Source organism: Pongo abelii, chromosome 4 (assembly GCF_028885655.2).
Source record: "Pongo abelii isolate AG06213 chromosome 4, NHGRI_mPonAbe1-v2.0_pri, whole genome shotgun sequence".
NCBI classification, from domain to species: Eukaryota; Metazoa; Chordata; class Mammalia; order Primates; family Hominidae; genus Pongo; species Pongo abelii.
The window spans coordinates 181,173,852-181,462,209 of record NC_071989.2 but is presented as its reverse complement, the minus strand read 5'-3'; the positions used below and the strand labels follow the sequence as shown (position 1 = coordinate 181,462,209).

The 288,358-nt window shown below is 47.6% G+C and overlaps 1 protein-coding gene and 1 long non-coding RNA gene across 4 annotated transcripts; both read left to right on the top strand.

Annotated features, from left to right (window-relative positions):
- The first annotated feature begins 33,403 nt into the window (after nt 1–33,403).
- LOC112133371 (uncharacterized) lies at nt 33,404–35,684 on the top strand. Its single transcript, XR_002915015.3, has 3 exons — nt 33,404–33,478; nt 34,310–34,538; nt 34,903–35,684. It is a non-coding gene; the product is annotated as an uncharacterized LOC112133371 (long non-coding RNA).
- Nucleotides 35,685–141,296: 105,612 nt separating this feature from the next.
- Nucleotides 141,297–270,835, top strand: SH3PXD2B (SH3 and PX domains 2B). 3 transcript variants are annotated; one of them, XM_063724397.1, is made up of 14 exons: nt 141,297–141,564; nt 173,467–173,547; nt 189,614–189,689; nt 201,308–201,384; nt 214,138–214,229; nt 222,699–222,724; nt 233,375–233,509; nt 237,368–237,472; nt 239,447–239,530; nt 242,214–242,331; nt 245,610–245,836; nt 248,824–248,873; nt 249,895–250,020; nt 256,499–262,934. In XM_063724397.1, the coding sequence occupies exons 1-14, from the start codon at nt 141,490–141,492 to the stop codon at nt 258,044–258,046; spliced, it is 2,820 nt and encodes a 939-aa protein (XP_063580467.1). In that variant the 5' UTR covers nt 141,297–141,489; the 3' UTR covers nt 258,047–262,934. The 3 variants fall into 3 exon arrangements, with proteins under 3 accessions (XP_063580467.1, XP_054412212.1, XP_002816245.4); XM_054556237.2 differs by lacking the exons at nt 239,447–239,530; nt 256,499–262,934 and adding an exon at nt 270,716–270,835; XM_002816199.6 differs by lacking the exon at nt 239,447–239,530.
- Nucleotides 270,836–288,358: the final 17,523 nt, after the last annotated feature.

Below are 288,358 nucleotides of genomic sequence, written 5' to 3'. Positions count from 1 at the left end.
TGCTCTTTGCCTACAGAACGTTCCATGGGATGTAAAGTTGTGTGCATATCAAGGGATAGGCTGACCTAAAATAGTATTATTTCAAGATCCTGCTTTCAGTCTGTATGTCCTTTCTAGCCCAAGCTGCATCCAGGTATGGTTAAGAGAGTGCCAGGCTGCCCACCTGTCATCTCCTAACCCTCCAACCTGGACTCAGGCAACTTCAGAAGTCTTCTAGGTGTGCATGAGACGGCCTATATCTTGTCTGCTGCCCAAGCCAGGCTAATTTAAAGTAGAGATGCTTTTTTATTTCTTCTTTTAACTTTAAAAGGATAAAGAGCTCTTACAGACAACCCAATAGAAAATTAGAGCAAAGACCGTGAACAGGCAAGTCACAAAACAAGACACATCAATGGCTAATAAAAGCCAGAAGACATTCCTCAGCTGCACAGGCTCAATTGCACCGATAATTTAGTAAATAAAAATTACAACTTCAATCAGATGTCATTTTAAACCCATCAAATCGACAAATGCCAGGGTTTGCATACTCAGAATCTATAAAAGCCAGGCAGGTATTGCAAATGGGAGAAAGAGCCAAGTGAGACTCCCAAGAGACCAGCTTCTAGAGGGAGCAGACCCTGCGTCCAGGTCATTATCTCGCAGGGATGGTCTTGGGCTGCCAGATTGCTCCACCTGTTAGCCATAGTCAGAAATCAGATTTCCGTGAGAATATGACTTTTAATTGTTGGCAACTGCTTCAAAATTAGACCCAGTCAGTTCTACTTTTGGAAATAATTGGATGAATACACAGAGATTCATGCATAAGAATATTCATGGCAGCACTAACTATAATAGTGAAAGACTAGATGCTACTAGATGTCAAGCAATGCAGCACTGACTAAATAAAATATGATGCGTCTCCACAGCAGAGCACTAAGAAGATCCTAAAAAGGCTGGCGTGTCCCATTGGGTTATTGTCAATACTGGAGGTCTTCATGGTAGATAAGAAAGATCTGTTATAATTAGAGTAGCCAAAAGCTTTAGATTTGTCCAAATTGGGGCAAACCCCGTTCACAAAAAAGCGTTACAAAATAAAACCACTCAGGTTATATAATATCACAAAGAAAGAACCTTCAGGAGAAACCTTCATGAAATGGTGTCACGAGCAGATATCCTCTGCAGATGAAGCATTCGGAGCAAAGGATCGCAAAGAATGCTCATGTCAAGTCATTCAGTAGCAGTAAGGGATGTGAATGAACAAGTGTCCTTTTGAGGAAAAGATCAAGGCTGTGAACAAATCTAAATGAATCCGTTTGGTTGGGGGCAATAACAGGGGCCTTATTTTTATTTATTTATTTATTTATTTATTTATTTATTTATTTATTGAGAGAAGGTCTTGCTCTGTCACCCAGGCTGGCAGGTAGTGGCACAATCATGGCTCACTGTAGCTTCAACCTCCTGGGCTCAAACGATCCTCTCACCTCAGCCTCCCAAGCAGCTGGGACCACAGGTACGCGCATCACAACCAGCTAATTATTTTTTATTTTTTGTAGAGATGAGGTCTCGCCATGTTTCTCAAGCTGGCCTTGAACTCCTGGTCTCAAGTGCTCCTCCCACCTTAGCCTCCCAAAGCATTTGGATTACAGGCGTGAGCCACTGCACTGGGCCTAATGCAACAGACAGAACGCATAGAAGTCCTAAAAAGGGGTGTGCCCAGCAACATAATGGGTGAAAGATGCACCCAAGTCTCACAAACCAGGCTCCTGAGTCATCTACCATTGGCTGGTATCTGCAGGCTCAGGCAGCCTGGGAAGTAAACTTCAATTCTTCGGTTGGGTAAATAAAATCGTAGCCCCAGGAAGAAACCAGAAATAGCAAGAGATAGTAAATGAAAATAAGAATAGAAGTAATAAAAAGACAAATTGAAATCCATGGTGTTGGTCCTGCTATCACCAGTTACGGTGAAAGTGTTCTTGTCAGCTTTATCGTTATATAATTGTCCACTTTTCAAGATATTTAAATCACTTATGAGAATTTGAAATAATAGATGTGTGAAGAGTTTATTTGGTTAAGTTTGTAATCAAAGCTTAAATGCTTGGGAACATCTAATTTATTAAATTCATAAGTTTTAAGAACTCAGCAGCTTAATTATTAGAATGTTAAATTTTTTGAGGAGTATTAATTATGGGAAATGAAAAATTAGATGTTGGGCAATGTACAAAATTGTAAGACTATTTCTTTCCATGCACATTCCCTTGGAGTTCAAGAAATTGTCAATAGTTGGAAAAAACGAAAAAATTTTAATAGCTGAAAAAGATGCAAAACATTAACCATACTTCATGCTGGGAAGAGTGCGGGGAACTGACACTCTCATATCCCATTGGTAAGAGTGTAATTGACAGCATTGTTGCTGCATGTTAGTTTGATCCTAAGTATCAAAACTCAAAAGGACCTCACCCTGTGAGGCAGCCACCACACTTCCAGGGTATATAACATGTAAAACAAGCATGGTGTACCATCAGTTCTCATTATTTGTGACAGTCATGTTCTTCAAAGTTGCTGGGAACACTGAATTAGCAAACATCAAGGCATTGCTCCCAGGGGAAATACAGGGTTAGGGTCCTTTCAGCCTCTGGTCAAAACACATTTGTCAAGTGATCAATACAACACCTCGTTGTATGTGTGTTTCTGTTTAAAGACACCTTATTTAGTGTATATTGCTGATTCATTCACGTTGAACTCATGGCCATCACTCAAACCTGAATGAAGCTTCTCTAACATGTCTTTCCTCCATAAGACTCATCGCAGCCTTCTTGTGCCTAGGGTCACTAGACAGCACGTCAGCACTATGCTTGGGGCCATTTTAACAGTGATGTCACCAACAAAAAGCACAAAAATGGTGGCACTAAATACACCACAAAAGGATGCTAATTTCCAGTGCGAGAGCTGACATGGGAAGGCAGAGCCTGGCCTTGCTCCACCTCGTCTGGGAAGCACCCATTGGGCGAGGCAAGCTTTTGACTGCTCTGTGCGTATCTGAGAACGACTGTCAAAGTGCAGCAAATATTGCTTTTGGGGTTACAAATAAATTTTAGCAAGTAGGCATATTTGCCAAAAGGAATCTACGAAAAATGAGGATGGACTGTGTGTCAAAAAGATGTTAATGGTGACATTGTAATAATCAAACAATTTGGCCACTGGATAAGGTCTAAATGCTAATTAGTGGGACATTGGTTAGATCAGGGTTTCTCAATCTCAGCACCATTAACATTTGGGACCAGGTAATTCTTCATTAGAGGGAGCTGTCCTGTCAATTGTAGGATGTTTAGCAACATCTCTGACCTCTACCCACTAGATGCCAGTAGCACCCCGCCCCTTGAGTTGTGACAATCAAAAATGTCTCCAAATGCTGCCAAGTAAGAACCTTGGGTCAGATAAACTAGGAGGCAGCCGTGCGATGGACTGCTGCGTCGCCTTTAAACCGCATGATGTCTAAATAGCTTGGGAAGATTCCCGTGACATTTTTGAGTAGAAAAAAAAAGACAGGTGGCAAAACTGGATGTATAATAAGATTCCATTTTTATATCTGAGTGTATTTGCATGCACACACGTAGAAGAAAGAGAAGAGAAAAGGTGAAAGCTTTTCTGACTTCCTGCTGCACGGGCTTATCTGAGGCCTTCACACCAACGAAATCTTGAGTTTTTCGGAGTCCACGGGAGACACAGATTTGAGGGCCACGAGCACTTCCTGCTTGGACTCAGACCCCTGCTGGGAAGGGTTTGGGATCTGGAGTCGGGCCCCACCTCCAGCTGGTGCTCCTGGCAGCCCCTTGCCTGTCATGGAGGACCTCTCTGATGCTGGCTGTCCACTGCACGGCTGGGATCAGTGCTCTTCCCTAGGGATAGGACCCTGGTCCCTACTGCCAGCCTCTAACTGGGGTTGCCCTCAATAGGTCACAAGCCCTGGCACTGTGCCCCACTCCCTTGCTCCCCCAGCTAAGCCCCATCTCCAGCCTGAGTCCCTGGTTCATCTAGACAGTTCCTCTGCATAGCAGAGCACCTTGCTAGGTCCTCTACCATCTTCTGGGGTGTGGGTAAAGATCAGCCCAGCTGTACCCCAGTGGAGAGCAGCAGCACCTGGGTGGGTTTTACCCCAGTCTCAGCATCCTCCAACTGCCCCCATCAGACATAATGGGCTCTGGAGTTGGACAAACCTGGACACAAATCCTGTCTTGGGCATGTACCACCTGTATGGCTTTGAGCAACTTACTGTTCTTTCCTGAGATTCATTCTCTTCATCTGCGAAACAGACTCCTCTCAAAGCTATGAGGAGGGTTAGCTGAGCTAATGGGAGTGAAGAACGCAGCACAGTGCATAGTTTCTCCCAAATCAATGGTAGCTTATGGGGTTTCCACTTGGGGTGATGAAAAGTTCTGGAACTGGATAGTGGGCATTGTATGACATTGTGCATGTCTTTAATGCCACTGAACTGTACACTTTAACATGGTTGAGAGGGCAATTTTTATGTTATATGCATTTTACTACAATCAATCAATCAATCAATCAGTCAATCAGTCAGTCAGTCCATCAATGGCAGCTTCCTTCCTATGTATTCCAGAGCTCTTTATGCTCTGGCCTATCCAGGTTTAATATTTTCATGTCTTTGCCTACTCTTCCACCTCCAGATACTCCTGAGAAAAGTGCTATGACCTTAGAGTTGAGACATCTTGTCTTTTCCTCTTCTTGGAAGGCTCAGAACCCCAGAGACCTTCCATAGAGCAGGCCAGGGAGGCGAGGGACCAGAGGAGACAGGGCTGACCATCCCCCATGATTCGAGCTCTGTAACTATAGTTGGCACCTGGGAGGGAGGAACAACCAGCCCAGAAGTTTGGAAGGAATCCTTCATCTCTCTGGGGTGCTGGGGGTCAGCAGCTGGGGCCCTCCTGGGTCTGTAGCTAAGCCTGGACTGGTGAGCTCCCCCACTCAGCCTCCTCTGACCACAAGCCCCTCGGGGCAACCTGCTCGCTCTAAATTCATCATCACTCCCATCCCAGCTGCCTCTTCCCTTTTCTGGGATTCCAAAACCCGGGAGCAGCACCTATGTCTATGCAGCTGCCCAAGCCAGAGACCCAGAGCCCAGAACCCTCCTTCTCCCCACTTCTGACTTTCCTCCAGACACTCAGGAGCCCAGAATTCTCTGCCCAAACTTCCAGGGCCTGCACAGAGGACCCGAGTGCTGCCTCCTGAGAGTGGACTGCACCACTGATATGTGCATCAAGCTCCCTACAGAGGGTGGGAGATGGGGTCCAGGCCCCGCCTCCTGCTCAGGAAGGCTGGGTGGTGGGGGCTGGAGGAAACAAGCACATCTTTTTGCCTGAGGGACGGATGATGGAAGTGTGGGCTAGGTCCACTGTGTGTGTGTTGCCGGCGGGGCAGAGAGGGGTGAGCCTGCTTCCACTCCCCAGAAAGACAGGGGTGAGCCTGCTTCCACTCCCCAGAAAGAGAGGTGTGAGCCTGCTTCCACTCCCCGGAAACAGAGGGGTGAGCCTGCTTCCACTTCCCAGAGGGGACTTGTTTCCTCCAGCCCCCACCACCCAGCCTTCCTGCGCAGGAGGCAGGGCCTGGGCCCCATCCCTCACCCTCCAGAGGGCAGCTTTCTGTCAGTCCCTAAGTGTTTAATCCCGTGTTTCCAGTACATCTGCCACACCACTTATCTCTGTGCCTTCTGTGGTGTGGAGCCAGGGCTTCCAACCAGTGAGGCCTGAGGCTTAGCTTGATGCCAACTATGAGGTCTCCTGCTAAGAAAGAGAACAAGGGCCGTCGATCTGGCCAGCAGGGCTGAAGTGGAGCCACCCAGGGCAAGGCCCACACCTCAGCTTCCTCTAGAGACCAGAGAGCAGCTGCTGGACCTCAGGTCTTACTCCGCCTTCCCCAGCCTCGCTTTTCCTCATACAACTGTCAAGCCGCACCCCACCCCATCCCCAGCCCCAACCCTTACTCGCCCCCTGGCTCCCCAATCTCTCTGCCCCGGTCAACCTCTCCCAGCCATCCTCCACCCTGCAGCCGGAATGAACTCTCCAAAACGCAAGCTCTCTCCCTGCTGACAGTGCCAGGGGCTCCAATCGCTCTCTGGATAACACCCAGATTCCTTGCAGGACCCAGCTGAACCCTCCCGCCTCACCCTGCCTCACTATTTGCTATAGCAAACAGCTCATGTTTTCCTTCTCAGGGAGAGCTGGTTCCTACTTTTGTGCCCTTGCATGACACCTCCTCCACCTGCCTTTTCACCTGCAAATTCTCCTTCATTCACATCCATCAAGACCTGCAAGGTGAATCTTAGTAGCACCCCTGATACAATAATAGCCAAGAAGCAGCTCCATCGAAGGAGGTAGTTTCAAGTAATAAAACAAAGAAGCAACTCTACCCTTTGGCGGCCCTGGGTGCAGATCTCCAGTGTGATGTTTATTGGCTTCGTGACCTGGGACAAGGTACTTAACCCCTCTGAATCTATATCTTCATCTGTAAAGCAGGGCCAATAATATTGACCTATAGGGAAGTGATGAGACTGACATTAACAAGAAAGGAAGTGAGCAAGGCTAAGACGATATCAGTCATATTTTCCGCACCAAGAAGGGCACATAGGTAATGCATCTCAATTTTAATAGGGAAGATCTAATCCAGGCTTGAAAAACAATGAGAACATACACTGTATTTCATCGGGTGAAATAAGCAGTTCCCAACGGTGTGCACAGGATAACTGAATTTTTGCATAAATAATGACATATTTTTGTAGAGAGTGAAGAACATTTAGGAGACATCCCAAAAGGTTAGAGTTGTTATCTCTGGGTAATGCGACTTTTTAACAATTTTATTTTTATCTCTTTTTTCTTTTGTTTATCTCTGTTTTTTCCTACAAGTTCCCTACGATTTCCTACCCAACTTGTTGTCAGTAGAATTGTGTGCTCAAAAGCCAGGTGGAAGTCCTAACCTCTGATACCCGTGAGTGTGATCCCACTTGGAAATTGTCATCTTTTCCGATGTAATCACGTTAAGATGGAAATCATACTTGATTAGGGTGGGCCATAATCCAATATGACTGGTGTCCTTGTAAGAAGAGGAGAGACACAGGGACACACAGGGAGAACGCCATGTGACCATGGAGGCAGAGATTGGATCAATGTGTCACCAAGCCAAGGATGCCAAGGTTTGTCAGCAACACTAACAGCTAAGACGGCGGGGAGGAAGGATTCTCTCCTGGGGCTTTCAGAAGGAGCACAGCCCTGCCGACTCCTTGATTTCACACTTTCAGGTTCTCTAGAATGGCGAGAGAATTAATTCGTGCTCTAGGTCACCCAGCTTTTATAATTTGTTATGGCAGCCATAGGAAATTAATATAAAGAGCAAGTCTTACTTATGTACTAGAAAGGGCCAAGGGTTTAAAAAAGAAAAAGAGGAGGAGGAAGAGGAGAGTGCCCCGATCAAGAGTGCTCCCTGGAGGGCTGGAAGTGTCTGCTCAGGACTCGGCGCAGATGTGTAGTGAGTGTTTGTGAGTGAATAAATATGCCTGCAGCATGTGACATTGTCTTGTCTCTGTCCTGTCTCCCCACGGATCCCTCACTCTAGCCCAAAGCTGCCTGTCATGAAGGAGCTCCCTAGCGAGGCTGGAAGCACAGCTGGGCTTCACGCGCAGGCCCAGCCCTCAGCTCTGTGGCTGGCATGGGGGAAGCAGGCAAGGACCTGAAGGACTCTAGGTCAACAGCTCTATCCCCATCAACTTTGTCAGGGTCCCTGTGTGATGATGCCATGCCCTCGGCCGCATACCCAGCTTCTTATTCTTTGTGACCAAGCCACACCTTGTCATTGATCAGATCTTTGTGCTGCTTCCAAAGCAATCTACCTAAAACTCAGGTTAGACCCTGCCATGCCCTCCTAAAGACCTTTGGCGGCTCCCCTATTCCTCCACACAGCATTCAAGGCCACTATCTATTCCAAGCCATTTTGGGGCTTGCCTGTCAACTCCCCACATCCAGCCCCTCTTGCTGCCTTCTCCCCCAGCAATCCCACATGCTCAACCTCTGCCCCGGGGGCCTGTGTGCCCTCCCACCTTCTCTAATCTCAGCACTGCCCAGGCCTCCCAGCATAGTGGAAATGTCATTCAGGGGGGCTGTGGAGAGCGCAGTGTCCCTGGCTCTCCTTCCAGGAAGAGGGAACAGAGGGAAGGCTTTTCTGGAATGTTTCCAGGCCTATCCTTCTTAGCTGGATAGGGACTCTATCTGCAGCAGAGGAAGAAACAGCAGATGTCTTCTGCTCCTCTGAGTGACCCAGTCAGCCTTGAAGAATCACAGGAAATGGCTCTTGGGACTTGCTAATGAGCTTTGGACGTCTTCCTTCTGGCCTGGCAGTGTTGGGTGGGGAGAGCTTCTGGGTCCCACTTGTTGGCCTTTCTCCTACTTTCCAAATGCCTCCTTCCTTTTCCTCCTCCAGGAGCTGGGAGGTGCGATGCCGAGCCCCACGTAGTGAGGGGAAGCCCAGGCAGAGGAAGCCTGTTTGTTCTCCAGCTTGGGCTCGCTGTAAACAACTTTTCTTTTTCCTGATTAGGTCACACTCTTGAGCAGGGTTTTCGGGACACCTTGACTTGGTCAGGGGCTACTTGCCTCTAAGGAACAGAAAACCCAGTCAAAATAACTGAAATTAGTGGGAGACTGGGAAAGGTCATGGAACCCAAGGGGAACCACCAAGCCTCAAGAGGAAGAACCATCAGACACAAAGTAAGAAGCAAACTGTCAGACGCAAAGGGTAGGCTCACTCTGTCCCTCCTTGGCCCACCTCTCTCCCATCATCACCATTTTTTCTGATTTGCTTTGGAGATCACCTCCCTCTGTTTGCTCATGAGGGTCCCCAAATGGCTGTCCTCAAATGGCAGTCTTCCTTCCCAAACCTTACAGGTCCCCCAGGCCCAGCCAACTAATCTAGTCTGTTCCTCTGTGGGAGCAAGAATGGCCATCACGACCCGACAGCAAACTTGTGGAGCCCCAGTGATGTGCCAGCCACTGGTCCAAGGTCTTTATGTGAGTTTTCTCACGTAATTCTCAAAATAACCTCACAAGGCAAGTTGTATTGTCATCCTTACTTATGAAGATAATAAACAAGGACACAGAAGCTAGGAGGGGTTAACTTGCCCAGGATCACCTAGTTAATGGGTAAGGAAGTTGGGGTTTGGACCCAGGTTGCTGGGCTCCAAGGTCTGAGCTCTGAAATTAATTGGCCTGGCCCAGTGTCTGGATTGGGTCTCCCTGGATCAGGTGTCCCTCCCCGGCCCAATCAGCAATGGCAGCAGGATGGGTTTAGGGGTGTCATAGAACACTCCAGGGCTGTGGGAGAAGGAGGGGACATGGCACTCTCCTGGAATGTAATCTTCTCCGTGGCTGGGATTTTGTTTGTCTTGTGCCTTGATGCACTCAGTGCCTAGAACAGTTCCTGGCACACAGTAGGTGCTCAGCAAATGTCTGCTAAATGAATGAATGAACTTCAGGTATCTTGGACTTGTCCCTAGCAGATGAAGAGGGAGAGTTGGATGTAGCCTTATTTGGGCCATCTCACCCTTCCGAGAAAAAAAAAAGATACATTTTATTGGTGTTTGGTCATGGGGAAAAAACCCCAGCCCTGGTTCTCTCTCCTCCTCACTGGTTTAATCCAAGAGCACCACCCAGAAGTTCTGCTCAGAGTGATGCCACTGGATGTTAGTAGCCAGCCATGCCACAGGCCCTGGCTCTATATGTGGACACTGTGGTGTCTGGTTCAATGTATTTTCACTCAGTACCTTCAATGGCTTAATGAGCTTTGTGACTTACGTGTGGTTCTTCCCCAATATATTTGACCACGAAACCCTCTTTTCCAAAGGCATCTCATGGGACTAGTAGTTTGAACAATACATTTTGAGAAATAAAAATTTGATCAGTTTTGTTGCCTAATTTCATTTGCTCATTGGAACTGGGTTTAAGTTCCCATTGTATGCTGGGTAAGAAAGTCTCTGTTTCTCCCCAGTCCCTCCAGTTCCTTTGGAAGGGCTTACAAGGGCTTCTGGGGTGAGACCCTTCCCCAGGCTCCCTCTCCCACCTACCCTCATTAACCTCACTTGTTGAAAATCTCTCCCGAAGCCCTTGCACCCTCAGGTCTCCTTCTTGGCCTCTAGTTGGTCTCCGGGATGGAGCTTCTCCTCCCACACTCGGGCTGTCTGGCCCCAGCCCTTCTTTCACTTCGTGGTTTAAAATGCAATTATAGTACATTTCTCTGAACGGGTTCTAGGCAGAATATTAAGCTTGAAAACAATTACAGTAGATTGCATTAATCATTTTCATTTTGTTTTGCAAATCTGGAGGTTGGGACCTTAGCTTGGGATATGTCGGTGAAAGAAAATTAGGCAGCATCTCATCAGTTAATGGGTTTCTTTGGTGCTAGGTAGGTGGCTTGTGCTTGCTCCAAAAACCCCCCTTTGGGTTCCTATCAGCTGCCTGACACATGGTATAATCTTCCAGAACTTTCCGAGGCATGTCCTTGGACTTGGCTACTCTTCCTTTTTAAAGAAGGGAATACATTCTTATAAAAAAAATTATTATTATCAAAAACTGTTTTGTTGTGTTTGTTTGTCCTTCATCACTTGTGCCAAGCAAAAATGACAGTCTGAGTGTCCCAGCCTTTCCCTTCCCCAGCCACTAAAGACCGTCTGGCTTGGCTGTCTTGTCTTTGTCTCTCCAGACCCCTTGTCCCTCCCCACCCTGCTCAATGCCACACTGTTCTCCCTTTTAGCTTCCAGTTGGGTTGCCCAGTGGGCAGTGCTGGAGGCTGGAAGGAAGGAGGGAGGAGAGAGAGACATCAATCTTTTATGTCCTTGGTTTCCAGCAACCTCTAGGTTGGGGTCATTTGCTTCCTCCTCTCTTTCCTTTCAGGCCTAGGGTGGTCTCTGTGGTTTTTGGCACCTTTCCAAATAGTCGCCGCGTTAACCCCTCCTTGGGAGACTGGAGTTCCTTGTCCCATCTGTTGTCTGGGCTCTGCACTGAAACGGGCAGTCAGGTTCTTCCCCTTCCCTCCTAGGAAGGATCTACTATCCTCAGTTCTTTGGGGGTGTTGATGATGCAGATTTGGAAGAACAGGGGAGGGGATGGACCTGGAGGCTCTGCAGGTATGGAGGCAACAGATGGAAGAGGAAAGAGGGACTTTAAGAGAAGTTGTTAGGAAGCAGGAATTCCCATCATGGTGTTTGTGAAATACAAATTGGGGCCAGGCAAGGTGGCTCACGCCTGTAATCCCAGCACTTTGGAAGGCCAAGATGGGCAGATTGCTTGAACTCAGGAATTTGAGACCAGCCTGGGCAACATGGTCAAACCCTATCTCTACAAAAAAATACAAAAGTTAGCTGGGCATGGTGGCGTGCATCTATAATCCCAGCTACGAGGGAGGCTGAGGTGGAAGGATTGCTTGAGCCTGGGAGGCAGAGGTTGCAGTGAGCCGAGATCGCACCACTGCACTCCAGCCTGGGCAACAGAGCCAGACCCTGCCTCAAACAACAACAACAACAAACAAACAGAAAAACCCCAAGAAATATAAGTCGAGACGAGAGGTTCAGCTACTCTGAGCACCCTTTCTGAGGCTGCACTGGGTTTCCCTGACTTCATCAGCAAGCCTGGACCTTATGGGCATGGCCTCAGCATGCAGATTTCCAGGTTTAGCTATATCTTGTGGCCTCTTCAGAATGGCTGCATCTCTAAACCTTGAATCTATTTATCCTATCAGTACCAAAATAGAAACCCCCCAAAACTACACAGACCTTCCAAGAGGACCTGAGACAAACTCCCAGGCTTCAAGGCAACCCAGTGAGAGCTTGGCAAAGGAAGTGTCTCACCACTTCCGTGCCTAAAAGAAAATCCCTCCAAACCCCGCATCCAGGCAGAGGATGTGTTTGCTGTCCCCTTGCAGAAGATTAGGGTTCAAATACCTTAGGATCCAACTGCGCTCTGCACCCTGCCCTGGGCACCAGGGAATCAGATGATGCAGACAGAGCCCCTGCTCTCCAGGAGCAGCTGGGGAGATGGGCGTGCCTAGAAGACAGTGATGCAGCAGACAGCACAGTGGGGGGTGATAGGGAAGCACCATGAAAGGCCTTGGAGGCTTCCTGGAGGATGACAGGACCCTCCTTCCATAGGGGGTACCAATGCCAAGTCTTACAGAGAAGCAAGGGTTGGTGGAAGCAGGGACAGGGAAGTGGAAAGGCCATCTAGGTGTCTGAGGAGTAGGCAGAAGGCACAACAAAAATAAAGGCTTGAGGCTAGAACGGCATGGGTGTACGAGAAGCTAAGCAGGTCAGTGTTGCTGGCATGTCATATGGGAGGCAGGGCATGTACAGGTAGGAAGCCGGAGAGCCAGGCGGGCCAGGTCCCAGGGGGCTTTGGCTGTCATGCCCCTATGACATGGCTGTAAGTCTGTGGGCTCCCAGGCAGTTACCAGAAGGGTCAGGCGGGAGAATGACAAGGTGTGGATTGGGAGGATAACTGGGGCTCTAGGGATGGGGCATCTGAAAGGAAGCCCTGAAAGCAGGGGTCCAGCTAGTAGGCTGCTGCCCACACCAGGGGAGAGGAGGGCTGGCCACCTATTCTCCAGGCAGGCATCTGGATGCCAGCCAAGCTATGCCAAGAGCACTCGTAACACTGCGCTTCTCCGAGTCAGGCACTGTACCCCAGCCTCACCTGGCAGCAGGTGAGGATGGAGGTGAGTGGGGGCAGTGTGGCACAGGGCAGCCAGACAGAGCTCCCCCTTGGTGACCTGCTTGTGGGTGGCCACTTCCCATGGTATCTGATATCCTCTGGGTTGGGTGGCCCTTGGCTGGGAGGACAGCAGGGTTGCGAAGGTCTCTGTCTGCCTTCACATGTTTTGTCTGCCAGAAGTTTCTGACAACTCCCAGATAGGGTTTTTGGCCCATGGAGGCAGGACAGAGTTCTGGCTGTAGCCACAGGCCCCAGTGTTGTTTCCTTTGGGAAGCTGTACTGGGGATGTCAGACACAGAAGCTGTGTGCTGGCATAACTTCCTCTCCATCCCTTCCATGCAGGTCACGATGGGGACTGACTCCAGCAAGAAAGGGCTGACTGATGCAGAATTAGAGGTGTGGAGGCCTCGAGCTGGAGGAATTGGAGGTGCGGAGGCCTCGAACTGGAAGCAGCAGGAGCAAAGGCATGAAGTTCCAGAGTAGAGAGAGGTGGGGACCATGACGAGCCACGAGTGGGCCACAAAGAGGCAGGAGTCACGAGAAAAAAGGGCAGAGAGTAGGGAGGGGAGGAATAAAAAGAGGGGGAGCCGGAGTCCAGTAGGGAGAGCTCAGCATGCCCGAGTGGGGTAGAAGAAGGGACATTGACCACCCCCAGAGGTCCCTCAAAGCTAACCCCATCCCCACAGGCAGGACTCCGCCATATGTGGGCGTCCCCATTATCCTCTGTGTATTTCTCAACAAATCCCCATCACCCTGGGACCAACAGAGCCAAAGCAGGTGTGTTGGGGGTAGCTTTCTGCCTTCAGATCCCAGGCCCCGCCTGTGTCTGCACAGGTTGGGACACCCCACCCTCCAGCTCCATTTATGCCTCAGTCCCAGACTTCAGGGATTGAAGGACACTTGGTGGCCTCTAGGACAGCACTTCCCACGTGTGGGCCATGAGGGGATTTTAGGGTGCAAGGAGAAGTCTTTTCTTTAAACATTTAAAATGTGTGCATCGGCTGGATGCAGTGTCTCACGCCTGTAATCCCAGCACTTTGGGAGGCGGAGGTGGGCGGATCACAAGGTCAAGAGATCAAGACCATCCTAACCAACATAGTGAAACCCCGTCTCTACTAAAAACACAAAAATTAGCTGGGCGTGGTGGTGGGTGCCTGTAGTCCCAGTTACTTGGGAGGCTGAGGCAGGAGAATCACTTGAACCTGGGAGACGGAGGTTGCAGTGAGCCGAGATCGCGCCACTGCACTCCAGACTGGCGACAGAGCGAGACTCCATCTCAAAAAAAAACAAAAAGTATGCATTAATTTTAAGATGCATTAGAAAAATCACATAACTAGCCTGTCGTATACATGCTTTCAAGATAGAGTTTAGAATGAGGATGGATTTACTTAAGTTTTTTTAAAAAGGAGATAATAAAAAGGTAAGTGTTCAGTGTCAATGCAAGTGGAGGGCTGATTAGTGATGGTTGAACTTGAAAACTGACATTTATGGAAAACTGCTCCTGGATGGTCCTTTTCTCTCTACCATACTTCATGCAGGAGCCTTGAATTCTTCTCAAAATGAGCATCTCACTACAGATAAGGCAGCTGTGGCCCTCTGTAGATCCAAGAATCTGACTTACCCTGGCCCCCAAGTTTGGCTCCACAAACATACACTATCCCGTCTTGCGCACCTGGTGCTGGAGTTTGTGCTGGGGATGTGCAGTTGAAAAGGTCACAGCTCTGCCTCTTTGTCCCATGCCTTTGTCTCTTCGAGGCTTCCGTTTCCCATCTGTAAAGTGAGGATACGCCCCTTAAATCAGGAAAGCTCCTGGCTTTCCTGGTAGGTGATCAGTAAATGCTCCTTCCCTTTTCCTTGACCCCCTTGCCAAGTTCTTTCTTGTGCAACACAAAGAATGGATGTCATAAAAAGAGTACAGTGTTAGAGACTTCTTGGATAGCTGCGTGACCTTAGGCCTGTCACTCAACCTCTCTGAGCCTCAGATTCCCCATCTATAAAGTGGGGATAACAATATCACAATGCACATTTATGTGGATAAAATGAGATATTATTTGCAAAGCACCAAACACAATATTTGTTCAAACCTCCCCCTTAAAAACTCTTCTTGTCTGAACAGAGCCTGCCTTTCTGTAGCTCTCTCTCAGGGCCAAGCTGTGGATAAGGGCAGGGTAGCCCAGCAACGAGGAAGGCTGACCCTTCTGGGAACTCTGCTCATCCTTTGTGTTCTTTTTTTTTCTTTCTTTTTTTTTTTTGAGACAGAGTTTCACTCTTGTTGCCCAGGCTGGAGTGCCATGTCGTGATCTTGGCTCTCTGCAACCTCCGCCTCCCAGGTTCAAGTGATTCTCCTGCCTCAGCTTCCCAAGTAGCTGGGACTACAGGGATGCATCACCAGGTCTGGCTAATTTTGTATTTTTAGTAGAGATGGGGTTTCACCATGTTGGTCAGGCTGGTCTCGAAGTCCTGATCTCAAGTGATCCACCTGCCTCGGCCTCCCAAAGTGCTGGGATTACAGGCGTGAGCCACCGTGCCTGGCCCCTTCGTGTTCTTTTTCTCTTGTAGTTCAAAGTCCTCTCCCACTCCTCTTGGGCTCCGTAAGTCCCACTCAGTCTCTGACCCTCACCCCATTCTTTCATCAGCAGCTGGATCATGGGGTAGGCTGACTCTGCATGGCCAAGCCAAAAGCTGCCACCTCCACCCAAGCCCACCTTGGCTCCCTCGCTATTGTGCCTCCCTCTCCCTCCTCTTTTAGGCCTTCCTGCTTTCAGAAGCCACCTCCAGACAACGGTCTTTTTTTTTTTTTTGAGACGGAGTCTCACTCTGTCACCCAGGCTGGAGTGCAGTGGTGCGATCTCGGCTCACTGCAAGCTCCGCCTCCCGGGTTCACGCCATTCTCCTGCCTCAGCCTCCCGAGTAGCTGGGACTACAGGTGCCTGCCACCACGCCTGGCTAATTTTTTGTATTTTTAGTAGAGACGGAGTTTCACCATGTGAGCCAGGATGGTCTCAATCACAACAGTCATTTTTTAATACGCCCCACCCTGCTGGTAGGAGATCCTACTGCATCCTGATGACAGAACCATTGAGGTCCTATAAAGTCAGTGGGACTGTGAACCCATGAGCTCCAGCTTATGACAGACAAAATACAAGGCCTGCCCCCACAACTGAGAGCCCTGCTTCCCTCTGCCCTTTGGGTGTCATTGGAGATGAGTGCTCTGAGCTTGCGGGCGTCTGGAATCCCCTTCTAATGGTGTCTTTGTTCTGTTTATTCCACATGTCATGGACAACTAAGCAGAGTGGTCCTCTCACTTTCTGGAGCCCTGGCACTGTGTCCAGCACTGAGGATCCAATCAGGAAATGTCTGTGGAAAGGAAGGAGGGAAGTCTGGTAACAATGGCATCTGCTTGATGGCCAGCCTTCTTTCATCCCTGGTTGCCATTTACTTTCTTTGCAAGGGGCTCCCTTGGGCAGCACTCTGGCCAGTTCTAGAAATGCACGTGGGGGCCACGGCCTGGGGCCTGCGCCTGAGTCCCCCACCTCTTCAGCATTGCTTGCACGACGCTCAAGTGTCCTAATGCGTTCCTGGGTCACATGGCTGGGGGACATACCCCCTGTGGGGCTAGTGCCATATGCTGTGGCTGCAAACACAGGGCATCTTTGCGAGATCATCCAGATAACAGCGGCAGCCAGCTCTTCAAATGTGCCAGGCCCAGGGCCCACAGGCATCTTCTCACACATTCTCACAGCAGCCCCTCGAGGGAGGAATCCATGCTGTTGAGGAAACTGAAGTTCAGAGAGGCAGGGAGACTGCTCAAAGTCACACAGCAGCAAGCACTGAGGATGGATTTGAACTCCTGTCTGCCTGATTCTCAAGTCAGCCCTCTTGATCCCACGCTGTGCTGCAAATGGGGCTGACTGAGAAGGGACATAGGCACTTCCCACTGCGCATGGGCGACAGCTAGGGTCTGGCATACAGTGTCCTCAGTGCGCCCCTATTAGGGGACAGAGGTGGAGAAGTCCACTCGCGGGGCAGGGATGGACAGAGCCCGAGTGGCCCAAGGCCCACTGGATAAGCAGAGGTCCAGCTGCAGAGAGGGCTTAGGGGGAAAGGGTGGACAGAAAATGCCCTGTGGCCCAGGTTGGGTCAGAAAGCCTGTGATCTGCGGCCCAGTTGTGCCTCTTTCCAGCTGTGTGCCACTGGGCACGTTACCTCCCATCTCGCTGCCTCTGCTTCAACATCTGCACAGCAGGAAGGTTGTGGAGGACCAGCACCTCTGTCCAAAAGTACCTGGAGGGGGTCTGGCTGGAGGACAGGCCCGGCCAAGCCTGTACCCTCTCCCTTCCTTCCCTCTCTATATCCATCCTCCCTCCCTCCCTTTCTTCTCTCCCTTTACCTCCCTTCCTTTATTTTCTCCCTCTCCAACCCCCTTCTTGGAAATTCCTTTTCAGAGGCTTTGCAGAGACCCAGTCCTCCTTCCAGGGTGATCTCAGTGCTCCCAGTGGAGCACTGGCTCTGAGGCCACCTTTCAAGGGGTTTGGGGGGTGGGGTGGTGCCCTGGGGGCCCCTCCCAGGTGCTCTGGCAGCCACAGAGGCCGCCTTCCAGCAGGGCCAGAAAAAGCAGGGCTCCCAATCCCCCACAGACTAAACCTAGCAACAGCCAGGGTTCCTATGGCAACCCACAATTTATTTTTAGTCGTACTTTAACATTAACATGATGTGAGGGGATCTGAGACTTATATTACTCGCTGTTAAACAGTGCCCAAAAAAAGGAAAGAAAAAGGAAAGAGAAAAAGAAAAGAAAGAACGTCTCTTTGGAAGGAGGCATCAGCCACTGGGGGAGGGGAGAGGGGACAACAAATCCCCAGTGGTATCCGCAGGGAACTGATCTTGGAGAAAAGCGGCAGCTCTTTTTCTCTGATGTAGCCAACTGGGTTTCAGGATACTCAGGCCGCAAGGTGGAAGAGGGGCTGTGAGTGGGGTCAGCGTAACCCACACAGAAACAGCAGCAGCCCTCCCTTCCTCAGCTTCATGGCCAGAGTTGGAGATGAACATAAAATAGCCCACTCATTTTGTGAAGGACCACTGAGCTTCCAAGTGAACAAGCAAGGGAAAGGGAGAGAGGGAGAAGAAAAGAAAGGAAGGAAGGAAAGGAGGGAGGGAGGGAGGGGAAGGACAGGAAGGATAGAAGGAAGGAAAGAAGGAAGGGAGGGAGGGAAGGATAGATGGAAAGAAGGAAGGAAGGAAGGGAAGGAAAGACGGAAAGAAGAAGGGAAGGGAGGAAAGGAAAGATGGAAGGAAGGAAGGAAAGGAAACATGGAAGGAAGGGAGGGAGGGAAGGATAGATGGAAAGAAGGAAGGAAGGAAGGGAAGGAAAGACGGAAAGAAGAAGGGAAGGGAGGAAAGGAAAGATGGAAGGAAGGAAGGAAAGGAAACATGGAAGGAAGGAAGGAAGGGAAGGAAAGATGGAAGAAAGGAAGGAAGGATCAACAATGAAGTCAAGTAACCATGTGACCTGGGATGTCAGCCTCTGGGATTCCAGCCCGACCTCGGGGACTCAGAAGGAAGGAAGGGCTGGCGTCTGCCTACCAGCCAGAGGACACAGCAGTCCTGGGAGCAGTGCCTAGAAGAAGGCAGGGCACAAGCAGGCAGAGAGCAGAGGGTGGGTTCAGATGGAGGCCGTGGAGAGGACACACTGGACGCTGGCTGTAAAGACGTGTCAGCCCATGCTCTGTGCCCAGCCCCATAGCAGGCATCCGGGCCGTGGAGATGTGGGGTCTAGTCCTATCTGGAGAAACTCGCATTTGGGGGAAGAGGATGTGGAGACAAATAATCCAGAGGCAGCTTGGAACATGCACAGGCCTGTGCAAGGTAGGTTACGCACAGAAACGAAGAAGCATCTGAGCTGGTTCTGGGTTTTCAGTTGTTTCACTTGGGCTTTTTTCTGGCCAGGGAGGGCTGCTTATTCCCCCGGTCCTACATGGCACTCCTCTGGCCAGAGGCCTCGCCACTTAAAATACTGCATCCCCGGCCAGTGTGATTGGCCCAAGGAATGGGCACATGACCCAAGCACAACCAATCAGAGCCTTCCCTGGGACTAAGCTACAGGTATCAGGAGACAGAGGCTCTCCCTCCTCTGGGTTGCTGAGCCGGGGCTTCTGAGAGCCTCAGTCTTGGCCTCCTGGAGGCAGCACAGCAACAGGAGGAGAAAGAAGGCCGACGGCAAAGAGAAGCAGAGACAGACAGAATGTTAACTGACTGGCACCCACATGCTTCCTTTGCTGCTGGGCCCTTTGACGGGAGCCTCTTCACTTTTCTTTTAAGCCAATTTGAGCTGGCTTCCGTCCCTGACAGTAGAACCAACCTGACTAATTCAGATGGTCACTGTGATTTTGCTCACATGAGGGGACAGTAGCGCCTTCTGAAGGAGAAAGAAAGGAAGGCTGCTTCCTGCACCTGCTATGAATTAGCACCCTGCCAGTGACTTGCAGATCTTTTTCAGAACTAATCTTCACGGCCTTCTTGGAAATTCAATATTAGTGTAATATTACGTGCAAGAAGCCTAGGGCACAGAGAGCAAATGACTCGCCAAAGGGCACACAGCCAGCAATGCCAGAGCAGGGCTGGCTCCCAGGCCTTCCTGACTCCTGGCTGAGCTACACCATCTTTCCTTCCCAACCCTGGAGTAGCGGCCCCAGGACAGGTTGTCTGGGTGTAGCCTGTGATTCCCAAAGCGTAAACCTGGGACAACGCCCATGGGAAGCACCTGGTGCTGATTAAAAACAGATTCCTGGGCTCAAGATCTCTCTCCAGCCTCCATTCTGACCCCCTATCACCACCACCCCTACCCCAGCAGCCTGTGTCCCCAGCAAGCTGTTCCCTAAACACTCCATGAGCTCTCTGGTTACTGTGCCTTTGCTGGTGACCACCCTCTTTGTCCACCAACTGGGCTGACCTGTTACCTTCCTCACCTTAGTTTCCTGTAACTCTCAACATCCCCCTCCCCAACAAAAGCATGCACATGGCTGGCCCCGCACCCTGGCAGAATCCATGCCTCCCTGCCCTGGCCTCATACAACACCCCTCCCTAGCCCGCTGTCCTGGCCCCATTCTTGTGCCTCTGGGTCTCGGCATGTTGTCTGTCCTCAGCCCCGCTCCCTCCCACCCAGCTGGAAATTCCAAGACAGCAGGTCCTAGCAGGGAGCCTGGCAGACAACATGCATCTCTGCATGGCCGGGCTGCTTCAGACTGTTTCTCGGAAAGGGCTGAAATCCTCTACTTTTAATGCTGCATCTTTTAAAGGGTTAACTTCATTCCATTTTATTTATTTATTTTTTTAATGTAGGAAGACAGCTTCGCATGGGGCTAAGCACACAGAACACCCAGGCCTCTGGCTGGTGTGGCTTCCATGACCCCTTGGCAAATGACCCTCCCTCTGTGTGCCTCAGTTCTCTCATCTGGAGATGGGGAGAATAACAGCACCTTACGGGGTTGTGGTGAGGATAAAGTGAAGTGGTGCCTGTCAAATGTCAGCTTTCATCACTATCGCTTCATGGGAGCCGAGACATGGCTGGTAACCCCCAGAATTCCCACAGGGACACAACTTTAGACATTATCTCATTTAATCCTCTAAGCATAAACATCAGAAACATTACTATCATTATTTAACAGTTGGCAAATCTAAGGAACAGAGAGGTCAAGTGACTTGTCCAAGGCCACACAGCCTACAAGAGGAAAAGCTGAGATTTGAACACATGTTTGTGGTTGAGCACAAACTTTGACGTTACACAGATGTGACTTCAGATTCGGGCTCTGTTCCTCGCTAGCTTTATAATTAAGACAACGCGTTTCACTTAATTGAGATGAACTGAGATCCGCCACAGGGGGACTGTTAGCTCCAACTTAAGTGTAAATCCTGGCTCAACAATAGTTGCTTTCCACCACAATGAGCTACGTCTCAGCTGCGAGGCACGCAGGAACTCAAGATGGCTCCCTTCTCATGGAAACCGTTGAGTCCTAGGGTTTTCCAAGCTTCCTTCCCAGGACCCTGGCCCCCTGGGCAAGAAGAAGTTAGGCTAGGAAGAACTGACTTCCCCTTTCTGAGTCCCGGCATCCTCATCTGTAGGATGCAGATAGCAGCGGCGCCCTCCTGGCAGGGATGTGGTGCGGCTCATGAGGTGACCTCACAGTGCACTGAGACTCTGAAGGTGCAGGTGCAGAGGCAGCCACCAGACAGAAACATGCACTGTGCCTGGAGACACAGCCCAGAGGTGCTGAGCTCTGCAAGGGGAGAAGGAAAGAGATGGGCAGGGAACAGAGAGAAAGAAATGCAGGGAGAAAGCCAGAGAGTACAAGGGCCAGGGCGAAAGGGCTGCAGTGCTGGCTGAAAGTCCCTTTCAGGAGGGGACTCCAACACTGTACCGCGTCTGTATTTCTGTGAGTAAACCCCTCCTGATCTCTCACCTCAAATGTTTAGGAAATGTCCCTCACTCGCAAATGTTCAACCAGCTTGGAATGGCGGGGGCTTCTCCCTCTGCTTCCTGTTAAATTGGGTCATTCTCGTAAATCCTCCTTCCTCCCTAGGAGCCAGGGACAAACTCCATGTTTGGGGATCTTTTTCTTCCCCCCTTCTCTTCCCTTTCCCTGCCTCCCTCCTTCCTTCCCTCCTTCCCTCCTTCCCTCCTTCCTTCCCTCTTTCCTTCCTTCTTTCTCTCCCTCCTTCCTGGATCTTTTCTTCCTTCTCTCTCTTCCTTCCACCCTCCCTCCTTCCTTTTTTCCATCCCTCCCTTCTTCCTTTCATCCTTCCCTCCTTCCCTCCCTTCCTCCTTCCTTTTCCTCTCCTTTCCCTCCTTCCTTCCGTCCTTCCCTTCTTCCTTCCATTCTTCCTTCCCTCCCTTCGTCCTTCCTTCCCTCCTTTCCCTCCTTCCTTCCATCCCTCCCTTCTTCCTTCCATCTTTCCCTCCTTCCTTCCTCCCTTTAACAGGGAAGAGAGAAGAAAATGTATTGGCTTAATATTTTCAAAATATTCCTAGAAAATTTTCATCTCCATCTGACAGATGGGAGGGGCTCAGAGCTCCTCCCAGTGAGGACTGTGACCAGGTCGGCCTGTATTCTTAACTACAAAGCTCTCCTGCCTCCCTGGACATGACAGGTCAAAGTTGTTGACTCTAAAAGGCCATATAGGGCTAAAGCGGTGATGACATCCCCTCCCCCTCTCCAGACTCCCAGCCAGAACCTCAGAGTCCCCATGCCGCCCAGGCGCATGGCCACAGGGAAAGATGATCTTGACAGGGTCATTCACTTCTTTGCCTTTAAAGGAAATGCCCAGTAAACAACCTTTCTGCTTTGAATCGAGCCCAGATGGTGGGATTTTAGGCACTCAAGAGGGGGATGTCTTCAGGCCAGGGTGCCGCTGAGAAGCCTCCCCAGTCACTGCCCAGGATGACAGCCTGCCCTTAAATGAACACAGTTAACCCACCACCTTCCCTCAGAGGAACAGGACTGACGGGGCTTGGCCTATTGGCCGGCTCCTGTTGTTCTGACAGAGACAGGTGGGACAGGGCGGGGCAGTGGGGGGCAGGAGACAAAGCAGATCTCCGACCCGGGTGAGTGTTTCCAGCAGGGTTTAGGCTGTAGTACACCTGCCTCGAATAGTTCCCTCAGCAAGGAGCTTTTCAGCCAAAATCAGGGGGACTTTTCCATCTGGACAACATCAGATTCTTGTCTAACTCAGACTCAATGTAAACGAGGTGGTGGGGAGTGGAAGGGAGCACTGGGTGATGGGTAATCTCCATCCCACCCCACCCCCAGCACCATGAGAGCACGTCCCCACATGGAGCCTCGGAGTCCCAGCTGTGTGGTGAACCAGGTAGACCAGATGATCCAGAAGGGCTCTTCCCAGCTCTCCCCATCAGGATGCCTGTGGCGTGAGGGGGGCAACCCCCTGTGTGCATGTGTGGGTGGCGAGGAAGGGATGTCTACTGCCTCCTGATCACTGCAGTCAGAAAATCTGAGGCCTCAAAGAAGACTGGAACATGTAGGTTTGATAGGCCATCTGAAGAAAAACAACCATCAAAGATTTTAGGAGCCAGGTTGCCCTGGGTTCAAATCCAACACTAAGACACTGTGTGACCTTGGGCCATCCAGGTCTGAGCCTCAGTTTCCATGTCTCCCATGGTTCGCCCACACCTTCCAGTGGGCAGGGCTCCGTTATGACATGTGTGGGCCCTAGGCCATTTGTCTCCATGGCCCCTTATTCCAGAAAAAAATACTGATAATTATGAATGCATTGGTATAGAGATGAATATATCCAGAGTACATTATATTCATTTTTTCCTGTGATTTTACAGTAAATCAGAACATTTTTGTGGCACCTGCAATTCTGGTGGGTTCTAAGTGCTGTACAGTGCCCGGGAGAACCTCTTTCCTGCTAAGTATTTATGGCAAAGCCTTGTCGAGATCAGCACTTCCCACAAAAGTATGGGGCTTGGAGGCTGGGAATTTCTGGGAGTGTGGATGGGGGCTGCTTGAGGGCAGGAGGATCAGGAGCCTGCTGGTTTTGAGCTCAGTCAGATCCAGGAAGCCTGGCAGTCCGAGTTCCCGAGAAGCAAGAGTCTGACTCGGGCACATGTAGTGCCCCAGGACCTGGGGTCCTGCACTTGCTGGGGTGACACCAGCTCACCCCATGTTATTTGCTGATAACCTCTCATGGGCCAGGCCTATAACACACCAAGTGCCTCGTGTGTACAATCTCTTATAATGCAGGCAAGATTATTATCCCAATTTCCAAATGGGGAAACTGAGGCTTAGAAGGGGCTTACCTTCTCCTTCTAACTTATCCCCCAAGCTTCTCCTGGGGTCTGATAGAGCCATTGACTGGCCCCTGATCCATCTTCTGGGCCTTTGCACATGCCACCCCTGCTGCTGGAAACTCCCTCACTGCTGGAAGCTCCCTGCTGGGAATATCCCCCCTGCTGGGAACTCCCTCACTGGTCCCTTCCATACCCTCCTTTGAGGCCCAGGTCCAGCCCTACCTTCTCCAGGAAGGCTTCCCTGACTGCTTCTGCTCCTTGTGACCATCTTGTCCTTTGAACTCCCTGGACTTTTTCCATCAGTACATTTATTTAACCCAATAAATGTTTACTGTGCATCCACCCTGGGCCAGGCCCAGGGCATCTTGTTGGACTCAAGACACAAAGGCAACTCGGTCTACGCTGTACCGGAAGGAGCTCCCAACTTTCCTGTTGTGGGAGATGGGCATCCATGGCTTGTGATGTGACAGTGCAGACAGTACAGTCCAGGACTTAGTGGCAGAGGACCCTGAGGCTGTTGACAAGAGGAGAGAGAGCCCCCCGACTTCTGAAGGGGTGGACGTTGGAGCTGGGGATGGAGGATTAGTCAGCATTTACCTGGCCTGGAGGAAGGGAAACCCAGGGAATGGTTCAGGCAAAGACCCAGCAGAGGAAGGGGCGTGGCTCTTTGTGAAGACCACACTGGCCTTTATTCTGTTCTCAGATTCACTGAGCTCAAGCCTGCCTCAGCCCCTTTGCACTTGCTGTTCCTCCGCCTAAAAGGCCCTCCCTCCAGAGCCTCCCGTGGCTAGAGCCTACCCCTGGTCCAGCTTGCATCTCCTCAGAGAGGCCTTCCCCGGCCACCCGCTCCAGCACCTCTCCCGCCCTGCATCCCTCTCTGGCCACCCCTCTGCTTGATTTCTTCTTAGCACACTATGAAATTGTTTTAGCACATATGAAATCACTCTATGAAATTGTTTCTTTATTTGCTGGTTTCACCTGTCTCCCCACTAAAATGTCAACTCCATGGGGGCAACAGGGACCTTGCCCGTTCACTGTTGTGCCACCTGGAACAGATAATGGCACAAGGTAGATGCTCCATCAATATTTATGGCAGAAGGAAAGAGGAAAGGAGGGGGAAGGGAGGGGAGGTGGCGGGGAAGGAGGGGAGGTGGCGGGGAAGGAGGGGAGGAGAGGAAGGGAGGAAGGAAGCGGTGAATGAACGTAATGCATCAGATAGGACTTGGAAGATAACCTAAGTTACTCAGTTTGGTAATCTGAAGAGTTATTTTCAAAGGGGTGGCCAGAGTGTAGGGAAATCAGCATGGCATAGTACAAGCCCAGAGCTGGAAAATGGGGAAGCTGGTCATGCCCCGGGCTGCAGGCAGTGTTGCCTGGGCGGAAGCCAGCCTGCAGAGGCCCTATAGGGACGCAGCTGCAGCAACAGTGCCCTGGCCCCTGCCACACTCTTGTCATCTGGACCCAGCTAGAAGTCACCATGCAATGGAGCTACTATAGAGGCCATGGAGGTCGGCTTCCAGGGACTCAGGTCAGGGAGCTGAGTGGAAAGTGAGTCCAGAGACACACAGGGAGAGAAGAGGTCAAGGAGGTCATCTGCAGAGACCACAGTGCCCGAACTCTGCTGTTCTGCTAGAACCCAGCTCAGGACTGCACCAGGACCGGGGACACCTCCCTCCCTCCCTGTTCATCAAGGCTCTGACGTTGGTGGGAAACGGTTGTTTTGGCGGGTCCTATCTAGCTCCAGCATTGTTAAGGTGTCACTGAGTGTCATCTGAAAATAGAACGTGCCTGGGCCTGCCATGGAAACACTATTCCAGGAGAAGGCGTGGCCTTCTGCGCCCGCCTGTGGATGAAGGCGGCTTTCTTCTGAAAGCCTGTTCGGCCACCAAGATAGAGTGAGGGTTTTCCAAGAGCACCCACGTGCCAGGCACTGGGTTAAGCTCATTCCAGACATCATCGCGTTATTTTATTCTCACATCAACTCTCTGTGGGTGGCCTCTTCTTCTCCCTGTTTTATAGATGGGCAGCTGAGGCTCAGGTGGTAGTAACTGCTCAAGACCACATCTAATAGGTAATGGGGCTGGTATTTGGATCTGATGCCAGAAGCAGGTTTCATGAGTTCTCAACGGAGAGAATGTCCAGGAAACCAATCAACTTAAGAACCATTCCGTCCATCCATTCATCCATCCATTCATCCATCCAGTGTAATAATCAGTTATAAGAAGAGCCAATGTTTTTCAAGTGGTTACTGTGTGCCCAGCCCTGCGCTGAGGCTTTCTCACACACTCTCTCAGCTAATCTTTATAATAACATTGGAGAGTAGGTACAGTTCCTACCTCCATTTTATTAGTTGTGAAACTGAAGCTCAGAGAGCCCAAGCAGTTTGCCCAAGGCCACACAGCAAGGAAGAGGTAAGACAGGCACTTGAAGCCAGAGCTCCTAACACTCACCAGCCAGGCCCTGTGCCAGTCGGTGTCGATTCACATGTAAATGAGGTCTAGGCCTTTCCCTAGAGGTGTTCCAGGTGGAGGGAGGTGACCTTGAGGAGAATTTGGTGGCCTTTTTCTTGGAAAGGTGTTTCAGAAAACCCAGGCCTGCCTACCCCTTTCGACAAACTTCCAAAGATGCTAAGCCAAGTGGCGATGTCTACAGAGAGGTGGAGTGTCCCAGCCCAGTTCTGTTGGCCCCAGCTCCCTGCACTGGTGCCGTGGGGCAGCTCCTCCTACCTCTCCGAGTGCCTCACCTTCCCCTTAATGGGGAGAGGGTGCCTCTGGGGGATGGTGCTCAGACGGGAGCCCCGCCTTGCTGCAGCTTTCCAAGGACAGCAGATGGAAGAGGCCATTTCCTTCCCTCCCCAGCTGTCAGGAGCTGAAGTGTGTCATCCCCAAATTTACACGTTGGGGTCCTAACCCCCAGTATCCCCAGATGGGACCTTATTTGGAGACAGGTTCTTCACAGAGGCCATCGAGTTAAAATGAGGTCTTTAGGGTGGGCTATACTCCAATATGACTGGAGTAAACACAAAATGTGGACACAGAGAGACAAACACAGGGAGATGTGAAGATAAAGGCCAAGATCGGGTGACATGCCCACAAGCCAAGGAACGCCAAGTGCCAGCAAACTGCCAGAAGCTCGGGGAGAGGCAGGGAACAGGTCCTGCCTCACAGCCTTAGAAGGAACCAATCCTGGCAGCACCCCGATCCCGGGCTTCTGGCCTCCAGAGCAGTGAGACAATGCACTTGTGCAGTTTAGGGCCCCCAGCGTGTCACACGTTGCTACAGCAGCCCTCATAAACTTGTGCTTCTCTGCAAGCACTCAGCAGGAGTGAGCTGCCTTCTCTGCGAGGGGCAGGCCTTCTTTACCAGCAATCTGGGTTTTCCCACCCCATTTCTGAATGTTCCCTGGCAGACCACAGGAGACAAGGAGGTCCCAGAGAGAGCAAGTCTTCCGGGCCAGACAGAGGCTGTGGCAGTCCCCAGCATCCTCATTCAGTCCTCATTCAGTCTTCCTGCCAACCTTAGAGGGGTTCCCATCTTACAGATGGGAAAGCAGGAAGAGAGGTCTTTGTCTAGGGTGTGGTAGAGCTGGGATTCAGATCCAATTCCCTCTTCTTCCGGGCCAAAGATAGAACCACCATGCTCTCCTGTTTTCCAGGGGGCATGACAGTGGCAATCCAGGCAGAGCTGTCCTTGTTCCCTGGGAAGTTGCCCACAGCTGGTGCACTGAGTCCTCCTAAGGCCCTCCCAGAGCCAGGTACTGCCTGGGAAAAGCCACCAGCTGCCATTAGTGTAGCAGAACCCACTAGGCTGAGACTGGCTTGCCTGCCTCATCCCTGGATTTCACTTCCTGCAAAGCCCCTGGGCCACAAGCAACATGCCCCTATTCCTCTGCAGAGAGAGAGGTCTTAAGAGAAATGCTGTGTCTTCAGTGGGCTCTGCACCCTTTATTTCTCCCAATCTGCCCTTGCCAGCTCCTTCCCCAAACACAGCCCCAGTTGGGTAGTCAGCCACCAAGTCTGATGTCCATAGAGCTGGGTTCAAATCCTGTTTTTGCTTCTGCTAGCTGGGTGGCCCTGGCTAAGTCATTGTGACTCTGAGTCCTCATTACCTTATTGGTATGACAGGGGTAATTAGAGTACCCACTTTACAGGGCCATTGAGGGGAGCAAATGAAAGGATGCACGTATTGCGCTTAGCACCGCACATCATGTCCTCATCTGTACAGTGGGGATGGAAATCCTCACCTCCAAGAGCTGTTGGAAGACTTGAATGAGGAAACGCATATGTTGCTGCCTGGTCACTGGTTGGAATCTACAAACAAACCAGGAATATCTCCTGCTGCCAAGCTGCTCCCCAGCTTTCACAGAGCGGATCAAATGAAACAATGCAGGTGAAAGCCCCCGGCGCATGGCGCATGGCGGGTGCTCAGCCAGCGTCTGAGCCTGAACAAACAAGCGAGTGTTTGCCTAAGACCATGTGTATCTATGTGAGCGCTGCTCAGGTTGGTTCACCCACCCATGCTGCTTAGCATGCATTTACTCAGGCAATCGATTAGGAAAGGGATCTTATCTCTCAGGAATGGTGAGGGGCCTCCCAGGCCGTGTCTTGCAGGGGCAAGACCTACCTGGCAGCAGCAGTCCCAGTACAAATCTCAAAGGAGCCCTTTGGCATGGTTCTGGGCTGGATATACAAAGCTTGTGGTGTTTTCTTTGCTTCCTTATTTGGCTTGTAACCTTCTGGGATGTTCATCTGCTGGCTCTGTTCCCCCCACTCCACCCTGTGCATGATGGGAGGGGACAGGGGAGGAGGTTGTCATCAGCTCATCTCTGTCCCCACTTCTCCAGAATCTCCTTGGGAGGGTAGCTGGTCTCCTGTCTGATGGGATCTGGGAGTCGGAAGTTACCTTGATAGATGGGGATACTGAGGTCCATGAAAGGCAGTCACAGCTAATGAGAAACCAAGGCAGCATGCAAACCCAGGGCTTCTGATCCCGCAAGAGAGAACATGGCTTCACAGAAAGAAGGGCTTACTGACTGACCCGAGGCAAAATTTGAAGAGAGACCTCTAGGAGAGTTGCAGTAGGATACCTTTGTGGTTGGAGACAGTTTTCTCACTGAGGCTTAGAATACTAAGAAAACCAAAGCTGGGAGGTGAGGCAACTTGCGCAGGGTCCCAGAGCCACTGGGCTATGGTAGCAGAGTCTTGGAAGGCAGGTCCCTCCTGGACAGCAGCTGGGGGTGTGGGCTTGCCTGGGATGTGCTGCTGCTGGGGGTGGCCTATGCTGGCCGGGGGCTCTCCTTTCTGTTCCCCAAATGGTCAAGTGTGGGCATGTGTGCTTGGCTGGTGGAGTCCGGGTGGCTTGGCCTCACTCCCAGGTTCACCTGGCATTGGGTCCCCACAGCCAGCCCCTTCCCAGTGGCCTTTGATGCTGTTCCTGGAGCCCCCTTGCTTGCTTTTGAACCCATCCCTTTTCTTTCCAGTTCCATGGACCAAACCATGACCTGAAGTCCACCCTCTCCCCTGTCAATGCTGGCAGGAGATCACCACCATCTTGTCAGTGTGAGCACTGCCAACCCTCCCCTGGTTCTTGCTGCTTGTGATGTAAATCCATTTTAACCAGCTCATAGCAGACCTGCAGAGGGTGCACTGACTTCTCTACCCCAAGGGCAGAAGACGGTGAAGGTAGCTAACACAGTGCTTGGCACAAGTGAGTGCTCAATAGCCATCTGGCCTGTGCCACCCTTTATGTCTTCCTCTCCTGCCTTTCTCTTCTGGGCTCCCTGGGCTTCCGCCTCACTGGCCTCCCCACTTTTGCTAGGCAACACCGAGCTTGTTCCTACCCCAGGGCCTTTGCATTGTGTTTCCTCAGGCTGGTACACACTTCCAAGCTCAGCTCTTCAGTTTGCTGTCTCCTTCTTGTCACTTAGGGCTCAACTCAAATGTCACCTACTCAAATCACCTTCCCTGACCTCCCAGACTAAGGTCACAGCCGCCAGCCCTGGTGGCTCTCTATCATATCATCCTGTTTTGTTTTCTTCATGGCATTTATTGCTTTCGGAAATTATTAATGTTGAGAATCTCTTTCCTCCCCCTATATGTTTAGCTCCAATATGACGGAGGCCTTGACTCTCACATCTACTGCTATGACCCCATACGAAGAACCATGCATGGTATGCCGGAGGCAATCTCTAAGTATTCACTGGGCACACAAATGAGCAAATGCAGAAGTTCTGAGTGTACAGTGTCAAGTCTGAAGTAGCTGGCCTTGCTAGCAAGACGTTTCTTTGAAATCTTATGGTTTATTTTTAAACGTCACATGAATTTTGCACGGTCATGCATTATCTCCATGTTTGTTTTAATTTTTAGAAATGGGTTTTTGCCTCCATAAAGATGAGTAAAATGAAGGCTCTTGGAGGGTGCATTTCACTTCTCCTGTAGCCCTGTAAGCTCTTGCACTATGTTGGAGAATCACAGATCTGGCCCACATGCTGGCAAAGTGCACAGACTCTATGCATGACACGTTATAGGGAAACAGTCCTTCCTGCCCAGTGCCCATGGGGTGTAGACCGAACCAACCATTTAGGAGAGCAATTTGGCAGGATCCAATAAAATGGAAAATGTACATATTCAAAACTGTGGTAGATTGCAAAAAATGGCCCCAATTCGTCCCCTCCCTGTGTTCATACCCTTCGCAATGTGACTTGCCAATTCCTCCCCTCCCTGTGTTCATACCCTTCGCAATGTGACTTGCCACTCTTCCTATCAAGAAGTGAGTTTTCTGGCCTGAGCAATATAGTGAGACCTCCACTCTACAAAAAATTTAAAAATTAGCCAAGCGTGGTGGTGAGCACCTGTAGTGCCACCTACTCGGGAGGTTGGGGTGGGAGGATCACTTCAGCCAGGGAGGCAAACTGTAGTGGATTTTATTTTCCTATCTGTTGAATCTGTGGGGTCTCCTGACCTGCTTTGGCTGATTGAATGGAGCATGAGTGATGGTGAGCCAGTTCTAAGCCCAGACTTCAAGAAGCCCTGAGTAATTCCACTCTCTCTCAGCCCCTGTCCCCAGCACGAGAATGAACCCAAGCCAGTCTGATTGAGGAAGAAAGGCCACATAAAGCAGAGATGAGTTTCCCAGCTAAGGCCATCCAAGACCAGCCAGCCCTGAACACATAAGTAACACTCAGCTATGATTGGTTAAGCTGAGGTCAGATCAGCAGAACTACCCAACCAACCAGTTGACTGATGAGAATAAACGATTATTGTTTTAAGCCATTAAATCTTGAGTTGTTTGTTACACAGTATTGTTGTGGCAATAGATAACTGATACAAAACCTTGATGGTTCCACTCCTTGGAATCTACCTTGAGAAACACACACATATCAGCAAAGAAAGCAAGGACAAGGATGTTTGCTGCACCATTGCAACAACAAAACACCACAAGCAAACCTAAGTATCCAGCAGTAGGAAAATTGATCCATAAACTATGATTCATCCTTACAGTGGAATTCTAACCAACAAAAAGAACAAGGCAGATCAACATGTACTGACATGGAAAGACCTCTAAGAGAGTTTGATGATTGGGAAAAGCAAGCTGAAGAATGATTTGTACAGCATTTTATCATGCATGTAAGAACACACCCATAAAAACACATACTGGATATTTGTGATGGGGGGGACATGTCTGCAAATATAAAGAAGGGGCTGGGCGTGGTAGCTCACGCCTGTAATCCCAGCACTTTGGGAGGCCGAGGCAGACAGATCGCTTGAGCTCAGGAGTTCAAGACTAGCCTGGGCAACATGGCAAAACCCTGTCTCCACACACACACAAAAAAAATAATTAAATTAGTTGGAGGTGGGGGCATGCATTTGTGGTCCCAACTACTTGGGAGGCTGAGGTGGGAGGATCGCTTGAGCCTGGGAGCTGGAAGTCACAGTGAGCTGTGATCATACCACTGCACTCCAGCTTAGGCCATAGAGCAAGACCCTGTCTCAAAAAAATAAAAATAAAGAAGGATCTCTGAGAAAAAACAAGGGGTTATAAAGGGATCCCTCAGTGCAGTCATGGGACTCTCAAGTCTTACATAAGACATTTTTCCTATTCTTGCTAGATGAATACATTTATGTATATTACTCATGTAATAAATCATTCCAGTTTTAAAAGTTAGGTTAGGAGAGGTAGGGACAATGGCACATGATCCTCTAACCCCCTCCCAAATTTCCAAGGTCTTCTCATGGGAGTGTCAAGGCCTTGGTTCAAGACTCCTCACATTTAATTTTCAAAATCCCATATGAGATGCAAGCCTGTGAAAAGATACTTAACATTATTAATCACCGGAGAAATGCAAATTGAAACCACAGTAAGACACCTACCAACCCCTGCTAACCACATGGCTAAAATTTAAAAGATTTCCAATATCAAGTGATGGCAAGGATATGGAGTAACTAGAAATCTTAGACATTGCTGATGGGAGTGTAAAACGGTACAACCTCTTTGGGAAAAGTTCTGGAAGTTCCTTATAAAACTAAACATACATTTATAATATGCACCAATAACTCCACTGATGTTTACTCTCCTGGTATTTACTCAAGAGAAATGAGAGCATTTGTTCACCCAAAGACTGGAAACAACCTAAAATGGTTATAAGTAAATGAATGGATAAATTAATTGCGTCGTGTCCACATACAATACAATACAACTTGGCACTAAAAAGGAATGGACCCGGCTGGGTGTGATGGCTCACGCCTGTTATCTCAGCACTTTGGGAGGCCCAGAAGGTGGATCACTTGAGGTTGGGAGTTCGAGACCAGCCTGGCCAGTATGGTGAAACCCTATCTCTACTAAGAATACAAAAATTAACCGCGTGTAGGGGTGCACGCCTGTCATCCCAGCTACTAAAAATACAAAAATTAGCCAGGCGTGGTGGTGGGTCCCTATAATCCCAGCTACTCGGGAGGCTGAGGCAGGAGAATTGCTTGAACCTGGGAGGCGGAGGTTGCAGTGAGGCGAGATCGTGCCACTGCACTCCAGACTGGGCGACAAAGCAAGACTCCATCTCGAAAGAAAAAAAAAAAAGGAATGGACCTGTGATTCACTCAGCAACGTAGGTGAATCTCAGAAACATTTTGTGGCATGAAAGTAGCCTGATGCCACAGAGTCCATCCTAGGTGATTTCATTTACATAAAATTTTAGAAAAGGTGAAACCAACACACAGTGACAGAAGGCAGATTAGTGATTAGTTAGGGCAGAGTGGGTATTGACAGATGGGGCAAGAGGAAATGTTATTGGAGAGATTCTAAATCTTGATGGGGGTGGTGATTTTTTGGTTTTATGGGTTTTGTAGGTTTTTAGTAGGTTTATCCAAACTGTGAATTTTATTGTACGTAGATTATATCTCAATAAAGCTGAGAGCATGCAAAAGACTATTCCTTCCAGCCAGGTCCATGGGTCCCAGCACTGCTGCCTCCTTAACTGGTTGCAAAACAGAAACCGGCACTCTCTCTCCTCTCTCCTTTCTCAGGCTCCTGGGCCAGTCTCCCAAGACAGTGAGTAATTAGCCGCGAAAGAGTCTTGGATGTGAAGCCAAAAACAACAGCAGTGTCACATCAGATGCTGAGCCATCTCCAGCTAAGAGCTGAGCTCAGCCCCCACCCGCCCCCTCCACCCCCAGCCGCAGCCACCAGCAGAAGGAAAACAGCCCCGCGCGGCTGAGTACAAGCAGGGCTGCCTTTCTCCACCGTGTCCGCCATTCTGGTCTCGTGCCGCAGAAGGCATTGCTAGATGATTGCTGTCATGGCTCATACTAACAATAAATAGGTCCTCCCGGGGACCCACCACCCAAACCCCTTGTGCCGGGAAGAGCGGCAGGCCCTTTCCGTATTCCGCTTCATTCTCCCCTCCTGGCGTGCCTCAAGGAACGACCACTGTCCCCAAGTTACAGGTGAGGAAGCCGAGGCTCTGAAACATGACTGCGCCAAGTGGCCAGAATCTCGAGCAGCCTCACTGCCTCCTGCCCCAGCCCCTGGAGGCCTCGGGTCCTCCTTTACAGGAATGCCCCCCACCCCCAGCCCAGTTCATTCTAACAGCCTCCGAGCTCCCCCTTCTCCATCCCTCCCGGCGGTCTGAGCCCTGCTTTCCCAGTGTGGAAGGGGAACTGGGTGGGGTAAGGCAGCTCTGTTTTCTCACGAAAAAGTCCCTCTCGAGGGCAGAGGCCCTTGAGGAAGAAGGAAAGGCTGTGGGGATTGACGGGCCCCTGGAGGACTGTCTTGGGGTGTGGGTGTCTGCAAGTCCAGAGGCACATCCTGCCCCCTCTCAGGGTCCCCTGGTGTGGGGTCTGGAAGTGAGTGGCTGGTGCAGGCTGTGGTCTTCCTGCTAAGCCACTGGGGCTACTGGGGCCATAGCCTCCAGAGCCTGCTTACAACTGGTCTACTCAGCCTCCAGTCCAAGCCGCTGAGCACAGATCTCAGGGCCCTGCACGTTCTGGGCCGTGCCTCCTGACATCTGAGATGAGAACGAGCCCTCCGGGAGGCCCCATATGATGTGCCCCTGTAACCTGCATTGTCTGGAGGCAGTAGAGCCAGCGGTTGGTGACCAGGAGTGGAAATCTGAACAGTGTCTCCTGTGTGTCCCTGGGCAACTTGCTCAACCTCACTGATCTCTGAAAATGGGCACGATAATAGGAGCTGGGTGGTTGAGAGTACACCAAAGGACCACACTTGCCTTTCGTGGCCCACGCTGGTCCTTCTGCCTGGAATTATTTTCCACTTGTCAGGTGCTTCTTCACCCCAAGAAGGCTCAATCAAGTGTGTTCTTCTCTGGGAAGCTGCAGACATCTGACCCCAGGCCACAGGGCCATACCCAGTCTGGCTCCCACAGCCCTCCCAGGCTGTCTGGTGTCAGTGCAGTGTTGTGGATGGGAACACACTTCTACCATGTTGAGCTGCTCTGAGGTTTAAATACGTTACTGCTAATTGGGATCTTGGAACAACTCCTGGTGCATAGTGAGTCCTCAGGAAAACGTGATGTCTCTTTACTCTCTGAGCAACTTTTGTCCTGGGTGAAAGTTGTCTGCCCTCCTCACCGACCTGCAGGCTCTTCTAGGGCAGGATGGGGCTTGGTTCCTGTCTGCATCTGGTGAATCCCCTGACACACATTAGGTATCCTTACTCAAGGGAAGAGGGGCTTGCCTTTGGGACGGGGATGATGAAACTCAGCAGCCTTTGCAGGGTTTGTGATTTAGCCTGTGTCATTTTTGTGTGTCGGCGTAACTCTGGCTTGGCTTAGCTCTGTCAAACTCTAGGGGATAAGAAGAGCAGAGCATGAACCTCAAAACACACCCCAACCCCAAATTATTTCTGTTTCCAGGACACACACAGGACAGACTGGAATAAATTCTGGTGGTTTATCACAGGAAGGCTGGCTTCAGCTCAGGAGAGTGAGCGTGCACGCATACACAGCCAGCTGATTTATTGTGACCCGAGCCAAGCACGGAACAGAGCGAGGCCGTTTATCTACTTGGTTAGAGGAGACGTCGAGAGAGAAGTCAGAGGTTAAGCTAAATAGTTCAGCGCCTTTGGTAACTCCTGGGGCGTCTCCTCTCCGTGGCTTGTGTTCCCAGGGAATACTGTCATGAGCTCCACAGGGAAGACTGGACTCCTTCTTGGGGAGACAGCCCTGGCCCCAGGGAGCAGCGTGGCCAAGGATATTCTCAGCCTCTTGGGGTTGCCAAAAGGGAGCAGAAGCAGGAGGAGGGAGGCGGGGAGCTGGGAGGAACACCCCATCGTGGAAGACCTGCTGCCAATGCGGGGCTGCAGTCCCAGTCTCTCCCGCCACCAGACCCTGATCAGGAGACATCACAGAGAGGCTCCCTTCTCCTGCCTTCATTCAGGGCTCTGCTCAAACAGCCCATTTGCAATAGGACTTCCTGCAGCGTCCTAGTTAAATACCCCCCCACCCATGCCCCCGTCGCACTCTATCCCTTCCCCTGCTTTATTTTTCTTCATGGTGCTCAGCACCCTGACATATCTATGTCTGTATTTGTTTACTTATTGTTGGGTCTGTTTTTGAATGAACTGCTATGTCTCTGGTGTAAAGTCCAACGTGTGGCAGATAGATTGTAGGTGCTCAATAAATATCTATTCAGTGAATGACAAATTGTTGCTAATAGTTTATGACTGCTGAATGTGTGCCTAGATAAGCTTTGTAGATCTCCCTGTACATAACACCTCAACAGTACTATGCTGTACATACTGTCCTTAGGCTCAGAGAGGTGAAGTGGCTTGCCCATGGCCACACAGCTGGAACCAGATTCAAACCCACCTGGCATCAGGGCCTGAGCTCTCAGCCACTCTCCCAAGAGAGGACATGGCCACGGACTTGTTTAGAGAAGGATTAGTCACGCCCCAGCCCAAGGCATCCTAGGAAAAGGCACCCTTGATCTGAAAAGAAATACTTTTTGCCTTCTCCCTGCCTTCATTCAGGGCTCTGATTCACTGCAATAAGGCAAAAAAGAAAATTTTTTTCTAACGGTGAGATGACTTGGATGATTAAAGAGGAAGCTAAATATCCTAAATATCGAAAGCAAATTCCAGCCAGGCGCAGTAGCTCACACCTGTAATCCAGCACTTTGGGAGGCTGAGCAGGTGGATCACAAAGTCAGGAGATCGAGACCAGCCTGAAACCCCGTCTCTACTAAAAATACAAAAATTAGCTGGGCGTGGTGGCACATGCCTGTAGTCCCAGCTACTCGGGAGGCTGAGGCAGGAAAATCCGGGAGGCAGAGGTTGCAGTGAGCCGAGATCGCGCCACTGCACTCCAGCCTGGCGATAGAGCGTGACCATCTCAAAAAAAAAAAAAAAAAAAAAAAAAGAAAGAAAGCAAATTCCACCTAGAATGGAATTACCACTGTTTATTGAAAACCGCCGTGTGCCAGGCATCGGCCAAGAGCTTCCCGTCCATGGCCCTGTTTAATCTTCCTGATAACCCCCAGCAGCACATTCTGTTATTATTACCATTGTAATAATAGCATGGCAGAGGAAGGCTTAGCTGTTTTCCTAGGGTCGCTGTATTAGTCAGGGTTCTCTAGAGGGACAGAACTAGTGGAATAGATATACATATAAAGGGGAGTTTATTAGGTATTAACTCACATGATCACAAGGTCCCACAATAGGCCATCTGCAGGCTAAGAGCCAGTCCGAGTTCCAAAACTGAAGAACTTGGAGTCCGGTGTTCGAGGGCAGGAAGCATCCAGCATGGGGGAAAGATGTAGGCTGGGAGGCTAGGCCAGTCTCTCTTTTCACATTTTTTTGCCTGCTTATATTCTAGCCACACCGGCAGCTGATTAGATGGTGCCCACCCAGATTAAGGGTGGGTCTGCTTTTCCCAGCCCACTGACTCCAATGTTAGTCTCCTTTGGCAACACCCTCACAGACACACCGAGGATCAATACTTCGTATTCTTCAATCCAGTCAAGTTGACACTCAGTATTAATCATCACAGCCAGTAAGTTAGTGAGCAGCCCGTCTCATTCCAGAGCCTGGGTCATCTCCTCTTTAACCTGCTGCTTCAATGCCTCATTCTATTAGACATAAAGTTGTAAGCTCCCAAATTGTACCATGCATTTGGCAAGGGGAGAGTCGGGGTCTGGCTTATCTTTTTATTCTCAGTGCAACGCTGGCTATAGGTGGGTGCTCAGTGAGGGTTTGCCCACTGGCTGGATGAATGAATGGAGGAGGGATGTGAGTGAAAATGGGAGTGGTTTTCAACTTCATCTAAAGACATTGTCTCTAGAACACTGAGTCCTAGACCCCTAGAACACTCTCAAGAACACTGCCTCAGAAGCCCACATGCGGCTCGTTAAGCGTTCAGATTCCTGGACTCCATGGTCAGAAGACCTGAAGCCTAGAAAACTGCATTGCCAGAAGATTCTGATGTTCACCGAAGTTCGAGACCTGCAGCCCAAAGCTCGGCTCAAATATCCCCACTGAACTGGGGCCCCTTTCACACGGAGCCCCTGGATGCTGCCGACTGGCATCTGCCGGCTGCGTAAACGAAGGCCGGCTGGAGGCGGTCCAGGGAAAAGTGAGAGAGATTACCAAGGGTGAGGAAGATGACTTATTAGGAAAGATGGAAGGAACCGACGGGCAGCGTTTGCATGAGGAAAAACAGGAGCCACGCATAAATCTTGAGGGCCAGCTGGCAGCCGATGAGGGAGAGGCGTTATACATCTTTGTGCACAGGCATTACAGGGCCTAATGGGGGCAGGGATTATACGTGAGAAACTCGAACTCTGTGCCAGGGCGACATTTATAACGGGCGACTTAAGCCGCTAGCCCATTATGATTTTGCAACAAGATTCATCAACTCTGGGCCTGGAAGACCATTACAGAACATCTCATCCATTTGTATTCAAGCTTTTAAAAGGTTGTTAGAAGCAACAGATTTCTTTGTTCAAATGAAATTTTTTACGTGATCCAAACATATAAGACAAATGAAAATGAAAATGCTCAGTCCACCACTCTCCCGGGGCATCTCCACAGAATTCCAGGGCCCCAAGGGACCCAGTGTGAGAGCCACTGATCCTCACTGGTGGATCCTCATTTTGGTCCTCATTTTGCATAAGGAGAAACTGAGTCTCCAAATAGAGATAGGACTTGCCCCAAGGCACACAGTGAGTTGGTAGCATTACCAGGAGCAGCCTGGGCTGCTGAGGGCTCAGGGTGGACAGATAAGTCTCCTGTCTTGGATGAGGGGCCCAGGCAAATTGCGGAAACAACAGCAGTAAAAACAGCGAACACACACAGAGCGCTTTCTCTGTGTTGGGCTCTGTTTTCAGTCCTTGATTTGCATGATGTGGCTTCGTCCTCACTACAGCCCTGTGGTGATTCCTGTTTTTAGGGTGAGGAAACAAAGCACAGAGAGGTTGGACACTGTAAATGAGGTCACACAACTAAAAGAAGTAGAGAGGGAACTGGAAACAAGACCGAGGGGCTCCAGAACACATCCTGTCCCTACCCCGCCAGACTGCTACCTCCAAGAGCACAGAGGTTCTAAGCTGCAGTTGCTCCTGCCTGCATCACATCATCCTCCCCAGAGAAGCCAGACTGTTGCTTTTAAAACACAAATCTGGCTGGGCGCGGTGGCTCACGCCTGTAATCCCAGCATTTTGGGAGGCCGAGGCCGGTGGATCACCTGAGTGAGTTCAGGAGTTCGAGACCAGCCTGGCCAACATGGTGAAACCCTGTCTCTACTAAAAATACAGAAAATTAGCCAGGTGTGGTGGTGTGCACCTGTAATCCCAACTATTCAGGAGGCTGAGGCAGGAGAATCACTTGAACCCAGAAGGTGGAGGTTGTAGTCAGCCAAGATCATGCCCTTGTACTCCAGCCTGGGCAACAAGAGCAAAACTCCATCTCAAAAATAAAAAAATAAAAATAAAACCACAAATCTGATATGGAGCCCCTCTTCTGCTCAAGCACCTTCAGTGGCTCCCCATTGCCCCTTAAGATACCCCTCCAGCCTCATGTCAAGGTACTGCCCCAGTCCTTTCTGGATTCCAGCCACACCAGCCTTCCTGGTTGTTTCCAGCCTCCCCGCCTTTGTATATATACAGCAGTGGTCTCCACATTTTGTTGACAAGCACCACATTCATAGAATTATTTTCAGCACACCCCCAATACTGGTACACTTTTTATCTTCAAAAGTATCTACCTGTACTTCTGTGCTAACATATTGCATACATTTAAAGTATACTTCAATAGTTGAAATGAATGAAAGGCAAGATACAAAATAGACATATAAAGCAAATGAAAATGAAAATGCTCAGTCCACCACTCCCCCTGGGGCATCTCCACAGAATTCCAGGGTCCCAAGGAACCCAGTGTGAGAACCACTGATCCTCATTGGTGGATCCTCATTTTGATCCTTTTATTGAATGTTTATCAAGATTTTTAAAAATTTAGTGATTTCTTCCTGTACCCCAGGGAATTACCTTGCACATTCCCTGGGGTGCCCATGGTCACATTTGAGGCTCCTGGTCTATGCTGTCTCTAGGCTGGGGCACCTGTCTGAAGCCACTGCTTCCAACCTTGGTAACCATCATTCTTCCTTCAGATCCGGGCAGTCACCTCGCTTCTTCCAAGAAGCTTCCTCTGCTGCAGGGCACCCTGAGTATCTTCCAGCCCTGGTCTCTCTCGTAATCATTTAATGGAGTCTTTTAAATCAATTGTTGCATCTGTCCCCCTGTCCAGACTGTGTGTGCCCTCCAGAAGGACGAGGCTGGGGGCGGTTTTATGTGTGACCCAGCACCCATCAATCAGGAGCTAACACCATTTGTTGACTGATTAGGCGACTAGCATAGGGCTTGGTACCTCATGGGTGATCTAAACTCTAGTCCAGTGGTTTTCACACTTCAACAGGCAGCAGAATCACCAGGGGTTCCTTACAACACAGACTGCCAAGTCCCACCCCAGGGTTTCTGATTCAGTAGGTGTTATGTGCTGAATTGCATCCCCCCCAGAAAAATTTGCATGTTGAAGCCCTAACCTCCAGTACCTCAGAATGTGATTGTATTTGGACGTGGGGCCTTTAAAGAAGTAAATGAGGTAAAATGAAGACTGGGGTGGGCCCTAATCCAATATGACTGGTGTTCTTATAAGAAGAGGAGGTCAGGACACAGTGAGCCACAAGACACAGAAGGATGACCACCTGAGACACAGCAGGAAGGTGGCCATCTGCAGGCCAAGCAGAGAGGCCTCAGAAGAAACCAACCCGGGCTGGGTGCGGTGGCTCACGTCTGTAATCCCAGCACTCTGGAAGGCCAAGATGGGTGGATCATGAGGTCAGGATATTGAGACCATCCTGACCAATATGGTGAAACCTCGTCTCCACTAAAATACAAACAAAAATTAGCCGGGCATGGTGGCACACGCCTGTAGTCCCAGCTACTCAGGAGGCTGAGGCAGGGGAATCACTTGAACCCGGAAGGTGGAGGTTGTAGTGAGCCAAGATCATGCCACTACACTCCAGCCTAGTGACGGAGCAAGATTCTGTCTCAAAAAAAAGAAAAGAAAGAAAGAAAGAAACCAACCTGGGCAGCACCTTGGTCTCATACTTTTAACCTCCAGAACAAAGAGAAAAGAAGTCTCTGTTGTTTAAGCCACCCAAACTACAGGATTTTGTTATGGCAGCCCTAGCAAATTATTACAGTGGGTCTGGCATGGGGGCTGGAGTTGTGCATTTCTGACAAGCATGTGGATGACACTGATGCCGCTGGTGCAGGGACCACGCTCTGAGAACCACTGCTGTGGCCCCTGAGTGATGGGGAAGAAGGGGCTGAAGAATGAGGGAAGCCTGGAGGGGTAGAGGGGAAGGTTGCTGGCCAAGAATGCTGCCCTGGCATTTTCTGGGCTCCAGGGAGCAAGCTCTCCCCAGCAGGAGTGAACCCTGGTATCGGCCGAGGTGTTCCGAGCTGTTACTCACTCTCCCTGCTCTTGGCTGGGGACCCTGGGAAGGAAGGGCTGGGAGTGGGGGGTCTCCCCAGATATCACATCTCCCCGCTGGGGACTCTGGGGCCCAGTCACAGGGAAGTCAGCTTGCCCAGTCTCTTCTCAAAGAGCAAGGCAGTGCCGGGCAGGCAGAGGCGGGAGGAAGCCGGCAGGTTGATGGAATCCTCAGCTCATGCCGAGAAGATGTAATTTTTTCTCCCAAAGCCCTGAGTGAGTCTACTCATAGGGTCTACTCATAGGGTCTACTCATGGGGTGTTATCTTGGTAGGCTTAACAGTCAGTCAAGGAAAAGACTCTCACCCAACTGTCCATGACAATCAGATTCTGCCCCAATGGGAGGGGGAGAACCAAAGCCAGCACCACTTGTGTTGGTTGGATTCCCCTAGATCTTGGATGCACGGTTGAAATCCTTTCCCACCGAGGAAGCCCCTCTCCAGTCCAGCGCATGAGGCCATGCCCTCCATGTTTTTCAGTTCACAGAGCTTATCCGGTCTCCCACCCCAGAAGACACAAGCCAGGACTGTTTTGGTTGCAAGTGGCAGAAGCCCAACTCCAGCTAGCGTTAGCCCACATGGGCCTTTATTTGCTCCCAGGACTGAAAAGGCCAAGGGCAGAGCTGGCCTCAGGGGCTCTACCGTGTTGTCGGGAAGGGCCTCTCTGCATGTGGCTCTGCTGTCTGTGGGGCTCTAGTCTCAGGAGGCCCTCCGCACAGGGGCAAGATGGCTGGCAGCAGCACCCGAGACCCCACTGTGCCAGCTCAGCCACCCCAGCAGATAGAGCCCTCTGCCCCAGCCTCCAGAGGGGCTCCGAGTGGCCAAGCCTGGGTCGTGGAGCAGAGGAAGGTGCTTCCCCAAAGGGAGGAGAGGCCAATGGGCAGAAACATAAAGACACACTCTCCAGGGACTTAATCGGGCTTCCTGGCCCGCTCCTCTTTGCCATGTGACCTTGGACCAGTCACTTCCCGTACTGAACCTCAATTTCTTAGTTAGCAAAATGGGGTGACCTCCCGCCTGTGAGGAATGCTTGAGAGCATTCAATGAGTTAAGGTGCATGAATTGCCTCGCACGGCACCCGGCATGCAGGGGGCACCAGGCCTCTGCCCCGCTCCCCGCCGTGTGCACCCATACCCAGGCAGGGATGCTCCCAGCATGCGGACGAGCTTCTCCTTAAACAGCGATTTAATTACACCCTTTCCTCCTCACAGGCATCTCTGCCTGTGAACTGTTCCAGCTGCCGTCTCTCCTAGCACTCTCCTGAGACCATGAAGCTCTAAGTGGAAGCCCCTAGAGACAGGTGATAGCAATAACTATTCATTCAACACACGTTCCCCAGCCCCATTAGGAGCTCAGAAGTGTCCTGGGCACTGTCGACACAGCTGAGAACAAGGCTGATCCGGGCCCTGCCCTCATGGGGTTTGCGCTCACCCACAGATGTGCCCCTCGCTGTGTCGGCCTGTGTGCAGGCCATCTCCGTCCTCCTAGCAAACATGAAGTTAACGTTATCTCATTGGCTCCTTTGAGTTTCCTTGTGCTCATTTCACAGAGGAGGAAACTGACGCTCAGGGGGGCAAAATCCCCTCATGTAAGTTGATCATTCAGCAAGTGAGAGGCAGAAATAAGACACTTCACTACTTCACCCTTCCTTCCTAGACAAAGCCTGAGTCAGCCTCCACGCAGAACTCAGTGAAGGTTAATTACAGTGACAGCTCCTGTAAAAATCAAACAGGCCATCTCCCAGGAAGCTACAAGAGAGGAAAAAAAAAATCCTTGTGCAAAGTCAATGCAGGGTCTGGGAAGAGCTGTGTTGAGTCCATACATGGAAATCCACATCCACCAGGATGGGCCGCCCCAGAAGCAGGCGAGAAGCCCCCAGCAGGCGCCTAGTATCGGCAGGAACCAAGCAATTCAAACTGCGACCAAGAAGCTGAGAGCAGACAGGCCGTGTTGAAACAACTGGCCGAGCTGCCATCAGGCCCAAAGCTGCCCTTTGGGAAAGTCCTGGGGTCCAGGGGAAGGCCACACAGTCCCTAACCCAGCCCACCAGCAGCCACCAGCCTGGTCCATAAGGAGGCCTGGACAAGATCATCCCACAGCTCCAATCCCTGCGTAGTTTTACAAGAACTAAAGAGCTAACTGGCTAGTCCAAGGCAGAGACTAGCAGTCAGCAGTGACTTTGTAACCCAACAGAGCATTCCTGGCTGTAGGACTTGGGGCAATTGATTTCCTCTCTGAGACTCAGTGTTCTCGTCTGTAAAGTGGGGATGCCTAATACCTGCCTTAGAGAGTAAGGAATAAATGAGGCAACGGTGCAATCACTCTACACATGTTATACCACACAATCCATGCAATTAGGGGTTGAAATTCTCAGCTGCACACAAAGAAACTGAGGCTCAGGCAGGTGAGTCCCTTGCATAGTCACAGAGCTGGTCAATGGCAGATACAGGTTTGGAACCCCGATCTGTCTGAGTCCACAGCCCAGCTCTGCCCACCTCACCCAACACACAGCAGGTCCTCACTATGTGCCAGGTGCTTTCTCTGCATACTTCCATTCTGGCGGTTTCCAGTTTAATCCTGCACATGTCCCGCTGGGGTATTAGTTCTGAAAGTGTTGGCTGTGTTTTCTTCCTGGTATGCCGTGGAAGACTTGGGAATTCAAATATACTTGTGAAATCCAAACAGATGCATTTATTAATGGCCCACAATCAGGCAGAGCCTATTCGCTGAACAAACAGACAATACAAGGCCTTCCTCCAGGCACAGAAGAAACAAAAGGTTCTTTCTAGCTGTCAGAGGCTGGGTGGCAGCTCAGCTCTTGGAGGAGATGACAGGCATCCTCGGTGGATAGCCGTGGCTCATGCATCTGTACAAGACACAGGATCTGGATAGCGAAGTTTTCATCGTCCTTCCCACTCACCACACTCTCTCTGAAGCTACTCACGCATGCTGTTGGCTTACCCTGCTCAGGTGTGAGGGCATCAGAGGGCCGGTGTGTGCAGCAGCCTGACAGCTGGCAAGGCCCAGAGAGTGAGGGTACCAGGGGACAAAGAAGAGAAGGGCTGGAGGACCAACTCCCCTTCCCAAATATAGTACAAGCGGCTCCATAGAACCAAGCCCTTCACCTCTTGCAGGTAAGGGACTGCATGTTAAGTACCAGGAGGAAGGCAGAGATGGAGCTGACCTGGGCCCAGCTTTCAAGGAGCACAAGGCTGATGTGCTGCCTCAGTTTCCCCTGAGTGATCAATTTTTGGGATGCCTAAGGCAAAAGTTACAGAAATATCAGGCCTTCAGCAAGTTCAAGGTTTTTTGGCCACGCAACTTCTCTTTTCCTCCTGGTGGTTCCTGACAAACACTCCAAGCCTGGCTCCCTTTGCAGGGGGTATCACACTGCCGACACAGTTTGGAAATAATGGCATTCACCTTCCCAGGCTGCAGGGGGAGGAATTTAAGTGGCCAGTCTCCAGCTTAACCCTTGAAGGTTCCCTGGTGTCCCTGCAGACCTGGATTCAAATCCCAGCTCTGCCCCTTCCTCCCTGATGACTGTGGGCAGTTCACGTAGTTCACGTCGCATTGCTGAGCCTCCATGTCTGCACCTGTAGCATGGGGATTGTGATAACAGTGCCTCGAAGGCTTGGTGGGTACAGACGACATAATGTGCAAAGGACCTGGAGCAGGGCAGTCATCAGATGAACACAGCTCTTTAGGACCACTGCCCAAAGCCCATCCTCAGTGAAAAGCGCACCTTTGTCTCAGGCAGACAGCGAGAACTTGGATTGAAGACCCCCACATTTATGTCGCTATCCTGGACCTCGCCCCAGAAATGGACTCATGTATTTGATGATCTCCTGGACTCACACTTGATACGCACAAGGTTGATTTCTTGATTTTGTGCCCACCCCCCTCCAAACTTGCCCCTCTTTTACCCCTCCCCACCTCAGGAAATGGTGCCTGCTCTGCCAGTTACTCTGGCCAAAAATCTTGAGACCATCTTTGATTTTCCTTGGCCACCCTGTGTCTAATTCTCCTCGGCTCTACCTTCAACATGGAGCCAGAATCCAGCTACTTGCCACCACCTTTTCACACCTGCCGTGCTGCCCAAGCCCCCTTGCCTTTCTGCGGGATGGTTGAAAAGCCTCCCGACTGGTATTTCTGCTTCTTCCCAAGACTACTTTTAGTTCTCTGCAGAGGAGCTGCAGGGATCTGTATTAGTTTCTTGTGGCTGCTATAACAAATTAACACAAACTTGATGGTCTAAAACAACACACATTTATTCTCTTACAGCTCTGGAGGCTCAAAGTCCAAAAGCAGATTCACTGAATAAGGTCAAGACATCAGCAGTGTTGGTTTCTTCCAGTGGCTCTAGAGAGAATCTGGTCCTTGCTCTGTCTAGCTTCTGGAGACCACCTGCCTCAGCTCGCATCTCTCTACGTCTTGCTTCTGCCATCACCTCCCCTCCTCCTCTGGACCAGCATCTCCTTTGCTTCCCTCTAATAAGGACACCTGTGGTTACGTCAGTGGGTAATCTCCCCATCACAGGGACTTTGACCTTTATCACGTCTGCAAAGTTCTTTTAGCCATATTCACGGTCTGGAGATTGGCTGTAGACGTCTTAGGGGTGCATTCTTCAGCATACTTAAAATGTACGTTGGGTCCTGTCTCTCCTCTGCTCATCCCCCACCCCAGAAGCCCTCCATCTCAGAGTAAAAGCTAGAACCTTACAACAGCCCTCAAAGCCCTCTGCAATCTGAACCCCACGCCTCTCTGACTTCAAATCCTGCCCCCCTGCCCTTGCTCACTCTGCTCGGGTCATGCCAGCCTCTTTGCTGTGCCTCATCTGTGCCAGATACACTCCTGCCACAGGAGCGGCAGTCCTCTCTGCCCAGAATGCACTTCCCCCCAGTGCCCTCGTGGCTCAGTGCCTCTATCACTCCAGCCTCTACTCAAGTGACATCATCGCAGTGAGGACTTCCTAGGCCTCTCTGTAAAAAATAAAGCCTCCTGTAGCCCCTATCCCTCTCTGTCCCCCCATTCTGCTTTACTTTTATTTTTAATCGTCGTCACCCTCTGAGATAGGTTTATTGGCTATTTGCCTCCCTACTAGGTTGTAAGTTTTTCAGGAGCAGTAATTTTTTTCATTGCTGTATTCCCAGTGCTGAAATCAGTGCCTGACATGTAGTAGGTATGCCAATAAATACTTGTAGATGGATGCATCTGTGTAACCCAGACTCTCAAGGTCTGAAAGGATTGAACTCTAGCCATTGTATACTGTGTTGATCCCAAAACTCCCCCAGCACGTTGGCTGGAAGATCTCAATCCGAAGGTGAAAATGCAGTCGGCAATAGGATTTGGAATGTTACCACCCCCATCTTGCTCCACCGCTGGTTCCTGGATGGGCTCAATCCCAGACCAGGCGTAGAGCTAACAACTGTGTTAGCTCTACGTCCTGGCCCCACGTGCCAGGACTAGTCTATGCCCTGCATGTGAATTAACTCATTTAATCCTCAGCACAGCTCTGGAAGGCAGGCGCTATTGTGGTCATCCTCATGTTACAGATGATGAAAATTGAAGCGGGGACAGTTCCGCTGTGGGCTAAGGGCACATGATGCTGTGTTTTTCCCAGGGGCAGGCTCAAGCCTGGTCCCTCCCTGAATTCCCACCAAGAAGCCCAGGCAAGGGCAGAGGGTGGGTGTTTAGAACCTCAGAACAGCCGAGAGGAAAGAAACTTGCAGGTCCATCGAGCCCAACCACCCCTCCCAGGCACCAGGCTGCCCTGTAAATGCTCAGGAGCCCCAGGTCAGGTAGGAAAGGTTGAGAGGCTGGGCCCTGAGGCACTGGTCTCCAAGGGGTGTTCGGGCAGCCCTGGGGATGTGATGAGATGGGGACAGGGGAGCACAGACCTCCTCTCAGGCAGGGACTGGAAGGGTTGGGAAGAATCCTTGTACAAACTCCTCTGGTTGGAGGTTAGACCCCATCTAGCCTAGGTCCTCAAGATGAGAGCCTCTGTAACCACAGAGAGGCTTTCTGAAGGGACCAGGGACAGCAGGTGAACAATGGGGCTTTGTTTTGTGGCTGGGTGTCCAAGTGGGAGCTGGAGCCCAAATGCCAACCGCAGAACAGGAGAGGCTATGGCAGCCACCAGAAGGGCCCTGCCTTCCACGACACAGGGAACACAGTCTGCTCAATATGTTGAATGGATATTTAAAGAGTTTGGGTTGGAAGGCATGACAATTCTTCTCCTGCCCAGACATCTGCGTGCTAACCCTGAATTCACAGTGGGCTCAGTCGCCCCATCAGGCAGTTGGCATCCTCTTCAGAGCCTCCTGGCGTTGCCAAGGACAATGCTATGGGTGTCAAGTAGGTTCCATCTGTCTGCATCTGGTGGGCAGCCAGCTGCACTAATAAAACTTCTCAGCCCCTGCCTGACCTGTAAGAATCTGAGCCAGATCAGTGTGACAAGGTCTCAGCTGATTTTGGTGGCTTTGGGAGGGTAATGGGTAAATGGCTTTGTGGGGATAGTGAGTAAATTTGATGAAAATATGATGAATGACTGAATGAATGAATGATATGTACCCAAGAAGAGCATCACATACCAGACCCAAATAGTACCTATTCTCCCTGATATACTCCACTCTGTAGCTAAGACCTTCTGACATATGACTTCAAAGGTTAGTTTGCCTCTAGCTCAAAGCCTCCACCTCAATTAGAGGTAATCTCCTTGTTCATGTTGATAATAACATCTATTATTCATAACCCACCTTCCAAACCCTGTACCAAGCATTTACTAGCCAGTATTCTAAGTCATGTCAACAGCCTTCTGTTGTGGGTATTGCTAATCTTACTTCACAGATAAGGAAGCCGACATAAAGAGAGGGAAAGCTCAAGGACACGCAGCTTTGAAGTGACAGACCCAGGAGATGAGTGAACCTGGTCCTTCTAGCTCAAGACGTTGCACTGTTCACCACTCTGCTCAGGCACTGCAAACCAGAGGCCTGGCCACAGCTTGCCCATGAACTCATGTGCTTATTTATCTGGCTGGTAATTGTTCACACATGCATGCTGTGTGCACGTGTGCAGACACCTACACACACACACCCCTCAGGAGCATAAGCTCCATGCTAATGAGAACTTCGCATGTCTTGTTGCTGGCACATGACTCAAATACGTGCTTGTTACTGACTGAATGCCTATGCCCCTCCCCCAAACTCATGCTGAAGCCTTAACACCCATGGTGAGTGTATTTGGAGACAGGGCCTTTAGTAAGTAGGTAAGGTTGAATGAGGTCACGAGGGTGGGGTCCTGATCCAATAGGATTAGTGTCTTCAACAGCAGAGACACCAGAGAGCTCACTGCCCTCCCTCCATGCAGGCACAGAGAAAAGTCCAAGTGAGGACATAGCCAGACAGTGGCCGTCTGCAAGCCGGGAAGGGAGCCCTCACCAGAACCCAGCCCAGACCTTGACCTGAGACTTCCAGCCTTCAGAACTGTGAAAAAATACATTTCTGTTGTTTGAGCCACCCAGTCTGTGGTAATTGGTGGTGACAGCCGGAGCTGACTAATACAGTGCTCAATACATTTTTGTTGTGCTGCACAGATCTAGTTTGGTGCACACTATTTTTAAAAAGAGAATTTTTGTAGCTAGAAAAGAAGAGTTATAATGTTCCAACCCAAAGAAAAGATCAATGTCGGAGATGATGGCTATCCTTAATACCCTGATGTGATCATTACATATGGTATGAGTGTATCAAAATATTACATGAACCCCCAAAATATGCACAACTATTATACACCAATAAAGAAATTTTTAAGAGGATTTTGAAGGTTCCAACAGCCCTTCCTCCTCAGCATCCCTTATTCTTCTGCCCTGAGTTTGCAGGGGCTCTGGGTTTGTGGGGACCCTGGGTTTGCAGGGGCCCTGGGTTTGTAGCTGTGCTCTGAGCTGGACTCAAGCTTCAGTATCAGGCCAGGTCCGAGTCAGGGTTCAATCCATGTGCATTTTTGGGTAGGTTGAGAGAAACAGGTGGTCCCTGTCACTCCCCCCAAGTCTCCTCCCAAGGTGGGAGCACCCAGGCGTGTATGTTGGGGACAGCTCTCTGCTGGGCCTGGGAGGCTTTCCCTACCTTGCAGCTGCTGGCAGCTCCCGGCCTTCAGCTCACTCCGCAGGGACAGGGTCTCGCAACCCCCACATGGCCTGTGGGGAGAGGTTCTCTGAGGACCTGCTCGCTGCATGGTGGCCCTGGTAAAGGGCCCAGCTCCGGCAGCACCCCTGGTCCTCAGAAACAGCAAGGTACGGGGAAGACGCTGAACACTTCACCAGCCCCTAAAGGCCCACCCAGCGTGCAGCCTGGAGAGTGAGGAAATCCAAGAGGGTAACTAGAGTGGCTGCAATGCCCAGGGGAGAGACCCGTCCCTCCGCCACCTGGCCCTTGGAGTCCAGCTGCCACTCACCATCCCACTGCAAAGCACAGGTGGGCAGCAGCGGGCCGGCTGGGGCGCCAGCAGGATGGTGGCCTCTCCAGCTGGGGTGGGGGATGTGGGGGTGCAGAGAATGGAGTTCTGCCTCAGCATGGTCACCAGCACGCCTGAGTCAGGAAGCTGTTGATTTGCCTGGGTGAGCTTTGTTTTTCCCTTGGAGAGATGGTCCGAGATGAGGGATGGTTGAGGGACAAATATTGACCAGGCACCTACTAGGTGCTGGGTGTTCATTCCTGTGTTAATCATCACAGCTGGTACCGATTGCGCTCTTGCAGGGCCAGGCACTGCATACATTACCAGTGCCATACATTATTTCACTTAACCCTCACAAAATGGCTACGAGTAGGTATTACTAACCCTTGTTCCATGAATGAGGAAAGTGAGACTCAGAGAAGTAATATGGCGGCCCCAAGATCACACAGCTGATGAAACACAGGTTTGGGATCCAGCCAGGGCTGGATCCAGCCAGGGCTCCCAAACACTGTTCCATATTGTCCAATGGACAACAATAAATAAGCTCTCAAATTTCTGGAGTGCTTCCATGTGTCAGGAAATCTTTTGAGCATTTTGCATTCGTTAACCGATTTAATTCTCCCCATAGCCCTTTAGAGTAGGTACTTCTATTATCACCATTTTATAGATGAGGCAACTGGGCTACAAAGAGATTAAGTGACTTGTCCAAGGTCATACAGCAGCTAATGAATTGTCACAGCAGGATTTTAAGCTGGCGGTCTGGCCCCAGGGCACTAAAACTACAAGGCAACACTGGCTCTCAGCTCAGCTCCTGTGATCCCCCCACTGAGCCCCAAATTGTATAGAGTTAAGTTCTCCGTCCAAGGTCACCCAGAGGGCTAAGAGCAAAGCTGGGATTTGAATCCAACCATTTCTTGCTATATTCTTACCACAGTAATAATTATCGTTCCCATTCAATGGGCGCTTACTACCTGTCAGGCTTTTAACCAAGAGTGTTACATGTATCCTCACAATGAAGTTTCACAGCCACCTCGGGAAGGAGAGATTGTCTCAGCCAGGATAGGCACAGCTATGCTGTCATAACCAATAATTTTAATTTTAATAGCTTCAAATTTTAAAGCTTGCATTTATTTGCTTATTTACTTTTTTGCTGACGATACATATTTTACCTAAGGGGCTTCACTCAGAGGCCCAGATTGAGGCCCCATTTATGTGCAGATTTACCAGAACACACAAAGGGAAGCTTCAATTCAAGCTATTAAATGTTCCCCCTGGAAGTGACACATGTCACTTTTGCTCACAGCTAGTCATGTGGCCCCACTTAATCACAGGGAGGCCAGCACGTGTAATCCTATCATGTATACAGGAGGCAGAGAGCCCCATGAGCAGACTACCCCAATATTATCCCCGCTCTATGGAAGGGGAAAGCCAGGCTCCCAGCTGATAAGTAACAGAGCCCAGAGCCAAACCAGACGAGAGCCCGTTGTCTTCCGACCACACATAGCCTCTGAGACACAAAGCAGACCCATGATAAAAACACATTTAGCCTGTAGTTTACAATGAGTGTTCCCACTCATTATCTCATTTAACTCACTCGGCCCTGGTGCGGGGGACGGAAGAATCTTCCTCAGTTTGCGGCCGAGGAAACGGAAGTTCAGAGAAAGGCAGTCACTGGATTAAAGCCAGGCAGATTTTGAAGGGTGGGGCAAGGATGAGAACCTGGTTCTCCTGACTACAGCCTCTTGGTTGAGGTAGCCCTCCTGCCCTCCCAGTTCAGGACAAAGAAGAGAAACTTAGACTACTTCTTTTCTCCCCTCCCAAGGTGAGAATTGAAAAGAACAGAGCTGGCATTTTTATACTAAGAAAAAGTGGAGAGACAAGCCAGGCACAGACCAAGGTCAAGGAGCCTGATCATGTCTCAAAGGTCCCCACTCATGGCCAGGAACTTCCGAGAATCCAACCTTCATAAGCTCATCAACAAACCTTTGCGGCCCCAGCATCTTATCCCGTCTTCACAACAGGCAGGTGCCACAGACATAACCATTTGGCCCATTTTATAGATGAGGAAACTGAGGCTTAGAACTTAACAGAGAGCCTGACACAGAAGACTCATCATAATTTTGTGAGCAGAGGGCCAGCTGGGCCAGAGGGGCTGAGAGCTTAGCTCATGGGCACCCAGTTCATGAGGACAGGAATTGGTCTCAGCTCTGGCCAGTTTGCTCAGACTCTAGGTTTACTGAATGAGGTGAGGGGCGGGAGGGGGCAAAAATCCCAACTCTGCTACCCTCTAGCTGTGTCCTTGAGCAAGTGACTTCTCACCTCAAGTTTCTCACCTGCAAAATAGAGGTAAAAAGAGATTCCACAGGGTTGTCATGGGGATTAGTTAATATCTGAGAAGCGCAGCCTGGCGCGGAGGAAGTGCTCCCTGAAGGTAAATTCTTTTTGCTCTTGTGGTTATCAAGTTTCCAGTTTGAAAAGGAAAACACTTCAAACATCAAAGAATAACGTGTATAAACCAATAGTGATGACAATCTATGGGCCAGAAACAACAGACAGGAAATATAAGAAGATCAATTGGCTGACAATTATGAGCAAACAGGGTAAGAATGTCTCTCCGAGTCTCGCTGTCTTTTTAAAATTAATTGGTTAATTAATTTTTAAGTTGACAGATAAAAAATGTATATACTTATAGTGTACAACATGATGTCTTGATATATGTATACATTATTCTCCAAATCTTTTAAAGCACACACAATTATAAATGTATGTCTTAGTCCCTTTGGGCTGCTGTAACAAAATATCGTAGACTGGGTGGTTTATAAACAACAGCAATTTATTTCTCTCAGTTGTGGAGGCTAGGAAATCCAAAATTAAGGTGAATTGGATTCTGGTCCTTCCATTTCCCCGCTGTGTGACTGGGGCCTAGTTATTCAGCCTCTCTGAGCCTCCATCCCGTCACTTGTAAAATGGGAAAAAAATCACCCCCTCTAAGATTATCATTAGAGAATCGTTAGTTTTCAGAAGTGGGATTGCAGGTTAGCAGGCAGTCACAATTTAAGGCTCTTGGTATCTATTGCCAAAATGTTTGAATTGGAGTGCAGCTCTTCACCAACCCCAGCAACACTGCCACTGCTAGAGTCTGAAGGTTTCTGTTTTATGAGATTCAGTGTTTTATGAGGGTTCGTATTTCATAGATGGCTGTCTCTTCCCTGTGTCATCACATGGCAGAAGGGGCAAGGGAGCTCTCTAGGGCTTCTTTTACAGGGACACTAATCCTATTCATGAGGGCTCCACCCTCATCATCTAATCACCTCCCAAAGGCCCCACCTCCAAATACCATCATCTTAGGGGGTTACGAGTTCAACGTATGAGTTTTGGGGGACACGAACCTTCAGACTATAGCAGTGGCAATGTTACTGGGGTTGGTGAAGAGTTGCACTCCAATTCAAACATTTTGGCAATAGATACCAAGAACCTTAAATTGTGACTGCCTGCTAACCTGCAATTCCACTTCTGAAAACTAACGATTCTCTAATGTAATCTTAGAGGGGGTGATTTTTTTCCCATTTTACAAGTGATGGGATGGAGGCTCAGAGATGCCAAATAACTAGCCCATAGTCACACAGCTGGGAAATGGAAGGACCAAAATCCAACCCATGTCTGACTGCAAAGCCGTGCTCTCCACAGCTACACTTTTTGATAACAGTCCTGCAAATATAAGGATATAGAGAAATATAAGGGTTCAACATCCTGATTTGCAGTGCCACAGTTGCTCTGTGGAAAATTCCGAAGTATCCATGAAAAAGCAACTTGAACTAACAGGTGAATTTAGCAAAGTCACAGCATACAAAGTCAATACATAAAAATCAATTTAACTTCTATACTCCAAAATTGAATGATTGGAATTTGAAAAATGTTTTAAAGTTCAATTTGCAAAGTATCAAAAACACATGAAATACTTAGAGATAAATCTAATAAAATATGTGCAAGATCTACATACTGAAAACTATCTAACTATAAATCACTGAGAGGTATCAAAGAAGACCTAAACAGAGAAATATACTGTGTTCATGGATTGGAAGACTCAATATACTTGAGATGTCAGTTCTCCTTGAATTGATCCAAAAATTCAATACAATAGCATTTAAAATCCAAATTGGCCTTTTTTGATAGAAATTGATAAATTAAGATTCATATAAAAAGGCCAAGGAACTAGAACAGCCAAAACAATTTTGAAAAAGAAGAACAAAATTGGAGGACTGTGTTACTTGATTTTAGGACTTCTTATAAAGCTGCAGTAATCAAGATAACGTGGGACTAGCAAAAGGATGAACCCATAGATCAATGGAACAGATTAGAATCCAGAAGCAGATCCACAGATATATGGCCAATTGTTTTTTCTGTTGTTTTGTTTTGTTTTTCGAGATGGAGTCTGCTCTGTCACCCAGGCTGGAGTGCAGTGGCATGATCTCGGCTCACTGCAACCTCTGCCTCCCAGGTTCAAGCAATTCTCCTGCCTCAGCCTCCTGAGTATCTGGGACTACAGGCACATGCCATCACGCCTGGCTAATTTTTGTATTTTTAGTAGAGACAGAGTTTCACCATGTTGGCCAGGCATGTCTCATACTCCTGACCTCAGATGATCCACCTGCCTCAGCCTCCCAAAGTGCTGAGATTATAGATGTAAGCCACCATGCTCGGCTAGCCAATTGATTTTTGACAAAGGTCCAAAGGCAATTCAATGGAGAAAGAATAGTCTTTTCAGCAAATGATGTTGAAACAGCTACACATACAAATGCAAAAAAAAAAAGTACCTTATCCCCTATCTCATACTATATATTAAAAAACACTTGAAATTAATCATAGACCTAAATATATAAAACCTAAAACTCTAAAACTTCTTGAAGAAAACACAGGACAACAATCTTTGTGACTTTGGGTTAAGCAAAGATTTCTTAGGGCACAAAAAGCATAAACTAGAAAAGAAAAAAATTGATAAATAGGACTTTATCAAATTTTTAAATTTTGCTCTTCAAAAGATGTTATTAAGGTGCCTGTAATCCCAGCACTCTGGGAGGCCAAGGCTGATGGACCACTTGAGCCCAGGAGTTCTAGACCCGCCTGAGCAACCTGGTGAAACCCCGTTTCTACAAAAAAATTAGCCGGGTGTAGTGGTGAGTGCCTTGGTTCCAACTACTCAGGAGGCTGAGGTGGGAGAATTGCGGGACCCCAGGAAATCAAGGCTGCAGTGAGCCTGGGTGACGGAGTGAGACCTGGTCTCAAAAAAAAGAAGAAAAAAAAAACCTGAAAACCCCCAAAAAACCAAAAACACATTATTAAGGGAACAAAAAGACAAGTCACAGGCTGGAGAAAATATTTGCAAAATACAGATTTGATAAAAGACTTGTATCCCAAATATATAAAGTGCTCTCACAGTTCAGTAATAAGAAAATAAACAATCCAATTTTTAAAATTGGCAAAGGAGTTGAACACATAACTTCATCAAAAAAGAGATGTAGATAAGAACATGAAAAATGCTTGACATCATTAATCATTAGGTAAATGCACATTAAAACCACAATGAGATTACACTACATACTATTAGAATGGCTAAAAAATTCTTTAAATGCTGACAATGCTAAGTGTTGGTGAGGATGTGGAGCAACTGGAACTCTCATTACGTGGCTGGTACAGCCATTTTGAAAGCAGTTTGGTAGTGTCTTTCCAAGTTTAGTATCCACTTACCCATATGACCCAGCTATGCCACTCCTAGAAAAGAAAATCTGTTCACACAAAGACCCACATGCAAATATAGTAGCTTAATCCATCACTGCTAAAACTAGAAACAACCCAAAAATCCACAATTTGACTTATATCCACACAATGGAATACTGCTCAGCCATAATGGGAATAATTTAATACACAGAAACAACATGGATGGATCTCAAAGGTATTATGCAAGTGAAAGAAAGAAGCCAGGCACAGGCCAGGCACAGTGGCTCATGCCTGAAATCCCAGCACTTTAGGAGGCCAAGGCAGGTGGATCACTTGAGGCCAGGAGTTTGAGACCAGCCTGGGCAACATGGAGAAAACCCATCTCTACTAAAAATACAAAGATTAGCCAGGTGTGGTGGCACACGTCTGTAATTCCAACTACTGAGGTGGTTGAGGCACGAGAATTGTTTGAACTCATGAGGCAGAGGTTGCAGTGAGCCGAGATCACACCACTGCACTCCAGCCTGGGTGACACGGCGAGACTGTGTCTCAAAAAATAATAATTTTTAAAAAAGAAAAGAAAGAAGCAAGACACAAAAGGCTACATTTAATGTGATTCCATTTATTCAACTTTCTGGAAAAGGCAAAGCTATAGAAATCAGGTCAGCGATTGCCAGGTGCCGGGACTGGGGAAGGGATAAACTGCAAAGGGGCATAAAGGAACTTTCTATGGCGATGGAAATACTCTATATCTTGATCATAGTGGCAGATACACAACTGTATACGTTTGTGAAACTCATAAAATGGTACAATTAAAAAGTGTGAATTTTATTTTACATAAATCATCCTTCAGTAAAACTGAAAAAACAATAAATGAGGTTGGCCAAACAAAACATTGATTTGACAACAAAAATTTATTGAATATCTCCTATGTGCCATCAACAAAATGGATAAGGGCCCTCCTCTCATAGAGCTTCTGTCCCTCTGTAATGTGTGTATGCATGAGTCTCAGTCAGTACATTTATTGATTTCACGGGTTGAAGTCCCTCTAACTTGTCTGCTTTTGTTTGCTCTCTGGCATTTTTAAATAGTTGTTTTAAAATTTCATCCACAGTTGATCATTGTCTGTCAGAGGATTAGTCTGATACAATCTATTCCACTAAGACTAGAACTACGACTGGGGTAAGATGAGGACATTGATGCTGAGAAAACTGTGATGACTTCGGAGATGTCACAAATAACCCCAACAATAAGCATATATGATTCCAGAATAATTTTAATATTCAGCTATTCTAGTATTTCATAACATGCCTGCAATCCTGATTACATATAGTGTTGTTAGGAAATGGAAGATGATCAGTGTGTTCCACGTGTTAATAAATACGTATGTATGCATTTATTTATTTATTCTTTCACTCAACAAACATGAGCTGGGACACAGCCAGTGCAAAATGACAATTTAGAGCTCCTTGTTCAAAGATCATGAAAAAAGCGCTGTTAAAATTTCTTCTTTCTTCCATGGTCTTTCTCTTGACTTCCAATGAAGCTATTCATTTGCTATTTGATGTTCTAAGTAAAGACAAAATAAAATTTTTTATTACTGGCATGAATTTACTGTTCAGCTTTATATTTAAAAGAGCGAGCATTTAATGCATTATCAAAATCACTGAAATTACAGTTTGTATTATGTGGCTCAACCCTATGGGAGTGCCTGAAGTGGCCACAAGAGACAAACAAGCCAGACACAAGAAGGCTGAAAAGAGGAGAAGAGGAACACACACACACACACACACACCCATACATATGTACATACACACACACACACACACCTGACTCAGAGCCAGCTGCTGGAGCATTCCTGGGTACAGGGATACTCTCTCTGGTATGGGGGATACTAGCAGGGAGAGGACAGAAGTTCGCGAGTGCCTGGGGCCTTACCCTGCAACATGGGACACGCATGCTTGTTTGAGTCTGAGGGCAGCTGGGTTCACCCTCAGCCAGTGACTGGACTGACAAGACCTGCCCTGGCTAGGGCGGGGTCTGGGGAAGCTGAGCCAAGCCTGCCTCTTCCCGCAACCTGTTCTCCAACCCACCGCAGACAGGGATCCTTGGGAATCTTTAACTCTCTGGGCCAACATGCCCTGAGGGCCTGGATCAGGGGTGGGCGAAAGGCTGGACCTTGTTGAGACACAGCCTCCAGCTGGCCACCCACCAGATGCACTGTGGTGCTTAACCCCGGGCCATGCCCCACCGAAAGATGCCACCAAGTGTGCATGCCTACCCCTAATCCTCTGCATGCCTGCTGGGTGGAGGATAGCAGCAGTCACAGGGCAGGGGCAGGGGCAGGGGGTGGAGGTGGAGGTGGAGGGATGGGTATCTGACCCACCCTGGGGAGGTGATGGAAGGCAGGACTGTGTGAGAGCTGAGGCTCCAAGTCCCTAAAGCATGCTCACGGGTCCCATCAGACTTCACTCACAAAACACAAATTCAAAAAAAAATTATTAAAAATTTCAAGACAATGATGGTGCCATCACACGTGGTGACCACGCCCCATCTTTCTAGGGCTTTATGTGATGGCACTGGTCGCAAGCCCATGAAGCCAGCCCTGGGTGATGCCCACCCAGAGATGAATCAGACACAATCCCTGCCCTCTGTTTATGTCATCAGGCAACAAACGTGTCAGGCACTTAGGCTAGGCACCGAAGACAAAGGAGAGAACACTAGGAAAGGTGTCCCTACTTTTAAAAAGCTCACAGCCTGGCTACAAGGCAGGCTGACCTCTGCTTGGTAGCCAGGAACAACGGGAGCCCAGGGGCAGGGGCTGCCAGCCAAGCCTCAGAGGTCCAGGGAGGCTCCAGGGAAAAGCAGAATTCATGCAGGATCTGGATAATGGGATCTGGGTGAAGACATGGTGCAAGAACAAAGAGTCCAGGCAAAAACTGGGTGTGCCAAAGCCCCAGGCTGGAGGGAACTTGGCATTTTGAGATACTGAAAGGAATGCCTCATTATTCAGAGTGATAAGCACTGTGCCATCCCACAGAAACGTCCACACTGAATTTTTTCCTGTAATCTCAGCCTCCTATTTATTACTGTGACATGAAGTGCAGTTGCCTGATGACCCACCTGGGACACACTGTGTCTGTGAGTCTGGTGGGCGGTTATTAGAGAAAGTACAAGCAGTCCCTGACTCTCTCTAGTTTCATTTATAGCATGGTCTGTCGGCTTAACGAGAACACGTGGTCTCCCCACAGTGGCTCTGCCTGCCGGGTTCAGTCAGGGGCCCTGCTGCCCACCAGATGCCCACGTTAGGGCCCAGGATTCTGCCGCCACTCCTGGGCTCCCCCTCCCCGACTCTTCACACCAGTTGGGCTGTAGCCTAGTCCTCCTCCCACCCCTACCTCTGTGTAGTTGCTGCAAAGACCAGAGATTCTCCTGTGGCGATATTTACAGCTTTAAATACTTCACGTGACAGTGAGGCTTGTGGCTTGTACGGGACACCTGAGCTTTTTTTGTATCTGTCTGTGCTGTCTTCCTTTTTTGCAACTTGGCTCTGACCCAGCATGTAAACATGGATTAGTCTTTTGTACTTTTTGCAGGTTGTATAATGCCAGTACGGTGTGAATAGAATAAAATAAATGCTTGCAAACTAAAAAGAAGAAGAAACAACCTCATGCCCAGCCCTCCCAGTTCAGGGCAAGCAGGAAGAAAGCCTCCGCCCAGAAGCACCTTTTCAAGCCCCCGAGCTCCCTGTGATTGGACCAGCTAGGATCACGTGCCCATCTCTGAACCGATAGATCCTGTGGCCAGGGTAGTCAGTATATTGACCGGCAGGGAGTAGGGTGGGTCCCACTCAAAGCAAGAAGATGGACGACTGGGGAGCTATGGTTTCCTAAAAAAGAAATTACGGGGCCAGTTCCAAAAAAGGGGTTGGATGGGGCAGCCAGAACACCCCTCAAAAGTCGACTATCCCTGTCCTTTCCTATTGATGCTAATTTCCAGCCACATGGCTGGTGTAGTGGAGAGAACACGGCTAGTCTGAAACAGACCTGAGTGCTAGTTCTGGTTTCTCTCCTCTACTGTCTGTGGGTCTCTGGGCTACAACTCCCCGAGCCTAAGATCCCTCCTTTATAAAAAATGCGGGTGAGAATACACAGCAAGCTGTGAGTATTAAATACAAGGAAAGTGCCCGAAATGCAGTAAGTGCTCAATCAATGCTAATTAGCAGCTACACAAACAGTGTCTTGCACCCACACAAATACACAGCGTTTGAAAATGCTGATTCACTTTTCTGGAATGCACTTCTCTCTCTTATCAGCACATCCTCCCAAACCCCATTCTTCCACACCCCACCTACCCTGGGTGCCTCCTCTGTGCACTGTTACAGCAGAGTGTTAAAAACATGCCATTTGGACCCGGTGCAGTGGCTCACGCCTGTAATCCCAGCGCTTTGGGAGGCCAAGGTGGGTGGATCACCTGAGGTCAGGAGTTCAAGACCAGCCTGGCCAACATGGCAAAACCCTGTCTCTACTAAAAATACAAAAAATTAGCTAGGCGTGGTGGCGGGCACCTGTAATCGTAGCTACTTGGGAGGCTAAGGAAGGAGAATTGCTTGAACCCAGGGAGGCGGAAGTTGCAGTGAGCTGAGATCGCACCGCTGTACTCCAGCCTGGGTGAAGAGCGAGACTCTGCCTCAAAAAAACAAAACAAAACAAAACAAAACAAAACAAAACAAAACCACACATTTGGAGTCAGATAGCACTGAGTTCAAATCCACATAACCCCTTTGAGCTCCAAGTTTTTCATTTGTAAAATGGGCACAACAGTACTCATCTCGAGGTTGTTAGGAGGATTGAGTGAGCATTCAGGCAAAGTGTCCAGCACATAACAATGAAGATGAGCCTTTGTTATTACACATCCCACCATTCTGTAATTTTCTATGCCAGCCTCTTAGGCTAGAATGGGAGCTTCTAGATGGCAGGGGCTCCGCTGGAGTCACAGCTTCGCTTCACTTTCACCCATGACCCTACTGCCTTCACGCCCAAGCAGGGCCTGGTGTCAAGCAGGTGCCCTGGAAATGCTTAGAGGATGCTTGGATGAAAGCCACCTCTTGCTGCAGGAAGACTGCCTGCCTTCTGTGAAGAAGGTAAGGTAGGCCAGTTTCTTCCTTCCCACTCACCCCCTTTCTCACTTGCCAGCTGCTGTGACTGTTCTGCACTTGGATGGCGATAGCAGGGAGAATGGAGGGGAGGTAAAAGGGGGCAGTAGAGGTTCCACTTGATGGGGACTGCCTCATACTGTCCTCTGCTCGCAAGCATAAATCTGACTTTTGTGGGGGCTTTTGTGAGTTCTTCAGAGATCCCCCCAGTGCTAGGCCCTCAGTGTGGGTGATGTCATCTCTTGAGTCTCATTGCTTCTTCTATTGGTAGCCTTTCGGAATCAGCTGCCCCCTCCAGCTTCCAGCTGCTAAGAGCTCACCTTCTCCTGGGAAAGGGGCCTTTTGGACAGACCTCAGATGGTCTCATTCCAGCCCTTTTGCCCCGTGGCCCTCATCTAATCCATGGGAAATGTCCATGTATGCCTTCCCCAAGAAACTTGAGAAGGTGGCCAATCCCAACGCGGCCCCAACCTCTCTTTCACGTCTGCTGTTGGGGCAGTCAGTGAAATCACTAAGATGGTCTTATCTTGTAGATTTTCCAAGCGAGAGCCAGACACTGCCCACTACTGTATCCCGTGACTGCAAGGGACAGGGATGAAGCCCTCCAAGTGATCTATTGAAATTCCTCTCTCTTGACCTGAAGTAAAAGAAAAAGCACTCTTGGGATAGGGTGGGGCTCCTGGCCCCAGCTCCTCTTCCAAGCTTCATTCCCTCCCTTTTTATAGCCTCCACATGAGTGAGGGGATGAAGAGTCAGGTCACCAGAGGCTGGATAAATCATTTCACAAGTGCCCAGGGGAACTCATCTGAACATGTAATTTAGTTTCTGATATTTATTGTGTCATGGAGCTTCCTCTGAAATTTTCAGTTTCACTTCTTACTACTTGAATGAATAAAGGACTCGAACACATTTTGGGGATCTGTAGGCTGAATTTCCCACCCCCACCAAGATGTCCACGTTTCTCCACCTATAGGTTAGAAAATCCTAAAGGAGTTACTTCTCAGCCCTTAAAATCAGTAAACAGGCTCTGGAATCAAACAGATTCCAGATTCTATAGGTGTCTTCTGGCTTCTCCTCTTAACGGTTGTGTGATTGTAGATATCTTACGGCTCTGTGCCTCAGTTTCCACTCCCGTAAAATGAGATGCTAATAGTGTGTGCTTGATGTGTTCTACGAGGATTACCTTAGGAGTACGTGGCAAGCATTGGCCTGGTGCCCACCGAGGGCTTGCTGTTGGCTCCTGCTGTGATGCTGATGGGCCTGCCCTGAGCTTGCCTCTGGAGTGGGCATCAGCAGACCCAGCTCCTCTGGCCCCTCCTTCAGCACTCTGCACATACAGTGAAGCCAGATGCAGGTTTGAAGGACTTGTGTACTGTCAGTTCTAATCCTCGCCACTTTCCTAGGGGGTCACTAGCCATCTCCTGCCTCTTGACATTCACCCAATGTCTTGTCACTACCTTGTCCTTCTAGTAAAAATGGCAGCACCATCCCTAGTGTTTTCATTAAGTCTCTGTTGATTGTGAGGTACTTCATCAAGTTGAATATTTGTCCTTTTGGAGGCTTCTCAGCACCTTCCCCACCACCTCAGTTTGTGAACCCCCTGGCACTGTGTATGCTCCTGGAAGATTCAGGGCCCCCAGGCCTCCCTCAAATCGAAACGGGGATCTACTCTCCCTCTCACCACTCCCTGTTGACCAGGGTGTGTGAAGTGCTCCTACGTAGAGCTTGGCATTCAAAGTGCCAAGTGCCAGAGGGACACCCATGGTCAGGACGAAAGTGCCTAGGCCACCCTATTCCTGATAAGGACAAAAACTAAGTGGTGTCCATGCCTCTCACCTCCTCACTCCCCCATGCTACCTCCTCTGTACCATCAGGGTTGGGAGTCTGCAAACTTTCTCTCCCAGTTTCCCTTGCAATGACCTTTTATTAGGGTCTGCCAATGGGACACATTCACAGGAAGTTAGAAGGTAGAAGGGAGAAGCCGTTTCTTTCAGGTTTCTGGCAATGGCTTTCAGCAGCAGCAGCAAACAACTGAGCATAACTGCAGGGGACTTCCAGTAGCATCGACGTAGCTGCATCTGCAGGAGTATCGCCCTGGGATTCCTACCCAGCTACAGTAAGGAGATTTTAACAGCAGGAGCAGTGGTACCTCCAGCAGCTCAGTGGGGCATGTGGGCTCTCAGGCTCCAGCCCAGGGAGTGGTGGCAGCTTCCTGTCCTGTAGAAAACAGCCTTATTCTTCCTTGTGAGTCTTCTCTCTTTTGCTTGTCAGCCCTTCCAACATCTTTGTAATGAATTCCCTGAATTAAATACCTACTGTTTGAAATATCTAGAGTGGTTTCTGATTCTGACTGTTATTGTGTTTCCTGATTCTTGATCCCCCCAGACCTATTTTGTTCTGCTCATTTATCAAGCCTGAGTCTACAGCCTCCCATCAATTCTATGAGCCCTGATATGCCTTCTAAAAGTTCCCTTTCTCTTTAAAAGTCAATTTCTGCGGCTTCCAATCAAGAACCCTTACTCTAAACCATTAATTTGATTTTAGCTTATAGGTTTACAATTTTAGCTTGCAGGTTTACAAATATTAGATAAATAAAATAATAGCTAATATTTGCTGAGGCTTTTCTGTGTCTCTGGCACTATGCTCAATCATATCTATTTTTTAATTTATTCCTCACAATAACTAGGTGAGGTAGATATTATTACCAGCACCATTTTGCATACACAAAATGGAGGTTGCTGCAAAGTTAAGTCATTTGATTTAACTTTTCTACAGCTTGGAACTGGTAGAACCAAGATTTGAACTAAATTCATCCAGTGAAAGATCTCTCATTTTTAACTAAATTTTAACTAATACAGTCTATTGCCTGGTAACACATTAAATATGCACTTCAATTATAAGATGCATTCTAATTTCAGAAACATAAACTCCCACACCATTCTAAAATACAGTATATACATACTAGTTTTCACTCTGGGAATTTGCTGGTGGAGCACTGCTGGCAAAAAAAAAAAAAAAAAGATGGAGTCATTTTCAAGCTTAGAAGCCAAGTTTCTCCTAAGCCAAAAATATTTCCATTAAATTCCTGTCATAGTGCCTGAAATTCCCACCATTCCATCTCCTTGCATTAGGGCATTCTATCCTCAGAAGTCCCTTGTGAAAGTGTGAATACGTTACTTGATAAGACAGTCAAAAGCATATTGTCTTCAATTGTCCAAAATATTCCCCCAGGAACAACTTCTCCAGGTAACAAATCTTAGCCCTGTTTCCCATAAAGGCAGCACGTGATTCAGTCTGGACCAATCATAGCATTCCATTCCCCCAGCCACGGACTGGTCCAGAGAAGGACATGTGACCCAAAGTGGGCCAATCAGAGATCTTCTCTGGGATTTTTTTCCGACAAGATTTGCAGGAGAAACTCTTCTTGCCCCTTGGGCTATGGACCTGGAAGGATGTGAAGCCACAGAGCCCAGAGCTAGAGCCAGAGCCAGGGAGAAGGGCAAAGTTGGGAGTAGTGAGTGGCACGAGGCCCTAAGGCCAGCTCCATTCCCGACCTTTCCTCAGATTGGCTATGAGGAGCCAATAATACTGTCTTTTTGGCGTAATCCCATTTGAGTTTCGTTTCTGTTCCTTGCAAACAACCTCACATCAGTTGGCTCCTACTGACACAAGCTCCTGAAATGGCAGAACATTAGACAGATAAGTTTAGGAGAAAGGGAAGATATCAGGCATGGGCTTGAGGGGGGACAGGGCTGGAGGAATGGACAAGACCAGGGACAAACCAAGCAGCCTCTCTACAGGCTTTTGTGAGAACCTCAAAGCCAATCAGCAAGAGGGTCCATCAGCTAAAACCAGCTCCTCTACCAGCAGGTGTGATAAATGTGCAGGGTAACTTTCTTAAATACCTTCCCCTCTTTCCTATTCCATAGGAAACAAGCATTCGTTGCAAGCTCCTTCCTTTGAGCAGAAGCCCTGGAGTGAGGACACCTAGTCCAGCTCAGTTGCGTGCCCTGGATCCAACCACTTCCCCTCTTCAGAACTCACCGGAAAAACAGGAATAATGACTGCTTCCTTCCAGAGTCATTACCAGGATGAAGCAAAATAGCACACTGATGCGTTACACCCCAGGAGACTCTCAATATGTGGAGGTCATTTGGAGAGAAGGTTTCTCTCTAGGAAAGCTATCCCAGACACATGGAATGGGTGTGGGGAGCGGAAAAGTGCACAGGCTGAGCTGAGATAGGTTCAGCCCAGCACCACAGAGTTGAGAGGTGTGTATTTTCTTATTTTCTGTATGCTTGATGCTCTGGCATCTGTGGCCCCACTGAGTGGGGAGAGACTGCCCTTCCCAGGGCTAGCCAGTTTTTAGAAATAGCAAACAAGTGTGCCTTCCTTACAAGTGTCCCTTCCATATGCATATCAATCAATTTAGCCCAACTGGGCTTTATTTTTTTTATCAACTACCCATCAAACTCTTCCCATATCAAGCCCCTTCTTCTCATATCCTCCTGCCCTAATCAATCCAGGCCCAAGTATCAGACTACGAGGGACAGTCCCTACACCTGGGAGCCCACTGAAATTATTCAAACTGGCCAGTCCTAAACCTGCTTAACCTGTCTCACCCATTTTTTCCCATGGAAACCACAATCAAGACTTTTGAACAACCCCTTCCCTCACTCCTTCTACCTCCTGCTGAACCTTGGCGCTTCTCCATGTGGCCTTGCATGGCGTGCAATGCCTCCTGTTTCTAGGGACCTAGAATGCTTTAAACTATTGTTTAAACTGAATGCTTTAAACAATTGCTTTTGCAGATTAAGACAATTTATAATATCCAGTGTGGAGGAAGGGGCGGAGAGATAGGTACTCCGGTGCCCTGCTGGAAGTTGTGTAAGTATAAACACTTCGTCCTTCGTGACAGTCTTGGGTCTTACCATACCTAATTTAAACAAATCCTGGGTACGTTTTAAAACAGAAGGTGTAAGTTCAAATCCCATCTGCCCTACTGCTCACCTGCGGTGGGACTAGGCCAAGCATTTCCTCTCTCTGAGCCTCAGTTACTGTATTGAGAAAAATAAGGGCAAGAATCATAACCACTTCTTGTGGCTCTTGGGAGGAATCATGGAAACCAGGAACAAAAGAAACCCCACACACTGTAAGCTTGAAACCACTGTGTCCATATGAGCTAGTATTATGTAAGACTTCACCAGGAATAGGGAGCAGCCCCGCTGAGCACAAGGAACAGGGGGGGCTTCAGGATAAGGCCGTAGATCTAGATGGCCCCATAGATAGAGATGGTTAAGGCCATAGATAAAGATGGCCCCATAGAGATGGTTAAGGCCATAGATAGAGATGGCCCCGCAGATAGAGATGGTTAAGGCCATAAATTGAGATGGCCCCATAGATAGAGATGGTTAAGGCCATAGATAGAGATGGCCCCATAGATAGAGATGGTTAAGGCCATAGATAGAGATGGCCCCACAGATAGAGATGGTTAAGGCCATCGATAGAAATGGCCCCATAGATAGAGATGGTTATGGTTAAGGCCATACATAGATTGAGATGGCCCCATAGATAGAGATGGTTAAAGCCATAGACAGAGGTGGCCCCAGTGGGAACACACCCCTGATTCCTTCACTACCAGGGAGCAGAGCAGCCACCGAGGAAGAGAGGAGAGTTCTCAGCCACGCAGAGAGGACCACAGGACCGGGAAGCAGCAGCCCCAAAGTGGGGCCCCCAGTCTGTTCACCAAATTCCTCTTATCTGCCCTGGCCTGGCTGAGGAGTCCACAAAGGGAGCGGGGCTCAGGGAGAGAAAATAAAATCAGGCTCCAGAAGGGATACCTCAAATCCCAGGATTTCAACAGCCAAAGAGAAACACAGACACTTAGCTTTGAGCATTCCTGGCTCTTCCCCGCTAATGCTTTAAACAATTGCTTTTGCAGATTAAGACTATTTATAATATCCAGTGTGGAAGAAGGAGCAGAGAGATAGGTACTCCAGTGCCCTGCTGGAGTTGTGTAAGTTAATATGCCTTAAAGTGGCAGTTCTGCATTGAGTATCAAAAGTCCAAAAAGGGCACGTTATTCTTTGGCCAGCAATTCCACTCTTAGAATTTATCTTGAGGATTTACTCAGACACGTGCAGTAAGATGTATATACAAGGATATTCTTCACAGTGTTGTTTATAACAGCAAAATACTTGAAATGATCTAAATATCCATCAATAAGGGATTGTCTAAATGAAGTGTTACATCCCTACTGTGGAATGCCATGCGGCCTTCTAAAAAAGATGTTGCAAATTTACTTTTGTTGACAGTGGGAAGATACCCATCATATGTCGTTGAGTGAAAAAAAAAATGGGTTGCAAAACAGCACATATAGCATGAGCATGTTTCTGTCAAATTATGCACATCTATAAATCTACATGTAAATATGCAGATTGGAGGGATGATACCAAAATGAAGACAAGTTGTCTCTGGATAGTAAGATTCGGGGGCATTTTTGCTTTCCTCTTTATACTTTTATACTGTAACAAGATATAGACCATTTCATTCAGCACAGTTCCTAGAAAGGGGCTTCTTAGCCTTGGGATTGGAAAATTCTTCCTCGTAGGAGACTGCCCTGTGCATATTATAGGATGTTTAGCAGCATCCCCAATTTCTACCTGCAAATACCAGTGGCACTTCCCTAACTTCAGCCCCCATTGTGACAATAAAAAACGTTTCTGGACACTGCCAAATGTCCCTGGAATACAAGATCATCCCTGACTGAGAACCACTGTCCTAGAGTAAGGGGAAGGCAGACTAGATGACAAGGCTGCTCCCAAGAAAAGACTTGGAAAGAAAGATTAGACCACATTGCCCTGCAACTAACAAGGAAAGAGCCCGGGGCAGTCTGGGGAACAGGAGTGAGCAAGATGGCAGAAGTCCAGATGGCACTTGAATCTATTACCCCTCAAGTCTTTGGTGGAGTTCAAAATCCTGAGCAAGACACGTGTGCTGTGAAAATTGTGATAAGACCAAACCAAGATAGCAGGCTTGGGTGTGGAACAGGCTCATAGGGATCAGTAGGCGCTTGGTGGGAGGTGGCAGCATCTGGGAGGCTGCAGACACACATGGGCTGTGCCCCAGAGGCTTGAAGCTGCTGATGCAGAGTCGGAACAGCACTCTCAGCCTTCACTAGCTCCATGCCTTACTCCTCTTTAGTTGTCATGTGCGATTGTTGTCTCCATCCAAAACAGGGCTGTCTGGAGTTTGTCAGGGCTTTGTGCCCACAATAGGTCTCTGAAAAATAAAAATTACTAGCATTTGTTTAAGATTGTAACCACATGCCAGACACTATTCAGAGACTTTATTTATTTTTTTTTTTTGGAAAGGAGTCTCGTTCTGTTGCCCAGGCTGGAGTGCAGCGGCACGATCTCGGCTTACTGCAACCTCCACTTCCCAGGTTCAAGCGATTCTCCTGCCTCAGCCTTCCAAGTAGCTGGGACTACAGGCGTGCAGCGCCACACCTGGCTAATTTTTGTATTTTTAGTAGAGATGGGGTTTCACCATATTGGTCAGGCTGGTCTTGAACTCCTGACCTCGTGATCCACCCGCCTCTGCCTCCCAAAGTGCTGGGATTACAGGCATGAGCCACCGCGCCCGGACTCAGAGACCTTTTAAAGCTGTTACTTGTGTAATCCTCACAGCAGCTGTGTGAGATATCATGACCACTCCCAGGTTACAGATAGGGAAACTGAGGTGTGGCCACTTAAAGTAAGTCAGCCAAAGCCCCCTAACTAGTATGAGTGAGAACTGGGTTTCAATCTAGCTCTAGAGCCTATGGTCTTTACCACTCCACTATTCTGTATCTGAAGAAGGGCCATGGGGCCCCAAAGCGAGAATGACAACATTCTCGACCACTGTGCTGAACTGCTTCTTTAATGCCAACACCTGCCATTAGTCCAGGGCCCCACACATGCCCATGCAATAGAAGGTGCTTTACATACACTATTTTTATTCCTCTCAGCAGCCATATGAGACAAGCACTATGACTACTACTCTCATTTTACAGATGGGGAAACTGAGGCTGGATTCCCTGTCCTTTGTGCTAACCTGGTGGCCCTTTGATCCCCATGTTGCAATTTATCATGCATCTGTATCCCATCTGGTGGCAGGGGCTGTGCCTGACTCTCCTCTCACCCTCGGTGCCCAGCACTGGAAGTACCACACTGCAGTCTGTGCTCATCACTTTTTTGTGTGCCCAACATCAGAGCCCCTTCCTGGGTTTGAAGAAACAGCCACCGTGTAAGTCCTATTGAGCCCCACCTCTCTCTATGGAAGCCGAACAGGCCAGATATATGTTTTCCTGGCCCCTGAAATTCAGCCAGCCTGTCCAGTGACTCCATATGGGACACAAACATGTATGCGGGACAGAGAGAAGCAGAAATCCTTCCTATTTCATCACAAAGTTGGTGGCATCTGGGACCTTGAGTACTGGGCTGCAGCAGAATGGAGTTGCAAGTCCAGTGGACCAGTGGCCAGTGGCAGCCAGGACAGCAGTAGCAGTGTTCTAATCAGATCTGAGGATGACGTCTCTGTGTGTCCTTGGCCCACCAGCCTCTCCCTCAGTCCTTCTACAAGCTGCCAAGCCAGGATCCTTGCAATAAACCCTTTTTTTGCACAAGTAAGTCCAGATTGATTTCTGTAATAACAGTTGCAAATATGCAACTAAGATCCTAATGCTAATCAAGAGTAAAAAAAGAAGAGAGGGCAGGAAGAAAGGAGGTAATGCAGGAGAGCAGGAGGGAGGGAAGGCATGCATCACTTTCACCCTGTAAGAATCACTAGGTCAGCCAGGCGCGGTGGCTCACGCTTGTAATCCCAGCACTTTGGGAGGCCGAGGCGGGCGGATCACGAGGTCAGGAGATTGAGACCACGGTGAAACCCCGTCTCTACTAAAGACACAAAACATTAGCCGGGCATGGTGGCAGGTGCCTGTAGTCCCAGCCTCTCGGAGACAGGAGAATGGCGTGAACCCGGGAGGCGGAGCTTGCAGTGAGCCGAGATGGCGCCACTGCACTACAGCCTGGGCGACAGAGTGAGACTCTGTCTCAAAAAAAAAAAAAAAAAAAAAAGAATCACTAAGTCAAGTAAAATGTCACCAACAGTTTCAACTTTCGCCACTTGAAGCATCAGATGGTCTGAGTGGAAGCACTCACTTATGCAGACTCCTCAACCAGCTGTAGATGTGGCCAAATCAGACACAGGAGACAAGGGAACAGATCAGCTTTGGGGGACTGAGCTGAAGCCACTGTTGGAAAACCCTATTCCTACTGGAACCCCACTCTGAGCCAACCTAACTATAGAAATAGCCTGAGATTACATTATCCTAATTGCTCCTGCAGTTCAGGTATTGAGACCTCCCTTGTTCAATGCACTAGAGGGGAAATTGGCCTAAGCACCTTTAATTCTACATGCTGTGGAGTCCAGGATCCCAAGCTTGCAGTGGATGAGTCAGCTGGGAATAAGAGTCATGTGATACTAAATATGGCCACACCAGCCCAAAAGGTGGCCCAAGAAGGCAGCCAGTACTGGCACCTTGGGGCCAGACAGTACGGACAGGAAGATAAGAAGGGCTCTGTTCTCTCCTCTGTGGCTCCACCCTTATCATCCCTTCCCTTGGAACCTTCTCTGCCCTTAGCAAGAAGTGGTCAAAGAAGCCTCAATTTTTATGTGGTTGTTAGGCTCATCCTGGCCTCTAAATTTCCCCTCCTTGCCCTGGCCCTTCATTACCATGGGCAGAGCCCATCCAGATATAGAGCCTGCCGAAAATCTCCTTGTATTTCTGCAGGAAGAACCCTTAATGTGGACAGGCTGAATGGGGCCTTCATAGACACCTAGTCATTCCTTCCTAAATAAAATTGTTAGTTTTGCCTGTTTTTTTAATGCTTTTAAAATTTGATTCATACTGTATGTATTCTTTTGTGCCTTACTCTATTTTGCTCAACATTATATTTTTAAGAACCAAGGTTGTGAGTAGTTGTAGTTCATTCATTTGCATTGTGTGAATATACTACAATTTATCCATTCTACTCTCAATGAATATTTGGATGGTTTCATATTTGGGTGTTACAAATTATGCCTATTTTATAGGAAAATATAGGAATTTTCTTAAAGCCTATTTTATAGGAATTTAACACAGCTACATCAGTTTTCCCTTGCTCAGCACTTCTATAGTATTTCATTTTCTGTCTTTTTATTTTTAACCATTCTGTATTCTTATGTTTTAGATGTGACCCTTATAAATAGTTTATAGTTAGGTTTTGTATTTTCCGCCCGAGTCTGACAGTGTTAATCTTTTAAGAGAATAATTTAGTCCATTTACATTTAATATAATTGCTAATAGTTCTTTTTTCTGCCTATAACTATTTCATTTTCTCTTATGTATTGATTTCTTTGGGATTTTTTTTCTCTTCTAATTTGGAAATCATTTACTTTTTAGTGCTTACCCATGCATCCTTGACTCATCAGTGTCTAATTGATTTGTATATTTATCTTCCTCACAAATAGAAAGACTTTAGAACATGTTAACACCATTTGTCCCCCTCCTAACTTTTGTATTATAGTTGCTGTGTATTTTAATTCTACATATATTTTTAAGGCTCCATTGGTGTTCATTTAAATTTACCACTTTCTTTGCTGTTCATTCCTTCTTTCATTTCCTTTTTGTTTTGCTAGTGTTAAGGTTATGTTTACCTTTTTAAAACAACTTATTGAGTTGTCATTTACATACCATAAAATTCACCCACTTAAAGTGTACAGTTCAGTAGATTTTAGTGTGCAACCATCACTACAGCCAATTTTAGTACATTTAATCACCTCAAAAAAAAAAAAACCTTTGTACCCATTAGCTCTTACCCCCTATTCTCCACCACTCTCTTCTGTTTCCGTAGATTTCCCTACTTTGGACTATCATATGAATGGAATCATATAATACGTGAACTCTGATGATGGACTTCTTTCACTTAGCAAAACCATTTCAAGGTACATTCATGTTGTAGCAACTATCAATTACTTCATTTCTTTTTAAAAAAATAATAAACTTTATTTTTAGAGCAGTTTTGAGTTCACAGAAAAGTGGAGCAGAAAGTATAGAAATTCTTCCCAGATTTCTGTACACTGCCTGTTCTCAGTCATGGAAAATTTCCCCTCCTAGCAACATCCCACACCACCATGGTGTAGTTGTTACAATTTATGAACCTACATTAGCACATAATTATCACCCAAAGTTCATAGTTTATATTAGGATTCACTCTTGAAGTTGTACATTCTATAGGTTTTGACAAATGTAAAATGACATATATCCACCATTGTAGTATACATAGTAGTTTCAACTGCCCTAAAAAAGTCCTTTGTGCTCTGCTATTCATCCATCCCTCCACACAGGCCCTTGGCAGTCACTAGTCTTTTTATGGACTCCATAACCTTGTCTTTTCCAGAATGTCGTGTAGTTGGAGCCATACAATATATGGCCTTTTCATATTGGTTTATTTTACTTGGTAATATACATTTAAGTTTCTTTCATGTCTTTTAATGACTTGATAGCTCAATTCTTTTTAGTGTTTAATAAGTATCCCACTGTCTAGATATATAGCAGTTTATATATCCATTCACCTCCCAAAGGACGTCTTGGTTGCTTCCTAGTTTAAGCAATTATGAATAAAACTACCATACATTTCCATGTATAGGAGCTACCATAAACTTCTATGTGCAGGTTTTGGGTGGATATAACTTTTCAATTCATTTGAGGATGTACCAAGAAGTGTGATTTCTGAATTGTATGGTAAAAGTGTATTTAGTTCTGCGAGAAACTGCCACATTGTCTTATAAAAATGGCCGTACCATTTCATTTTCCCACCAGTAATGAATGAGAGTTCCTGTTGTTCTACATCCTCATCAGCATTTGGTATTGTCAGTGTTTTGCATTTTGGCCATGCTATTAGGTATGTAGTGGTAATATTGTTGTCTTAATTTGCATTTTTGTAATGACATGATGTGGAACACCTTTTCATATGCTTACTTGCTATCTATATGTCTTCTTTGTTGAGATGTCTGTTCAGGTCTTTTGCCCATTTTTAAATTGGGTTGTTTATTTTTTATTGATGAGTTTCAAGAGTTCTTTGTATATTTTGAATAAGTCATTTATCAGATGTGTTTTGCAAATATTTTCTTCTAGTCTGTGGCTTGTCTTCTCATTCTCTTGGCATTATCTTTTGGAGAGTAGAAGTTTTTAATTTTAATACAGTTCAACTTATTATTTCTCTCATGAATTATGTTTTTGGTGTTGTACCTAAAAGTCATTGCCATACCCAAAGTCACCTAGATTTTTCTCCTATATTATCCTCTAGGAGTTTTGTAGTTTTGTGTTTTGTATTTACATCTATGATCCTTTTGAATTAATTTTTGTGGAAGATGTAAGACTTATGTCTAAATTCATTTTGTAGCATGTGGATGTTCCGTTGTTCCAGCACAATTTATGGAAAAGACTATCTTTGCTCCAGTGTATTGCCTTTGCTCCTTTGTCAAATATCAGTTGACACTTTTTATGTGGGTCTATTTCTGGGCTCTCTAACCTGTTTCATTGACCTATTTGCCTAATCTTTCACCAATATCACACTGTATTGATTGCTGTAGCTTTATCACAAGTCTTAAAGTCAAATAGTTTCAGTTCTCTGATGGGGTTCTTCTCTTTCAATATAAAGTTGGCTATTCTGGGTCTTTTGCCTATCCATATAAACTTGAGAATCAATTCGTCAATATCCACAAAATAATTTGCTGGGATTTTGGCTGGGATTGTATTGAATCTATAGATCAAACTGGGGAGAACTGACATCTTGACAATATTATGTCTTTTTATCCATGAACATAGAATATCTTTACCTTTATTTACTTCTTTGATATCTTTCATCAGAGTTTTCTAATTTTTCTCATATAGATCTTGTACATATTTTGTTAGATTTATATCTAAGCATTTCATTTTTCTTGGTGCTAATGCATATAGTAATTTTTAAAATTTCAAATTCCACTTCTTTTTTGCTCAATATAAAAAAGCAATGGACTTTTGTATATTAACTTTGTATCTTGCAACCTCGGTATAATTGCTTATTAGTTTCAGGAGTTTTGTTGCCAATTTTGGGAGGGAGGATTTTCTATATAAATGATCACATCATCTATGAACTAAGATAATTTTATTTCTTCCTTCCCAGTGCATATACCTTTTATTTCCTTTTTTATCTTATTGAATTAGATAGGACTTCCAGTATGATATCGAAAAGGAGAGGGGATACTCTTGCCTTGTTCCTCATCTTAGAAGAAAACTGTCTAGTTTCTCACCATTACATATGATATTAGCTGTAGGTTTTTTTTGTAAATGTTCAGTAAATTTCTCTTTATTCCTAGTTTTTTGAGAGTTTTATCATGAATGGGTGTTGAATTTTGTCAAATGCTTTTTCTGCACCTATTGATATGATCATGTGATATTCCTCTTTAGCCTGTTGATTGGTGGATTACATTAATTGTTTTTTTTTTTTGAATGTTGAACCAGCCTTGAATACCTAGAGTAAATTCCACTGGTGGTGGGCTATAAATTTAATTTTTATACACTTTTTATTCAATTTGCTAATATTTTGTTGAGGATTTTTGCATTTACGTTCATGAGATATACTAGTCTGTAGTTTTCTTGTAATGTCTTTGTCTGGTTTTGGTATTAAGGTCATGCTGACCACATAGAGTGAGTGAGAGAGTTAGGAAGTATTCTGTCTAGTTTCATCTTCTGAAAAAGATGGTAGATAATTTGTATAATTTATTCCTTAAATGTTTGGTAGAATTCACCACTGAACCCATCTGGACTTGGTGCTTTCTGTTTTGCAAGGTTATTAATAATTGATTGAATTTCATTAACAGGTATAGTCCTATTCAGATTGTCCTTTTTTGCTCATGTAATTTGTGGTAGATTGTATCCTTCAAAGAATTGGTCATTTCATCTAGGTTATCAAATTTGTTGGCATAGTTTTTCATATCTTTTATTATCTTTTAAATGTCCATGATATCTGGAGTAATGTCCCCTCCTATATTTCTGATATTAACAAGTATCTTCTGTCTTTTTTTCTTAGTTAGCCTGGCCAGAGGTCTATAAACCTGATTGATGTTTTCAAAGAACTAGCTTTTGATTTTGATTTTCTCTATTGATTTTGTTTTTAATTTCATTGATTTCTACTATAGTTTTTATTATTTCTTCTGCTTACTTTGGATTTAATATGCTCTTTTTCAAATTTTTTAAGGTAGAAGCTTCCATCATTGATTTTAGGTCTTCTTTTCTAGTGTATGTATTCAATGTGATAAATTTTCTTCTAAGCGTTGCTTTTACTGTATTCCACAAGGTTTGATAAGTTGTATTTTCATTTTCATTTCATCCAAAATATTTTTAAAATTTCTCATGAAAGCCAGGCATGGTGGCTCATGCCTATAATCCCAGCATTTTGGGAGGCCACAGTGGGCATATCACTTGAGCCCAGGAGCTTGAGACCAGCCTGGGCAACATGAGAAGACCCCACCTCTACAAAAAATACAAAAATTAGCCAGGTGTTGTGGTGTGCCCCTGTAGTCCCAGCTATTCAGGAGGCCAAGGCAGAAGGATCAATGGAGCCCAGGAAGCCGAGGCTGTAGTGAACCATGATGGTGCCACTGCACTCCAACCTGATAGAGTAAGACCTTATCAATCAGTCAATCAATCAAATAATCAATTTCTCATGAAGTTTTCTTTGACCCATATGTTATTTAGAAGTTTGTTGTTTAATCTCCAAGTTTTGGTGGAAATTTTCTAGTTATCTTTTTGTTATTCATTTCTAGTTTAATTCCACTGTGGTTTGGGAGAAGATATTGTATGATTTCCATTCTTCCAAATTTGTTCAAGTGTGTTTTGTAGCTCAGAATCTATCTTGGTGAATGTTTCATGTGATCTTGAGGAGAAGGTTTAATCTGCAGTTGTTGGATGAAGTAGTCTGTAGATGTCTGTTATATCCAGTTGATTGACAGTGCTATTGAATTCAAGTATGTCCTTACTGGTTTTCTACCTGATGGATCTATCCATTTCTGGTGTTTAAATCTCCAACTGTAATAATGTTTCATCTATTTCTCTTTGCAGCTCTATCAGTTTTTGTCTCATGTATTTTAACACTTTGTTGTTAGTTGCATACACATTAAAGATTCCTGTCTTCTTGGATTATTGGCCTTCTTATCATTATGTAATAGCCTTCTTTATCCTTAATAATTTTCCTTGCTCTGAAATCTGCTCTGTCTGAAATTAAAATACCTACTCCCACTTTATTTTGATGAGTGTGAGCATGATATATATTTCGCCATCCCTTTACTTTTAACCTGTGTGTGTTTATATTTAAAGTGGTTTTCTTATAGACAATATATATTTAGGTCTTGTTTTTGGTCCACTCTGACAATCTGTCTTTTAATTGGTGTACTTAGACCAATTTTTATGTTTAAAGTGATTATTGATCTAGTTGAATTATATCTACCATGTTTGTTACTGTTTTCTATTTGTTGCCCTTATTCTTTGTTCCTACTTTAGTCTTCCACCTTTTTCATGCCTTTTGTGATTTTAATTGAGCATATTATATAATTTCATTTTCTCTCCTTTCTTAGCATATCAATTATACTTTTTTGTTTACCTCTTTTAGTGGTTGCCCTAGAGTTTGCAATATACATTTACAGCTAATCCATGTCCACTTTCAAATAAAAATATAGTGCATCATGGATAGTGTAAGTACTATATAGTAATAAAATTACTGTTCTGTCTTCCTGTCACAGATACCATTGCTGTCATTCATGTCATTTATATATAATCATATATAAGCATATATATATATGTATATCTAAGTACATTGTTGCTATTATTATTTTGGCCAAACTTATCCCTTAGATCAGTTATGACTAAGAAAAACCAAAGTTTTTTTCATTTTACCTTCACTTATTTATTCTCTGATGCTCTTCCTTTCTTTATGTAGATCCAGTTTCCAACCTACATGTTTTCTTTCTCTCTGGAGAACTTCTTTTAACATTTCCTGCAAGGCAGGTCTACTGGCAACAAATTCCCTCAATTTTTATTTGAGAAAGTTTTTATTTTTTTCACTTTTGAAGAATAATTTCATAGGGTAAAAAGTTCTAGGTTGGTGGGGTTTTTTCTCTTAACACTTTAAATATTTCATTCCACTCTCTTCTTGCTTGCATGGTTTCTGAGGAGAAGTCAGATATAATTCTTATCTTTGCTTCTCTATAGGTAAGGCGTTTTCCCCCTCTGTTTTTTTTTTTTAAGATTTTTTTTCTCTATTTTTGGTTTTCTGAAGATTGAATATTATATCCTAGGTGCCGTTTTTCTGACATTTATCTTGCTTGGTGTTCTGTGAGCTTTATGTATCTGTTGTTTAGTGTCTGGCATTAATTTGAGGGAAATTCTTAGTCATTGTTGCTTCAAATATTGCTTCTGCTCCTGACTCTTTCTTCTCCTGATATTCCTATTACATGTATGTTACACCCTTTTGTAAGTTCTTCATAGGCTGTTCTTGGTTAGTGTGTTCTGTGTGGGTGGGGGGTGGGGATCAGTCTTTTTTTTCTCTTTGCTTTTCAGTTTTGGAAGTCTCTACTGTCATACCTTCAGTTCAGAGATTCTTTCCTCAGCCATATCCAGTCTACTAATAAGCCGATCAAAACCATTCTTCATTTCTGTTACACTGTTTTCGACGCCTAGAATTTCTTTTTTATTCTTTCTTAGAATTTCCACCCTTCTGCTTACATTATCCATTTGTTATTAGATGCCTTCTACCTTTTTCATTAGAGCCCTTAGCATAATAGTCATATTTTTTAAAAAATTCTTTGTCTTATAATTCTAACATTCCAGCCTTATCTGACTCCTGTCCTGATGTTTGTCCAGTCTCTTCAAAATGTGTTTTTGCTTTTTAGTATGTCTTATAATTTCCTGTTGAAAGGTGGATGTGATGTACTGGGTAAAATAACTGCAGTAAATCGGCCTTTAATAATGTAGTGGTAAGGTGTGGGGGAGGGGAACCATTCTATAGTTCCATAGTTAAGTCTCAATCTTTTTGTTTTGTTTTGTTTTGTTTTGTTTTGTTTTGTTTTGTTTTGTTTTCACTCTTGTTACCCAGGCTGGAGTACAGTGGCGCGATCTCAGCTTACTGCAACTTCCACCTCCCAGGTTCAAGCAATTCTCCTGCCTCAGCCTCCCAAGTAGCTGGGATTACAGGCATGGGCCACCACGCCCAGCTAATTTTGTATTTTTAGTACAGACAGGGTTTCACCATGTTGGCCAGGCTGGTTTCGAACTCCTGACCTCAGGTGATCCACCCACCTTGGCCTCCCAAAGTGCTGTGATTACAGGCATGAGCCATGGCGCCTGGGCTAGGTCTCAGTCTTTTAATGAACCTGTACCTCTGGACTGTGAACTTCATCAGTGCCTCTCAGTTTTGTTTTTTCCCCCTATGTGTGACAGGATGACAGGCTGGCTGGAACTGGGTATTTCTCTTTCTCCAGGTCAATTAGGCTCTGATACATCCCAGCAGATTAGAGTCTGGTAAAATAGTTTCTTCTGCAGGCAACCCTTGTGAAGAAGAACATAATGCTCTGGGGCAGTGGTCCCCAACCTTTTTGGCACCTGGGACAGACTTCGTGGAAGACAATTTTTCCACAGACAGAGTTGGGTGGGGGATAGTTTGGGGATGAAACTGTTCCACCTCAGATCATCAGGCCTTCATTCTCATAAGGAGCACGCAACCTAGATCCCTTGCATGAGCAGTTCACCATAGAGTTCACACTCTTATGAGAATCTAATGCCACCACCCATCTGACAGGTGACAGAGCTCAGGCCATAATGCTTGGTCACCTGCCACTCACCTCCTGCTGTATGGCCCAGTTCCTAACAGTCCCTGGACCAGTACTGGTCCACAGCCCAGGGGTGGGGGACCCCTGCTCTGGGGTATTTCAAAATGATTCATTTTCCCCTCTCCTGCTGGAAGCATGAGGGGATTTTCTCTCTGATTTTTCACTGTGAGGACCTAGTAGAGCTTCTGGAGATAAAACTCACAAAAGTGTGGTGGTCCCTCTATGACTGGGTCCCCCTGGAATTTTAACTGTCAAACTAAGCCTCCACACTAAGCCTCCAGCAATTCACAGTTACAGTTCAGGTTTTCCTGTCCTGGCACTGACTCTCACGGAGGTTTCTACTCATGGTTTCTGCTCTGGTAAGTTGTGATTCTCTATATTCACCTATCTGTCTCTCCAGTTTAGGGGCAGCAGTTCGCCCAGTGACCTCACTTGTCTTACAGATACAAGAAAAGTTATTTTTCAGTTTGTTCAGCTTTTTACTTGTTAAGACAGAGTAGCAACTTCTAAGCTCCTTATATGATGGGCTGGAAACTAGAAGTCCCCTTCCTTCTTTTTATGGCCAAACAATATTCCATTGTATGGATATACCACATTTTTAACCATTGATCTATTGCTGGACATATGGGTTGTTTCTACCTTTTGACTATTACAAATAATGCTGCTATAAATATGTGTACACATTTTTGGGAGAACATATATTTTGATTTCTTGGGCATATACCTAGGAGTGGAATTGCTGAGTCATATGGTAATTCTATGTTTAATTATTGAAGAATTGCCAAACTTTTTCCGAAGTAGCTGTGCCATTTTACTTTCCTACTAGCAGTGTATGAAAATTCCAGTTTCTCTACATCTTCACCAACATGTTATTCTTTTACTTTATTTTAGCCATTCTAGTGGGTATGGAGAGATATCTGTATGGTTTTGATTTGTATTTCCCTGATGACTGATAAAATTGTATGTATTTTCATGTGCTTATTGGCCACTTATGTATCTTTCTTGGAGAAATGTCTATTCAGATCCTTTGTTCATTTTTTAATTGGGTTATTTTTTATTATTATTGAGTTGTAAGAGTTTTTAATATATTCTAGATATACATTTTTGTAAGATATATGATTTGCAAATATTTTCTCCTATCCTGTGGATTGTCTTTTTTTTATAGTGTTCTTGGAAGCACAAAATATTTTCATTTTTATGAAATCCAATTTACCTATTTTTTCTTTTATTGCTTATCTTTCATTTCTGATCTTCTGTCTGGAATTATTTCCTTCTGAAGAATACCTTTAGTGAGTGTCTACTGGTGACCAATTATCTGGGGAGTGTTTGGTCAAAAATTGCATTTATTTTACTTCCATTTCTACAGGATATTTCCCTGTATACTAAGCTAGGGGTTTGGGGTACTTTTCCCCAGTACGTCAATGATGTTATTTTGCTGCTTTTTGACTTCCATTATTGCTATTGAGAAGTCAGCTGTTCTATCACTCCTTTGAAAATACTATCCCTTTTCTCCAGCTTCTTTTAAGATTGTTTTCTTTGTGGTTTTCTTCAGATTCACTATGATATACCTAGATATAGATTTCTTTTTTGTATCCTACTTGGGCTTCTTGAATTCATGAATATTGAAATTGGTATTTTTCAACAGACCTGAAAATTCTCAGCCATCATCTCTTTATATTTCTCTTTCCTTCTAGAACTCCACTCCAATTACAATAGTTAGATGTTCTCACTGTGTTTTATCATTCTTTCTTAAATATATTTAGTCTTTTTGTCTCTCAGGATACATTCTGTATACTTTCTTCTGATCTGCCTTCCAGTTAATTAATTTTCTCTTCAGCTGTATCTAATGTACCATTAAACAGACTGTGAGTCCTTAATTTTTTATTTTTTAGTTTTCAAAGTTTATTTTGTTTCTTCAATTTACAATATGGTTTCCCATAGTTTTTTGTCCCCCAGTATTTCTTTAAGCATAGTACACATTTTCCTTATATTCTGTGTCTAACAATTCTAATAACTAAAGTTTTTGTGTGTGTGCTTCTGTTGTTCTCACTCAGATTTCTTATTTCCTTAAGTATCTGACTATTTTTCACTGTGTGCCAGACATTTGATTTGAAAAAGTATTTGTAAGAATGATTTGTTACCTAAAATGGTGCTATTTTTCTGCAGAAAGGAATTTTGCTTGCTTTGACCAAGAGTCTGGAAACTCTACCAGCATGGAACCACCTTAATTCAAGTTCAAGGTTTGTTGTTTTCTGGATGACCTAGATGACTAGAACTTATAAGTCTGTGGGAGTTCATTTACTTATGCTTCATCATAACTTTCAGAGGTAGCCATTTGGGATCCCAGCTGAAAGGGAGGAAAGAGAACAGTTATCACAGGCCCCACTTTTGTTAGACTTTGGGCCTTATATTTTTTCCTGAGGCCACCAAGACCATAGCTGTTTCTTCTGGATTAGTAAATGTCCTTAGGGAAAATACAGCTTTGCATACTAGGTTTACTTCTCTGGGTTCTCATCTTTTACTAGATTTTAGTCAGCTAATTCTTTATTCTCTTATTAGCTCTTTGATATATTTAAGATGTTATTTTCCATATAGCTTTTCCCATTGTCCTCTTTGGATGGTTTGGTCCTAATTAACGGCCCCCCATACAGTGTCTCATGCAAGCTTCACAGCAGTTCTATTGGATGAGAAAGCAAAGAAACTTTTTTATATGTGGAATGTGAGCCCCCTTTAAATTATCAGGCCCATGGAGGCATTGGAATGAGACAGCAGTCACATCCCACCCCACTCCCTTGAGCTAAGTAATCATCTCCTGAAGCCACTTGTTATTTGGACTCTAGACTCACTAACGCCCCAAGAAACTATAAATTAAACTAACAATGTTGCACATGGACATAATAACTCATAGCCTATACTAATATATAGCCAATTACTAATCAATGTTATTTCTGCTAACCTACGAGAATTCCCGAGAAGCATCTTTTGTAATCACCCCCTCTCCTGATTCACCCTGTCTTCTTTCAAAGCTGGGGCCTCTCCTTTATTCTCTGGAGCACTTCCCAAGGTAACTTGGAAGTGTTTTCTGGGTTGCAGTCCTCAAATTTAACCCAAATAAACTCTCTACTTATATTAATTTTGCCTAAATTTCTTCCTTTAGGTCGACATGGGTACATGGGATTACTTACATTTTGTTGATGTAGAAACTAAGGCTCAGAATGGAGAAATGACTTGCTCCAGATTGCACAGAGGATGTGGTAGAGCATGAATTGGACATCAATTAGCAAAAGTTCCATTAACTACCTCTTTCATAAAACAGGTGACAACTATATCTGCAAAACAGGCACAATGCCCTTCTCTACCACGTATCTGGGTGGATCAACTGACATTACAGTTTTGAAAGAATTTTCCAATTTGAAAAATTCTCTGCACACTGCAGAGATGATTACAATGAAATTTTACTTAGCAATGACAATGACCTTTTATAGAAGTGGCTTTGATACTCACTGGGAACTACATTTTTAGCTTAGGAGTTGAAATTGGGTTTAAAGTCACCTCCTCATTCATTGTATTCATGCCTTTAGCATGTAATTAGCATCTACTCTGGGCAGATCTGTGCACAGAGATCTCCTGTCTCAGGGAGAATTGGACAAGACTGTATGATGTGGTATGATCAGTGCCTGGGGAGGTGCTGGGAGCAGTAGTAGGACAGCAGCGGTAATAAACAAAACAACTACCATTTATTGGGCAGTTACCATGTACCAAGCACTGACTACTCTGAATTAGATACACACACAAACATACACACACACACACACACACACACACGTTTGGTCCTCAAGGTATGAGGAGGTATACTGATCACTTACCAGCTGTGAGACCTTGGATAAGTTATTTTGCATTTTTGCACAATGCGACTAACCATAGCCCCTACCTCCTAAATGCATCAATATAAAGGGTTTGATAAAGGTAGCTATTATATGCTAGTCCTGTGGTCAGATGAAAACACCAAGGCTCAGACAGTTTAATCCACCTACCCACCTTCCACAGCTAATAAGCAAACATTACTGAGTACCTGCTGTGTGCGGGCCACAGTGCTAGGGGCTGGGCCATATTCAGAGCAAACATGGCCCCTTTCTCAGATGGCCGAAACAGCCCAGTATCCAACTCTAAAGGCTGTGACTTTGCCCCCAGCATGGGCAGCAGAGCATGGACAGGTCATGGCAGGCTTCCCTAGGGAAATTCCTCCATCTGGCTTACAAAACACAAAGAGGGGTTTTGCAGATGGAAAAGCTGAGCAGGAGTGTTTCAGGCAGGGAGAACAATGCATGCCGAAAACGAGGGCACGGACCTTTTTCTTTCTTGTTCTGTCTGGGGAGGAGCACATCCTTCACCTGCGTTTTCCATCCAAGTGCTGACGCAGCATCCTTGTTACAAGGAAGTAGGTCACATTTCCAGTCCCTCAAAAGGAAACTGCTACCTCCATTGTGACAGAGTGTGAAACAGCCACCTCCGCTGCCTCCCCCACTGCCTGTGATCCTGGCTCCCTGGAGTTTGCTATTCCCAGAGCAGCTTTCCTCTCCCTGACCGCTGAGTGAGCCTTGCAGGGGAATTCATCAGCAGCCCCTGAGCTGGCCCTGATAGAGGTGGGGGTGCGGTGGGGAGATTCTGAGGCTGGCGTGGGTGCCATAGCCCGCTTTCTGACGCAGCTGACTTGTACCAAGAGGGGAGTGGCTTTTCCAAGGGGGAAAAAAGCTCAGGTAGTGAACATTGCAAAGGAAGTGGGGTCTCAAGCCCTACCTCGCCTATGATCTACTCACACAGAGCTTTGGAGCCTTTCTTTAGAGGACTGCAGAGACTCTGGGGTCATCTCAGTATGACAGTAAACCTAAGCCTGGGCAACAGATTACACAAAGGACCTGTGGCCATGGGCTCCATGCTGCTGCACCTGCTTCTTGGAGCTGCCAAGGAAATTATTGATGCCAGGCCCAAGCCATGCAGCTAAGTGTTAGATTCGAGCTAATGATGCTGAGTTCTCTGGGAAAGAGTTCCCTGGGAGAGTGTGTAATGTGGTGGAAACGGTGACGATTTGGAGACAGATGGGTATCATGAGCAGAACTGTCTCAAAAGGACCCCAGAATCTCATCCCACGTTGTCTAAGCAATGAGCTACAGGAGGACCACCCTTTTTCCACAGATTAATGGCCCCCTCTTCCCATCACCATGGCAGGGGAACTATAACATCCCACTGGCCCCCAAGATCCCCAAGGCCCCTGGGTGCTGGCAGTCAGCATCCCCAAACAACCTCTGCAAACAGCCATCTCCCCAACTCCACTCCGCCTGGATCCAAGCAGCCTGTGATGCTCCAGGGACTGAGCCACTCTCTCGTGTTTGCCCTTTCAAAGGGAGACTCCAGGGAAAGAAGGAAGGGGCATTGGGAGACCTCTGGCTCAGAAGACTTCAGACTGGGCCACTTCCCACTCTCAGTCCTCAGGGCCCCCTCCACTCCTGCCTCTTTGGAGAAGGAATGAAGTCCTGGGTGTGGACAGTGCCATCCAGGAAGGGCTCCACTGGGCAAGGACCTTCCCGCTGTTGTTTTCCCCAAGTTCATTCCCGTATTAGTTTCCTAGGTCTGCCATTAACAGTTACCATAAACTCGGTAGCTTGAAACAACAGAAATTTATTTTCTCATAGTTCTGGAGGTCAGAACTCCAAAACTGAGCTGTCGGCAGAACCAGGCTCCCTCTGGAGGCTCTGAGGCTGTCTCAGCCCAGGCCTCTCTCCCAGCCTCTGGTGGCTGCCAGCAATCCTTGGTTTTCTTGGCTCGTAGCTGTGTCCCTCCAATCTCTGCCCCATCTTCACATCACCTTCTCTCTTTGCGTCTGTCTTCTCCTCTGTGTGTCTCTTTTAAAGACACTTGTCACTGCTGGATTCAGGGTTCACTGGACAACCCAGGATAATCTGATTTCAAGATCCTTAACTTAAATACATCGACAAAGATGGCTTTCTCTCTCTTTTTTTTTTTTTTTTTTTTTTTTTGAGACAGAGTCTTACTCTATCACCCAGGCTGGAGTGCAGTGGAGCAATCTCGGCTCCCTGCAACCTCCACCTCCCAGGTTCAAGTTATTCTCCTGCTTCAGCCTCCCGAGTAGTTGGGATTACAGGCACCCATCACCACGCCCAGATACTTTTTGTATTTTTAGTAGAGATGGGATTTCGCCATGTTGGCCAGGCTGGTCTTGAACTCCTGACTTCAGGTGATCCTCTGGCTTTGGCCTCGCAAAGTGGCTTACAGGTGTGAGCCACTGTGCCCGGCCCAAAGATGCCTTTTTCAAGTAAGATTTCATTAGCAGGTTCCAAGGACATATCTTCTGGGGCGGCCACCATTCAACCTACTACAAGCCCCTTCCAGTTTCTCCAGATGTAATGGGTCTAATTTCACCATCCAGAGAGAAGACAAACCTGTTATGTGTCAGGTACTTTTGCGTTCACTATCTCAATTCTTCTTCTTCTTCCCTGTCTCCAGATGAGGAAATAGAGGATCAGAGATGTTAAGTAACTTGTCTAAGGCCACACAGCTAAAAAGTAACACCAGGGCATGACACACCAGGTCTACCTGTGTCATACAAAGGAGTCCCTTCTGGATCTTCCTTGTCACACACCAGGGCTCAAGGCAAATTCTACAATATCACATGGGATGGGTTAAGATACTTTCTTGGAGAGAGGGGGCACTCATATGAGCCAATGGTCAGTGAAAAGTGAGAAGACAGGGAGCCCCTCAAACTTCCCATCAGTCCCCAGAGAGGAGTGACAGGGCCAGGGCACTGAGGACAGAGGCCAGATTGTTGGTGTCGAGAGAGCAGAGGGAGAGAGTTGGGCAAAGCCCTCCTGGTGAAGGGCCTGGTGGGGAGTTGGCATTTTCTCAGGATTTGGTAGCCTGCCATTGCAGGGTTGAGATCCGACAAGTGAAGAGATCTCCTATACCTTATTTATTTATTTATTTATTTTACTTTTTTTTTTTTTTAGATGAAGTCTCGGTCTGTCGCCCAGGCTAGAGGGCAGTGGCACAATCTCGATTCACTGCAACCTCCACCTCCTGAGCTCAAGCTATTCTCCTGCCTCAGCCTCCTGAGTAGCTGGGATTACAGACACGTGCCACCATGCCTGGTAATTTTTTGTATTTTTAGTAGAGATGGGGTTTCACCATGTTAGCCAAGCTGGTGTCGAACTGCTGACCTCAAGTGATCCACCTGCCTCGGCTTCCCAAAGTCCTGGGATTACAGGCGTGAGTTGCCATGCCTGACCCCCCACCCCCCATACCTTTTAAAAGCTCACTGTGTGAGGAAATATTAGACAAGCCCAAATTGAGGGATGTGCTGTAAAATAATTGGACTGTACTCAAAATGCCAAGGTCGTGACAGGTGAAGACAGATGAAGGTACTGCTCCCAGGTAAAGGAGACTGAAGAGGCAGGAGGACAGAAGGTGATGTGTGAGCCAGACGCTCCTTCTGGGAGACAGGCAGCAGTGAACAGGGCTGCAGATCTGCTGCCAGGACCGCGTCACAAGCGCTGCTTTTGATCACCGTGCTGCAGTCATGTGAGTGTCTTTGTGTGTCGAAATGTCCCACTAGAGTATTTAGGGGCAAAGGGGCATCATGTTTGCAACTGACTCTAATGTTCTAGAAAAAATACATCTGTAGATAGAAAGAGACAAGCCAATGCAGGGAGTAGAGGGAAGGCTGTGTGGGAAGGCTTTGTACTATTGCCATTTTTCTGTAAGTCTAGGATTTCTGTTAAAAGTTAAAAGAAAAAGGTGAGGCTGCTGTGTGGAAAGCTGACTGTAGAAGGGGCGAGAGTGAGAGCAGGGAGCGTGGGGAGGGGTCTGAGCAGCAGAGAGCCAGGAGCATGGGGGGTGGACCGTCGCCGTGGCAGTGGAGGTGGGGATGAGTGAGATGGGAGATACATGCTGATGATGCAGCCTTCAGGACCTCCTGGTGGGTTGGACTTGGGGGCTTGGGGAAAAGACAATAATCAAGATCTTTTAACTGGGTACAACAGAAATAGAAAGGATGAATAAGACCTACTATTTGATAGCACAATAGAGTGACTATAGCCATAGTAACTTAATTGTACCTTTTAGAATAAGTTAGAGTGTAATTGAATTGTAACTCAAAGGATAAACACTTGAGGGGATGGATACTCCATTCCCCATGATGTGGTTATTTCACATCGCATGCCTGTATCAAAACATCTCCTGTACCCCATGAACATATATATATCTACTATGTACTCACACACACAAAAAAAGATCTTACAGCTGAATGGAGGTCCTTTCCCAAAATGGGAAGGGCTGGGGGTGGGGGTGCCGTTTAGGGTAATATCAAGAATCCGTGACCAGCAATGGCAAGGGTGTCTGGTTTCAAATGCCATCTCCAGAGCCGATGTCATGGAACAGTGTTTAATGCTGTGGAAGAGGACAAGCCCATCCAGGGAGTCAATGCAGGGAAAACAAGAGACGATGGAGTCTCCATATTTAGAAGTCTCTTAAGAGAAGAAACAGAGGTTCATTTTAAGCCCTAGGGGGCGAGTGATTTACAATGATGATTTATTAATTGCTTCCAGGGTACCAGGCACTGAGCAAGGCATTTTCGATTTAATATCTTTTCCTCTTCTCCCAATAGCCTTGTGAGATGAGCATCATTATCCCATTTAAAACATGATGTTACTAAGGCTCAGAGAGGTGAAGTGACTTGCCCAAGGTCACACAGCCAGCAAGCAGCAGAGCTGGGCTTTGAACCACGTCCATCCCCTGCTAGAGAACCGGCCTGGGAGTTCCTGTTTTCCATCATGTCTTGCTCTGCTTCCCCATAGGACTGAGGTCTCACCTCTTTGAAAGGAAGCCACACAGCTGTTTTTTCCTGACAGCTGTGAGGCTACTTTCCAAGGGAGGGAGTCTTTTGTTGCCAATCCAGCCCCTTCCAGGAAAGAGTCCCTGAACTGCAGGATTCCACCCACCCTTGACATACAAAACTAGACCTGGCCGCTCCCAGGGCAAGCCCTTTGGCTCCCTGCATTTTCTGTTTCTCCTCTTCTGAAAACAGCTCCCAAGAGGGTGAGGCGCAGCATCCTGGGGCCCTGGTCCATTCTGTGGATGGATGCAAACTTGCACTCCTATACTTCTGTCATGTTGTTAACAGAGATCAATAGCAATGGCTGTGAGTCATTGAGAACCTACTGCGTGTCAGGCTTTCTCTGTACATCAAGTCTAATTTCCCCAGGACCAGGTAAAATTGATATTCTCATCCTCACTTTCAATACAGAGAGCCTGTGGCTCAGAGGGTTGAAGGGGCCTATCTGAGGTCACAAGGCTGGGAAGAGTAGCTAAGCCAGGATTCAGCCCACAGCACAGAGCTTCCCTACTGGTGCTCAGTAATGACTTCTTCAATGGACTCAAGTTTTCTGGAGGTTCTGACCACAAAGCTCCATCCAGCTTCTGAGCTTCAGTGTCATGAACACAAGCCAAGCCAAAAGGCAAAAAAAGGTTTTGCTCCCCTGGCTCCAGCCCCTGCTATAGGCCCTGACTTTCCAATATCCATGCCTTCTGCCTGCTCTCTGTGTTCTAGCACAGACTCACCCTGCCACACCCAGCCCAGCCCAGCCCAAGCCAGAGTCGGTCTGCAAAACACTCTGTTTCTCATCCCACCTTGCGTCTGCTTCTCCTCTGGGCAGCCCCAGCCTGGAAGGAGGAAGAAGTGGGTGGTAGGGGCTGGGTGCAGCTGGGCCAGAAGAACAAAGAGAACTCCTTCTCAGAGGGCTGGAAGGCTTGGCGGCCTTGCTGCTTTGGGCCCAGACGCATTCCTCTGCACACTGCACAGCCCAGGAGAACAGGCACGTTATGTCCAATTCCACAGCTGGGTACAGACAGTCCACCACATCAGTCAGGGCTGTCTAACTGCTGTGGTGGACGGCCCTCGTCTCAGTGGCTTAGCATGATAAAGGGTGTTTACCTTTTGATTTTGTTTGCCCTTGTGCATGATGTCTGGTAATTACTTTAAAATACTCCAGCAAACAATTTAAAATGGGGTCAGAGGCCAGGCGCGGTGGCTCACGCCTATAATCCCAGCACTTTGGGAGGCCAAGGTGGGAGCATCATAAGGTCAAGAGATCGAGACCATCCTGGCCAACATGGTGAAACCCTGTCTCTACTAAAACTACAAAAATTAGCTGGGCGTGGTGGTGCGTGCCTGTAATCCCAGCTACTCAGGAGGCTGAGGCAGGAGAATGGCTTGAACCCGGGAGGCGGAGGTTGCAGTGAGCCGAGATGGCACCACTGTCCTCCAGCCTGGCGACAGAGAGTGCGGGGGCGGGTAGTCGAGTGGTATATTAAAGAAGACTTGGAAAAATGTTGATAATTTCTGGAAACGGAATGATAGATGGCTAGGATGAGTTATTCTAGTGTGCTCTCTGCTTCTTTTGTATATTTGAAGCCTTTACATATGTTTGTTTCTCCCTCATACAAAGTCTAATGCCGTGTCCCTGGCTCATGGCTCTCATGGGTGGTTTTCCTCCAGTCGTTGCCCTGAGACACAGGCCGCTTCTATCTTGAGGCTCCTCTACCATCTTGTGGTCCCAAGGTTGTCCTGGTGTCATCCAAACAGCCGACTGGGAGAAGAAAGAGAAGATGGCATAGCCACTACTTAACCCCTCATCCTGACAGCACCTGGATCCCTCTGCTCACACTGCATTGCTGAAAACTAGTCATGTGGGAAGCAAGGAGTACTGGGAAATGTAGTTCCTGGCTGAGCAGGCACCTACCAGCCAGCTCCACAACCAGAGAGATGGTGTAAGGAGAACTTGACCCTCTGTTGGTCAGTTGATCTTCTCAGCTACATCCACTGTGTGTTGGATGGGGCCATGTCAAGGGTGGTGCCCTAGGGAAGTGGCCTGGGCTCCTGTGAGAAGATGGCAAAGGAATTGGTAAGGGGTTGATAGGATGAACTTGTGAGTTGCTTATACCAGGCTTCCCAAACTTGTTCCGTGATACACCTATGAAACAATCTTGGCTCACAGAGAGAGGGAGGGTGATGGGGAAGGAGGCAACTCTCACAAGAGCTCTCTGGGCATTTCTCCTTCAACATACTGGTACCCATCCCCCACCCCCCACGACCACCTCCTCCTCAAAAGCAGCAAAGGAATCGTTTTACAAAATGTGACCATTGGGGCAAAATAGGCACAAAGCACAAGCAGTCTCTCTGAGTCATTTCTTATGACTGTGAATCTGCAATTATCTCAAAATTTTTCAATACAAAAGTAGGGGAGTGGCCGGGCACGATGGCTCATGCCTGTAATCCCAGCACTTTAGGAGGTCGAGGCGGGCGAATCATGAGGTCAGGAGTTCAAGACCATTCTGGCCAACATGGTGAAACCCCGTCTCTACTAAAAATACAAAAAATTACAGGTGGTGGGCACTTGTAATTCCAGCTATTCAAGAGGCTGAGGCAGGAGAATCGCTTGAACCCAGGAAGCAGAGGTTGCAGTGAGCCGAGATCGCACCACTGCACTCCAGCCCGGCCGACAGTGCAAGACTCTGTCTCACACACACACAAAAAAATAAGTTGGGAGGAGTAGCACAAACAAGACCCTGGAGGACCCCAAGGCACTGGAGAGTGCCCTAGGATGAACGAAGGGCCTCTTTCTCCAGTCCCCGCCCTTCCTCCCAGGTTCCCCAGCGTGGTTGCTTCAAAGTCCAGATCAGCCTGACTACTCCGCTGCCCTGCTTAACTCTGGCTTACAAGATGGTGTCCAGTCTCTGTCACAATGCCTCATGGTCTGACTCTTCCCAAACCATCTCTCCATCCATAACCTCTTCCCTCCGCACCTGCACCCCATCGATCACTCCAAGCCCTAGCTGTTATCTAAACCTACTGTGCTTTCTTCCCCTTGGTCTTACCACGTGCTGTCCCTTTGAGCCCCACTCCACACACGGAAAATGCCCATACATGTTCCGAGACACCCCTGCCCTGCAATGTCACCTCCTCTGGGCTCTAAGCTCTATGTTCATCTTCAATCCCAGCATTCAGTTGTCTACCTCAGTTTGTGGGTCTTTCTCTCTTGCTAGACGGTATGTAAGCTCCTTGGGTGCAGACACTGTGACCCACTCATTTTGATGTCCATAGGTCTCAGCATAAGGCCTGGGAAGGACTAGTTCTCACTAAAATGTTAATGATTGGCTAAATGGAGAAATGAATGAACGAATGAATGAATCCATGAGGGAATGAGGAAGATAGCACTATGTCTTCTACTTGTCTAGTAGGGTTGTTGGCAAGTTTAAATGGTCCTCAGAGGGGATCCTGGGATCACTCTCAGCTGCTGCACCACACTCTTATCCCACCACCTACCCATGCTTCACTTAACCCCCCGGATCCTTCTAGACCCTGGCCAGGCATTGTGGTGTAGTGGGAAGACAAGGAGACCTGCAACTGGAGAGCCATGGCCTCAGAGCCTGACTCTGCCAATTCCTAGCTGTGTGTTCTTGCACACACTAGCTTAAGTTTCTGGGCCTCAGTTTCCTTCTCTGTGAAACAATCACTGCTCCTCCCAGAGTTGATATGAGGATTACAGGAGGAGTGTATGTAGGAACACCGAGTACAGCTCAAAGAATGTTTGTTCCCATCCGACAAAGCCCCTCCCCTTGCCCATTAGCGACCCTTCTTTCCCTTCAAATCTTTGGTGAATGAATGGTGAGCACTGCACAGCCCATGACTGTTAGTCCGGGATCCCCAGATGGATTATTAAAGCCTTGAAAGCAAGGGCCTATGGGGACTATTTCCTCTGTCACCCAGAGGACCCAGCTCAGCAGAAAGCATGTATTGGGTTCAAGCGGGAAATGAAAGCATCATTATGATCATCTTGCCCTTTCCTGGAGAAACATCCCAGAGGGTCACCATGGCAAGATGACCAGCTCCCATTTTTAAGCACCTACTATGTGCTTTGCATTTTACATTTATTTTTACATTTAAGCTTAACTATACAACAATTTGAAGGAGATACTCTCATTATCCTCATTTTTAAAGCTATTAATATTTATTTTCTACTACATAATTTAATCACATTTCAAAAATTAAAGGAACACAGTGAGAAGTCTCAGCCTGCTCCTATTCTCCTCGTTTAAAGAATCATTTTTATTAGTTTCTAGTGTATTCCCCGAGAGTCTGCTTATGTAAATTCCAGAATATATTCTTAAATCCCCCTTTTCTGGCTGGGCGTGTTTACTGACATCTCTAATCCCAGCACTTTGGGAGGCAGAGGCAGGAAGATCGCTTGAGCCCAGGAGTTTGAGGCCAGCCTGGGTGACACAGTGAGACCTTGTCACTACAGAAAACTTAAAAATCAGCCACGCATGGTGGCGCACACCTGTAATCCCAACTATTTAGGGGTCTGAGGTGAGAGGATTGCTTGAGCCCAAGAGGTCGAGGCTACAGTGACCTATGATCATGCCACTGCACTCCAGCCTGAGCAACAGAGCAAGACCCACCTCAAAAAAAAAAAGTCCCCCCTTTACTTATACAAAAGGGAAACACTGTCCTACACTTTGCACTTTGCCCTCTACATTTTATCTTAAAGGTCTTTCTATATCAATACACAGAGAATCTCTTGATTTTGCCCCACTGTCTGGAGGTAATTTTAGGCTGTAGGAACCAAAGCTCAGAGAGGCAAAGGTACTTGCTCAAGTTCACACAGACAGGAAGTGAAAAGAAGGACTTACTCCCAGGTCCCCAGGTCCTGCCCTTCTCTCTCTCTCTCTCTCTCTCTCTCTCTCTGTCTCTGTAGAAACAGGGTCTCATTCTGTCACCCAGGCTGGAGTGCAGTGGCATGATCATAGCTCACTATAACCTCGAACTCCTGGCTTCAAGTGATCCTCCCACCTCAGTTTCCCCAGTAGCCAGGACTATAATAGGCATATGCCACCACACCCAGCTAATTTTTTAAAATCTTTTTTTGTGGAGACAAGGTTTTGCTGTCTCCCAGGCTGGTCTTGAACTTCTGGGCTCAAGGGATCCTCCTGCATTGGCCTCCTGAAGTGCTGGAATTACAGGTGTGAGCCACGGTGCCCAGCCCTCCCCTTCTCTTTTCTTTTCACACCTAGAGAAGCTTTCCCAGGTCTCTCTGGAAAACACAGTGCACAGAAGAGTACACTTTGAAAAGGGGCTGCTTCACTCATCAGCTTCCCTGGCTAAAGAAGCTGGCTCTGGGCACCTGGAAATACCTAAAGAAGGTGAAAAGACCTGGATCCCAGCATCAGCTAGGTGATCTGTAATGCTGGTCCTAGAGAGGCTGCCTGGGTTCCAGTCCTGGCCCTGCCACTGAGTGGCATATGACACTGGCCATGAGACCAAATTTCTCTGAGCCTCAGCTTCCCCATCTGTAAAATGGGAATGACTGTTGTATTAGTCAGGGTTTTCCAGAGAAACAGAACTGATAGGAGGTAATGGATACAAATGTAGACTTATTTTAAGGAATTGGCTCATGTGGTTGTGGGGGCTGGTAAGTCCAAAATCCGTAGGGTGGCCCAGCAGGCTGGAAACTCAGGGAGGATTTCCTTACTACAGTTGAGGGAAAATTGTTCCTTCTTCGGGAAACCTTGGTGTTTGCTCTTAAGGCCTTCAACTGACTAGGTGAGGCCTCCTCACATTATCAAGGGTAATATTTTTTACTTAAAGTCGACTGATTATAGATGTTAATCAGGTCTCACTCTGTCACCCAGGCTGGAGTCCAGTGGCACGATCATAGCTCACTATAGTCTCAAACTCCTGGCTTCACAGCAATATCTAGACTAGCAGTGGACCAAACCACTGGGAGCAGTAGACTAACCAAGGTGACAAAACCATCACAGTAGTCATACCCCACAGGAAAGCGGTGAGAAGAGGGTTGGGTACAGCATGGAAACGGATGCAATCAATACAATTGAGTGGTAGCGGCCATATTGTTCACTGCGCTACTGTGGGGTGTCTCTGTGTTTGAGGAGGCATGAGAGCAGTTACACAGGGTGCCCTGAGCCAGGCCCTGGAGGGACAGAGATGATGAGGTCAGGGTATGAGCCCTTGAAGAGCTCAGAGGAGGGGCTGAGAGGGACAGAAACGCAGAAACTCAGACCACAGACCGTGGCAACACTGAGAGAATGCCTCTGACTGGACAGTGCACAGAAGCCTGTGGAACCCCAGCTGGTAAGAGGTGAGCGAGGGACGGCTTCTCAAAGAAGGGGACAAAAATGACTTGTTTTAAATTATTTTAAAAATAAATAAAGCAGGCCGGGCACAGTGACTCATGCCTGTAATCCCAGCACTTTGGGAAGCCAAGGCGGGCGGATCACGAGATCAGGAGATCAAGACCATCCTGGCTAATACAGTGAAACCCATCTCTACTAAAAAAAATTAGCCAGGCATGGTGGCGCGTGCCTGTAATCCCAGCTACTCGGGAGGCTGAGGCAGGAGAATCGCTTGAACCTGGGAGGCAGAGGTTGCAGTGAGCCGAGATTGCACCACCGCACTCCAGCCTGGGTGACGGAGCGAGCCTCTGTCTCAATAAATAAATAAATAAAGCAGAATTAGCCAAGTGAAGAAAGAAGAAAGGGCAAAAGAATAGAGGAACATTCCAGGCAGACCAGCAAGCACTAAGCCTTGGAGGTGTGAGAGAGGCAGGGAACTGGTGTGATGGGGGTCCAAGTGCTGCGGCTGGAGAGGGCTGAGGGACCCGGTCTCTCCTGCATAGTGGGCCAGGCCAAGAAGTCGGCCTTCCTCTCCACAGTAACATAGCTTGCACAAGCACTCACTATGTGCTAGGCACGGCACTGAATAGACCTCACAGGAATTGCTGATTTTCACCCTTGCTCTCATAGGAGGTAGGTGCTGTTAGCATCCCTGTCAGGTCATTGCAAAGCCACTCAAAGCCAGAAGTGGTGGGCTGAGATTCAAGTCCACACCACTGGCTGCAGAGATGAGGGGGGTGACACGGGGCTGGGGGTGAGCATGGGGGTGCTGGGATGGCTGGGCAGGGTTTAGATTGCTTTGTTGAATTTCAGGCAATGGGAACAACCGAGGTAGAGGGTTCAGGAGCACTTGGAGATGTGAATGTTGGAAACAGAAATTCAGACCCACCATCAGCAGCAGAAGTTGGCCATGCTCTCAGCAATGCTCACCCAGCACGTACCAGCCTAAATCCTCTCCGAATCCCTGCAGAAGGGGTATAATCATTTTCATTCTGAGATGAAGAGACTGAGGCTCTCAGCCAAGCCACCCCTGGCTATAAAGGAAGCTGGGAATACAGAGGGCCCCAGGCTGTCTGCATCACCACCCTGAGTAGAATCAGGGTTCTGTAGGCAAGGATGACTTGGGAAATGGGTATCGGGTTGGAAATTGACAACATCTGCTCCATGGAGGCTCAGAGAGGTCAGATATTAGCCCAAGTGACACAGCTGATACATTTCTACCGAGATTTAAACTCCGTGCAATGTTGTCTGCGCACCCCTTCCCCGGACTCAGCTGCCTTCCAGGAACTGATCTCCACTCCTCGGCATTGCACTAAAGCCAACCATTCACTCACGCATCCCGGCTCTTTCATTCCTTCACCCCCAGCACTGCCTGCCAGCACTGGGCTCCGGCCATCTGCCCTTGATTCTATGAGCACTTCCTGCCGTGGGCTGTCCTGCTACAACGGCTCTAAAGCTCCCTTGGCCACAGTCCATGCATGTCCAAAACTCTGATTCCTGTTTTTATCTGTCATTCTTTCCAGGTTCTCTGTTCTCCAGCCCTTCCTCCCCGACCCACTCTTTCCCTAGAGGCTTCCTCAGCCCCAAAGACCACAGAGAATGAATGACATCATCTGAGCTCAGACCTCGCCGGGCCCAATTATCAGGCTATAAGTGGAAGCGCCCTACATTTTCCCACAGGAAAGTGCCCTCCCGCACTCCTGACTCGCTGCTTCTGGGGACCTTGGCAGAGTCCACAGGCTCTGGCCTGAAGAAAACCGAGCCCCTTCCCCATGGGCACGCTGTTCAGGTCTCTTTTCTATCCACTGGGCTTTGGAGACATTCTCAAGCTCCCAACCTGGGCACGAGGCAGCTTTCTGTAGGAGGGAGGCAGTGCCATGGGGTCATTAAAAACAGCAGTGTGGAAGCCTTTTGGACCTACCTACACGGGCGTCCAGCTCCTCCTTTTTCCACCTCTGTGCCCTTGGCCAAGTGGCTTCCGGGTTCTGGGATTCTATTGTCTCATTTTAAATTGGGGAAAATAACAGATATCATATCATTAAATCCTTTTAAAATGGGAATAATATGTGTATCCTCTGAGATACACATATTATTCCCATTTTAAAATCAGTAACTGTATTAGTCTGTTCTCACGCTGCTAATAAACACATACCCGAGACTGGGTAATTTATAAAGAAAAAAGGTTTAATTGACTCATGTTCCACATGGCTGGGGAGGCCTCACAATCATGGTGGAGGGCGAATGAGGAGCAGTCACGTCTTACATGGTGGCATGTGCAGGGCAACTCCCCTTTATAAAACCATCTGATCGTGTGAGACTTATTCAGTATCACTAGAACAACACAGGAAAGACCCACCCCCGTTATTCAATTACCCCTCACCAGGTCCCTCCCATGACACATAGGAATGATGGGATTTACAGTTCAAAATGAGATTTGGATGGAGACACAGCCAAACCATATCAGTCACCAAGGACAAAGAGTTAGACAACTGTACAAAGCCACAGTTTGTCAATGGTGGCACCAGGGCCTGGATTAGAACCCCTGGCATCAGGAGATTTCTGAACTGCCAAGGAGTGTCTGGAAGCTCATTCACTGGTGAAGGTGGGAGGCTGAGGGGGGAAGGTACTTAGCTTCCAGACTTGGCTTGGGGCAGAGAGCAAGTTACTTTCTTGGGGACTCAGCTTTTCCAGCTGTAAAATGGGGATGACAGTCCTTGCTTCAGAGCTGCCGTGAAAACCACAGGAGGTAAGGCTTCCTGGATCTCCACCATCCCTGCATTGCAGGCCACAGTTTTCAGCTCCCCTGTGTTATTCACTAATGACTTTTTCTTCTTTAAATTGACTAAGATTTATTATTCAAATGTATGTATTGAAAATGTATTGAAATGAAACTTCCTATCACTGCCATAAAAAGACCAGGCATATTCACCATAAATAACAGGTAACCATGAAAATAAATACAGTGAAGCCAAAAGTCAGGCTTTGCAGCTGCAAAAGAGTGTTAAACAGGTGTTTAAAGACCTGATTTCACCGACCTGCTGACCTGACCTGCCCTGGGTGCACTTCCCACCCCTTCCTGACTCCTGGTTGGTGCTCAGAAATGGAAATGTTAGCTCCCCTCTCCCACCCCAGTCCCTCCCAGAACAGGCTACTCACGGGAAGAAGCTGGCCTTCCTCCTCCAAAGGGCAGAGCAACCACAGCAACAACCTCCAATTACACTCAGCTGCCATCCCTACCATCACTTACCGCCTTGAAACAGGGCTGAGGTTTACTGCTGACCATAACTAAACGTGGCATGTGGCGTGGCAGACCATGGCACGTTGTCCCCAGCAACTGTCCTGAGCCTTCTGACACTGGAGCTAAATGGCTCTCATGGGTGCTGGGAACCTTCTATGCTCTAAAATATCTTTGGCTCCCCATTGCTTGGAGGAACAAATCCACCTCAGCCCTCCAACTGTATCCTCATTGTCCTCGGGGTGTATTTTCAAGACTCCTTCCCCTAAATCTGAACCTTCCCTTGACTATCTTGTAGGCTGAATGCCCTTAGGCGAAGCACTCAAACTCTCTGAGTCCCAGAGCTCCAGGAGGGCAAGATCCCCTATTTCACTGGCTCCTCCAGAGGCCCTAAGAAGAGAACATCCGTAGGCAGCAGTGCCTTGCTTTCCAGGGGGCTGCGATCCCTCTGGCAATGTTAGCACGTGGTTTTCCAGCCTGCACTGGCTTCCCCAGCTGGGCCCTCTCTGCTCAGAGTGCTTGTCCTCTACTGCCTGTGACCTCCTTCATGCTTGGTGCTCAGCTTAGGGTCACCTCCTCCAGGAAGTCCTTCCTGACTTCAGACTGGCTCAGGTCCCTGTTACTGCTCTGAAAACAAGTGTCCCCTTCAGAACACCACTTTGATTATTTAAACTGCAGTCCCTGCTCCTAAGCTCCATGTAGCCCAGAGCTATGTCACTTCTGTTGCTCCTGTGGCCCCAGCACCTCCTCCAGAGCCTGGCACAGGATCAGAGCCCAAAAATGGATCCTGTCATTAGAATGTTGGTACTCATCAGCCTGGGGGGAATAGGTGGTGTGTCCACCTCTCTATCTTACTCCTGTTGTCCGGATGGTGCATGTCCTTCTCCTTCTTTTTTTTTTTTTTTCTTTGTTTTTTGTTTTTTTGAGACACAGTCTCACTCATGTTGCTCAGAATGGAGTGCAGTGGTGCGATCTCGGCTCACTGCAACCTCCGCCTCCCGGGTTCAACCAATTCTCCTGCCTTAGCCTCCCAAGTAGCTGGGATTACAGGCACCCGCCGCCAGGCCCGGATAACTTTTGTATTTTTAGTAGAGACCATTTTTAGTTTTGCCATGTTGGCCAGGCTGGTGTCAAACTGCTGATCTCAGGTGATCCATCCTCCTTGGCCTCCCAAAGTGCTGGGATTACAGGCGTGAGCCACTGTACCCAGCCCTTCTCCTTTTTCTCTGCCAGTACACACCCCTATCCCATCTTGTCCCATTTATAAACCTTTTTTCTTTGGATCCTCGCAGCCTCCCTGTGAGGCAGCAAAGCAGATTTCCATTGGATTTTAGACACAGAAACTGAGGTCCAAGGAGCAAACATGACTTGCCTGAGCTCCCAAAGCTAAGAAGTGGCCAGACCTTGAAGCAAACTCGAACCCCTATTTTGAAACTCAGCCCTGGTTTAGGTGTCCGGCAGTGGCACAATCATGGCTCACTTCAGCTTCCACCTCCTGGGCTCAAGCCATCCTCCCACCTCAGCCTCCTGAATAGCTGGGATTACAGGCATAGGCCACTGCACCGGGCTAGTTTTTTTATTGTTTGTAGAGACAAGATCTCCCTGTGTTGCCCAGGCTGGTCTTGAACTCCTGGACTCAAATGATCCTCCCACCTCGGCCTCCCAAAGTGCTAGGATTACAGGTGTGAGCCACTGCACCTGGTTCGTATCCCCTTCTTTTAATTGTATATTTGTAGCATCTGCATGGTTAAACAAAGATTTCAATGCAAACTGAAACAACAAGCGCTCCCTATGTTGCCCAGGCTGGTCTTGAACTCCTGGACTCAAGTGATCCTCCCACCTCGGCCTCCCAAAGTGCTGGGATTACAGGTGTGAGCCACTGTACCTGGCCTGTATTACCTTCTTTTAATTGTATATTTGTAGCACCTGCATGGTTAAACAAAGATTTTAATGTGAACTGAAACAAACATGACTTAGAGTCATAGTAGAAATTTTGAACAATACAGAAAAACATTCAAATCACTGGTTTTCTCATCACCAAAAGATAAGGTTAGAATTAGAATGTATTTCCTTCCAGTCTTTTTTCTATGCAAGTAGCTGTGTTTTTCAAGTGCCTTGTTTTTTCTTTCATGGTTGCTCTGTATTTTTAAAGTAACCATCTTAAATTATATTAAAAGCATGTATGTTTGAGCCTCTGATTGCACTATTATCTCATGGTATTGAGATACACATCCTTTCATTTGTTCTATTTTCTGACTGTCCCTTATGGTGATCATTTTCCTCGTGTAGTTTATTATTTTTTATTGTAACCTCATCTTTTCCCCAGGCTGTGACTTCTATGAGACTTCCATGCACACTAGGTTAGGAAATGTTTTTGAAAATCGTCTTTCCATTTGCTCCTGCTGGTGTCCTGAGATTTCACTAGTTAAGACCAATTTTTACAGTATTTTTTTGGTTCAGGCTTCCTGTAATAGTTGGGTAGTGAGTATTCAAACTCCATTCACTCACATGGTGCAGGTCTGTGATTTCAAATTCTCAAAGTATATTTTTTAATTCCCATTCAGAGCCCAAAGTTAAGATAACATTTTGGATGGGGTTTCTCTAGCCCCTTCTTGCATAGAGGGCTGTGGCAGTCAGGATAGGAGATATGGTCTGGCTGTGTCCCCACCCAAATCTCCTCTTGAATTGTAGCTCCCATAATCCCCACATGTCGTGGGAGGGACTCAGTGGGAGGTAATTGAATCATGGGGATGGGTTTTTCCCATGCTGTTCTCATGATAGTGAATAAGTCTCACAAGATCTGGTGGTTTTATAAAGGGCAGTTCCCCTGCACATGCTCTCTTGCCTGCCACCCCATGTAAGACGTGACTTTGCTCCTCCTTCACCTTTCACCACGATTGTGAGACCTCCGCAGCCATGTGGAGCTGTGAATCCATTACACCTCTTTTTCTTTATAAATTTCCCAGTCTCAGGTATTTCTTCATAGCAGTATGAAAATAGGCTAATACAATAGGTGAGGTTCTGCTGTGGTAATAAACAAGCCCAAGCTCTCAGTGGCTTGACACAGCAACCAAGATTTATTTCTTATTTATACTCCATGTCCACCACGGATCAGTTGAGAACTCTGTACCCTGTGTCCTCCTTCAGGGACCAAAGCTGAGGAAGCAGCCAATCTCTTGAACATTCCCAGTCTGGACAACCTGCACAGGCATTGACATGCTCTGAAATGTTTGGTCAGGAAATGCGCCTTTCTGAGTTCTTTGCTTACTTCAGGCATCTCACTTCTACCTGGCTACCACAGCACGTCAGAGCCACATCTCTGACTGTCCCAACGGGGGCTTCCCTTTACTTACTTTCAGTTCAGCTACATGTTTTTAATACTTTTGTTTTATCCAGCACTTCTAGATGTTTCCATCAGTTATGGCAAGGAAGGAGAAGTGTCAGCTCAGTTTGTCATATTGCCAGGATCAGAAAACTACATTGTTTCTTCAGATTGGGAACATGCTGTTTTGTAACCCTTTTTCATTCACCAATATGTATATTCCTCAGAAGCATCATTTGTTTTGTTTTGTTTTGGTCTGGTCTTGGTTTTTGAGATGGGGTCGCCCTTCATCACTCAGGCTGGAGCGCAGTGGCACTATCTCGGCTCACTGCAACCTCTGCCTCCCAGGCTCAAGTGACCCTCCCACCTCCGCCTCCCAAGTAGCTGGGACTATAGGCACGTGCCACCAAGCCTGGCTAATTTTTAAATTTTTCTGTAGAGAGGGGGTTTAACCATGTTGCCCAGGCTGGTCTCAAACTCCTGAGCTCAAGCAATCTGCCTGCCTCAGCAACTGCTACTCAGTAATCTATCAATGGATGCACCATAATTTATTTATCCAATCTCCTTATTGTGCATTTAGGTTGTTTCCAGTTCCCCTCTATTGATGTTATGGATACAATGAATATCCTTATATGCAGGGATGACTTTCAAAATATGTAGCAACTGGTATGCTCTGGGCTCAGTTGGAATGGACAGGGGTCACAAATGACTGGTTTGGCTACACTGTGTTCCCACTGCATGGACATTTATCTTTGCACACATCTTGTGGTTTCTCTGGATGGATTTTAAGAGGTAGAATTGCTGAGTGGCCCAAGGGATAAGGGAACATTGTAAGACTTTTGATATCTACTTTTTTTTCTTCTTTTGTCTTAGAGAGAGAGTGTCACTCTATTGCCCAGGGTGGAGTGCAATGGCACAATCATAATGCACTGCAGCTTTGAGCTCCTGGGCTCAAGTGATCCTCCCACCTCAGCCTCCGAGTAGCTGGGATTACAGACTTCAGCCACAGTAGCTGGCTGACATCTAGTTCTAAATGGCTCCAACTTCATTCTCACTTTAAAGAATCCCCTTTTCCATTCTCACGGGTGCTCATCTAGTAAGGAGTCAAGAAGGTGCTAGAATGCAATTTCTCACCAGAGACTCCCTGGTCAGCAGGGCTTGTAGTTCCCTATTAGAGGCTGATAGTGCTAATGGCTTCACGGGTTGTCCAAGGTTCCTGGAAGACCCGGAAGCCAGAAGAAGGGAAGGCGCGGGGGTATAGCTCAGGGGTAGAGCATCGGACTGCAGAAGAAGGGAAGCTGGAGATGCAAGCATCCATGGATAAAGCTGGAGACACAAGCATCCATGGATAAAGCTGGAGACGCAAGCATCCATGGATAAAACTGGAGACGCAAGCATCCATGGATAAAGCTGGAGACGCAAGCATCCATGGATAAAGCTGGAGATGCAAGCATCCATGGATAAAGCTGAAGACACAAGCATCCATGGATAAAGCACACCACTGCCTCTTCAGGGAAGGGTTGAAAGGCTCATGGTCTGGAGGGGGTCCCAGCTGCAGACATGTGAGAGTCCTCAAAGACCTGCCCTGGGCTGAGAGCATTGTCTCAACATCTGGGCACTGGTCTGCTCCACTTCCAGCTGTGTGGCCTGGAGTAAGCCTGTCCTGGCTGAGCCTCAGTTTTCTCATCTGTCATGTAGGATGACACTATGTGTGCCTCCTCCCAGGGTTGTGGAGGGGCATACAGTAAACAAGATCATGTGCATATGTCTCAGGCCAAGCACAGGGCATTGCACTGAAGGAGTGACAGGAGGCCAGGAGCGATGGCTCATGCCTGTAATCCCAGCACTTTGGGAGGCCAAGGCAGGTGGATCACCTGAGGTCGGGACTTTGAGACCATCCTGGCCGACAGGGTGAACCCCAATCTCTACTAAAAATACAAAAATTAGCTGGGCGTGGTGGCATGCACCTGTAATCCCTGCCACTTGGGAGGCTGAGGCAGGAGAATCGCTTGAACCCAGAAGGCAGAGGTTGCAGTGAGCTGAGATTGCACCACTGCACTCCAGTCTGGGCGACAGAGCAAAACTCAGTCTCAAAAAAATAAAAGAGAAAGAAATGACAGGGATGAGGCAGAGAGCGGTGGCAGCAGCTCTTCAGGTGTGTGAAGACAGACTTGTGGGCCCCTCACCCTTTCCTTCCACAGGCTGGGAGTCCTGTTTCCTCCAGTGGTTCTTCAGGAGGGAAGGAGACCAGGAAATCTGGAATGATCTGACCTGGAACGGAAGGAGGCCATCTCGGGCACTCTGCGGCCTCAGCATCTCATATTCCTCCCAAAATCTCTTTCCTTACTGTGGCCTCCAAGGGCCCCCACCTCTGGTCCCAAGCCCCAATCTAACCCCATCTCCTACTACTCTGCGTGCCCTACACCAGACCAGCCTCCTTGCTGCAGTTTGAACACACCAAGCAGCCTCCAGCCTCCGGGCCTTTGCACTTGCTGTGATCCTGCCTAGAGTGTTCTTCCTGGACCTTTGAAGTTCAGTCCCTCGCTTCATTCAGGCCTCAGCTCAAATGTCACCTCTTCAGAGAGGCCCTTCTTGACCACCCCATCTAAACTAGCAGCCCGTCCCTGCTACAGGGGTTTTTCTGCCCACTGTCCCCAACCCTAGGCTGCACAGCAGTCAGGTAAGTTGACAGATCCCACTCCGGGGATGACCTGTGACGGGCCAGCCACTTACAGTGCTCATGACCCTGCATACCATCTCGTCTCTCATCCTCTTTTCCCTCAGCCCATCCGTTAGCACTTATCCTTCCCTAAAGTTATTCCATGCAGCTATTTACGTGCTTGTTAATTGTCTGTTACCTCAGAAATAAAATATAAGCCCCACAAGGGCAAAAGCTGTGCTTTGTTCACTGTGGTACCCACAGCACACAGAGCAGCAGTGGATGCCCAACAAATACTGACTCCCCTTCAGATGAGCACATGCCTTTCATTCATCCCTAGTTTGGCCATTTCATAGCAGTGAGATCTTGGAAAAGTCACTTCTCCCTGCCTCTCAGTGTTCTCATTCATACAGTGTGGCTAACCACCCCCTTATACGCAAGAGTGTCACCACTACAGGACACAGCTGTGGGAAGAAAGGCCCCGTGCTGTGTACAGCAGGTCCTGCTTGCCCTGCCTTCAGTGCAGATCCTCTAGGAACGGGTGACATGTGTCACCTCAACACTTTTGCTTAGCTTGGGGAGGGAACCTGTCCAGAAGGGCTTCTCACCATCACCTCACCCTGCTCCCCAGCTGGGCTTTTTGCACAGGTTCCTGCAGACCTCATGAATAACTGATGATGCGTGGGTCCCTTTCCGATCTTCTCATGGTCCCTAGGGAAGAAAAGAAGCCTCTGTCTTGTTTTGATCCCTTGACTTGGCCTCCCTGTCTGCAGGTGAGTCACCCTGTCTTCATCCTGCAGCTGCTCCCAGCAGATGACCCGAGGCCTCCCCTTGGAACCCTAGAAGCAGGGCCAGGAAAAGAGCCTCCCCAGAGTGTGGGTGGCCAGTGGGCAGCCAGGCCTCAGGAGCAGCATGCCCAAGCTGGCCTAGCATTCTAGAAGCAATTCCTGCTCACCTGCAGATGCCAGGCAGAACGCCCATTCCTTCCCAGGCACCCTCAGGCCCAGTCCTGAGACTAAGCCAGGAGCTACCCGAGGAAACACATGTGCCCAAGGATGGACCGTCTGTGCCCCTGTGGGGAGCCACGCACAGTTCCTGGGTACTGACCATGGACAGCCACCGTGTTGGACGCTTCACATGTCTTGTCTCATTCCTTCTCCCCAGCCCCCTAGAGAAGCAGGGTGGTTGGTCTCATTACACACCTGAGGAAGCAACAGAGAGGTGAAGTAACTTGCCTAAAGTCACACAGCTAGCAAGTGGCAGATCTCTCTGGCTCCACATCAGCAGGGAGACATGCCATACATTTCGGGAGAACCTCTGGGATTGCCCACTCTATCAGGCCAGGGCCTAGAGTCACGCTTGACTAGCGAGGGCCCAGCTAGTTCCTTGGCAGCCCCCACCACCCACCCCAGGACACAGAAGAGACATTGCAGGAGCGACCCCCGCCATGGCCCACACTTCACCCACCTCCACTTAAGAGCATTTATTTACCCCTGCCTCTTGCAATGAATCACACGCCCGGCTGATCACTCCCGTAAGCTGAGCACTCCCCTGAGAGTCAAAACCCCTGAATTCTGCCATCAGCTCTGGCCCCGAGCTGCTGTGTGACCTGGGCAAGTCATAACTTTCCTGTTTCCTCGCTCATAAAATGATAGATTTTGATATTCTCTCTTGGGAAATCTAGGTTCTAAAAGCAACGATCCCCGTGGGGTGATTTTTATTTTTATCTTTTTTGTTGTTGTTTGTTGTTGCTGTTGTTTGTTGTTGAGATGGAGTGTTGCTCTCTTTTCCCAGGCTGGAGTGCAGTGGCACAATCTCGGCTCACTGCAACCCCCGCCTCCTGGGTTCAAGTGATTCTCCTGCCTCAGCCTCCCAAGTAGCTGGGATTACAGGCGCCCGCCCCCATGCCCCACTAATTTTTTTATTTTTAGTAGAGACAGGGTTTCACCACGTTGGCCAGGCTGGTCTCGAACTCCCGACCTCAGGTGGTCCACCCGCCTTGGCCTCCCAAAGGGCTTGGAATGCAGCTGTGAGCCACCATGCCTGGCCACCACAGGGTGATATTTAAAGCACTGGGGTAGTTGCACCTCTCCTCCCAGGTCAGGTAGCCCGACTCTGGGGTGCGTGTGGACGCAGGAGCCTCCATCCTCACCTATGATCTGACACCCGCTTCATCTTCCAACCTCGCGGGCACAGGGAGAAGGCTCCATGTTCCTGTTGCCTCAGGGGCGCAGGGCTTTTGCTGCCCACTGTCCTTGAGGCAGTCAGGGAAATTCACTGACCCCACTCCACGGTGGACCTGTGACTGGCCTGGCCACTCAAGTGCCTATGCCCCAGCTGAGCTGACCCGCTCCAGAGAGGGCCTGTGACCCTAGATGACCCAACAGAAGGAAACTCAAGGCTTTGCTGGGAATGCTGCAGAGAGGTGCCTGTTCTTCCCACTCGATGTGAATGAAGGAAGATGTAGCTCTGGGTGCTGCTGGCAGCTGTCTTGGGACCAGAGGGAAGGTCAGCCCAACAACAGGGGCCTCGCTGAAGAAGCCAACCCCTGAAATGGAGAGAAACCGAGAAGTCCTGGAGGATGCTGCCTTGGACAGCAGAGCACGTGAGCTTTTACTCTGTCACTTGCAACCAAAGAACCCTGATACTGACTGATATGGTTGGGATTTGTGTCCCCGCCCAAATCTCATGTTAAACTGTAATCCCCAATGTTGGAGGAGGGGCCTGGTATGAGGTGATTGGATCATGCGGGTGGATTCCCCCTTGCTGTTCTCATGATAGTGAGTGAGTTCTCATGAGCTCTGGTTGTTTACAAGTGTATGGCACCTCCCCTTCCCTCTCTTCCTCCTGCTCCAGCCCTAGGATGATGCACCTCCTTCCTCTGCACCTTCTGCCATGATTCTAAGTTTCCTGAGGCCTCCCCCCAGCCATGCTTTCTGTACAGCCTGCAGAACCGTGAGTCAATTAAACCTCTTTTCTTTATAAATTACCCAGTTTCATGTATTTCTTTATAGCAGTGCGAAAACGGACTAAGACACACACAGATGATCAACACATATGAATCAATGAAGTTTATTCCAGAACTCAATACCACCATCTTACATGTGGTAGGGCCCTTGAAGAGCAGGTGAGCTGAGGCTGGCTAAGATCCTGCAGTGTGCTCAGGACACAGCCTGCTACTGCCAGGTAGGAAACATGAAGTGCTCAGAGTCAGGAAGTGTTGAGCCCAGACTGGGGCCCACGCTGATCTGAGCATAATTCCACAGAAGCACGGGAAGTGGGTTTTCCTATCTCGTTTGGTCAAGAGGCCTATTCATATCCAAAGATGGTGTCTTTTTCCCTTCCAGACTGGTCACCAGGTCTACTTTCTCCACATGGTTGGGATGTCTGATAGACTTCTGTTGGGGAGGGCATCAGCAGCCTCCCAGTGGCTGTGACCCAAGCCCCCAACGTGGGCCTCCCCACTGAGGACCCTCGAGGACCCACTCCCACATCACAGCTCACCATTTCTTCCCAAGGGAAGTTCTAAGGAGTCCCAGCCCTGCCCTCTCCCCTCTGAATTTCCACAAAACCTTCTCCTCCCGCTTCTCTGCTCTCTGGGGCCACATGGCCACCCAACAAGGCTCCGATCTCCAGGGCTGTCCCTCCCAGGAGTGCCTCTGATTGGCCACTCCCCTCTCGGTCATACCCCTAAGCCTCCCGTCTGAGGCACTGTTAGGAACAGAGTCTCGTTCAGGCGTCCGACACCGCAACAGAGTGCCAGTCACGAGGCCATGCCTGGAGATGGAAGCCAGGCAGAATGGGGACCTCGCAGACACCTGCCATGCACCAGGCAGGGGGAAACCATGAGGAACAGGACAAAGATGGAATCACCACGCGGAGTTTACAGCCCAGCAACCACAAACTGTCATCACCCCATGCATACAACTGGCTGCTGTCATGTTTAACCATCCTCCAAACACACCAACGTCACAGAGTTCTATGAGTCCAAGTAACTCCATATAAACACCTAGGAAAAGGTTTGGAAGGATCTGCACCAAACTGTTAACAATGGTTACCCCTGGAGAGGGGGGCTGTTCAAAGTGACGTTAGCCTCATCTACGGTGCTTGCTTTTCTTCCTGAACTCCCTTTCCCATCATGGAGAATGTATTCTTATTTTATTCAAGCTCCTAAAAATTAATTTTGAAAAAATAGCAAATATGCAAACATTGTTAAACAATGAAAACTGTGCCTTTTTCTGGGAAGAGCGTGTCCAGGGTGCTGACTGCTTATCTCAAGACAAAGAGTGGGAAGTGACGAAGGGGAAGCACCCCACGCTCTGAAGAGGGATGCAGGGGCTCCATCCCTACCTCTGATCGCCTCTCTGGGAGGTGGTGCACCCCCACAGGCCTTGCCCCCAGGGCTCGGGAATTTCCTGGAAGCCTGAGGCATCATGAGAAAAAGCATCTTCTCACAGCCTTCCTTCGGGCAGAAGGAGTTCAGTGAATGTTTTTTAATTAGCATTTTTATCATTTTTCTGTATTTTATAAAATCCAGTGTGTGGTGGGGGAGCGGGAGCAGGGTGAGGCTTCAGAGAGGAGAGGCCAGGGTTTCACAGGGTTTGATACCCAGGAGAGAAATGCTTTCTGGACAAATCCAGCCTCAAGGCCAAACAAGCCTTTGGAAAACAATTTTAAAAAAATATTATGTATCCTGTGTTTTAATGACAAAAGTAACACATGAAAAGGTTCTCTTAACAATTGGAACAATCCTGATGAAGTGAAGGCCCCCTGCCCCACACTCCCCATCCAGTCCCCTCCGAAGGTTGACCATCCTACTCCATTTGGCTAACATCCTTCCAGAACTTTCTCAAAGCCTTGATAGCCATATTTGGACCTACTGAAATAGGAAATCTTGCTTTGCCTCTGTTTTTTAATAAGTACATGCTGTACACGTTCTTTTACAACTTCTTGTTCTCTTAACAAGTCTTAGAAATCTAAGTTGGTTTACACAGATCTTTTTTGTTTTTTTAAATATGACAAAGGACTATAGTATTAATGTGCCATACCTTATTTAACTATTTAATGCGGTGATTATTTAAAACAAAATGCTTCACCGATTTACAAAGAAAAGAAGCCTCTGCCCCTCCACCACACTTGCGTCTCTCACCTCAGTTTTCTCACCCGTAAAATGGGGGCATTTGCCTAAATGATCTCTATGGCCATGTGCACAGCCTGTGATTATAAACCTTTTCTCTGCCCCATACAGATGCCCCCGTTGAAGTTCCCCCTGCTGCGTCTGGTTTCCTCTGGGACCCTGGCTTTCCCAGGTCTGTCGGTGAGTCAGCCGAGGGCCCCTCCTCTCCTTGTCCTGCCCCCTCTGCCCTGACTTCCAGGCTCACTCCAGCAACTCTGACAAGCCTGTGACAGGAGAACACAGGCGCACCCTCCGAGCTCCTGCAGCTGCCTCAAAATAGCAGCTTTGTCTCACTCCATGCTTTTCTGACGCAGCCACACTTGGTCCTGTCTGGAAACAGAGACAATGGAACCATCACCGTCACCAACTCTCAGAACACGGAGGCCTCATACAGAGGACAAATCTTCTGCCCCAATGTCCTTTCTGATCAATGCCAAGGGGTGGGGGACTCGGGCAGAAGAGAGAAGCTGGAACAGGCCTGACTGCACGCTCCCACCTCCAGCAGGGGATAGCCAATGCTCTTCTTGTCCTTCTGCCCCCCAAGAGGGTTGTCTAACCAAGGCACTGAGTTTGGGTTTGACTCAGCACAGCTGTGCTTCCCATGAGATAATAATATATTCTATGAGCCCATTTAGTGACGCAAAAACCACATGAGGTAGGTTCTGCTGTTGCCTCTACTTGGCAGATAAAAACACTGAAACAAGTACCCCAGGTAAACACAGCTATTTAGGGGCAGAGCCAGGCCCAGGCCCAGGCAGCCTGTACTCCAATTCACTATTCTATATGTTCTCCATAACCCTTTGGAGGGGATGGGAAGGACTTTTCAAATTGAGAGTGGTGGTAATAAAAGGACTTACCTCAGACGACCATGGGGTATGATGAAAGAGCCATTTATGGAGCCTGGGTTCCAATTGCAAGCTTCTTCTCACCACAGGGCCTTTGCATATGCGGCTTCCTGTGCCTGGAACATTCTTCCCATCCTACTCACCCTTATGCCTATCCTCCCTTTGCCTAACTTTTCCAAGGCTAACCTCCTTTTATCTTTTATGTGAGGCAGCAGCCAGAGTCAGTCGCTCACTCATTTCATTCATTCATTCGTTCATTCATTCACTCACTCACAAAGTATGTATTATGCACCTTCTATGTGCCTGGCATTGTGTTACTGACAAGACCGACACAGCTCCGGCCCTTGAGAGGCTTATGGACCACAGCTGATTGGAAAGTGCTCAGCCAAGAGACCGGCACATAGTAGGTCTTCAGTAAACAAATGCAGACTTGGAGTAGTTATGGCAATGCACAGTTGAGGACATGGAAGTGGCAGGACTCTGTTCCTGGGAGAGCACTCTCATCACCTCCTCACACCCTGCTCCACGCTTCTGGGCACCGCCTTTCCAAGGTGGTGAGAATGGAAACTGCCTTCCACTCCCCAAGCCATTTCACAGAAAAATTACTGCAAAACCTCCCAGCTCATCAACAGGACCCAGCCTGCTCTGAGTCCTCCATGCTGCAGTTGTCATAGCAGCCAAGCGGGTTCTCACCCACCCCAGGATCCTATTCATTTTCTTGATTCCATCCAAATTCCCTGAGGCCACTCTGTGACAAGCCCCATGCCAGGTCTCGGAGATACAGAGGAAATTAGACACCGTCTTGAATCCAGGGAGAGCCCAGTAGGAAGGAGTCTCAAAGAAGATTGGTGGACTGGATCCCCCACACACATGCACACACACACAAGCATGCACACAGCACACACATGCACACACACACACAAGCATGCACACAGCACACACATGCACATACAAGCATGCACTCACACACATAAGCATGCACACACACACAAGCAGTCACTCACACACACAAGCATGCACACATGCACACTCCAGACCCCCGTGCACAAGGAAGTGGAAAATCAAGCCACTCACAAGCTTATAGAGGGAACAGACGAACACAGATTATGAAACAATACTCTGATGGCAATTTCAGGGGGCAGTGGAATGCACCTCAGCAGCCACTGTTGTTTGCCAGCTGTATTAGTTATCCACTGCCACAAAACAAGTTACCCCCAAACTTAGCAGTCCAAAACAATAGACGTCTGACATTTCATGTGGTTTTAAGGGTCAGGAATCCAAAAGCACTCAGCTGCGTGGCTCTGGCTCATGGTCTCTCGGAGGGGGTGGCAGTCAAGCAGTCAAGCTCTCAGCCAGAGCTGCAGCCTCTGAAGGGGCTGAGGATCTGCTCCCAGGCATGTTAGTGTGGCTGTGGGCTTCAGCTCCTGGCCATATGGGCCTCTTTGCTCAAGACACGGCCTCCCCCAGAATAAGCAACCCAAGGGGAAGAGAGAGCACACGAGTTAGCAAGAGAGAAGCCAAGATGGAAACCACAGTGCTTACAACCTCATCTCAAAAGCAAAATACCATCACCTCTGCCCCATGCTATTGGTCACACAAACCAACCCAGTGCAAGGCGAGAGGTGGCAATACAAGGCTGGGCATCGCAGCAGGTAGGATCATTGGGGGCCATCCTGGAGGCCAACGACCACACTAACTAATAACCTTTCCCCCTTCTCTCTTGCTAATGAAACCCCAATTTCAATCAGATGATTCCTCTTTAGCTCCAAAGAGAGAATCTGATTGGTTTGAGTGAATCATGTGATCCCATATTCCTTATCTGGAATTAGTTTAGAATGTGCTGATGACCCAATCCTGGCCTTGGGAACCTGAGGGAAAGTCTGCAGAGGGGCTCCTGAGAAAGCTTTTCCTCCCCGCTACAAAAAACAAAGTACCACCCCTCTCTGGATGTCATATGCAGATTTGTCTGGAGCTGTGGCAGCCATTTTGTCATCATGAGGGGAGTCATCACCAACAACCTAAAAGGCAAAGAAGAAAGACCTGGTTGTGGCCAGGTGTGGTGGCTCACGCCTGTAATCCCAGCACTTTGGGAGGCTGAGGTGGGCTGATCACCTGAGGTCAGGAGTTCAAGACCAGCCTGGCCAACATGGTGAAACCCCATCTCCACAAAAATACAAAAAGTAGCCAGGCATGATGGCGGGTGCCTGTAATCCCAGCTATTCAGGAGGCTGAGGCAGGAAAATCACTTGATCCCGGGAGGCGGAGGTTGCAGTGAGCTGAGATCACGCCATTGCACTCCAACCTGGGGGACTGAGCAAGACTCCATCTCAAAAAAAAAAAAAGAAAGACCTGGTTGTCTCTGAATCAAACAATCTTGGAACTGTCCTACCTCCAGGTTGCTTGTTAAATGAAATGATCAGTTTCTCATTGCTTAAGCTTCTTTTAGTTGAGGGGTCTGTTACATACTGCCAGAAGCACACCAATAGAAACAGGCACCTCCCCAAGCATCGGGAAGTCAGGGGAGGCTTTGAGAAGAGTCATCTTTAGGTTGGGCCTTGATGAATAATTAAGAGTTCACCAGGTCACCCAGGGTGGAAAGCACTGCAGACAGTGGGAAGAGCATGACAAAGGCCCAGAGGTCTGGAAGAACAGGGGCCGCCAGTTCCGAAGCATAAGACATATGAGCTTGAGCAGCAGCAGGAAGAGGCGATGTGGGAGGGTGAGTAGGATCCGGGTCATGAGGGACCCATCAGGCAAGCAGGCAGGCTACAGTGGCCTGACTTTACCTAGAAGGTGATGGAAGCCCCAATGAGGAATGTGGTCAAGCCCTCTGGAAGGACCTCTCTGGAGGCAGCATGGAGATGCCGGGGAAGCTGGAGGCAGAAGGAAAGCAGGGCCTGGGTCTGCCGCATGCGTGGATCTGTCCCAGGCCAGCAGCGTGGCTGGCTGCCAAGGGGTGAACGCCAGGCAGCACCCAGGACCTGGCTGGACGCACCTGCCCCACCACCCAAGAGGCTGAAAGGAGGGATTTCACTTGCTAGAGGGTGGCAAGGTGGGATCGCATCACACTTTAAAACCATCCACTGGTTTCCCATCACATGGAGAGTAAAATCCAAATTCCTTCCCTGGCCTCAAAGGCTCCATATCGTGTTTCCTCCACTATCCCCAGATTCCAGTACTACTCATGGCACAACAGTGGACACAGAGGAATGTCTGTTCAGCTCATGCCCACATCTTCATCTTCATGTGGAATCTGAGGCCACTCAGACAGAGAAGAAACCAGCCTCATCAGCAGGAAGATACCCATCAGTTTTCCCATCTTGCTGTTATGTCTGAACTGATCTCTGGCGATTATATAAGAAACTTCGAGGGCAGAGACTGTGACTTTTGCATGCACAGGGTCTGAGTGCAGTCCTACAGATAGGTATTTAACAAGCACTTGCTGGTCATGCAAACCAGTGATGAAGTGATGATGATGATGATGATGATGATGATGATGATGATGATGATCAGTCTGACAATCATCAAACAGCTGGAGACTGTGGAAATACAGAAAGCTAAGGTGGGGCCCTAACCTTGAACAGTTTATAATCGAAATAGACAAGCCACACAGAACGCTGATAATAACAGCACAAGACAGAGGAAAGGGCACAGGCTCCAGAGTCAGACAGGCTTTCATTTCAAACTCCAGCTCCACTGCTTGCTGCTGTGTGACCTGGAAAAATCCTCAACCTCTCTGTGCCTGTTTGTTCTCACCTACAGATGAAGATGGTCACTGTTACCTCAAAGGGCTGTAAAAGCATGGCTCAGCACACAGTAAGTCCTCCACAAATGATCATCAGGATTACAATTATAATCCTGATTACAACAGTTATGTTGTAAAAGAAAAACCTTATCATTTGGAGCGGCTGTCCCCAACCTTTTTGGCACGAGGGAGTGGTTTTGTGGAAGACAAAATACATGGTCCTAAACCGTGGACAGGGCGGACAGGGCAGGGGATAGTTTTGGGATGATTCAAGCGCATTACATGTATTGTGCACTTTATTTCTATTATTATTACATTGTAATGTATAATGAAATAATTACACAACTCACCATCGCGTAGAATAGTGGGAGCCCTGAGCTTGTTTTCCTGCAACTAGACAGTCCCATCCGGGGGTGATGGGAGACAGTGACAGATCATCAGGCAGTAGATTCTCACAAGGAGCTGCAACCCAGATCCCTCACATGCACAGCTCACAATAGGGTTTGTGCTCCTATTCAAATCTAATGTTGCCACTGATCTGACAGGAGGCAGAGTTCAAGGGTAATGTGAGCGACGGGGAGCAACTGTAAATACAGATGAAGTTTCCCCCACTCACTTACCCACTGCTCACCTCCTGCTATGCGGCCCGGTTTCTAACAGGCCACAGACCCACACCAGTCCATGGCCCCAGGGTTGGGGCCCCCTGTTTTAGAGATACATATTATAATAGTTACAAGTAAAACTGATGAAACAAGAGTGGCCAGAAGTTGAAGACACAGCTGCAAGATCAGTACATTGGACTTCAAATTATATTATTCTCTATGTTTTTATTTGTTTTTGAAATTTTTCATCATAAAAAGCATATTAGGCCAGGTGTGGAGGCTTATGCCTGTAATCTCAGCACTTTGGGAAGCTGAGGTGGGAGGACTGCTTGAGTTCAGGAGTTTGAGACGAGCCTAAGCAATATAGCAAGACCTCGTCTCTACTAAAAAAAAAAAAAAAAAAAAAAAAAAATTAGCCAGGCATGGTGGTGCGCATCTACAGTCCCAGCTACTTGGGAGGCTGAGACCGGAGGATTGCTTGAGCCTGGGAGGCAGAGACTGCAGTGAGTTTGATCACACCACAGCCCTCCAGCCTAAGTGACAGAGTGAGACTCTGTCTCACCAAAAACATAAAGAGTATATTAGCCAGGTGCAGAGGTACACACCTGTAGTCCCAGCTACTGCCCAGGCTGAGGCAGGAGAATCACTTGAAGCCAGGAGTACAAGGCTACAGTGTGTGAGGATCATGCCTGTGATTAGCCACTGTACTCCAGCCTGGGCAACATAGCCAGATCTCATCTTTGAAAAAAAAAAAGCATATTTAAAAAGTTCTTCAAAGAACATGTAAGAAAGATACTCTAATTTCCCTGTTTTTCAGATGAAGAATATGAGTCTCAGAGAGGTTAAGTTATTTGTCCAAAGTCACACAGCTCATGTGGCAACAGAGTCCGAATTCATACCCAGGTCAACAGGACTCTAGAACCCAGACTCTAACCACAACACCGGTCATCAGGAAAAAAAATTACAAGACAACCAAAAATCGGTGCAAATATTCACTGAGAGATATATTTAGTCAAACAACTAAAAAAGAACTGTTTTTAAAGGCCCAAATTGAAATGTAAATTGAAGGGAAACTTACTTCTTTCAATCATTCACTTGGGAGGAAAAAAGAAACCCTGCTCCTCTTTACTCATTTTCTTCAGTGCCTCTTTTCCTCTAAGGATCAGAGTTTGAGAGGGTGGTAATAAACAATAATAGCAATACATGTGTCCTATCTTGCCACAAGGCCGGCCACTCTCCCTGCATCTTCCAGAGGCTTCCCACACAGGCCTGACAGGCACAGCATGGACACTCCACAAAAGGCTGCCAATCTAAGACTGGTGGCGGTGGGAGGGGTGCACCCCACCATGGTTCCCTGGAGCCCCGCAGCCTGGGTGCAAATCCAGTTTGCCCCTTCCAGCTGTGTGACCTTGAGCAAGTCACTCTCCCGCTGGGACCCTTGCAGGGCCCTGAGCACTGTGCTGGACAAGTAGGCCTCACTGAGGAAGGGATCCCCCCCCCACCACCACTCTTTGCTCCTCCCTCTCGCAGAAGCAAGCCTTGCTGAGTAACACGAAGCATCAATCCAGCACCCTGTGTGAAACCATCGTAAGTTGTGAATGAGTGGAAATTGACTTACTAAGCCTGGGGCTGAATCATTCCCTGCATCTTCAGCATCTGCGGGGGCTCCCGGCGCAGAAGGCAGATGAATGGGCAGGGCGTGCGTCCCTGACAGCAGCAGCTCCAGCATCTTCAGGTGCACACCGCCTCCAGACGGCTTCCCTTTCACGGGGAGTGCATGACGGGAACTCACCTGTGTGCCTGGGGCATGTTCTTTGGAAGGCGGGGTCCCCAGCAGGATGTTGGGAATGGAGGCAGTGGTCCCAGCCATGGGCAGCTCAGAAAGATCAGCTGTCTGTCCCCTCATTTCACACGAGGAAGCAACTGATTGAGAAACAAATTAGAATCTGAAGGGTTTGCCATTCATCCAGGACTCCCTCTGTCTGTCTGTCTGTCTGTCTGCCTGAGGATGGTTTGAAGGGCAGTGACAAAGCCCTCTGGTGGCGAGTCAGCCTGCTTCTCAGGGATGTCCACTGAGCACACGAGGAATAAGAAGGCAGTGAGTGCCCCCATCTGGCAGGAGTCAAGAATGTAGGACTCCTGATAAAAGATCCTAGAGGAGTGACAACAGCCCTAAGGTGACATCATAGCAGCTTTAATGAGCACCTACTGTGTGCCAGGCTCTTTTCATATGCTGTCTCATTTAATCCTCACAATCACCTCCACGAAGCCCTATTTTACAGAAAAGAAAACTGAGGCTCCAAGGGGTTTACTGCTCCGGCCAAGGTCACTCAGTTATTCCATAGCACAACCACAATCAAACTCAGGGTCCAGGCTTTATTTGCCAGATGGAGAAGGAGACGAAAAGAATGAAAATAACATTTACTGAGCATCATCTGTGTCCCACTTCTATGGAGTGAATGGTGACACCCCAAAATTCATGTTGAATCCCTAACACCCAATGTGGCGGTACTTGGAGATGGGCCTTTGGAAGGTAATGAAGGTTAGATGACATCATGAGGGCAAGGAATTAACACCCTTGTGATGGAATTAACATCCTTATAAGAAAAGATACCAGAGAGCTCCCTCTCGTTCTCCACCTTGTGAGGACACAGCAAGAAGGTGGCTGTCTGCAAGTCAGGAAGAGAGTCCTCACCAGGATCTGAATTGGCCAGCACCTCCAACTTGAACTTCTAGCCTCCAGAACTTTGAGAAATAAATGCCTGTTGTTCCAGTCATGCAGTCTATGGTATTTTGTTATGGCAGCCTGAGCTGATAAGACAGCAGATAGCATGGCCCTCATGATAAGAGCAGCCCACACTTACCAAGTGCTTACTGTGTGCCACGCATGCAGTGTCTAAGGGCATTACCCAAACCACTGGTTTTCATTAATCCTCACAATAACCCTGCAAAGTAAGTACAATACATATCCTGATTTAGAAATGAGACACAGGGAAGATAAGTAACCCACCCAGAAGCCAGAGCCTGTGTAGGTAAGGGGCAGATCCGGCAGACAGAAATTACTGGCAATGCTAAGTGTGATCATGTGGTGTGCCAGTTCAGGTCCTCCAGGAAGCGGACGCCAAGATAGGATTCAATGTGCAAGAGAAAGAGATGTATTGGTGGAAACACCTGTGTAGAACAGAGAGGGAGCAGGAGGCAGCAGGGAGAGTTTGGGTGCTGTGTACATCTAACACCTAGGAAAGGAGAGCAAGAGGGAAGGATGAGGAGGAAGAGTACCAGACAGCAGCAGAATTCCGAGAATGTCTTGGCCAGGCTGACAGGGAGTTCCCAAGTCAAGGCACCGATAGAGGAATCCCACATAGGGCAGGAATGGCCTGGTTCTAGTATTCCCACTGTGTTCAGTTGTGACTGTGTTAAGTGGGACAGCAGAGTAGACCACTCGTGGGTTAAAAGGTATGGCCATTGAACTGTCCATCAAATGTGCTTCCCACAGTGGGTCCTCTTGAAGGGAGAGCTGAACAGAGCGCCTTGGTGGCTGTCATGCTTGGTGTAGGTGGCATCCACCAGGCCACCCGGCCACTCCATTGTACCCTATACCTATTGTGATTGATGTCATGCATGGGACAATTCTTTGAGACCACGTGAATATTCTATACTCCAACAACCTATTTGTCTATTGGTTTTAGCATTTACCGATATGATCTTTGAGCCAATTATGGGTTGCAAAGTGATGATTTTCTGATTCTTTCATAGCTTTTGAATGCATTAGTTCTGTTGTTCTGTAAGACAGAACTCCCTTCTGCCTTTTTTAGTGTCACCGTAAACTCATGGAGTTTTTCATTTAATATGTGATAAGCCATTCCCATCACTCTTCTTTCAATATTTCAGTTGTTCCCGAGTAGACCATCGGAGCCCCTTCCAACAGATCCTGTGTCCTGTTTGTCCTTTTATTAATAGTTTGTCCACATCAGTCTTCGAGCCCTTCCTTTTGCTCCAGACTCACCTTGTATGTTCCCTGTCCATTTCTTTGAGGAGTTGGTGAGGAATGGTCTTTAGAAACCAAGATCTAGGGAAAGGTGCCCTCACTGCTATTTTAGTTAAATTTTAATTATTAGCTTACAATGATTGTTCCAAATCAAATTCAACACCCCAGGTTTCTCCCACACTTTCCTTATGCCATACATTTTTTTTTTTTTTTTTTTTTTGGAAACAGAGTCTTGCTCAGTCGCCCACACTGGAGTGCAGTGGTGCGATCTCGGTTCACTGCAAGCTCTGCCTCCTGGGTTCACACCATTCTCCTGCCTCAGCCTCCCAAGTAGCTGGGATTACAGGTGCCCGCCACTATGTCCGGCTAATTTTTTTGTATTTTTAGTAGAGACGGGGTTTCACTGTGTTAGCCAGGATGGCCTCGATCTCCTAACCTCGTGATCCTCCCGTCTCGGCCTCCCAAAGTGCTGGGATTACAGGCGTGAGCCACCACGCCCGGCCCCCTATGCCATACTTCAACCTCTCTTCTTCCACAGTGAGAACTCTGGCTGACAGTAACATCCATATATTAACTCCACTTCACAGTGCAAACGAATAACTACACCAATGCCACTATCGACAACTGCTCTACCAAGTTCATGGTTGAGTGGCGGTTATTTCATCCTTAAAATATAGCCCACTAAGAGTGTGCACGCACAGTCCTGGAGTTACTTCCACTGTCTGTGTGGTAGCTATCAACTTGACAGGAAGGTTCGTTTGTTTCTATTGCTTTTCCCATCATTTTGTTTTTCTCTTTTTTGAGACAGAGTCTTGCTCTGTCACCCAGGCTGGAGTGCAGTGGTGCAATCTTGGCTCACTGCAACCTCCCGGGTTCAAGTGATTCTCCTGTCTCAGCCTCCTGAGTAGCTGGGATTATAGGCGCGTGCCACCACGCCTGGATAATTTTTTGTATTTTTAGTAGAGACGGGGTTTCACCATGTTGGCCAGGCTGGTCATGAACTCCTGACCTCGTGATCCGCCCACCTCGGCCTCTCAAAGTGCTGAGATTACAGGCGTGAGCCACCACCTGTGGCCTCCCATCATTTTTATTTAATTTTTTATTCAGTAAATCATTTATATGGCTCAAAACTCAAAAATTGTAAAAAGATAGTGACTCTTTCATCTCTACCCTTTTCTCCCCATTTATTACTTTCATAGGTAATCATTTTCATTATTTCTGGACTTACTCTTCCCACATTCCATTTTTATAAATTGTAATGGTTTTACCAAAAAAATGGAACTTTTTGCACTTAAAAATATATTTTGGAAACAACTCCATTCGGCTCATAGAAATCCTCTCAAATTTATTTTTTCATTAAATTTGAATTACCCAAGTAAACACAACTCTCATCTTTGTTTTTTAAAAGTTGAACATTGCATGTAAGGCTGAAGGCCTCTCCCACTGCCCTCCAACCTCCTAACTCTCCTGGAGCCCTCCTAGAGCTTGGTCTTCCTCCTCCAGACCTTTCCCCATGCAGGTATAAACTTCTATTTATTCTTGGAGGTTTCTTTGCATAGATGGTATCACATTATAAAATTATTCTGCGCCAGGCACGGTAGCTCATACCCGTAATCCCAGCACTTTGAGAGGCCAAGGCAGGTGGATCACCTGAGATCAGGAGTTCCAGACCAGCCTGGCCAACATGACGAAACCCCATCTTTACTAAAAATACAAAAATTAGCCAGGCATGGTAGCAGACGCCTGTAATCCCAGCTACTCTGGAGGCTGAGGCAGGAGACTCTCTTGAACCCGGGAGGCAGGGGTTGCAATGAGCTCTCACTGCACTCCAGCCTGGGTGACAGAGCAAGACTCCATCTCAAAAAAAAAAAAAAAATATATATATATATATATATATAGCCTTACTGTATTATTTATCTTGATTAGAGTCTTAGGGGGCACCCCCTTTAAATTTTGCATCTGAGACAAATACCTTACTCAGCTCACCTTAATCCTGGCCCTGTCTTGTGCAATTATTTAACTCTTTCATGCCTCAGTTTCCCCATCTGTGAAATGGGAGGAATAATAGCACCTACCTGACAATGTAAATAAGCTAAGATATGTATAGCGCTTCAATCAGAGCTCAATAGGTGCTAGTTAAGTATTATCTATCATTATGATGGCCATCATGCCAGGCACATAGCACACAGTTAATGTTGGACAACAAATGAAAGCTACAATAGCTACTGCATGCCTAAGAGTTGGTTCAGATCTCTTATAATCATCACATCAAACAAGATTTTGCCATAATTCTCTAGGAAATACCACGTACTTGATGGGTTTTTTTTGCCCCACAATGATTTGTTTCCAGTGTAATCTCACAGTTGTTTTACGAAGGATAAAAAGTTCCTCACTCCAATCATTCAGCATTCTTGCGAAACCCCATTATTGCTGGCCACGATTACATCTCGCCTCTTCCCGCAAGCTCTCCGCTGCTCCGGGATCCTTGTCTGGACTTCAGTTACAAATGCATCTCAATTGCCTGTCAACACGGCCTTCACTGCCTGCTTTCCTCTACATTCAGTCTAACTCACAAAAGACATTTACACAAATGTTCTTTCCACTACTTACATTTCCTGCCAGTGCGAAAACCTAAGCAGTGCGGGGGCAGTCCTGCCTCCCTCGTTACTTACCACCTTTTAACTCAGTCATCCATCTTTCAACTCTTCATTCAATTTGTTACATCGTCTGCCTGTGCTAGCTTGCTTTAAAATACAGCTTAATCACTTTGGGAGGCCGAGGAGGGTGGATCACCCGAGATCAGGAGTTCAAGACCAGCCTGGTCAACATGGTGAAACCCCATCTCTGCTAAAAATACAAAAATCAGCTGGGCATGGTCGCGGGTGCCTGTAATCCCAGCTACTCCAGAGGCTGGGGCAGAAGAATCGCTTGAACACAGGAAGCAGAGGTTGCAGTGAGCCGAGATCGCACCATTGCACTCCAGCCTGGGCAACAGTAAGACTCTGTCTCAAAAAAATAAATAAAAATAAAAATTAATTAATTAATTAATTAAATTAAAAACAGCTTAACGATTAATCTTTCTCTTATTAAATTGTTCCTTTTCCCTTTTACTCTAACATATTAATTCTTTTTCTTCCATTTTCCGTGCCTTTTCTACTTGCTTTCCATTCTGTATCTTGATGTTCTATGCCTGATTCTATCCTCTGGTCTCCTGGCCCATTCAAATCAGAGCAACACACATTGATCTCCATTTTCGTTTAGGACTTCCCAATTATCCCCAGTTCCATTTCATGTATCCATTTGTAAAGCCTATATCTTCCTGGATCCACTTTCCTTTTGATTAACTTCACAATGAGTGCCACTGCCACAGCCACAGTCACTGTCACTCCTGGCCCCATGCCCAGGCAGCCCCTCTGCTTTGGACCTCATCCCCAGATCCTCCTGCACATCTCAGCACCTGCAGGAACCTTCACATCTGTCCTTAACTCTGCTAAGAAAAGAAGACGGCCCTAGGGCGGCCAGACACCAGTGAACAGAGGGACCTCTAGGCCCTGGGATCCAAAGCAGAAATGCCAACAGCTTCTTAATTACAGTAAGAGTACATTTACTGATTTCCTCTTGGGTCCAAGATCCATTTAGAAGAATGCTTTTGATGTTGCTGTTGTTTTCCGTTTCTAAGTAGTTGGGTTTTTTGCTTTTAACTTAAACCGTGGTAGTCATATCTTGATTTCATGCTTTGTGGTCAATGGACATGGACAATACACTTTCTGCCTTTTGTATTTAATTTGACTTTTCTTAGTGGCTTCAGATAGAGTCCATCTTTGCACCTGGTCCGCGGGCATAAAGATTTATTCTTGCCGGGCGCGGTGGCTCACGCCTGTAATCCCAGCACTTTGGGAGGCCGAGGTGGGCAGATCATGAGGTCAGGAGATCGAGACCATCCTGGCTAACATGGTGAAACCCAGTCTCTACTAAAAATACAAAAAAAATTAGCCAGGCGTGGTGGCAGGTGCCTGTAGTCCCAGCTACTTGGGAGGCTGAGGCAGGAGAATGGCATGAACCCGGGAGGTGGAGCTTGCAGTGAGCCGAGATCGCGCCACTGCACTCCAGCCTGGGCAACAGAGCGAGACTCTGTCTCAAAAAAAAAAAAAGATTTATTCTTTATTTGCAAAGTACAAAATTGAATGTGTGTCCCTTAACTCCATCTTATAGTTCCAATGGTAACAGCCACCATCCACTGAGGGCTTGCTGTGTACACAGATCTATGCTGAGCCCTTTCCATGAATTCTCTCATTCAGTCCCCGGGACCCTGCAAGATATGTCTTTTGTGATCCTCTATTTACTGATAAGGAAACTAAGGCTCAGAGATGTTCAAAAACTTGCCTACAGTCACACAACCAGAGGCATGGGGCTGGGATTTCAATTTAACTCTGATTCCTAAGCTTGGGTTAGTTTATAATTAAAGTCCTCCGTTTCAGGGGCTCTTCCCTTGAGATTCATGGAGCTCATGGCTGTGTAATGAACATCCCAGTTGTGTGCAAAAGACTGACAGAGCTGCAGATGTACGTTGGGCAGAGGAGGGCCCATTGAGCTCATTCACTGCTATAAAATGGCCAAGAACATTGCTCCATGCTTGGATTTAGTTCTTGTCTATTTAGCAAAGAATGGGATGGAGGTTTAGCAAGCCGCCCCCCTCTTAGGTTTATTTCCATGTCTTTCTTCTGCTTTGCCTATTTTGTTGCACTGTTTTTCAGCACAGAAAGGCCTGTGACTGACTCACAGCATCAGTATAAATGATACTATCCTCCTTCTCAGCATAAAATGACTCTCCTAAACTAAATAGCTATGTTTTTGGAATCCAGGTTTAGCCCTTGCTGGCTGTGTTACCTTGGACCACACATTTCCCTTCTCCGAACCTTGGTTCTCTAGGAAGGTCTCCCCTTCCTGACCCTGGTTAGGCTTAGCAGAAACCATCTAAGCCCATGAGGCCAGAAACACAAGTCTACACCTGAGTTCCTGTTTCCTCCTAGCAGAAATACTTTTCTCCCCACATTCAACCAGGGAGCTGACTCTGGGCTTCCCTGCACCCGGGAGATTTGAAGCAAGACTTTTCCTTCTTAAACCTAAGCCCCCTGAGGAGAGAAGGATTTAAAGAAGAAAGTAAAAGAAAAAAGCAGTCCTGGCCAGGTGCGGTGGCTCACGCCTGTAATCTCAGCACTTTTGGGAGGCCAAGGCGGGCAGATCACCTGAGGTCAGGAGTTCATGACCAGCCTGGCCAACACGGTGAAGCCCTGTCTCTACTAAAAATACAAAAATTAGCCAGGCGTGGTGGCAGGAGCCTGTAATCCCAGCTACTTGGGAGGCTGAGGCAGGAGAATTGCTTGAACCCGGGAGGGAGAGGTTGTAGCGAGCTGAGATGGCACCACTTCACTCCAGCAAAAAAAAAAAAAAAAAAAAAAAAAGAGAGAGAGAAAGAGAAAGAAGCAGTCCTAACACCAAAAGCTGGTAGCTGGCCTCCTGCTTCCAGCCAGACTGTGCCACTCCATCCTGAACACACACAGTTTCACAGACTAGCAATGTCAGATGAGGATACCGTGAAAGTGAGGAAACAGAACAAAAAAAGACCACTCCTTAATTGTGCCCTGCAGAGACAAAAACCAAGACCCTGGGCAATGCCCTAAACAGCACGTATTCCCCTCCCGCCCAAGCTGAGCAACTGGGCTCTTTTCTCCCTGCCTCCTAGATAAAAAGTATTACTAGACCTTGAATTACCCCTGCTTCCTGACAGCAGCCCATCCAGAGCAAAACCCCACCTCTTTGACTCCTCTCCCAAATCCCCCAACACAGCCCAAGATCTAACAAGCCCCTCCTAACGGTTCAGGGTTTCTGTGTGTATGAGAGATGGAATCAAGGCTGGAGTACACATTTGGCACACAGAAGGTGCTCAATCAAAATGGTTGTCATTTACATGAGGGGGCGGGACAGGAAGAGAAATCAGACAGAAAGCTCAAACAAGTTTATGTCAGGGAAGATAAAATAGTACTTATCAATAATTCAAAACCTCAGACCTACTGTTATCTAGCAGTAGCTTAAATGAACAGGGAATTAACTATTAGTGCTTCCAAAATAACAAAACAGTAAGAATAAGAATTGCTGGGCCGAGCGTGGTGGCTCACCGCTGTAATTCCAGCTTTTTGGGAGGTCGAGGTGGGAGAATCACTTGAGGCCAGGAGTTCGAGACCAGCCTGGCCAACAAGGTGAAACGTTGTCTCTACTAAAAATTAAAAAAAAAAAAAAATAGCCAGGCATGGTGGCACATGCCGGTGGTCCCAGGTACTCAGAAGGCTGAGGCAGGAGAATCACTTGAACCCAGGAGGTGGAGGTTGCAGTGAGCCGAGATTGCACCATTGCACCATTGCCTAAGCAACAGAGCAAGACTCTGGCAAAAAAAAAAAAAAAGAATTGCAACATCTCTTTCTCCTCTTGACTCTTATTTGAGCACTTACTGTCTGCTCTACACTTTCTGTGCCTCATCTCAAATCCTCCCAAGAACCCAGAAGGTGAAGTAATCATTTGAGGGTTTCAAGAGGTACAAAATGAAAAGAACCTTGTTCTAGAATTTCCAGAAAAATGGAATAAATATGTTTTTCCCTCTTCTTCCCACTAAATACAAAAAAAAAAAAAAATCCTAGACATTTGATATAAAACAAACGTAAGAAGACTCTGAAAGGTGGAGAGAAGAAGGCAGACCAGCTGGAATGTTAGGACCCAACTAACAGCAGGGTGGTGGGCTCTCTGGGTTGTTCCCAGACTGAATACTAGACAAGCCAGAAACCCAGAAACGTCAACGGGTCGACTGAAGAAGCTCCAAGAAGAGCCTGCACTCTCTAACTAGAAGACCAGACAAGGGGCAGCTTGGCAAGACAGGAAACGTTTAGATAATAACCACTCTGCTCTAGCCCAGCTCCACAGAAAACACTGCCCACGCCCGCGAAGGTCAAGGGGAGGGCCTGGCCCTCCACCCTGGCCAAGCTGTGGCAAGCCTCCCCTACTGCACCACCAGGGCAGTGTTGGAGAGACCCAGAAGGAAGCTGGTGGTCCTGAGGCCTCCTCCATTGTGTCAGTGGAGACTATGGGGGGAGCCTGGACTCCATCCAGCCCACCCGGGGTAACAAGGTGCCCCTCGACCTCCCTACTGGGGTGGTGTCAGAGGAGACCTGAGGAGAGTCAGGACTTTAACCACCACTCAGCAATGACGAGACCACCCCATATACACAGTGGCAGTGGAAGCCACATGGGAAACTGGAATTCCCACCCTGCCCAGCAGTAACAAGAAGCCCCCTGCTTCAGGCATAAACATAAGCCAAGTGGAAAACCTGGACTTCCACCCTCACTTGGCAGTAACGAGGAAGAGGCCCCTACATCCTCTACAACAACATCAGAAAATGCCTGCTAAAACCTACGATTTAAATAAGATCCAGAGTCTTATGATACCCAAAATGTCCAAGTTTCAATCAAAAATCACTTATCAGGCCGGGCACAATGGCTCACACCTGTAATACCCAGCACTTTAGGAAGTCAAGGCAGGTGAATCATTTGAGGTCAGGAGTTCGAGACCAGCCTGGCCAACATAGTGAAACCCCATCTGTACTAAAAAAAAAAAAAAAAAAAAAAAAAAAAAAAAAATTAGTTAGGCATGGTGGCGCATGACTGTAGTCCCTCCCAGCTACTTGGAAGGCTGAGGCAGGGGAATCTCTTGAACCCGGGAGGTGGAGGTTGCAACAAGCCAAGGTTGCGTCACTGCACTCCAGCCTGGGAGACAAAGTGAGACTCTCTAAAAAAAAAAAAAAAAAAAAAAAAAATCAAAATCACTTATCATACCAAGAACCAGGAAGATCTTAAATAAAATGAGAAAAGACAATCAACAGATACCAACATCAAGATGACACAGATGTTCGAATCATCTGACATGGATTTTAAAGCAGAAATCCTAAAAATGCTTCAACAAACAATAAAGACACATTTAAAATCAAGGATAAAAATATAAAGTCTCAGCAAAAAAGTTGAAGATATAAAAAACCAAGTAGAAATTTGGGAACTAAAACAAATACAATAACCAAAATTAAGAACTCAATGGATATCTCAACACCAGAATGGATATGACAAAGGATTAGTAAACTTGATGATGGAACAAAAGAAATGACCCAACCTGAAGAACAGAGAAGAAATAAATTGGGAAAAAAAATGAACAGAGCCTCAGGTACATGTACAACTGTAACAGAAGATCTAACACTCATGCCATTGAAGTTCTGGAGGGAAAAGAGAAAGAAATGGAAAGGAAAGGATAAAGAAGGTTGTGCTGAAAAAGGATTTGAAAATGTTTCAACTTTGGGAAAAAAAAAAAAAAAAGTCTACAGATTTAAGAAGTTGAGAAAACCCCAAATAGGATCAATCCAAAGAAATCCCCGAGAAGACACACATGGTCAACCTTCTGAAAGCTAAAGACAGTCTTGAAAGCAGCCAAAGAGAAGCAACACATTGCCAATGGGGGGCGGAAGGGAATTCAAATGACAACTTATTTATCATCAGATACCATGGAGACCAGAAAGAAGTGGCAAAACATTTTTCAGATGTGAAAACTGCCAACCTAGAATTGTAGGTCCAGCAAAAAAAAAATCCTTCAGGAATAAATGAGAAATCAAGACATTCTCAGATGAAGGAATACCAGGAGAATTTGTCACCAGCAGACCTACCCTAAAAGAATGGCTAAAAGAAGTTTTCTATACATAGAAAGTGACAAAAGATAGAATCTTGGAACATCAGGAATTAAAAAAAAAAGTAGCATGGAAACAGCAAATATATAGGTAAATAAGATAGACTTTCCTTCTTCTTTTGAGTTTTCTGAGTTCTGTTTGACTGTGAAACAAACATTATAACACTGTCTAATATGATTCTCAATGTATGAAGAGGAAGTATTTAAGGCTATTATAAGTAGAGGAGGAGACGGGACATAAAGGGAGATAATGTTTCTATACTTCATTTGAACTTATAAAATGTTAACACCAGTAGACTTTGGTAAGCTTTGAATATATAATGCCTAGAACAACCACTAAAATAAGCTATATGAAGTTATACACTCAAAAACATTATAGATATTCTTTTCAACACATGGGGCTGAGACAACTGGATAACCACATGTAAAAGAATGAAACTGGACTCTTACCTCATACCGCATACAAAAAATTAATTCAAGATGAATCAAATGCCTAAATATAAGGAGTAAAACTATAAAACTCTTAGAAAAAAACACAGAAATAAGTTTTTATGACCTTGAGTTTGGCAGTGGATTCTTAAATAAAACACCAAAAGCAGCAACAAAAGAAAAAGTAGATAAATTGGGCTTCATCAAAATTGAAGACTTTTATGCTTCATAGGACACTATCAAGAAAGTGAAAAAACCAACCTACAGAATGTGAGAAAATATTTGCAAATCATAATCTGCTAACAGACTTGTAACTAGAATAAAAAAGAACTCTTACACTCCATACCAAGAAGACAAACAACCCAATTCAAAAACGGGCAAAGGACCCGAATAAACCCTTCTCCAAAGAAAATATATAAATGGTCAGCAAGCACATGAAAAGATGCTCAATATAATTACTCATTAGAGAAATGCAAATTAAAACCACACTGCGATATCACTTCATACCCATTAGGATGGCCATATCAAAACAAAACAAAACAAAACAGTAAGTGTTTGCAAGGAAATGGGGAAACTGGAACCCTCATACATTGCTGGTGGACCTGTTACACGATACATCCACTGTGGAAAACTATTTGACAGTTCCTCAATACGTTAATTAATGAATGACCACGTGACTCAACAATTCCACTCGTAAAGAAATGAAAATAGGTATTCAAACTAAGACTTAGACACAAATATTCATAGTGGCACTATTCACAATCGCCAAAAGATGAAAACAACCCAAATGGCCATCAACTTCTGAGTGACTAAACATTCACTGTGTTATAGCCACACAGTGGAATATCACCACACACCTATGAGAACAGCTAAATTAAAAATAGTGGCAATATCAAACACTGGTGAGGATGGAGAGAAATTTGATTTCTCATACATTGCTAGTGGGAATGGAAAATGGTGTAGACATTCTGGAAAACAGTTGGCAGTTTCTTAAATAGGTACAAAACTTACCAGACTCTAAAGATATTTCAGTATTCTTGAACTGAAAGATTCTAATGGAAAATGAGACTGAAGAAGTAGTTAGAAATCTGGGGATACTGAGCAGAAATTTCACAATAGACCTTCCCTCTTGCAGGGAAGTGAGCAGAAGTAGAAGATAGCAAGCTATGGAAATTTACTCCAAGGAAAAAGAGAGTGACATCTGGCTGCACCCACCTCACTTTTTGCTCTGACCTGAGCTGGCTGCCTGTACCTGAATATTGAAGGAGCAGAGACTCATCAGGGGACAAGCAGGATTTGACTCCACCACTGTCTTCAAAGCCACTGTCAGGTCTCTGGAAGATCTGTAGCTCTTTCTCCCTGAAGCTTTGAAAGGCCTTCCAGACTCCGTCCCCTACTAAGGCCCTTTCCTACCCACTCCCCGGCATCTGTCTCTATGCTTCCCCTCATACCCTGCTCTGAAGGTCCACTTCTTGGCCTCTTTCCAACAGGCATGGACAGGCACAGAGCCCTTGGAGGGCACTTGTCTTTCGGCCATGTGCTTCCAGGTGGCTCCAGCCCAGCCACGTTCCCAGCCCGCACTTGACCCAAAGGAACTGCTGGCACCTTTGCCTGGCCAGATTCTGGAAGTGAGGCCACTGTCTTCTGAGTCCTCTCACTTGGCTGTGCCCTCATGGGTGGCTCCAGCCCACCATGGCCCTCCGTGTTTTCCAGAGCACAGACAGATTCCAGTGGCTTTGGCTCCACCCCCGCCCCCAATTCCCCCCTCCCCCACAATGAGCATCCATGCTACTGGAGCCCTCCAGGGTCTGTAACTCAACGAATGTCGGGTGGATGGGAGGGCAATGAAGAAAGTGTCAGTTTCCCTACTGGCTGACCCCCTACTTTCTACGAGCAGTTGTCTTGAAGGCCACCCCTTTTTTGATCTGCAAGAGGGAGGGAGAGAACCAAGAGAAGAGAAAAAGGAATGTATCACCCCAAAAACTCTCTTCAAAGAAATCCTCACCTCACTGATCTTAAGCTTTCTCTGGCGTGACCTGGGGTGACGGTGAACTAAGAGTCACAAACCTCTTTTACCCCAGGGATTTAATTCTGCTTTAAGGCCTAGGCATACGCAGTGTGGGCCTATTTATCTGACCATCACTCCTCTCTTAAAAATCCTCTAAAGTCGGCCAGGCGCGGTGCCTCACACCTATAATCCTAGCACTTTGGGAGGCTGAGGCAGGTGGATTGCCTGAGCTCAGGAGTTTGAGACCAGCCTGGGCAACATGGCGAAACTCCGTCTCTACTGAAAATAAAAAAGTTAACCAGGCGTGGTGGTGCATGCCTGTAATCCCAGATACTCGAGAGGCTGAGATAGGAGAATTGCTTGAACCTGGGAGGTAGAGATTGCAGTGAGCCAAGATCATGCCACTGCACTCCAGCCTGGGTGACAAAGCAAGACTCTGTCTCAAAAAAAAAAAAAAAAAAAGAAAAAGAAAAATCCTTTAAAGGCTTCTCAGGGACCTTAGGATAAAATCCAAAACACTGAATAAAGCCCACCTCCACTACATCCCTGCCTTATCTTATACCACACTCCTCCTCTGAGGCCTTCTCACCATTCCTTGACTGGCCACCTCAGGACCTTTGCACATGCTGTTCCCTTGATCTGCCACCCAATCCCATGATTAAGTCAGTCACACTTACCCATCAGTTCTCCACTTAAATATGACCTTTTCAGGGCAGCCAACAGGCGGGACTGGCCTCCTACACCTTCATAGCACCCATCACAGTTTGTGAACATAAATTTATAAACAGCCAGGGACACAAGTGCGTGAACTCTGCAGACTGCTTTGGTTCAAATCCTGGTTCTGCCACTAACCAGGTTTCGTGAGTATTGAATCTCTCTGTACTTCATTTCCTTGTCTGCAAAATTGGGGAAAAAAATAGTACCTCCCTGATAGCCCTGTTGTGAGGATTGAGTGGTTATATGTAGAGTGCTTGGTAAATGCAACATAGTATCTGTTTAAATAAGCAAATAAGGCTGGGTGCAGTGGTTCATGTCTGTAATCCCAACACTTTGGGATGACAAAGCAGGAGGATCACTTGAGGCCAAGAGTTTGAGACCAGCCTGGACGACAGAGTGAGAACCTGTTTCTAAAAACTAAAATAAATAAGCAAATAAATAAAAATGCATATATGACACTAATGGTAGGTTATATAGTAAAATAAGTAAAAAGGCTGGAAGATATTTTTTAATGTCCCCAAATCATCAAAAAAACTCACATTTGTGTCCCCAGGCAAGGAACCCTAATTGGTGACCAAAGAACTAAGGACCGGTTTTCACTGGTGGCATTTGTCAATCTGATCACTTGAGAGGCTGAATTGCCCTCTTGTCAGCCTCAAAGTGCTAGGCGGGCACAATTTAGAACTAGGGACTGTCAAGGGCTGAGATCTTAGTAAACCACCTCCACCTTTTGGGCTGGGACTCTGGCAGGCTGCCTTCTAGAAATAAGGGTAAATCAGAAAGAAGCCAGCCATGGAATAGACTGTGGTTTGGTTTTATAGCATCAAGCCTGGAACTTAGGCCATAGGGTCCCAAAACCCTTTCTGAGGGAAGATAATGTCATTAGGCCTCAAACTATTTCAATAAATGCTTTTTCAATAAAGTATCCGGGAAAAAAAAAAAGATAGAAGAAGATAAGACAAAATGAATTAGAAACAGCAGAAACAATAGACACTAGAAACAGACCTATAGAATTCCAGAAGTTGGAATTCTCAGAAAAAATATGAAATGGTGTATTTTATCAACTTCAGTGTATTTTATCAACTTCAGCATGCCAGGGAAAGAACCACCTTTAAAGATTACAGCCAAATCCTCAAAAAGCTCACACTTGGCCGGGAATAGTGGTTCTCTCCTATGGCAAGAATGGGAAGGTCATAACTCATAACTCACAGGGCATCAGTCAGATTTCTCAGAAGGATCTTGCCTCAGTAGTGGGGAAAAGTTGACCCTAGATTAAATGCAGCTCTCATCTTGCCTAACAAAATATAAAGAGAAGATCCGAAAGAATCAAGCCATTTCCAGATAGCTTTACTGCATTCCAGAACAAAGCTCGAGAATATTTATATAACTATAAAAATATCCAGCACTCAACAAGGTAAAAGTCGCCATATCTAGAATCCAGCCCCATCTCAGCATCTCCACTGCTAATGCCTGGTCTGGGCCACCATCATCTCTCATCTGGACCATTGCAGTAACCTCCTAGCAGGCTGCCCCGTTCTACGCTTGCCTCTATTAATCAGGATAGGATAGGCTAGGCTGCAGTAAAAAATAATATCAAAAGCCCAGTCACTGAGCCAACAAAGGTTTTGCTCACACATTCGGCACATGTCTGCAGGGGACTTCTGTTCCTCATTGTCCCTCCAAGACCCAGACTGATGCCATCTGGAGCACTGCCAGGCACAGAATAGAGACAAAGTTGCCCATTGGGTCCTCCTGCCTGGAGGGGAAGCATTTTGTTTCTCTTCACATTTCAATGGCCAAGCAAGTCACAGGACCCGCTCAGAGTGGTAGGGGGTGGAAGACTGCGATCCAGGCCCATGCCCAGGAGAGCTGGCATCTATCCTTCTAGACGGAGCGAGCTCTCCAAAACAGAAGTTAGGTCGTCCTGCTCCTCGTGCTCCAATTCCCTCAGAGTCAAAGCCAGCGTTCCCACGATCCCTGCAAAGTTCCACGTGCCCTGGTGCCTCTCTGTCCCCGTATGTCCTGCTTCTCTTTCCTCTTGTCACTCCACTCCAGCCACATTGACTTCCTTTTTCTTCCTCAGACCTGCCAGCCACATTCCCACCTTTGGGCCTCTGCACTGACTGTTCCTGCCTTCTGGAAGGCTCTTCCCCCAGACGCCTGCTCGGCTCACTCCCTCACCTCCTTCTAGTCTTTACTCAAATGTCACCTTCCCTGAAGACCTTCTACCCTATTTTAAGCTGCCTCCTATTCTCCCCACCCCAGCCTCCCCGTCCCCCTTATCCCTGCATCGTGTTTGTTGCGTTCACAGCGGTATCGTGTTCATCACCTTCTAACAGGCTGTTCAATTTCCTTATGGATTTGATTATATTTATCGCTTATTGCCTGACTTCCCTGTTAGAATGTGAGTGCCACAAGAAAATGAATCTTCACCTGTTTAGTTCACTGATGTATCCCAAGCACCTCACACAGCACAGTGCCTGGCACGTGTCAGGCACTCTGTTAAAAGACTTGCTGACCTGGCGAACATATTAACTGCACTTTTGGATCATGTTCCGAAGCACTTTCTCTGAGTAGGAAAGGCTGAACCATAACCTTTATAGTCAACGGAACAAATCATGGGGTAACAAAGCAGTTAGATTCCCCAGGGAATGCGGGGCATGGGAAGCACTGGGGAGCAATTATTAAACATTGATTGTTGCTCCTTGCGGGAGGCGGTGCCATGACGGCCGTGGCAGGCTGCCACCTTGTGGCTGAATAAGGAAATGCACCCAAGCCGCTCAAATGTTGGTAACCTCCACTTTTTTGTTTTTTTGTTTTGTTTTGTTTTGTTTTGTTTTGCTTTGCTTTGTTTTGTTTTTTTGAGACAGAGTCTCGCTCTGTCGCCCAGGCTGGAGTGCAGTGGCGCGATCTCGGCTCACTGCGAGCTCCACCTTCTGGGTTCACGCCATTCTCCTGCCTCAGCCTCCTGAATAGCTGGGACTACAGGCGCCCGCCACCACGCCCGGCTAACTTTTTGCATTGGTAACCTCCATCTTTCAAGCACCCTTAGTCTTTCTGCAGGTATCTCCAGGCTTCCGTGAACAAGATGAGAGTCACCAGGCTTGGACGCCGCAGAGACTACTGGAGTATGTGCCCATTGACATGAGACATAAGCCAAAACTCTTTTGTGATCAACACGATCTTTCATATGTGCACACGTCCATTCATGATTTTCTCATTCTTTCTTTCACCCATCCATCCATTCAACAAAGATTTGCTGAGCACACCAGGAACCAGATACTGTGGGATAGAAGGGTCCCTGCCCTTCTTGTGGAAAAGACACGCATCCACGTATTCAACAACTATTTACTAAGAGCCTGCTGGCACTGTGCTGGCATTGGGTGATAAAAACTAATGAGACAGACTGGACTGCCCTCAAGGGGAGTTCTAGTTGGGAGAGAAACAAGAAAAGGATGACAACAGCAATAAGTGCTGTGAAGGAAATACACAGGGAGGTGGGGGAGCTACTTTAGGGAAGGCCTCAGAAGAGCTGACATCTAAAGGAAAGCTTGAAAGATAGAGAGTTGGTGGGAACGCATTCCAGGAGGAGAGAACAGCATGTGCAAAGAGATGTATGTTTTAAGAATAGAGAGAACGGCTGGGTGTGGTGGCTCATGCCTGTAATCCCAGCACTTTGGGAGACCAAGGCAGATGGATCACCTGAGGTCAGGAGCTCGAGGCCAGCCTGGCCAACATGGCGAAACCCCGTCTCTACTAAAAATACAAAAATTAGCCAGGCATGGTGGCGGGTGCCTGTAGTCCCAGCTCAGGAGGCTGAGGCAGGAGAATTGCTTGAGCCTGGAAGGCAGAGGTTGCAGTGAGCCGAGATTGTGCCACTGCACTCCAGCCTGGGCAACAGACCGAGACTCCATCTCAAAGAAAAAAAAAAAAAGAATGGAAAGAAGGTCAGAGTGGCTACAGGGGAGTGTGCCAGGGAGCAGGATGTTATGAGGTCGACAGGTCATGAGAGGCTAGTTCCTGCTGGGCCTTGGAAGCTGTGGTGAGGACTTTGTCTTTATTCTAAGTGCAACGGGAAGTCACTGGAGCATTTTAAGCAAAGGTGGGGTGGGGGTGGGGAATATGATCTGACTTGCCTTTTCGAAAGACCCATCTGGCTAGTAATAGAGAACAGCTTAGAGGACAGGGGCTAGTGTCTTCCTAGTTTTGTATCCATTCCCACCTACATCATGCAGGAGAGTGGACACTAGTCCCTGTCCTCAAGGGAAATCTTGCCTCCATGGAAAGAATATAAGTCAAGCAGCCAGACAGATCTGCGTTCAAATCCCAGCTCCACAATTTTCCTGTGTTACAACCTTGGACAACTTCTCTAAGCTTCGATTTTCTCACTGGAATGGGAAAAATACTATGCACACTGCAGACTTCTTGGGCATGTTAGATACAGAAACTGATATAAACTATGTGGTGCTACAGACAGCAATTGGTTCGTGCTCAAGAAAAGCTATATTACAACACGCACATCCCTTTGCAAAGTGGGGAAAAGAGAGAGAGATGCACAATTTTTTTTTCTTTTTTTGAGACAGAGTCTCATTCTGTCGCCCAGGCTGGAGTGCAGTGGCACAATCTCAGCTCACTGCAACCTCTGCCTCCTGGGTTCAAGCGATTCTCCTGCCTCAGCCTCCCGAGTAGCTGGGACTACAGGTGTGTGCCACCACGCCCAGCTAATTTTTTGTATTTTTAGTAGAGACAGGGTTTCACTGTGTTAGCCAGGATGGTCTCGATCTTCTGAACTTGTGATCCACCCGCCTCCCAAAGTGCTGAGATTACAGGCGTGAGCCACCGCGCCCGGCCAAGATGCACAATTTATAAACACAAAGTAGGTACACGTGACAGGAGTACTGAAGGAACAAGGTCATGGAAACCTTGAATGCCAACCTGAAGCTCATGAACACGTGTGAGTGGCAGGAGCAAAGTGAGAGTTTCTGTGCAGGGGAGGATCCACAGAGCTTCCCTTTAGGAAGATACAATTGGCAGCCAGGAAAGAGGGAAAAGATGGAATGAAGGCAGGTGGTGTCTCTTTCTCCCTGTCCCTGAGCTATCACATCACTCAACCTCCTCCCCACCCCCAAGGCTCTGCCCTGCAACCTGGGCACCTGGAATTTTGCCCTAAGGCCTGCTTTCTTATAGCCCGTGGTCTATTTCACAGGACCACGTGTGCCGGGCCACTGAGCATTAGAAAGCATGGCCACATTAGTTATGACCACCCTTCAATGCCAGCCAGTCAGACAGCAGTCATGGAGGGAATCTCTTTCCAAGCCTAGCTTCTTCCCAGAGACTGTGGATGGAGAAAGGAAAAGAAAGAGCAGACCTCAGCTCCCTGGGTCTGGCTATCTGTCCTGGGGACTTGGGATTTGGGAGAAGTGCAGCCTGCCAGCCAGGCAGATGCCGAAATCACGAAAAGAGCAGAAGCTGATTCAGGTCGATGGACTCAGCAATATTTCTCCCATTTGCTTTTGAAAGAAGAGAAATATGGCTCTGTTCTGCCCAGCTCACCGGCGGTCAGAGTTTAAGGTTATCTCTCTTATTCCCTGAACAATCGCTGTTATCCTGTTCTTTTTTCAGGGTGCCCACATTTCATATTGCTCAAACACACATGCTGTACAATTTGTGTAGTTAACGCAATTATTACAGGGTCCTGAGACGATATACATCCTTCTCGGCTGACAGGATTAAGAGATTAAAGTAAAGACAGGCACAGGAAATCACAAGGGAATTGATTGGGGAAGTGATAAGTGTCCATGAAATCTTTACAATTTATGTTTAGAGATCGCAGTAAAGACAGGCATAAGAAATTACAAAAGTACTAATTTGGGGAACTCATAAATGTCCATAAAATCTTCATAATCCACGTTCTTCTGTCATGGCTTCAGCTGGTTCCTCCGTTTGGGGTCCCTGACTTCGCGCAACAAACATGTGGCCCTGATCACAAATAAACCTGCCATGTGGAATTCTGCAGTCCGTTGGCTCCAGCATTGATTTTCTATGGTCTACAGCTCTCGAGCCTGCAAAATGCACTTCTAGAACAGAAATTTAGAGGAAAGAAGTCAGCTAAAGTGGAAGATTTACCTCCTTTTCCACCTTCTACACTCCACACCTCAATCAGAGGAAGTGTCAGTGCTCCCGGAACAGTTTGAAACAGGGAAATGGCATGAAGAGGTCTGGGGAATGGGCAAGGGCAACAGCAAGCCTAGCCCTGGAGGTTCAATTAATGTCCCTGAGGACTTAGGTTAGAGTTCATGAGATAGAGATGAGTTCATTCAGCCCACAGCATCTCTTTGGGGCCTCTCTTTGCTAATTCTGGGCCAAAGGTGGGAAATTTGAGACAAATAAGGCCATTCCGGCTCCTTGGGAGCTTGGAGTCTGGCAAAGGAGTGGATATTAAGAAAACAATCACAGCCCAGAATGACAGCTGGGACAAGGCACAGTGGCAGCTGAAGGGGAGACAATTACCCATCTGGGAGTCAGGGCTTCCTAGAGGAAGTGATATCGGTGACATTCAGTATGGACTTTGAAGGCTGGATGAGAGTTCACCAGCAGACAAGGTGGGGAAATGAGCAGCTTATGCCAAGGCATGTCAGTGATGTTACCGGAAAGGGTCTCGATTAAAACCTCAAGGGAGGGTTCTTGGACCTCATGCAAGAAATAATTTGGGGCAAGTCCATAGATTAAAGTGAAAGCAAGTTGATTAAGATAGTAAAGGAATAAAGAATGGCTACTCCATAGGCAGAGCCCCGGCATGGGATGCTCAAGTCTAAGTATACTTACAGTTATTTCTTGATCGTGTGCTAAACAAGGGGTGGATTATTCACAAGTTTTCCAAGAAAGGGGCAGGGATTTCTGGAACTAAGGGTCCCTCCCCTTTTTAGACTATACGGAGTAACTTCCGGACATTGTTATGGCATCTGTAAACTGTCATGGTGCTGGTGGGAATGTCTCTTAGCACGCTAATGGATTATAACTAATATAATGAGCAGTGAGGACAACCAGAGATCTCTGTCATTGCCATCCTCGTTTTGGCGGGTTTTGGCTGGCTTCTTTACAGCAGCCTGTTTTATCAGCAAGGTCTTTGTGACCTGTGTCTTGTGCGGACCTCCTATCTCATCCTGTGACTAAGAATGCCTTAACCTCCTGGGAATGCAGCCCAGTAGATCTCCGCCTTATTTTACCCAGTCCCTATTCAAGATGGAGTTGCTCTGGTTCACACGCCTCTGATAGTGGGAAAAAACCGAATCTGTTTTCTTCTAGAGATGACAAGTTATGTCTACTTTTGGGACATGGAGAAAGGGAGGTGACTGGTGGTAGGTGAACCTGGACACACAGCCAGGGACTATAAAGAGGGTCCAGATGAGAAAAGAATGAATGTGGTTCAGGGCGGCCCTAGGATTAAAATCAGCTTTGGGATTTGAATGGGTATCCATCCAAATGGATAAAGATGCAGGTTAAAGGGAGATGATTTGGCCAGTAGCAAAATAATAAAAAAAAACATGGGGCTTTCAACATATGATCTAATTTAGATGCCCAAACAAGCCTACAGGCCTAATCCCCGTCTTACAGATAAAGAGACTGGGGCACAGAGAGGTCAAGTGGCTTCCCAAGATCACACACCTGGCAAGTGGCCGAGCAAGTGCTAGACACAGATTCCCAAATGAACACAAAGCCTGGAGTCAGGCTGGCTCCAGATGCCTGCTCCGGACTAGCTTTGGGGCCTTAGACTCTTTCACTTCACTCAGATTCCATTTCCCACCAGCAACTGAAAAGGATGGCATCCAACCTGCAGAGCTGTTATAATCATTCAGATCATGTATATAAAGCACCATAACCCAGGACCAGGCCCATCAGCAAACCTCAAGAAATATCACTGGGGTGCCTTTCTATATCACCCATTTACTTCCTAGACAACTTGGCTTTCTATATCTTCTTGCCTTTCTATATCTTCCTGCCTTTCTATATCATCCATTTAGGCTCTGCTTGGGAGAACTGAAGATTATCTGCTGATAAAAATCTCAACCCAGATGGTCACTACAATTCACTGGAACTGGACTAGTTACTTGTCCAAACCTAAGGGAGAAGTCGAATGGAAGAGAAATCCCACTTGGAATCTTGATTCCAAGTGGGATTTCTCTTCCATTCGACTTCTCCCTTAGGTTTGGGCTCCCTGATGAACTCGAATTTGCAGAAGCGTTTTGTGTTTGTGACAAGGAACTAGTCCAGTTCCAGTGAATTGTAGTGACCATCTGGGTTGAGATTTTTATCAGCAGATAATCTTCAGTTCTCCCAAGCAGAGCCTAAATGGATCTTTCCAGTCTGAACAGCCAGCCTAAACTGCATCAGCAGCCCACAATTCAGTTCTCCAAAAACTATGGTGGACACTCAGAAAAGCCCAAGTTGTCTAGGAGGTAAATGGGTGATATAGAAAGGTAAGAAGAAAAAAACCAATAACGCAATTTTAAAATGCACAAAGGACTTGAATAGACACTTCTCCAAAGAAGATAAACAAATGGTCAACAAGCACATGAAAAGATGCTGAACATCACTCATCATTAGAGAAATGCAAATCGAAACCACAATGAGAGTCCATTTCACATCCATTAGAATGGTTATTATCAAAAACAAATGAACGAATAAAGAAAGAAAAACAGGCCAGACACAGTGGCTCATGTCTGTAATCCCAGCACTTTGGGAGGCCAATGCAGGAAGATCACTTGAGGCCAGGAGTCCAAAACCAGCCTAGTCAACGTAGTGAGATTCTGTCTCTACAAAAGGAAAATTTTAAAATAGCCAGACGTGCTGGTGTGTGCCTATAGTCCCAGCTACCAGGGAGGCGGAGGCAGAGGATCCCTTGAGCCCAGGAGATCAAGGCTGCAGTGAGCCATGATCAAATCACTGCACTCCAGCCTGGGTGACAGGATGAGACCATGTCTCTTAAAAAACAAAACAAGGCTGGGGGTGGTGGCTCATGCCTGTAATCCCAGCACTTTGGGAGGTTGAGGCGGGTGGATCACCTGAGGTCAGGAGTTTGAGACCAGCCTGACCAATATGGTGAAACCCCATCTCTACTAAAAATACAAAAATTAGCCAGGCATGGCAGGCACCTATAGTCCCAGCTACTCGGGAGGCTGAGACAGGAGAACTGCTTGAACCCGGGAGGCAGGGGTTACAGTGAGCTGAGATTGTGCCACTGCACTCCAGCCTGGGAGACAGAGCAAGACTCTGTCTCAAACAAAACAAAACAAACAAACAAAACAGATAATAACAAGTGTTGGCAAGGGCGTAGAGAAATTGGAACCTTTGTGCATTGCTGAGGGAATGCAAAATGCCACAGCTCCTGTGGAAGACAGTTTAGGGGCTTCTCAAAAAAAAAAATTACACATAGAATTATCATATGATCCAGCAATTCCATTTCTTGGTATATGCACAAAAGAATTGAAACTAGGGACTTGAACAGATATTTTCACACCAGTGTTCACAGCAGCATTATTCAGAATAGCCAAAAGATGAAAACAACCCAAGTGACTGTTGACAGATGAATGGCTAAAGAAAAAGGGCTGTGTACATAGAACGGAATATTATTCAGCCATAAAAAGGAAGGAAATTCTGACACATGCTACAACACGGATGAGCCTTGAGGACATTATGCCGAGTGAAATAAGCCAGACACAAAAAGACAAACACTGTGTGATTCCACTCATATGAAGTAACTAGCATAGTCAAACTCATAGAGATGGAAAGTAGAACGATGGTTGCCAAGGCCTGGAGGAGGTTGGGGGGCGGTGTGGGGGGGACTCAGTGTTTAATAGGGACAGAGCTCTAGTTTAGGAAGATGAGAAAGTTCTGGAGAGGAATGGTGGTGATGGTTGCACAACAATGTGAGTGTACTTAATGCCACTCAATTGTATGCTTTAAACATGGTTGAAATGTTAAATTTTATGTTATGTGTTTTTTACTACAATAAAAATGTAAGACAAAGGAAAGATATGGAAAGATGCAGGGATAGCATCTTCTGCTACTGGTGGCTGTGGGGGGATCTTTGTCTTCCCCAAGCCAGGCCTGCCATGACAGAGAAGATGTACACAGCCAGCAGGACCCACCTCTGCCGCCCATGGTGTGGCTGGGGGCAGGTCTCTCTGCCTCTCCGGAAAAACCCAGGAAGCTGGCTGATTCAGGGAGGGCCTCTAGCTTCTGCCTTATTAGGAAGGCTTGGCTCCTAATAAGGCAATGCACGATGTGGCAGGGACAGAAAAGCAGACCTTCACTTCTTTGGACATTTCCAATGAGGCCTTAGGACCCTCTGGCTTGGGAACTGTACTTCAGAAGAATATGCCTTACAGGAATTACATGAGTAAGGGTCCTGGCACCGAACAGATGCCACCCTCAAGCTGGGTCCTTGAAGATAGTTTAGTAAAGGGTCAATGTATACAGGTGTGGGTGGGGCTAAGGAAGCACCGAGGATGGCGTAGTACCCAGGGCTTGCAAGAGCAAGACTGTCACCGTCCTGAGCAGAAAAGTGGCTTCAGGAATCCCGAGAGAGATCACGTGAGAAAGGGCACCTTTAGTAAAAACAATCGGGGAGGAGGGGCTTGGGGATTAAATACCCAGACCTCCCTCTCTCCTCTTGCCCTCAATCTCCTGCCAGGCCCTCCCACTGGCCAAGCCAAACAGGAAGACCAGGACAGAGAGCTGTCAGTGAAATCCACACAGGCCAGCCTCTGGGGCCAGAGCAGGATGGTAAAGTCTGGCAAGGAAGTCAGAGGAGCAAATGGAGGGGCGGATCCAAAGTGAATCAGCCCAAATCATCCACGTGGCCTGGCCAGGGTGGCTAAGTGCCGTCCTCCCCTGGATAAGCCCACCCTCTTCCAAAGGCTGATCCTGGACCAGGGTGGGAAGTAGCTCTGTCGTGGCCTGGAGGAGAGTTGTACGGTTTGTTGAAAAGAGCCCCCACTTACTGGCTGTGAAAACACTGGCCAGGGGCCGAAACCTCCCATCCATGCATTATGTATTCATTTATCCATTCATTCAGCCAACATCTGAAAGTGACTCAGTGCCCAGCCAGTGCTAGGAGGCACTAGATGAAGAAACGAGGAGCTGCCCCAGCCACGGTAGCTTCAACGTGTGAGATCCACCTAGAGCCAGGCAGTGACGGGCTCCATCCACCGGCTCCCTGACTCTGGACCTTCACTGATGTAATTCCTGTAAGGCACATTCTTCTGAAGAACAGTTCCCAAGTCAGAGGGTCCTCAGGCCTCATTGGAAATGTCCAAATGTCTGGAGGCTGTCCTCTGTAAAAATACCTTTTCCTCCTAGAGTCTGCCTGAGGATGCAAAGACAGCATTTCTGAAAAGCAGGGGCCACGAGGCCCAGCGAGCAGTAAGTGCTCCGCAACTGGAAATCGATGGCCTTGCTAACAAGCACCCAGGTGTCCCTCACACATAGTCACCACCCTTTTATCCCCTTTTGTCGCTTCCATCGCAATTACATTGCACGTATGTGCATTTGTTGCAGTTTTTCTCTCCCTCACTCCCCATGTCCCAGACTGAGGCTGGGGGAACCTGGTCACTGGCCTCTTGCTCCTCCTGAATCACCAGGGCTTGGGGTGGGTTTAGGAATGCCAGCACTCATACCATGGACTGCACTGCGGAATGGCTTTACATGCACTTAATCCCGGGCGCAGCACCGGCAGGCAGGCAGGCAGTACTACTGACACATGCTACAACAGGGATGAGCCTTGAGGACATTATGCCGAGTGAAATAAGCCAGACACAAAATGACAAACATGGTGCTTGTACTACTAGGCTCATGTTATAGACGAAAAGACCCAACCCAGAGAGGTTAAGCAACTTGCCGAGGGCACAGAGTGGAAAAGCGGCAAAGCCGGGATTCGAACCCGGCTGTCCGGCTCTCCAATCTGGCAGTGGATGGCGGCTGCCGGAGCGAGAGTGCTGGAATGAATCGACACGTCAATCAGTGAACGGGCGACAGGGTCAGTCCAGTCCCCTCCCCCGGCGCGGCAGCTCAGCACCGGGACAAAGGCCGGGCGGGGGCCAGACGTGGTCGGCGGGGTTCGCGCGCGGTGGGCGGGGGTCGGGGCCGGGCCCTTTAAGGGGGGCGGGCCGGCGGCGCGGGGGGCGGTGCGGGGGGCGGGCCGGGGGGGCGGTGCGGGGGGCGGGCCGGGGGGGCGGGCGGCGGCGGCTGGGCCCGGCTGGAGTGCGCGCTGAGCGAAGGGCGGCGGCGGTGGCGGCTGCGGCTCGTGCTCGGCCCCGGCTGCGATCGCGCTCGGCTCCAGGTTCCCTGCCCGCGGCGGCGCGCCCCCCGCGCTCCCCGCACCCCGCGCCCCCCGCACCCGCGCTCGGCCCGCTGCGGGCGGAGAAGCGGCCATGCCGCCGCGGCGCAGCATCGTGGAGGTGAAGGTGCTGGACGTGCAGAAGCGGCGGGTGCCCAACAAGCATTATGTGAGTGCGGCGCGGCCCCCACGCCCCCTTGAGCCCGCGCCCCGTCGGGGGCGACCGAGGGCCCCCGGCTCGGAAAACTTCTGCCTCCAGCGCTTCCCGTCCCCTCCTCCGCTGCTCTCCCCTCGGCCCTGCGGCGGCGCTGCCCGGGTCCCTCCCGACTCCTCCTCCCTCCCCTCCCCTCCCCTCCCCGCTTTTGCCCCGTTCTCCCCCTCCATCCCTTCCTCCCGCCTCGCCCCCCTACTCGCCTCCCTGCGGCTCCTCTACCCCTTTCCGTCTCTTCCGTGTCCCCCCCACTCCCGTCCTGCTCATCTGTGGAAAAGTCTGGCCCCAGCCGGTGAGGGGTCTGAGACAGAAAGCGGGAGAGAGAGAAGCGCCTGTTCTCAGGCCGCCCGCCCTGCCCCTCCTTGTCCAGAGGCGCGCAGACCCGCAGTCCCCAGCCACAGGTAGCCCCTCTAGGGATCGCCGAGTTTGACTCCGTTCTTTGGCAAGAGCCGGCCTGGGCGATGGAGGAGATCTCTGGGAATGGATCATTTGAGTGGCTACACCTTTAAAGGGTTAAAAACATCCCCTGCCCCCTCTATCCAGTAACTTCTGTTTTAAAATGTACGAAAGTTTTCTCCTGGCATCTCCCTCTGGAACATGGGAATTTTGTTTGGAGCTGGCAAGGACTTGAGAAAATGGGACAGTAGCGTCCTTTTGCAGATAGGAAGGCTGAGGCTCAGAGGTTGCAGGTCCTGGAACATAGAGCTGCATTCGGGCTTCCCTCCCTCTAGCAGGGGTGCCTGGGGCTGACCGTGACCTGCAGGTGGAAAGTGGCTTCCGCAGCAACCTAGGGGACACGTCTGCAGATTCAGGAGGCCCTGGGACCACCTCGCAGATTCTAGGTGGAGATAAAGGGGATGTGGGGTGATGGGCCCACATGAGGCCTTGGGGAGGGCCTCATTATAGCAGGGAAGGGGGCTATAGTGTCTCTGGCGGTGAGAAGTGGGCAGTGGCGGAGCCTGGCTGCAGAGAAGTTAACCAGGAAGGGAAAAAGAGTAAGAGGGAGGGAAAAAATCCTAACAAAGAAGTATAGAACAATGAATAGAAAAGGGCGTTGGCTGGCTAAATTAAGCTCCTTGGCCTCCCTGGAAGTCGTCTTCAGATCTTTTTTTTTTTGAGAACTAATTCTTACAAAGTGGATCTACGTGTCTTCCATGAATAGCCTATGAAATTCTGAAAGGAGATAGCCAGGAACCCACTCCGCGCTCTCCACAAGAAAGGGTGTGCTGTGTGAGTCTGTATTGTTATTGGCTGGGCAGCCAGTTATTCAGCCCTTAGCCAGGCGGTGGGAAGCTGTTTCCTGGACCTGTGGCATCTTTATATAGAGTGAAGTTTCCCTTGATTCCAGAACTGAGCTAAATTGTCTTTTCTTTTTCTTCCTTTTTTAATTTTTTGTTAACTGTTTTCAAATGCTGCCAAATCTTAGTTTCTTGTTTGAGCCTGTTAGCGTGTAAGTGAGTTTGCCTCTTTGGCATGGAGACAGTTTTCACCAACATGGCAACTGGAGGAAGTCTGGAATTCTCCATGCCACCTCCCACCAGGTCTGTGAGCTGGCAAAAACGAGAATAGATACCGCCACCGAGGCCCGGCCATCATCGTCCACGCGCCCTCTTCTGGCCTCTCCTATCACGCCCATATCAGGCAGAGGGCCTCAAGCCCATCTGACAGATGAGGAAACCAGGGCTCAGCAAAGTGAGGTCCCACACCTAAGGTGACAGGCAAGAGCCAAGCAGGGATGTAGATCCAGGCCCGCCGGACCCCAAAAGGACCACACCACTTCCCACATCCAGTACCCCCATAGTTTCTCTGAGCAAAGTCCTCTGAAAAACTGGGAAATCTCTCCTATCATTAGTGAAAACCTGGAAGCTTTTCATTCTCTGCTCTGTCAGCTCCATCCTTGCCAGTTTTTTGAAGGTTTTGCGCTTTGAGAACCATCTTTTGAAGCTTTCAGCCACTTTTTGGGGGGCCCCTGAGACAAGTTTCTATGTCAAAATATAGATTGGGGTTCAGATCTTGGCCTCCCAGCTTGTAGCTGTGTCGCCTCAGCCTCAGTTTTTTCATCTGTGTAATGGGGATGGTGGTGTCCATTTCCTAGGGGTAGCGGCCACATGACAGGGAGGGGTGGAGTGCCCTAAAGCCTAGCTCCCTGCCTGCCTGTCCTGAGGTATCTTGTCACTGATTGGGAACATGCCGAAGTCACATGGTGGGGGGATTCATCAAGAACTTGTTTTTCTGCATGTGGCTTTAGTCACTCATATGATTCAAGGGGCCCTCTCCCTTCTAGCCCAGCCTTCTGGGTTCATCAGATGAGGAGGGGCAATGGGCTGAACTGAGCCTGAGTCATCCACAGGAACAGAGAACATTTACTGCCTTGATGGCAGGGGGGCCGAACCCAATGGAAACAGATCCCTGTGGTGGGCGACCACTGCTGTTTCCAAGCTCCACCCCAACCCCTCACACAATCTGCAAAGAGCAGGCATGAAGGCAGCTATTGGCGGGCCTGGACTTTGACTCCCATTTGGTATCCCTCTTTCTGAAGCCACCCTGGAGAGACGGCCTCAGCTGGGGAGTTGAACTTTTCTACTGTATGACCTCGGACTGGTTGGTTTGCCTCTCTGAGCTCTAGCTTCTGTGTAAATACTGCTACATCCCTCAAGGGCAGAGTTTCTCAAACTCAACACTTTTGACATTTGGGGCTGGATCATTCTTTGTTATAGGGCTGTCCTGTGGATTGTAGGATGTTTAGCAGCATCCCTGGCTTCTACCCAACTAGTCGTCCCTCTTCCCAATTGTGACACCCAAAAGGCCTCCAGGCATTGATTGCTGCATGTCCTCTGGGGGGCAGCACCACACACATCCCACCCCAGCCACTGCACTATAGAATATAAAGTCAGTTTTTGAGAGTCCTCTTCACTACACCCCCTAATTTCCCACTACCCCTCTCCCCATTTGCAGCCATCTCGGCCACCACCTGCTCGTCACTCACTTGCCTGTGAGGGACAGGGTCACAAGTGCTTTAGATGTCATTGGAGAACTGCACCCGGAGTTCAGGGCTGCCCCCTCTGAAATGGTACCTTCTCCATGATTGGAATGGCGTCCTCTCCAGCCCCAGCCTCAGTCACCCGCAGGCAGAGACATCCATGGGCCCAGGGGCAGAGCCACAGGCCAGGTCTGGAGAATGCAGGTCCAGAAGCTCCGGGTGCCTCCTAGATCCCGAGAGGTTGATGACAATGAACCATGATATTGTTTGGAGAGCGTTTCCCTGGAGCCACCGCCCTCTGTTGGAAGCAGGGAGATGAAGATTTGGGGAGCTGTTGCCTTTCTCTGCCAGCATCTTTCCTGCACTAGAGCCCGAGGGCTTGGGGATGAATGGAGAGGGGCTTTTGAGGGTGACATCCTGGGAGACCCTCCCCAACTAGCTTGTTTTCAGCTTGAGGGGAGGAAGAAGAGCTCCAAGGTAGGATTTGTGGGTTTTATTTGGATCACCCCATTTCCCGCACTGGAGAGGGTTGTACAGAAGCATTAGTGTCTCGGCAGCAGGGGCCTGGAGATGCTGGCTCACTCTGTCTCAAGATCTTTAAATGTTAAGAGGAGCAGGATGGTGGGACTATTTATGGCAGCAAGAATAACAGTGGTCAAAGTGTCCTCGGTAACCTGAGCGGGGCACTGGGTCCCTTTCAAATGGGTATATTTTCAATATAGTAATGCAATATTCTGCACATATATAGATACATAGAATAAAATAGCTATCTATATCTATATACCTTCCAAGTCTTCACATCTCTATATTTTGCCATATTTGTTTCAAAACTTTTTTATTTTTGTTTTTAAGAAATAAAGCATCGCAGATGCAAAGCCCCCTGTACGCCCTCCCCGATGCTGCCCCTCCCCCATAAAACCACTATCCTACATTTGATCATTCCCATGCACTTATAAAAATAGACTAATAGATAGGATATTTTCTTTAACAGCTTTCTTGAGGTATAATTTACATACCATAAAATTCACCCATTGTAAGAGTGCAATTCACTTATTTTTAAAGTAAATTTGCAGAGCTATGCAATCACCACAATCCAGTATTATAACATTTCCATCATCCCCAGAAAGATCCCCCACACCCATTTGCCATCAGTCCCCTTCCCACCGCAGCCCATAACGTTTTTCCCTTTTTAACATTCCCTAAAATCTTGTATTGTCGTGAATGTCTTAAAACTATAAATAAGCATTACACTTTTGAGATCTGTGTCGATCCAGCTAGCTCCAGTTCGTTTTAACTGTCGTTTACTATGGCATTGATGAATATGCCCCTGTTTTTTCAAGCTCGTGCCGGGAACTGTTAGGATGTTTCCAGCAGTTGACTTTCTTACAGCTGCCTCCTTGCACAGGGACCCACAGTAGAATTGCTGGGTCTTGGGGTTTGTGCGTTTTCAACTTTGCATTTACATCCCCAGGGTTCCCTTTGCTCTCTGTTCTTGCTAACACTCCGTATCATCAGACTTTTCAGTCTTTGCCAATCCAATAGGTGCAAAAGTGGTGCTTGTTCACACCAGTGAGGTTGAGCAGCTTTTCTTACCTTTATCGGCTATTTGAGTTTCCTCTTCTGTGAATTACCAGTTTTTATCCTTTGCCTCTTTTTCAATATATTGGGTTACTTGTCTTTTATTGATTGGTGGGATTTATTTATACATTTGGGATGCTAATCCTTCAGGTAATTATATTAGTTTTTTGTTTTCCCCTGGAGGAGTCTGCAGATTCAGAGAGGTGGAGGCATGTGCCTGAGGTCACACAGCAAGGAGTGGCTGCGTGGGAATTGGGCTACATGCCCTTATGTCTGGGAGAAACAAAGGGGGATCCTGTGATTCCACCATGGAGCTGACTGACCTTGGATGGATCACTTAGGCTTCTGGACCCCAGTTTCCCTTTATATGAGATACTGGGGCCATCCCAGGCCCTTCTCTGATGTCACCATTTATTCAGCCCTGACTGAAGAAGTGCAAGCCACCACCAGCCCTTAGTCATTCTCACTCCAGGAAGCTCTGGGTAGATGGTGCCCCTGGAGTGATGGCTCTGCAGGCTCTGTGCTGCCAGCCCTGAAACCTCCCTCTTTGATTTGCCAGGCTCCAGAAGCCTGGGGGTCACCGTGCTGAGCAGCTGAGTTTGGAAGAGTAGATTGCGCCTTTAGTAGGCATTACTGGCACTCTCAGTCCCTTAAGGGGCCTCCGGCAGGTGAGCCCAATGGTCTAGAACAAACCATGGATCTGCTGCCCAAATTAACTTCGTTCTCTTCTCCAGCCCCCAGTTTCCTCCCTCTCCTGCTATCCCTGGCACCCGTTTTGTGGGAACACAGAGGGCAGGGCAGCAAAGTTGAGTGGAAAGAACTTGGGTGTTAGAAATAAACATCTGGGTTTAAGTTCTGCATGGCCTTGGACAACTGGCTGAATGCCCCCCTTAGTTTTTACATTTGTAAAATAGGTGCAGTGACTTCCTTCTGAGACGATTGTGCAGGCTTTTGGTGATGTATGCACGGAATCTGTGCTCCAGCCCTGCTGCTGGGAAGAATAAAACTGCTAGCACATGTCTTTCCAACCCACTGTTACCTTCATGATGAAAAGACCTGGCTTTGAATTCTCTTCAAGCGCTCCTGAGCGGGGTGGCCTTGCACTATGTGAGGATCTGTAAAATGGGAATAGTCATAGTACCTAGCACACAATGCTGAGCCTCATGGGTATAAAAGGCACTCAATAAATCACTTGAACCTGGGAGGCGGACGTTGCAGTGAGCCGAGATCATGCCACTTCACTCCAGCCTGGGTGACAAAGGGAGACTGTGTCGGCAAAAATAAAATAAAGGTACTCAATAAATGGTAGTCATGAAAAGTACTATTGATGATAATACTACTCATGATCTAAATTTCTGCACCTCTTTCCTGCCTGCTTTCCAGAAGGCACACTATGCAGTTTTCATGGTCTTTTCATTCAAGAGGCATTTTGGGGGATGCCTGCCCCAGGCTGGGCCCATGCTGCTGCTGGGATAGGCCCCCAGGAGCAAGGCAGAGCCGTTCCTACCTATTGCACAGGGGGGTTCTTGTCCTCTACTGTGTCTGTGTCACAAGAGGTAGGGCCCTCTTAAGGCCCCTTGGGTAGGTTTTTCTTTAATGACTATTGCTTTCTTTGGATTGGGAAAAAGTAGGTGCTTGTCACTCAGGCAAGCTATGTATGCCAAGTGAGTGGCAAGCAAAGGGCATTTCTGAATTGATGCTGTCTTTCTGGGATGCTCTGCTAGGGACCTGGTCAACCATGCTCCCCCATCCCATCCCCCACCCCATAGGTGCAATGCACCAGCCCCTCAGCTCACCTGGCCGGTCATCCTCAATGGGAGAAGCCCCAGCCTGCTCTGGTGCACTCTGTGCTGCTGCAGGTGTCTCAGGGTCAAAGGAGCTGGAGCAGTCATATCTTCAAATTATTTAAATGTCACTTTAGTTCAGACTTTGAATCAGTGCCATTCTGCGCCTCTAGTGGGCTGAGAAAGTACCTCAGACAGCTTGGGTTCAAATCCCTGCTCTGCCACCTACCAACTGTGTGACCTCAGACAAGCCTCTGTGCCTCAGTTTCCTCATCTATAAAATGGGGATAAAAATAGTTCCAATTTCATAGGGCTAATATGAAAGTTAAAGGGGCCTAGCATCTAACTGAGGTTGGATAATGGTAAACTAGATTAGGCGTGTACAAACCTAGTATCATTTATGATCATAAAAGGTTGGTAACCACTTAAAAGTGCATCAGTAGAGATGCAAAGATAAAACGTGCTATATCCATGAGCTAGAATACCATCAAGATGGTAAAACTGTGTTCCATCTTCTATCCCAAGAATATTAAATAGCTAAAGCTGGTTTGCAAAATAGCATGCTCAGGCTGATTTTCACCTGATTACAAACGAAGGATGAAAATATGAGTCTGTGTAAGCTCAGAAATACAGCTGATAAAATGTCATTCCTTTTTTTTTCTGCTTGTCTGTGCTTTTCTGTTTTCCAAATGTTCTGCAATGAACACATATTCTTGTTTTTAGTAAAAATAAAAAAACAGCAAATACTCATTTTTAAAAAGAAGCTGTGTCAAGCTGGGGCAGCTCCAGCCAGATCCCCATATCCTGCCGCCCCATCCTGTCCCAAAGGATTCTCCTGTCCTCCTGAGGCAGGCACCAGCCTCAGAGGCTCTTTCCCCACTCCTGCCACAGAGGGAGGTCTCTGGATGTGGCTTTCCAGTCCGTGAGCTAGAGAAATAGAAAGCGATGAGTTTAAAATACCACGAGGGAAGGCCTGGGCAGATGCTTTCCTAGTTAAAATGCTCCTTGCTCAGCAAGTCCAGGCCCTTCCCCATCGTGCTTGCAGCCAAATAGGGTTGGGAAGAATTGTAGGCTCAAGTTCTGTAGATCCGTCATGGTCTGTACCCTAAGGTCACAGGGCACCAGAAACGTCATCCAGGTTAGAGGTGTGCCCTACAGCCCACTTCCCTGGGCATTTCATGCATCCTCTTGCCTCCCACCGGAGGTGCAGGCGAAGTCGGCAAGCAGCCCAGTTATCACACTGCCAAACAAGGAAGGCTAGAGGGACCGTGCCATTCCCGCCATGACACTCATGTCCTGCTTGCAAATTGTGCATCCTTTTTTCCTCGGAGAAAGAGCTGTGGTAGCGGGAACGTCAGGGGAGCAGTCTTGCTTTGCATGACTCAGTTTTCCCCTTCCCCTTGGCGATGAAGCCAGCTGTGGGTCCTGCAGCTGCAGGAAAGGGAGCCGCTGCCCCCGGAGCAGCCTGTTAGTCTGGTGGGTTCAACCAGGGAGTTGTGAGCACCCACATGTGGCCAAAAGAGAAGACAGGTTTATTGAGAAGGCTATGTGGCTTCTGCAGGCAGGGCCTGGGTTCTAATTTGGTTCTGTCATTCACTCATTGTTGGCCCTGAGCCTTCTCTGGCCTGTAGGGGGCTTTGTTGGGGAGATCCAGTGAGCTTTTATGCAGAATGCCTGAGGAGGGGTGCTGCTGGCCTGGGTAATGCCCAGAAGCCGAGGCTCTGCGGTCCCTATCCTAGAGCCCTTGTCGGGGGAGTCAGCTGGCCCCTGGGTGGAGCTGGCATCCTTTGCCCACTGATGTGACGTGGGAACCAGCTGACATGACAGACTCAGGAGGCTCAGTGCCTCCAGCAGTGGGCCGGGGGCAGGGCTCGTGTGGCTGCCTGCTCCGGACTCTGCCTCTGCAGAAGCCTGTGGACCTGAGCTCCGCCACAAGCCATCGGCCTCTGCCCCATTCTCCAAACTGCAGGACTGTCTCCTCCCTTATTTTCTGGCCCAGATGCACACCTGCAGGCGGGCATGACTCTCAGCCCAGGGTCTTCTTCAGGTGGTAAAGGGAGGAGGGGCTGTGGGCAGAGTTCGCCTACCTGCTTCTGCAGCCGTGTCTCAGGCTTTCCCAGGGCTGAGGGTGGCCAGAGTTAGCACATGAAAATGCAGGATGCCCAGTTCAATTTCAGTTTCAAATAAACATGCAATATTTGGGACATATTTATGAGAAACAATTATTCGTTGTTTATCCGAAATTCAGATTTTACTGGGCATCCTATTCTTTATCTGGCAAAGCTGCCAGAGCTACCACTTTGGAAAAACAACAACCACCACCAAGAAGGCTTCATTATAAGGGCTGGGCATGGGAGTTCACGCCTGTAATCCCAGCATCTTGGGAGGCTGAGGTGAGAAGATCGCTTGAGCCCAGGAGGAGTTCAATACCAGCCTGGGGAACATAGTGAGACCTCATCTCTACTAAAAATCCACAAAATTAGCTGGGCGTGATGATTCTCACCTGCAATCCCAGCTACTTGAGAGGCTGAGGCAGGAAGATCGCTTGAGCCCAGGAGATGGAGGCTGCAGTGAGCCATGTTTGCGCCACTGCACTGCAGCCTGGGTGACATAGATGACATGTGAATAGACAAAGCAGGGATTGAGACCTCAAGAAGGTCAGTGTCCTGACAGGCAGACAGGTGCCCTGGGCTTCTGGGGGACCTGGTCCTGGGGAAGGCAGCACTGCAGAGGTGACCTGAGGCCAGTCACAAAGCATGGGGGGGATGCTGCCAAGTGGGCAAGGGTGAAGGAGTTACAGGTAGAGAGAGCAGGAGGGCAAAGAAATGGAAACCCTGGGACATGGCGTGTTTGAAAAAGCAGAAGAGGTTTGAATAATGGAGATGAAGCTCTGTGGGTAGGTGGGGGCCAGAAGGACCTGGGGGCTCCTGGCTGACCCGAGAACCACAGGAGAGAAGGCATGGGTCCCCCTCAGGAAGGCCATAGCTCCAGTACAGCACACGAAGGCTGAGGCCAGGGCTCGGGGCCAGAGGCAGTCACTGGAATAGCGGGAAGGAGCTGGTGCTCAGAAGCACTTCCCCGGCTTGAGGGGTGAGAAGAGCCTTTCGTGGGTGAATCCAGGGAGCAGAGCACAGACAGACCCAGGAGCCCCTGTCCAAATGAGCCATGTGCAGACAGTGGAGATGGAGGGAGAGAGGGAAAGAGAGAGGGAAGGTTATTAGAGGGGATTCTGCAAGCCAGTAGTAATCCTGAAATTCCAGGGCAATTAAATAACTCCAAATTTGTTTTGTTCTCAAGATTCAATGGTAATTTTTCATTATTAACAGTATAGAAGAGCTCTCATTTATCCAAGCACTCACTATGTGTCCAAGGCTTTTCATGCTTTATGTCTTTGAATCCACATAGCAGCTCTGTGAGATAAGGAGTATTAGTCAGGATTCTGGGATTGCATGTGACAGAAACAGACCTGGTTAACTTAAGCCAAACAGAATGTATTGGAAAGGTGGGGCTGTCAGAATCAGGAGGAAAGCTCAGCACCCAGTCTTGGAAAGAACGTGGGCAGCTGGAGCCATTCAGGGAGTGGGAACTCTAGTAGGTATTAGGACATCACCAGGCAGGCAGCTGATCCATCCATTTTCAGACCTGTTAGCCACTCAAGAGTCCAGTTCCAGGACAGACTCTGACTGGCCCAGCCAGATTACCTGACCCTATGGGGCAGGTGTGAGTGGGATATTAAGATCGACGGTCCCACTGAAATCACTGGTAGTGAGAGGGATAGTTGTGGAAGGAGATTCAGAGCACTGTTGCTGGGAGAAGGGGGCATGGAGCTTGGGCAGGTAAAAACAATACATGTCTGCTACGTGGATGCTGTTATTAGCCCATTTCACAAATGTGGAAACTGAGGCTTAGAAAGGTGAAGCAGTTTGCCAGGATCACTCTTGGCTCCCCTGCCTGTCACTGACTGGTAATAAGGGGATAGTCACTTTCCCAGCTCCCACCTCCGTCCTGAAGGGAAAAGTTGCCTTCAAGCACATAAGCATGGTATTTTCTGTTTTGCTTAATTAAGCAGAATCGCATGGCCCCCCGCCCGCTGTGCTGGCAAAGAAAGCTAGAACCCACGCGTTGGCGTCACCGTTTCCTCCTCCTCAGCCAAGGTGTGAATCAGCAGCCTGTGGCTTCAGGCCACTGTTGGCTTCCAGTCAGTTCCACAGATGTGGGTTTATTGTCTGCCCTGGGCCAGGTCTGGCCCAGAGCCAGAGAGAGGCTAAGATGACCAAGCACAGTCTTGTCCTCACAGAGGTCACCGTCTGTTCAGAATGCATCTCCATAGGATAAGGGCTGCGACAGGGCCTGGAGTACCCGCTCCTGCTGGAACAGAGAGGTGCACTGTCAGCTGGGTTCAAAAGCAAAGGGGTGTTCAGGGGCTGGGAAAGCCGGCTAGCAGTGGGGTTCTTTACGTGGGTGGAATTCAGAGGGTCCTTGAACGTAGAAGGGGAAGAATTGCATCTTAATTTTCACTAACCTCCAACTGAAATTTAGCCTTGCTTTCTATGATGAATGAAGGCAGCAACTCGCGGTGATACTAGTAATACATGTGACTTTGTCACCAATAGCGATTCCCTGATATTTTCATCTTACTTGACAGTCGTTGCATGGACCCCTGGAGAGCATCTATACTCCTTAGTGTTTCCAAGTTATGGTGTCATTAGACCCACCACTAGGTTCTGTTATTTGTGGTTTTAATAAAAATGTACATATAGTGGGGGGAGCGGGAGGGATAGCATTAGGAGATATACCTAATGCTAAATGACGAGTTAACGGGTGCAGCACACCAGCATGGCACATGTATACATATGTAACTAACCTGCACATTGTGCACATGTACCCTAAAACTTAAAGTATAATAATAATAAAATAAATAAATAAAAATGTACATATAGTCATAATTTTGTTTTTTGAAACATTTTGATAACTATAATTCAGTATCATTAGTTTCATTTGGGATCTATGTGTTTTACTCATTTTAAATCATTCCGAGAAGGGGTCCGTGGGTTTCCTCAGATGCCAAAGAGATTCATGGCTCCAAGAAAAGATGAAAGACCCCTCTGGGTGGAAGAGGTGGAACTTGGGAGCCAGATGGCATGGGTTGGACCTGACTCTGCTGTGTGTGACCTTGAGTCAGTGACTGAACCTCTCTGTGCTTCAGTTTCCTCTTCTACAAAATGAGGCACAAGAGTATCCACTGTGGATTATTCATGTAGAGGGTTTAGAGCCCTTCCTGGCATGTAGAAGTGCTGAATAAATTACCTGTTATTATTATCTTTACCATCATCATCATCATCATTTATCTGACTAGTGATGTGCATTTTTAGTAAGCAACCTCAAATGATGTGACACAGACCATCTGGAATGACCACATATTAAGAAACAGACTCTAATTGAGGATGTACTCCTTAAAATTCGTAGCTGTTTTCTCCCAAAGATTTATATATTTGGATATTCAGCAGTATGGTAATTTAAACAATGTTCAAAGTAGCCTAAATGTTTATCATTGGAGTCATGATTAAATAAATGATATATATAGCCTTACAATGGACTATAAAGGCATCTTTAAAAGTGGTTTGTCCAAAGGATGTTTGATAAAATGGAGAAATGACCGCCATCTCATGCAAATGAAAAAAACCAAATCATATATATAGTGTGATCATAATTTTGAAAAATATTTCTATGCATAGGAAAAGGGTCTGAGAAGAAGCATGCCCAAAGCATCATCTCTGATGGTGGAAACGTGGACAGTTTTTAAGACCTCCGACTCTGCAGTCAGCCTGTTTGATTCCTAGGTTGAACAAGTTACCCAGCCTCCTTGGGCCTTACCTTTCTCCACTGCAGAATGGAAATGATAGGATAGTGTGACCTCATAGGATTGCTAAGATAGAGCACATTCAACACATTCTAGACTCTTAAATGTTGTTAGTGATTACGGTAAATTGTCTACATTTTATTTACTATCCAAGTTTTCTCTATAGGAGAGAGGACAGTGTAGGATGGCATAAAGGTCCACACAGGGCTCAAATTGGGACAGGGGCAGGGATTAGTCTCTGGCAGATTAGGAGCCCAACAAGGGAGGGGTCCAGGAGTGGCCAAGGGTACCCACAGAATCTGGCCTTCAGAAACCACATGTGATTTCATGGAGGAATCCCTTCTCCTCCCCTATGACACCCCTAAAAGGTGGCTGTCCCCAGGGTCTGAGAGCATACTCCCTTTACATTCCTATCTAGTTCTCTTCTCCTTGTCCTGACCCCAAGCTCAGTGGGAAGGGAGGATGAGCCTGGATTCGGTTGGGGCATTGTCAAGAGAGTATCCTAGACCAACCTAGTTGGCCTGTTTCTGGGCAACCCTTCCGTTACTTTACCAGGGTACCCAGCTTTGATGTTGAGGCCCCAGTGGACCAATCCTATCATGACACGTACACATTGAGTTCATCATCGTCTAGGGTGTGAACCCCGCCGTTTTGTGTTCAGGGCCTGGCCTAGAATATATGCCCAGCCCAAGTGTGTTTCTTGAACAAAGCCATTAACTGCTTGGACCCTCGCAGTCCCAAGGTCCCATGATTCTAAGGCAACAGCCACTGACGTCCTTGGTGCTGAGACAGAATCACATGTGATGACGCCCTGCTGGCCCCAGGCCGAGCAGTCAGTGTGTCATCGTGTTTAAGCTGCAGGCTTTGGAGGCAGCCAGGCCTGAGTACAAACTCTGGCTTTGTCACTTTCCAGTTATATGATTTGGGCCACGTTACTTAACCTCTCAGAACCTCAGTATCTTCTTCGTCTCTAAATGAGGGGGAAGGAGGGTCATCGCTGTGCCTGATACTGAAGTGAAGAGTACTAACTCTTAGTCTAGTTCGGTGGACACAGATGAGATCCTCTAGCCCCTGGGATGCTGTTAGGTTGAACCATATGAAATTGTCAATATTTAGCCTATAAAAATGGCAATTTCACTTGGTTCATCCTAATGTTGTAGGATTGACTTGGGCCTGTGGAGCTCACTCTGCTTACATGGAAGGGGGTTATAAGCCACCACTGTACCAGGGGTGTTACAGACACAATCCCATTTATACTTTACAGCAGCCCCCGAGAGACAGGTTCTTAGCACCCCCCTTTTACAGATGGGAAAACTGAGCCTCCTAACTAGCTTCTCTAGGACCCCCACTTAAGTATTGTAGTTGGGATTGAACCCAGGTCTGTCCAGTTCAGAATCTGTCGCTTCCACCATTGCTGTCTTGAGACTTGGTTTCCTTTTGCGTGTGGCATGGCCTTGCCTCACAGCTGGAAGAGCCCTGGACATTCTCTAGGACGCCCTGGCCCGGGACCTGGTGGCTCCCTACTGAGATTCCCCGTGATGCAGCCAGTCGGAGCCCCAGTTTCTAGCCCTCAGTGGGAGCTCGGGTTTGAACTGTCTTGACTGCTGCAGTTTTCTGCTCTGACATTTTTGGCTATGGTTGTGGGGCTGAAAGGTGAGAGGATGACATGTGTCAATTCTCCTTCTGCACTTTGGGGGTGTTCTTCCTGAGCTCTCCTGCCCGCTTGTTAAATTCAAGTCCTGGCACCTAGACTCCTGATCCAGGCACAGCATCCCCAGGTCTCACCCTTGCCCACAGCCGCATGGAGGCAGGGCCAAAATGGCTGCTGGAGGCAGGAGGCCAGACCTGGGGGATGCGGGGTGGGGTGGCAGAAACCCAGGCGGGTGATTGTGTAGGAGGACGTGCAGGATTGCTACTTTGCCATCTCGACCGCGTGCTCCTTGAAGACAGCTTTGATGCTACTGCCTTGCGCATAGTGGGTGCTCTTGTTGGTGGCTCCATTCACTCTGGACAGCTCTGTCAACACGAGAGAGGCCCTCACTTGAAATCTTTCACCCAGGTCTGTTTCCTTCATTGCCCGGGCTCCTCTGAGGCCTGGCAGCCTCGGAGATATCAACAAGCCCTAAGTGCTTGCCCTGGAGACTTTCCTAGAAAGCCAGCCTTCAGGTTGGTTCCGGCTGAGCCTGGGCTCCAGCTGCCAGCACCTCTGCTTGCCATTGGAAAGTTCCCCACGCTGCCTCGGGCCAGATGTGTGCGAGTAGCAGTGCGTGAGCTGGCAGCCAGAGGCCTGGGCTGGAGCTGCACGCCTGGAGCAGCGAGTGTTTCCACCAGCCCAGTGTCTCAGTCGGCAAGAGTGGAGGTGCCTGGCTTGGCCAGCCCTGGAAATAGTTCCTGCTGCCCATGCCGCTGGATAAGACTCCATCAGTTAGGGGAGCCCAGAGGGCAGGCAGGTGTGTGTGTGTGTGTGTGTGTGTGTGTACGTACACATACCTGGTTTTTACAGCTTGACATTCCTGTGTGTGTGTGTGTGTGTGTGTGTGTGTGTGTGTACGTACATATACCTGGTTTTTACAGCTTGACATTCCTGACTTTTCCTCTTAACATATCTCACTTTGCAAGATTTGAGTTGGCCCAAGGAAGATGGCTACTCAGTTGGTTGGAGCCTCCAGTGTCTAATCTCCGTAATGGGTTATTAGTGATGGCCCTGGAAGCTGTCTGTGACCAGATGGTGTGCCAAGCACCTGACATGCATTAGCGCCTTTAGCCCTCAGCCAACCCTATAAAGTAGGTACTGTTCTCTCCATTTTCCAGGTGTGAAGAAATGGAAGCTCAGAGCTGTGAGGTGATTTGCAAAGTCACAGCAGCATCAGGCTATAGAGGCAAGATTCATAGTCAGGTATTCCAAAGCCGATGCCTGTGTTTTTGGGTTTTGTTTTTTTGTTGTTTTTTTTTGTTCGTTTCTGTGGCGCAGGCTGGAGTACAGTGGCGTGATCTTGGCTTACTGCAGCCTCCACCTTCAGGGTTCAAGCGATTCTTCTGCTTCAGCCTCCTGAGTATCTGGGACTACAGACGCGCGCCACCACAGTCTGGCTAATTTTTGTATTTTTAGTAGACCAGGTTTCACCACATTCGTCAGGCTGGTCTCGAACTCCCGACCTCAGGTGATCTGCACGCCTCGGCCTCCCAAAGTGCTGGGATTACAGGCATGAACCACCACGCCCTGCCATCTTTTTTTTTTTTTTTAATGACATTAAAGCGTGATTGTTATTTTTAATTTTTTACTTTACGTGGATGCTGTAAAATTCCCTTTTGTGGTGTAACGCAGTAAAATTTTGTTTTTTTGTTGTAGCATGTTATGATGTGCAGATTCCTGTAACCTCCACTACAGAACAATTCCAACACCTCAAAGAATTCCCTCAGCTTTCCTGTTTCTGAAATGCAATGGGATGAGGCATTCCCCCTGGAGTTTAAATTGCTCCTGGGTATTCTGTCTTTCGCCATTACCTCTTCAGAGAAACCCTGGGGTGGAACGTGGACTTCCCTTTTTGGGTTGGGTCCCATGCCTGCATTCCCTCTGTGACAAAGCCAGCTCTGTTTCTGGTACCCTTGGCAATAGAGCTGTTCATTTAGCTATTTCACGGGCATTGTTACTCTCTGGACACAGAGCCTTGAGTGAGGTCACCTTGGTTTTTGACTGTGTGGCCCTGTTTCGGCTTTTTGTCTCTTTTACCAGACATTTCCTGAGAGCTCATTGTCGCCAGGCACTGGGGGGACCATGGTGAATAAGACAAACCCGGCCCTGCCCCTGAGGGCCCCCAGGGCAGTGGGAGTGCAGTAATGCAAACAGATCAGCACCCCTAGAGGAACAGGCTCTGAGAGAGGGTGGCCCTAGCCCTGTGGGAACTCAGAGAATGGGAGCTAGACTGAGACTTGGGGTGTCCAGGAAGGCTTCCAAGGAAAGGCGACTTCTAGGCTGATGCTGGAGAAATGAAGAGGAGCTGAGCAGGGCAGGGAGAGGAAATGTTCCCGCCAGAGGCAGTGGCAGGCATTGAGTCCTGGAGGCAGGAGAAAGCCAGCCAGGCTGGAGCAGAGGAGGGGCAGACTGCAGAGACCCCTAAGCCCCATGTTGTGCCTGTGTGGTGTGTTTTCTTTCTCGATTGAGGCCCTTCAAGCAGAGCTTGGTGCACAGTAGGTCTCTGTGTATATGCCGAATGAATGAATGAATGAGCTGAAGAGTTTGAGGCAGGGGGAGAGAGATCAGATTCCCACTTTGGAGGCTACTCCTCTCCCCCTACTCCTGCCCCCATTTCCCTATTTGGCACACCCCTGCACACAGGGATAAGCAGAGCCCTCAGCTCAACCAGCCACCTGAGCCTTCACTGCATGCCCTGTGGACAGAGTGCAGTAGGAACACAGCCCTAAGCATCTCATCTGACGCAAGACACCACAAGCACTTGTATTTGGGCCCTAATCCAAGTATTCACTTAATTGAAAAAATTGGGGGAAAAAAATATTGGCAGCCTGCCACCTCCAGTGTGTCACTTGCTGCAGAGCCTGAGCTTGGTGATTCCTGGCGCTGACGTGGGGACCGGAAAGCTCTGGCCTGGGGCCAGGAGACCCAAGGCCTTGGGATGCTGGGAGAAGAAAGTGAAGAGGCTTTGGAGGCTGGCAGGGCTGGGGTTGGATCTCACGTCACCCACTTCCCAGCCTCTCGACCTCAGACGCAGCATGGCTCTGTGCCTCGGTTTCCTCCTCTCCCCCTTCAGCACTTCTGGTGGTGATGCTGCCCTGGGGTGTTGGGAAATCAAACAAACTTTGGGTGCTGCAGTTCCAAAAAGAGGTTGGAGGTGCTGACCTATATAGGCCAGATGTTGGACACAAAGCTGGGGACAGTCAACAGATCAGAACCAAAGGGAACCCAGGGTCTCCACGAAGAGTGGCAGAGTCAGGTTTCCCATTAGTCAAGCCCGTGGAGCTCCATCCGACCGCCCTGCCCTCTCCTTTCTCTCCATCTCTCCCTTGCCCTTGTTTCTTTCCCTTCCCCGGCACCCACGAGGACCATACTTAGCCACCTTGGCCCTGTGTGACCAAGACAGCATATTCCCAGAGCAAGCCATCTGCAACCCAGCCAGTCGCTAACTCCCGAGCTCTTCCCAGTATCTGCCACCTGGGAACTCAGCCAGTGTGGGAGCTTGATGGAGGGAATCCAACCCCCCTCTTACAGCTGCCTTCGGAAACTGGGGTCTGTGGATTCCTAGGGACCCTCGGACATAGTCCTGAACCCTTCTCTGCAGGAAATGAATTCACCTGGATCTTGAAGCCAGCACTACTCCTCGAGCCCAGGGCTGCATGTGCTTTGGCATTTAAGCTTGCTCTGGCTGCAGAGCAGGACGGCTTTAGCAATCACAGCCTAATGACCTGCTGCATAAGCTGTGTGGCCTGTGAGCGGAAGCCCTAGCCCCTCCGTGCGCTGCGTGAGAGACAGCATATTTGCTCCCTTCATCTCCACAGGCTTCTACTGTTTCATAGGTATGAGAAACAGCAGTCTGGAGCAGAGGGCCCGCATTATCAGCACCTCCCGATGGTAGCCCTGGCTTCTGGTTCCACCTTTCCTCCCTGCTGGCTATAGGGCCTTGGGCAAGTCCCTTTCCCCTCTGGCCTCATATCCCTAACTATAGAACAAAGGATAGTCTAGAAGAGGGTTTTCAAATGTTTTAAAGGCCTGGAACCCTTTGTTGTCTGCCTGAAGCAGGCAGAATAGGGCTGTGGCCAGTGAAGGAGCCCAGGCCCTGTGTAGAGGCAGTTCTGGTGGTGATTGGGCTGCAGGCTGCTGGGTTATACCCTGTAGCATATACAGAAGAGCCAAAAGTGGCACTGCACTATGGAAACTAGGGTGGATGGCCCAAAAGCCCACCCACGGGGCCTCTCCAGGATCCTGGGGCTTCTTGGAGGCCAGTTTCACTGCTGGCCTGAGTCACTTCTAAGAGCCCTCCAGATTAAAGCTCTCTGGGCAAGTCTCTTATGCAAGAGGCCCAGAGGGGCTCAAGGAACCTGCAAGGAAATTCAGACACTGTCATGGAAGCAGAAAGAGTCCACAGCTGAGAGTGTAACCCTAAGCAAGTCACTGCACCTCTCAGCCAGCACCTCCCTATCTTCATTTGTAAAATGGAGGGATTGATCTAGACTAGGGATGCCAAGTAGGTAGTACCCATCTCACTAGCCCTCAGCCCCTGCCCCTGGCAGACATTGCTGATGGATCACAGAGTTCTGTCTCGCGGATATTCCTTTCTCACAGCCCCTGCAAGGAAACAGCCCCGGCCCCATTTGTGCCTTCTCTTGAGATGTTGTCTTCAGTCACCCAATTTGTTCCTGGCTATCCACCAGGCTTGCAGAGCCAGGAGAGGGCTCTGACTTCAGAAAGGTTACAGCTGTTGATCTATAAAAAAACAAAACTTGGCTGTGTGTGATGGCTCGCACCTATAATTCCAGCACTTTGGGAGGCTGAGGCAGGTAGATCACTTGAGGCCAGGAGTTCCAGACCACGCTGGTCAGCATACTGAGATCCCATCTCTACTAAAAAATTTGTTTATTAGCCAGGCATGGTGGTGCATGCCTGTAATTCCACCTACTCAGGAAGCTGAGGCTGGAGAATCGCTTGAGCCTGGGAATTCGAGGCTGCTGTGATTACACCACTGTACTCCAACCTGGATGACAGAGGGAGCAAGACCCTGTCTCAAACAAACAAACAAACAAATACTTCCAGATACGGTGAAAATGGCAAGGAATTCCACTAACAGAGGACCATCCTCATCCTCAATCTTACCAGCACCATCATAATTTTTGACATATCCACAAACTCCCTACAGTATATATTCCTAATACAGTATTCTTCAAATTGACTCAATTTTTACTTAAATTACTTTTAAATGGAAATTTTAGCTGTCTACTATACCTGGGGAAAATCAGTAGTAGCACTTGCTAAAAATAGAAGGAAATGAGATTCAAAAGGAAGAGAAAAAGCAATGTGTTAAGTTCTTCCTGGCTGGTGTCGCCTGTTCTGAGGTCCTCTGTTCCTTCTTTAAGAAAGGAGACCTGCTGTGTGTGGTGGCTCACGTCTGTAATCCCAGCACTTTGGGAAGCCAAGGAGGGTGGATTGCCTGATCTCAGAAGTTTGAGACCAGCCTGAGCAACATGGCAAAACCCCAACTCTACTAAAAACACAAAAAATTAGCTGGGCATGGTGGTGCACGCCTGTAATCCCAGCTACTTGGGAGACTGAGGCATGAGAATCGCTTGAACCTGGGAGGTGGAGGTTGCAATGAGCCGAGATCATGCCACTGCACTCCATCCTGGGCAAGAGGGCGAGACTCTGTCTGGAAAAAAAAAAAAAAAACAAACACTGGCCACTGCATCCCAGGACCAAAATGTAATAACTTTGTCATGGGACCAGTGCGACAGCCCCAGCCCTTGTAATTAATGCCAGCCAGGAATTTCAGCTGGATTCTTTGACAACCCTAAAAACCCCACCAAATAGATTTGCAAAGCAAAGTAAGACTGGAGGACATTCCCCCATGCCTCAGAGATTTTACTAGCAGGGCAAAAGCTTTTTACCTTGTTTTCCAGTTCACATGGTGAACACTTGGGAGCTCACAGAGCTCCGGAGGCAGGGGAAGCAGGGCGGCAGCTGTTTCACATCATCCGACCCTGGGGACAGTGTATCGATGGAGTTCTGGGGCCTTTCCAAGAGCTACAGCCCTGTGCAGAGATCTGGGCCAGTGGGTCGGCAAGGATGAGGATGTCAGCTAACCCAGGGGTGCCGGGGGCTTGCAGAGGTATCTTGGCCTGTTTATAGCCTGGCCCTGTTGTTTTTCAAGAGCCTCTAAGCTTGATACTGGCTTAAATCTTTTTATATGTTATTGATACAATATTTGTCCATTTTCATGGGACATTTATGATTTTTTTTGCACGCATAGGGTGTGTAATGATCAAGTCAGGGCATTTGGGGTGTCTGTCCCCTCAAATATTTGTCATTTCTATGTGTTGAGAGCATTTCAAGTCCTCTCTTCTAGCTATTTGGAAATACACAATACGCTGTTGTTAACTGTAGTCAGTCTACTCTGCTATTGAATGTTAGCATTTTATTCATGGAAGAGCTGACCCCTTGGCTGTTACTGCTTGGAAATGGGGCCCAAATTCCTGCATGCTTAATGAGGGCCTTCTGGACACTGGGAGTCCCCATTCCCTTAGACTGGAGTTAGACCCCGAGAGGAGGTGAAGGGTTGGGCAACATTCAGTGAACATTTGCCCTCAAGTCCCACCATGAGCAGAGATTCCAACCAACCAACATGGATTCCTTCTAGAGAACTTTCCATTTCTGGAGAGCTTAGCTTGCAAGGCAGGCTGGACCTTATCTCTATTTTTCAGAGAACAGAGAGGCTGTAAGAGGTCAAGGACTTAACCTCACTCCCATAGTAAGTTCCGGGTTGGGGCACATCTGCTGGCTCCCCGGCTGGTGAGCCAGGTTCCTCCCACCCCCACTCCGGGCATCCCTGTGCCATCAGCTGGGCTAGCACCCGGCAGGGGCTCCTTGGTGGCCCTAGGACTGAGCCAGGGTAATGGAGAAGATGCTGGCCTGGGGTTCAAGACAAGAAAGTGCCCCACAGACAGGTTTCTTTCAGTGCTCCTAGAAAGTGACATCTTTTTTTCTGATTGTAAAAGAAAATAAAGTGTAAAAAATCTGGAATATACAAGCATCAAGAACAGAATTTTTAAAGTCCCCCATATTCATACCACCCCAAAGCGAGCCACTGACATATATATGCATGGTCATGTGTCATTTAACGACAGGGATAGTTCTGAGAAATGTGTTGCTGGGCAGTTTCATCACATGAATATCATAGTGCGTACTTATACAAACCTAGATGGTATAGTCTACTGCACACCTAGGCTCTGTGGTATAGCTCACGGCTCCTGGGCTACAAACCTGTACACTGTGTTACTGTACTGAATACTGTAGGCAATTGTAACACAGTGGTGAGTATTTGAGTAGAATATACAAATACTTGCCATTGTGTTACATAGAAAAGGTTTTGTAAAAATACTATGTTATAATCTTACGGAACCACTGTTGTATATGTGGTCCGTCATTGGAAAATGTTAGGCGGTGCGTCACTGTGTGTGTGTGTGTGTGTGTGTGTGTGTGTGTGTGTGTACAGACACACAAACGCACATACATTTAGATATGGTACAGTCAATTCCTCCCCCGCTCCCCCTTTTTTTTTTTTTTGAGACAGATTTTCGCTCTTGTTGACCAGGCTGGAGTGCAAAGCATGACCTCAGCTCACTGCAATCTCCGCCTCCCAGATTCAAGTGATTCTTCTCCCGCAGCCTCCCGAGTAGCTGGAATTACAGGCATGCACCACCATGCCTGGCTAATTTTTGTATTATTAGTAGAAACAGGGGTTCACCAGCCAGGCTGGTCTTGAACTCCTAACCTCAGGTGATCCACCTGCCTCAGCCTCCCAAAATGCTGGGATTACAGGCGGACCGCACCCAGCCAGTCAATCCTCATTATTCATAGATTTCGTGTTTGCGAATTTGCCTCCTTGCTAAAATTTATTTGTAACTCAAAAGCAATACTGGAAGCACTTTTGTGGGCATTTTCGGACATGGGCACGTGCAGAGCGGTGAAAAATTTGAGTCACCCAACATGCACGTTCCCAGCTGAGGTTGAATGAGCAACACTCCCCCCTCATTTCAGCTCCCATACTCTAAACAAGAATCCTTGTTCTAGTCTATGAGTGCTGCATTTGTACGTTTTTGTGCTTTTTGTTGATTTTGCTGTTTAGTATGGCCCACAAATGCTGTGCTAACATGCTGTCTGGTGAGCCTAAACGCAAGATGGCTGTGATGTGCCTATGGAGAAGCTTCATTCAGGCACAAGTTGCAGTGCTGTTGACTGTGAGTTCAGCGTTGATGAATTAACCATGCATATTAAATAAGGTTGTTTATTTCTTTGTTTGTTTGTTTGAGACGGAGTCTCACTCTGTTGTCCAGGCTGGAGTGCAGTAGCACAATCTCGGCTCACTGCAACCTCCACCTCCCAGGTTCAAGCGATTCTCCTGCCTCAGCCTCTCCAGTAGCTGGGATTACAGGCGCCCACCCGCCTGGGTGATTTTTGTATTTTTAGTAGAGATGGAGTTTCACCATGTTGGCCAGGCTGGTCTCAAACCCCTGACCTCAGGTGATCCGCTCGCCTCGGCCTCCCAAACTTTTAGGACTACAGGCGTAATCTAGGATTACGAGCCACTGCGCCCAGCCTAAATAAGGTATCTTTAAAGAGAAACACACATGCAACAAAGTTATGTATTGATCACTTCACAAAACCAAAACATAGGCTCAAAAGACCCTAACCGTGTATTTCTCCTAGAGTATTTGCTAAATCAGTGTTCTCAGTGACTTTACAGAACGTAACTACCGCAAACAATGAGCATCACCTGTGTGTGTGTGTGCAATGGGTGTCTGTGTATACAAACACCCACACACATTTATATACAGTTGATATCATTACAGAACTTTTTTGAGATTGAGATTACATTGTTTTAGCTTGTTCTTTTTACCTAAGATAATGCCTGAACTTTTCCCCTGTAATTCATGGAATTGTTTTAGTTGCACAAAAACCCTCATCATGCCAAAAGGAGAATTAGCTGAAAGGCCCAGGCCCCTGTTGTGCGTCATAGTAGCCTCCGGTGGGCGGGCAGGCCTGGGAAGCAGGAACTGGAGTACTGCCCGAAGCCAAGCCAGGCTCTCCCCGTCGCTCTTCCCCCAACACCTCTCCTTCACTTATCCTCTCTGCAGACCTAGTGTTTGGAGCACGGCTCCGGGTTGCAGCTCTTCTGGATGGAGCTGGCATGCTCAGAGCTGATTCCAGATTTCTGAGAAAGAAAGAACCTGATTGGCCAGGCTTGAATCTGTGACTGTGTCCATGGGCCAGTCAGCTGTGACCATGGGGGTTAGGCAGAACAGGTGGTTACAGCCTGGGCGCGGTGGCTCACGCCTGTAATCCCAGCACTTTGGGAGGCCGAGGCGGGTGGGTCACCTGAGACCAGAAGTTCGAGACCAGCCTTGGGAACATGGTGAAACCCCGTCTCTATTAAAAATACAAAAATTAGCCAGGAGTGGTGGTGGGCGCCTGTAATCCCAGCTACTTGGGAGGCTGAAGAACGAGAATCGCTTGAACCCGGGATGTGGAGGTTGCGTTGAGCCAAGATCGCACCACTGCACTCCAGCCTGAGTGACAGAACGAGACTCCATCTCAAAAAAAAAAAAAAAAGAACAGGTGGTTACTTCTCAAGTGGGGCGTTGGCCAGGGGGTTTGGTTTTCTTTCCTGCCTTTTCAAAGTGGTCAAGCTTAAGAAAAGTGGCTTTTGGAGGCCCTGGCACAGGTTGGTCCTCAGAGGAAGAGGGTTATTCTGGCCCAGGCCACAAAACGCCTAACACCATCCATGAGCAGTGTCACTCTTGCTCCCAATGTCAGCTCCTGGAAAGGTCGGGCTGACCTGGGACAGTTCTCAACCATACGTGGAGTATGAAAGCCAGGAAGGATGAAGCCCGGGCGCCAGTCAGGCTCTCAAGTGTGTGGCAGTTGGCATTTGGGTCAGATAATGGCTCCCTTCCATTCAGACTGAGGCCCAGGGTGGGTGGGGGTGTCAGGGCCTTCCCCACAGGCACCCATGGGGAGGGACAGAGCCCTGACCCTCTGGCAGCTGGGAAACTGTGCCCCAGGCTCAGGCACGGTGGGCCTGTGTTCCCAGGACTATGGGAGCCATCCGCCTGCAGCCCTGTGGGACCCAGAGAACAGAAAGGACAGGTGGAGAGGGCAGAGCCCAGGGAGATGGGTGTGGGATGGAGAGAGGTGGGACAGGCTGTGGGAAGTTCATTTGTAGGGAGAAGGAGCAGGGACAAGGGTTCCCTCACCTTTGTGACTCTCTGCTCACAGTGATGCTGCTGCTGACAGTTTCTTTTTGTGTAACATTTACCATATCCAGGCACCGAGCGAAAGAATCTACATGCATGTTCTCATTTCATCCTCGCCCCAACTTTGCAGTTAGTAATATTGCAGACCTCATTTTTTACAAATGAGGAAACTGAGTCATGGGGGTTAAGCCACTTTCCCAAGAGCACAAAGCTAGTTGAGAAGGAAGCAGGATATAAATCCAGGCCATTGTGACCCTAGAACTCCACAGCCTCGCAGAACAGTAGGATGATGTGCTGGTCACTCTGACAGTTAGGAGGGTGAGCAGACATCTCCCTGCTGGCCCACGCTCCAGCTGCAGCCAAGCTGGGGCACGGCATGGCAGGATTAAAGGTGACCTAGGTTAGAGTCCCTGCTCTGCATGTCATAGCTGTGCAACTGTAGGCACTGTACTTCTGAGACTGTGTCCCTTGCTAGGAAAACATGGGAAGTGTTAGCCTGGCCTGCTGGCTCGGGGATTTGGAAGAGACCAAGTTCAGCCATCTACCCACCTCTGCAAAAGGATCCTGGCTCAGCACACCCCACCCCAATGCCTCCAACCCTCCCTTCACCACCAGTTCGGGTTCTCGCTGACTTAGAGGAAGTGAGGAAACCCAGGACTTCTGTTCCTGGTGAAACTGGGTTTGCAATCAGGTTGGAGAGTCTGGACTTGGTTAGATCACACAGGCCCTGCTGCTGAGATTGTGTAAGAAGAGATTTAAAGGGTGGATGATTCCGGCTCAAATCCTGTCTGGGAACAGAAGGAAACCTCCGTGACTCTCTAACCCCAGTTGTGGTTTCTGTGCTTCCTTGTTCCTTGAGCAAAGGGAAGGAGTCCCAGCTGCTCCCCAAAACATGTTGCTCCCGAGGGGCGGGGGTGTTTGCAGATTGTGGTGAAGCAGCACAGGGGACAGAGAGGAAAAGCAAGGGGGCAGGACCACCTCAGCAACATGGCCAGGGTCCCTTTCTACAGACCAAAGGCCTGCCGAGGAGAGGCGCTCCTCTCTGTGAGGGCTTGGCCTCCTGGCATCTCATTTTCTTCCCCATTTATTCACAAAGCATAGATTTTTCCACCCTGCCCAGTGCTGGGCATACAGCAGTCCATTAAAAGACAGGCCAGGCCCTTGCTCGTGTGAAACTTAGAACCCAGCAGGAAATCAGACACTTGAGCAATTTCAGTAAAGAGTTCATTGGCTTTGTGATGGGGAAGTGGGTGCTAAGGAGACCTATAGCAGGGGCATCCAACCTCATACTGGTGGGCAGGGAGCAGTCACAGAGGGCTTTCTGGAGGCAGTAGCATCTGAGCTGTGCCCTGATAGTTGACTTGTAGAACATTGCCCATTCCAGATCTGTCTGCTTTCTTATGATGTCATTTATCTTGTTCCTCTGCCTCCTATATTTCTTGTAAATTGGAACCTAGGTCAAGAGCTTGAGCTCAAGTTGAACATTGTTGGCAGCAATACCAACAGCAGATTGTGTATACTTCACATTGCATCACCTCAAGGGCCACACAGTAACTGGGTTGTCTCTCTATCCATGAGGCTAGGTTTGGTCACCTGGTTACAGTTGTAGAGTTACACATTTTTCCCCTGGCTGGGAAAGTAATCATGGGGTTATACTTTGACACCGTGTGAGTGTCCTGTTCAACAGCCTTTCACCCGGTGGTTCGGCACCCACTGAGGATCTTCCCAGAGTGGCTGTGGCATTTTGCTTCTCCACCAGCAATGCATGAGGGTTCCAGTTGCCATGCATTTTCATCAGCACTTATTATTGTCGCTATTTTTTAATTGTAGCCATTCCGATAGATGAATAGTGGCATCTCCTCCTGGTTTCACTTTGCCTCGCTAGTGGCAGTGACCATATTTCATGTGCTTCGTTGCCCTCCATATGTCCTCTTGGATGAAGTGTCTCTTTAAGTCTTTTGTCCATCTTGTCATCTGGTTGGTTGTTTCCTTACAACCAAGACTTCAAGAAATGTATTCTGCATAGAAGTTGTTTCTCAGATGTGCAGCTCCTGTTTTGAAAGCTGTGCCGTGGGGAAAGTTTTAGTGTCATTTCCAGGGCACGTGACGTGGAGTATGTAAATCTCTGCAGGAAATCTGCTTTAAAAAATTGTTTCTTTGGCCGGGTACGTGGCTCACGCCTGTAATCCCAGCACTTTGGGAGGCCGAGGTGGGTGGATCACGAGGTCAGGAGTTCAAGACCAGCCTGGCGAACATAGTGAAACCCCATCTCTACTAAAAATACAAAAAATTAGCCGGGCATGGTGGCAGGTGCCTGTAATCCCAGCTACTCGGGAGGCTGAGGCGGAGAATTGCTTGAACCCGGGAGGTGGAGGTTGCGGTGAGCTGAGATCACCCCACTGCACTCCAGCCTGGATGACAGAGCAAGACTCCATCTCAAAAAAAAAAAAAAATCATGGTAACACACACAACATAAAACTTAACATTTCAGCCATTTCCTAGCAACCATCACCACCATCCATCGCCAGAACTTTTTTCATCTCCCTAGACTGAAACTCTGCACCCATTAAACAACAACTCCCAGCCAGGCACGGTGGCTCACGGCTGTAATCCCAGTACTTTGAGGTACTGAGGCGGGAAGGTCACTTGAGCCAGGAGTTCGATACCAGCCTAGGCAACAAAGCGAGACCCTGTCTCTACAAAAAAATAATAATAATAAAATTAACCAGGCATAATGGCACATGCCTGTAGTCCCAGCTACTTGGGAGGCTGAGGTGGGAGGATTGCTTGAGTCCAGGAATTTGAGGTTGCAGTGAGCTATGATCACACCACCGTACTCCACCCTGGGTGACAGAGCGAGACCTCATCTCAAAAAAATGAAAAATAACCACTCCCCATTCTACCCATTCTGGCAGCCACCATTCTCCTTTCTCTGTCTATGAATTTGACTACTCCAGGTACCTCCTGTAATCATACAGTATTTGTTCTATTGTGACCGGCTTATTTCACATAGCCTAATATCCTCAAGGTTCATTCATAGGGTAGCATGTGTCAGAATTTTCTCTTTTTAGAGCTGAATAATGTCGCATTTTATGTATAAACCACATTTTCTTTATGCACGCATCCATCAATGGACACTTGGGTTGCTTCCGTCTTTGGCCTCTTGTGAATACTACTATGAGGAAGTCTTTAATTCCTTAGCACCAAGCCACTAAGTATTACCTGGGTTGGGGATGTAAAAAAGTAAAGGTCTAGTGTGTTAGGATTGCACTGGTTGCAAGTAACAGACACCAAATCAAACTGGTGTGAACAAGAAAAGGACTATTTTGGCTTGCATCTGGGAAATGTCCCGGATTCAGGCTGGATCCAGGGGTTCAAATGTTGCCACGGGGTCTGAGCCCTCCTCTCTCCCTCTGGCTCTGCTTTCTTCTGTGTGACAGGCGCTTTCCATGGGAAATTCCTGGTGTAGGTTCTCCCAGCAGCCACTGAGCGGGCAAAATGGTCTGTTCCCTGAGAGTGCCATCGAAAGTCCTGGAATTGGGTCTCATCCACCCTGTGCCCATCCCTGAGTCATCATTCATCAGCAGGGCTGTGGTTGGCTGGGCCTGGGAGGGAGACATGCCCACTCCCGTCATGAAGACCAGAGGAGGGATTCCCCGTGGGAAATCAGGATTCTGTTACCAAAAGGAGGGGAAGGTACTAGACAAGCACGAACATGGGATGACCACTGTGAGGGAAGCTCAATGTTGCACTCCTCGTGCGTGCCAGCTGTTGGCCCCATCTCCATTAGCTATTGTGGCTTACCCCTCAAGGGAGATTATTGTCCTCGTTTTAGAGAGAAGCGTGAGTGGCCAGAGGTGAGTGCCTTGTGAGTTTCTCTAGCAGCAGAGCTGGCTCTGTGACCCAGGGTGCGTGCTCTCTCACCAGCCCCCAAACCCAGGATGGGGACAAAGCCCTACGCTAGGGCAGCTCTCGTTAAAAAATTAGATCTCTGCCTAAAAATGCAGACATCACGTTGTGTTCAGGGGTTGATTCCAATAAACCAATTAGGCTTGCTGCAGAGTCCTTGTACTGTATGTTCAGAACTTTAAAAATTGTAAACAGGAGATCAGTGATGAATTGTGTAAGCAGAATTTTTATTTTCCATTTATGGGAGTGTGCTTTTTGTTGGTTTGAAGAAAAAAATCCATTCTTTGACAATTTTTCCTTGTTTTTTAATCCCCGTTGGCAGTGTCCTTGACAGTCATTCAAACCTAGCTTAAGCATCCCCAGTGGCGGGGACCTTTGGTACAGTATTTTCCCTTTCTGGCCCTCAGTTTACCCATCTGGCAGGTGCAGCCCTTCAATGAGCTGCATTCTTTGGTCTGCTCCAGCTCTAACTTCCTGTAAGTGGTGCAAAAGGTGCCTTACTGGTGTCCCTGCCCCTCTTCAAGCCATTTCCACACAGCAGCTGGAGAGATACATATGGATATTTTTAAACACGTACCCTGGATCCTGTCGCACGCCTCCCCCACCCCTTCAAGCTCTTCAATAGAATGAAATCCAGACGCTTCTCTGTGGCCTGCAAGCCCCTCCTCATCAGCTGCTGCCTCCTCCCCAGCTCAGCCCCTTCCTCCCGCAGCGCTGTCGGCTGTCATACTCTCCTGTTCCTCACATAGACAAGCATTTTCCTGCTGCCACATCTTCGTTCCCACTTTTCTTTTTCCCTGTACACCCTTTCCTCAGCTCTCAGCCAGCTCCTCACCCTTCAGATCTCAGTTCAAAGGTTGCCTGCTCAGATAGGCTTCCCTTCCAAGGCCCCCTTATCTAAGTAGCCAGCCCCCCCCCACCTACCATCCTCATGCAGACTTCGGGGTCCTGCCCAGCATGTTGGCAGGTTTGCTGGTTTATTGCCCATCTCTCCACTTAACAAGGGCAGGGTCTGGGTCTGCCTTGCTCCCCATAGTATCTCAACCCCTAGCAGAGGGCCTGGCATGCAGTCGGTGCTTAATAGATGTTGAAGAGTGAATGAGTGAATGAATGGAAACCATTCAAAATCTCCATGCTGCAGTCTTGGTGAAGCAGGGTGGAAAGCTAAGAAACAGATTTGAAGTCTTCTTGTTAAGTAAAACACCAGGACTGTTCAGTGTTTTTTCACATCACAAAGTCGCCTTTCTGAGATGTTGACTGACTTTTACCTCCTGAAGGATGCCTTGGCCCCTTCCCTGGCTCCGTGAGTTACCTAGGAACGGGGAGCGCAAACAAAGAAGAAGGGTGGGCTGGATGCCCAAATCCTTGGTGTCAAAGGAGCCTGTTTTTATGAGCAGGGATGGGGTAGGCATTGGGCGGTCTGAGAGCAAGGTGCTGAGGTTTCATGAACTTTTTCTCTGTTCCTGGCAAGGTGCTCAGAGCTTTTTCCTCTTGTGCTAATCACAACTCAGTATGCTTGATGACCCCATTTTACCAGATAAGAAAGCTGAGGCTCCAGGAGTTAGGAAATTGTGTGAGTCCAGAGCTTCTTGACTCTAGAGCCCAAGCTCCCCCATTTCTGCCATGTTTTGAAATATAATCTGTGTTGGGTTTGATGAGGCCGTGCCAGGTGAACTCCTTAACGTGGCGTTCAAGGTCACCTCCAACCTTGTCCTGATTTATCTTAACATTTTTCATCTCTTCTCACCGAAGAACCTTCTCCTATAAGTCCATGATATTCACACTGGTGTCTGGCCTCAGCCCCTAAAGTTGTTCTATCTGTTTCTGTTTGGAATGTGAATGTTCTCCTAAGAATTCATCTGAAAAGAGACTGGCTAAAACCACTGTGGAAACCGCTGCCAGGCACAGTGTGGCTTCACCCTGATGGTCTTTGTTCTACCCTCATTCCCCTCTACCCGCAGCCACTGCCTTCTTCTCCTGCTGTCTAAGTCCTACATGACCATCAGTTACACTGTGGTGGTTCCAGGCTTCAGAGATCTCTCTCCTGCCCCCTTCCGGTATCAACCTGGACTGGATTACGTGGGTCAGAAACCCAACTTAAACTGGCTGCAAAAGTTATTCAAGAGAGTGGATGTGGCCCAAGACGTAATTATTGGCCCAGGAAACTGGACAGTCCAGGAATAAATTTAGCTTCAGGCAGAGCTGGATGTAAGCTTAGACTGTGTCATCGGGATGGTGGCTCCTTTCTCAGGCAGGCTCCCCTGCACCCCCGGTGAGGATAGGTAGCCCCCAGCAGCTCCACATCCTGACAGCCTGTCAACTTCAGGAGAAGAGCTTGGCTTTCTCCAGAGTTGGAGCAAAAGTCCCAGGGCAGGCCGGGCGCGGTGGCTCAGGCATGTAATCCCAATACTTTGGGAGGCCGACGCAGGCAGATCATTTGAGGTCAGGAGTTCGAGACCAGCCTGAGCAACATGATGAAACCCCGTCTCTACTAAAAATACAAAAATTAGCCAGGCACGGTGGCGCTCGCCTGTAATCCTAGCTACTCAGGAGGCTAAAGCACGAGAATCTCTTGAACCTGCGAGGAAGTGAGCCGAGATCGTGCCACTGCACTCCAGCCTGGGCGACAGAGCTAGACTCCGTCTCCAAAAAAAAAAAGTCCCAGGGCGGACTCCTACTGGCTCTGATTGGCCCAGCTCAAGTCACATGTTCTCCCTTCAACCAATCACCCCCCCCCCCGTATCCAAGGGGGTGAGCTGAAGGTAGGGAAGGAGGATTCCAGGAGTCAGTCATCTTCACTTATGTATGCGTTGTCTCTCCTTCTAACCCTCACCTCATGGAGGACAGGGACACTGCCTGTGAAACCCCAGGGCCTCTAACAGCACTGAGCGCCTTATGTTTCTATGACATTTCTCTGTTTCCAAACAGCTTTCACGTGTGCATATATTTTAATTGTCACAACTACCCTATAGCAACAGATAGTTTATGCAGTCCAGGAATGGGTCACAGGTATGCTGATCCCTTAACCCTTAGGTGTCTACCTGGTGTGTCCGGGGCCACCAAAGGCCCCAGCCAGGCACCTCTGACCTCTGATAGTCACCTCAGTTTGCCCGGGTTTGTTATCAATGTATTGTTTTCTGTGTGTGCCGTGACGTGTGACACAGGTTGGAAGCACAGCCCAGTGGTTTATAAAATGGTCCTTCATCCTTAATTTCATCAGCACCTCACATCTATCCTGGGAGGCAGAGGAGACAGAGGAAGCAGGTGCTGTTAGCCCCATTCACAGGAGAAACTGGGACTCGGGGAAAAAATAACTTGGCCCAGGTCCTCGTCGGTGGAGACAGCATGATGGGCTGGCCTATGGAAAATATAAGATGGCCAAGAGCTGCACGTCTTCGTGACTTCTCCTGATGAAAGTCAAGGTTTTAGGAATGACTGGCAAGATGGCCAGCCTGTCTCTCACTGAACTGAGCGGGTAGCGAGGAATCCTGGCAGTGCTGAATATAGCAGCTTCTCCTGAGCTGATGCAGTGCCAATGCATCCCCATACTTGATGTCATTCATCCTTTGCACAACTCTGTTGGGGGTTATTATACTCATTTTATTGAGGAGGGAGTTGAGGCTTACAGCAAGCAACTTGTCCAGCCAGTCATTGGCAGAGCTAAGGCTGAAACCCACATCTTTCTGACTCTGAGTCTTGTGTTCCCCCTGGGTCCCAGAGATTGGGAGGCCACCTTCTCGTGTTAACACCCATCTCCTCTGTTGCTCCCGCAGGTCTACATCATCCGGGTCACGTGGTCCAGTGGCTCCACTGAGGCCATTTACCGGCGCTACAGCAAGTTTTTTGACCTCCAGGTAAGGATTTGAGGTCTCTGGTGAGCGGCAGGATGGGAAAGAGTTTAATTGGACTTACATTCACTACAACTTTAGAGTCCAGAATTTTTTTAATTTCCCAGACTTAAAAATGACATCCACGGCTGGGCACGGTGGCTCACACCTGTAATCCCAGCACTTTGGGAGGCTAAGGTGGGCGGATCACTTGAGGTTAGAAGTTTGAGACCAGCCTGGCCAACATGGTGAAACCCCATCTCTACTAAAAATACAAACATTAGCCGTGTGTGGGGACGGGTGCCTGTAATCCCAGCTAGTTGGAAGGCTGAGGCAGGAGAATTGCTTGAACCCGGGAGGCAGAGGTTGCAGTGAGCCAAGATTGTGCCATTGCACTCCAGCCTGGGCAACAAGAGCAAAACTCCCTCTCAAAAAAAAAAAAAAAAAAAAAAAAATGACATCCATTACTTTTGAGACACAAATAATGTGCTTTTTTGCTTTATGCTTTGATATTTCATATTTTCTCCGTAAGAGAAAGGGTACATGTTGACTGCTCCAGAATGGAGGGTGATCTGGAAATCATTTCCAAATGGCTTTGGCATGCAGTGTTTGAACTTAAGTTTTAAACGATAATCGTGTTTGCTGGTGAGCTGGGTTTGTTGAGTGTGTCTAGACTTTTGGGGCCATTCAGCTCTGAAGACAGACCTGCATCTCCTGCCTCACCTTGGCTTCTCTCCACAGGCCTTTGCCCTCCCCACACACTCCTGTGCCTTCCGGGCTCACTCATGGTTCCAGTAACCCCTTCTGCCCTTCAGGACTCTCACCCCCTGGGAAGCCTTGCCTTTGTTCCCTGGCCAGCAAGGGCCACCCATTCTGTGTCCCTACAGCTGTGTGTGTGTCTCTGTATTAAAGCTGTCTGCTTGTCTGTCTCCCCGCCTAGACTGTGACTATCATGGGCCAGAACCACATCTTTCTCTTCCTCTCTGTCCTTAATAGTTTATTCAAGGCCTAACACACAGTATATGTCCAGTCAGTGTTTGGTGAATGAATGAATGAATGAACGAACACCATGTATGCTACCAGTCTTATAGGGAGCCAGGCAGAATGTGAACAGCTCAGTATAAGCTCATCCCCATTAGGGTAAAACAAGTCCAACCAGTGGGTCAGTAGGTTCTTCTTGATGTCACTAATAGCGAGTAACAGCAAGTGTGAGAGGTAGTCATGGTTCCTCCTCGTAGGATGTAACAGAGTTATTTAGAAAACCCTCGGGAGACACTGGGAACTTGCCCGGCTTTCTGAACATGTGTCTTCTCCCAGCCTCCTGGTAAGGGGCTATGTCACCTCTCAGGCCAACACAAGTCTCCATCCTGACATGACAGCCTTCTTTTCAGTCAGAATGCTTCTGTTGCAAGTGACAGAAACCCAATTCAAGCTGGCTGAAGTAAACAGGAGGTTTTTTTGCGGGTGTAACTGAACGTCCTAGGAGAATATATCACCCAGGCTTCAGGCACATCTTAATCCAGGGTTTTTCTGGTGTCACCTGATCTGGCTTCTTCCTCTCATTCCAGTCCCTCCTTCCATGGTGCTGCCTTTATCCTCGGATCCCACATGATTGCACAATGATACAACAGCTCTGGGCTCACACCCAGCAGGAAAGGGTAAAAGTCACTTGTCAGAAATCCCAGCAAACACATTATTGTGTGTCATAGGCTCAACTCGACGCCAATCGATATGAGTGAGAAATGTAGCAGCCAATGGGCTTGCTGGAGTCCCTGCTCCCCCCCAGAAGTCAATAAGGGTGGAGAATGACACCTGGAGAGAGGTAGTTTCACAAACTGCCACGATCAAAGGTAAAGTCAACATTTCCTGGCCATCAGAAGACTGCCACTGTCCTTTGTACATCATCCTGTCTTTTTGCCACACAGTTTCTCTCAGAAGGTTGGCATCCTTCATTATTCTGACCTAATCTGCTCCTGACAGTGCCGAATAGAGAATTTTCAGAGCTTGTGTTTCATTATTTTGTAGGGGGAGGGGAAATAATGTGTTCCTAACTGGTTTCCCGAAACGCCTACGTAACAAACTGCCAAGAGTCATTGCATAATATAAAGCAAGTGAGACACCAGTTACCTAATTATTTAAAATGTAATGAATTCATTAGTGATGTTTTGTGTTCAGTATGTAATAATATCAAACAGTATCATAAACAAATTATATTTTTGCTTCTGCTCTGCAGCAAACAGAATGTAAATAAACAAAGCAGCTATAAGTTAAAGATGCTAAGATAGCATCTGAAGTGAACTTGACCGGAGCGAACACTGGGGCAGGGGAAGAAAGATCTAAACCCTGGGGAAGAGGAAGGGAGGATCACAGTGGTGATGCCGTGGGCAGAAGGCACAGTCCTGGCTGAGAATAAATGAGATACAAATGGAGGACCATCCATATTCTTTACCCAGATCTGTGGTGATTTATGCAGATTCAGTATAGTAGGTCTTCAAAGAGTGAGTGTTAGGTATAAACATGTTTGCAAGTTGCTAGACTGACTTTTTGTGCAGTGAGGGTCTAGATAGGGAGGGCTACCTGTATTTTGCTTTCAGAGGCCTCTTGCCTGCCTGACACCTCCAAGGAGCAGAAGAGGAGGTACGGAACAATAACACCTGATTGTTATCCTAGGAATTATTTACATCCACCGAGCAAAGCCCACTCAGCTAGCTTAGGCATGAAGAGAGGGGTGGGGTTGGATATATTGTTCCCTGAAACCCAGAGCAGAAAAATGCAGCCAGCCTTGCGGGGGCCAGGAACCGGCTGGCAGCTCCCGGGCCATCTGTCCTTGTGGCCTCAGGATCTCCCATGGAGCCTGTTCTGGACCACTTTCTGCAGTTGCCCACTGGCCCGCATCCCCCAAGAGCAACCCCCAGTGAGCACCTTCCACCCGGAGCTGCAGTGTGCTTCCCTGTTGTCAAAGCACTAGAGTTTCCGGATGCGGATTCCAGTCTCCAGAAGGGAGAATCTGATTGTCCTAAGGGCCCTGGATCATAGTTCACTGCTGAGCCTGTCAGCTGTTGCCGGGGAGGTGGGGACGTAGAGTCATCTGGAAGAGATTTGATGAGAAGCGGAGTGGGAAGGGGGCCCTGGAAGTGCTTATGCAAATGTTGTTCATTGCTGACATGTGGAGGGGCACGCGGCCGGGCCCTGTGCAAGGTGGACTGGGCTCTCTGGTTCCCTATTCCAGCGCAGCCTAAGGCTTAAACATTGGCTTTCAGTCAGACAGACCTGGGTGCAAATCTCAGCTTTGCCTGTTCAGGGCTCAGCTTGGGGTCACCACTGTATGTTTCTGAGCCTCAGCCTCCTCATCTGCATAGTAGGAATGAAAGTGCCTTCCTCGTGCCTTTATTGTGCCAGTTAAGCAGACGCACCTGGCTCAGTAAGCGCGTTAGCTGTCAGCTGTCCCTCTGCACAGGTGTGACTTGCCCAAGCTGATACCCTTTGGGAATGCTTGAGCCAGGGTTTGATCATGGGTCTTCCTGGCCCAAGGCCAATGCTCCTTCCACTCTCCCGTTCCGACTCAACTTTCTTATTTCTACCAGAACTTAAAAGTCAGGTTTTCCTCCATGCTCAGCATAATCGGTAATAACTGGGGGGTTGCCGTGTCAGGCTTCCCTCCTATAACAAAGTTGTCTAAGGCAGGACTTCATCCAGGCTCAGAGTCCCAGATGGGCGGTTGGAGTGGGAAAGTCATGGAATTCCAAAGGGTCCTGCTTATCCTGGAAGCATCGTGGAACCGGCCTCCTCCTCCGCCACACACACCCCAGCCGGGAAAGCTGGAAGAGGTTAGGGCAGGATCGCACCAGCCCTTATGGGCCTGCAACACCCTGGAGTTAGATGATTTCATGATTCCACTCTCCCCTCCCTCCTGTCTGGCAAGCAGCCTTGGTTTTTTCAGAAGTAACTTGGCCCAAACAGTGTGGGGAGAGCCGAGCCTTGGTGGAGGAGCAGCAAGGCCAGTGTGGCGTAATGGAAAAAGCAGAGGACTCAGTCAGGAGACCTGGGGCCCAGCCACCTTCCAGCTGTGTGGCCTTGGGCACACCCCTTAACCCCTCTGTGCCTGAGAGACCTCATTGGTGACATGGGGTGAAAACAATAGAAACAGCTGGCATTTCTGGAGCACTGAATGTGGGCCCCATCCTGCTAAACATCTAGATGTAGTGACTCATTCAGTCCTCCAGACAAGCTTATCCAATTACACAAATGAAGAAACCCAGGCTCAGAGAGCTTAAGTGGTTCGCCCGAAGTCACACAGCTAGTGAGCCTCAGAGCTCAGATTGGAAGATGGGTAGGCGACCCCAGTATCCACACTTTTAGCCGCTCTGCTTTTCTGGGGCTCCTCTTTGTAGTGGCTGCTTCACAAGGTTCTCGTGAGTTAAAACTTATCATCTGTGTCCAAAAGAGGCAAATCCATAGACAGAAAGCAGGTTCGTGGCTGCCAGAGGCTAGGGGAAAACGGGAAGATACTGCTAATGGGTACTGGGTACCTTTTAGGGGTGATGAGGATGTTCTAGAATGATTTAGTGGTTATGGAGGCATAACCTTATGAATATACTGGAAGCCACTGCATTGTACACTCTAAAAGGGTGACTTTTATGGTATGAGAAGTATATCTCAGTGTAAAAGGGATGGTGAGTGCCAGAGCAGTTTCTAGGCTGTCGAGCACCAAGCAAATGTCAGCTCTTAGGATTATTGATGGGCATGGGTGCTGCTAGGAATTGGCATAAAGATTAGAGGAGGAGATGATGCCAGTTAATAGAGTGGTGAAGATCCTGGGCTTTGGGATTAGACAGGGCTGGGCTTTGATTCAAATTCTGCCACTTGCTGGCCATGAGATCTTGTTTTCATCAGAACTCTTTTAGGTACAAATGACAGAAGCCCAGTCAAGATGGATTATTCAAACAGAGCATTGATTAGCTGAGTGTAACTGAGAAGTCTAAGGAAATTGGCTTCAGGTGTGGCTGGATCTAGGCACCACACTGTCAATGAGGACTTGACTTTCTTCACTTCTTAGCTTTCTTTGGGTCCAGGCCAGGTGGTGTCCAGCTGGTGGCAGCCACAGCTCCAGGCTGCATCCCACAGATAGCCCAGTGACTTCAGGGAAAGAGAACACCCCGGCAGTTAAAGCAAAAGTCTCATTGGCTCATCTTGGGTCACATGACCAGGCTATTCAGGACCAGCCTGGGGACTGAAAGTAGAATCAGTGTCTTGCCGTGCATGGAGACTAACAGAGCAGTGGTAGATTCCCTGGAGGACATCATGGAAATAGCCTGTAGGTGATAGAAAACAATATGCCCCCTCCAACGGGGGCAGGACATTCAGGCGAGAAAACAGTCTGCAGAGAGGCCACTCAGGAGTTGGAGCATGACCCAGGCTCCTTTGTGGGAAAAGAGACTCACAGTCACTGAGTGTGACGGCTCACACCTGTAATCCCACCACTTTGGGAGGCTGAGGCAGACAGATCACTTAAGCCCAGAAATTCAAGACCAGCCTGGCCAACAAAACAAGATCCCATCTCTACAAAAAATTTAGAAATTAGCCAGGTGTGACGGTGTGCACCTGTAGCCCAGGCTACTCAGGAGGCTGAGGTGGGAGGATCCCTTGAGCCTAGCAGGTCGAGGCTGCAGTGAGCTGAGATTGTGCCACTGCACTCTAGCCTAGGCAACAGAGCAAGATCCTGTCTCAAAAAAAAAAAGAAAAAAAAAGAGAGAGACTCACAGTCTCTATAAAAAGGTCCTTTTTTGGGAAAAAAAAAAAAAAAAAAAAAAGAGGCTGGGCGCAGTGGCTCACGCCTGTAATCCCAGCACTTTTGGAGGCCGAGGTGGGCGGATCACAAGGTCAGGAGTTCGATACCAGCCTGGCCAAGATGGTGAAACCCCCGTCTCTACTAAAAATACAAAAATTAGCTGGGCGTGGTTGTGGGCACCTGTAATCCCAGCTACTCAGGAGGCTGAGGCAGGAGAATCGTTTGCACCCAGGAGGCAGAGGTTACGGTAAGCCGAGATCGTGCATTGCACTCCAGCTTAGGCAACAAGAGCGAAACTCTGTCTCAAAAAAAAAAAAAAGTAGAGACAGGGTCTCACTTTGTCACTCAGGCTGGAGTGCACTGGCGCCATCACAGCTCACTTGCAGCCCCAAACTCCTAGGTTCAAGTGATCCTCCCACCTTAGCCTCCCGAGTAGCTAAGCCTACAGGTGTGTGCCACCACGCCTGACTAATTTTTAAAATTTTTGTAGAGACGGAGTCTTGCTTTGTTGCTCCGACTGGTCTCAAACTCCTGGACTCAAGTCACCCACCCACCTCGGCCTCCCAAAGTGCTGGGATTACAGGCCTGAGCCACTGCGCCTGGCTGGAAGTTCCCCTTTATGAAGATTCACCTTCCAACTTGGTTTCCTGACTTGCTTACCTTAGAAAGGCCTGATAGTGATGCCTGATGCTATTGCTTGACATCTGACCACGCGTCTCGTTCACCTGAGGGTGCAGGAGATGGGATGGAGCCCTAGGCTTGAAATAAGAATACCTGGTGTCAGGTCCTTCCCTCTGTCTTACCAGCTGTGCGGCCTTGGGATGGTCACCCAGCCTCTCTGATTCTCCCTTTCTGCCCTGGCTTGGGCCTACCCTGGAGAGTCCATCAGAGTGTAGCAGAGGAAGCTGGCATCCAGGCAGAGCACTGGGGATGACCGGAGTGCCCAGAGAGCTGCGGGCAGTGCCTAGCGGAAACGTGGCTGGGTTGAGCCACATAGTAACGATATCGGCAGTCACAAACTGGAATGTGCCAGATGCCCATCTTATATGCCATCTCATTCAGTCCTCACAGGCATGAGGTCAGTATTGTATCCATTTCACAGATGGGGAAACTGAAGCTCAGAAGGGCAGAGTCATATGCCCAGAAAGCAGCATGGCTGGGATTCAAGCCCAGGTGTGGCTGGATCTGAAACTTGCACTCCTAACCTCCCTGCCTCCTTGGGCTCCGGGATTGCCTTTCAATCTGCCTGTTCAAAGATAGATTTACCCACATAGAGTCCTGCCTACAGCTGCCCCTTTTTAAGGCCCATTTGGCTCCTCCCTCTAAGATACAGGCAGAGTCTATCCCACAGAGGGCGGTTCTGACCGAAACATGAGCCCCTCTGCACTGTACTGTGCAACCTTTGTCTTCTGAGTTCCCCACTGGTTCATTGTGTCCCCCAGGCCAAGGGTCATAGTCATCACTGGAGCCAGGGCTTCCCTCACAGAAGGTGCAGTTAAACATTTGCTAACCTAGACCTCGAGCTGCCACAAGGGACCCGGATGGATCACTGCTTTCCATAAGCCTCCAGTGTAGTGGGAATAGACATATGTTATTTCAGATAGAGAGAAACCCAGTTGTTCACAGAGGGGCCTCCCTCCTAGCCAGGGAGCTCAGACAGGGCTCACTTCCTGGAGGAGGTGACATCTGAGCAGGGTCTTGACAATGAATAAGGAGTGGCCCCTCCACCGAATGGGGGAGGGCCTTGCACGCAGAGGACACCTCATGTGCAAAGGTGCAGAGGTGCAATGGAGCAGGAGTCTTAGCTGGGCATCTTCCAGAATTCCAACATTGGCAGGGGGGCACAGAGCCAGCTGAGTCACTCTGCCCATGAAGGAGCCCTCGGGAGAAATACCAGCCTCATCTGTAAGAAGGAACACTCCCTACAGGGAAGTTCATGCTGCAGGGATCCAGAGAAGCTTTTCTGGCTCCTCTCCTGCTCCGCACGCTGTGCCAGAGGATTGCTGCTAGGCACAGGGGCTTGCGGCTCGAGCAGTTCTTGGATGCATCAAATCACAGGTGGAGGCTGCATCTCCGTCTGTGCCTTTGTCTCTCCAGAGACTGTCCCAAGTCATGCAGCAAAAACCACTTGTTTCCAATTTCCATTGAGCTAGGACTGACCTATCCCCTTCTTCTTCTTTTTTTTTTTTTTAAGATGGAGTCTCGCTCTGGAGTGCAGTGGTGCGATCTTGGCTCACTGCCACCTCTGCTTCCCGGGTTCAAACGATTCCCCCACCTCAGCCTCCCGAGTAGCTGGGATTACAGGCACGCACTACTACGCCTGGCTAATTTTTGTATTTTTAGTAGAGATGGGGTTTTGCCATGTTGGTCAGGCCAGTATTGAACTCCTGGCCTCAAGCAATCCACCCACCTCAGCCTCCCAAAGTGCTGGGATTACAGGCGTGAGCCACTGCGCCCAGCCTTGACCTGTCTCCTTCTAAGATACTGGTCCTTCCACCTCGGCCCTCTTGGGAGTTTAACAGCCCCAAGTGTATTTTTTAAGACTATCTGCCCAGAAGCCCCCATGCTCCACTGCAGAGGCCAAAGGGAAGGGAGGGTTTTCCTCCAGCTTTTCCGAGGACAGGTCTAGGGGATGGCAGAACTGAAGAGTTTTCACTCCCCAGGCAGGCATTGCCTGGCCGAGAAGGCTTCCCAGCAAGATCCCAGCCAACATCTGGCCCAAGACTCCACCAACCATATTTATCCAAATACTGCCTTTACTCCATCCTCAGACACACGTTTTCTCCCAGACATTATCTTCTGGAATTGGAGTATGCCTCCAACGTGTTGTGCATGCTTAAATGGAATAGTTTTCCCTTCCCACTAAAAGCTATTACCATATGGAAGGTGTGTCGCTGGGAAAATACCGTAGTTGCCTTTTTCCACACAGTTAGCAATTCTTTATTTCTAAAATAGAAAGAGGCATGATTATCTTGGGCAGTTGCAGCTAAACTCAGGTCCAGGCCCTGTTGCTGCCACCTGGTATGTAATTTTTCCTTTCCCAGAGAGTGGCTGACCAAACCAGTTAACCACTTTTTCTCATTTGTTTTTTCATTCATTCATTCATTCATTCATTTACCCATTTGTTCTTTGCAGATATCTAACAGGTGCCTACCATGTACCAGTGAGGAGGTAGTGGGGCAGAAGAGAGGGCAAACACTAGTAAGGGGGTTGAACTGAGAAAATACAGGCCTGGACTTAGGGGGAGCAGTAAGTATGGAGAGAAGTGGACAGACCGGAGGTGGTGGCAGCCTCCGTGCAGCGGCAGCCTCCGTGCGGCATGTCCATCAGGACACCAGACACATCGATATTTAGACCAGCTCGTGGAGGGGCCAGAATCCTCAAAGACAACAAACCACAGATGGTAGACTAGGCCCAGGGACATCGTTTTGTTCAGGGCCCTGAAAGCCCTGCCCCAGGACCTTGTGGCTTTCTGCCAGCCTGCAGCTGCACATGATGGACCCAGGCCTTTCTCCACTTCCTGCTCTGGCTCCTCTGGGACTTGGGGCTTTTGTGATATTGAGGGGTAAACCCCTCCCAAGTTCAGCCTCGATGGCTGCTGCTAACGCAAACCACTTGCGGTGGCCAGCTTCCATGGAGTATTCTTTGGACAGCGTGTCTCGCATTCCCTCTACCGCAAGCTGATGTCTTGAAATCTGCTGATGGAGTGTTCTCTCTTTCTTCTTGGAAGCCTGTGATGTGGCAACTTGATGTGACTGCTTCTCCCTTCCTCCTCCCCAGATGACTCATCTTCCTCTTCAGTGTCCGGTCCTCCTCGCCCTGAGCGCCACTTCTTTTGTTATCTGGCGGGGAGCACGGGTAGTGGGTTTTCTCGTTACCAAGGATGACATTGGTTAGGCTTTGAGGGGCATGCCTCTGCTCCTGCTGCTGCAGACAGCCTGGGCCTGGTCCCTTGGAGAACCTACATCAAGGCCTTTGGATGCCTAGTGTTAACAGTTCTCTGCATAGACGCAATCGGTGGCCGGTAAACCTGGACACACCAAGACCAGCTCGGCAAGGAAAGCTTGCAGGGCTCTAATGCCCCAGCTTCTTATCCTGAGTCCTAGTCTTTGCAACTAGCAAACTCACAGATGGCTGTTGACATTGACACAGTGATGAAGAAAACGAAATAAAATTGGATGTGGTTTAAATAGGAACATATTGTGATAGTCCAGCCCTGCACTGTCCAGGATGGCAGCCGCTCGTCACATGAGGGTATTGAAATGTAAATTCAAGTCAATTAAAGAAAATTTTTAAATTGAGCTCCTGAGTTGCAGGAGCAGCATTTCACGTGCTCAATAGCTACCAGGACGCTAGTGGCCACTGGATTGGACAGCAAGATGTAGAACACCTCCATCATGGCAGAAAGTGCCAGCAGACAGCCCTGCTGCAGCCCGGGGCCACCCGGGCAGTCCTGAGGGGTTTTTTGCCAGCCTTAAAACACAGCCTCACAATCGAATATTATTCAGCCTTAAAAAAGAAGGAAATTCTGCCACATGCTATAACACGGATGGAGCTTGAGAACCTTATGCTAAGTGGAATATGCCAGTCCCAAAAGGGCAAATACTGTGTGATCCACTTCTTGGAGGTAGCTACAACAGTCAGATTCATAGAGACAGAAAGCAAAGTAGTGGTTGCCAGAGCCCAGGGGGAGGGAGAGAGGGGAGTCACAGTTTCAGTTTTGGATGATGAAGAGGTTCCGGAGATGGATGGTGGTGATGTTTGCACAACATTGTGAATGTGCTTAATGCCACTGAACTGTACACTCAAATGTGGTTGAAATGGTAAATCTTATGTTGTGTATATTTAACACGATTAAAAAAAAAACCACACAGCCTTACAGACTACTAAAAGTTATCCCCAAATAACTTTCAAAATAACATATTCAATATGGGCAGAGTGTAAGGAGCAGGGATTTCTTGCTGAGCATCTGGTGTGCTCCCCAGAGTTTCCACACAGCACTCATTTACCCAGCCCTGCTGCGGAGCAGGCTGCGTCCCTCATCCTGCAGACGGTCAAATAGGCTCAGGGGATGAAGTGTCTGGCCAAGGACACACAGCTGGCATGAGGAAGCATCAGGATTGAACCCCAGGGCTGTTGGGTCCCCAGCAGTCATGTCTGTGGTTAGACTATGCAGTATTTAAACCCAGATCTGCCACCTCCAACAAATAAATAACACAAAGGGAAGCCTTTCAGTTCCTTGGGCCATGCTGATCTGGGTAAAACCAAGTCAGGACAAAGGGCGAGAGAGCAGCTTCTTAAGACCAGGCAGTAGAGACCCCTCTGAGGACTGAAAAACAGCAGTGGCAGGGACTCATTGGCTGACATGTACATTCAGGCAGGGACTCCAAAGGAACCCGGAGATTGGAAATAGTCGTGTTAGGGTGGACAGATTACTGGTGCATTCTTTAAAAAAAAAAAAAAAATTCCCTTTAATGGTGTTTCATTGTCTTAACAATAAAATTGAGAAAGGAAAAAGTAGATAGTGTTAGGCAAAAACCTATAAATCTCTAAAATACTCCACAGCTGAGACCGATTAATGGCTCTGCTTTCGAAAAGAGAGCATGCTGTTGACGTGGGCACAAATATTAAACTTGCCTCATCTCAGGCTGACTTTTATGTTCACGTGACACTCTGAAGCTGCCTCAAAGAGTGGTCTTAGGCAAAAAGAATGGAATTTAGACAAAGATGCATGGACTGGCTGGACACATCACTTAGCTGTGTGACTTCAGGCAAGTTCACTGCCCTCTCTGCTCCTCAGTTTCCTCATCTGTGACAAGGGGAATGTAACATTTATTTCACAGAATTACTGCGAAGGTCACATGAAATCGTATGTGAGAGGACGTGTTCACTGTGAGCTGTTATACACGTGTTAGTTGTGATTACTAATTATTATTTAGTATTAGTAATGTGAATATTATTCCTCAGAGTTACTTAGCAAACATCGCCTGAAGTTGCCTCCCAAAGCGTTTGCTCAGTTGCGTTCATTGGTTCAGCCAATTTTTTTTTAAGTAATAAACTTTAGTTTTTAGAGAAGTTTTAGGTTCTCAGAAAAAATGACTGAAAAGTACAGAGCATAGCCCCTTGTCCTCGCCACTCACAACCTCTCTTCATCAACATCAAATTCAGCCTGTTTTTATTGAGCATCTACTATGTGCTGGCATTGAAGAGCTCTTGGATTCACAAAAGGAAGGCTGCCTTTTCCAGCAAGGCCCCACTGTGGCCTCACCTGTCTCTGAATGACAGTGGACCAAGCATTTCCACCTCACCAGGCAATACAGAACAGGGGACAATGACTCGAAACCACAAATAAGACCACATGTTTAAAATACTGGCAAGGATGTAGAGAAAAGGAAACTCTTATACCCAGTTGGTGGGAACGTAAACTAATATAGCCACCATGGAAAACAATGTAGAGCTTCCTCAAAACACTGCAAAGAGAACTACCATATGATCCAGCAATCCCACCACTAGGCATTTATCCAAAGGAAAGGAAATCAGTATATCTAAGAGATAATACATCCCATGTTGATTGCAGTTCTAGTCACAACAGCCAAGGTGTGGTATCAGCCTAAGTACCCATCAGCAGATGAATGGATAAAGAAATTGTGGTATGGGCCGGGCACAGTGGCTCATGCCTGTAATCCCAGCTCTTTGGGAGGCCGAGGCAGGTGGATCACCTGAGGTCAGGAGTTCGAGACCAGTCTGACCAACATGGTAAAACCCCGTCTGTACTAAAAATACAAAAATTAGCCAGGTGTGGTGACCTATGCCTGTAATCTCAGCTACTGGGGAGGCTGAGGCAGGAGAATCGCTTGAACCCAGGAGGCAGAGGCTGCAGTGAGCCGAGATCGCACCATTGCACTCCAGCCTGGGCAACAAGAACGAAATTCTGTCTCCAAAAAAAAAAAAGAAAAGAAAATGTGGTATGCGTACACAATTGAATACTATTCAGCCATCAAAAATAAGGAAATCCTGTCATTCGCTGCAACATAGATGCCACTGGAGGACATTATGTTAAGTGAAATAAGCCAAGTACATAAAGTTCTCACTTATGTGTGGAAGCTTAAAAAGTTGATCTCATAAAGTAAAAAGTAGCACAGAGGATAACTAGAGGCTGGGAAGGGTAGGGAGAAGTGGGGAGATAGGGAGAGATTTGTAAAAGGATACAAAATCACAGCTAGATAGGAGGAATCAGTTCTAGTGTTTTGGGTGTTTTTGTTTTTGTTTTGAGACGGAGTTTTGCTCTTGTTGCCCAGGCTGTAGTGCAATGGCGTGATCCTGGCTTACTGCAACCTCCACCTCCTGGGTTCAAGCAATTCTCCTGCCTCAGTCTCCCTAGTAGCTGGGATTACAGGTGCCTGCCACCACGCCCAGCTAATTTTTTTGTATTTTTAGTAGAGACAGGGTTTCACTGTTAGTCAGACTGGTCTCGATCTCCTGACCTCAGGCGATCCACCCACCTTGGCCTCTCAAAGTGCTGAGGTTACAGGTGTGAGCCACTGCGCCTGGCCAGTTCTAGTGTTTTATAGTACTGTGGGATGACTATAGTTAACAATAGTGTATTATATAGTTTCAGATAGCTGGAGAAAACATTGACTCTTTCTAACACAAATAAATGATACATGTTTGAGATGACGGATATGTAAATATGCTGATCTGATCACTATATATTATGTGAATCATAACATTACTAATGTACCCCATCAATATATACAATTATTATGTGTCAATTAAAAATTAAATTTTAGAAATTTTAAAAATTAAAAGAAACTAGAAAGTGAAAACCCAGTCCAGGCGCGGTGGTTCACGTCTGTAATCCCAGCACTTTGAGAGGCCGAGGCAGGCAGATCACTTGAGATTAGGAGTTCGAGACCAGCCTGGCCAACATGGTAAAACCCCGTCTCTACTAAAAATAAAGTTAGGCAGGCGCCTGTAATCCCAGCCACTTGGGAGGCTGAGGCAGGAGAATTGCTTGAACCGGGAAGGCGGAGGTTGCAGTGAACCAAGACCACGCCATTGCACCCCAGCCTAGGCAACAAGAGCGAAACTCCATCTCAAAAAAAAAAAAAAAAAAAAAGTGATAACCCAAAGCACCCAAAAGAAAGGCAATAATTAAGATAAGAAATTGACAGCCTGAGCAACATGGCAAAAGCCATCTGTACAAAATACAAAAAAAATTAGCTGAGCATGGTGGCACACGCCTATAGTCCCAGCTACTCTGGAGGCTGAGATGGGAGGATCACCTGAGCCCGGGGAGATTGAGGCTGCAGTGAGCCATGATTCTGCCACCGCACTCCAGCCTGGGTGACAGAGCAAGACCCTGTCTCAAAAAAGAAAAGAAATTGAGAACAGAAAAAGAATAAAGAAAATCAGTGAAACTAAAAGCAAGTTCTTTGAAACGATAAAGATTAATAAACCTGTAGCTAGCGACCAAGGGAAAAAAGAGAGAAGGAAAAAAAAAAAACCCCACAGTTTAAAAGTTTAAAGACTTCCGGGGCAAGGCCGTGCATCCCAGCAGCTTCCAGGATGCGCAGCCAAGCTGAGGCTGACTCACCTGCCCAGGGCATCGTGTAGAACAGCACCAAAGAGGCCGGGAGCTCCAGCCTGGAAAAGCAGCCCTGGCTTTTTAAATTGTCTTTGTAGCATTTCAGAGGCGGGGTGATTTGATGATAAAGAAGCAAGTGGTCTTCAGTCTCTGGCCCCTCCGCTTTGTTGGCTACAGGCCTTCAGTTTCCTGGACAGTCATGTCCACCTTAAAGCAATGATCGTGGATTTAACGAGGGAATGTTTCTGAAGAATCTAGCCCATGTCTGGCAGATAGTAGGTGTTTAATATACGTATCTCTCTTCTCTCCCACTTCAGGTCCTCCCCTCCCTCCCCAAATGCCTACATAATAGCTGTGTGTATTTCTCCCGGACTTTTCAAAGTTTCTTTCATTCCATGACAGGGACAGATCTTAAGTGCCAGAGTGACTTTCCCGTGGGCAGGCTTTTCACATTCCAGCCATTACTCCACGAGGCTTGGGACTTTCTCCCTCCCCATCTGCTTTGATTCCTTGACCCGCGTACTAAACAGGGTAGGTTAAGATGCTGCTCACGCAGATAACCTCACCATACAACAAGAGCATCTTGTCATAGCTCACTCAGGCCACATGTCCAGCAGAGGTCACTGGGGTCTTTGGACCTCAACCCATGACCGCGGCCAGCAGAGAAGCCAGGCTCTGGAGAGTGGCCAATCCCCATGGAAGAGGGAAATAGCTAGTGGGAAAGCATCCACCAGTCATCGTCTTCCACCCTGAAGTGACACACGCCTCCAGCTCACATGGAATCGCCACATCCTACTTCAAGGGACTGGGGAAAGTACAAATCTACCAGGTGTTCAGAAGAAGAACCAGAAATATTTGACAACGGCGTTAATGACTTCCACAGCCCAGCTTTAATCCATAAAATAATGCTGCAAGTCGGTGTCCTTATGGCAGACTTAAAGATGAGGTCCTAAAAGGTTTTGTCACTTTCCTAAGACCACATGGGGGGTAAGAAGCAGATCCTCGTGATTTTGTATGTCAAATCTGATATTTCACATGAAGTCCCTGAAGCGTTCAGAGATACGTTTATGGTGCTATGAAAGGTTTTTGTTTTGGGGACTCTGCCCTCTTGCACCTCTACCCCCACAGCAGCCTACACCTCCCTCTCTTTACACCACCTTTTAATGATCAGTTCTCTTCTCAGTCCCCTCTCTAGATTATGAATCTTTTCCTCGCTGTACCCCGTTCCTCTAGCACAGAGCCAGGCCCAAAGCTATCTGTTGAGCCGACCAGGAGAATTCTTCCTGGGTCAGGGGAATATAGTGCTCTCATAAGCATGAACCGAACCACTTTGATTGGATGCTAGTGATCTATTCCTTACCTCAACCCAGAAATTCTTAGGAGCAGGATGACCTTCTGTCCATGAAATCCTGGTGGCCCTGAGAGTATTGTTCACGTTTCAGATCCTGTGGATGGAGAACCTCAGGAAAGCCGGGAATGGTCTCTTCTAACTCTGAACCTTCACAAATCTGGCAGCTGTGGATATACACATTGTTTTCTTGGGGTTTCTAGGTCCAACTAAAATTGCCTTTCCCATTAGTTTGGGTTTCTGGAAAGCTGAATGCAGTGAACTTTTAGTATATCACATCACATATTTCACATAATTCCTTTAAAATGTCCTAGATGGTGTTTATTGCATTATGAAAGGTTTTTGTTTTTGGTATTCGCCCCCCACTTAGATGCAGATGTTGGACAAATTTCCCATGGAAGGAGGACAGAAGGACCCCAAGCAGCGGATCATCCCTTTTCTGCCAGGTAGGTGAGATGGGTGCTCTCACACTGGGACACTGGGGGCTCTGGTACAGTTCCCAGAGCCCTTGGGACAGTTTATCAGCTTGTCTTCCTTTATCAGGGGACACCATCCCACTGACCAGAATCTCAGCCATTTATAGAAATTAACCCATTTATGCCGGAGGTTGCAATTTTTTGTATTTTTACATGAGTGAAAAATCAGACTTTGGCAGTGACCTTGAGCAGTAATATATAAATAACTCCCACAGGCTTAGCGTTCCAATAATGAAACACTAGGCATAAGTGGGTTAATGACTAAGTACTTGGGTTTCGGCATTAGATGCTACACCATTTACTAGCTGATGAATGACCTTAAGAAGACCCTTCACCTCTGGGATCCTCAGTTTCTCCCATCTCTAAAATGGGAATAATTCGAGCTCAGAGAGTTCCTCTAGTGAGTGCTTTCTGTTTCTATAACTATGGTATTCGTTTTCTATTCTTGCATAACAAATTACCACCAATTTAATAACTTAAAACACCCATGTATTACCTCACAGATCTGTGGGCCAAAAATCCAGGCAGGGTTTTTGGCCCAACTGGGTTCTCCTCAAGGTCTCATGAGGCTGAAGTCAAGATGTCAGCTGAGCCAAGCTCTTATCTGGAGGACCTACAGAAAAGTCTACTTCCAGCCTCCACATAGATTGTTGGCAGAGTTCAGTTCGTCACAGCTATAGGACCAAGATCTGTTTCCTTGCTGGCTGTCACCCTCTCAGCCTCTAAAAGCTTCCCACATCCCTCATCACAGGAGCCCTCTCCATCTCCCAGCCAACAGTGGGGCAGCAAACCTGACTAGGGTTTCAGATCCCTCTGACTTTGCCTTCTGCCACCAGTCAGGGAAAGCTGTCTGCTTTTAAGGACTCATACAATTATTACCTGACTAATCCAGGATAATCTCCCGCTTCTAAAGTGAACGGAAGGCATATAATAGCTCGTCACATATACAAGCTTTGGGGATTAGGGCGGCACATCCTTGGGGGATATTTTAGAAAGTTTATGAACCTACCTCACATGGCTACCAGGCAGCACACCAGCTGCTGTGCAGCGTTTAATGCAATTATGCCTAGTCTCTGTTCCCAAGGCAGTCAGTCTCCATCCCCCCAAATTCTTACCAAAGAATACTATCATGGCTTCAGCTCAAAGAGAGGGGTTACCCAAACCAGTGTTACTGCTTCAAGTATAATAATAGCTCACTACTGTGGGCCAGTCACTCAGTGCTTTACTTTCATTACCTCGTTTGCTCCTCAGAGCAGCCCTGCGGCATAGGCATTACTGCACCCATTTCACGGATGAGGAAAACTGAGGCTCAGGGAACCTATAGGCGCTTGCACAGATGGCAGAACTGGAATTCAGACACAGGTATGGCTGGCTCCAAAATTCGTGCCTGGAGTCAGACAACCTGGGTTCCAATCCCAGCATGCCCCCCTCACCAACTCTGTCACCTTGGGTAGATGACTTCATTTGCAAATTGGAGATAATAATGGTACTAAAATGATGAAGTTGTTATGATGATTCTGTAAATGCCTGGCAGATCGCTAACAGCCATCAAGCACTTACTATGATGGTTTTTATGTACTGAAAATCAGCAATCTGACAATCACCCTAAGTCACAGATATTTAGAGCTGGACGGGCCCTTTAGATCCTTTTTCCAGGCCAGGCATGGTGGCTCATGCCTGTAATCCTAGCACTTTGGGAAGCCAAGGTGAGTGGATCATCTGAGGTTAGGAGTTTGAGACCAGGCTGGCCAACATGGCAAAACCCCTTCTCTACTAAAAATGTAAAAATTAGCTGGGCGTGATGGCAGGCACCTGTAATCCCAGCTACTTGGGAGGCTGAGGCTTGAACCCAGGGAGTGGAGGTTGCAGTGAGCCGAGATCGCGCCACTTCAGCCTGGGTGAAGGAGCGAAACTCTATCTCAAAAATTAAAAAAAAAAAATGTATCTTTTTTCAGCGAAGGGAACAGGTCTAGAGATGGGGAGGACTCCCTGGGTCACACAAGTGCTAGTCTCCCAACCCCCTAGTCTAGAACATAGTGGGTTCTTCAGGTATTACTGTCACTGAATGGGTTTAGAGACAGGGCACATGTGTTTGCCAGGCCTCCTCCACTGGGAGAATCCTTTACCTAAAAAAAGCTAACATTTGTAGTTCCTCCACTGGCAAAGTGTACAACCATGCTGGAATTTTCTTTCCTGCTGGAGAAAACCCTGCTGGCCAGCTGCGGCAGCCAAATGTCAATGCTCCAAAGCGTGTGCTTCAGAGTCAAACAGACTAGCCTGTGACCTCAAGCAAGCGACATCCCCCTCTGAGCCTCAGTTTCCACATCTGTTAAAAAACGGGACAGTGACCCCTGCTTCACAAGGTCCAGTTCCTGGCACATAGTAGATTCTTGGTAAAGGCAGAAACAGGGTCCTGGGACATGCCTTTGGAATCTCTTGGTTTTACATGTTAGAGTCCTCCTTAAATGACCATTCTGGATATTCAAGGTAAGCTGGACTCCAGATGTAGGTTTTTTACAACAAGAAAGGAAAGGAAGGCAGTGAGTTCTAACTCTTTACTGGATAAAAGGCAAACCCAGCTCTGGAAAACTACCCAAGACAGAGAAGAACTTGAGCCGACCCTCTCCCAAGCTCTTAAAAGCTTTCATGGTTACGTAATCCATCTCCACCAAAGAATTAATGAAAATGCTGTTCCCAGGGACTTGGTCCCTTCTCAAGGCACCCACTTGTGGCTTGGAGAGGTCCTGCTGGGCCCCAGGACCCTGGACCACCCCTTCTGAGCCACCTCTTAGCTTTTCCTCGAGGCTGAGGGTGAGGCCAAGGCAGGGAAGCACAAGAGAAGCGCCCCCTCTCCTAGGGGTCAGTTTTCTGCCAAGACTGCCGCGTCAGCAGAACAAAAGCAAGTCTCATGTTAGCACAAAGGCGGGGGAGGGGAGAGCAGCCTGCACAGTTTTCCATCCCAGCAGGAGCTGGGGAAGCCAACTTGGCAGAGGATGCTGCCTGAAAAATAGGAATTACAGTCTGGCCTTCCTCCACAGTGGAAAACAAAAGCCGACCGTTCCCACCAAAGGCTGTGCTCGCCTCTGAACACCCTTTCCCCTCCAGGAAGGCAGCTGGCTCACCCTCCTTCCCTGAGATGCACACAGAAACACCTCACGTCAGGCACAGGCCAGGGTCGCTGCCCATGGCACCTCACCAGGGAGGCCCTGGCCAAGGAGGTGCTGGCTTCCATGCCTACCGCTGGCCTCACAGTTCTGCCCCACGTCCAGGGCCTGAGCCACAACTCGGGCTCTGCTGTGGGTAAATGACAAATTGGCCCACTGGAGGCAGGTTTAAGAAAGCTGGGAGTTGAGGAAAGAACGTGCGCTCTGAATTGCAGAGTGCATGAATCATCTAAAGTCTAAAGTAACTGCCCCTTTGCAAGCACCCACTAAGGACCACCCCTGTGCTGGGTGTCATGGAGACGGCTTCTAAGAGCTAGGGGCTACTATCCCATTTCACAGATGAGGAGACTGAGGCTCCAGGAGGTAAATGCATTCCCCAAAATTCCCCCTATTGGGGGAACCCACCCCCAGTAATTCAACGTGGGTCCTTTTCTATTTTCCCTAAGTTTCGGCTGGTCTGAGAAATAAAGGGAAAGAGTACAAAAGAGAGAAATTTTAAAGCTGGTATCTGGGGGAGACATCACATGTCAGCAGTTCCGTGATGCCCCGCAAGCCGCAAAACCAGCAAGTTTTTATTAGTGATTTTCAAAAGGGGAGGGAGTGTACGAATAGGGTGCGGGTCACAGAGGTCACTTGCTTCACAAGGTAATAAAATATCACAAGGCAAATGGAGGCAGGGCGAGATCACAGGACCGGGGCAAAATTAAAGTTGCTAATGAAGTTTCGGGCATCTGTTGTCATTGATAACATCTTATCAGGAGACAGGGTTTGAGAGCCGACAACGGTCTGACCAAAATTTATGAGGCAGGAATTTCCTTATCCTAATAAGCCTGGGAGCGCTACAGGAGACCGGGGCTTATTTCATCCCTTATCTGCAAGCGTAAAAGACAAGACATTCCCAGAGCGGCCATTTCAGAGACCTCCCCCTAGGAACGCATTCTCTTTCTCAGGGCTGTTCCTTGCTGAAAAAAAGAATTCAGCAATATTTCTCCTATTTGCTTTTGAAAGAAGAGAAATATGGCTCTGTTACGCCCGGCTCTCAGGCAGCCAGACCTAATGGTTATCTCCCTTGTTCCCTGAACATCACTGTTATCCTGTTCTTTTTTCAAGGTGCCCAGATTTCATATTGTTTAAACAATTTGTGCCGTTAATGCAATCATCACAGGGTCCTGAGGCGACATTCATCCTCAGCTTATGAAGATGACAGGATTAAGAGATTAAAGTAAAGACAGGCATAGGAAATCAGAAGAATATTGATTGGGGAAGTGATAAATGTCCGTGAAATCTTCATGGACATTTGTTCTATATGTTCAGAGATTGCAGTAAAGACAGGCGTAAGAAATTATAAAAGTATTAATTTGGGGAACTAATAAATGTCCATGAAATCTTCACAATTTATGTTCTTCTGCCGCGGCTTCAGCTGGTCCCTCCGTTCGGGGTCCCTGACTTCCCGCAACATCTCTCCTTTTCTTTTTATATAAATGTGCCATGGTGATGAAGGCTTGTTCGTTCCCTCAATTTTGACGCAGGATTCTTTGACTGGTCCGGCACACTAAAGATAAGCCGATTAAACAGAGAAACATAATTCTAAAATTTACTACAGTGGAGCCCCCAATAGACTTAATCCAAGTCGTGGGGTTTAATCCAGAAAGATTTTCTGCTACCTGATCTAACACCTCAGCTCCAGGCACAATGGATAAATGAGCTTGAGAGGCTTCAAAAATTTGTTTCTTTAATTTAGTTATGTCCAATGATAAATTATCTTCCCTACCTGGAAGGTGTCTTTGACCATTTCCCATGAATGATCAGTCTCATTGTAGGAATACGGGGTGATACAGAAATCCGAAGTATTCCAATCGCACTGCATTTGAATGCAGTGTTCGAGACTTCACCACCCGATCTCCAAGTCAAATAACAGACTGTCTTAAATCATTAATTTTGATTAGCCAATTTTTGATCAATGCCTTGTTGAGAATTCCACATTTGGGTGGAATTGGCTTGCCAATCATTAACAAAATGAGCCGTTTGAGTAGATTGATGTAACGCCATTCCAGCAGTGGTGGCCAGTGCAGTGACTGTAATTAGGCCTATGATCACAGCGCTTAAAGTGAAAACAAATCTCTTAGATCTTTTTAGAATTTGCTGTAACACTTCATTAATTAAATGTATTGAGGGGGAGGATTCCCAGGGTCTGGGCAAAGTTACCGGAATCCAGATTCCTTCTCGAGCCCGAACCAACATTACACTTTTCCTGGAGTCAAAATGGGAGTTAATACAAGTGTATAAATGACAATTAATGCATTGGACAGTTGGATTGTTCGTCCAAATTTTGATATTTCCTACTAACAGCATGTAAGGAGGCTTAACACAACTCTGTGTGGGAACAGTCAGGTTGGAAGTAAGTAAAGCAGAATGTCTGGATCTACGGTGATACTGAGAGAGGGGGACGGTAGTGGGGACAACAGACAGAATAGTTTTCCCTTCCCATACTTGCAGTCCAGACATGGCAATGCCAATTTCCAAAGTTCTGGGTGTTCTGGGCTCAGAATGGGGAGTATCATATGAGGCCTCAGGGGGGTAATGCCTTTATCTTCCTATTTTAAGGGAAAGAACGAGCTGAACCTCCTATGCAAAGTAGAATGATGATTCTCATTCTCCCGATAAGAAATAAAATAAAAAGCCTCCAGGCATTCCCTTCTGCCAGAGGAGCAATTGTTTTTTAAATAGCCCTTTGGTGCCCAGTCTATTACTAAACCATATGAGTCATTTTTTAAATATTACTGCATGTGAGTTAACACAGTCTTCCCAAATTAAAGTTTTAGATAGGCCTTCAAAATTTTCAGGGCATGGTTTTCCTGCAGGTTTATATTGAAAGTATGGGGTATCTCCCATTACTCCCCCTTTCATTTGTTTTAAAAGAGAAAGGGAGAGGCCAGAGACCAAATGTTCCAGTTCCTCTGTAGCTGATCTGTCTGGAAGATAAGCAGCCGAGACTTGAGTTTCTAGATGGATGCAACCAGATGCATGTCCGAGGCACAGAGTGGGGTATTTATAACCCATGGTAACATTAAATGCAGTGTCTTCTCCTGGTTGAGCAGGGCAACAGTCATCTGTAGCTCCAGGCATCCACACACTATCATTAATATAGATTTCTGCAGGAACATCTATCCAGGTGAGAGGTCGAATAAGTGGAGGAAAAGGCACATAAGCCCAATAAGAATAATTTTGTGTAGCAGGTAAATCAGTGTGAGAGGAAACTGGTGAGACAGAAAGTATAAGGAGGAGAATAATTAAATAAAACCCAGTGTAAGCGAGATTGAGTGCTGAAGGAGGAAGAGAAGAACAGAGGGATGTTATTGTCAGGCTAATAGAAATGGTGAGATTTTTAGGTTTGTAAGGAGAAAAAGAAAGGCAATCAGGAGAAGTGGGATTAGTTAGATGGGTCTCCATTGCCATCAAGGAGGATTGAATCAGACCCATTGTGATTTGGTGTGCCAGCTTCTAAGGAAGATCTCACCTTGGCACAGATCTCACCATGTCTGAGGGCAGTCTCTGACACGGACGCCTTTTCCCTGTGGTTTTCTTTTGATGATCTCCTGGTGAAACACAAGCATACCCTCTTTCCCACGTTAAGTAGAATAAGAGACAATATTTAAAGGTTTGGGAAAACCCTGTAAGGCAGTAATTATAGCAATTAACTCTGCCTTTTGAGCAGAGGTATAAGGGGTAGAAATAAGCTTGTTTTTAGGACCTACATAACCAACATTTACATTGCTGGAGCCATCGGTGAACACTGTAATGGCCTCAAGAATGGGCTGATCTTTGGTTAATCGAGGGACCACCCAAGACGTCATGTTTATAAAATCAAACAATTTGTTCTTTGGATAATGATTGTCAATAATGCCAATAAAATCAGCCGAGTGAATTTGCCACAGTACAGAATGTTGAAAGGTGGCTTGAACTTCAAACCGATTTAAAGGAACTTCAATTAAATTTGGATCAAATCTGGAAATTTTAAGTATTCTACACCGAGCCTGTCCAATTAAGGTGGCCATTTGATCTAGATAAACAGACAAAGTTTTCGACACAGAATGAGGAAGAAAACACCACTTCACTAAATCATTATGTTGAACTATTAGTCGAGTAGGGGAGTGTAATGAAGCAAAAACCAGAAGCTGAAAAGGCTGAAACGGCTGTACTCTAGATAACTAGGTTGTCTGGATTCTTTCCTCTACGAATTCCAGTTCTAGTGAAGCCTCAGGGGTCAAAGGCCTGGGACTGTGGAGATTGGAATCTCCCCGTGGCGTAGAAAACAAGTTAGACAGTGCATAGGTCAGAATACCTAAAGTAGGTCTTAAATAATTAATGTTACCCAAAAGTTTTTGGAAGTCATTTAAAGTTTTCAAAGAATCTTTCCTAAATTGAACTTTTTAAGGTTGAATACATTATCGACCACCATTCCTAAATATTGAACAGGAGTGGTCTGTTGAATTTTATCCTGAGCAATGTGTAATCCAGCCTCTGTAACACGGCAGCTCAAACTTTGATAACAGTCAATTAATTCTTTATCAGTGGCGGCAGCAATCAAAATATCATCAATATAATGAAGAATATAGGCCTGGGGAAATTGGGCTCGAACTGGTGAAAGCACTGGCCCAACATAAAGCTGGCAGATTGTAGGGCTATTTAGCATTCCCTGAGGAAGTACTTTCCATTGATAATGAGCTGCAGGCTCCTGATTATTGATAGATGGTACAGTAAAAGCAAATTTTTCACAATCCGATTTATATAAAGGAATATAAAAAAACAATCTTGAAGATCAATAACTATGAGAGGCCAATTTTTAGGTATTAAAGCAGGGGCAGGCATGCTGGGTTCTACGGCCCCCATAGGTTTAATTACAGTGTTAATGGCCCTTAAATCGGTTACTATCCGCCACTTGCCTGATTTCTTTTTTACTAGAAACACAGGAGAATTCCAAGAGGAAAGAAAAGGTTCCACATTTCCAAGTTATAACTGTTCAGAAACCAAGTGAGTTAAAGCCTCCAGTTTTTCTTTAGAGAGCGGCCACTGCTGAATCCAAACAGGTGTGTCAGATTTCCATTGTAAAGGGATAGGATCAGGAGGTGTGGCAGCGGCCATCACTAAAAAGGATAACCTAAACCCACCCTGTTTTCTTTTACAGTAACTGGGAGGGGTTTAGTAATCCTTTCATGCTTTGGACTGAGACCAAGCCTAGGAACAAACCCCATGTTTTCCATCATATGCTGACTGGGAGCACTATAAGAGTTATGTGGAATATTAATTTCAGCCCCGCATTGTGCCACTAAATCTCTACCAAAGGGAATCGAGTTCCCACATGCACTTAGGAAAAAAGAAAGACCACGTTGGGCGCCAGATATCAGGGGAACCCACCCCCAATAATTCAATGTTATTTCACATAAGTTCTTTTCTATTTCCCTAAGTGTCGGCCGGTCTGAGAAATAAAGGGAAAGAGTACAAAAGAGAGAAATTTTAAAGCTGGGTGTCCAGGGGAGACATCACATGTCGGCAGGTTCCGTGATGCCCCCCAAGCCGCAAAACCAACAAGTTTTTATTAGTGATTTTGAAAAGGGGAGGGAGTGTATGAATAGGGTGCGGGTCACAGAGATCACTTGCTTCACAAGGTAATAAAATATCACAAGGCAAATGGAGGCAGGGCGAGATCACAGGACCGGGGCGAAATTAAAATTGCTAATGAAGTTTCGGGCACGCATTGTCATTGATAACATCTTATCAGGAGACAGGGTTTGAGAGCAGACAACGGTCTGACCAAAATTTATTAGGCGGGAATTTCCTCGTCCTAATAGGCCTGGGAGCGCTACAGGAGACTGGGGCTTATTTCATCCCTTATCGGCAAGCATAAAAGACAGATGTTCCCAGAGTGGCCATTTCAGAGACCTCCCCCTAGGAATGCATTCACTTTCTCAGGGCTGTTCCTTGCTGAGAGAAAGAATTCAGCGATATTTCTCCTATTTGCTTTTGAAACAAGAGAAATATAGCTCTGTTCCGTCTGGCTCTCAGGCAGCCAGACCTAAAGGTTATCTCCCATGTGATACTTTGTGATACGTATTCATCTACATTTCTTTCTTTTTTTTTTTTTGAGACAGAGTTTTGCTCTTGTCATCCAGGCTGGAGTGCAATGGCGACCTCCATCTCCTGGGTTCAAGCGATTCTCCTGCCTCAGTCTCCCGAGTAGCTGGGATTACAGGCATGCGCCACCAGCTAATTTTTGTATTTTTAGTAGAGATGGGGTTTTACCACGTTGGCCAGGCTGGTCTCAAATTCCTGACCTCAGGTGATCCACCTGCCTCGACTTCCCAAAGTGTGGGGATTACAGGTATGAGCCATCACACCCAGCCTAGATATTTTTTTAGCTGGTGAAAATCAGCAAAAAAAAAAAAAAGGCTTTCTCTCTTTTTTTAAGTTTACCTTGTCTACCTAGTTTCCAAATAGTGTCCTTTTGCACCAGAGCAAGTTGTCCAGTTGTTTAAAATGTTGGATTAGCCACATGGTCTTTTAGGGTGCAAATCTCCTTTACCACTTTGCATTGCAAATCTTTAAAAGTCAGTAGGGTTGTTTTTCAACATTCCTTCCAGTTCTGTCATATGAAAATTCTACTATACTAGCCTCTTTTTTTTTTTTTTTTTGAGACAGAGTCTCACTTACTCTGTCACCCAGGCTGGAGTGCTGTGGTGTGATCTTGGATCACTGCATCCTCTGCCTCCCAGATGCAAGTGATTCTCCTGCCTTAGCCTCCTGAGTAGCTGGGACTACAGGCACATGCTACCACACCTGGCTGAATTTTTTATTTTTTATTTTTTTTTATTTTTAGTAGAGACAGGGTTTTGCCATGTTGGCCAGGTTGGTCTCAAACTGCTGACCTCAAGTGATCCACCCACCTCGGCCTCCCAAAGTGCTGGGATTACAGGCATGAGTCACTACGCCCGACTCTTATTAGACTTTTCTATGCCATCCTATCCCTGCCTGCCCGAGCTTGATCTGTGGAGACAGCCATGTCACCAGAAACCGTCTTCGATCAATAGTAATCTCTCTTCACCTTGCCAGGCTCTTGACCCAAATTCCTCTTTTTAACCAACCTCCTAGGTCCAGAAATAGAGAGAGCTCTTAGTAGGTCTCCATGCTCTGCTCTCTGGAGCAGCTTTGGTCCTCCCGTGCCTTCCCCTTGACCTACCCATGGATACCCCCTGGTTGCTCTGCACGAGCTTGGTAGAGGTGCTTATCTCCATGCCCTGTGTCTTTGGCCCTCCTTTATGTCTTATTTCTGATTTCCCTCACCCCTGACTGTGTGGTAGATCCAGAATGGTGAGTCATGTGGTCTTAACCTTTAGTGCATATGCTTCACCACCATCTCCCCAAGAGAGGATATCCTGTCTAAACTCTCTGAGAACCCACTGATTTGCTTTAAACAGGCATCGCCCGTGACATTTCAGTGTCTTGGATATTTCCAGAGATCTTCAGTGGCATCATGTATATACCCATGTTTTTCTGTGACCCACATTCTCTACCCATGTGTCATATTGGTGGTTCATAGCCCCATGGCCCAAAGTTTCGGATGTCGTGAAGCAGGTCATGGACTCTCAGTTAATATTTGGTGAAATAGGAGAACTCAAAACCCTTCTCTTATGAACACTAATTGGGGAAGGAACTGGAAGGATTTGTCATCTTTGCAGGTGGAAGCCACATTCATATATTTATCAAACATTAGTGTCACAAAATGGACTGAGATGCAGTCAGTTCCTATTTGTGCAGAGCACATGACTGGTAAGACAGAAGAAGTGCTGTAAAAATAAATAATGTGTGCAGTCAGAAAGAGCCAGGAACTCTTAACCCCTATGAGGGATGGTGGTGGGGTTGCATGGGGAGGTGTCCAGGCAGAGGGGAGGGCTCAGAATGGTAGAGCATGGGGGTTTAGGGAACATGAGGAAAAGACAGAGGTAAATGAGGAAAAGGGAGGAAACTGAACTATTGCTGAGGGCATGTCTGCTTGTCCACTGTACTGTTCACCCAGCCAGAATCCTGGAGTTGGACAGGACCTCACACGCTCGGGTCCAACCTTCTTTCTTCATCAGGTAGGAGTGGCTTCCTTCCACAGTTGTTTCCAGCCTCCTTTATCTCACCAAAACTTATTCCATGGGTCCCATTCCCCCAAGCCCTTGTGTTAAAGCTGTGAACAGGGTATAGGGGACCTCACATGGGCGTATCCAAGCCCCACGGAAGTCCAGCAGGGGTACCTTGATCGCAGCCAGGAATTTTGGCACCACTCAGACCTACCCTAGGAACAGCCATGTCCACACCCTCTCAGGTTGCTGAGAGCTTGTCCCTGTTCCCTGACAACACTGTCTTTGCTCTCATCTTCTGCAGGTAAGATTCTCTTCAGACGAAGCCACATCCGGGACGTGGCTGTCAAACGCCTGATACCAATTGATGAATACTGTAAGGTAAGGCGGAGAAATGCCCACGCAGTCTTGCCTGTAGGTATATTCTGTTTTCTTTTCTTTTTCTGGCTACAAGATGCTCAACGATAAAAATTTATGCAATTCAAAGGAATGTAAAGAAATTAGGGGGAAAATCATTCATTATCATTCAACTTAGAGGCAACAGTTATTAAGGGTTTTACATATTTCCTTTCCACCTTTTCTTTATGTGCATTTCTTAATGATGTTGAGACCATTCTGTATGTGTTATTTTGTTGCCCTTTCTCTTTTGCCGTAATTATTATGTGAGAATTTCCCTACTATTAAAACATCCTCTTGACTGGGTACAGTGGCTCACGCCTATAATCCCAGCATTTTGGGAGGCCAAGGCAGGTGGATCACTTGAAGTCAGGAGTTCGAGACCAGCCTGGCCAAACATGTTGAAACCCCATCTGTACTAAAAATACAAAAATTAGCCAGGTGTGGTGGGACACACCTGTAGTCCCAGCTACTCGGGAGGCTGAGGCAGGAGAATCGCTTGAACCTGGGAGGTGGAGGTTGCAGTGAGCTGAGATGGCACCACTACACTCCCACCTGGGCAACAGAGCGAGACTCTGTCTCAAAAAAAAAATCCTCTTAAGCCTACTTTTAATGACCACATAGTATTCCATTATACATTCGTGCTTCCAAAGTTATTTAGCCAACCCCTGTTGTTTGATGGTGCAGTGGCTTCCTGTCCCTTGAACGTCCTAAACAGCAAGAGACCTGCCTTTTGGTTATATTTCATTTGACTTGAGGCTATAGTCAGGAAAGGAGCATGTTTTTATTTTGTTTAGCAGCTTTTCTTTGGTATTTGTTTCTCCAAGTTAAAATCACTAGCGATTCTGATGGGAGAGGGGTAGGAATAGCAAGAAATGTTTCTTAAATGGAGCAGTGAACAATCTCCCCCTCAGATCAGGAACAAAGCAAGTATGTTTACCCTTACATGTCTGTTCTACATTTTACTAGGGGACTAGCCAGTATAAGCACACAAAAAAGAAAGAAAAGGCATCCAGATTGGGAAGGAAAGAGTATTGACTCTTGACTCACAGATGACATGATTCTCTATGCAGAAAATCATAAGAGATCCATCAAAAAAATGCTAGGACAAATAAATGAGTTTAGTAAGATCAGGATAAAAGCTCAATATACAGAAAGCAGTTGTATTTCTATATCCTAGAAACAAATAATCCAGAAATGAAATTAGGAAAACAGTCCCACTCTCAATAGCATCAAAAAGAATGAAATACTTAGAAATAAATTTAACAAAAGAAGTGCAGGATTTATACAAAACATTTCAATGAAAATTAAAGAAGATCTAAATTCATGGAGAGACATTCCATACTTGTGGATTGGAAGACTCAATATTGTTAAAATGGAACGCCTCCCAGAGTGAATCTACATATTCAATACAATCCCTGTCAAAATCTTTTCTATAGGCTTTTTTGTAGAAATTCACAAGCCAATCCTCAAGTGTATGTGGAAATATAAAGGACCCAGAATAGTCAAAACACTTTTGAAAAAGAACAATGTTAGAGGAGCCATATTACCCATTTTCAAAACTCCCTACAAGGTACAGTAATCAGGCTAGTAGGGTACTGACAAAACAGGCATATAGATCAGCGGAACAACATTGAGAGTCCAGAAATAAAATCTTACAAATGTTTGACCAGTTGATATTCCACAAAGGTGCCAAGACAATTCACTGGGAAAAGGATAGTTTGTTTGTTTGTTTGTTTATTTGTTTGTTTTTTGAGATGGAATCTCGCTCTGTTGCCCAGGCTGGAGTGCCGTGGCGCCATCTCGGCTCACTACAACCTCTGCCTCCTGGGTTCAAGGGATTCTCCTGCCTCAGCCTCCTGAGTAGCTGGGATTACAGGCACCCACCACCATGCCTGGCTAATTTTTTTTTTTTGTATTTTCAGTAGAGACAGGGTTTCACTATATGTTGGCCAGGCTGGTCTCAGACTCCTGACCTCAAGTGATCCACCCACTTCGGCCTCCCAAAGTGCTGGAATTACAGGCATGAGCCACCATGCCGGGCCGAAAAGGATAGTCTTTTTAACACACAGTTGAGATAGTCACCTGTTGCATTCGTTTCCTGGGGCTGCATAGCAAAATACCACAAACTGGGTGGCTTACAACATCATTTAGTTTCTCACAGTTCTGGAGGCTGGAAGTCTAGGCAAGCAGGGCCTTCTAACCTCTCTCATTGGTTTATAGATGAGATGCCTCTTCTCCCTGTGTCTTTACAAGGTCTTTTCTGTACCTTTCTATGTCCTAATCTCCTCTTCCTTTAAAGACAGTTATATTGGATTAAGGCACATCCCTAGTGACTTCATTTTACTTTAAATTACCTCTTTAAAGATCCTGTCTCCAAATATATTCACATTCTAGGAGCTTGGGGGTTAGGACTTTAATATATGAATAGGGGGTGGAGAGCAAAACACTATAGCCCATAACAGCTATACATATGCAAAAAAAAAAAAAAAATGAAGTTAGACCCTTATCTCAAAATGAAGTTAGATCCTTATCTCATACCATGCATGAAAATCAACTCAAAGTGGATCATAACCCTAAATATAAGAGCTAAAACTGTAAAACTTCTAGAAGAAAACATAGGAGAGCCAGGCGCAGTGGCTCATGCCTGTAATCCCAGCACTTGGGGAGGCCAAGGCGGGCGGATCACGAGGTCAGGAGATCGAGACCATCCTGGCTAACATGGTGAAACCCCGTCTCTACTAAAAATACAAAAAATTAGCCAGGCGTGGAGGCGGGCGCCTGTAGTCCCAGCTACTCGGGAGGCTGAGGCAGGAGAATGGCGTGAACCCGGGAGGCGAAGCTTGCAGTGAGCCGAGATCACGCCACTGCACTCCAGCCTGGGCGACAGAGCGAGACTGTCTCAAAAAACAAAAATGAAAACACAGGAGAAAGTCATCATGACCTTGAGTTGGGCAGAGTTTTTAGCTATGACCCCAAAAGTGTGAGCCTTTAAAGAAAAACTGATAAAAATTGAATTTAATTAAATTGACTTATAGACTTCTGTATCTCAAAAAGTACCATTAACAAAATGGCCAGGCCAGTGGCTCACGCCTATAATTCCAGCACTTTGGAGCGCCAAGGCAGACAGATCTCAAGGCAGACAGAGGTCCAGGGTTCGAGACCAGCCTGGCCAACTTGGTGAAACCTCATCTCTACTAAAAATACAAAAACTAGCCGGGCGTAATGGCGCACGCTTGTAATCCCAGCTACTTGGGAGGCTGAAGTGGGAGGATGGCTTGAATCCAGGAGGTGGAGGTTGCAGTGAGCCAAGATCGCGCCACTGCACTCCAGCCTGGGCAACAGAGTGAGACTCCATCTCAAAAAAAGAGAAAGAAATGGCAAGCCATGGACTGGGAGAAAATATTTGTTAATCATATATCTGATAAAGGATTTGTATTGAACATACACAAAGAACTCAATAATAGTAAGACAACCTGATTTTAAACACTTCAATACAAATTTTACCCAAGAAGACATAGGAATGACTAGTAAACACATGAATAGATGCTCAATATCATTAGTCATTATGGGACTGCAAAATAAAACCATAACGAGATACTTCCACAGCCACTAGAGTTGCTTATAATCAACAAGACAGGACAATACCAAGTGTTGGTGAGAACATAGAGTAACTGGAGCCCTTAAGATAGGAAGCTACAAGCCGGGCGTGGTGGCTCACGGCTGTAATCCCAGTACTTTGGGAGGCTGAGGCGGGCGGATCACCTGAGGTCAGGAGTTCGAGACCAGCCTGACCAACATGGAGAAACCCCACCTCTACTAAAAATACAAAATTAGCCAGGTGAGGTGGCGCATGCCTGTAATCCCAGCTACTCAGGAGGCTGAGGCAGGAGAATCGCTTGAACCCGGGAAGTGGAGATTGCGGTGAGCCGAGATCGTGTCATTGCACTCCATCCTGGGCAACAAGGGCAAAACTCTGTCACACACACACACACACACACACACACACAAAAAGATGGGAAGCTACTTTGAAAGACAGTTTGGCAGTTTCCTCAAAAGTTAAACTTGTCATATGACCACTCTTAGGTATATACTCAAGAGAATTGAAAACTTATGTCCACACAAAGACTTGGCTGCCAATGTTCATAGCAACATTAATTCATAATAGCCAACAACTGGAAGTGATCCACAAGTCCATCAGCTGGTGCATGGATACACAAAGTGCGTAATATCCATACAATAGACATATCTTTTTATTTGGCAATAAAAGGCACTGGGAACATGCCACAGTGGCTTGAGCCTGTACTCCCAGGATACAGAAGGCTGAGGCAGGAGGATTGCTTGAGTCCAGGAGTTGGAGGCTGCCATGAGCCTTGATAGCACTACTGCACTCCAGCCTGGGTGACAGAGCGAGACTCCAGCTCTAAATAAATAAATTAAGCAATGAAACACTGGTAAATGCTACAAGCTGGATGAATCTCCAAAGCATAATGCTAAGTAAAAGAAGCCTGATGTGTACAACTACATATTGTATGATTCTGTTTATATGAAATTTGCAGAAATGGAAAATTTATGGAGGCAAAAAGCAGATCAGTGGTTTCCCAGACCTGGGGGTGGTAGAAGAAGCAAAGATGAACTGTAAATTAGGTTGGGGGCCATTTTTGAAGTGATGGAAAAGTTTTGAAACTAGATTGTGGCGATTGTTGCACAACTCTGTAATTTGCCAAATATCATTGATATTGTACACTTATAATGGGTAAATTTTATGGTATGTAATTTATGCCACAGTAAATCTGTTAAAAAGTATTAGTCCAGGCGCAGTGGCTCATGCCTGTAATCCCAGCACTTTGGGAGGCTAAGGTGGAAAGACTGCTTCAGGCCAGGAGTTTGAGACCAGCCTGGGCAACATAGTGAGACCCCCATCTCTACAAAAAAAGTGTTAAACAGAAGGGGGCAGTGTGCAGACAGATGATCCCTCTCTTGGCAGGAGACATCAAAGAAGGTCAGAAAACCTCTCCTGATTGGCGTCTGCTCTTTGTCAGTTGGGACCTTGTCTTATCTCTCCAACAACTTTGAGAAGTAGGCTTTATTTTTATTATTTTGAGACAAGGTCTTGCTCTGTCTCCCAGGCTGGAGTACAGTAGGGTGACCTTGGTTCACTGCAACCTCAGTCTCCTAGGCTCAAGTGATCCTCCCACCTCAGCCTCCTGAGTAGCTAGAACTACCAGCACATACCTTTTTTTTTTTTTTTTTTTTTTTTTTTTTTTTTTTTTTTGTGAAGATGGGGTTTCACCATGTTGCCCAGGCTGGTCTCAAACTCCTAGGCAGGAGTAAGTTGTATTATTCCCATCGTATAGATGAGGAGGTGGAGGCCCAGCAAAGTTACTTACAATAAGATTTTAGGTTTGAGGGTTAGAGAGTTGGACTCAAGCCTTTTACGCCTCCACACTCACATACCACTTACGGCCTCTAAGAAAGTAAAAATGCAAGGCCGGGTGTGGTGGCTTATGCCTGTAATTCCAGCATTTTGGGAGGCCAACGCAGGCAGATCACGAGGTCAGGAGTTTGAGACCAGCCTGACCAACGTGGTGAAACCCCGTCTCTACTAAAAGTACAAAAATTATCCAGGTGTGGTGGTCGGCACCTGTAATCCCAGCTACTCAGGAGGCTGAGGCAGGAGAATTGCTTGAACCCAGGAGGCAGAGGTTGCAGTGAGCCAAGATCATGCCATTACACTCCAGCCTGGGTGACAGAGCGCGACTCAGTCTCAAAAAAAAAAGTAAAAATGCAAAAGGCCAAGGTATTCAAATGTGTGTTTCTTAGAGCCAGATAAACCCAAACTCTTCTGTCTCCTAAGTACCTCGTGACAAAGGAAGGGCCAGGCCTAAGGGGCAGCCATCAGTGCTGCTGTTGCCTCCCAGCCCTCAGAGGAAGGTTCATCTCTTCCTTGTCACTTTCCAAACCTCTAGAGCCTGAAATTCCAATTCTGGAGATGATCTTCTTTTGTCCAGGCCCTGCTGGCAAGGACTATAGGGTCACCTTGCCTAGCCAGGAAGTTCCAGTTCATAGCTTCCCCAGAATCTGTTATCCCTCAGCCCAAATCAGCCTATTCTGCTTCTTCCCCAGCCCACCTGACTTCTCTCCAGAGTCAGACTTTCCTTGCACCCAGGGCTTCACCAACTCCTGGACTTTTGGTTTTGAAAAGGAAATTTAAAATCCGAGAGTAATACAGGATAGCAGCAGCCTGATGCTTGAAATGGTACAGAGATAATGAATTCACCTGGACTAACCACAGGGAGGAAACTGCTTATGTTAAATGAGCCACGTGGAAGTTACTACCCCCTGCCATTAATGAAACATAATAAATAGAGCGGATATTTGGAGTTTTTTGGCCAGTTTTTTTTCCCTGGGCTCAAGCTTCAAGGGAACTGATGAAATGATCCCTTTCTTTTATAGACTACATAGGCTGTTACATGACATTTGGGTATCTGTTACTGACATTGTTGTGAACCAACTTAAGCCAATTTGATCTATCATAACTGGCTTTATTTTAGTAGAAAATGAAGGTCTCTAATAGATAGAGATAGATGAGAGCTATAGATGATATCCCAAAGCTAGCTACCAGGTGTATATTACAATGGAAGAAACTTTCTGCTGTACCAGATCTATTGTAAAATTACAGTAATTAACATAGTGCAATATTAGCACAAGGATAGACAAACACTTGAAACAAATAGAAAACCCAGAAACAGATCCATGTGTATTTGGATGGACACTGTGATACTGACAAAGGCAGCCTTGCAGATCATTCCTCAATAAATGGGTATCCACATGGGAAAAAAACAAAAAAGATAACTAACCCCTGCCTCACACCACACATGAAATCATTTCCAAGAAAATTAAAGACATAAATGTAAGAGGCAATATTACAAAATGTTTTAGGAGATAACATTAGGAAAATATATTTATAATCTCTAGGTATAGGATTTCTAAAGATACAAAAAGGATACCAAGCACAAAAAGATTGGTTTATTTGAATATATTAAATTTAAGAACTTCTGTTCATCAAAAGACACAATGAAAATATGACTTAGCTGAATCCTGTCACACATACAAGCATTTATTATCAAGCCACCTCATAAATAGCCACTCAAGTTTTTCTGGAAGCTCCTTGAAATCCCAGTTGTCTGTCTGACATTTCTTTGCATGAATGATTCCTCAAGGCAGATGCAACCACATTCTAGAGGCAGGATCAGCTCATCCTAACCGTGGTCTGACAGTAAAATCCTCAAGAAGAGGCTGAACCCTAAATCCTAGACCCAGGGCCCCGTTCTGAAGGGTGTACAGTACTGGGCTCACCAGGTTCTGTTTGTGCAAGGGCCAGAGTGTCTGAGAATATTTCTAGGAGCATTTCACCAGTAGAAAAAAAAATTCTTTCTAACAACAGTTAAGCTAATGAATAAAGGCTGTGGTATTGATCCACAATGAAGACAGCTAAAGCCCTGAAGCAGCCTTTTCTGAAGTGTGGACTTCTGATTAGAGTCTTTCACTTGCACCAGTGTTCATTCTCAATGAGGAAACTTCAGGTAGTAACTAACCATCATACGGTGTAGCTTAAATCGAACACACATGCAAACGTACACACTTGTGAGTGTGTGTGCCCATGCTGTAGTATTTTAAACTATGGGCAACGTAACAGTAGTATTTACCAGGCTCCAGTCACCTGAGACTTCCCTTGTGGAATTCTGTCATACACCACCCACCTATATTATTATTCATATTTTTCTTCAACTCACTTTTTGAACTTCTTCAGATTGTGAGACTGACTTGCTGCCTACTGTGCTAAGAGGGCTTCCTGACTTTTTGAACTTCTGAAAACAATATATCTTAGAGAAAACTTTATATCACAACCATAACATAAAACTGGTATTGGCTGGGCACAGTGGCTCACGCCTGTAATCCCAACACTTTGGAAGGCCGAGGCAGGTGGATCGCTTGAGCCCAGGAGTTTGAGACTGGCCTGGGCAACGTGGCGAAGCCCTGTTTCTACTAAAAATACAAAAATTAGCCAGGCATGGTGGTGCACGCCTGTAACCCCAGCTATTCAGGAGGCTGAGATGGGAGGATCTCGAGCCCAGGAGGTGGAGACTGCAGTGAGCTGAGATCCCACCCTGCGCTGCAGCCTGGGCCACAGAGCCAGACCCTGTCTCAAAAACAAGCAAACAAACAAAACAAAACAAATGGGTATCATGTGCCTGCCATAAAAGTAAAAAATAAAAACAATAAAACAACAACAACAACAGAGAACGTTTTTAAATCTGGCTAGCTGCTGTTACCTGCCTACCAGAGGCTCTGCAGAGCCAGTCCTGCTCTCAGGAAGCAAGTTAGACAAGTGTTACTTCTCTGGGGCATTCTTTTTTAAATTAAAGAGAGTTGAAAGAGAATTGAGAAAACATGAACCTTCTCCCTAGCCAAGGCATTGTCATTTAACATAATTATCTGGCTGCCTCTGAAATCGCCTTTGGAAACACTACATTCTTGTACCTGGGGCAGTATAGAGAGCCAACAGGGTTATCCAGTGTCCATCAAGCAGCTAATATATGATGGAAACCATACAACCACTTCCTCACTTATTCTATAGCACAGCCCTCCAAGATGGGTGTTCTTTAGCTCTGCTTTGCAGATGAGTAGACTGAGGCTCAGAGAGGCAGTGAGACTTGGCCAGAATCTCACAGCCAGGAAGTGACGAGGCCAGAATCAGGAGATGGTTCTGTCTGACCTTTATTGTTACCCTCTGCAAGCAGGACTTGCTCTCCTCTCTCGTGCCTGCATCAGCCACATCTGTCCAAAGCACCAGGATCCCTTCCAGAACAGGACTGAGTTTGCTGGAGCTGTGGTTCTTTGTCACTACTGACGGAACTTAGGACTATCCTGGAGTCTTTCAGAAGCAGAATGGTTTCTCAGCCCCAGGTCATTTTTTACTGGTAGCCAAGTCCATCCCAAATGAAATGGGCCAACATCAAAACATTCAGCCCTGACTTTTATTAGTAACTTGACTTCTTTTATGGTTTAGGGGTTTGGTTTGGCTTTTACTTCCTAGGCGTAGCTCAAAACCAGAAGAGAACTTGGCATCATCAGGAGGTTTCCATGGGCCTCGTTGTCCCTTCCCCTTCTGGTCCATTTGGGGCCTCTGCCCATCCTGGGAGGCTCCCTCCAGGCAGAGACAGTGACCACCTCCAGGGGCCATGCCCCACACCCACCCAGCTCTCCTCTAACAGAGACACATGGCCAGCTCCGGGCTGTTCCCTCATGTTATCTAGGATCTCCCCAGCACTGTCTAGGCACATAGGGAAGGTGGAGGAGGAACGGCTGCCACCCTGCCGCCTTTTGTGGATTTAAGGTAGAGGTTTGCAGTCAGCTTTTCCTGGACTCTCTAGACCAAGCCACCTCAACAGAGCCTCCATTTCCCCATCTCTTAAATGGGCCAGCCCAGGGTTACATAAAGTGACACAGATGAACACATTTCAGGAGCCACCCAGTGCTGAGCCAAGGTCGAGGAGTGCTGTTATTGCAGTCTTGGGGGGAAGCCGCAAGATATTTGCACACAAAGCAGCCAGGACACACCACAGTCCAGCATATAATCAGCTCCTTCATTATGTGGCTTCAACTGCAAGGGCTGCAGGATTTCAGAGGAAAAAGAGGCCCATGGGGAGGGGGGAGCAGACAGCAGCTCATCCAGGCCAGAAGAATGACCACTCACTGCTCGGAACCAGAAAAAGAAGGGGGACTAGAAACAGGAGGTGAGGGAGGAAAGGGCCTGCTCCTGTCTCTGGGACTCCCTGATTCAGCTCTGGAAACAGTCCTTAAGGATTTGCTGCAGAGCAGGAGCTACTTAAAGTCTAATTTTAAAAATCGGTGAGCCCTTTAGTCACCCCTCAGAAGGGTGGAAGGGTGGACAGTGACCAGGAAAGGTGCCCTACTAGGCCATCCACGTCCCTCATGATGTGTTTATCCATTCTGAGTCTGGAGCAGATTGCAGCTTGGGGGCTTAAAGTTAGAGCCTGACTCAAAGTAATGTAGGGTTGGCAACCCAAGTGTCCATTGACAGGTGAATGATAAGCAAAATGTGGTGTATCCATACAATGGAATATTACTCAGCCTTTAAAAGGAAGGAAGTGTTGACGCCTGATACAAGCATGAACCTTGAATGGATGAGCATGCTAAATGACATCAGCCAGACTCAAAAAGACAAACACGGTATGATTCCACTGATATGAGCTACCTGGAATCATCAGTCCCTAGAGACAGAAGTATAATGGTGGTTGCTGGGGGAGGGTGGAAGGGTAGTTGTTATTTAATGGGTACAGAGTTTCAGTTTTGCAAGATGAAAAGAGTTCTGTGGATGGATGGCAGTGCTGGTAGCACAGCAGTGTGAATGCATTAATTACTTAATGCACTGTACAGTACACTTGAAAATGGGTAAGATGGTAAGCTTTTTACTGTGTGTATTTTACCACAATTTAATTTTTTTAATGGGAGAAATAATTGTGTAGGGTGAACATATCCCCAAAGCCCTGTAAAAGGTGCCACACTGGAGGCCTCCGTTCATCTCTCCGTTGGTCCACAAGAGCCCAGTACTGCTGCAGCGTTGGCACATCACTTTGGGAGTTGGGTGGTGTGCTATTAAGGGCTGATTATATAGAAAATGCAAGACACAGGCTGGGCGCAGTGGCTCACGCCTGTAATCCCAGCACTTTGGGAGCCGAGGTGGGCGGATCACGAGGTCAGGAGATCGAGACTATCCAGGCCAACATGGTGAAACCTCATCTCTACTAAAATATAAAAAATTAGCCGGGTGTGGTGGCACGCGCCTGTAATCCCAGCTGTTAGGGAGGCTGAGGCCGGGGAATCACTTGAACCTGGGAGGCAGAGGTTGCAGTGTGCTAAGATAGCACCACTGCATTCCAGCCTGGTGACAGAGCAAGACTCCGTCTCAAAAAAAAAACAGAAAGAAAGAAAGAAAGGAAATGCAAGACACATCTCTTCTAGCCCAGACCCCAGACTCAGGCTCAGCATGGTGAGAAGGCTCATGAGAGGCACCAGGGAACTGAGGCCCTCTAGGAGAGAACAGAGTCCAGCCTCATGCAGAGCATGCACTGCTTGGGCAGCTTGGCTGGCAGAATCACCTGTGCAATTCATGCGTATGCACACGTGTTCTCTGCACAGGTGTGTGCAACAAAAGGTATGCATGAACCACCTGAACCACCCTCAGATCTGCATCCTCATTACCCTGGTCCAGGGCCCAGGCCAAAGGAGGCTTAAGTAAATATTTGTTAAACTGAGCTGTTTATTCATGATGGCCATGTCTGAGTTTCAAATCCTTTAATGAGCAGAGTGTACCCTGCACTTCTCTTGTATTTGGCACAGAAACTAGTGCAGTGCTGAGCACAAAGAAAATGCTCATTGAATCATTGAATGAATACCTGCTAGTAGATAAACGAGCTTTGTGGAGGTTAGTAGATAAACCAGCTTTATGGAGGGCTACACAGCCAGTGAGTCGCTGGGGCAGATTAATGTGGAATTTGGCCAGTGGAAGATCTATTTCAACCCCTCATTAACTTGGAGACTTTGGACCTCTATCCAAATCATAAAACAGTCCCTTTACTTTAATGCTTCAGATTCGTGAGTTAAGACATATATGTGAGCATGTTGGAAATAACCTAGATTCACCAGTAGACAACAAGTTGAATAAAGTATGACACAGCTGTACAAAATCCAATATCCAGTATAGGTGACGTTATAGAAGAATAATGAAATGAGCCAGGTGCAGTGGCTCACACCTGTAATCCCAGCACTTTGGGAGGCTGAAGTGGGTGGATCACTTGAGGCCGGGAGTTCGAGACCAGCCTGGCCAACATGCCGAAACCCTGTCTCTAATAAAAATAAAAATAAAAAATTAGCCAGGCATCGTAGCACATGCCTATAATCCCAGCTACTTAGGAGACTAGGGCACAAAAATCGCTTGAACCCAGGAGGCAGAGGTTGTGGTGAGCTGAGATTGCTCCACTGCACTCCAGCCTGGGTGACAGAGCAAGATCCTGTCTCAACATAAATAAATAAGAATAATGAAATGGCATGAAGTTGACAATTTATAGCTAAGTGAAAGCATCGGTTTACTAAATAGCATGTACAGTATGGTCTGATTTTGCCTAAATATGGACATATTACTTGAACAAATATGCCTATAATATATGCGAGTATATCATAGTGTGTGTGTGTGTGTGTGTGTGTGTGTGTGTTGTTCCCCAAACCAGCAGCATCACCAGGAAACTTTTTTAGAAATGCACATCCTCAGCCCCCTCCGCAGAACTACTGAATCAGAAACTCGGGTGGGGCTCCACGATCTGTGTTTTAATAAGCCCTGCAAGTGATTCTGGTGCCTTCCCGAGTTTGAGAGCCGCTGGCGGTGTATGGCATTCCTAACACCTGTCTCCTTCCTTTGCTTTTTGGTTTTGCTTTTGTGTTTGTGTGTGTGTGTGTATGTGTGTGTTTGAGACAGTCTCGCTCTGTCACCCAGGCTGGAGTGCAGTGGCGCGATCTCGGCTCACTGCAACCTCTGCCTCCCAGGTTCAAACAATTCTCTTGCCTCAGCCTCCCGAGTAGCTGGGATTGTAGGCGTGTGCCACCATGCCCAGCCCCCTCTCCTTCTTTGCACTCACCTGCGTCTCTTTTCTCCAGGCCCTCATTCAGCTGCCCCCCTACATCTCTCAGTGTGATGAGGTGCTGCAGTTCTTTGAGACAAGACCTGAGGACCTGAATCCCCCCAAAGAGTAAGTTTGTTTGTGGGCTTCCCCAGATGGAGCCCCACAGCCCTCCCTCCTGCCAGTCCAGCCACCCCCAAGTAAAGCAAAATGCAGCCAAAAGTGGGTTTCGTCGGCTGAGCCCCTGTGAGACTGCACTTCACTTAGCCTTCAGAGTTGCTGTAAGTGGGTAGTGATCATCCCGTTTGACAGGTGAAGGAAACTGGCTGAGTGCCACTCCTGTCATCCCATCATACTCTGCACCTGGCCACAGCACTTAGCGAGGTGTGTCGGAACTGGGCAGACTGAGCCTGTGAGGCAGGGGCTGAGCCGTAGATTCGTCTAGCTTCTGTCCACAGAGGTGGGTGTGCTCAGGAACTGCCGGGGATGTGAATGCGGGAGCAACCCAAACCGACGAAGACTCCACTGCCAGTGAGCAACAGGGCCGGGATTTCATCCTGACCAGCCAGGCTCTGAAGCTCTCCAAAATGCCCACCACAGCCCTGCCTCCCTGTCACTTCTCCCTGCAGTGGACAGGCCACTTGCCCAGACGCCTGTCACTACACAGCCAGCAGCCCCAGCCACACAGTGCACACCACATAAAACTCAAGCACCGCCTGCCTACCCGCACTTACACACCAACACCCTGGCCTGCCCGGGTGCTTTGGGGAAAGCAGGAAGGAGTCTGGCTAATGGAGAAATAGCAGTGAGGAAAAGAGATCAGCCCAAGGTGCTGGGAGTGTCCTGGGGTCACAGGAGCAAGAGCAGGCAGAGTTTGGGGTCCGTCTGGGCTCTTTCGAGAAGGGCTGAAACGTACCAGCCAGGCTCTGTTCCAGAAGTAGATGCTGCTGCTCTTGGAGCTGCGTTCGCTGGATGCCCCAGGAAACAGCTGTAACCAAGGCTGAGTTTGCTGAGCAGCCAGCGTGGCGGGCAGTGTGCCGAGCACTGTATGTGTATCGAGAGAGAAAGACACATGCTCCCTTTTGGAAATGATCTGCTGGAATCACAAAAATTTTTTAAATAGACTTGTGAAGAGAAAGCATGAAAGTGTTCTAACAAGTGAAGTCAGGCCATTTATATTTATACACACACACAGCAACCTCCAAAATCGAGTTCACAGACCTCCGAGTGCACCGCTCAGGACTGATGGTTTGCTAGCACACAGATGAGTAGACCTAAGTTTCTGCAATAAATATATCCCAATATGCACCGTTTTCTGTGACGAGCACCGAGTGAGTAAATACAGCTTCTCATAGTGAGTGCACAGAAGTGCGTGGTTTTGGAGTTGAGGGAGACTGTAAGAGGCAACAGTAAACGTTTGAATCAGATGTCACAAGGGAATGCCTTACCAACACGGGAGCCAAGACACAGTTTCATGAATTTAAAAATAGTCGTAAAGATACAGAATAATATAAATCTGATCATTTGGAGTGTTTCGCTCATGCTGGCTAATGTTTTTGTTCTTAGTGTCTTTGGCGTTGGTGTCTGGTAAGCATTTCCCAATTTGTGTCACCCTCATGAAATACGGGGAAATATTCTCAAAGCACCTTTGTCTCCAGTCCTCCCGGGCTTGCAGGATTGAACTGCCATTCAGGCTCATAGCCTCTGGCTTCAGTTATAATTTCTACACAAGGTAAATCAAAGGATACAGAGCTTATTGTGTTCCCTTTCCACTTCATTTTCTCACAAAACTGCCCGATAAAAACTGTCATTCCAGCCGGGCGCGGTGTAATCCCAGCACTTTGGGAGGCCGAGGCGGGTGGATCACGAGGTCAGGAGATCGAGACCATCCTGGCTAACACGGTGAAACCCCTTCTCTACTAAAAGTACAAAAAAATTAGCCGGACCTGGTGGCGGGAGCCTGTAGTCCCAGCTACTCGGGAGGCTGAGGCAGGAGAATGGCGTGAACCCGGGAGGCGGAGCTTGCAGTGAGCCGAGATGGCGCCACTGCACTCCAGCCTGGGCGACAGAGCGAGACTCCGTCTCAAAAAAAAAAAAAAAAAGTCATTCCCTCACGCCTGTAATCACAGCGCTTTAGGAGACTGAGGGGGAAGGATTGCTTGAGCACAGGAGTTCAAGACCAGCCTGAGCAACATAGTCAGACCCTGTCTCTACTAAAAATAAAAAAAAAATTAGCCGGGCATAGTGGTACGTGCCTGTAGTCCCAGATACTCAGGAAGCTGAGATGGGAGAATTGCTCGGGCCAAGGAGGTTGAGGCTGCAGTGAGCAGTGATCGCCGCCACTGCACTCCAGCCTGGGCGACAGAGGGAGCCTCTGTCTCAAAAACAAAAACAAAAAAACCTGTCATTCCTCTCTTACAGATGAGGAAGCTGAGGTTCAGAATAATAAAAGGGACTTTTAACAAAATAATAATGAAAGAGAGGCACGGTTTGGAAGAGGTGAAGGTGAATTTTCCCCAGGTCAGCCTGAGTCTGAACCTAAGCTCAGTCCCACACAAGAGGCTCACTTGATAGAAAAGAGCCTGAGTTTGGAATCTAGTACACCCAGGTTCGAATCCTGCCTCTGCCACTCCTGGGCTGTGTGGCCATGGGCCTCCCTCACTTCGCTTCCAGGCTTCCACTTGCTCTATTGTGAAATGGGAATAGCTGTACTTTTTGGGGTAATGGTGAGGACTGAGTGACTGCCACAGGGAAGAATTCTAAGACCATGCCAGCTGCCCAGGAAGTGGTGGCTCATGGTAGTGCCCCTCTTGGAATGACCAGACATTGCTGTCTTTATTCCAGCACTGTCTCTTAAGAGTTGATCAAGATGCCCAGCCTGATATACCCTCAGCAGGGAAAATTGCCTGACTACTGTCTTAGTCTGTTCCACCTGCTATGACAAAAATACCACAGACTGGGTGGCTTAAACAAAAATGTATTTCTCACTTTCTGGAGGCTGGAAATCCAAGATCAAGGTGCCAGCTATTTCAGTGCCTGCTGAAGGCCACTTCCTGGTTTGCAGATGTGTCCCCACATGGGGGAGAGAGAGAGAGAGAGAGAGAGAGAGAGAGAGAAAGCCAGCTCTCTCATGTCTCTTCTTTTTTTTTTTTTTTTTTTTGTAGAGACAGGGTCTGGCTATGTTGCCCAGGCTGGTCTGAAACTCCTGGGCTCAAGCGATCCTCTTACCTTTGTGTCTTCTCATAAAGGCGCTAATCCCATCCAGGGGCGCTCCACCTTTATGACCTAATTACCCCCAAAGGCTCCATCTCCAAGCACCATCACACTGGGGTTAGTGTTTCAATATATGAATTCAGTTTATAGAAGCCACTTTCCTTTTTTTTTTTTTGAGAGGGAGTCTCGCTCTGTCGCCCAGGCTGGAGTGCAGTGGCGCGATCTCAGCTCACTGCAAGCTCCGCCTCCCAGGTTCACGCCATTCTCCTGCCTCAGCCTCCCGAGTAGCTGGGACTACAGGCGCCCGCCGCCACGCCCAGCTAATTTTTTGTATTTTTAGTAGAGATGGGGTTTCACTGTGTTAGCCAGGATGGTCTCGATCTCCTGGCCTCATGATCCACCTGTCTTGGCCTCCCAAAGTGCTGGGATTACAGGCGTGAGCCACCACGCCCGGCCTATAGGAGCCACTTTCAAGCTGGGTGAGATTGGGCAGGTTTTTCTGCCCCTTGCCTCAGTCTCCTCTTATGTAAGATGGGCCTGGTGACACCTCCCTCACAGCATTGCTTGGGGAATCAAATGAGAAGATGTAGAGAAAATCACGTGGAACTGCTCAACGGACCATGTTGCCCAGGGGCAGAGGAAGGAGCAGACAGCAGCCACGAGGGTCGTATTGACATTGGTGTGCATTCCTTGGGCCCCTGGATTCAATGATAGCCAGATTTTCTTCTACTTTAACTTTGGGGAGCATCTTGGACCACTTAGAGATTCCAACAAAAGCTTTCTTCCCTCTTCCTGGAAGAGCACCTGCAGTTTCAGGAGGTCCTCATTTGTGCAGAATCCTGTACATGGACCTGAGGTGAAGAAGCCCTGCCGTGGCAGCCCTTCCCAATGTTAGTGCTGAGATGCCTCTGCCCTCTCCCTGGCGAGGGTGGTTGCAGTGGCCCTAGCCTCTGAGCAAGCATCAGACCAACTTAGACACACAGAGGGGAGAGGGCCAGGCCAGGGGCAGCTGCTGTGCTTGGGAGGAGTCTGGTCATCTTCATTCAAGAAGGAAGGACACTCGGGGACAAGGGGTGTGAGCCAGCCCTGGAGAGGAGGTGGGAAGTCCTGGAGGCTGCATGGTGGCTTTGTGGCACTCTCTGGCTTCCTGTCTTTGGTGGCAGAGGCAGCCTCACTAGCTTGCTGGTTTGGGCTTGCAGAAATAGCGCAGGACAGGAGCTCTCAGCCCATGCTGCATCCAGCCAAGGGCACTGGCATTATTCATTCATCAGCCAGATAGGGAGGGCCTGCTGACTTTCACAGTTGTGGGAAAAGCTGCGTGAACATGTGGGTACACAGGCACCCATGCAGACACAAATAGAACATCCACTGAAAATACGAAACACAGCCTAGACTGTACCAAAGAAAGCACCAAGTAACAGCTGAGATAAGCTAGCATGCTTATCTCATATCTTATATATGTCCATCATACTGGAGTATATGTATCTGGTTCTGAGAGCCTTCCTGGAAAGAAAGGGAAGGTTCAGATCTCTTTGTCCCTTCCCAGCTGTGTGACCTTGGATAAATGACTTGACTTCTCTGAGCTTATTTTCTCATCAGTAAAGTGGGCGTCACTACACTGGCTCACAGCTTGGTTGTGAGGACTAAGCAAGATCCTGCCCATAAAGGATGGTATCTGGCACAGGGCAGGTGCTTACCTAGTGATGCCTTCTTGTCTTTAAGCCAGGATTTGAAAAGGAAGGAAGGTGGCGAGGTTGCCAAGGGCCCAAGGGATGGTTCTGGGGCCACAGCAGGCAGTCTCAGCTGGGCCCTGGTTGTTGGTTTAGGGATAGTGAACTTGAGGGTTATACCCAGTAGGGTTGGTCTGTTGGTCAGGATCCTGAAGGTCAACCCATGTTAGGGCTTGACATGGACTCTGGGGGTCTTTCCTAGCCAGCTGGTGCTATTGGAGGAGGGTTTTGGCCGCCATGAGTAGGAAAACTTGGGAACACCCCAAGCATGTCACACCAAGAAGATGAACCACCTGCTTGAGCAAACACATGCTGTGGCTGCCTGAACCCAAGAGTCCCCTGTCGCCCCCACTCCCCTGCTCTGGCTGGGACAGTGGAAGCAGGGGTGCATGGCTCAGTAGGAGCCCGGGACTTAAGCCCAGACCACAGCTCAGGTCGCAGGCCTGGATGGCAACTCTGGCAGCTGGTACTTTCTATAGAAGCAGGCTGGTGGAACCTTCGTTAGTGCGTCTTGATGCAGCAGCTAAGAGGGGAGCTTCAGTCACTGGATGGTCCAGGTGGTGGTCAGGAGAGTGGGCTCCAGCCAGACTTCCTGGGTTCCAGTCCTGGGCCTGGTACCTCACCTCTCTGGGCCTCAGTATCTTCATCTGCAAAATGGAGTAACCCTCAAAGGGATGTATGAGGACTCAGTGAGTCAGTCCAAGTGTAGCTTTCTGACCAGGACCCAGTGAGTGCCAGTGAAGGTGAGCTAGGACATTCCACTCTGACCCTCACCCTTCCCTGCATGGGCGCTGTGAAGGTCAACCTCAGTGATGTTATCCCTGGAGGGAGGACATCACCACCGGCCCAGCCCGACCTGGCCAGACTCTGCTGCGCCTCCCAGACATACGGGAGGACTGTAGCCCCTGCTCTTGGGCTTGGCTCCCTCCCTGCTCTCTCCCAGGTTGCTCTGAAGCATTATTACATGGTGGTTAAAAAACCAGACATTGAGTAGACATTTCTCCAAAGAAAATGCACAAATAGCCAATAAGCATATGAGAAGATCCTGGCATCATTATCCATCAGGAAATACAAATCCAAGCTACAGTGAAATATCATTAGATCCAATTCACACCCACTAGAATGGCTGTAATCAAGAGGATAGATAGGCCGGGCATGGTGGCTCATACCTGTAATCCCAGCAGTTTGAGGCTGAAGCAGGCGAATCACCTGAGGTCAGGAGTTCAAGACCAGCCTGGCCAACATGGCAAAACCCTGTCTCTACTAAAAATACAAAAATTAGCCAGGCGTGGTGGTGGGCGTCTATAAACCCAGCCACGTGGAAGGCTGAGGCAGGAGAATCGTTTGAACCTGGGAGGCAGAGGTTGCAGTGAGCCAAGATCACGCCACTGCACTCCAGCCTGGGCGACAGAGCAAGACTCCACCTCAAAAAAACAAAAGAAGATATATGACAAGTATTGTCAAGGATATGAAGAGGTTGGAACCTTCATACGTTGCTGGTGGGAATATAAAATGGTGCAGTCACTGTGGACATCTGTGTGACACTTCCTCAAGAAGTTAAACCTGGAGTTACCATATGACCTAGCAATTTCCCTCTTAAGTATATAACCAAGAGAAATAAAAATACATGTCCATACAAAAACTTGTACACAGATGTTCACAGAAACATTATTCAAAATAGCCAAAGAGTGGAAACAACCCAAATGTCCAGCAACTTAGTGATGAGTAAACAAATTGTGGTTTATCCACACAATGGAGTATTACTTAGCAACAAAAAGGAATGAAGTACTGATACATATGTCTTAACACAGATGAACCTCAAAGACGTTATGCCAAATGAAAGAAGCCAGACACAAAAGGCCACACATTATATGATTCTATTTATATGAAACATCCAGAATAGGCAAATCATTAGAGACAGCAAGCAGGATTTGTGGTTGCCAGGGTCTGGAGGAGGGGGAAATGGGAAGTGACTAATAACAGGTATAGGGCTTCTTTTTGGAGGGATGAAAGTGGTCTGGTGGTGGTTGGACAACCTTGTGAATATACTAAAAACCGGTAAATTGTATACCTTTAAAGGATGAGTTTTTGTTTATTTGTTTTGTTTTTGAGCGGAGTCTCGCTCTGTCTCCCAGGCTGGAGTGCAGTGGCATGATCTCGGCTCACTGCAGCCTCCACCTCCCAGGTTCAAGCGATTCTCCTGCCTCAGCCTCCTGAGTAGCTGGGATTACAGGTGCCCACCGCCACACCTGGCTCATTTTTGTATTTTTAGTACAGATGAGGTTTCGCCATGTTGGCCAGGCTGGTCTCCAACTCCTGACCTCAGGTGATCTGCCTGCCCCAGGCCTCCCAAAGTGCTAGGATTACAGGCGTGAGCCACCGCTCCTGGCCTAAAGGATGAGTTTTATGGTTTGTCAATTATATCTCAGTTTTTTAAAAGTTAGTTCGATCTGGGTTCGAATTCTAGCTGTGCTACTTGCTAGCTGTGTGAGCTTGAGCAAATTACTTAGCCTCTCTGTTCCTCGTCTGTAAAATGAGAATAAGAATAATACTTATTTCCTGGGATCATTGTGAGTATTGAATGAGTGAACTACAAGTGCCTAGCAGGGTGCTGACACTGGGTCTAGTACCATTTAATAATATTAGCTAATGCTACTGTTGCCACAATGTCCATCCCAACCCAACCACTGCAAACTTTATTACTCATGAGATAACTTACTTTAAAGTGCTTTGTAAGCCCTAATTTGTAATACTGCATTTGTGATACAGTTGCTTTCCCCACCCTCCGAAGGTGGAGTCTTGCTCTGTCACCCAGGCTAGAGTGCAGTGGCACGATCTTGGCTCACTTGCACCTCCACCTCCCAGGTTCAATTGATTCTCCTGTCTCAGCCTCCCGATAGCTGGGACCACAGGCATGTGCCACCACGCCCAGCTAATTTTTGTATTTTTAGTAGAGATGGGATTTCACCATGTTGGCCAGGCTGGTCTCAAACTCCTGACCTCAGGTGATCCGCCCACCTCAGCCTCCCAAAGTGCTGGGATTACAGGCGTGAAACACCACGCCTGGCTGATACAGTTGCATTTATAAACTCTGACATGGTTGACGAATGTAAGGGAGTCACTATTCATTATTCCCTGTGAATTCTAGCCCATAGTAGTGTCTCCCCTCTCACCACTAGGGAGGTGCACTGTGTTCACTGTTGTCCAAACTTCTGCCCAGTTTTAATGTGTTCCCTGTACACTTACTACCAAGCACTTTCTGCCCCATGTCTATGGCTTAGGGGACCCCAAGAAATGGGGCAGGGACTTCTGCTGTGCCTGATGAGGTAGGCATGAGGCTCAGTGCAGTGTGAGGACCTAACTCCTATTTTCAAACTGCAATCCCCTTCAGCTCCTCCCCAGGGCTTCCAGCCTACAAATAAATGGAGACACTGGTCCCCAAGGCACCAGAGCACTTATCAGGCAAAGGGGGCAAATTAAGAGAAATTCTTTCTCTTTGAAGAAGTCAGGGTCCCTCTAGTTGGCCTGGATTTTATTCATTCACTGACGATGTTGTGGGGATGGAGAATCTCAGTTTCCTAGCAGAATAACTCATGTCAATACATGACAAGTACTGACTCATTACTCTTTCCCACCCCCTTTCTTTCCTGTACAGGGAGCACATTGGGAAAAAGAAATCTGGTAAGAATATTTTCTATTTTCTTCTCTTCGTTCAGTTTTTGGCAAACTCCACCCGAGCACCTACTGTGCGCCAGGCCCTGGGTTCCATGCTGAGGATAGAGTGATGTGGGTGGATGGATGGTTGGCAGGAGGGAGGGAAGGGAAGGAGAGGTGGTTGAATTGGTGGATGGATGGATGGATGGATGGATGGGTGGATGGATGGATGGATGCTTGATTGATTGGTTGTTACCCCATCCCATTTCCCAAAAATAGCATTTGAGGTTGTTTCATCCAATATACCAAAAAACTGCCAAGTGGTTGAGACTTGGAGTCTTTCTCAGAGAATGCCTTCGTGGAGAAGGGGAAGCAGACTTCTTCCTAGCCATGCTATCGGGAGTTGAATGCCTTTGTTCCACTTTATACAGAGCCACATGGTAGCTGAGAGCTAAGAGCATTCTTCTCAGGTGTGATAAGGGGTCGGAAAGGAGGGACCCTGGGTCTTGATGAAGGATCAGAAGGTTTCCATAGAGTGAAGGGCATCCCCGGCTGAGGGGATGGCCAGGCACAGGCTGGGAAGCAGGAATGTGCGGTAGATTTGGGCCATATCCATTAGACATCCTCGGCACCAGATCCCAGCCCTTTTTGGGCAATGGCAGATGCAGTGTCAAGCGATTCCCATCCCTATTGCCGTTCTCCCTAAAATACATTATATTCCCTCCTAATAATCTTTCCATTTCCTGGATGACACAACTCTTCTCTCAGAAGCAATTATGGAGAAAGAGAAAGTGGGAAATTGCGTATGCACAGAGGAATGATTGAGCTCTCCCCTGGGGTTTATACATTTATATAAACAGTGGCCCAACTTTTTCTTCCTGCCACCCAAGATCATCCTCCACATCTGCAAAGGCCCCGGCCCATACCTTACCTGGAGCCAATGTGAACTTCAGAATTTCCAGAATCCAGTGCTCTTTAATTTCCTAGGGTGCCAGGAGGTTTGAAAGAGTTGATGAGGATCAGGGGTGCAAGCAGAGATCCTAGAAGTGAAGAAGGATGCCCCCTCTCATGGGCCTCAGTTTTCTCATCTGTAAACTGGGGTTGATCATAGCAATCTGCCTTGTGGGATTGTTATAGGGTTTATAACCATATTTGTAAGGCACCTAGAACAGTGCCTGGCACATTGTCAGTAATATATGCTTGATGCTGTTTTTATTACTGCTACTACTGTTACTTAAAGTACATGGGTGCCCCTGACCAGCAGTAGTGTGTTAGTTCATTCTCACACTTCTATAAAGAAATACCTGTGACTGGATAATTTATAAAGAAAAGGGGTTTAATTGGCTCATGGTTCTGCAGGCTGTACAGGAAGCACAGTGGCTTCTGCTCAGCTTCTGGGGAGGCCTCCGGGAGCTTGCCATCGTGGTGGAAGACAAAGGCGGAACAAGCAGTTTTTATATGGCAGGAGCAGGACCGAGAGAGAGGGGCAGTGCTACACACTTTTAAACAACCAGATCTCCTGAGAACTCCATCTCAAGACAGCACCAAAGGGATGGTGCTGAACCATTCATAAAGGCCCCACCCCCATGATCCAATCACCTCCCACCAGTCCCCACCTCCAACATTGGGGATTACAATTCGACATGAGATTTGGGTGGGGACACAGATCCAAACCATATCAAGTAGAAATTCCAATTTCAAAAGCTCCAGTACCTTTGCTGCCCCTGGGTACGGGCCCTGTGGTCAACTTCACAAGCCCCACAGTCATTCTCTCTGCCTCAAGGAATGGTGTCAAGAATTAACTTCAGCCTTTTCCCAACCAGTCCATTTATAGCTCCTCTTTCTAGTTTAATAGGTACTGGCCAGAGCCATGGCATCCTGCTAAAGCTGCAAATAGTTCCCGAGCCCCGGGGATAATTATATGTTTCTTAGAAAAGAGCAGAGAGAAGAGGAGCTGCCACTCTTGGGCTGGCAGAGTTTCTGGTTTCGAGTATGCAGAGACTTTCCCTAGAAGGAATGGGTGTGGGAGGGTAGAGAAGAGAGGAAAGAGACAGCTCTGGTTTGTGACAAACACAAATGTCCAGTCGGAACGGGCTTGATGAGGGGATTTGTCTGGAAAAGGGAGAAAAAGCTCTAATTTGTGGTGACTGCTGTTACGTCATTCACCTGAAATGATGGGGATGAATTTATTTATAGTTCAACTGGTTGGAAAATAGCATCTTTCTTCATTCAAACTAAGAACCCAAGCTGGGATTAGCCTTATATCTTATGTGACCTTTGAACACTTCCTTTATTTTAGAATAAGCCTTTTGGATTGAATTTTAAAGGGATCTAACATTGACAGACTAACTCCTGAGATTTCTACACCAAAACTCTGCGTTGGAGAAGGCTTATCTGCCTCTGGCGTTTCCCAGTCATGGCTGGCTGGCTGGTTCCTACAGACTTTGGCTAATGTGGTCTCAAATTCTGCTCATCTTGCAGAAAATGAATCTTCTCACTAAAAGTCAAGAGATCATCCAATTATTTGAGGAACATATTTCTTCCAGATTTTTCTAACCTTTACTTAAAAGCATTCTTTGTTTACTGACTCTTTCAGCAAGATTGACAGTATAGTGAATTTTTGGAAGGAAAATCCCCTTTACCCTTCATCTTAAAAATTCAAGACATGTCATCATGAAGAAAAAATATCCCCAAATAGAAAACTTCTGTGGTAGATTAGGCACTGTACATCTTGAGAATATTTTATAACACTTGATAATAAAAATCACCCTTCCAATGTCAGACTTTCCTCTTTCTCATCCCCTCTTCTCTCATATTTCCTGCTGGGCCACAAAAGTGATAATCCTTGCCTAGGAATCCTTTGATTTCACACTTGGCAACTCCTAGAATTTAGCTTTAGTTGCCTGCCTCAACATTTAGACATTGCAATTATTATGGCATTATAGAGCTTGGCTGCAATATCACCCTCCACCGGTAGGTGTCTTCACTTAACAACTAAACGTCCTGAAGCCTAATTTGAGACTCCTGGTAGATCAAATGAATGAACTTTTCTTCATCAGTTTCAATAAGTTGCGCGCTCTGAGTGAAATGAAGCAACTTTGTCCTGAAGCCTAATTTGAGAATCCTGGTAGATCAAATGAATGAACTTTTTTTCATCAGTTTCAATAAGTTGAGTGCTCTGAGTGAAATGAAGCAACTTGCTCTGAAAGAACTGGTGCTGAAAAAGCAACTCCATGCATTCTCTGAACCACTTCATGGCAGAGAATTACAGTCTAAGCTACTGCCACGGAAAAACAGCAAGGAGATTGTAGTCTTGGACCTGGCCCCAGAGCAAGTCTTGGAGGAAGTGCCAGCCCTGAGCCCTGTGCCAGTCCGGGGTGTGCTCCAGCCAACCCAGAGTCCCAGCCCAGAGCTCTCTGCCCTCATTTCCTGGCTGTCTGTCTTGCTTATAGCAAATCTCATGATTCCTCGGTTCTGTCATTCTGTCACTGCTCATAGTTTTGCCAAATCCCATTGGCACACTGGTTAGGAGAGTTAGTGCAGAAATGCCCAGTGCATTCATCAGAGTCCTGAAAATTGTATGTGATGCAACTGTGCCACCATCAGGTGTTAAAACTGGGTGGCAAAAGTTGAGCTTTTTGGACAGAGTAACCTGACTTAACTGGATCTTCACTTAACTGAAGCCCTCTTTCTACTTACAGGCAAGAAGGAGTCATCTTTAATTTATAAGATTATAAATTTATAAGGATGCCTGGAGCCTTGTGTAGAGGAGGAAGGGTTTCTAGAGGTCTTCATTTATCCTGTGTTCATTCACCCCACAAATGTCTATTATACACCTGTGCTGGATGCTGAATGAACAACAGGTACAGTTATTCATTCAATATTTATTTAATGTATAATTAATTTATAATTTATTTAAACACCTACTAGGTGCTTAATAAATATTAAATGAGTAACTTTATCTGTACCTGGTAGTGCTCTAGGTCCCCAGGTGGAAACCATTCTCACAGTCTGGTAGAAAAGACACGTGTATAAACAAAATGAAATGTGAAGGAAGGCATTTGAATGCTCCCTGAGATAGGAAGTCATTAAAGCTGGGGCGGGATGGGGTGGGGGTTGGGGTTTTTTTGTTAGTTTGTTTGTTTTTTGAGACGAAGTCTCACTCTGTTGCCCAAGCTGGAGTGCAGTGGTGTGATCTCGGCTCACAGCAACCTCCACCTCCCGGGTTCAAGCAATTCTCCTGCCTCAGCCTCCCGAGTAGCTGGGACTACAGGCAAACACCACCATGCCTGGCTAATTTTTGCATTTTTAATACAGACGGGATTTCACTATGTTGGCCAGGCTGGTCTCGAACTCCTGACCTCATGATCCGCCCACCTCGGCTTCCCAAAGTGCTGGGATTACAGGCGTGAGCCACTGCGCCCGGCAAAGCTGAGTTTTAAACTGTTCCTTCCTTCATTCAGACACTTACTGAGCCCTAGTAAGAAGCCATCCATGTTCTAGGCCAGGGGTTGACAAACTTTCTCTAAAGGGTCAGATAGTGAATATGTTAGCCTTTATAGGCCACATACAGTCTCTGTCACTACTACCACCAATAATAACAATAATTCTTTCTCATTTTCTCATTCCTCTTCTCCTTCTTCTTTACAGCTCTTAAAAAATATAAAAACATTCAACCAGGCGTGGTGGCTTACACCTGTAATCTCAGCAGTTTGGGAGGCTGAGGCAGGCAGATCACCTGAGGTCAGCAGTTCAAGACCAGCCTGGCCAACATGGCGAAGCCCTGTCTCAACTAAAAATACAAAAATTAGCCAGGCATGGTGGTGCATGCCTGTAATCCCAGCTACTCAGGAGGCTGAGGCAGGAGAATTTCTTGAACCGAGGAGGTGGAGGTTGCAGTGAACCGAGATTGTACCTTTGTACTCCAGCCTGGGCAACAAGAGCAAAACTCCATCTCAAAAAAAAAAAAAAAAAAAATATATATATATATATATAATATATATAAATATATGTTTATATATTATATATATTTAAAAATATATATTTATATATAATATATAAATATATATTATAAAAATGTATTATATATTTAATATACATATTTAAATATATATATATGTATATATATGCATTCTTAGCTCCCCTTGCACCAAAACACATCACGGGCCTACGAGCCTTCAGGCAGTATGAATATAGCAGTGAACAAGAAACTGTCCCTGCCCTTGTGGCACTTCTATTCTAGAGTAGAAAAGTAAACAAGGAGACAAGTAAATATACAGAACCTATGACAGTTTTTGAAAGCACTATGGAAGAAATAAAACTGAATGAGGCAAGCAGGGAAGGTCTCATTGATAAGATGCCACTTGAGCAGGAACCTGAAGGAAAGGAGAGCAAAGGCTATGCACATATCTGGAGAAAACTGTCCCTAGCAGAGGGAACAGCAAATGCAAAATTCCCTGCAGTAGAAACAGGCTTTGCACGAGAAGGACTGGCAGGGATGCTACTGGTCAGAGCCTAGCAACCAAAGATACAAGTGAATTAGGTTTGACTGCAAGTAGCAGAAAATCCCAAATAATTGTGACTTAAACAATTGAACTTTTTTCTTCTTAGTTCAAATCCCAGAGATAGTCCAGGAGTGATAGAGTGTTCAATGGTAGCAGGGACCCAAGCCCCCATCTTGCTGCTCTGCCATGCAACACCAGCATTCCCAAGGTTGCTTATGACCCAAGATGGCTGCTGCAGCACCAGCCATCACATTGCCGTTTCAGCCAGCAGTAATGAGGAAAGGGTGACGCGGAGCCAGTTACCTCCTGTAAGGACTCTTACCAAGCACATGCACACAATTCCACACTTATATCCCATTGTCTGGGACTTAGTTACATGACCACTCCCAACTATAAAGGAGTCTTATTCCAAGTGGCCCTGTGCCCTGCCAAAACTCAGGAATTCTATTACTATAGAAGAAATAGAGGATGGGGGATAAGTAACCATCTGTGCCATGCTGGGGAGAGTGAAGGAGATGAGGTCTAATAAGATATCAAAAGGCCAGGCACAGTGGCTCACAACTGTAATCCCAGCACTTTGGGAGGCTGAGGCAAGTGGATTGGTTGAGCCCAGGAGTTCAAGACCAGTCCGGGCAACATGGCAAAACCCCAAATCTATTTGAAAAAAAAAAAAAAAAAAACTGATCAGAGGCAGATTAGACAGGACCCTGTAGGCCACTGAGGGTTTTCACAAGTGAGATGAGGACCATCACAGGGACTTGACCTTTGAGAAACATGTTCTGACACATCTTTTAAAAGGATCACTCTAGCTGCTATATTGAAAACAGATGGCAGCTGGGCGCAATGGCTCAAGCCTGTAATCCCAGCACTTTGGGAGGCCGAGGCAGGCGGATCACTTGAGGTCAAGGGTTCGAGACCAGCCTGGCCAACATGGATGAGACCCCATCTCTACTAAAAATACGAAAATTAGCTGTGTGTGGTGGTGCATGCCTGTAGTCCCAGTTACTCGGGAGGCTAAGGCAAGAGAATCGCCTGAGCCCTGGGGGCAGAGGTTGCAGTGAGCTGAGATCGTGCCACTGCACTCCAGCCTGGGCGATAGGGCAAGACTCTGTCCTAAAAAAAAAAAAATGGCCGGGCATGGTGGCTCACACCTATAATCCCAGCACTTTGGGAGGCCACAGCAGGCAGATCTCCAGGTCAGGAGATCAAGACCATCCTTGCCAACATGGTGAAACCCCATCTCTACTAAAATACAAAAAAATTAGCCAGGCGTGGTGGCATGTGCCTGTAGTCCCAGCCACTCAGGAGGCTGAGGCAGGAGAATCGCTTGCACCCGGGAGGCAGAGGTTGCAGTGAGCCGAGATTGCACCACTGCACTCCAGCCTGGCAACAGAGCAAGACTTCATCTCAAAAAAAAAAAAAAAAAAAAAACAAATAAAAAAAATCAAATAAATTGCAGGGTCAAGGCTGGTACCAGGGACCAGTTAGGAGGCTAAGAATAGGTGGTTCCCATTGAAATAAGAAGGAGAGGTTGAGACATCCCAGGCAGAGAAAATAGCCTCTGCAAAGGCACCTTTGTGCTTTGCAGGTGCACCAGGGATGAAGTGGCCAAAAGACAAGACCAGAAGGCAAGCCGAGCCCATGGCAGGTGCTGAGCATTGAGTGGCATGATCAGAGTAGCATTTTTGAGCAAGCATTCTGGCTGCTGTATGGAGCGCAGACTGGAGGGGCAGGACAGAGACCAATTACAGCATCTGCCTCCCCTCCCCTCCCCTGGCCCCAGGGAAGCCCCTCTCAGACCCTGGTGCAGAGGGTGTGGCTTCATGAGGACATGGTGAAGCCGGGTGATGGAGCACTGCACAGAAAATCTCCTGCGTGAAACCTGCAGCTCTGTGAGGAAATCCTCACAGCCACTCCCTGACCCCACACCAGCCAACGACTGCCTGCCTGGAAGACGTGGGCATGTCTCTTTGAGCATTAACCTAGGCAGCAGGTGCAGGCACCAACCTGGCTGTGAAGTGGGTGCTTTTTCTCTTTCCTTTCCAGTTCTTTCTCTCAAGCTGAGGCACAGGGAAGCACACTTACCTGGTCCAGCTCACCTGAGGACCCAGACAGAAGGGAAACTGCACTCCCCGGGTTTTGAGCCCTCAGGCAGGCCTGTATCCTGGGGTAGATGCTGGATTGGATTCAGAGAAGAGTGAGTCTAGTGACCAGGACACAGGTAGTCAAGAACCTTCAAAAGCCAGCATCCTACATTCATTCATTCACTGCACAGCACCTTTAAGGAGCTAGTAAGTGCCAGGTGGTTCAGAGGCAGTCAAGGCCTCTGCCCTCGAGAAGCTCATTGTTAATGGGGCCAGCTGGAAGGGGGCATGAAGCAGCCCACTCTCAGGCCACTGCTCACGTGGCTGGGCTGGCTTGGGGGAACTGTCATCTTGAGTCTAGAAAAAGTCGGCCCTGCCACCTGACCTCGGGGGATGTGGAGGATGAGGAGAGGGCTGGAAATAGCAGACAAGCCTAGAGACACGCAGAGATGTCAGACTGAGCCTGACCAGGCCCTTGGGGAAGGAGAGCCTGCAGGCCTCAGACCACCCTTCTTCCTCCGTCATCTTTTCTTTTCTCACTGTCGTACCGCAACACCCAGGAGAGCCTGGAGTCAAGTGGACAGAGTCCAGCTTTGTCCATAGCCAGCTGTGTGATCCAGAGAAAGTCGCTTAACATCTCTGAGCCTCTGTGTTCCTGCCCACAAAATGGGGGTGGCAGTATCCAGCTTGCAGGGCAGCTGTGTTGGGATGGTTTCTGTGCTGTCTGTAGGCTGTGATAGACCCTCATTGAGGCTGCTTCCTGCCCGATCTTCTGAACCATCAGCCTGCATCTTCTGTTTCTTTCCTGCTCTCTCTTCGTCTGTTCTCCTCATGCTTTCTCTATGCAGAGTGCAAGCAGCAGGGTTGTGCCCAGCCCAAAGGCCCTCCCATTTCCCTGTTACCCTCAGGCAGGGAGAGGGAGTGGCCAGAGCATGGGCACAGAGCCAAGAAGCAGTACCCTTCACCCAGCTACAATGCCCTATTCTGCTTTTTCACGTCAAAAATCCAGACCGCATGGTTCTAACAAGGGGCTTCTGTGCTGCTTCTGGTTGCAGAGGCTGGAGTGCAGTGGTGTGCTGGTGGATGCTTAACTACCAGCTCTCCGGTGGAGAAGCCCTGCTTTGTAGCATTTGCCAGTTTCTGTGGTGTAAATATTCCCACCATGGCGAATTTTGAGCTACCAACAAGACATCACCCAACAGAGTGGGGAGAGATGCACAAAGTCAGCTCTGTGCACTGGCTGTCCCACACTGCTCCACAATTGGGTGGTTTTGGTTTGGTTTGGTTTGGTTTTTTGGTTTTTTTGGGCGGGGAGCAGAGGACGGAGTTTTGTTCTGTCACCCAGGCTGGAGTGCAGTGGTGCGATCTCAGGTCACTGCAACCTCTGCCTCCCGGGTTCAAGCGATTCTCATGGCTCAGCCTCCTGAGTAGCTGGGACTACAGGCGCATGCCAGCATGCCCAGCTCGTTTTTGTATTTTTAGTAGATAGAGACGGGGTTTCGCTATGTTGGCCAGGCTGGCCTTGAACTCCTGACCTCTGGTGATCCACCCTCCTCAGCTTCCCAAAGTGTTGGGATTACAGACATGAGCCACCACGCCTGGCTGACTGGGTGTATTTCGACACAAAAATGTGGGGTTTCCTGGATATTTTAATGATTTTTAGGAACAATAGGAAAGACTATTTTGAATCAGGACTTTTAGAATACCAGGGCCCTCCTGTGACCACAAATGTCTGGCTGCCCTTCCCCCACGTTTAGCCTGATGCTCTGAAAGTCACCCAGCTGCCACTTCTCTCTGGGATCTCTGAACTCAGATGTCCTTGCTATTTAAATCACCTGTATTCTGCATTATCTTTTCATTTATTTGTCAGATATGTCTTAGTGCTTAACCAGGGCCGCACGACTCCCAGGAAGCTGTCCACCCTGAATCCCATAGCACAGCCTCCCTGGAGCACCTCTCTACTTCATTCCCTCCTGCTGCCACTGCCCTGGTTCAGGCCACCTTCACCTCTTCCTTGACAACTTCATGTCTACCAGCTAGTCTCCTGCTTTCTTCCTTGCCAACCTCTGATCCATTCCCCACATGGCAGCCAGAATTATCTTTTTAAAGATGTAACTCTTGTCATTCCTTTCTCAAAGCCCTTAATTGACTTTCTACTTCAAGGTTAAAAGCAACCCAACTTCTTTACTTAGCCCCAAAGGCCCTGCCTGATCTGACCCATGCTTACCTCGGAGACCTCACTCAGAACCATTCTTTCCATGCACTTCCTCACCCAGCCTCCTTCCAGTCCCGAAGACCCCAAGTCCTTTCCCATCTCAGAGTGTGCCTGTGCTGCTCTTCCCCCATTCTCCTCATGATCGCTCCTCCTCTCTCGGGTCCCTGCGTTATGTCACCTCCTTAGGGAGGTCTTGCCAGCCACCGCTTTTAATATAGCATTGTCTTTCCCCTTCATTCTCTGTTCCAGCATCCTGGTTGTTTCTAGCAATTTATCATAAACTAATGCTTATATAATTCTGTATCTTATACGGAATTATATATACTTATGTACATGTCTGTCTGTGTGACTAGATTGAGTTATTTGAGGCTGGGAGTCATAGCTGTTTTATTCACCATTGTACTCTTTAGAGTATCTGGAACATCACTGGTGACTTCATAGATTAATAGGCGAGTGATTTTGGATGGGTGATGAGATGGTTGGTGGATGATGGTGTTTAATTGGATATATCATGAGTGGATAGATGGTTGAATGGATGGCAGATAGATGAATGTTTGGATGGATGGACAGATGGATGGAAGGATGGCTAAGTATGAATGAATGAGCTTTCCCACTAGGCTGTCAACATCTTCAGGGCAGGTACCATATCTTCATCAACTCTGAACCCCCAGTGCCTGCAAATAGCACTTGGTCAATTTTGGTGATTGAGTAAGCACATGAATAGAAGAATGAATGGATGAAGTCACCCTTGAGACGAGTCCTATAACTGCTGCTTTTTTATTTGGAATGTCCTCTTGACCCGCCCTACTGCTCTGGCTCCTGCTCTTTCATGCATGAGTGGTGACCAGATGTCATGTCTGTTTCCTATCCACAGGGGGTGACCAAACCTCAGTGGACCCCATGGTCCTGGAGCAGTATGTGGTGGTGGCCAACTACCAGAAGCAGGAGAGTTCGGAGATCAGCCTCAGCGTGGGGCAGGTGGTGGACATCATCGAGAAGAATGAGTCAGGTGGGGACCTAGACCATCTCCCTCTCCCACTACCCTGTCACCAAGCCCCTAGGACATGAAACATTTGGAAACTCAGAAACTGAAAAGGCCAGTCCAGACTGGCCAGTTCCCGTAGATCCAGCTGAAGGTCTCCTAGAAAGAGGCCCCTATTTGATCACTGTGCTTGAATATCCCACCTGGTCACCACTCACCATTATCCTTTTGGTTCAGATGGTACCGATTTGTTCTGACATTGACATTTTATAAACATTCCTTCTGGTTCTAAAGCATTTGCAGACACAGTCCAGCATTCACTGGAAATGTGTTCTGTTGGTTTGCCTTTGCTTACCCATGGGAGTCTTCAAGAAGGCTCCATTGCTCTGGGATCTAATGGGACAGACACATTCCCTGTCTCCTTAGCCTACCTGCCCAGCACAGGGACCACTGGTCATGGACACTGGCTGGGTCTGGGACAGAATGTGGTATGATTGAGACACTTAACCTGGATTTCCATCAGAATTCCACATTTCACCGTGGTTCAGGTGGCTTCATTCTCTGACTGTTAGTTTTCTTATCTACAAAATAAAAATTTCTGCTCTAAAGAGTGATTGTAAAGATTAAGTGAGATAATATACAAAGAGTGCTTAAACTTGTGCTTAGCACACAGTAGATGCTCAAAAAAATATGGGTTTCCTTCCCCTTTGCCTTCCTTAGCTACAAAGCAGCCATTGCACCCCATTGAAGGCAAAGAGCAGGAAATAAGCAGATCCTCCCTGGGAAAATGCAGTGGAAACCACTGGGTTTGTTGTGGCTAACATGTGACATTAGCTAATCCTATCATTAGTGGGTCAGTCTCTGTGACAGCCCAATGGCTAGTTGAGGTCCAAAGAAGAGGAGAAAGATGATGTTTCTAACATCATCTGGATGGTGGTGGCATTAGTCATGAGACCAGCGCCAGCCAGCCAAACTTCCTTCGTTACTCAACATAGGAGTTGCCATCCCTGCTTCACAGCTGATGCAACCATGACTCCAAATGACTCAGTCACTCACCCCGCATCTCACAACAGGCTGCAGAGCTGGAATTCGCAACTAACTCCAGCAGCGCCTAAGGCCATGTGACTTTCCGATTCCTGAGAATGAGCGTGTGCAGATTGTGTGATGTGGCTAGGACACAACCATGGGGACGTAAAGACAGGAGCACCCACTGCCCTGGGCCCCCAGCTTGCAGGAAGTCAGGAAGCTTGGGTGACTGGGAAGAAGAGTAGGGGCCAGGAAGAGGGTTGGTATGTCCAGAGGGCAGCAAGAAGAAAGGAGAGGGTGAGTGGCTACATCTTCAAGTAGCCAACACACTGATGACATTTATTTTTAATTATATTGTACTTATCCAAGTAATACTTGGATACATTATTCTTAGAAGATTAATGATAAAACTAAAATCATTTTTTCTACCAGCTTCAACCCTAACCCCTTTTCTGAACCCTAGATAGCCCTTCTATCCATTAGGTATGAATCTTTCTTGGAAATGTTATATACACATGTGTGTATGTGTGCGTGTGTGTACATGTGAATATATACACTCATACATACACAGGTACTCATTCGTACATATATACTTGTACATATACACAAACACATCATATTTTATATGTATATATATGTATTTTTGTGGGTTTCTTAAAAACCCAATGGTGTCATTGTATACATGTTGATCTGCAACTTTTTTTAGTTACTATCTAGCTCCTCTGATACTTTTTCACATCTGCGTAGTATTCAGTGCCCAAGTGAGCCATGTTGATATATTCGTATTCGTACTCCAGTGTGAACATGTCTGTCTGCACGTCAGGGTTTCTTCAGGTTAGATTCCAAGAAGTGAAACAGCTGGACCCTAAGATACACATATTTTATTTTATTTATTTAGTTTTTTTGGAGACGGAGACTCGCTCTATTGCCCCGGCTGGCGTGCAGTGGCACGATCTCGGCTCACTGCAGCCTCCGCCTCCCGGGTTCAAGTGATTCTCCTGTCTCAGCCTCCCAAGTAGCTGGGACTACAGGCACATGCCACCATGCCTGGCCAAGTTTTGTATTTTTAGTAGAGACAGGGTTTCACCATATTGGTCAGGCTGGTCTCGAACTCCTGACCTCAGGTGATCCACCCGCCTCGGCCTCCCAAACTGCTGGGATTACAGGCGTGAGCCACTGTACCTAGCCAGGACACACATATTTTAAATTTTAAGATACCACCAACTTGTCTGCTTCCAAAACAGTGGCTGTTTTGATTTATCCTCCCTCCAGCAGTGTGTGAGGCATTAGTGAAAATGGTTAAGAGCTCAGAGACCGCCTGGGTTTGAATCCTGGCTCTGCTACTTTCTATCTTTGTGACTTTGAGAGAGTCGCTGAGCCTCGGCTTCCCCATCTGTAAAATGGCAGCAATAATAATACACACCTCATAAGGCTATGGTGAGGATCTAGCAAGCTAGGAGTGGACGTGCAGCACTCGGGACAGTATCTGACACATCATTGTTGCCATTGCTATCATTGTGTTATGACAGTTTCCTTATCTTCATACAAATATTTACAAACACAAATCTTTAGAAAATCGTAGAACCACCGTGCATGAGCCACCGCGCCTGGCCAACAGCACATATTTATTATCTAATAGTCTGTGGGTCAGAAGTTGAGCATGGTCTCACTGGCCTAAAATCAAGGGATCGACAGGACCCCATTGCTTTCTTTAGGTTCCGAACAGGATCTGTTTCCTTGCCTTTTCCAGATCCTGGAAGCCGCCTTGGCTCATGGCCCCTTCTTCCTTCTTCAGCGCCAGCAATGTTGCACCTCTCTGTGTCTTTCCTCAACAGCCACATCTCCCTGTCACTTCTGCCTCCTTCTTACATGTTAAGGACCCCTGGGATTACATTAGGCCCACCCAGAGAATCTGGGATAAACTCCCTATTTTAAGGTCAGCAGATTAGCAACCTTAATTCCCTAGTGCCACGTAACTTAATATATTTACAGGTTTGAGGGATTCGGACACAGACATCTTTGTGGGGAGAGAGTCATTATTCTCCCTCCCACAGGCCCTTCTCATTAGGGAATGTCTGAGCCGGGGTGAGAGGCCTTTGAAGCAGATGCTAAATCTGCATCTAAGGACAATGCCTTTACAATCAAACAGCCCTGTGCACACATCACAGCTCTACCACAAGCCACGTGAACTTGGACAAGTCGGTTTGCCTCTTTGAGCCTCCGTTTCCTCATGTGTGCAATTGGGATGATAATGTGAAGATTGTATTTAATGCAAGTGAAACGATGGGTGCATCACACATCTTAGTGAAGGTGAACGTTCTTTATTTTATTTATTTATTTTTTTTTTTGAGATGGGGGTCTCACTCTGTCACCCAGGCTGGAGTGCGGTGTCACAATCATAGCTCACTGCAGCCTTGACCTCCTGGGCTCAGGTGATCCTCCCAACTCAGCCTCCCGAGTAGCTGGGACTACAAGCATGCACCACCATGCCTGGCTAATTTTTAAATTTTTCATACAGACAGGGTTTTATCATGTTGCCCAAGCTGGTCTTGAACTCCTGGACTCAAGCAATCCACCCAAAGTGCTGGGATTACAGGCATGAGCCACCGTGCCCGGCCTCTTTATTGTTGTCATTTAGGATGACTTTACTCTTCCCTGTCCCAGGCTCAGGAGCAAGTTTCTGGACCTGCTTTTAGCAGTTAGCAGGTAACATTGATAGTTGTGTTGTACCAGTAAAATGGTAACTTTAGCCTTACCCCGTGCATTCACTGGTATAGTGGCTGAATAGATTATCATGTTCTGACCCCCTGGCCTCATGCTTGACGCAACTAACATCATTCTGCACTCTCGCTTCCCCAGGTTGGTGGTTCGTCAGCACTGCCGAGGAGCAAGGCTGGGTCCCTGCAACGTGCCTTGAGGGCCAGGATGGGGTGCAGGATGAGTTTTCTCTACAGCCTGAAGAAGGTAGGGAGGAGCTTGAGCCTCTGCTCGCTGGGGAGGACCTGTGCAGTCATCGCCTATACTGGGTTGCCTTTTCACCCAGTCTTTTCTTTTGGCCTCTGCCTCTGCGTCTCAGCAGCTCACTGGCTCAGACTCCATGGCCTGTGAACCGGAAACCAGGGCATGGTATTAGGGCTGAGGGGCAAGCCCACCCTCTCTTAGGGTCCTTTGGTAGCAACCTAGGTGAGCCTGGCCAGAGCTGGAGCCCTAACCCAGGAGGGCCCCAGCCTGATCCCCAAAAACAGTTCACTATTCCTCCCTAGAATTATTCTGGCGGCCAAGGTGCTGGAGGTGCTTCAGCTCATTTGCAAGACATTTGACCCCATCTGTTTAAAAACCTCTGCTTTCTCTGTGGGTTTAAGTGGTCCTGACCAGGGGTCCCCCTCCACTCACCGACAGACACACTTCCATTGTTTCCCAGAGAACCTTCCCTACGCATGTCCTGAATGGTGATTCCTGCCATGCCAGAAATGCTAAGTCCCAGCCAAGTCCCTTTCCCCGCTAGAAACATTCCTAAAACTAGGGCAGTTAGTGAGTTCACTTCACTCATCAACAGGGGCTTAGGAATCAGACACACCTGAATTTTAATCTCAGCTGTACCACTTCCTGGTTGAGTGATCTTGGGCCAGTAATTTAACCTAAGCCTCATCCTGTCATCTAAAAATGGAAACAATGATATCTATATCATAGGATTTTTGAAGAAATTAAATGAGATCCACATGCAAAGAACCTAGAACAGTAAATGACCAGTAACAGTTATTATTGTATCAGCAATACCTGACCTAGAGTTGAGTTTTTTTGGCTTTTAGTTGACTGTTATGGGAAAGCATGGAGCCACATAAAGCATATCTTTATCCGAAAAGAGGATGAGGAGAAGGGGGAAATGTCTGGGCTCAAAGGTTAGCAAAGCATTGACATATGGTTTTGCCTTCAGTTGTATTACAGCTAACGCTCCTCAGTAAAACATCTGTTGGTTTGCTCTGTGTTTGTGAGGCCCACCAGCCACTGAGGGGGTAACACGGGGTTACCATCAGAATCAACTCAGATTAAGGGGTCGTGATGTAGTGCATGGAAACTAGAGCCCCTGAGATGATGAATGATGACCACCGTGAGAGCGCCTCTGTCAGGCACTCATTGCTGTCCCCATTTTACATATGAGGAAACAGGGTCTGAGAGGTCGGGAGACTTGCCCAGGGTCACACAGCTGGAAGATGGGAGCGAGACCACATTTTCCTGAGTTTGTACATTTATTTTCTTCCCTCCACCACAGGTAGTACTTTTTTTTTTTTTTGAGACAGAGTCTTGCTCTGTCTCCCAGGCTGGAGTACAGTGGCGTGATCTCGGCTCACTGCAACCTCCGCCTCCTGGGTTCAAGTGATTCTCCTGCCTCAGCCTCTCGAGTAGCTGGGATTACAGGCATGCACCACCACGCCCAGCTAGTTTTCGTATTTTTAGTAGAAACGGGGTTTCACCACGTTGGCCAGGCTGATCTCGAACTCCTGACCTCAAGTGATCTGCCCACCTTGGCCTCTCAAAGTGCTGGGATTACAGGCATAAGCGACTGCACCTGGCCTTTTTTTTTTTTTTTTTTTTTGAGATGGGGTCTCACTCTGTCACTCAGGCTGGAGTGCAGTGGCATGATCACGGCTCACTTCAGCCTTGAATTCCTGGGCTCAAGTGATCCTCCCACCTCAGCCTAACACCTCTTTATAATCATGCTAGGAATGGGATTATGTCTACTAGAAGCGTCTTCACCCAAGTTCACGGTTAATACTCAGGAACTTGGTCTTCCTAAGATGCCTGGGGCTTGGATTAGACTCAGAGGTAATGCTCTCCTGGATGGGGACATGTGCTTGGTGCCACCTTTGCCTCTACACATTGTGGTGCTTTCTTCTCACCTCTGCCCTCTGCCCTTCGTCTCACATGCTGCTCATCCAGTCTCATGGAGGTATTGCTCTCTGCCCCGGCCCGTGGGCCGCCGCCGGACCCTGGGGGACTTGTATGCCATCAGCTGGCGTCAAGGTGCCTACCTCGGAGTTTTCTTCCCCGTTTGGTGTTTGGAGCCAGGTCCCTGCACCTGCATGAGCCTCCCTGCTCTGGGACCGCCCGTGCCTGTTGCATGTGAGAAACAGTGATCTCGTCTGTCTTGTGTGACATGTATGTTGTTGGCATGTGGGTTTGGGAGGAGTGAGCCTTGGGGATTTCTTGGCCTTGGGTATTTAAAGTTTCTCAGGTTAAAAATGATGCCTGTGGGTTTCTATAAGGCTGAACCAGTGACCTGTTCCTTCATTCAGGCTCATTTGAGTTGCAAGGGAAAGAAATCCATGTAAACCGGGTTAGGCAAAAGGGGAAGTGTATTGACTTACATCACTAAAAGCCCAGGGTAGGGCTAGCTTCAAGCAGAGCTGGATCTGGGGGTTTGAAACTGTCATCAGGACCTGGGACTCTCTCACCACCTCTCTGCTTGTTGGCACCATTCTCTCATGATGACAGCAGTTGCAAGTACCTTTAAGGGACATCACCAAAGAAAGAGCTTCTCCTTCAACACAAGTCCTAGGATTGTTTCCGACTGACCCAGTAGGATCACTTGCCATCCATAAAACCAGTCACGGTGGCCGGGAGTTGCAACACTTTGGCCAGGCCAGGGTCCCACACCTACTCCTTCCCTCCAGGAGGTGGTAAGCTCAGCCTCACCTAAGCCATGGGGACAAAGGCTGGTAGCACCACCAGAGGAAGGGCAAATGCACGCTAGGGAGGAAGCCCCCACAGGCCTGCAGTCTACAGGGTCTTCCACCCTCTGCTGTGTGTGCAATCACTGAGCAATCCATGGATCCCAGAGAGGGACTTGGGTGATAGAAAATCCATCCATGGCCAGGCACAGTGGCTCACACCTATAGTCCCAGCACTTTGGGAGGCCGAGGCAGGCGGATCACGAGGTCAGGAGATCGAGACCATCTTGGCTAACGTGGTGAAACCCCGTCTCTACTAAAAATACAAAAAAATTAGCCAGGCGTGGTGGCGGGCGCCTGTAGTCCCAGCTACTTGGGAGGCTGAGGCAGGACAATGGCGTGAACCCGGGAGGCGGAGCTTGCAGTGAGTGGAGTTCGTGCCACTGCACTCCAGCCTGGGCAACAGAGCAAGACTCCGTCTCAAAAAAAAAAAAAAAAAAGAAAATCCATCCATGCAACTCAGCTGAAGGGTGCGGGGCCCCAGGAGTGCAGGCTCATATGACTGACTGCACTCGTTCTGGGACCCAGGTGGCACCCTGTCCCACCTGGACCAAACAGAAGTTCTGTGCACCTGGGGTTGGATTCTTCCCTCCACCCCTCCCAGCCCGGCAGCCCAGCCTGCAGCTTCCGTGAAGGAGGGGAACGGCAGACTGTGCTGAGCACAGGATATGTGCAGCTTGAAGTCAGCTCGGCCCCCACCGAGCAGGTCAGCAGGCTAGATCAATAAATAAATAAACGTCCTGTGTGTTTTCCGCCTCCCTCTGCACCAGCTGGGCAGGCCGCGGACGGCATGTGGTATTTTCCCAAAGAGATAGCGTCTGCAACAGCATATTAACCATGACACCAGGCCACAGCTGGCTCAGGCACTCACCAGGGGCGGAAATGTAACCAAAACAGGAGAGCCCTCTCCTCGCCTTGCCGGACTCCCTTGAGACACACATCCATTTTTCTCCATTTCAGCTGCCAGAGCAGATAACACTGGGGGTGGGAGCTGTTCTAGCTCTGTGGGACACCCCGCCAGAGTGCAACGATGAGCAACCCATCCCGCCGAGCCCAGGCCCTCCAGGGCTACTGTGGGAGGGACGCAGCTGGGGGCAGCTCTCAGGGAGGAGGGTGAGGCCGTAAGGATGGTCCCACAGTTTCAGGGGTCGGGGGACCGCAGAGAGTGGGGTAGAAGACATCCCAGTCACACGAATGAAAGTTGAAGCTTCGAGCATGGTTGGATTCAAAGACTTGAACATAATTAATAAAAAGTGAAGATCAGCTACCAACAAGGTAATGAAAATCGTGAGCTGTGTCCACAGTAATGATTTCAGCCTGAAACCCTCCACTGCCAAAGTTCAGCTTCTCCCTGAAGTCTCCACCTGCAAGAGCTAGTAAGGAGCCACAGACAGCTTAACCTCCTCTGTGCGAGCAAGGTGGCTCCCACCGGGCCTTCAGGTCTTGCTCATTTACTGTATATTGACTGATTTGCTAAACATTCCAAGCACCATGCCCAGTGCTGGAGACATAGGAATGAACAAGACAGACAAAGCCCTGCCTTCCTGGAGCTCATATTCCAGCAGAGGAAACAGACACACCCTTACGAAACACAATAAATAAGCCAAATATATGTTGTGTTACAAGGTAATTACTGGTATGGGTGGGGGGCAAGAAACCGGGATAAGGGGGATGAGAATGCCATGGGTGGAAATACTGTAAAAGATGGTCAAGGAAGGTGAACTCAAAGCACAGATTGAAGCAGGTGAGGCTGAGTGTGTGGCACTGAGGAGTTTCAGAGGGATCGAGATCTACCCTTTGTCCTGTGTTCTGTTGCTGCTTGCACAGGGCTGTCCAGGGCTAGGTCAGGGCCAGGGGGGTGCCCAGAAATCTCTGAAGGAAATCCTCCCTCCGACGGGCAAGGGCATCACGGGGATTACGGCATCCCAAGCCTCTTGGTGTCCTCTTATGACCCCAGCTTCCTTTTGTCCCCACAGAGGAGAAGTACACAGTCATCTACCCGTACACAGCTCGGGACCAGGATGAAATGAACCTGGAGAGAGGGGCTGTGGTGGAGGTCATCCAGAAAAACCTGGAAGGCTGGTGGAAGATCAGGTACCAGCTGCTGCCTCCCACTGTTGCTGGGTGGGTTTGGGGTCACACGGGCTCTGGCTTCACAGAGGTCAGTAAGTGATTGCATCTGGGTGAAGTTTCGGCCTGAACCATAAAAGGATACTTCTCCTCTGTGTTGTTTGGCCTCCTTCCCTACCCATATCCTTCCCTAAAAGTCCATAATAAGCAAAACTTTCTCCAAACACACTGAACCACAGATAGCAGCAACCCTGTTAAGCAAGGCTGGTTTCCACCTCCAGATGTTTCTCATAATGAGGAGTTGGAGACCAAAGCTGCCCCATGTGAGTGACAGCCCCTTCCTGCCCCATTCTGAGAACAAGATGATGCATAAACACTCATGGACTGTAATTCATCCTAGGCTGATAATCTGCCCTCATCTCTCAAAGTCCAATGGTAAAAGCAGGGCATCTGCCTTCCAAACACCTTTCACAGCCCTTTCACCTATGCGATGAAATCAGAGCCTCACAGGCAGGCAGGGTGGCCAGCTCGTCCTGCGTTGCCTGGGACTTGCTCGGTTTTAGTAATGAAAGTCCTGGGAACCCCTCCTTGATCACCCGCAATAGGCAGGGTGTGACCACAGGAAATTAGGGCAAGAGAGGAAGCCAAGGTCCCTGCGATCTAGTGTCTGCACTGTGATATGTGGCGGAACATTCGGGCCATTTCCAGGAGGCTGAGCATGTAGCACTGATTCATTCATTCATTCATTCATTCAACAAACACACACCAAGAATCTCTGTTAGGCCCAGCCGTGTTCTGGGAGCTGAGGAGTCAACAGTGAGCAAGACACAGTAGCTCACACCACCCAGTGCAGAAGACAAACTCATAAACAGTGATAGAGCAGGGGGTTGGCCGTGTTGGAGGGATGCATGGGGACTTTGGTACACAGAAGAGAGGCTCCTCAGCCTGGGGGTCAGGAAGGTTTCCTGAGGGAGCTGTCAGAACTTAAATTTGAAGACGGATAATGATAGTAATAGTGTATTAGTCTATTTTCATGCTGCTGATAAAGATATACCCCAGACTGGGAAGAAAAAGGTTTAATTGGATTTACAGTTCCACATAGCTGGGGAGGCCTCAGAATCAAGGCGGGAGGTGAAAAGCACTTCTTACATAGCATCAGCAAGAGAAAATGAGGAAGAAGCAAAAGTGGAAACCCCTGATAAACCTATCAGATCTTGTGAGACTTATTCACTATCACGAGAATAGCATGGGAAAGACTGGCCCCCATGATTCAGTTACCTCCCCCTGAGTTCCTCCCACAAAATGCGGGAATTCTGAGAGACACAATTCAAGTTGAGATTTCGATGGGGACACAGCCAAACCATATCAAATAGCAAACATACGCCTAGCACAGTGGCTCATGCCTGTAATCCCAGTACTTTAGGAGGTAAGGCAAGAGGATCACTTGAGACCAGGAATTCAAGACCAGCCCAGGCAACATAGCATGATCCTGTCTCTACATAAAAATCTTTTAAATTAGCCAGGCATGGTGATGCATGCCTGTAGTCCCAGCTACCCAGGAGGCTGAGGCAGGAGGATCACTCGAGCCCAAGAGTTTGAGGCTGTGATGAGCTATGATGGTGCCACTCCAGCCTAGGCAACACAACAAGACCCTGTCTCTAAAATTTAAAGACATTAATTTTTTTTAAACTTTTTTAAAAAGGATAGCAAACATATATTGAATAGTATGTTATCTTGCTACATAATAAATTGTCCCAAAACTTAGTGGCTCTGGAATTCAGCAGTGGCTTAATTAGACTCAAGGTCTCTTCCGAGGTTATAGTTAGGATGTCAGTAAGGGCTGCAGTCATCTCAAGATTTGATTGACGCTAGAAAGTGACAGGATTTCAGCCCATTCCCTTCTCACCCCAGAGCCCAGTCAGCACTGCACATCGCCTCCCATCTTATGGCTCTGTGTCCCCAAACAATGAACTGTGTCAAACTGAGGGTGTGGGTTACATACAGCCTGGCACTTTCTAATTAGGATATTCCCTCTCAGAGCGTATTTTAAGATTGATAGACACTAAACTGCAGATTTCTACCTCCTTTTAAATTTGCTTCCAGTCAAGAAAGACCTTTTTTTTTTGCATTAAAACCCAGTGCTATTTAGTTCTTAAATTAATTCTTGACAAGAGATTCGGCCCTGCCATTGGGTCTGTTCAACTTTCCCCAAAGGTCTGGCCACCTGTTTTGTGGGTGCCGGTAAATGTTTAACAACCAGCTCTCCAAGGAAAAATACTCTGAGTTACGGTGTTTGCCAGTTGCCATGGTGCAAATACTGCCACCGTGGTCAATTTCAAGCTATCAATGTGATGTCACTAAATGTAGAGATTGGGAGAGATGTGCTCAACTGGCTGTCACAGCTGGTGTGACTGACTGCAGCACACCCCTGGTCTAGATTGGCCCCTCTGGTCATTGCTATTAAACTGAATTCTGGCCAAGCGTGGTGGCTCATGCCTGTAATCCCAACACTTTGGGAGGCCGAGACAGGAAGATCACTTGAGTCTAGGAGCTCAAGACCAGCCTGAGCAACATAGCAACACCCCGTCTCTACAAGAAATAATAAATAGCTGGGCATGGTGGTGTGTACCTGTAATTCCAGCTACATGGGAGACTGAGATGGGAGAATCGCTTGAGCCCAGGAGTTCAAGGCTGCAGTGAGCTATGATCGAACCACTGCACTCTGGCCTGGGTGACAGGGAGACCCTATCTCAAAAACTGAATCTCTCCTGCAGAGGATTAAGAGATGATGACACTCATTGAATTCCCTTTCGGGAGGACACTGAGCTGATCTCTCAGGGGCTCAATCACTCTGCAGTTTAGTGATGGCCAACTGACACTTGGCAAGCCCTGGACCCAGCCCTCAACCTGCTAATCCCATATGAAAGCATGTTTAATCTCCATGTTAATCAGCGTGAACAGTTCTCCATCTGTCTATGCCAGGCTTTGGCCCCAGAGCTGGGGCTGCTGGGAAGAGGCAGCAAAGCACAGAGCCCAGGCTGGTGCCCTGCTGACTGGGTGGGACGTGGTGGGTGCTGTGAGAGGGGCAAGTAGAGGCTGGGTTGGAAAGGCCTTGAAAATGCCAAGCTCAGGGCTTAGGCATCATCAAGAGGAAATGCACAGTGTGCCAACCTCTTGCCCTGGGCAGTCACGACCCATCGTTCCTGCTCCCTGGGACCTGTCATGTGATCCCCTGTAGGAGCAAGCCTTCTTCCCTTGGGCCTGGCGGAGCAGTTTGACAGCATCCTTCCTCCTCCTCACAGGTACCAGGGCAAAGAAGGCTGGGCCCCCGCCTCCTACCTAAAGAAGAACAGTGGGGAGCCCTTGCCCCCGAAGCCAGGCCCCGGCTCACCCTCCCACCCGGGTGCCCTTGACTTGGATGGTGTTTCCCGGCAGCAGAACACGGTGGGCAGGGAGAAGGAGCTGCTCAGCAGCCAGAGGGACGGGCGGTTTGAAGGCCGCCCGGTGCCCGATGGTGACGCCAAGCAGAGTGAGTGACACCCGCCCAAGCTCCTGACACTCAGGGCCCCCTGTGTGCCAGCTCTGTGCTCAATGCTTCTCACGTCGTCCCTCATCCTCACAGCAGCCCAGCTGTTCCCCCATCCTCCAGATAAGAAAACAGAGGCCCAAAAATCCAGGGTAACTTGTTCTAGATCATTCAGCCCATGAATTGCAGAATCTGAGTCAAGAGGCATTGCTGGCCGGGCACAGTGGCTCACATCTGTAATCCCAGCACTTTGGGAGGCTGAGGTGGGTGGATCACCTGAGGTCAGGAGTTCAAGACCAGCCTGGCCAACATGGTGAAACCCCGTCTCTACTAAAAATACAAAAATTAACCAGGCGTGGTGGCAGGTGCCTGTAATCCCAGCTACTTGGGAGGCTGAGATAGGAGAATCGCTTGAAACCGGGAGGCAGAGGTTGCGGTGAGACAAGATGCACCATTGCACTCCAGCCTGGGCGACAAGAGTGAAACTCCATTTTAAAAAAAAAAAAAAAAAAAAAAGGGAGGCTTTGCTTTCCCATCCCAGGTTGCATTCTTTCTGCTATCTCACAGTGGTAACACTGGCTACTCTTTTTCAAGCACCTGCTACATGCCAGAAACCTTCTAATTAGTCTAATTGACTCCTCATAACTACCTTTGAGGGAATTACTACTTTTTCTGTTTTACAGATTGAGAGTCTGAAGGGTGAAGAGGGTGTGCCCAAGGGCCCCAGCTAGTAGACGGCAGGGGCGGGGACTCGAACCTGGGGAGTGCTGTGCTCTCTACTGCTCCATGTGGCCTCGTTTCTAAGCCAGAGGAAGAAGATGACCCTGTGGGCTTTACTCCAACACAGTGCCTCTCCCATCTTGCTTTTCAAAGCTTCCTCGTGTATATTTTACTATTTAATGTTCCCAACACACCTGAGAGTAGAGTTCATTACTGTTGTTGGCCTGGTCACACTGGCTACCATACCATGTCTGCATGGGCACACTGGTGCCCAGGACTTACGCACAGTGCCCATGATCCTGCCTTGGCCGTGCAGGGCAGGTGAACTCTGTTGAGAAAGGACTTCCAGCTACCCACAGAGATGAGGCCACTGCCCCTGGCGGGGCTTCTCCAGCTGTTTTTAAGTGGCAGTGAACTTCTTGAGTCCCTCAACCAAGTTTCATACTTTGCTCAGCTGCCCTGAGAAGTCACTGATCATGTTTTCTCACATGCTGTGGCAGGGGTTCTGGCCATCCCCGAGTTTGTGTGATTCTAATCTGTCAATCATGGCCGAAAGGATAGGTGTATTCCCATTAACTCTAGAGGAGCAAATGAACATCTGCAACCTCAATGTCTTTGTTAGTATATAGGTTCAGGCTGGGCACAGTGGCTCACAACTGTAATCCCAGTGCTTTGGGAGGCTGAGGCTGGAGGATCACTTGAGGCCAGGAGTTTGAGACCAGCCTGGGCAACATAGTGAGACCTCCTATCTACAAAAAAAAAAATTTTTTAATTAGCTGTGCGTGGTGGCACACACCTGTAGTCCCAGCTACTAGGGTGGCTGAGGTGGGAGGATCACTTGAACCCAGGAGATTGAGGCTACAGTGAGCTGTGATTGCTCCACTGCACTCCAGCCTGGGCAATAGAGCGAGACCCTGTCCCTCAAAAATAGATAGATAGATAGATAGATAGATGATAGATAGATAGATAGATAGATAGATTCAGATGCTAAAACAAAGACACCCCCCCCACCACCACTGAATATACACATATACACACATCCAATAAACAATCTAGATATGTATTTCTTTTTCACAAAACTGTCTGTGTATATGTTCAGGGTTAATATGGCAGCTCTGGGCAGTCAAGAGTCTTATTACTCCGCATCTATCTTGTTGCCCTCATCCACCTGATCCAGAACGGCTCACTACTAGTCCAGCCGATGAAAAGCAGTGCATTGCACTCCAGCCTGGGTGACAAGAGCGAAACTCCATTTAAAAAAAAAAAAAAGGCGTTGCTTTCCTATCCCAGGTTGCATTCTTTCTGCTATCTCACAGTGGTCACACTGGCTACTGTGTGCACAGCTCAGAAGCTACACACTTTCTACTTTGTCTTACATCCCACTGCCAGAACCGAGTCACATGGCAATACCTGGCTGCAAGGGTGACTGGAAAATGAAGGCTTTATATAGACAGCTAAGTGTCTTGGCCAATACTCTGTTGCTATTTATTCTAATAGAAGACAGGTAAATAGGAATTTAAGGGATTAGCAGTCTCCTCCACACCCCAACGCCAAACTACCCTTCTGTATGGACCCGTGCTGAACCTGGCCAACATTCTGCCTTTAGCCAGGAGCCTTGGACCACTGTGAAGTCCTCATCCTCCTGGCCCTGAGACCCAGAGCCAGGGCAGCTGCCTCCAGAGTATAAACCCCTGAGTCATCAGCCCAAGTGTGTTTGGTTCGGTGTGTTTGTGTATTGTTGCGTTTGGGTCGTTCTAGAGCACAAAACCAGGGGCAGTTAACATTTACTGCATGCCTTCCGCATGCCAAGAGCTTCACAGATGTTTCCTTTCATCCTCACCGCTGCCCTGGGTGACACACATTATGCCAGTTCTACAGATGAGGGCCTTGTGGCTCAGAGAATCCAATCACCTGTCCAATGCCAGCAGCTGTGAGCCTCAGAGCTGGATTGGGACCCATCTCTGTGTTATTCTGAAGACTTTGCTTTTTGCCCTTTCTGGAGAATTTCCATGACTTGAGGATCCAGCACCATCCCCTTTCATTCCTGTGTAGAAAAGATCCAAGAAAAGCTACGTCGAGAGAGTCCTGAGCCAACTATGAGCCACACGTGAGCAGCTCCTTCCTGCCCAGGCTATTCTCACGGGGAGGGTTGCAGCAGCATGCAGACGCCTGTGTTCAATCTTCTGCAGGAGAAAATAGACCCGGCCTGGTACCCAGCTCAGGAATCTCATCTGTAGCACATGGTGTAATAAGCTCTCATTTCTCCATAGGATCACCAAAGATGAGGCAGAGACCCCCTCCTCGCCGGGACATGACCATTGTAAGTGGACCCTTGCTACTGGGGAGTGGCCACTGACTTGAGGGCTGTGAGGGGTGTCCACTAGCCCCTCACACACCCCTCGCCCTTCCAGAAATGCTCTCTTTCCTGTCCACACGAAAGCCTTGTGAAGCAGGCTGTATAAATGCTAGTCCCACTCCCAGGTGGAAAGACTGAGGTGCAGGCAGGTGAAACAGTTTGCCCACGGGGCCAGAGTGCTCCTGTGACAGTTGGGCCTCGGGACCTGCTTTCTGCTCCCTGGGCCCTTCTCTTGGTCTTAGATCAGTCTTCTCAAGTCAAGCGACTTGAGGCCCAAGCTGAGATGAGACACAAATATCATCTGTGGTCCCATTCTGATATTCTGCGCTCATACTCCATTATGTAAAATTCTCTAGGTACCTTTTTAGCCAATACTTTGAACAATGGGTTGTTGGGTTTGGGGGTTTTTTTAATTTGTTTGCATTAGTTTTTGAGACGGGGTCTTGCTCTGTTGGGGTTGTATTTTTTTAATGTCTGCCATTTATCAAGCACCTGTCGCATGCCATGCGGTGTGCTGAGTGCCTCACAACATTAACTAATTTAATACTCGAAGCAACCCCACCAGGCAGACGCTGTTATGCCCACTCTGCAGGAGAGAAAACTGAGGCTCCAGAAGGGGGTGATTTGCCCAAGGTCACTCCCACCATCAGTGTTTCCAACCCAGATAGATCTACTAACAAACTTAAGCTCCCTCCACAACCCTCACTGCCACTTATTTCAGAGAATATTGTCTTGCTGCAAATTCTCATGATTGTACCCAAATGTCCCATGTTTCTTCCCATCGCCCTAAAGCTGATGGGCCAGTGAGGTCTCACCAAGGAGTGACAATCTGCATGGTCCTATTTCTGTTGTTCCTTAGAATCCAGCTAGGTTCCCAGCACCCCCTTGAGGGTGATTGCATGCCCCAGGCCCTTAGTCTCCCCCTGACACAGGGTCGCAGGAGTGCGCTTAGCCTTGGAGATAACCCTGTGTGTGATCGTACCAGCCACGAGGCCTCAACCTGCCGAAGCCGCCCATCCCGCCTCAAGTGGAGGAAGAGTATTACACCATCGCCGAATTCCAGACAACCATCCCAGACGGCATCAGCTTCCAGGCGGGCCTGAAGGTCGAGGTGAGTGGCCCTGGTGTTCCTTTGCCTACTTGTGATTCCTGATTCCAGGCATCACCTCCTACTTCTCCCCTGTCACCTCCTACTTCATTGGGTGGGTGGAGGTGGGGCGGAGATTAACAGCTTTATAGTTCACATACCATACAGTTTACCAATTTGAAGTGTGAAATTCAGTGGTTTATGATATTCACAGGGTTGCACAACCCTCACAGTATCTAATTCCAGAACAAAAAGAAACTCCTTACCCATCAACGGTCACCCTCCATTTCCCCTCAACCTGCCAGCCCTAGGCAGCCACCAATCCACTTTCTGTCTCCATAGATGTGCCTGTTTTAGACATTTCATATAGATGAAATCCCACAGTATGTGGTCTTGTGTAACTGGCTGTATGCCTTTCTTTATCACCTCCCACCTCCGTTCTTGCTTCTTCTCTCTCCTTTTCTTCCCACTCCCTCTGTTTGTCTACTTTGTTCCCCAGATTCTCTTCCTGCATTTCTCTTTCCTTTCCTCCTGGGGTTAGAGCTTCAAGATATTTCTTTCTCATATTTGCAAGAAAACCTGTAAGTAAGGGGATGGCAGCTAGGGCCAGGGGTTGGAAACGTTTGGCAAAGATGGTTCTTGAGACACTTTCAAAAGCAGGTGGGCCAATCAGAGGTATCACCAAATTCACTCTGTCATGCGTAAGAGTTGGTCAGACCCTCCCCACCTCACCTTGGGAGGCCGAGGTTTAATTTATTCATCTCTGCAACAAATAAAATACTCCCGGATCTACTATGGTTGTGTGTGGCGGCTGCTTTTCTAGGCTCTGAAGAGTTGTCGTCACCATCCTCTTTCCTTTAAAGAACACAGCTCTGGTCCCTGGCACAGAGCACTGTCTGATGGCCCAGGGCAGTGGGCACCACTGATCAGTTCACTCCAGCGTACCTCTCTAGGGCTCCTCCCGTCCTTCCTGGCTGTATTCCAGGAAGGACTATAGCCTGGCTGCCTGCCCGCCTTCATTCCTTCCTTCCCTCCTTCCTTCCCTTCTTCCCTCCTTTTTTCTTTCCCTCCCTTCTTCCTTCCTCCTCCCTCCTTCCTTTGTTCTTTCCTTCCCTTCTTCCTTCCCTCCTTCCCTCCCTCCTTTCCCTCCCTGTCTCCTTCCTTCCTCCTTCCTCTCTCCTTCCTTCTCTCCTTCCTTCCCTCCTTCCCTCCTTCTTTCTTTCCCTCCCTTCTTCCTTCCTCCTCCCTCCTTCCTTTGTTCTTTCCTTCCCTTCTTCCTTCCCTCCTTCCCTCCCTCCTTTCCCTCCCTGTCTCCTTCCTTCCTCCTTCCTCTCTCCTTCCTTCCCTCATTCCTTCCTTCTCCCCCTCCTTCCTTCCTTTCCTCCATCCTCCTTCCTTCTTCCATCCTCCTCCTTCCTTTTCCCTTATTCCAGCTTGCCAGCAGCTCCACCAGGCACAACATCTGGCCCAGGCCTTGCTGTGTACTACAGTCAAGAGGCTAGTTCTGCATCCTCTCGCCTCTGCTTCCAGAGGCATTGAAGTATCTTGATGTTTCACTAGAAGGACATCCTTTTATGTTTTCACTTTGCTGTTATCTGAGTCAAGGGCTAAAGGGATGAGATTTCGGAAAATTCTGAATTACGTTTTCATCCATTATAGAAAAATCTGCTCCTTCATACTCATTCATTCTATACACATGTATTGAGTGCCTAGTATATCACAATGTGAGGGTTATCTGAGACATCATCTCCTTTTTTTTCTTTTTTTTTTTTTTTTTGAGACAGTGCCTCGCTCCTCTGTTGCCCAGGCTGGAGTGCAATGGCTCAATCTCAGCTCACTTCAACCTCCGCCTCCCAGGTTCAAGTGATTCTCCTGCCTCAGCCTCTCGAGTAGCTGGGATTACAGGCGCCCACCATGACGCCTGGCTAATTTTTGTATTTTTAGTAGAAACAGGGTTTTGCCATGTTGGCCAGGCTGGTTTCGAACTCCTGACCTCAGGTGATCTGCCCACCTCGGCCTCCCAAAGTTCTGGGATTACAGGCGTCAGCCACTCACCTGGCTAGATGTTGTTTTCTTATGATAGATCCATATGCTCTGTTTTTCTCTTCTCCAGTTTTGCTTCCTGGCTCATTGCAACTTTATCTTAGCCTTCAAAATTCATTAATGGAACCACAGCATTCTAGCAGTAGGGCTACCAGAAACACCTTAAGTTACTGGTCTAGGCTATTCATCTTCAGGGTGTGTGATGATGATGATCATGATGATGATGATGATGATGATGATGATGATATAGGCACCTCTTCTGTGTCAGATACCTTACCTCCTTGATAACTGATCTTCACAGAAGTCCCAAGAGGTCAATACCAGCAGTATGGGGTTGGTTGGTTGGTTTTTCTTTTTTTTTTTTTCTATCAGCATGTTTTATAGATGAGACTCAGGGGTTAGGTAAATTAATTGCCTCTAGTAACACAGCTAGTAAGCAATGGAGTTGGGATTTGAAACCAGGGCTGTCTGGTTTTAAAGCCCACGCTCTTTTCTTTCCCCTCATTCTTGTGATTTTTTTGTTGCTGTTGTTGTTGTTTTGTTTTGTTTTGTTGATGGAGTCTTGCTCTGTTTCCCAGTCTGGAGTGCAATGGCACCATCTTCACTCACTGCAACCTCTGCCTCCCAGGTTCAGATGATTCTCTTGCCTCAGCCTCCCAAGTAGCTGGGATTACAGGCACCCGCCATCATGCCCAGCTAATTTTTTTTTTTTTTTGTATTTTTAGTAGAGACAAGGTTTCACCATGTTGGCCAGGCTAGTCTCGAACTCCTGACTTCAAGTGATCCGCCCGCCTAAGCCTCCCAAAGTGCTGAGATTACAGGCGTGAGCCACTGCACCCGGCTTCTGATCTTGCATTTGCTTTTATTCATAGTAGCTCTTGGCTTCCCTCTAGTAAACGAAAACGCCCATTCATCATGGTTCAGAACATACATGTTCAAAACTTCTACCACAATACTTTGCAAGGAATGTAAGCCTGACAAATCTTACCGATACATCTAATATTGATTACCCTATTTTCAGTTCCTCACATGCAGACTTAAGTATTAGTGTTGTTGAATTCACGGATGTACTGACAATGACTTGTGTGCCCAGTGTGGCCTGTAATTTTTACCAGCGCTGTCAAGTGTTGATAAGATGCCGGTAATCCTCACATAAAGAGCTTACATTTATCAGTGGCCTTTCCTGGAGATTCCAGTGGAACTCATTAAGTGCTGCCTGTCAAGTGCATCCCGCTGGCTCAGTGACCTCCACTCTAATTTAATCACAGGAGCATTTACCAAGTGCACAGCATTTATCAAGTGCTGTTGTATGCATTAGCTCTTGTGGCTCCAGAAATTCTACAAGTGGGTGTTAAATTGTTCTTATTATTTTCCTTCTGTGATGTGGAATCTGAGGCACGTGGCTTGCCCCAGCCCACTCAGGCAGTAAGTGACAGAGCCAAGACTAGAACCCAGGACTACAGGCCCAGGAGCCCAGCATTTGCATCCTGGCGCTGAGTCTGTGGCTGCCATCCCTCTCCCAGAAGGTCCATAAAGTGCCCACAGCCATCTTTGCTCCTTCTGCAATTTCTCACCCTGGACACAGCCCTTCTCCAAGCAGGGTCTTTTTTTTTTTCGAGACAGAGTCTTGCTCTGTCGCCCAGGCTGGAGTGCAATGGCACGATCTCGGCTCACTGCAACTTCTGCCTCCCAGGTTCAAGCGTTTCTCCTGCCTCAGCCTCCCGAGTAGCTGGGATTACAGGCGCATGCCACCACACCCAGCTAATTTTTTGTATTTTTAGTAGATGCAGGGTTTCACCATGTTGGCCAGGCTGGTCTCAAACTCCTGACCCAGGTGATCCACCTGCCTTGGCCTCCCAAAGTGCTAGGATTACAGGTGTGAGCCACCACACCCAGCCAGGGGTTTCTTTTCTGAGAGGCAAGATTAGGTGACTCTGAAGCCCACCCCGCTGCCTTTGACTCTCCTCCGATCGACAGGCTTTCTCCAGGACCCGCTGTGTGTTCCTCAGCTCTCCTGAGGCTCTGTTCTGCATGCGTAAAATGAGGTGACAGTTCCCAACTCACAGGGTGTCATGAGCGTTCATCAGATCTTCCGAGTCCAGAGAGAGCCTACCAGGGAATTGCAGTGTACATCTGTGATGGCTGCCATAACAAAATACCAGACTGGGTGGCTTAAACAACTGCAGTTTATTGTCTCACAGTTTGGGAAGCCAGAAGTTCAAGATCAAGGTGTCAGCAGGTTTGGTTTCTTCTGTGTCCTCTCTCCCTGGTGTCCACATGGACACCTTCTCACTGTTTCTCACGTGGGTCATCCCTCAGTCCCTGTGTGTTTTCTAATCTCCTCTTCTTATTTGGATATCAGTCATATTGAACTAGGGCCCATGTATTAGGCCATTCCTGCATTGCTATAAAGAAATACCTGGCCGGGCACAGTGACTCACGCCTGTAATCCCAGCACTTTGGGAGGCCGAGGCGGGCAGATCACAAGGTCAGGAGATCGAGACCATCCTGGCTAACACAGTGAAACCCCATCTCTACTAAAAATACAAAAAAAAAAAAAAAATTAGCCGGGTATGGTGGCAGGCGCCTGTAGTCCCAACTACTTGGGAGGCTGAGGCAGGAGAATGGCGTGAACCCGGGCGGTGGAGCTTGCAGTGAGCCGAGATAGTGCCACTGCACTCCAGCCTGAGTGACAGAGCAAGACTCTGTCTCAAAAAAGAAAAAAAAAGAAATACCTGAGACTGGGTAATTTATAAAGAAAAGAGGTTTACTTGACTCATAGTTAGGCATGCTGTACAGAAAGCATGGTGCCAGCATCTGCTTGCCTTCTGGGGAGGCTCAGGGTTACTCATGGCCGAAGGCAAAGCAGGAGTAGGCACGTCACATAGCGAGAGCAGGAGCAAGAGAGAGTGGCGAGGAGACACCACACACTTTTAAACAACCAGATCTTGTGGGAACTCATAACTATGGGAAGGACACCAAGCCATTCATGAGGGATCTGCCCCCATAACCCAGACACCTCCCACCAGGCCCCACCTCCATCATTGGGGATCACATTTCAACATGAGACTTGGGTGGGGACATACATCCAAACTCAGCCCACCTTAATGACCCATTTTAACCTTAACCACCTCTTCAAAGGCCCTGTTTCCAAGTACAGTCACATTTGGAGGTATTGGGGGTTAGGGCTTCAACATACGAATTTGGATAGGGGGACACAATTCAGCCCATAATAGCGAGCACACCTTTCACCTGTGTGAATTCAGCCACGCAGTGCTGGACAAAACAGAGAGAACAAGATCTTAACATGGGTGATTCCACCCACCATTCCATCCAACAGGCGTGTATCCCACAGGGAAGTAGGGACAAGATGAAAATCTACTCTACTCCACCAGCTCCAGGTCCCCTGTATGTAAACACGAGCATCTCTTTGAGCTGAGTGTGATTCCTGTGTTCAAAGATAGGTATTTTTCAGGCCAGGCACAGTGGCTCACACCTGTAATCCCAGAAATTTGGGAGGCCGAGGCAGGCAGATCGCTAGAGGCCAGGAGTTCGAGACCAGCCTAGTCAACATGGTAAAACCCCATCTCTACTAAAACTACAAAAATACAAAAATTAGCCAGGTGTGGTGGTGCATGCCTGTAATCCCAGCTACTTGGGAGACTAAGGCATGAGAATCGCTTGAACGTGGGAGGCGGAGGTTGCAGGGAGCCGAGATCATGCCACTGCACTTCAGCCTGGGTGACAGAGCAAGACTCTGTCTCAAAAAAAAGGTAGATATCTTTCATATGTTGTGGCCTCTATCAGTGCCAGCTAACTTCTTCATCCGATGCTCAGCCAAAGAAGCCAGGATCAAGGGTAGCTTTGACTTCTGCCTTGTCTTTAGAATTGTAGCAGACGCTGCCGGTGCCTCTGATCCGCCTAAATTCACCTGCGCCTACACACAGGTCCCTGCAAGCCAACAGCTTCCCAGAAAGGGAGAGGAGTTAATACCCTGGGTAGGGAGGGGCTGGGAGTCAATAGATAAATGCACGCATCCCCAGAGGGACCCGTTCTGAGGCACTGTCTTTGTGGTCTCTCAGAGAGTCCCTGGCAGATCAAGCCCCATGGCCCCGAGCAATAACTTGCTCATAATTGGCCTCTCCCTTTTCCTTCTTTCTCTCTCTACTTCCTTACTTGTATTTCCTAGGACCAACTCTCAAATTAAGTACCTATACCCAAGGCCACATCTCATGGACTGCTTTAGGGGGAGTCCAATATGACAAGAATCTACCCTCATGTAAGATATTCCTGGAACATGGTAACATCTCCATTGGTGGTCCCTGTAGACCTTGTCAGAGGAGCTGCTGAGTACACAGTGACAGCTTCCAGAGCTCCAGTTGCACATGGGTTCTGCCAAACCATTCTGTCTGCTGGCCCTGGTATCGTACCCAAGTGCCTTCTCTATCCTCCCTTGCAGGTGATCGAGAAAAACTTGAGTGGCTGGTGGTACATTCAGATTGAAGATAAGGAAGGGTGGGCCCCGGCAACCTTCATTGACAAGTACAAGAAGACCAGCAACGCGTCGAGACCCAACTTTCTGGCTCCCCTGCCCCATGAGGTGACCCAGCTCCGGCTGGGGGAAGCAGCAGCACTGGAGAACAACACGGGCAGCGAAGCCACGGGCCCCTCCCGGCCCCTGCCTGACGCACCGCATGGTGCCATGGACTCGGGGTTGCCATGGTCTAAAGACTGGAAGGGCAGTAAGGATGTCCTGAGGAAGGCATCTTCAGACATGTCTGCGTCAGCAGGCTACGAGGAGATCTCAGACCCCGACGTGGAGGAGAAGCCCAGCCTTCCTCCGCGGAAAGAATCCATCATCAAGTCGGAGGGGGAGCTGCTGGAGCGGGAACGGGAGCGGCAAAGGACGGAGCAGCTCCGGGGCCCCACCCCCAAGCCTCCGGGCATGATTTTGCCGATGATGCCAGCCAAACACACCCCTCCAGCCCGGGACAGCAGGAGGCCAGAGCCCAAACCTGACAAAAGCAAACTGTTCCAGCTGAAAAATGACATGGGGCTGGAGTGTGGCCACAAGGTCTTGGCCAAGGAAGTGAAGAAGCCCAACCTCCGGCCCATCTCCAAATCCAAAACTGACCTGCCGGAGGAGAAGCCAGATGCCACTCCCCAGAATCCCTTCTTGAAGTCCAGACCTCAGGTTAGGCCAAAACCAGCTCCTTCTCCCAAAACGGAGCCACCTCAGGGCGAAGACCAAGTCGACATCTGCAACCTCAGGAGTAAGCTCAGGCCTGCCAAGTCCCAAGACAAGCCCCTGTTGGATGGGGAGGGCCCCCAGGCAGTAGGGGGCCAAGACGTGGCCTTCAGCCGAAGCTTCCTCCCAGGAGAGGGGCCTGGCCGTGCCCAGGACAGGACGGGCAAACAGGATGGTCTCAGCCCAAAAGAGATTTCCTGCAGAGCCCCTCCGAGGCCAGCCAAGACCACAGATCCTGTGTCTAAGAGCGTGCCTGTTCCTCTCCAAGAGGCTCCCCAGCAGAGACCTGTGGTCCCACCCCGGAGACCACCTCCCCCAAAGAAAACCTCTTCATCATCCAGGCCCCTCCCAGAGGTCAGAGGTACACAGTGTGAAGGCCACGAAAGCAGGGCAGCTCCCACCCCAGGCCGTGCTCTCCTCGTCCCTCCAAAAGCCAAACCTTTCTTCTCCAACTCTTTGGGGGGCCAGGATGACACGCGAGGCAAAGGCAGCCTGGGGCCACGGGGGACCGGCAAGATTGGAGAAAACAGGGAGAAAGCAGCTGCAGCCTCTGTCCCCAATGCCGACGGCCTGAAGGACTCTTTGTATGTGGCCGTGGCCGACTTTGAAGGAGACAAAGACACCAGCAGCTTCCAGGAAGGGACAGTGTTTGAAGTCCGGGAGAAGAACAGCAGTGGCTGGTGGTTCTGCCAGGTCCTGAGCGGAGCCCCTTCCTGGGAAGGGTGGATTCCTTCCAACTATCTCAGAAAGAAGCCGTAGCCGACTCCCTTTCTGCCTAGAGGGCCCGCTGGTCCTTGCTGGCTTTACCCACATATTTAATACGCCTCTTAATTTATCATTCTCCACACAGCTTCCAAGGCAGACAGACTCTGGGGTACTGTGACTTCTTGCCTCCGCCATGGGTGGAGAGTGAGTTTCGGACACCTCGGGCGCCCCTGGGCCTGATCCCTCTTATCACAGCATCACTGAAGGCTCAGAACCCACAGCCTTTGCTTTCTGTCCATGTCAGCATCCCTGCCTTAAGAGAACTCCTCCTGGCCAATGGCATTGCCACCCAGCAGTGGGACCAAGACTCTCCAAGACCTCCAGGACTGGATCCCATCGCCTGGAGAAACTCCAGCAAGGGTCTCTCATGGCTTGGACTGGCACAGTAAGGGGCAGCCAACCCAGTCCATGACGACTTTTGCTCCAACTTCTTCATGTTTCTAAAAGCCCAGTGGCTTTATTCACTCCTCCTAAATTGCCTGGCACCAGAAGGAACTTCCTCCTGAAGAAATGTATTCCATTGCCAATCCCAGGGAAAGTGTCCCCTTCCCCAAAGCCTCAGGCCCGTGGGCCTCTGAGGTTCCACTGGATGCGGCTCCCCCAGGAGTGGGCCTGGAGGTCCGCTCGGCCGCCCTGCCTCCCACCTTCTATCTTGGGACCATGGTCATCCCTGAAGGGTGGTTCCAGCCCCGCGTATGCTGCACTTTCCTGCTGCAGGCTCCGGTCCCTCCAGGGCCTTTCAATGAGAATTCCCACCCCAACTTGGAGCATTTCATTTTTGCCTACCTAAAGCAAGAATCTCAAAGTTTGTTTGAATAAGAGGCCCATTCACAAGTCGTGCCCTTGTGAGCACCGCTTTGCTGAGTGCCTCCTGGGTGCCAAACACTGTACTTGGCGCTTTGCATTCATGCTTTGACCCTCACAACCTCCCTTTATAGATGAGGAAACTCAGGCTCCATGTGCCCAAGGACACACCAGCCAGGAAGAAGAGGGAAGAGGATTTGAGCCCAGGCCTGCCTGACTTCAGTGCTTGTGCCATTCCCTCTGTAAAAGACAAGCCGGGCAGGGAAGAGATAGAAGCTGGCTAAGTGCCAGGAGCAGGTGGCCAAGTGGCTTCATTGTGGTGGGGGTGAGGGGGCATTCGTGGCTGCTCCCACACCCACCATCCCTCCAGCCCACAGCAGCCTATACCAAAGGCTGCCCTGGACTCAACAGCTGCGTCTCCATGACAGGAGAATGCCAGGGTCCTGGTGGTTGGCGCAAAGCCCTGTTCCCTGCTTCTAAGCTGTTGCCCCCTGGGGAATAGAGCTTATGGAGCAACAGGAGCTGAGGTGGCCTCGAGGGCCAGCCTGGAGGGCTCTGAGCATAGCATGCAGCGGTCCCATAGGGAGGCAGGTAACCAAGGGCCAGGCAGAGCTGCTTCCTGTGCCTCTCCAGCATTTGTAATGTTTTTTCTTTTTTCATGCACCGCCAAATCTGTTTTCTCCCTTGAAACCCAGGGCAGATGTGGTCATCTGTCAAACTGAGGCCTGGAGAGGCATGACTAAGTCACTGCAGAAGCAAAATCAGGACCCAGCATTTCTAGCTCCCAGCCCAGAGTAAGAAAGCAGAGCAGAACCCCTTCCCATTCTACCCGACTGAGGCAGCCCTGCCCTGCCCTGCCCTGCCCCTCCCCGCCCTGCCCGGCCCTGCCCTGCCCCAGAGATCTCTAGTTCACAGTGTTCATCAGCCGAGATACTTTTGGACCCACAAAGCCAGTTTTTTGGGGGGATGCTCGGTGTCTACCTGCAGTGCCAAAGTTTTGCTCGAACAGCCCTCTTCTGCCCCGCGTCCCAGCTCCACCCCCTGTCATGTGGGCGCTGGCTGCTTCTGCATGAGAAGGAGCTTCCTCTGATCACCTGTAGCATCTTTAGTTCCTTCCTCCAGTCGGCCTCCAAATCCCATTCCCCAGAGAGGCTTGGGCAGGGCCCTGGGGCACCTCTTGCAGGGCCCACTTGCCACTTGGCCCTGTGCCCAGAGCCTTGGGGGCAGATGGCAGCCAGGCGAAGAAGGGAGGTGGGGAAGGGCCGCCACCGCTTGAGGGTCCCCTCCCTTGAGAGGAGGCCTCATGGCAGTTTTCCTGAGTTCTTGATCCACTTTGGTTTAAACAACTTTTGTGAAGCTATGTGAGATTTGACTACATTTCAAAAGACAAAACTCACATGTTTTTTTCTGATTTGCTCTTTGCCTTTCAGCAACATTTTCAGATATTTTGTGAGTGTCTACTCTGTGCTAGGTGCCTGAGTAGACTGGGATGTGTGTGGCTCCATCCCTGTCTGGAAGAGCTTTGAGTCCTGTCTGCTGACTTCACTGAAGGAGTTTCTCTCTTGCTTCATTCCTTCCTCCGGGGGGTCAGCTGGGTAGGAACAGACTTGCCCTGCCTTCCCCTAGGCAGAAAGTTTTTCTGCAAATGAAAGAATCTGCCATTCTCTTCTGCTATGATGATAATTATTATTCTGACATGACCTGCAGGTACTGAAGCCACATTCCTCTCTGTTCACGGTTCTCTCTTCGGGTCATATCTATGGCCTGAGGACGTCTGTATCCAGCTCCTTTTCCTACAATGGTAGACACTTCCCCAGGCAGTGGGTGGGTCGGGGTGGCCAGTCACTCTCCTAGCTGTCCTTGCCTGGGGACTTAGATTTACCCCATCCAGGACAGTGGTCACTATTCTGTGAGCAATTGATGGCACATATGCAGAACTCCCCTGGAGTCATGGCTCTAGAAAGTGTCCAGGCCCATCGTGACAACTGTGCCAAGCACCGGGCTGGTGACCACACTTGCTCCTTTAATCCTTACGGCAAGTCTGTGAGGTGGATAGGACCAGCCCTGATCTATAGTGAGAAAATTAAGGTTCAGAGGGAGAAGGTCCAAATAGTGGTCAGGCTGGGACTCAGATCTCGAGTTTTGGTTTGTTTGGTTTTTTTGTTGTTGTTTTTTCCCTTGTGCCCATGACTTTCTCTCTGCCATTAGCAGGGAAATGTGCGGAGGGCTTCCAGGGAATCAAGTGACCCTCCCTGTGAATTTCGGTGTCTCTTCCCCCCACCCCTTGGTCACACATTTCAGTGGGTTGCACAGGCCAAATGGCAGCCCGAAAGGTGGGCAGAGATTTTTTTTTCTTCCCCTCACCCCTGCTTATTAACACTATTATGATGACTACTTTACCTTACATCCCAGGGCAAATGGACAGCTTGTGGTACCTCCAAAAATTTGGAAAATCTGAGTCTAAGACCACCTCTTGATAAAAGAGGCCTTTGCTCACATTTTCTGCTGAGAATCTTTCTTTGCCATTGGTGGGTGTATGTCGTCCCAGCTGAGACTTCGGGAGAGCTGAGCTCCAGCTTAAACCACTTTTAATGGCTCTTCCCTACTGGGGGATTGCTGGAGCCCATGCCAGGTTATGAGTAAACCTCTGCCACGAGGCCACGCCATAGAATCAATTTCCAAGGCAATGTTCTTGGCCCTAAAATGTTTGCGCCCACTGAGGATTTCATTACCAGGTAGAAAATGTAAAGAGCAAGTGCTGAGTGTGCCAGGACTTGAGAAGAACCTTAGGCTGAGGAGTGGACAGTCTGGTATTTATTTCGCCTCTCCCAAGTACCCAGCGCAGAGTGGGAAAAAGAAGAAACTGCTCCTACCTTCCAGTAGCTGGCAACTTGACATCAAGAACAAAAACATTCGTAGCTGGACCCCCGTCCTTTCATCGTGCCCAAGTCTTACATGCTGGGTTAAGCTGCCCCCTTGGAGGCCGTACCCTTCTCTTTGGACTGTGACAGTGGACACCTAACAGCCTGAGCCATGTGTGGCTGTCTTATCCCCCAAGGGTTGTCCAGGCCCATTCTGCAGGGCTGTTGTGTAGACTGCAGACACCCATACCTCACCACAGACCAAAGATGACCTCGTGTCAGACTGTGGGCTGATGAGAGGTAGAGCAGCATGCATCGAGGCCTGAGGGTGCAGGGCGCCCTCCCTTGGCCTGGAGGAATTGCTCCTAACTAGAATAAGTTTCCACGAGGGTCCCAGGCAGAGCTGCAGAGCTAGAACCAGAGGCTCCACAGTCTTTGCCTGCTCATAGACTTTCTTCAGAGCACCTTCCTACAGACTGTACTGCCCAGCTCCGTGGGGTGGCATCTGGTTTCTGGTGCTATTCTGCCAAGTTATCGAGCTCCTCCTCATGTTTCAACATTCCATCTTCCCGTTTTCTATCCTCGACTCCAAAGTAAGCCTTCTTAGTTCCAATCAGGGATGAGGGGCTCAACCTCTTCTGTCCTCAAAGAGGCCAAACACAGTGCCACAGCCGTTAGCCTTCACTTTCAGATGTCCTATTCATGTAAAAAAGAAGGTGCCCCCACCAGGATTACATCAGCAATAAGCAATTCTAATGCAACGATGGTATGGTGTCCACATTTTACCCCAGTGTGTGCCCATGTATGCCTTTGTGCCCGTGTAATTATTATTAGCACCCCTTTCACTTAGAGGGGTGATGATAAACTGTGGCCACCTTGACTACAACCCACATTTCCTGCTTTGGGGAGCTTCCAAGTAACAAGCCATTTCTTACCTCCCTCCAGGAACAGTGGGCACCGCCCACCACCTCGTGTCTGCTCATAGGATGACGCTGGAGATCCCCACACTTACTCTACCCTCTTGGCAAATTGGCATTCCGGTGGTGGTTTTTGTTTCCTTTAACACATTAAATAAACGAGTATATAGGATGTGAGGGGAGGGGTGAGAACAACTAGTTGTAGCATGTATAGGCTATATACTTTTACCATTAGACTTTTTTCCTTTTTTTTTTTTTAAATAAAAAAAGTGCTTGACTGGTTTCAAGCTTCATCGTGAAGATGCAGTGTCTATGGATTTTATTTGGCAGGAGAAAGGGTACATAGCTTTGTGGCCTGGGATCTTCGGGATCAAAGAACAGAAACCTATGCCAGCTATGTTTGGGAACTGCGGAGAAATAGGGGCGACCCCTCTCTGGGCCATAGTGCACCTTCATTCTCTTAACTACAATGTCCACAAACCAAGAGAAAGCTTCCTTTATGTCCAAAGAATGGTGAACCTCTTGCCAGCATTGCCTCCTGATGGTCAAGAGTATGCTATGGAGGTCCAGGCGCAGTGGCTCACACCTCTAATCCCAGCACTTTGGGAGGCCGAGGCGGGCCGATCACCTGAGGTCAGGAGTTCGAGACCAGCCTGGCCAATATGGCGAAACCCCATCTCTAGTAAAAAAATATATATATATGCAAAAATTAGCCAGGCGTGGTGTCGGGTGCCTGTAACCCCAGCTACGTGGGAGGCTGAGGCAGGAGAATCGTTTGAACCCAGGAGGTGGAGGTTGCAGTGAGTCAAGATCACGTCACTGCGCTCCAGCCTGGGCGACAGAGCAAGACTTGGTCTCAAAACAAAAAAAAATGTGCGGTGGGGGTTTGGGGTGGGAAATGCAGCCACATTTGGGCCGCAGGGACTGCCCAAGCCATCTGCTCCTGGGAGGTGGAGTGCACTGCTTAATGTTTTACTACTTTCCCAAAGGCAGTGCCCAAGCAAAATCAACCCCAGTGTGGAGCCCCCTTGTTCCCAGGTGACTAACAGGACACCACCACCCCGCCTTCCTAAGGAGTGAAGAAAACCAGCAGAGTCCCCGAACAAAAGAACTTGGAGGGAAGGGATTTACATGCAATATTCAACCTTCCTTGGAGGAAACAATATAACGACCTTCTTGCAGACCTTGCTTAGGAATAATGGTCATTAATGTATTAATCTGTGTCCCTATTAGAAGGAAAAAAACAGAAGCTGTGGTGGCTCACACCTGTAATCCCAGCACTTTGGGAGGCCAAGGCAGGAGGATCTGTTGAACCCAAGAGTTTGAGACCAGCCTGGGCAACATAGCAAGACCTTTCCTCTACTCAAATTTAAAAAAAAAAAAGTAGCCAGGTGTGGTGGTGCACAGTCCCAGCTACTTGGGAGGCTGAAGTGGGAGGATTGCTTGAGCCCAGGAGTTCAAGGCTGCAGTGAGCTGTGATCGCACCACTATGCTCCAGCCTGGATGACAGAGCAAGACTGTGTCGCAAAAAAAAAAAATGAAAAAGTCGTGGTGTTCTGGGCCCCCATAGGAGCAGGTTCACCCAAGTTCTTGCAAACCAAGAGTGCTTAATCATAACAGGACTGGCAATGGTATGGGCTTTCCGGCTGGGGCTGGAGGGGCATCCACCTCATGGGATGGGACAGCAATGGGACCATGATCAGGGACCAAACCTGGCTTTCTCTTTGCGGGCTACATGCCCTCTCACTACATTTCTGCCCCATGACCTTCCTTCAGGTCTCACCTGGAAGTGTCACACTCACCATTCCCCATCATACTGTTTTGTATTGTTTTGTTTTGTTTTTGTTTTTGTTTTGTTTTGTTTTTTGAGACGGAGTTTCACTCTTATCACCCAGGCTAGAGTGCAATGGTGCAATCTTGGCTCACTGCAACCTCCACCTCCCAGGCTCAAGTGATTCTTGTATCTCAGCCTCCCGAGTAGCTGGGTTTACAGGTGTGTACTGCCAGCTAACTTTTGTATTTTTTATGGAGACAGGGTTTCACCATGTTGGCCAGGCTGGTCTCGAACTCCTGACCTCAGGTGATCAGCCCACCTTGGCCTCCCAAAGTGCTGGGATTACAGGCATGAGCCACCGTGCCTGGCCCCATCAAACTGTTTTAACCACGCCAAACATGATCCAGCTGTCTCACCCTCTCATACCTGCAAACACTCCCTCATCTAAGGTGAGTTTCTGAGTCCAAGATTCCCATCATGGGGACACGCTTCTCCAAGTCCTTGGTCTTCAATGTCCATTCCTTTTCTCATTCAGTATCATTTGGGCCACGTGGGATTCTTCGGCGTCTTGCAACTCACGCTTCCTAATCAATGGCTCTCAAATTTTAATGACCTTAATGATTCACCAGGCAGCTTGTCGAAAGACAGATTCCTCAGCTTCACTCCCTAAAAGTCAAACTCAGCAGGAATCAGCATCCTGAAAAATCCATTCTGAGGAAATAATCTGCATGCTCCATCCTGAGAAATGGCCGGGTTTTGCACCTTACCTGGTAGAGTCTACATGTTCAAAAATTATATTCTGTGCTATTATTATTATTACTATTTATTTATTTATTTATTTTTTTAGACAAGAGTCTCGCTCTGTCGCCCAGGCTGGAGTGCAGTGATGCAGTCATGGCTTACTGCAGCCTCTGCCTCCCAGGTTCAAGCGATTCTCCTGCCTCAGCCTCCTGAGTAGCTGGGATTACAGGCATGGGCCACCATGCCCAGCTAATTTTTGTATTTTTAGTAGAGACAGGGTTTCACCATGTTGGCCAGGCTGGTCACGAACTCTGGTCCTCAAGTGATCCACCCACCTTGGCCTCTCAAAGTGCTGGGATTGCAGGCGTGAGCCACCACGCCCAGCCAGGATCTAACTTTTACTGAGTACATGCTAATAGTTGAGAAGTTTATAGATGTTATCTCTTTTAATCTTCACTACAGTTCTTACAGATAGGAAATATTATATCCATTTTATGGGTGAGGAAATTAACAGTCTGAGAGATTAATTTACCCATGGCCACAGCTAGTAAGGGGATGAACTTGGGCATCTGAGCCCCTTACCATAACAGTTCCCAAATCTATAATCTTCCCACTTAGCATTTCCCAAAGTGTTTTTCAGAACAAATGTCGATAGGAATTTGGAAATAAGTGTTCTGAAGATACATTAGTTTGAGAACTGCTGTTTAAATAAAGTCTATTGCAGGACTTCTTATGTAAACACAATCAGCCCATTACATACTAGTGTGCAGTGTGAATGTCTGAGAGGGGGTTTACTTACATTGGGTTTCTCAAATGTATTTGACTGTGAGACCATTCACAGAGCATCTATCAGGAGCAACATTTCATGTAATAAACTCTGGAAAATGTCCAACTTTAAATTTCAGCTCTGCCTTGCATTCTCTCTGAACCATAACACCTGTCTAACCTTAGCCACATTCTTCACCCAAATTCTGTTTGTAACTCACTGCAACAGAGAGCTGCTCACTGACTTCAAGGTTTCCTACTTGCTATTGCTCTACCTTGGAGTTGTCTGTAAGGATTTTCCCATACAAATTGAGCATCCCAAAATATAAAAACCCAAAATTGAAATACTCCAAGATCTGAAGCAATGGCATGATGTTCAAAGGAAATGCTCAATGAAGCATCCAGATTACAGATTTTTTTATTAGGCACACTCAACCGGTGTGTATTCTGCAAGTATTCCAAAATCTGAAAAAAAATTGATACCCAGAACACTTCTGGTCCTAAGCATTTTGGATAAGGGATACTCAACCTGCAGTGAGATTGCCACATATAGGAAACTTCAGAAAACAGCCACCAGGCAGGGAATTTTTCTATCTCCTAAACACGTTTTCCTTTAGAGATGTGTAAATTAATGGCAGTGTACAGAACATACATATTTTATTAATAAAGCCCAGGTTCATCTCCTCTTAAGATCTAGGAGGCCCAGATCCTACAATAAACTATGTCCTCATTCCCTTTCAGCTGCGTGAAACTTAGCCTCCAATACTTCTACAGTATAGTACAGAATAGTGAACTTCAGTTTTCATTGCATACCCCTCAATAAAAATGTTAATATGTGGCCAGGTGCAGTGTCTCATGCCTGTAATCCCATCACTTTGGGAGGCTGAGGTGATCAGATCACTTGAGGTGAGAAGTTTGTGACTAGCCTGGCCAACATGGCAAAACCTCATCTCTACTAAAAATACAAAAAAACTTAGCTGGGCATGGTGGCACGTGCCTGCAGTCCCAGCTACTCAGGAGGCTGAGTCAGGAGAATCATTTGAACTGGGAAGGTGGAGGTTGCAGTGAGCCGAGATAGCACCACTGCACTCCAGCCTGGGCAACAGAGCGAGACTCCATCTCAAAATATATATATATATATATATATATATATATATATATATGTGTGTATGTATATGTATGTATATGTATATGTATATATGTGTGTATCTATATATGTTAACATGTACAAAATACATGGATTAATAAATAAATGTCATGTACAATATTGTTACGTGGGAAACTCTTACATACACCCATGCTTGGTTTGTTCCCTTCCATGTGAATGGAGCTGCAATCACAGTAAGGCTCCAGCTCTCTCTCTCCCTGGAAAGAATGACTGATATTTAGGGGAGCAGAACCAGGTGTGCACAGCTCAGCCTCTCTCCTACTGGGGATCAGATGGCCACATATTCCACTGGGCCCCTAGCTGTGGGAGGAGGCCTGTGCCTGGGTCAGGGAGCATGTCTTAATTCTTGGATTCAAGCTGGAGACACCATGACTGCCAGGCACCACACCTAAGCCAGATTCTCCTACGGCCCTCTCAAGAATAAAGCTAACATTTTGTTCTCTATCTCTTGGATCCCACTCTCTCAGTTAATTCTGAACTCAGGGAGGAGAACAGGGAGCTATTTATTAGGATTCTTGAAAACTGTCTACTGAGGATGGAAGTGGGGGCTAACACCCGTAATCCCAACACTTTGGGAGGCCAAGGCAGGAGGATCATTTGAGGCCAGTAGTTTAAAATCAGCCTAGGCAGCTGGGTGCGGTGGCTCACACCTGTAATCCCAGCACTTTGGGAGGCCGAGGCAGGTGGATCATGAGGTCAGGAGTTCGAGACCAGCCTGGCCAATATAGTGAAACCCCGTCTCTACTAAAAACGCAAAAATTAGCCAGGCATGGTGGCACACGCCTGTAGTCCCAGCTACTTGGGAGGCTGAGGTGAGGCAGAGGTTGCAGTGAGCTGAGACCACGCCATTGCACTCCAGCCTGACTGACAGAGTGAGACAGTGAGACTCCATCTCAAAAAAAAAAAAATCAGCCTACTAGGCAACGTAGCAAGATCCCATGTCTATAAAAATTACAAAAATTAGCCAGTTACAGCTGGGCGTGGTGGCTCACGCCTATAATCTCAGCACTTTGGGAAACCGAAGCGGGGTGGATCACTTGAAGTCAGGAGTTCGAGACCAGCCTGGCCAACATGGCGAAACCCCATCTTTACTAAAAGTACAAAAAGTAGCTGGGCATGGCGCCACATGCTTGTAATCCCAGCTACTCGGGAGGCTGAGGCAGGAGAATTGCTTGAACCTGGGAGGCAGAGGTTGCAGTGAGCCAAGATTATGCCACTGCACTCCAGCCTGGGTGACAGAGTAAGACTCCATCTCAAAAAAAAAACAAAAAATCCAATTACAGTGGTATGCACCTGTAGTTCCAGATACTCAGGAGGCTGAGACAGGAGGGTCCCTTGAGCCCAGGAGATTGACACTACAGTGAGTTATAATCATACCAGTGTACTCCAATCTGGTTGACAGTGAGACCCTGCCTCTAAAATAAATAAACTGTCTATTGGCTACTGGTTAGGCCAATTTTAGTTTATTTGTTATGTATTGTAATAAAATACATATGCAAAATTGAGCACGCCTGAAGGATATGCTAAAAAATACACAATGAAAAGAGCGATGGTTCAGTGTGCCCCAATGGCTTGTCTTATATACCCTCTGGGATTCATGGAATCCACTCTGTAGACCACTGACAAACGAACAATTCTGGGCTTTAGGGTTAGACCTGGGTTTGAGTTCTGGCTCTGTTATGCATTTTACCTCTCTAAAACGATGTCCTTATTTATAAAATAGGGACAATAGTGCCTTTCTCACAGAATTGTTGTGAAGATTAATGGAAATAATGTATACCTAGCACATAGTGGGCCCTTCTAATAGCACATAATAATTTTTATTGTTTCTATGAAGAGTGGAATCTTCAGATTAACAAGCTTCAGGCCAGGCGCAGTGGTTCATGCCTGTAATCCCAACACTGTGGGAGGCCGTGGCGGGCGGATCACCTGAGGTCAGGAGTTCGAGACCAGCGTGGCCAACATGGTGAAACCTTGTCTCTACTAAAAATACAAAAATTAGCAGGCTTGATGGTGGCAGGTGCCTGTAATCCCAGCTACTCAGGAGGCTGAGGCAGGAGAATCGCTTGAACCCAGGACGCAGAGGTTGCAGTGAGCCAAGATCGTGCCACTTCACACCAGCTTGGGCGACAGAGTGAGACCCTGTCCCAAAAAAAAAAAAAAAAAAAAAAAAAAAAATCTTGAGACGTTTTCATTGCCTAATACAGGAGTTGGCAAACTTTTTCTTAAAGGGTCAGATAGTAAATATTTGGGGCTTTGCAAACCAAGGGGCAAAACCAGAATGTTACACAAGTATTTACATAACTATTCAAAATACAACCGTCTGAAAATGTACAAACCGTGTGAAAAGAAACATGCGGCTGGATGCGTTAGGCCCAAGGACTGTAGAGCTTGACAACCCCGGCCTAGTATATATTTATCTTCTATTTTATTATTTTTCTCAAAATGGACATCTTTCCAAAGTGTGTTTACGGAACACCCTCCCTCAACATGATCATGAAAAGCTGTTCTGTGGCTGAATCCACTTGACAAACACTTGTCTGAATATCCTCCAAATCTCCCTCCTTGGAGGGCCACACACCAGCACTTTAAAGACTCCGAAGCCTTCAATTAACAAGCTGTTTAACCTAGTTCAATCCAATTATTTCCAAAATATCTTTGACAACAGAATCCTCTTTTACATGTAACGTTTATGAACATCCCACAGAACATACTTTGGCATGTATGCTGCTGTAGATCCTAAATTTTAAGCATTATTCAGAACTTCACTATATTAAATTTAGTTTATTCCTTACAGTGAATAAATATGAGGAATCTGGGTTGGGTGGTGCATGTTAGTTACTATCCTCAGCAGAGTAACCAGGCTGCTATGGTTCAAATGTGTCCCCTCCTAAATTCAGATGTTGCCAATGTGACATTGGCCTTTAAGTATTAAGAGGCAGGGCCGCCAGCTGGGTGCAGTGGCTCACGCCTGTAATCTCAACACTTCGGGAGGCCGAGGTGGGCGGATCACCTGAGGTTGGGAGTTCGAGACCAGCCTGACCAACATGGAGAAACCCTGTCTCTACTAAAAATACAAAATTAGCCAGGCGTGGTGGCGCATGCCTGTAATCCCAGCTACTAGGGAGGCTGAGGCAGGAGAATCGCTTGAACCCGGGAGGCGGAGGTTGCGGTGAGCGGAGATCGCGTCATTGCACTTGTACTCCAGCCTGGGTAACAAGAGCGAAACGCCGTCTCAAAAAAAAAAGAAAAAAGAGGCAGGGCCTTTAAGCGGTGATCAGGCCAGGAGGGCCCCTCCCTCAGGAATGGAATTAGTTGCCCTCATAAAGGGGCTTGACAGAGGAAGTGTGTTCCAGCTGCTCTTCTGCCCTGCCAGGACACAGCGATCATCCCCCACTTGCCCTTCCATCTTTCACCACGTGAGGACCCCGCGAGAAGGCCATCACCACATGCCAAGGCCTTGATCATGGTCTTCCTAGACCCTAGAACTGTGAGAAGTAAATCCCTGTTCTTTATAAATTACTCAGTCTGCAGTATTCTGTTATAGACAAACAGACGAAGTCCCAGGCCACGTTAGTCTTTCGTTTGGCAAGAACTGAAGATTTGCTGATTTTTCTCCCTGCATTCATCTAGGATCATAAGAATGTTCACTTGGAGAGCCCTGTGGAAGTCCCTCTTAGAAGAATCAAGATGCGGACAGCGCTTGGGAAGCACATGGGGGCTTCCATGGAGATCTGAGAATCACGTCATGTCCTTGCTGCTGTGAACATGAATTTGCTAAACTGCTTTTACTGTATTTTTTTGTCGTGGTAAAATATGCGTCATACAAAACTTACCATTTCAGTCATTTTTAGTATATACTTCAGTAGTGTTACACACACATTGTTGGACAACTACCACCACCATCCATCTTCAGAATTTTTTCATCTTCCCAAAATGAAACTCTGTGCCCATTAAACACTAACCCCACAATTCTCCTCTCCTCTCCCCCCAGCTCCCTGGCAATCGTCATTTTACTTTCTTTCTTTCTTTTTTCTTTTTTCTTTTTTGAGATGGAGTTTCACTCGTTGCTCAGGCTGGAATGCAGTGGTATGATCTCGGCTCACTGCAACCTCTGCTTCCCAGGTTCAAGCGATTCTCCTGCCTCAGTCTCCCAAGTAGCTGGAATTACAGGCATGCGCCCCCACACCCGAGTAATTTTGTATTTTTAGTAGAGATGAGTTTTCACCATGTTGACCAGGCTGGTCTCGAACTCCTGACTTCAGATGATTCACCCGCCTCAGCTTCCCAAAATGCTGGGATTACAGGCGTGAGCCACCATGCCCAGCCCATTTTATTTTCTGGCTCTATAAGTTTGACTACTCTAGGTACCTCATATAAGTGTCTGTCGTTTTGTGACTGGCTTATTTCCCTTAGCATAATGTCCTCAAGGTCCATCCATTTTGTAGCATGAGTCAGAATTTCCTTTCATTTTAAGGCTCAGTAATATTCCATTGTCTCTTCAGACCACTGTGTGAAGCCATTCTTGCATTGCTTCATAAAGGAATATGTGAAACTAGGTAATTTATAAAGAAAAGAGGTTTAATTGGCTCACAGTTCTGCAGGCTGTACAGGAAACATAGTGCCAGGTATCCGCTCAGCTTCTGCGGAGGCCTCAGGAAGCTTGCAATCATGGCGAAGGGCAAAGGGGGAGGAGGTGTCTCACATAGCGAAAGCAGGAGCAAGACAGAGAGTGGGTGGGAGGTGCCGCACAGTTTTAAGCAACTAGATCTCATGAGAACTCATTCACTCAACGACAGCACCAAGACATGAGGGATCCTTCCCTTTCTTGCACGTGTCTCTCTTGCCCTTCTGCTTCTGCCACAGGATGATACAGCAAGAAGGCCCTGGCCAGATTCAAGCCCCTTTACCTTGGACTTTCGAGCCTCCACAAGTGTGAGAAATAAATCCCTATTCTTCATCAATTACCCAGCCTGTGGTATTCTGTTATAGCAACACAAAATGGACCAAGACAACAGTTTTTCAAATTTGAGTCTGTACCCACCCATCTTAAAGATAACAAAATTCTTATAGACTCCCAGTGTTTAGACTTAAATGATTTTAACATTAATGTATATTATATACATAAGCCAGACATAAACATGTTGCCTTGTAGCTACTATGCAAGTAAAAAATGAATACTGGGCCAGGCACAGTGGCTCACGCCTGTAGTCCCAGCACTTTGGGAGGCTGAGGTGGGTGGATCGCCTGAGGTCAGAGTTCGAAACCAGCCTGGCCAAAATGATGAAACCCCTTCTCTACTAAAACTACAAAAATTAGCCAGGTGTGATGGCGCATGCCTGTATCCCCAGCTACTTTGGAAACTGAGGCAGGAGAATCCCTTAAATCTGGAAGGCGGAGGTTGCAATGAGCCGAGATGGTGCCACTGCATGCCAGCCTGGGAGACAGAGTGAGACTCTGTCTAAAAAAAAAAAAAAAAAATACTTTTACAGGTTAAACACAAAACCAACAGAGTTTACCTTAACATTAACAGGAGACTTGATGGCGCTTTTTATTTTTAATTCATATATATACACACACACACACACACACACACACACACACATATACATATACATACATATACTGATTTTTTTCAGCTTTGCTGAAATTGTATCTCCACTCACTGACAGGATGGAGGCAACCGCATTGGAGTAGGTTTTTTGGAATCAATCTGCCTATATATTCTGAGTATTGTAATGACTCATTTTTCTCTAATGGAAATACTGGAAAAACCTTTGTTAAAGCAGCACATCGTGGTGCATTCAACACTCATTTGGCACAAATATATCACTAATGTATGAAGTTGGACTTGATTCTTTTCTCCTTAGCTCATGAAATTTGAAGTCCTACCCTGAGACCCTAATTCACTTGCCAGCAGCACTCAGTTGTTGGGGCCAATGTTCAGATTCTCCAGAATATACCTATCCATCTTTTACTTATTTTGTTTTTATAAATGTATGAGGTACAAGTGTAATTTTATTACATGGATACATTGCATAGTGTTGAATTCAGGGCTTTTACCAATCTATCTTTTTTTAAATGTCATTGAAATGGAAACTCAGAATTTAAACATTCTCATAGAGAAGGATTTTTTCCATTTTTTAAAAAATTTATTCTCAAAGGGAGGTTTTATATCCAACTTAAGAAACACTATGGGGCCAGGCGTGATGGTGCATGCCTGTAATCAATGGGCACTGAGGCGGGAGGATTGCTTGGGCCCGGGAGTTCCAGGCTGCAGTGAGCTATGATCATGTCACTGCACTTCAGCCTGGGTGACAGAGCGAAGTTCCATCTCTAAAAAACAGAGAGAGAGAGGGAGAGAGGAAGAAAGGAAGGGTAGGAGGGAGGGAAAGAAGAGAGAAAGAAAAGGAAGGAAGGAAGGAGGGAAAGAAGGAAGGAAGAAGGAAAGAAAAGAAAAGAGAAAAGAAAAGAAAGGAAGGAAGGAAGGAAGAGAAAGAGAAACAGAGAAAGAGAAAGAAAGAAGAAGGAGGAGGAGGGGAAGGAAGGAAGGAAAGGAGGGAGAGAGGGAGAGAGGGAGGGAGGGAGGGAGGAAGGAAGGAGAGAGATAGGGAGGGAGGCAGGGAAATAAAAGAGAGAGAAACTCTGTTGTCCTATTTAATCCTAAACTTTCCTTTAACTGTGCCAGATTCTGGGATGAATAGGCAGGTGCTCTCTGGTTGAAAAATCTGTTTGCCACCAGCCTCCCCACTTCCTGTAGGAGCCTGTCCATGCATGGAGTGTGTCCAGAGCTTTGTGTGTATTCTGGAAGTCATTCAGAAACTGCTGGGATCACCCAGGGACTCACTTTCACACCGGGCTGGCTCCCAGGAGCACACAGCAGCAGTGTGTTAAGAGGTACCTAAAGCTGCTCGTGGAAAACTTCATTTTTACCCAAAAATTGGCAATAGGAAAAAAAAATTGGGGAATAGAGATTTAAGCAATTTAACCAGTAAGTTATTTTCGATATTTTCATATTAAAACAAACAAGAGTATATTATGCAGTAGAATTCAAACCTCACCTGAATTTTTAAGATAAAACTGCAGACTTGAAAGAAATGTTGGCTGCAGCGGGCTGCATCAGGCCAGGCCCCAGGGCCCAGGCCCCTGAGGGAACTTGAGTAAGTCAAGTTTGAGAAACTAAGTGATTAAGTCCTGCCACTGGCAAGTAGGGCAAACACAATTAGGAGACTTTCTCTTTCCAGGTGTACTCTACTCCGTGGGTTTATTATCAGTCTAAACCAGATGCCCTGTGGGGAATCAGCTGTAGAGATTCTCAGGAAGAGAGAAACTCTCAAATCCACTCTTTGCTAGTGCTGTAAGTAAAGGAAGAAAGGGTTTGTTTGTCACTACATATTACTTATGAGTGGGAACTGAACAATGAGAACACCTGGATGGACACAGGGAAGGGAACAACACACCCTGGGGCCTATAGTGGGGCGAGGGGAGGGAGAGCATCAGGATAACTAGCTAATGCATGCGGGGCTTAATACCTAGGTGATGAGTTGACAGGTGCAGCAAACTACCATGACACATGTTAACCTATGTAACAAACCTGCACGTCCTGCACGGGTATTCCGGAACTTAAAATAAAAGGGTTTGGGCCGGGCGTGGTGGCTCATGCCTGTAATACCAGCACTTTGGGAGGCCGAGGTGGGCGGATCACGAGGTCAGGAGATCAAGAACATGCTGGCTAACGCGGTGAAACCCCGTCTCTACTAAAAATACAAAAACAAAATTAGCCAGGCGTGGTGGCGGGTGCCTGTAGTCTCAGCTACTCGGGAGGCTGAGGCAGGAGAATGGCGTGAACCCAAGGCGGAGCTAGCAGTGAGCTGAGATCGCACCACTGCACTCCAGCCTGGGCGACAGAGCAAGACTCTGTCTCAAAAAATAAATAAATAAAATAAAAATGTTTGTTTGTAAAAGCAAATACTGGCTTGAGCCCAAGAGTTTGACACTGTGCAACATGGTGAAATTCCATCTCTACAAAAGATACAAAAATTAGCTGGGCCTGGTGGTGCATACTTGTAGTCCCAGCTACTTGGGAAGCTGGGGAGGATCATTTGAGCCCAGGAGGCCGAAGTTGGAGTGAGCTGAGATCGTGCCACTGCACTCCAGTGTGGGCAACAGAGGGACGTTCTGCCTCAAAATAAATAGGCCAGGCACAGTGGCTCACACCTGTAATCCCAGCACTTAGGAAGGGTGAGGCAGGTGGATCACTTGAGGCCAGGAGTTCCAGGCTGCAGTGAGCTATGGAGTTTGAGACCAGCCTGGCCAACATGGTGAAACCCCATCTCTACTAAAAATACAAAATTAGCCAGGTATGGTGGCACGCACCTGTAATCCCAGCTACTCGGGAGGCTGAGGCAGGAGAATCACTTGAACCTGGGAGGCGGAGGTTGCAGTGATCCGAGATCACACCATTGCACTCCAGCCTGGGCAAAAAGAGTGAAATTCTATCTCAAACAAACAAACAAACAAACAGGATGAGGAAACTGAGTCTAGAGCCTGTCTGGACAACCCTGAAACCTCCATCTTCATGAACAAGAGCACAAGAACAACTAAACTATTTCTGGAACCCACTCTGGGCCAGGCTGGTTTCTGGCAAGTTGAAGAAATGAATAAGAGAAGTCCACAGTCTAGCCAGGAAGACGCCTACTAATAGCCACGGGGGACTCTGGGGAGAGTTATGAGAACATCGGCACAAAATGTCCAAGGAGTACAGAGCAAAAAGGAAAATCTGGCTGGGTGTGAAGGTTGTGAAAAGCTGCCTGAAAGGCCAAAACTATGGGACCCAGTAGATGAGGACACTGTTTCCCAAACAGGAGCTGGTTGAGCAGCACCATCGCAAATATTGCTGTATCCACAGCCCACCTTTACCAGCATTTACTTCATATTTCCTGTTAAATAGATTAACTCAAAAGGTAAATATGTTTCTTTAAAAGCAAGCTTTATATCTGTGAAAATAATTGGAAAACTTTTATAGTGTTCCATAATTAGAAGGTAACTGTAAAAGTAAGTAAAATGAAAGTGAAATGGTATCATTGAGTTCCAGCTAAGTATGGCTGCCTATTTAAAAAGTTCTGACTCTGAGGCCTGTTCTCTCTAGAGACATTAGCATGTTTTAAGGAGATGTTAAAGACGAGCTAACACTAGATTAAGACTTTATACTTTTTTGTTTTAATAAAACAAAATAATGGCAAGACTACTGTAAATGGTAATAACTTGCACACTGTAACCCAGTGTCATTTCACCTTTCCCACATTTAAAATCACCCAAATCACCTTTCCCACACTTTAAAATCACTGGATTAATTTTAATACTTTTGTTAGGTCTAGAGGACCCAGGACAATTTAACCAGAACACAGACATGATGGGAAATGTGAATAAGTGGACATGGTACTTAGAAGCTGGCAGCCAGGGAGAATTAAGTACATTTTCATAATTGCGAAGTGAAATCTAAACAGAACCACCCCATTTGATCACCCTTTTCTGGATTTAATAATGCTCAATGAAGTCTATGGCAGAAATAATTTTTTATTTCAACTGAAATTCTTTTATCTTCTTTTCATAACACTACTGAATTACAGTAAGATGTTTTTGAACCTTTTGTGTGGAAGGGAAACAAAAGGGAGAATTCCACATAGAGACTGTTGCTATAGGCCGGGCATGGTGGCTCATGCCTGTAATCCTAGCACTTTGCGAGGCCGGGGTGGGCAGATCACGAGGTCAGGAGCTCGAGAGCAGCCTGGCTAACATGGCGATACCTCATCTCTACTAAAAAAATACAAAACTTAGCCAGGCGTGGTGGCAGACACCTGTAATCCCAGCTACTCGAGAGGCTGAGGCAGGAGAATCGCTTGAACCAGGAGGCTGAGGTTGCGGTGAGCCACTGCACTCTAGCCTGGGCAACAGAGCAAGACTCTGTCTCAAAAAAAAATGTGTTTTAATTTAAATTTTTTTTAAAAAGAGACTGTTACTGTAAAACTTACACACTGCCCTGTAATCCTGTGTATATGTGTCTGTCTACTCCACCAGACTGGAACCCTCCAGGCAGATATCTCATGTTACTTTTCTGTCTCTGGAGTACCTGGTAGAAGACTTAACACATTATAGTGCTTGGTATTTGCTGCATGAATGAGTCCACCCAGTAGGGTAGTAGGAGGGGAAGAAAAAAATATCAAATACCCTAGTACACTTCTTTTTTTTTTTTTTTTTTTTTTTTTTTTACAGCTGGAATTTTGCTCTTATCTCCCAGGCTGGAGTGAAGTGGCATGATCTCAGCTCACTGCAACCTCCGCCTCCTGGGTTCAAGCAATTCTCTTGCCTCAGTCTCTCTAACAGCTGGGACTACAGGCACCCGCCACCATGCCCAGCTAATTTTTGTATTTTTAGTAGAGACAGGGTTTCACCACGTTGGCCAGGCTGGTCTCAAACTCCTGACCTTAGGTGATCTGCCCGCCTCGGCCTCACAAAGTGCTGGGATTACGGGTGTGAGCCACCACGCCCAGTCCCTAGTACACTTCTGATTTATGTTTTCTAAATGTGAGACAATGTAATATGGTAACCAATTTGAGTTTCGGCAGATCTAAATTTTTGCCCTTAACGTGAAGACATAGTAGCACCTGCCTCGTGCGGTAGTATAAGGATTACATGAGTTAATGGATGTAAAGCAGCTAGAAAGTGCTAGCACACAGTAAACTTCAGTTGATAGTAGCCTATCATTATCACTGTTATTGATATAATTTTAATAAAATTCGTTTGTATATAATTAGCTTTTGCTTACATATATTAATTACATATGTCTGCATACATATACACAGACACACACATGAATTATCAAATGCTTATATGTGGTGGACATTTGTGATTTTAGCCACCCCTAATCTATTTTCCTTTCTTCAGGTAGTATTGCCCTCATTTTCCTTTGAGGAACCTCTTTTCCCTCTACTCTCAATCCATGTGATTTAGATGGGGCTAGCCTCACTCCTTGGTCCGACAATGGGCATGTGAACCGGACCTAACCAACCAGCACAGCCCAGTCTCCTGGCTACAACACGTGGCTCAGTCATGGACAGATGACCCAAGCCAAGCCAATGAGACTTGATCCTTGGACGTTTGCTGGAGATTCTGAGGAAGAGGAGCTCTTTTTGTTGTTGTTGTTGTGTTTTGTTTTGTTTTTTGAGACGGAGTTTCGCTCTTGTTGCCCAGGCTGGAGTGCAATGCGCAATCTCGGCTCACTGCAACCTCTGCCTCCTGGGTTCACCTGATTCTTCTGCCTCAGCCTCCCAAGTAGCTGGGATTACAGGCACAAGACATCACGCCCGTTTAACTTTGTGTATTTTTAGTAGAGATGGGGTTTCACCATGTTAGCCAGACTGGTCTCGAGCTACCGACCTCAGGTGATCCACACCCCCTCCACCTCCCAAAGTGCTGGGATTATAGCTGTGAGCCACCACACCCGACCTTGGTGAGCTCTTTTCTACTGTACCTGCCAAGCTGGCTGAATTTAGCCTACAGATGCTAGTAACCATATTGGTCATCTCAAGCACAGAGCTTGCAGGAGAACAAAGCCTAATACAAAGGAAAGCAGAACAAATATAGAGTGTAGGTGACACTGTTTGAAACTCTGCATCCAGCTGTGCCTGAAGGTGAATCAATGAACCAGCGATTTTCTTCTCTTAAGTGACTGGGTTAAGTTTCTGTCACTGGCCACAAGAGAGTCCTAATAAACATATGGATTCAGGGAGCATGTTTATTTTCTTTTCTTTTCTTTTTTTTTTTTTTTGAGACGGAGTCTCACTCTGTCACCCAGGCTGGAGTGCAGTGGCGCAATCTCGGCTCACTGCAAACGCCGCCTCCTGGGTTCATGCCATTCTCCTGCCTCAGCCTCCCTAGTAGCTGGGACTACAGGCGCCTGCCACCACGCCCGGCTTTTTTTTTGTATTTTTAGTATAGACGGGGTTTCACCATGTTATCCGGGATGGTCTCGATCTCCCGACCTCGTGGTCCACCCGCCTCAGCCTCCCAAAGAGCTGAGATTACAGGCGTGAGCCACCGTGCCCGGCCCAGTTTTTTTTTTTTTATTTAAACCAGGCTGTTGCCGGGCACAGTGGCTCATGCCTATAATCCCAACTCTTTGGGAGGCCAAGGTGGGCGGATCACCTGAGGTTGGGAGTTTGAGACCAGCCTGACCAACACGGAGAAACCCCATCTCTACTAAAAATACTAAATTAGCCAGGCATGGTGGCGCATGCCTGTAATCCCAGCTGCTCAGGAGGCTGAGGCTGGAGAATCGCGTGAACCCAGGAGGCGGAGGTTGCGGTGAGCTGAGATGGCGCCATTGCACTCCAGCCTGGGCAGCAAAAGCAAAACCCCATCTCAAACAAACAAACAAACAAACAAACAAAAATATATTATATATATAAAAAATAAAGTCAGGCTGTTAAAGGAAAAACTTGAGCAGAATTAAATTTAAGAGAGTTTGATTGAGCAAAAAACAATTCACCAATCGGGCAGCCCCAGAATCACAGTAGATTCAGAGAGACTCCAGGGATGCCTCATGGTCAGAACAAATTTATAGACAAAAAAAGGGAAGCGACATACAGAAATCAGAAGTGAGGTACAGAAATAGCCGGATTGGTTACAGGTTGGCGTTTGCCTTATTTGAACACAGTTTGAACACTCAGCAGTGTATGAGTGGTTGAAGGATGGCCGCTGGGATTGGCCAGAACTCAGCTATTGTTACGGGCACATACTCCTAAGTTAGGTTTTCAATCTTCTCTACCTACTAAGTTAGCTTGCAGTTTGTCCACAAGGACTCAAATAAAGACGTACAGAATCCTTCTCAGGCCATATTTAGTTTGGTTTCACAAGGCCTATTTAGACATTACAAATTTCACCAAGTCCATTGAACAATTGGGTATTAAGGGCATTGTGAGGGTGTGCAGGGGACCATAAAGATGAGTAAGACTGTCCCTGCCCTCAAGGTTCACCTCTAGAAGGGAATATAGACAAAGCAACTCCACTTTACAGTCATGCTGTTACCGGAAAGGGGTCTCGGTCCCCAAGAGAGGGTTCTTGGATCTCACGCAAGAAAGAATTCAAGGCAGGTCCATAGAGTAGAGTGAAGGTAAGTTTATTAGGAAAGTAAAGGAATAAAAGAATGGCTACTCTATAGACAGAGCAGCCCCAAGGGCTGCTGTTTGCCCATTTTTATGGCTATTCCCTGATGATATGCTAAACAAGGAGTGGATTAGTCATGCCTCCCATTTTTAGACCATATAGGGTAACTCCCTGACATTGCCATGGCATTTGTAAACTGTCATGATGCTGATGGGAGTGTAGTAGTGAGGATGACCAGAGATCACTCTCGTGGCCCTCTTGGTTTTGGTGGGTTTTTGCCGGCTCCTTCACTGCAACCTGTTTTATCAGCAAGGTCTTTATGACGCGTATTTCGTGCTGACCTCCTGTCTCATCCTCTGACTCAGGATGCCTTAACAGTCTGGTAATGAAGCCCAGTAGGTCTTAGCCTCACTTTACTCAGCCCCTATTCAAGACGGAGTTGTTCTGGTTCACACACCTCTGACAATATCGCGATCCGTGTTGCACTTGAGAGATTATGAGCACAGGAGAAGAACAAAGACAGGGAAGATCAATTCTGACCCAGGGTTGTCTGGGAGAGAAGGGAGTGTGGATGCTTTAACTGTACAATAATTTGCAGACATTTAACAGTGCTCTCTTGCCTGGATTCTGGAAGTCATTCTGAGAATGCCTGTTTTCATTAGATTTTAATCACCCACAGGTCATATATTCCTTTAACGAATGCCTGATGACACCATGCAGAATGAAGTGTGCTTTACTGCCTGCTTGGAATGTGTGCAGGCCTGCCTCATGGACCACTAGAAGTTTCCTTCCAAAAGCAGTCCAGGTATGGTGAGAGGGAGGAATGGGGGGAACAGAAGCCCTATCCCTTACATACCTGTACAGGGAGTGTACAACTCAGTTTGGGCCCTGGCCTCCTGTTGTCAGAGGGCGTGTAATTTCAGCTGGGTGGGGCTATGAGGTAAAGTTTTCATGTCTGCCACTGCTTGCTTTTTTTTTTTCTTTTTTTTCTTTTTTTTTTTTTTTTTGGAGACAAAGTCTCACTCTATCACCCAGGCTGGAGTACAGTGACGCGATCTCGGCTCACTGCAAGCTCCACCTCCCAGGTTCATGCCACTGCTTGCTTTTGAAAGGTCTACCCACCTATAGCTCTGATGCATGAAACGCTTCATATAGCTTTGCTGCTTACAGCCCTTCAGTTACTCCTCACTTGCCGGCGATCAAGCCTAAGCCTTTTTTTTTTTTTTTTTTTTTTTTTTTTGAGATAGCGTCTCACTTTGTCGCCCAGGCTGGAGTGCAGAAGCGCGATCTTGGTTCACCGCAATCTCTGCCTCCTGGGGTTCAAGCGATTCTCTCGTCTAAGCCTTCCAAGTAAAAGGGATTACAGGCACCTGCTACCACACCCAGGTAATTTTTGTATTTTTAGTAGAGACAAGGTTTCACCATGTTGGACAGGCTGGTCTCAAACTCCTGACCTCAAGTGATTCGCCTGCCTCGGCCTTCAGTGCTGGGATTACAGGAGTAAGCCAACTCGCCCAGCCCTAAGTCTTTTAACATAGCACACAAGGATGCTTCCTTATGAGTTAACACTGGGTACTTGGGAGACAAAGGTAAATAAAACCTTTCCTACCCTCAAGTGAGAGAAACTCAACTGAGTCTTACAGGAAATAAAATTTAAAACTACTGACTTACAAAACTGAAAATTCCATGGGGTAGATTCCAGCATTGCTGGATTTGGCTCAGATTATTTCTCAGGGCTTAGATTCTTCCTCTTTCTCAGCTGTATTTTCCTCTATGTTAGTGTCCCGCTTGGGTAGGCTCTTGCCAATTGGAGAGCAGCCCCAGTTTTTTCCCTTATAGGGACTCCAAGCAGCTGCAAGTTTACTTCCTCCAAAATTCATGGGCAGAAGAAAAGACTCTTCTGAACAATTGGTTGGCAGGGCATGGTGGCTCATACCTGTAATCCCAGCACTTTGGAGGACGAGGCAGGTGGATCGCTTAAGGTCAGGAGTTTAAGGCCAGCCTGGCCAACATGGCAAAACCCTGTCTCTACTAAAAATACAAAAATTAGCTGGGTGTGGTGGCAGGTGCCTGTAATCCCAACTACTCAGGAGGCTGAGGCAGGAGAATTGCTTGGACCCAAGAAACAGAGGTTGGAGTGAACCAAGATCGTGCCACTGCACTCCAGTCTAGGCAACAGAGTGAGACTCCGTCTCAAAAAAAAAAACACACACATTAACAATTTATTGGTTATCTGGGGAGTTGTTTCAGGAGTTTATTGTTTGTTTTTTAAAGTCCTGGATCTGCCTCTTCTTAGCTTAATTGAATCACATGACCATCCTAGAGCAATCCTGGGTTTGGAATGCATTGATTGGCTTGAGTCTGAGACTTGGGACCACCCTGGAGTGGGGATGAAGTGGGCTCCACCAGAATCAGATGGACTAAGAGTCATAGATGGGAGGAACTGGCTCTTCAAAGGGAATTCTGGGCATCACTACTGGAGGAAGAATGAACGAATACTGGGCGGGCACAAACTACACAGATTAAAATCTAACCTTTATTCCACCGTGGCAATAAGTCCATTGTCTGGTCATAATACAGAGTGTTCTGTATGGAGTCCAAAAAACTGTGTTGAAGAGCAAGACTTTGTAGAGTCTCTTCAATATTTTTCAAAGGGCACAATACTCTAATTTCTAGGATTCCTTCCAGTTATCCAGAGAAAAGTTTATCTTCTTATTTGTAGACTAGAGAAAGAAAAGTCACAAGGTAATAGGAACATTCCTTAGGAAGATCCAATTCCATCTGCTCAAATTATTTGCTTAACCAGCAACCGTCTAAACTATAGTTGGGGCCATGTGCGGTGGCTCACGCCTGTAATCCCAGCACTTTGGGAGACCGAGGCGGGCGGATCACCTGAGGTCAGGAGTTTGAGACCAGCCTGGCCAACATGGCGAAACCCTGTCTCTACTAAAAATACAAAAATTAGCTGGGCGTGGTGGTGGGTGCCTGTAATCCCAGCTACTTGGGAGGCTGAGGCAGGAGAATCACTTGAACCTAGGAGGTGGAGGTTGCGGTGAGCCAAGATCACACCATTGCACTCCAGCCTGGGTGACAGAGCGAGACTCCACTTCAAAAAAAAAACCATACTTGAGTGTCTTGAAAGGTCCCACCTGCCACATCAGAAGGGAGACCCTGGCACAAGTGACCAGGACTGGGTGGGTGGTTAATTTCCCCAGCATAAATGAACAATGTGGAATTCCATCGTATGCATCTATCTGTTCTTTGTCATCTCCCTGAGCTTGCTCCTCCCATGGAAAGATCAAATCAGGCACTTGAACTTGGACAGCCTCCTTGCCATGGTTTTTCAGTAAGTAGAGATGATGCCTCAATAATCAGGCAGGCTGGGGGAATCAGCCTCGCTCTTTGCTACTTGTTAGCTGAGACATTGCCCGTTCAGAGCCAAAAGCAATATTTTCAACTCTACTAACTTAGATTCCTGGCTTGCTGTAATTTAACAAATATTTTTCTAAATAGCTACCATGTATTCACATTGGCCACCTGTGGTAGGTTGAACTATTTATTATCGGTCCCAGTTTTTCACCCCTCCATGTGTCCACACCTCTTGCCTGGGACTTTGCGCTCTCTCCCACCAAGTACTTCCTGACCTCCCCGCATCCTTACATCTCCCTTCCTCCACAGTGAGAACCTGGCCTCCAGTAATATCAATGGATCTACTCATTTGCTCAATCAAGTCCGCCCAACCCCAACCCTGACAAAAACCAAGGACATATATACAAATAGTATGCTCGTAAGTTACTTGGATTAGTTCTTTTCTTTCCTTCAATGTGGTTTGGTATAATATACCAAAGATAATTTTTGTGTTGTTTTGCCCATTTCAGTACAAAAATCAAATCTAATAAAACAGAATTCAGGGTTTGTTTGCAATTTGCTTCCCAACCCCAACCCTGACCAAAACCAAGGACAAATATATAGTGTCCTCATACGGATTTGTTCTTTTCTTTCCTTCAGTGTGGTTATATTATTCATCAGAAATGCTGTTAAATCCATTTGTTTTAGTTTGCTTTTAAAGACAGAATGTACTTCCCCACTCTGACTTTGGGCTTGGCCATGTGACTTGCTTTGGTCAGTGGGATGTTGCCAGATGTGACACAGCAGTGGGCCCCACCTGTGTTTCTGCAGTTGGCTGTGCCTCCTTTCTTGTACTAGTGCCTTAATCATAAGAGGACTATATCCTGCCTAGCCCAGTGGTCCAAGGAAGATGAGAGACACCTGAGGTGGGCCTGGACGCAACCCTCTGCTGGAGCGAAATCCAACTGATTAATTAGCCTCAGCTGACCTGAAGACACACGCAGTAGCATAAATTATTTGGAAATAATTTCAAAAAATTTGTTTGAATTTCAACATATTGTTTGCAATTATTGTTAACATTTTATCCCGTTGGCTCTCTCTTTTTTTTTTTTTTTCAATTTTTTTTGAGACAGAATCTCACTCTGTCACCCAGGCTAGAGTGCAGTGGCGAGATCTTGGCTCACTGCAACCTCTGCCTCCCAGGTTCAAGCGATTCTCCTGCCTCAGCCTCCCTAGTAGCTAAGACTACAGGTGCGCGCGACCATGCCTAGCTAATTTTGTGTATGTCTATTTTCAGTAGAAATGGGGTTTCACCATGTTAACCAGGCTTGTCTCAAACTCCTGGCTCAAGTGATCCCCCCGCCACCCGCCGCCCTTGGCGTCCCAAAGTGCTGGGATTAGAGGTGTGAGCCACCCAGCCCGGCTCCATTGGTTCTCTTGTATGTTAGTACAAGATTTGATTTTCAGTACAAAAATCAAATCTAACAAAAAGGAATTCGGAGTTTGTTTGCAATTTGCCGCCCAACCCCAACCCTGACAAAAACCAAGGACCTGTATACAAATAGTGTGCTCGTAAGTTACTTGGATTAGTTTTTTCTTTCCTTCAGTGTGGTTATATTATTCATCAGAAATGTTGTTAAATCAATTTGTTTTAGTTTTAGGTGTTTTGGGTATCCGCATTCTTGTTGATTTAATTTTATTTATTTATTTATTATTTTCTTTTTGAGAAGGAGTTTCACTCTTGTCCCCCAGGCTAGAGTGCAATGGTGCAATCTCAGCTCACTACGAACCTCCGCCTCCCAGGTTCAAGCAATTCTCTTGCCTCAGCCTCCTGAGTAGCCGAGATTATAAGCACCCGCCACAATGCCCGGCTAAATTTTTTTGTATTTTTAGTAGAGACGGGGTTTCACCATATTGGCCAGGCTGGTCTTAAACTCCTGACCTCAGGTGATCTGCCTGCCTTGGCCTCCCAAAAATGCTAGGATTACAGGCATGAGCCACTGAGCCCAGCCTTAATTTTATTTTTGAATATATAGAATATTAGAATGCTTCTAAAAGAAAAATCATACAAAAAAAGTATAATCAGAGAAAGGGACCAGGTGCAGCAGCTCACGCCTGTAATCCCAGCACTTTGGGAGGCCGAAGTGGTTGGATCACTTGAGGTCACGAGATCAAGACCAGCCTAGCCAACATGTTGAAACCTCATCTCTACTAAAAATACAAAAAATAGCCAGGCGTGGTGGCACATTCCTGTAATCCCAGCTACTCGGGAGGCTGAGGCAGGAGAATCACTTGAACTCAGGAGGCGGAGGTTGCAGTGGGCCAAGATTGCACCACTGCACTCCAGCCTGGGTGACAGAGCGAGACTGTCTCACAAAAAAAAAAAAAAAAAGAGAGAGAGAAAGGCACTCCTTGCCATATTCCTTCTGCTTATTCTCCACTCCCAATGCCCAATAGATTGTAGATAACAACTTTATTATTTTCTGTTATATACTTTCCATGTTTCTTTCAGTAAAGATAAACAGATATATGTCTGTTTTCATATTTTCCCTCTTTCTAAATATACATTTTGCTTGTTTCACTGAACAAAATATCTTGGGAAGCACTCCATATGACAAGAGGACATAAGACTATCCTCTTTCTTTGTGCAGCTGCAGAGTATCCCTTGTAGGTATCATAGTTTATTCAACCTATTTCCTATATTTAGATATTTAGGTCATTTTCAGTGTTTTGCAATTATAAACAATGCAGCAATGAAAACTTTTCTGCATTTTTTTTTTTTTTTTAGACAGGGTCTCACTCTGTTGCTCAAGCTGAGAGCTGTGGCACTATCCCAGCTAACTGCAGCCTCGACTTCCTGGGCTCAAGCAATTCTCTTGCCTCAGCCTCCCAAGTAGGTGGGACCACAAGCTTGCACCACCATGCCTGGCTAATTTTTAATTATTTGCAGAGACAGGGGTCTCACTATGTTGCTCAGGCTAGTCTCGAACTCCTGGACTCAAGCAATCCTCCCACATCAGCCTCCCAGTGTGCTGGGATTATAGACATGAGCGCACCTGGCCCCACTTCTGCATATGTAGTTTTCTATTGTAGGAAGTGTTATCTTTTGGGTAAATCACCATAAGTGGGAATGTTAGTGGGAATGTTGGGTTAAAGGGTAAGTGCATATGTGGTTTTGTTAGGTATTGCCAAATTCCCTTCTCTAGTGGTTGTACCATAGGAGAGTGCTGGTTTCCCCATGGACTCACCAATACAGTGAACTGTCAGGATTTTGAATTTTTGCCAAGCTGACAGGTGAGAAATGATATCTCAGTGTAGTTTTTTAAAAACAATTTTTTGATATATAATTAACATGCCATAAAATCCACCCATTTAAAGTGTACAATGTAATTTTTTTGTTTGTTTTGTTGGTTGCTGTTGTTTTTATTTATTTTGAGACAGTGTCTCACTCTGTCACCTAGGCTGTGGGTGCAGTGGCATGATCTCGGCTCACTGCAACCTCCGCCTCCCAAGTTCAAGCAATTCTTCTGCCTCAGTCTCCCAAGTGGCTGTGATTACAGACATGAGCCACCATGCCTGGCTAATTTTTGTATTTTAGTAGAGATGGGGTTTCTCCATTTTGGCCAGGCTGGTCTCGAACTCCTGACCCCAGGTGATCCACCTGCCTCAGCCTCCCAAAATGCTAGGATTACAGGCGTGAGCCACCATACCTGGCCATGTTTTTTAGTATCTTCACAGAGTTATATTTTCCATCCCTATAATCTAATTTTAGAATATTTTCGTCACCCCAAAAAGAAACCTCATACACACTAAAGTCACTTTTCCCCTCCCCTGGACAGCACTAATCTACTTTCTTGTTTTCTTGTTTTTTGTTTGTTTGTTTGTTTGAGATGGAGTTTCACTTTGTTGCCCAGGCTAGAGTTCAATGGCGCCATCTCAGCTCACTGCAACCCCTGCCTCCCCCTAGGCTCAAGGATTCTCCTGACTCAGACTCCCAAGTAGCTGGGATTACAGGCATATGCCACCATACCTGGCTAATGTTTGAATTTTTAGTAGACACAGGGTTTCACCATGCTGGTCAGGCTGGTCTAAAACTCCTGACCTCAAGGGATCCACCTGCCTCAGCCTCCCAAAGTGCTGGGATAACAGGTGTTAGCCACCGCACCCAGCCCTACTTTCTGTCTGCACAGATTTGCCAGTTATGGACATTTCATATAAATGCAATCAGACACTAAGTGGCCTTTTTCAACTGACTTCTATCACTTAGCATAATGTTTTCAAGGTTTTCTCCTAAAAATGTTATAGTTTTAGTTCTTATATTTAGGTCTTTGATTCATTTTGAGTTAATTTTGTTACAGGATGTGAAGCAAGAGTCCAATTTCATTCTTTTTCATGTGGATATCCAGTTGTCCTAGTACTATTTGTTGAAAAGACTATTTTTTTCCCATTGAATTGCCTTGGCACCTTTGTGGGAAATCAATTGATAAATAAAAGCATTATTTACGACATTCAATACTCAGTGTAGTTTTAATTTTTATTTCTTTTATTATGAGTTGTTGAACATATTTATATATGTTTAAGGGCCATTGGATAACTTTTGTGTGTGTGAGTTGTCTAGTCATGGCTTTTGTCAAATTTCCCATAAGATGTTTTTTGATCTTTTTTTCTTCATATATTTTGACTTTTTAAAACTGTGATGCAAACTGCAAATATTTTCTCCTTGTTGGTTATTCATCTTTTGACTTTGCTTGGGTGTTTTTGTCA

Coding starts and splice junctions, on each gene's coding strand:
- SH3PXD2B (XM_063724397.1), top strand. CDS start 141,490: ATGCCGCCGCGGCGCAGCATCGTGGAGGTGAAGGTGCTGGACGTGCAG. Junction 141,565..173,466: donor GGGTGCCCAACAAGCATTAT/GTGAGTGCGGCG, acceptor TTGCTCCCGCAG/GTCTACATCATCCGGGTCAC. Junction 242,332..245,609: donor GAAGGCTGGTGGAAGATCAG/GTACCAGCTGCT, acceptor TCCTCCTCACAG/GTACCAGGGCAAAGAAGGCT.